Consider the following 288,358-nt stretch of genomic DNA (forward strand, 5'->3'; position numbering starts at 1 on the left):
GACCTCCGCTTTAAGTCTGACCACAGATTTTCTATTGGATTGAGGTCTGGGCTTTGACTAGTGTGTTCGGGGTCATTGTCCTGCTGGAAGGTGAACCTCCATCCTAACCTCAAATCACACACAGAGTGGTACAGGTTTTGCTCAAGACTATCCCTGTATTTAGCACCATTCATCTTTCCCTCAACTCTGACCAGTTTCCCAGTCCGGACTGCTGAAAAACATCCCCACAGCATGATGCTGCCACCACCATGTTTCACTGTAGGGATGGTGTTCTTTGCGTGATGAGATGTGCCAGACATAGCATTTTCTTTGATGGCCAAAAACTTCAATTATAGTCTCATCAGACCAGAGCACCTTCCTCCATATATTTTGGGAGTCTCCCGCATGCCTTTTCGCAAACTCAAAACGTGCCATTTTGTTTTTTGCTGAAAGTAATGCCTTTCTTCTGGCCACTCTGCCATAAAGCCCAACTCTATGGAGCGTCTGGCTTATTGTCGTCCTATGTACAGATACTCCAGTCTCCGCTGTGGAACTCTGCAGCTCCTCCAGAATTACCTTAGGTCTCTGTGTTGCCTCTCTGATTAATGCCCTCCTTGCTCGGTTCGTGAGTTTTGGTGGGCGGACGTCTCTTGGCAGGTTTGCTGTTGTGCCGTGTTCTTTCCATTTGGTTATGATAGATTTGATGGTGCTCCTAGGGATCATCAAAGATTTGGATATTTTTTTATAACCTAACCCTGACTTGTTCTTCTCAACAACATTGTTCCTTACTTGTTTAGAGAGTTCCTTGGTCTTCATGGCAGTGTTTGGTTAGTGGTGCCTCTTGCTTAGGTGTTGCAGCCTCTGGGGCCTTTCAGAAAGGTGTGTATATGTAATGACAGATCATGTGACACTTAGATTGCACACAGGTGGACATCATTTCACTAATTATGTGAATTCTGAAGGTAATTGGTTGCACCAGAGCATTTTATGGGCTTCATAACAAAGGGGGTAAATACATACGCACATGCCAATTATCAGTTTTTAATTTCTGAAAAATAGTTTTATGTATATATTTTTCTAATTTTACTTCACCAACTTAGACTATTGTGTTCTGATCCACCACATATAATTCAGATTAAAAAAATATTGAACTAAAGGATGTAATGTAGCAAAATAGGTAAAAGTCAAGGGGGTGAATACATTTGCAAAGCACTGTATGCTTTTTTATTTTTTATTTATTTTTTAAGCAGAAATATGTAGAACAATACATATCAGCCTAAACTGATGAAGACTTTTTTTTGGGATATTTATTATAGCAAAAAGTACTAAATATTGTTTTTTTTTTAAATTGTCGTGCTTTATTTGTTTATATAAAAAAATAAAAAATGCAGAGGTGATCCAATACTACCAAAAGAAAGCTCTATTTGTGGGGAAAAGGGGACATAAATTTTGTTTGGGTACAATGTTGCACAACTGTCCAATTGTCAGTTAAACAACGCTGTATCGCAAAAAATTGCTTGGTCAGGAAGGGGGTAAATTCTTCAGCGGCTGAAGTGGTTAATCAGCCAGCCAATCTCCTATAGATTTACGACAATGATGTAATATGAGGACCTGCCTAAACTATGCATTCCATTTGCATCCAAGCAGACAGATCCTTGCACTACATAATTGTTAGTAGATCTAACGGAGATTGTACTATTCAATGTTATGGTTCATGGTCAACTTAAAGGGGTAGTAAAACTTAGTTTTTTTAAATAAAAATAACAAACATGCCTATACGTCTCTACTCTGTAAGGGTCCTTTCACACGGGGCGGATCAGTGCTGATCCGCCCCGTGGATATCCGCTTGCTCAGGGGGGATCGCCTGAGTGATCTCCACTGAGCAGGAAGATGACAGGTCCATCTCTGCACACTTCGCAGGGACGGACCTGTCACAGCGCCGCTCTCCCCTATGGGACACTGCGGTCAGTCGTCACCCGATCCGATCCAATGACGGATGGAAAAATAGCTTTTTCCTCCGTCACACTTTTTACGGATCGGAGCAGGTCGGATGTCAGCGGACTTGTCACCGCTGACATCCGACGCTCCATAGACCTTTTCAGGTCCACCTGAAAAACTGACAGGCGGACCTGAATGGATCGTCCGTGTGAAAGGGGCCTAATAGTTTTGCACAGAGCAGCCCTGGTCCTGTTCTTCTGGGGTGCCCCCCCCCCCAGTGCTCCAGGCACCTCCTCTTTGTTGGGTGCCCCCAGGGAAAGCTGCTTTCCCTGGGGGCACCCATGCAGCCCCGCCCTCCGCTCCCATGTCACTTGATTTGATTGACAGCAGAGGGAGCCAATGGCTCCTGCTGTTATCAATCTGTCCAATGAGGAGACAGTGGCTGGAGCCACTGCGCTCATGCATGTTGCTGGATCGGGCTCAAGTAAGAAAAAAGGGAGGGCGGGTCTGGGGGGAGCTGCAGCACAGAAGGTTTTGAGGCTTTATAACCACTTTAAAGCTGAATTCCATTGATGTATTTTATAACATAAAGACAGTAGTCCATCTTGGGCCAACGTTAAGTATGCATGTGCCATACCTGTGGAATCAGGGGATTACTGTCATAGGCTACTCCAGTGATTGCCACTATCTTCTGGGTTCTGTGCCGAACGGCTGCCCTTCATGGGCCATCTGCTCAGCACCGGCACTGTTCACAGAATTCTGTGAATTTTTCTCAGTGAATGCAAGCTGTTTTGGGATTGAACGAGGTGGGGTGATGAGGTCACAATCTACACCTAGTCCAAACAGAGAATGCCAATCAACTGTGGTCAGTTTGGCAGTGCCACCTTTATTCTGACGGCTGGTGGTGCTAGCTTTCAGAATACAATAGCATGGATGGAAAAATCGTTTGATGAACAGAAAAAAATTATTATTGTATGACCAGCCTTACAGATCGATAGGAATCACTTCAGCCTATGGGAGGGGCTGAATTAGATGTCACAGCACTCACGCTTCAATGGAAACCCAACTGTTGTCGTGCCGCTCAGCATGCAACATCTTGTGTGATGGAGAAGTGCTCAAATAACCAAAACAGATTGGAGAAAGCCTGGAGGGAACATATTTTTTTTTTTATGTATAATCATTTTTATTTAATATAAGCATTCATATAGCTCTGACAACATATGCAGTGCTTTACATATTGTACATTTACATCAGCCGCTGCTCTCAAGGAGCTTACGATCTAAAGTCCCAGCCTGACATGGGCTTACATACTAGAGCCAATTCTTCTCCCAGCGTGTCCTTAGAGTGTAGGAGTAAACCAGAGTACACAGAGGAAAGCCACACAAACAGTGGGAGAACATGCAAACTCCATGCACATGTTGTCCTGGCTGGTATTATAACTGAGAACCCCAGTGCTGCAAGACAGAAGTGCTAATCACTAAGCACCCCTTTACATCAGGTGTGACTTGTCATGCATCCTATTTGCCACTATGGAACCATTCAAATCAGTGTGACATGAGTTGCAGAGACTTTGAAAAAGCTTCCTGCAATATTTTTGTGCGATTTCATGTTGCGACTTGCATTGACATCTGACATCATGTGCGACTTGCATTGGTCTCCACGAATAAGTCTTTTTACGACTAAACGTACGTCAGGTGGCAGACGTGCTGACGTCATTGCGTTACAGCGTAGGTTGGATGGGCGATTGCATGCCGGCCAGCATTTTTTATGGCCGTTTTTACTGCTTTCTATGTAAGTGTATTTCTTTACTTTCATTAAATTTGTTATACGGAATTATGCTATGATGAGTCTTCTTCCCATTTCCCTAGGATCCCGAGTACTGCCTTTCTGCTTCACGTGCTGCTGTTGACGATCCCGGCCTGTTTTATTCAGTAAGGGAGCCTACTGTGATCATGGTCTTAGGAGGTGCTGTGAAGATTGACTATGGGCATGAAACCGCTTGCCTTTTGGTAAGCGCATATTTTGTGTGGTGGTGGTCACGATCCTTGGTGTTTTTTGGTTGCACAGAAAATCGAATACTTTTTTTTTTTATTTATTATTTTTTTATTTTTACATTATTATTACACTCATTATTACCACTATTTTTTTTATTATTACCACTAATAGATATATATTTACATTTTATTTTTATTGCTACTATTAACTTAATATGTTCTATTTTTTCATGAATTCTTATGAATTTTTACTTTTTTATCAATTTAGGTATTTATTATGTTCTCACTGCACTATTTTCATGTATTGGACTTTTTTTTATCACTTCACTGGGATTTTGTTTATTTCATTATTACCACTTGTTATTTATAATTATTTTTATAAATTATGTTATGTTTGATTTATTAGAGGGGTAGATCAATTTTTCTCACTATTATTGCAATCAATTAATTAATCACTCATAGGTGTTTATATTTAATTTATTTACAGTATAGTATGTATGTGCGCGCCTTTTTCCTTTTGTTATCTGTGTTTAAAGTCGCACAAATGTCAGCAAGCCGCACATGAAGTTGCACTGATGGGGGGCTATAAAATTGTGCTGAAGTAGAGCGACTTCAAAGCCACACCTGATGTAAACTGGGGCTTATACCGCTTTCCAAAGATCGAATTGTCCGGCGGACTTGGTCCGGCAAACAATCTGCCGGACTTTGTAACGAACGGACTTGGCCACACACGGACACTCTGAAAGTCTGGCGATTGCTAACGCGGACTAGAAAAAGGAAGTTCAATAGCCAGTAGCCAATAGCTTCCTTCTCGTACTTGCTTCAGAACATGCGTCATTCTTAGTCCGCCGGACTAGCACACTGACGAACGGATTGTCCGCTGAAAGCCAAGTCTGGACATATTTTGAGTCAAAACTACTTTCTAAGTCTGCCGGACTTTTACGATGAAAAAGTCTGCTGAAGCCCACACACGATCGAGTGGTCCGGCGGACTTAATTCGATCGTGTGTACGCGGCATTGGGCTGCATTCACATCTGCACAGAATGCGTGAAAAAAAAACTTGCGTTACACTTGTGCTGACATTTGTTGTTAGAGGCATCGCCAAATGTGGCAAGCTGACTTTTCTTTTTTTTGCATGCGTCAAACAAAGTTTGTGGGACGCAAGGTGTGAGCGGAGCCTTAAGGCTCGTATACACTATAAGAAAATCAGGCGAACATTTTCATCCAAAGAATTTTCGTATAGTTTGTACACAACTTTCGACAGCCAATTCCGACTTCTTGGACAGAAATTCCCGAAGGGACAAACTCCAAAATGTTTCTCGTTTGGGAAAAGAACGAACGATTTTCATTTAATGTGTACCGAGAAAAATCATATAAGTAAGATTATGCATGATCAAAAACAATAAACAACAACAACAACAAAAAAAGAAAAACGAATTTTCGTTTCTTTCTGATTTGCTGTGGAAAAACTAGGAAAATCTGATGATTGGTTTTCTTTTATTACATTAAATTCTGGTATGAATGGAAGTTCCTGAAAGAAATACACACTTTCCTGTCATTGCGGCTGGAAATGAACGCAGTAACCATATGAAAAATGAATGTTCCAAAAAGAAAACATTTCAAAACAAAATCCTAGCAGTGCATGATGATCCACCGAAACCACTATCATGACCTTCTCCTTTATTGGGGGGTCCAGAGACCAGGTGACATCACAGGGAGCTCCTCTGACGTCAGCAGCCCCTACATGGCCCAGGTAATGTAGCTCACCTCCCCCTTGCAGCAAGAAGGGGGAATCAGAGGAGAAGGAGATGGAAAATAGAGAGCCAAGGCGCACATAGCATAGTAATTCCAATCCAAACAAACCATCCCTGTGTGCAGCGATGTGTGCCAGAGGAGAGGAGGAGGGAGGGGTGGGAGGGGCGCCGGCAGGAGGCGGGTGATGGGATTGGTGGAGGGGAGGAGTAGAAGGTCAGCTTTCAGGCACGGGGGGTGTGTCTTGGGGAGGAGGATAGGGCTGGCAGTGAGTGGGGGGGAGGAGGGAGAGAGAAGTTTCATCCACTTTCCATTGCTCCTTAAACACAGGACCTGCGCGGGTCACCCCTCTGCTCTCTGTACACGTTGGGAAGTCTCTATCCTCCTCCTCCTCCTCCTCCTGCTGTGGGCTATGTGGCCGCTGTGATCAGAGGGGTGCACGGCCGGCCGGAGATGCTACATCGCTCGCTGTGGATTGTAGATACTTGGATTGCAGCTCTGACACTCACCATGGATGGGGGGATCGGGATATTTCCCCGCTGCTGAAGCTGGGCCCCGCTGTGTGAGGATTACACCACTGGGCTGACATCGAGGGGACCCCCCCCCCCCAAATCTGACAAATCTACCCCATCGTCCGATCTCTGCACACTGACAGGTAATCCACATAGTGCTGCTTCCAGCGATCTCATCCGTGTGTGTGTGTGTGTGTGTGTGTGTGTGTGAGAGAGAGAGAGGGGGGGGGGGGGTCACTCTACCATGGATATTCCCTTCATACCTACCCCCCCCCCCCCCAAATATACTCTGTACAATCACATCGTCCCTAACCCTATACACTCTGATTGTACAATCACATCATCCTTGATACCCCCCATACAATCTGTACATTCTCACATCACCCCCCCATACATTCTGTGCAGGGGGGGTGGTAGGGATGAGATGATTGTATAAATCATCATCCCTGACCCCATACACTCTACCTCTGATCGTACATTCACATTGCATCATCACCCCATACATATATTATAATTGTACATTCCCATATTACGTATTCAGTTGTAGCTAATCGATTACCCAATAATCATCAGTTGAATTTATCTGATCACCCCATACACTTAACCTCATTGTACAATCTCATCATACTTATCAGTTGTACCCCCCCCCCCCCACGCTGTCTGATTGTACATTACCTTCATCTTTATCGCTTGTATTTCAGAGATTATCGAATGACCCCACACACTGTAATCTGTTTTTGAATATTGCTATAAGTTGTAGCAAACCAGTTTTAAGATTCGCCATTAGGCTCGGGGGTTTGTACCCCTTTTAAATGATATGGTTACCCCCATAAACTATTCAATCTCCTCCTTTTTTGGATCTACTGTCAACTGTGTAAGTACAAAGGTACTGCCTGATTTTCATAGCTTTGGTGAAGTTGAAGCAGATTGTACAATCAGATTGTATAGCGTTTGGTTAGAAATTTGTCTGATTGCACATTACTATCATACTTGTAAGTTGTATCTGAAAGATAAGATTAACCCCATACACGTTCTTAGCATGTATGTCACCGTCCTATATGTAGATCATAATCTGCTGTATCTGAGAGAATAGAATAAATGTGTAATGTGCTGTGCCAATTGTTGGCGCTATGTAAGTACCAGTAATAAATATTGCCCCATACACTCTGATTGTATGCTCCTATGTTACTCATCAGTGGTATCTGAGAGAATATCGAATTACCCCGTACACATTCCATCGTGGTTCATCATCGGTTTGTATGTGAGAGCTGACATCACTTGAGATCATACTCCGCTGTATGCCTTTTATACTTCACGTTTTCTCAATACGATTGCACATTCTGATCATACTCTCATTTTTATCTCAGAGATGATAAAGTTTCCCCATAAACACAATCTGATCATATGTACCCCTTATATCCTACATATTGTAAGATTCCCCCCCCCCCCCCCTTACACAATGTACACTATATCTGAATGGTAGGATTGTGCCATACACACAATCTGATTGTACAGGCTCACTAAGCCCCCAATACTATATCTACACATCACATTCCTAAAGCCTCCACTCCAGTGTTCTTATGCTGTGATGTATGATATATAATAGGTAATCTCTGCCACCTCATTAGCAGGTCCATAAATCATAATATGAATGTAAAGACATAGAGAACATTGTACAATTCTATCATTTCAATTATCTATAATAACATTGTCCTCTCCAATCATCATGCTTTCATACAAGCCTTATCAAACAGAAGACTGGATTGTGTCTTGTGTGCCCAATGATTTTTGTCTAAAGCTGGCCATACATTATACAATTTTTTTATTTTTTTTTCTTATTCAATTTTCTTTTAGATTTACCTTCAACTATGTAATGCAAGAGCCTGCCTGATTGCTTACAATTTAAAGTGTTTAGGTTTGCCCCAATATTATATAGCATTGGTAAATAAATCTAAAGGAAAATTGTATAATGTATGGGGAGCCTTCGGTTTTGTGAATTGTACAATCCAGTAATAACGTGTGTGTGTGGTCAGCATTCTGATGATCTCACCAGCCCATCAGACTGGCTCACTCCATAGGGACTTGTCCTTGTAGGTTGGAATCTGCCATTGGATTAGCATGCCTGGAACACACGTTATCACTTGGAACAAATATTTAACAGAAGAGAACATTAGACAAAGGGGGGGCGATGAGCTCCAGATCTTGCTGGCGATGTCGGGAATATCAGAATCCTTGTAGTTATGAAGGTTTTCTGGTCGTTGCTCCAACATTTCTCTGACCTCGGTGAAGGTTTGGCATGGCATTTGTATGTGGCGTAGCACAACTTGGGTTAACCTACCTGGGCAGGTGAACCTGACTGTTTTTTCACGTGGGCGATGGAAGACTTAATTGCTGAAAAATGGAACAATAGCGGAGGGAGGACCCATGTTGTCATTCTTTTAAAACTCTGCTTTAGATCTCCTGCTTCACTAGGTTTGCCTTTTGTGCATAAGCTTTATTTTATCCTATGGGACAGGCTGGAGAACAAGTTTTTGTTGCAAGTAAAAGGGAAAAAGTTCTAAGGAGAAGCAAATAAGTGAAAACGTTTAAACAGTTGTATCCCTTCTAGACTCAGCTGTCAGATAGAAGCCACTGCATTGTTTGTGTTTTGGCTTTAAAGTATCTAAACCTAAACATTTTTCTTTGTGTTTTGCATAGAGTAGATCAGGATTAGAACCTGGTCAGGTTTCACCCTCTCTGTCTGTCCCGGTGACCACTGTCAAGGGAAACATGATGGCAAATCCAGACCAAGGATAATATTCCAATGGTGACATTTTGTTCTGGTGACAACTTTTTGAAGATTTTACTCACTTTGGAGAGATTTATTTTTTATTTTTTGTTGTGTTTCTTGGATGTAAAAGAGTGGAATGTGGAATTTCCAACTCTTCTATCCTTTACTAAAATAGCTTGAGCTATAGATACTCTTTAAGACTGGATTCACACCTATGCAGTTTTAAAGCTTTTTGCAGATTTGCACTACAGAACGTGTTCCATAGGAAACCATGTAAAATGGACTGTAGTGCAAATCTGCAAAATGCAAACAGCACTGAGGCTGGATTCACACCTATGCACTAAAAATGCATAGATGCGAATCCAGCCTTAAACTGCATAGGTATGGATCCAGCCTTAAAGTGGTTGTAAACCCTTACAATCAACTTTGACCTACAGGTAAGCCTAGATTAAGGCTTACCTGTAGGTCCAAGAAATATCTCTTAAACCTATACGGTTTAGGAGATATTTACCCGAAGACAGCCACCGCTGCCTACGGCGCATGCGCTGTAGACAGCAGCGCGCAGGCGCACTGGGCAAGCACAGATCGCAGCTATATGCTGCGACTGTTGGCTCCCGTGTGCATGCACGGGAGTGACGTCATCGTGGCTCCAGCGAATCACAGCACCGGAGCTGCGAGACCCGGAAGTCTCTCCGGGATCCATGGCAGCGGCGAAGAGGAAGACGGAGGACCGCTTTGTTCTCAGGTAAGTTATTCATAATGAGCTAGAATGCTATGCATACTAGCTCATTATGCCTTTGCATTACAGGGTGTGCTTTAAAAAAAAAAAAAAAAAAAAAAAAAAATTTGCCTTTCGTAAATAACCCCCACGGTCTAAAATGAGACGTTTGTTAGTGGTCAGATCATCAGGTTAGGATAAAATAAAGAAATAAAAGTGTAAATAAAATGAATGCAGCCATCACATGTAAGAAATAGTAACCAGCAATATGTTACTTTTTTGTGTTTTAATACAACTTTAAAGTTTTGGATTTTAAGTGAATACAGACTTTAGAAACTATAACCCTTGTCAGATTTTGTATTGGAAATGTGACATTCCTAAAACTGCTTTTTTTTTCTTTCACAGTAGTTCCAACTTTCCCATCAACATGGTGCTTTTTTTTTTTTTTCTGCCTAAAGAATAAAAAGTGCCCTAGGGCAGCTGCATATATTTCATTCTTCAATTCAAAGTTAAATGAAAAGTCTTGGGCTGAATAGGTTAGACTGACTGGTTATAAAACTGTCGTAACCAGTGACAGATTTACACAGTCTGGGGGTGAGCTGGTGGAGGATGACTGTTTTACTCCAGCCTGGACCCTGCTAGGAATGTCACATCTCTGTGTAGTGTAAACCCATATTTCACCCTGAGAGGCCTTTTTTATGTTCATTATAACAAAGGAGCTCTCTCTGATACAGTGAAAGTCACCAATCACTCTTCTGTTAACTGTTTACAGTCAAAGGTAAACTTCAGCCTGAGACTCAGTCAATGGATGCATTGATACGGGATGAAAGCAAGGTCATAGAGACATCGGGGATCGTGACATATTATTGAACCGTTTTCTGTGTATAATCAAACACGGCTCCCGTCCTTGGCTGATTGTAGATGGCATGGTTGTTGTTGGTGGCATACACAGGCAAATTGTTCTTAGATAATGGCGAGTGATTGGCGGTGTGTGTCGAGTGGCTGAGATTGTTTGCTTGTTTCCTTTTTTATTTAGAAAATGTGTAGAGCAGCTTTTCTCGACCAGGGTTCATCTAGGGGTTGGTAGGGGTTCCTTGAGCAATGAGAGATTTCTGCCTTTTAGAGCAACCACTGAAACCATTTATCTCAGCTATCTGTAAAAGGGGCATTCTTCCCACTGACCATAACACTAATATACAGTGAGTTGTAGATTTAGTCATTATCAGTAGGGGGTTCCCTGGTACCAAAATGGTATCTCAATGATTCCTCCATGTTAAAAAGGGTTGATGCAGGTGTCTATCACGTGTTAAAAGATATCTGTTAAAGCTAAACCCCAGGGAACGGAAAAATACTCCCCTGCAGTCGGGCAGCCCTTGCACTGCAAGAGTTAAATACTTGTGTAGGTCTAAGAGGCACCAAAAGCAGCACTTTTTACTTCTACTTTTTACTTTTACGTAAGATCGGTCCCTACCACCTCTTCTACCCTAGGCTCCGGCGGTCACAGGTCCTCTGACGTCATTAAGTGCAATGTAGAGCCTATAGCTCAGTGATAGCGAACCTTGGAACTACACTTCCCATGATGCTCAACTACACTGCAGAGTGCAGGAGCATCATAAGAAATGTAGTTCCAAAACATCTGGGGTGCCAAGGTTTGCCATCACTGCTATGGCTCAACATTGGATGCAAGAATGCTGATGGTCTATCCCCAACCTGAGAGCAGGGGAATAGAGTAGAGCATGGGCAGATGGGGAAGCAGAGGATCATGCAAGTAAAATCTGCAGTTTCTGGTCCACTAGACCTAAAATGAGCCTAAAAAATGCAGCGTATTGACAACCCCACTGTAAAGGAGTATTTTTCCTTTCCCCAGAGATGGGATTTAAGTTGCATTGTTGATCACAATAGTTTTTTGGAATGGCGTACGTTTCCAGCAGGCTGAGAGATCTTGGCTGTGCTAACTATTTGTTTGCTAGCACTTTTTCATGTGCTAAGTTTTTTTTGACTTTGGATAGCTATAGGCATTACATGGCTAAAAGAAAACTATGGGGGAGATTTAATAAAACTGGAGAGTGGAAAATCTGGTGCAGCTCTGCATAGAAGCCAATCGGCTTCTAGGTTTTATTGTCAAAGCTTAAATGAACAAGCTGAAGTTAGAAGCTGATTGGCTACCATGTGCAGCTGCAGCAGATTGAGTGCTCCAGATTTAGTAAATCTCCCACATTGTTGATTATTTAAGCTTTCTGTGGTGGAGAATAATCAGGCTTATTTAGTATAACAGTGCAAAGAACGGGGAAAATATAAAAAGTGTAATGACCCCATAGAAATTGGGGTCCATTTACTGTAGTGTGCTTGGAGGTGATTTCTGCTGGCCCTAGGTTGCTGTACTTTGGACAACCTCGTTTCTCTTTGCCATGTGTTTCTGAATATGCTCATGTTTGTTGTGATTATTCAGCTCCATTACTCTCTCCAGGTACAGAAATGTTGTATCGGATAACTGTCATCTAATGCCTATAGGAACCTGTATGGTGACAAGAGCAAATGAGACCGGTTGATGGGCAACCTGTGGTTTTCTTTGCATGGCCAATCGGCAAACACTGGACTGGCTTCGTTATGATGCACCTCAGGAGTTGAGTAACATATGCCAACTGCTGCAAACCTTTAGCTTTTATAATATACTCAGTGTTCAGATTCCTACAGGGTTCTAAATGGTCCTTTCAAGCTCCAATCTGAAGTGTTTGGGGGGCAGAAAAGTGCTATCTAATTAAAGCAATTATCAGCGTGCTCGGTGAACAGAGTGTTTTGCTGTAAAACCAGAATGTCTTTGTATGAAGCGTGTATTGTGCAGTAGCTGCTTGAATGTACATTGTGTGTTGGCATCTGCAGAGTGCAGTTGTATGTTCGTGTGAAATTTTGCATTCTTAACCTACATGGTAAAGTGTATGTCATGTCTCTAGTACCATTCAGGTCTCATTGTAACTTTTAATGGGGGGATGCAAAAGCTCCTTGATTTGGAAGCAGTGAGTGACTAAGAAGGGGTTGCCCCCTCTTCTTGGAATGCCAATTAAAATGCAGATTAGGACGGTTTTGTGATCTCTCCAAAGCTTTAGAAATAAATCTATGGTGGGGTGTTGAGGGAGGAGGCCAGGTCCCCTTGGAGCTAAAATGGGAAATTCTATATGGGATTTGCAAGCACAATTAAAGATGATGAAGAAGCATAGCCTTCGAGGGATTTAGCGAAGGCAATGGAGCAGGGGGTTAAACCTTCTCCTTCTTCTTCTTTTTCTTTTTTTTTTTTATTTTTTATTTTTTATTTTTTTTCATGGAGGTTTGAAAGCTCATTGGGTATTACTGTGTTAAAAGGAGCACGTTGTTGGAAGAAGGTGCTGTTTTAATGAGAAGCAATGTGCTTATAATTGGGGTCCTTGCTGTAGAAAGTGACTGGCTCAAGTACTGGACTTTATTATAAAATAGTTGTATGGATGAGAGAACTTGTCCTGTCAATGTCAAAAAGAGAGGGGTGCCCAGTTAAAGGCGATGTGCCTATTACAGATTTTTCTTCTCTGTGTAACTGGAAAGAATTTTTTTGGTAAGAATAGGCACTTTCCTCAGGGTGTCTTTGTCTCTGTACAGCGAAGTTCTGACAAAATTTCTTTGCTGCAGGTTTTGTTAAATTAACATTTTATGGTTATTCCTGGGCTATTTAGGTCAAAGAGGGGTTTTGTCCATTGAGTCATGGCTAGTTTTGTCTTGGGATGATGGAGGAGGGGGGGGGGGGGGGTGGTGGCTGTTAGTCCAAGCGTAGCAGCACTTTTTAGACGTTTTATGCAAGACATAAATAATATTTATTGACCATCCTGTCATAGAATACCTGAATTATCAATTTTAGTGAGAAATCATACATCTTGCTAATTGTTTTGGTGCAATTTGCAGTCCCTTATTTCCATTTGTTTTACTGAATGTTGATATAGAATCCGCATTCCAGGAACCTATGATTCCCTCAGGGCAACAATGAAAGTTGAAACATTACCACTTTGGACGTAGTGGTTACTTCCAAAGCCTGTATGTACCTAAAGGAACACAATAGCTAATGTACAAATTCCAAGTTTGTGTAATGTTGCCGGTGTTTTATCAGATTAGGCAACCCGTCATGTTTTGTAACGAAAGTGGCGTTCCATCGCGGTTACCTTGCTACACCCCGCAGTCGTCCACAGTAAGGATACTGTGAGAAAGCGGCAAGCGGACATTTTGTTACACCCACCGGAGTCTTGCAATTCACACTTGTTGTTAACAGTAAACAAACCTTATATTAGTGAAATACAGTATCTTTATATCTGTCTGGATGTTGAATTTTCAAAGCAGCGGCGTTCTGTCAGATTAGCAAACTCTGAGATCAGCAGGCTTGCCGCTGTTTTTAAAATTCATCATCCAAACAGTCAGATGGATTTAAAAATACTGTATTTCACTATATAAGCTTCATTTACTGTTAAAAATAATAATGTCAAATGATTTTGGTTGGTGTAACAAGATGTCTGCTTGCCGCCTTCTCACTGTATCCTTACTGTGGACGAGCAAGCTGGCCGCGACAGAACGTCCCTTCCGTTACAAAATCTGACGGGTCACCCAATCTGATGAAACACCGGGAAGCCAACTATTGCCTGGCCATGTTTGATTCTTGTCAGCCCAAGAGATGTACTTTTGCTAAATATGTTAATATTGTGGTTTGAAGCTACTAACTGTATAAGCAGTGAAGTCAAACAAGTTGCTTAAATAACTTGCAGCCAATGCGGCGTTGGCTTGTCTTTAAATTTGATAATGGTATTCTTTAATTGTATCTGTTGTCTGCTGCAAATTTGTATTAAACGTTTTTAAGGAATTTCAAGAATTTTATTTTAGGTTTGGCTATCACAAGTACTGGGATGTAATACAACAGATCTGCAACCAAACCGAAAACCTGAAAGCTGATTAGTGTATTTTCACATCCTTTATTTAAAAAAAACCAAGTGCCACGCATGCTCAGATCAAATTCCTACATCAAATCTATTGGCTACTAGCCTGAATGTAGTCCCATCGTAACGAAATTACGTCATCACATTCTGAATGATCAGATTTTTCGACAACTTAGTCCGACCGTGTGTATGCAACAGTTTCGGACAAGATCCGAGGGATTTGGTTGTCGAAAACTCCGACCGTGTTTACAGGGGCTTAGAGGATGGAAGAAAATTACCTAGTACTTCTAAGTATAAGGATCTTGGTGATGGTTGGTAATTGGACATTCGGCACTATCATGAGGGGTGGGATGAGTTTTACTCTATATATTCACTCCTGGAAGCCAAACGCACAGAAGGAAAGGTGAGTATATGCAATTGGGGTGGTAAACATTTTAAAGAGGAATTCTACAAATGTCTGCTCCAGTGATGAGATGTCTATGAGCACCTTTGCCAATGCCCTTCCTCTTCTTACCAGCTTCTTCTGTGTTGAAGATCTTCAACCATCATGATTAGCCAGGCGGGGATTAAGTACGGTAACTCCAAGATATGTGCATAAAAATCACTTCATCCTACCACCTCGTCGGGTGGAATTATTATTTTTTTTTTTTTAAATCCCTGCTCACAAATGTTATATTTTTGGCCAAACTTCCACTTTAAGTAACCCCGTGTCATTACCCTGCATGAACAAAACAGTCTCCCTTTTAAATGTAAAATTAAGCTGCATGTATAGCCCAAACATTTTTGTAGAGAGGGGAAGGTTTTAAAAAAAAAAAAAAACCCTACCAGTTAATGGTTTTTGTTTCTGTCTCATTGGGGAAGCTTCCCTTCACTTCCTGCCCCAAAATTGCAGCAGGAAGTAAAAGGAAATGCCTACAACGTGAAGGGAGTTTCCTTTACAGGGGGTTGTCACTCAGACTTTTTTTTTTTTTTCTTGATTATATTCAGAACAAATTGAGATAGCTAATCTACCCAGTGGGGACATAGATGGCAATTTAACCTTGGATATAAAACCTTTCCTATCTCTACGTACCCTTTTTTTTTATTTTAACCACTCAATCCCTACACCAGACCAATTCTCTTGTGCTCAGTCCTGCACCCAAACTGTTAAGCTACAGATCCTGATCCCCTGTGGCTTTGTTTTTCCCATCTGAATGCAGACAGTTGCAGTAATGGTCAATACACAAAGGAGCTGTGAGACTTTTATTGTGCTAAGCTCATCAGTACCACAAAACAATACATAATGAGGGGTGGGGTGCTGGATTGTCCTCTGTTTTTTGTTTTGGCTTTTCTTTTTCTTTTTCTTTCTTGATGCTGTAATGAAACTGGTCTAATTTTATTAATGGTCCCCCTTTGTCTCTGATTTAAGTACATTTTCAGCATTATCCAATTAAAAAAGATGTGATTTGCAAGAAAGTTTTGTATGTGTTGGCATCTTTCTAGCATTTTTTTTCATGCATGTGTGCCCTTTCCATAGGTTTAATGGAGTGTTCGAGATATTTAAAAAAAAAAAAATTAGTTTATTTTGTTTTGTTAAAGTTGATGTAAAACCAAACCAAATGCCATTTTAGTTTGCTAAAGCACATATTGGCATTAACAAGTTTCTTTTTAACAAAATAGTTTTTTTTTTTTTGCAGTCCCTTCTACATACATACATACTTACATACTTACATACATACTTACATACATACATACTTACATACATGCACAACTACATCAACTCTTTTTCCAAGCTGCATGGAAGGGTGGGCTTTCTGATGGTCCATGCCTGTGTAATGTATGTTGAAATGAGAAGTACAGCCAAAGTGTGTTTGTTCTGCATGCTTGTAAACCGATTTTCAGCAGACAGCGGGCTGAAGCCTGCTGTCGGCTGATGTTACTGAGCCAGTCAAGACCCAGGAAGGATTGTGACCATATGGTCAGAATTCGCCCACATGCCTGGTCTGGTGCCTGGCTCAGCCTCTCACCGAGCTGCACAAGTAGTTCGCTGATGCCATGCAGTGTAAGCTGTCTGCTTGTACATCATACGGGCAAGCAGTTTTACACCGATGGGGGGAAAAATCGATGAACTACCAGAGCGCTTTGGTAGTTCATTGAGAACTACAAGCTGACAGCTGCAAAGGCTGTTGTGGTTGTAGTCTAGTGACAGAACACTGTGAATGAATGAATGATGAAGCCGAGTGTGTGGAGCCCTGCACTCCCGTGTTTTTCTTTTAGAGTGTGGTAATGAGCAGGGCTAGAAGATACCACAGCCCCCCCCCCCCCCCCCCCCGGCTGCCAAAACAAGGGATCTGGTTGGGGGCTGGTATGATTGTGAAATGTAACATGTTACAAAAGGTGAACTTTTAATTGGAAGTACATGTTAAACGGTGACCATGCAGGAGCACCACTAAGACTGGGCAGGGTGTTGTCGCCCTGTAACCACATGTGCCTTGATTGAGGACCTTCATGGTAGGCTTGCCAGGAAAAGGAGCTAGCCTATTAAAAACCCATATGTTGCTTTATTGAACTAACAGTTGGATTTATATTTAATTTTTATCCATTTAAGGCTTTGTTTACCCTTCTGGTTGGGGGAGGGGAGTTAGATGGTAAAAACATGAGGTTAAGCTGCATTTTTACTGCTCCTCAAGCTGCAAAGGCCCATGTAGATAAGCCCTAAGGGCAGATATACATGGATTGAAATTTGGCTGGTCCCTGCAGACTTTCGATCCATGTATGGGCGGGGAAGTTGTACAAAAGTGGATTTACTAATTGACTTCTGTACAACCAGCCTGTTTGGGTTTTCCCAAACGATTAGTGCTGCCGGCTATAGCCATCAGTACTGATCAGTCTATTCTGATGGCGGACAAGGCTGTGGAAGTGCTGCTATCCTCCTTTTTTTTTTTTTTCCTTTTCTACCTGTCAATCAGTCAGTCGGCCAACCGGGGGAGTAGGGTTGGGGCTGGCTTGGGTCGGAGCTCCGTGTCTGAATGGACACACAGAGCTGTGACTCGGCTCCAGTGCCCCCATAGGAAGCTGCTGACTGTGGGGGCACTCTATAGGAGAGAGTGGCCAGGAGCAGCACAGAGGGACCCGAGAAGAGGAGGATCTGGCTGCTCTGTGCAAACTGGAGGAGGCAATTTTTGTTCACTATGGTGGTTGGTTGCGTGAGGAATAAAATGATTAATGTATGGCCAGCCTTGGTGTGAAGTCTCTGTACTGGAGTTCCCAGCGTCACCTACTTGCTGAAAGCAGTTCAAGGGAACCTCAATCTTCCTATTTGATTCTTTAAGGTTCTGAAGAAAGCAATTAAAACGTATATGATCGCGATTGGGGAGGGGGCGACAGAGGTGTAGGAGGGAGATCTCAATTTCAGCTTCACAAAGCACAGATGAGATGCCATTTAATGTAGTCAATTATTGTTTTATAGCGTGAGATTAATTCAGATCTACAATACTTGTCTGGATGTTAAGCTTACCATACATTGTCTGACCTCCTGTTCAGCTCTTTGGGATGAGCAAGAAAAAAATGGTAGATTCCCCCATCCCTGCTAACAGTATGGATGGAGGAATCTTGCTGCCTATCTTATTGCACTGCACATGCAGTTCCCTGAATAAACTGCCAAACTGGTACGGTATATGATAGAATGGGATGCAGTGATTGTTCAGATACTTATTTCCTACCCAGCTTAGTCAAATGTTTTGTTTTTATTATATCAAGTTGGATGTGCTCGCAGGGTCACCCAATGTGCAAATCTTGGCAAATTTTCCAAGAATCAGCTGAAATTCAAGCCATCTACAGATCCCTTTAGGCACTGCGTTGCCAGCGATCTTTTGTTTCATCCCGAGGGAAGTAAATAACATTGTTACTCAACTGTGTTTAGTAAATTGAGCACCTCATTTAAGGACAATGCCAATTTTAATTACACTACACTTTTTTTTTTTAGAGAATCTGTCCTTAATGATAAACTCCAGGCAAACTGCAGAACATACAGTTGAAATTTGTATATCGGAACGGTTTTATCTGCCAAAAGATTTTAATCCATTTTTGTCCATTCAGTCTTGAAATTTACACTCCCTGTCAAACGGCACAGTCAGATTGGTGACCTGACTTTTCTGTTGAGATATGCAGCTAGATTACCTCGACTAGCAAGAAGATTGTTGTATGCAGATATCTACAAACGTGTTAGGAGTCATACTGTAAGTGAGAGGTGTTCCTTTCCAATTCTAGTTGCTCAGCAATAGCAGCATAAATGTCGACCGTCAAAACCATTTCTGCCGTGTCTGTCTGTTTCCCTGTTGCTTTCTGGCTGAACTGCTTTATGGGAAGAACCATTTGGCAACTGCTTGCAAGTCTCAAATCACTGCTTCATTCTCCTACATACATGGCATATATCGTCATCAAAGTATGTAACGTACTCTAAAGTGCATGAATAGTCGGGGACAGCCTTCAGGCCTCTAGTTAAAAGGCATGCTTTGACTTGTACTTCCTCAGGATATAGATTTGAGTATTGCATAGGTTTTAACAATAACATAACTATAGGGGCCTGTAATCTTAAAATTCCTGAAACGTAGAATAAAATCAGCATGGTTACCTCCTTCCTAACAGTCTGAGATCAAAAAGTGAGTTATAATTTATTATTATAATTACTAATTGACCCTGCTGGTCATAATACAATCACTTAAAGCGTAACTCAACCTTTGAGAAAACCATTCCCCTCTGGTTGATCTATGTACATTGCAAGGATTAGAACAACCTTTGTTGCAGATTCCTACACTTTTTTTTTTTTTTTTTCTCAGAAGAAATCCATGTGTTTTGTGCTGAGTATTTTTTGATTGTGTGTGTGTTGTTTTTTTTTTTTTTTTTTTATTAATATGTCTAGGTGTTTTAAAAAAAAACCTTGCTGGAGGTAAATGTCAGTATTGCATGTGTGCGCTGTAATATTTTTGTTTTGTGCTGAGTAGGTCTAATGGGAGTAGTTTCATAATTAACTATCAGGTGTGCAGCTGCAGGGCACTAATGAGGAAATCTGCTGGGTCTACATCCCTTTAGACGTGCTTCTATTGAAAGTATGTCTCCAAAAATTAAATTTTTGTTCCAGGGGATGCCTGAAATCTGACTTGTATCTTGGGCAGACTTCTGAGAAAATTGAGCCAATCATGCAAGCAGGAAATTGTTTCTGGGGAGTGGCCAGTACACACTCTGTGTACAGAACAACTCCAGGTAGTCATATTACAATACATTCTCAGAAAATTACAGTGGCTGCAGATTGGAAAGGTCATTTTTAATAACATTATATTACAATATGATTAGTGATGCAATTATATATGCTATAGTGTTTTTTTTTTTTGTTTTTGTTTGTTGCCAGTTCTCCTCCCCCCCCCCCCCCCCACAAAAGTGCAATTACCCTTTAAGATTGAAAAAAGTTGGAACAACTTGCGACTTCACAGCCAGGTACCCACTGTGCACAAGCGAGCCACGCTGCTCTCCTGTGAATGGTTCTGTAGTCTCATCTGGGACCCTGTAATGTGTCTCATAAAGATGCGTGAAGGGAGGGGAAGAGGAGAACTTCTGGTCTGATTGCCTTGGCCTGTCAAAACAAGGTGCCCACTGTCCGCCCCCCCACCCCAAAAAAGTGCCATTTGCTGTGGTTTTTCTGTGCTTTTATCTTGTACAAGAAAATTGGAGAACGTGTGGCCAGTCTAAGACCTTTGTGTGTCACAAAATTGGTGGTGGTGCCTCAAAACACTTCCAACCATTGCTTGAGCTGCAACCTGACCCTTGAATGTACTTTAGATTTAGATGAGAAGAAGGCGGTAGCTAGAAAAAGCAGAAGGAAAATGTCACCTTTTTTTGTTTTCTAGTACGTATTCCAGGTATTTATTACCAACATCGTAAAACTATCTATGTCAACTTGCTGATTGTCTAACTGTCTTGCAATTAGCTCTCAAATCTTTACCATTGCTTCAATGACCTAAATGGGGAAAATTGGATTCACAAATTTTTTTTTTTTAGCAGCTCAACCTAACCAGCTGGCCTTGGAATATTTAAGTTGTGTGTTGGCAACAAAAAAATGCTCATTGTATATTGAGATAATGTTTGATTTGGATTAACAATAATGGGTTTAGTTTGGACTTTGCCATGCAGGGCCATGAAAAGGTTAGATTTCTGTTATCTTGTCCCTTCAGGGTACTCCCACCAAATCTAACTGCCCCACTCTTGTTTCTGTTTAGACAGAGCTGTGCTAATAGATGACTAGTGACTGGCATGTGTTAATTGCTCTTGTCCCCTTTAAGAACTCTTCCGAAAGAGAAAAAAAACAAAACGGTGATTTTGCAATGTTTTAGGTGTTAAAACACACAGACAGAATATAAAGTAATTAATGAAACAATTGACACTCAGTTGCTCATTATCATTGTATAGGTTACCATCAATGTGTGAAACTGGACATTGCACAGAATGCCTAAGCAATCTATAGAATGCTTTTACATAAAGCATGATTTTTTTTTTTTTTTTATATACTATATTTTCCCTAAGCATTTTATATAATGTAGAACAAGTACTGTTTGGTCAAAATGCCTAGATAAATTTTTGTATCTGTAATGTATAAGCAATTGCTTTTCAGTTCCAGGCTAATATGTTTTGTAGGTACGTGTACGCGAGGAAAAGTCAACTGAAATTTGGAGCAATGCTCTCTAGATTCTAGTGTGGCTGGTATCTCCTTGTGAGATTTGGAATCCTCAGGCTTTTTTGGGTTCCCCTGATGAGATCCAGCCACTGCTGCCTACAAGAAGTGAATAGAAGCTGGGGTGTAAAGTAAACCTTTTCAAATTTTTTTTTTTTTTTTTTTTTTTTTTTTTTTTTTATATTATAGGGCACCCTTTCAATTTAACATAAAGCGTACTTTAAGCTTTACTGTTAGCAGAAGGTTAAAATGTATGTCCAGTCAAAAACATTTTATAATAAAGGATTAAAGTGGGAGTAGAGTTGACTAAAGAGAAAAAAATCTTCCCTGTGCAAGGTCAAGTCCTCCTGTGCATTATGAAAGACTTCCCTTGAAACAAAGCCCTCCACCTTCGCTGCTGCTTCCATCCTCACCCGGACTTCCTTCCGGGTTCATAGGCTCCGGTCCTTTGAATGGACGAGCCATAATTATGTCACTCCCGCTTATGTGCGTCAGTTTACAGCACAGTGCTTTGAAGGAACGGCATGGGCATGCTGCTATTCCTTCAGCGTGCATGGGCCGGTGATGTCAGACACTGAACATCTAAACAGTGCACGTTTTGGAGATACCCTTGTAACTAGAGGTAAGCTTTATTATAAGCTTACCTGTAGGTAGAAGTGTCCAGTAGGTCTTTACTACCACTTTAAACTCCTGTCTTTTTTTTTTTTTTTTTTTTTTTTACACTGCTATCTGAGGATCCATTCGAGATTTATTTTCACCTTCTTTCCTGCTTACAATGGTTTCACTAGGAAACGAGGAAAAATATGCTAAGGGGCCACAGACCGAAATAAAAATTTGACAAGAATTTATTGGGTTTACCCTGTTGTACTAAAGAAAATAATTTTTAAATTCTGTCTGTCTTACCGTTGGAGAGTTCCACTCACTCCCTGTCTGGTAAAATGCTGTAAACCGGATAGGAAGTGAAGATAAATCTCTGAAACCTAGCCCTGAATAGCGGTAAAAACTTTACATGGGTTACAATTCTTCCTTGCTTAATCCAAAACAAATTGCGTGAGGTTTGCAGCATCTGCTATGTTATAGGGAAAATTTACTTATGTTAATTGTGCGTAAAGAAGTAACCTGAAAAAAAATTCTTCTAGCAGTGCACTTCCTGGTATGTGAGTGTGCCTACAGCCTCGTAAATGTATAATTACTGTCAGATCTTGTGTACTGCTCTCTCTGACTGCTAGTCTCTGGAGATTTGGTGTAAGATTTGAGGGTGTCACTACTGAGTTGCTCACAGTTCTGCTCCTTGCTGGGGTCTTTTGACATGAGGAAGCAAGGCTCTGCAGAGCGCTGTCTTACACTTACAGACACGGTGGAGACTGGGGTATGGCAGTTCAGTAATGGGGAAAGATTTGGACAGCAAAACTGGTGATTATGCCCTCAGTTAAGTTCCTCTTTAAGATTTAGGTCTTAGGCAAATGGAAGCCATTTTTTAATCTTTCTGGTGACACAACCCTCGCACTAAGAAATGCTATACTGGCACTAGCAATCAACCAGAAAATTATGGACCATTGCTACCATGTGTTTCAGCAGACTAATTTTTTTTTTTTTTTTTTTTTTTTTGAGTAATCATATAATGTTCATGCCCTTTGCTTATGTGGGCATCCTTTTATCCAGAGCAACCAGTTAGCCACTCAAAAAGTCCTAAGCCTTCCGAAAAAGAAATTGCATACCTACACTAATTTTCCAAACGGTTATTATGCGTATAACCATACTTTTATAATGTTGTAATATACCACAGTGGAGGAAACGTGGGTTACGAAAAAACATTTTCAGAAACCATTGACCTAAAGCTTGCATCTAACAATGGCCCCAGTGTCTGTTCGTGCATTTTAAAGTGGGTGGTATTGTATGTGGGAATAGTTATCATGTTTTGCTAATAAAGTTTCTGTTGTTATAACTCAAATGTTAACATAGAAGTTGAGTAACAAGGGAATGTATTGAGTAACTGCATGACCAGCACAATACAAACGTATTGTTATCATCCAGACCACCGCACAGGGGCCATGATGTCACTCCTTTTTTTTTTTTTTTCTGTTGTGGATGTATTTGGCTCTTTTCCCTGCCAAATCTCCTTGGTCTAATTTTCCTGCTTGAGCCAAGTCCTTCTGGCATAGTCCAGTGTGTGTGCTGTGCACAGGCAGCGAGATGGAGAGAAAGCAGGGTTTATGATTGTGACTATAGGGCCCTGCTTGTATTGATGTAAGTTTAGCAGCCTGGGCTTGAATGTAATTAATCACTGGCAGGTTGACAGCTCAGGCCTGTGGTAGACGGGGAGCTGGCACTTGGGGGATGAAATAAAACAGACCCTTTTCTGAGAAGGGGAAAGGATTCTGCAATTAGGGCAGACAGGAGCCTGCAGCAGGTTTGAAGAGGTGGAAAACAGGCTAGCCCTAGAAAGTTAATAGAAAAAAAAATCTATCTTTTGGTTCATGGAACTTTGCTGTCTTTGAAAATTATGCCTTTTTGTATTTGGCTTATCATTTTGGACTGTTACTTTTAACTTGTCAAAAAGCATGTTTGTTCATTGTTTTATCCACACTAAACTGATGATGATAGGTGAAGTCTGGTTGCTATTATTATTATTATTATTATTATTATTATTATTATTAATTATTATTATTATTATTATTATCCTTATTCAGGATTTATATAGCACCAACAGTTTGTGCAGTGCTTACAATATAAAGAGACAATACAACAATATGATTCAATAAGAGGGATAGGAGGGCCCTGCTTCTGCAAGGGGCTGGTGAAACGATGTAACTGTGAGGGATGAACTGATGAGGGAAGTAGAAGATTCGGTTGTTAGCTGAAGGCCTCCATCAAGAGATGGGTTTTCAGGGATTGCCTAAAAGATGACAGAGTAAGAGAACTGGACAGATGGATGGGAGAGGCCCTGTAGAAGTATGGGGGGAGGAGATGAGGGAGCTAGAGAGCAGGAGGTCTTGAGAGAAGACGGTTTGGGTGATATTTGGAGATTGGTGATGTAGCTCGGGGCAGAGTTGTAAATGGCTTTGTATGTTATTGCTATGAATTTTATTGGGCAATGGGAAGGCAGTGGAGGGATTGGCAGAGAGGAGTGGTGGACACTGGACGGTTGGTAATTGGTAAGATGGATGATTTTGGCAGCGGTATTCATGATAGACTGAAGAAGGGATAGCTTGAGGGGAGGTAGGATAGTGAGGAGGGAATAACAATAATGAATAAATAATAATTACTTTTATAGCGCTACCTCGGGATGCTTTTTGCCGCCGGTGTCCATCTACGGTATAGCGCGGTCCTTTGCCCCATGGGGTCCCAATACGCTTACAAACACACATATTTTGGCAATTTTTAGACAGGATCTAATTAACCTACCAGCATGTCTTTGGAGTGTGGGAAGAAACCGGAGTACCCGGAGGAAACCCACGCAGGCACAGGCAGATGGTGCCATGGTTGAGATTTGAACCAGCAGGTGCTGCTAGGTGAAAGTGCTAACCACTATACCACTGTGCTGCCCTTAGTCAAGAGATAACAAGGGAGTGAATAAGTTGCTTAGTGGTTATAATGGTTAAGGGCGTATTTTTGGAGATGTTACAGGGGTGACGTCTGCAAGATTTGGATTTGGGGCTGAAAGGTCAGAGTCAGGATTACACCTCGCACCCTGGCATGAGGGGAGGCACTGGTGGTTGTATTGATCTTGATATAGAAGACAGGGTGAAGGGGCACAGGCTGGAGTTAAAAGTATGAGCTTAGTTTTAGTAAGATTGAGTTTGAGGAAGTGGTGTGACATCCAGACTGAGATCTCTGTTCGTTAGTTGGTAATGTGAGAGGAGACTGAAGGAGTTGGGTAAGGAATAGAGATATAGATTTGTGTGTCCTCAGTATAGAGCTGGTACTGGAAGCCATGGGAGTTTATTATTTGACCAAGAGAGTAGGTGTAAATGGAGAGGAGAAGGGGTCCAATGACAGAACATTGAGGTACACCCCTCAGAAAAGAAGTGGTGAGGAGGAAACCGTTATAGGTAAAACTGAAGCGCTGTGATGGGTAGCAGGAGAACCAGGTGAGAGAAGAGTCTTTAAGGCCAAGAGTGAAATTTTTTTTTGAGGAAGTCGGGATAGTCGACAGTATCTAAGGCTGTAGAGAAGTCTAGTAGTACGAGTATTGGCTGCCATGCACAGCTGCACTAGATTTTTGCACTTTCCAGTTTTAGTAAATCATCCCCATTGACAAATTAAAGGCCAACTTTGGCTTTCACTTTTAGGTTGTTACAGAAACGTGTTTTAACTAAATAACAGCTGAAAATTAAGGCACCCCTGTCAGTGTTGAATGGTTTGTCTCACCTAACTTAACTTGCTGGACAGCTTGGTCTGTTAAAAGAAGTGTAAATAACAGCAGGATTAACAGGTAATACACATAATTTACAGAAGAGGCTAAGTAATAGTGACAGACGACATCATTGTCTTTAGCACCACATTATTACGGAAGGATAAAAGTGAGGACCAACCAAAAGAGGTTCTTTTGGTGTGTCTGTGTTTTGAGCACCCGAGAAACACTCGAGCCATAGGTGCTCCTTCTCTCATGGTAAATTCCTGAATCAGAGCCCTGTTTTCTCTGTGCAATGTGCTAGACTTTCTGGCAAATAGGGCTAGGCTTGCAGGGAATAGGGCACTTCAGCCAGAGCTGATAACCCCTGGAATAGTATTTGTATGTCCAGCTCTGAGCCTCTTGGACTCTGTATACTAAAAAGAAAAGATAAAGTATGTGTATGTATATGTGTTTTTTATATATATATATATATATATATATAATATAGAGAGAGAGAGAGAGAGAGTGAGTCTCTCTCTATATCCGTGTGTTTTTTTTTTTTTTCTGTAAATCTTAAATCGCAAAAACTTAAAAACCTACATTTTGTGGGACTTTTTTTTTTTTTTATTCCTTCCAAAAGTAATGCAAAACTTGTTAAAAAAATAAATAAAAATACCATCACATTTTACTGATACAAGTGTTAAGACATGTGAATAGTATTTCAAACTATTGTTCTAGTCCTGAATTTTGTGAGGTCCTCAACAGCCACCAATACGATGGTGCTCAATGGTTGCTGTTTAATGTGGTCTACATGTTTCGCAGGGAATCTGCTTCATCGGGACCTCATCAATTTTCCAAAGTGGTTGATCAAATAGTCTTCCAAAAAACTTCTTACAGCCAAATAGAAAAAAAAGGGTGAGCATGCGGGGGTTCCCAGTCAATCTCTGGGAGATAGTTGGAGTAAAAAGTGAAAGGCAAGTATAATACCAACCGATATACAGGATCCCTACTTGCATATTAAAATTCAAAGTGAAAGGTTTCTCAAAGTTGAGCTGTTACAATCCCCTTAGTGTTACCTGAGGAAATCCTCAGGTACTAGATATGTGGCTCCTACATGGAATACTGTAAATGTTAAATGCCTTCCTAATTGTAATATTTCTTTTGTTTTGCAGGCTCAAGCCATGTAGGGCATAAAACAAAGTTATACAAATATAATATAAAAAGCCTCTTTTTATTTATTTATTTATTTATTTTTTTGATGAATTTTTTTCAATAATTGCTAGCTGCTGCTACTCTGAATCATGCAGTAGCTTTTTATATCTCTTAGGGATCCCAGTGGTGAAATCAGTACTCTGTACATTTCGCTACACACTGTCAAGTGGCTTTTCCCCCCTTACTTTCTAATAGGTAGACACAATCAAGGGAAGTTTCTTTGGCCAGTTTCATGCATAAACATGCATGATTGGGTCGCCTGAACTTTGCATGTTTATGTTATGAAGACCATGGTGGGGCAAGAAGAAAATCCTTCCAACACAAGCATATTTTGGAGAGAATGATAAAGGTTAGACCAGGTTGGCTATGTGCTATTTGTGACTGCTGTAGACATGTTAACCAGTACAGGGAATAAACACCCTTGCAACCTGGAATGAGGTTGCTGAGATTTCAGCAATGACAGTCCTAAAAGAAATGTTGACACCAGCTTCTTCTAGTCTCTAGCTAAGACAGAAATCAGTCTTGAGTGGCCTGATCTTGGTTGTATAACCTTATTTTACCTTTAGTACTGTGCTGACATTCAAAATGCCTTCAATTTTCCTGTTACCTGTTGATAAGTTATCATATCGAGAGTAAATGCTGCTTGCAAACTACTAATGTTGACCTTCGTATTGCAGCTGGCTCTGCATATATCTCTGCTTCTTCTGGAATGCATTAGGCCTTTCACAAGTCAGGCATTCCTGGAGCACAATTTATGTCCTCGGGAGGATGTAGTTGGTGAAGTTAATGAGCGCTAATAGGCCTGAACATAAGACGTCTGTGGTAGACACCAGCTCGACAGTCACTTCTCTGCATACTACGAGCCATGCTCTCTGTGCTGTAGCCACGCCAGCCCATTGATGTGGGTATGGCTCTACCATGTGTCGCAGAATGCCCCGGCAGATGTTGCATATGGAAGATAGAAATCTTACTTTTCTTCCGTTGGATCCGTTTAAGGATTTGGCCTGCTCAGCCTTGAAAGGTTTTGTAAAACATATTGGAATTATTTCCATGTGAGTTGAACAATAGTCAGAAAAACACAGCAGCTTATTTTCCTGTTATGGCTGTATGATTTCGTGTTAATTAGAAATTACGGTTGTATGAAAACGGCTGCCTTTTTTTTTTTTTTTTTTTTTATGATGTGGTAATTTGACTGGCTTTTTAATTGTGTAGTTGGCATGCATTTATACTTACCCTTTAATAATGCTGCAGTGACAAACCAGCTGATTTGCCAGGTCTTCTGGCTTTGCTTAATAAGTGGCTATATCTGCCCCAGGTAAGCTCAGTTTAGGGGTGCAGGGTGCCTGTTAATAATCGCTAATTTTTATTAATTTTTTTACCTCCACATTATCCTTTACTAATGAAAACGTTGTATCCAAGTATGACTGTGCAGTTCAATTGGCACCAGAATATGACAACACTTAACCATTCCCCCTGCGGCTCTAAACTTGAGTGATCACTTGACTGCTGATCAGTTAGTCCTCAGTCTTCACAGAGCAGAGAGCAATAATGGTCAGTCACAGGATCTCTACTCTGCCTCTCCAGCACTCACTGGAGTGCCTGGCAGAAAAGGGGTGGGAATGTCTGGCTTGGGCTCTCAGCAGTGCGCTGAGAGGCTGAGCCAGCTGCCTGTAAGGTATTTGGGTGAATCACGACATTGTCAGGATCCCTGTAGAGTTTTGATCGGGTCTGTTATGTCGGCTAAAGCCTGCTGTTGGCTGAATCTGGGTCACAGGAGTGCAGAACTAAGTGCACTCCTGTGACCTACATAGGAAGTTTGGCCAGACCTCTTTTACCACATATTTTTTAGATATTTGAATAAAATAGCAACTATCGATTTTAAAACCACTTTTTTTTTTTTTTATTACTTTAGAGGAAATGCAGTACTAAAACTAGCCCATATTAAAATATAATTTGAAAATACATTGATTTCAAGACTTTGCAGTCCTATTGGGTGTGAGGCAGTGATATGAGGTACAAATGTACATGAACATTTCAGAAGATTTACTAATCTAAAAGCCTAAAGATTTTCAACAAAGTGGTTACTGAGATTAGGATAACTTGTTCTAGATATAAATTATGAGCATGCTTTTAAAGGCCAATAAGGCCAATCACTCCCAAGCAGGATACACAGAGTGTGGTATTTTTTATTTATTTTTTTCCTCCTCCTCTTCATGCAGAAAATGCATATAGGTAAAAAAACATCAGCCTTTAGAACCACTTTCAATTGGCTTATGCGAACTCTCAGCATAAAGACAAATGCAACTGAGTTGACTTGAAAACAAGTTTCATGATTTCCAAAGAACATGCAAGTGATTCAGAGGAAGTTTTTAAGTATTGCCTGGAGATTTTACTCCTGTATCCTTCATCTAGTTGGGTAAAGAGCTATAAAAAGGGGTTATTATTTAGTGTAATACAGACCTCAATTATTAGAAAACACTTCACAATGAGCTAGTCGTAGGATTGTAGAAGAAATGGGTAATCCTTTAAGCCTATTAGAAATTAAGCTAAATTGCCTAGAATACCAATTACACATTATCGGATATATATATGTATAAATAAAATCCTTTCTATTCATTAGATGGCTATGGTTTGCTCTTCAGCTATAAGCCCATGGATAGAATTAAATCATTGAGTTTAGGTCCGCCGGAACAAGTCCATGTTCCTAGATATTATGGAAATATGAATCCCATCTAGACAAGCCAAGTACAAAACTACCCTTTCAACCTGAAAGACTTGGTGACTTGCAGTGATCTGTAGAGGCCAGGGCCTGTTACACATGCGCTCAGCAATTAAGTAATGCTTTACTATTCTTTGAAAGAATCCTATATACTTGTCAAGCTGATAGTGTGTTTTTTTTTTTTTGTGGGCATAGCCTTTGCTTTTATTGGATCATATAAACAGTTTCAACCGTGGATGTTGCAACACGCCATGTGGTCTGTACAGAGAGTTTACAGCTTTTTTGGCGTGGGATTGAAGTACCAGCATTGAAACAATTTAAAAGGCTGCAAATTAAACCAGTCAATTGAAAGTACTATTCAGCAAACATGACGACAAATCTTTTTGAGTAAACTTTTCCTTGTCTCGATAGAACTTGAAATGTTTGACTCTGAGTGTCTTTTAGTATGACGCATTAAATGGCCATTTAAAGGCAAAAGGATAACAATGGCCACCCTCAGTGCTTTGTAATGTAGATGCACCCACAAACACTAGGGGGTCATTTTCCTGATATGTTTCTTTCTGCCACATTGGGGAGATTATTCCTATGTCTTTGGATGGCTTCCGGTTCAGGCAGGCAACCGTGGCCAATTATGCTTGGCAGAGTGGGAATAGTCAAAGACCAGACCAAGTTTCTATTGCTCAGCCCTTTGCAACCGTTTTTCCAAGTTGAGACCTGTGCCATGAACTGAAGATGTCCACCTTGCATAAACCACTTTTTCCATGTTTTGTTAAAGTCCAGCCTGAGCTCGTTTTGGCTGGGCTTCTAAGGGTCACAGGATTGCAATTTTTTTTATTTTTTTTATTTTTTGCACTCCTGTCACCCGTTTTCAGCAGAGAGCGGTCTGAAGTCCCCTCTCTGCTGATGTCACAGGAATCAGTCCAAGCACTGTCATCCCGACTCTGGGAGTCTGGATTCCCCAGGTGCTTGGACTGATAGCTGTCTCAGCCTCTCAGCGGGGCCGCTGAGATGGCCGATCCCCACCCCTCCACAGCTCAGCTCTCCAGTGAGTGTGGAGGAGTGGGAGAGCTTCTGATTAACAGGCAAGTGCTCAGGGATCTGTGAAAACTGAGCCATCGGCGGTGTTCGATGGCTCGATTCTCAGTGCAGAGAGGGCGGGGGACCGATGCTGCATCCACCTAGGTAAGTGTGATTATGGGGGTAAAAAAAAATAAAAAAAAATAAATAAATAATCCCATACTTCTCTTCTCTATTTATTTATTCCCCCCCCCCCCCCCTGCATGAGCAAAGTGGGCCATGCTTTGCTGGGGTTTTCAGCCTTCCTCTGGATTGACTGTGTGTGTATGTATATGTGTATATATAATTATAAAAAAAATTTCTTCAACTAGACAATGTAACTTGGTATATTTTACTTTTCAGCTCTTTAAACTTTGTAGACCTGTAAATATAGGTAGGACTCTATTAACATAACGTGTATTTAAAGCCAATCAATAAAATCTCTCATATAAACTCTAACCTGTTAATCTTTTAAATATGCTGGTTTCATTAGAATAATGCTGGTAATCCAGTCATGACGGTTCAGACACTCCCTGTTATGGGGTGACAACTGTTTCCCAGTTGTGCTTCTACTTTGCCATATCATCAGATGCTTCCCTGGTGGAGACTAAAAAGCTATGCCAATACACATTGCGCAGGCACAATCAACCATTTTTACTTTTGGAAAGGCGGTCCGCAACTATCAAGTGCAACATGTAGCTAGGAAGTGGCAGAAAGGGATGGGAGGTGATCAGCAGCAGTGTGATACAAAAAAAAAAGTGAAAATTGCATTTTATGGAAATAGAAATCAGATTTTGACACGCAGGATGATTTACTAAACCCGGAGAGTGCAAAATCTGGTGCAACTCTGCATAGAAATCAATCAGCTTCCAGGCTTTTGTTTGTCAAAGCTTATTTGTAGAAGCTGATTGGTTACCATATACAGCTGCACAAGATCTTGCACTCTCCAGTTTTAGTAAATAAACCGCACAATGCTTTAACAAAACTGTCATTCTGTAGCTCTTAACTATAGCCTGTATTCAACAGAGAATTGCAAAGTACAGCTTTGCCATTGGAAAGAACATAACCAGTTTTGCTGCACTGACTTGTATCTTTTTTTTTTTTTTTTTTTTCCTCTTTGCTGCCTCAGGCACCCAAGTTAAATTTTGATAACCTTTACCCAGCAGGGGCATAGACAATGGCGTGTTTTCAGGACCTTTATAATTGTTTGTACTGCAGAAAAATACATTAGGCCAGTCAACGACCGCCAAGTCTGTCAAGAATTGTACTTAAGTACTGCAAGTTTTTTTTCCCCCTGACTTTGTTGGAAACTTTCCTTTCATGTGTACATGATCGGCCATCGGGATGTTTCATCATCCTAGAAAATCTCTGAAACAAGAGATTTGTGACAATGATATTTCATTCTTTACATGGTCAGAGTTGTGTAAGCAGTCACACTTGTTGCAAGCCGTATTTTTAGTGTTATATGTGTGTATAGGGAATCAAGACATCAATAAAATAGTTAACTGCTTATACTAAATAGTAATTGTGGCACTGTAAAAAAACAAAACAAAAAAAACTTAGACCTGTTCTTGTCCAGTGCCTGCATTTTTGCACTCTGTTCCTGGTGTGTGGCATGTGTTATGTCCATTCATTTTCTGCGTGCCCCCAATGTGCACCCGCTGGCCAAAAAGCATACCTTTCCTAGTTCTGTCCCAACGTTCTTCTGAGCAACACTTTATTTTTCATTGCTTGTATTGAAATATTGCATGTGCATTAGGCATTTAGTTTGTGTGTTGGGGTGCCATTAAAAATTAATGATTATTTGTTCTGCAATGTGTTCTTGTCAAAAAAAAAAAAAGTTAAATGCATGCAAGAAAATCACCCAGATGATCCAACAGTGAGCTCTCCCTTTCACATTTCCCAACTCTATTGATGGGTAGTTCTACTTGCGTTTGTGTTCCAGCTTCTGCTATTCCATAAAGAGGAGTGAGACCTTTAATAATGCAGCATCTACCTAAAGTCTTTTGGACAGAATTACAGCTTTTTTCACCATTCAACACTTATCTGTTCCATGAGGTCAACATTACTTCCTGAATTGGCCAGTCCACTTAAATTATATTTAGGTTACAGCAGGTCCAAACTTCTTTCTTTTTTTTTTTTTTTTTATCTTACAATTTTTTTTTTATTGAATTTTCAACATTACAACAAACATTACACAGCAAAGGTGTAATTAAGCATCCGAGCAGTCAACGAGAAATGCATTGGAACCAGTAAATGAGCACTTATTTTAAAGGAATCTTCTAGGTTGCATGTTAACTAACTTCCTAAACCATAATCTTTTCCTTGTTACTGGCATTGCCATAGCACTCCTGACACCCTTTAACGGGAGGGGTGTCCAAACTTTTGACCTTCCTGGACCACATTGGAAGAAGAGGAATTGTCTTGGGCCACACAAAAGACACTAACAAGGATAGTTGATGAGCAGAAAGTCATAAAAAGATATATTATTTTTATTTATTTTTTTTGTTTAATTTTTATCTATAAAATTAAGAGGGCAACATAAAACTAGTGCGATATTTGACACTGCTTTTTGAAAACCAAATGCATCAATATCTGGTTTGATGGATTTGGTAGCAATTCTCAAGGCACTCATTAGATATTTTGGTTCCAATTTTGTCCTTCATGTGCTCACAAATATAGATGCCACTGAAAACTGACGACGTGAATAAGGTGTGATTGTGAAGAGTGGGATGAAGCTTATAAAAGAGCAGTAAAGAGATGCTGTCAACATTTTTCTTCGGCTGCATGCATAAGTATAAACACATTTCTACAAAAAAAAGCATTGTTTTTAAGTAAACTTAACATTTTTGTGTTGGGCCACGTTTATAGCCATCGTGGGCCACATGGACACCCCTGGATTACAGCTAGATTTTAGTGGGCTCTGCCCCAACCGTGGGTTCAAGCTACGTTCTCAACTACCTCCTGTTGCAATATCTAGAACAGGGATATGCAACTTGCTGACCTCCCACCATGCCTATGCCTCTGCCTCTGGGTGTCATGCTTGTGGTTGTCAGTCTTGCTATGCCTCATGGGAGCTGTAGTTCTGCAACAGCTGGAGGTCCGCTAATTGCATATCCCTGATCTAGAATTGAAAATTTCAAAAACCCAGCAAGCAGTGCCCGACGTAAGGTTTGGGATTGATATACTGGACTGGGAAAGCAAATGCAGAGAGTTTACAGTTGGATGCAGGGAACAGTGGACTGGCTTTTTCCAATAAATCTACCTGACATTAAACTAACCAACTTGCTTAAGGGAGAATGCAGTCTTTAATGAATTATTTCTACATATATTATGTTCAGGATTTCGAAAGAAAGGAAAAAATGTTTAAGTTAACATATTATCCTGCAAACCCAGTAATTTAGCGTCAGTAACAAACCAATGAATGTCCTACACAAGAATAGGTACACAGGCATTGGTACAGCTAAATCCAATCAACATTGGCAATGTAGTGCTCTTCAAAAATAACCATAAAAATGCATACATTACAACAACTATCTATTGTTTCAAAGTATTACCAGTGTAATCCTAATAAAAATCAGGGCTCATGTCCACTAAAGTACTGATATCTACACAGGATCTTGCTGTAAAAAAAAAAAAAAAACACGTAAACATTCACAAAGTGCTTCTCTGTACTTGCATTTAGACATACCAAAAATATTAACATTTGTAAAATTCATCTCTTCCTTTAGCTTTTAGCTAAATTTTCAACCCCAGCATATATATATATATAAGCAGAATTTTCAACTTTTTTGTTTTATGCAACTGAAAGCAGCACAAGATTAATGAGCAAGAAACTGCTAGGTGCATGTGCAATACTGCTGCATTCAGATCCATAAAGTACTATAAGTTGTACGACTTTGAATTCAGCTTGCTTTTTAAACCCGTGTGCATGGGCCCTAAGGCTACAATCCAGCTGTTTAAATAGTGGCGGGTAGTAAAGTGCCGTTTTTATCAAGTGTATCCTAAAAGTGCCTATTGCGGTTAAAACTTGATTAGCTGTAGTGTGTGTTAAAAAATTTTTTATTTTAAAATACATTTTTGCTGAATAACATAAAATTGTTTGGGTATGCCTGTACTAGTGTATTTTTATAAAATAAAATTTTAGACAAGGTTTTTAAAACCGGAGAGCAAAATCTGGTGCAAGGCAGCCAGTCAGTTTCTAACTTCAGCATGTTCAATTAAGCTTTGACAAACAAAGAAAAAACTGGAGTTGTGCCAGATTTAGTACTCCAGTCTTTGTAAATCAACCTCCATGGTGTATATGTATTTACCATTAGAGCCGGCAGGTAGTGCTATAGGGGCAGAGCCCCTGAGTATGTTGATGCTCACAAAATGTATTGAGTGGAGCCCTATATGCTGACTTTGTGCCGCCAACTCCATGTCTGTGGAGCAGTGGCCTTTGGTGTAAGTGCTGGCGGAATTTGTTTGCATAGCAGTTTTATACTGTATCCATGTGTACATTTTATTTGATCTGAGCATTTAAATAAACACTACACTATATGCTGCAATTTTTGGATCTGGGTGGTGACCTTTTTCTCTATTAGGATGGATACCAGGCAGCCCTGTGTATTTAAGAGGACAGCGTTGATCTTCTGAAAGGGTAGATTACACATACAAGCTAATTACCATTAGCCCTCTGAGTGCATTGTGGTGGGGGATTCACACTATTTGATATGTGGCTGGATTTGCACTATTTTTTCTTCTTCGTTTCATTGCACTAAGCACTTTATTAAGAGTGTGAACATGTGCCGTATTTTTGGAAAGTGGACCATCTGTATGGACTCTCACTTTTGGATGATTTAACAGAACACCTTCATTTGAGCATTTTATTGGATTGATTTATTTGTGTTTTATTCTAAGTGATATTAAGTAGATGAAGGCTATGTACTTTTGCACTATTGGTTTATACACTGAAATATTTATCTGAGGCTCCACTGTTTGTATGTAATACAACGATTAGCCATAACAATGATTTCCATGAAGGGGATCCATTGTCCACGTAATTGTAATTAGAACTTCAGGTGCAAAATACTTTCTAGAATTAACACCTAACTCCAGCTACAAGTTGCACGTGGCCATCCCTGGAGTGCATGCATGTAGATGGGAAATGGCTTCATTTTTTTTTTTTGAGATAAACAATTATTGATAGTTTTGCAAACTAAGGCTGCCCATACATTGTATAATTTTCTTATTCCATTTCCCTAGGATGTACCTTCAACTATGTAGTACAAGGGCCTGCCTGAGTGAATACAAATTGAAAGTGTTTAGGTTTGACCTCCATATCATATGGTTTTGATAAATCTAAAGGAAAATTGTATAATGTATGGCCAGCCTAAATGATGATGGTGTTTACATCTCAAAGTGCTGTTTGAAAACGGGAAAAAATGGGCATCAAACCATAAGGTGAATGAGTCCTAGAATTTAATAAATTGACCATAGATGTTTTGGGGAACACTACTTTCCCTTCACCAAGGCTACAAAACAGATATAAAACATAATAATAAAAAAAGTACATGTATTCATATAGATTAGACAGGTTCAATTTCTATATTATTTTATAGTCTGTACAAAAATTGGTGAATTAGTACATAAAAATGAGAAGTATGCAAGACTGGATGAAGATGCATAGAATGGACCAAAAAAACTGTATAAAAAGACCTTAGCGTAAGATAATTGCCAGGTTGAAAATTAGAGGCGGTAGGCTTGATTGAGTTCAAATGTAAAATATATTGTACATATTTGGCTGGGGCATACCTTTTTTAGCGGGTACAAACTTACATCGGTGCCTGAAGATCCGGTGTACATATTCCCGTGTGTAGGAGGTCAGAGTCCCCCCTGCAGAGTAGAGGGAGAGGCCGCTGCCTTCAGGCTCAATCTTGGGTGCAATTACATGAAAGAATCTGGAACTTTCAGACAGTGTTGAAATGTGTTTATGATGAATGAGACGGGGACCATTACTTGACTCCTTACACTTGGTGTGTGGCTTCCTGAAAGTAGAACATGAGACTTTAATATTTAAATATGTGATCACAGTTCCATATACATCGAAATATAACACAATTTATCAGCTTATGTATTAGATCTCTGGAGTGTATCTATCTAAAGCCAACGTTTTTTTTTTTTTTTCTAGTTATGGCTGGCATGGGTATTGGCACATCCCCAGTGAGAAGGTCAACTCCCCCCCCCCCCCCCCCAGTTCCCGAGGCAGAAGCCAAAATGTTGTCACCAGAACAGGGGATGAGGGGAAATCTTCCAAAGGGGACCTATGGTCATATTGCTGTACAGTAGTCAGCTGTTAAAGATGAGCTTATGTACACTGCTGTTGGTAAATGGATGTTTAGGAGCAGTTGGGCATTTTTTTCAACTGCTCCTGAACTCCCCTCTCTTATCTTATAAGTACATGTACACAGGTTTGTTTATAGTCGTTCCTAGTCAGTTGTGTTTAGGGACCTTTTTGGAACCCAAAAAAATGTTTCGAGTCATTTCAAATGCTAAATGTGGTAACTCGCATTTAGCTGCGTTTCGTTTACAAGCGCTTTTAATTTTTGGCTATTTAAAAAAAAAAAAAAAAAAAATGTCTTCAAACGCGACTAAACGGCACAATTTTTAGACACCGGTTTCTAGCTGTCAAGTTAAATCGTTCAGGAGAGGTTGAACTTAGTCCCGTGTACATAAAGCGTTTCTGACTATTGAATGTTCTTTTAAAACATGAAGCTGCATGGAGACACAAGTACGCTGCAAACAGTTACTGAGCCAAAATTTTGTAGGGGTGCTAATATGTATCCAAAAACTAAAAACTTCCATTTTAGTTTTAGGTAGACTTGGAAGGATTAGAACATGTTGCAGGTTTTTTTTTTAGCTGTCTGTGTACCTAATGAGATTTTACCCTCTTGCCCCGGTTACTATTTTTCCAGTAGGTACACTTCTGCTGACAACTAAGAAATTCCCATAAGCTGGCCATATACAACTAAACAAATTTTCAGTAGCAACCAGCTGAAATTTCATCGTGTTTGGCCTTGTTGGCATCAATCTGTCTAACATCATTCAAGTCAAAGAAGCATCTTAGAAGATTGTAGGCTGAGCAGCACCTGCTGGGTGCAAGCCCGATCCAAATGCTGTAGTGGGAGATTTGGCCAGCTGCACTGTTTAGCATGGATGGAGGAATCCCCTTGTGTTTGTTTTTTATTTTTATTTTAAAAAATGTTTTCATTCAGCCTTGGGTGTATGGCCAGTGTTACTTTTGCAGTGAGTTCATCTTCCTTTCTGTTGGGTCTACAAAACAGGAAGTGAGGGTACATTTTTCAAATTTGGGGGGGGGGGGGGGGGGGCTTCAACAGGGACTAGTTCCCTTGATGGAATTTTTTTTTAGATGTTATGTATTTCTACATGTTTACTTTAAATGCATTCTGAGTTCTTTTGTGTATTCCATGTGTGTGGCATTAGATATATATATATTTTTTTTCCTTCTCAGGTTAGTTTTTATGCCATTTGCTTTTGTAAACAATCTATACAAAATAAATGTTGCCACAAAGCATCTCTCTCCCAAGCAAGGAGAAAGCACAGAGATAAAGTTCTATTTACATATATAGCTTACAAAAGCCATGTCTCCAGAGACGATGAACAAACACAACCACCTGGGCACTTACATTCCGTAGCGTTTCCCCCTTTCACCTTCTCACAAAAGAGGCTTTTGACTATTGTAACACACAGGCCTTTGTGCCTTTTGTGGTCGATTGCTGAAGCATGTTGTGTGTTTGTGGAGGTGTGTGTGTATGTGTGTGCTTAGCGGTTGGAATGTGGGTAGGTTCTTACAATGACAATAAATTGCCTCTATTCTCCATGCAGTTATGGCAGTTCATTATTACACATGCATTATATAAACTTGCTCTCAATCTATATCTAATTGACCTTTTCTAGACTGTCTTAATCGAGCACAAAGCCTGCTCTGTGGTTAACAAAGTCAAATATTTCACACAATTATGTAGTGATACATCTGCCAGGGATAGACAAACGAATCTAGTCTATCTGTTCTGGAAGCCAGCAGACAGTTTAGAGACCTGCAAATTGTTCTAGATGCTATGTTGTATGAATATCATGCATTTTACATGCATTACCGTTTAACTCTGTCATGCTTGTTTTCCCAAAATCCATATTAAAGTGTTACTAAACCCAGGACCCTGCATTCACACTATATCTGGTCTACACAGTACACAGACTATGGAAATGCAATTATTTTTAGTAAATATAAATTTGCTAAATATCTTAGAAGTCTTGTGACTGTCAGTGTCTGGTTAAAGCTTATAGGAGGAGTCGCTCCCCCCCCCCCCCCCCCCGATTGTCCTATGAGGCTGCAGGACCCCTGAACCTCTGTCTGGACAGTACTGATTGGCCCTATGCTGATCACATGCACCCTCCAAAGAAAAAAAAAGGAGGATAAGAGAAGACAAACAGTCTTTTTACACCATGCAGAGGATTAACCCCTTAGGCTCCACAGTGAGTATAACAAGCATGTTTTGCTACATTAACAGACTGACTGACTGATTTTTACTGTTTTCAGTTTAGTAACACTTAAAGGATGCAGCAAGCAGGAATTCTATTCTAATGCAACGTGGTAAAGCATGGAGATTTAAACAGGGCCTCACTTCACTGGTCGAAGTGCATTGTCCTACAGTGTTCTCTACCTTCATGTATCTAAACCGAAAAGCCAAAAACGTATTTAAAGTATATGTAAGCCCACACCTTGTAAAACAATCCATTCCATTTAAAATATAAATGGAAAAACATCTATGTATACATAAAAAAAAAAAAAATGCCCCCCCCCCTCCCCTTATAAGTGATCACTTTCCCTCTGTTCTCAGCTGCATAAGGAGCTCAGAGAGGGGAAACGGCATCACACTGGTCTTCCTAGTGAATGGCTGTACAAATGGGGCATGCCAGCGGAAGTCTAATCATTGGAGAAGAGCAGGCTGAGTTCCATCACAGCCAGATAACTGGCAATGCTGTGCTCTGACTGGCAGGAACACCGGATATTTCACATAAATGAAGCATTACAAAGCGAACAGGATGCATGGTACAGCAGGCACATATCAGGAGTATAAAAATGTTGGGTTTACACATTCTTTAAATTAATTTTCTAGCTAATAACATCCATGCTTCCTTTCTCAGCAGACAGTTTTTAGTTAAATTTAATATAAATTTATATTATATATATATATATATTTTTTTTTTTAAACCTGCAATGCAAGGTTATAATGTGCTAGTATGTCACCTCGGACAGGGCTTCCGTCTTCATCCGGTCTTCCTTCTGGGTTGGTGGGCTCTGGTCCTTTGATTGGACTAGCTGCGATGATGTCACTCCCGCGCATGCGGTTCCTTCAGAGACATCACCGGCAGCTTCACATGTAAATCTCTCCTAAATTGCATGTTTAGGGGATATTTTACTATACATTTTTAAGTAAAAATCATCCATTACTCCCACTTTAATGGTTTATGTTTAATGTTTAATGGTTTGTATGTGCTATCCCTTTTGGGAAGATTATTCTTCACTTCCTGTCCTGGTCATCAATCATCATGGGGATGTGTATTTTTTTTCCTGTCCCGGTCCAACTGAACACTGGGTCAAAAAAATTAGGGGAAGCCCCCCCACCCCCCCCCCCCCCCCCCCCCAGTGGAGACACAGCTAGCTCTTAGAGTATGTATCTGGGTTTCTAAGGACTACCTGTAGCGAAGAGCTGTATCTGTAAGAATAAATTAAGAAAAATAGTGGTGTGCAATGTTCAACGCAGAAATTCCTCTCTCCTTCGAACAGTCAGGATCTTTTTGAAAAATGGTTCCTATGAGTTATTGGCGCAAGCTGCAGATATGTTTTTATAGAGGCAGCAAGTTTCAGCAAGAGAATGTATAAAGGGAATGTTTGTGTAAGTGCTGTTTTATAGGGGAATGTTTATTTAAGGATTCCATAGTAAAGGCAGTGGAGTGGGCTTTGTGAGAGATGTGTATGCTGTTTTGTTCCTGGAATACCAGCCCTCACTCTGGACTTGGGGGTGCTGCACACAGGAGACTTTCTGAACCCTGATGTTGTAATTCAACTCAAATTCTGGTTGACCATGATAAATACAAAAAAGCACAGTGTGTAGATAATTTTTTTTTTTTTTTTTTTTTTTTTTTATACTATTATTAAGTGATAATGTTGTAAAGCTCTAATAGATAGCATTTTAGCTATTTTACATTGATAGATCTAAGCTGGCAACTCGTACCCCAACGTTGAAAATCTTTATTGGCTGCGCAAGAACATCCAGTAAAACGATGTTAACATGTTTCAGCCACTGTGACCTTACTCATAGCATTGTTCTTTAGGTAGTGATTGTCCATGATGGATACAAAAACCCCAAGTATGCCTAATTTTTCTTTTTCTATTTTTATTTTTTTTAAATACACTATTCCTAAGCAATTATGTTGGAAGATCTAGCGCAAGGGTTTTCAAGCTTTCAAAACAAGGGGCTGGTTTACTGCCCTTCAAAGTGTAAGGGGGCGTACCATAGGCAGTTGTAGTAAGAATTGCCCTGGCATCAGTGGGCATAAACTATGCATAGGGTTGGTGGGAGTAAAAAAAAAAAAGACATCATTTGGTGTCGGTGGGAGGGATAGTCCCCCATCATTTGGTGTCGGTGGGAGGGATAGTCCCCCATCATTTGGTGTCGGTGGGAGGGATAGTCCACCATCATTTGGTGTCGGTGGGAGGGATAGTCCCCCATCATTTGGTGTCGGTGGGAGGGATAGTCCCCCATCATTTGGTGTCGGTGGGAGGGATAGTCCACCATCATTTGGTGTCGGTGGGAGGGATAGTCCCCCATCATTTGGTGTCGGTGGGAGGGTTAGTCCCCCATCATTTGGTGTCGGTGGGAGGGATAGTCCCCCATCATTTGGTGTCGGTGGGAGGGATAGTCCCCCATCATTTGGTGTCGGTGGGAGGGATAGTCCCCCATCATTTGGTGTCGGTGGAAGGAATTGTGTCCCAAGGGCTTAATAAAGACAAGCATAGGGCTACATCTGACCCCCCTTAATCTAGCAGACAATTTTTTTATTTTATTTTTTTGTACAGCACATTTGATACATATTACATCTATTTGTTTAGTGTTTTGCCTTCTCTCAATCATGGAAAATATAACCTGGTTGCGGTGGGTTACTGCTTCTTGCTTAATTAATGAATTGGTTCCTGAAACCTCCTGTACAAATAGGTTATTCAGTTGAAACATAGTAAAACAAATATATCAACTTTTCTTCCATTGCCACATTTTATATAATTGGTCACTTCGTATAATCAAAGATGACATCATTACTCTACTGGTAGGACGTGTCGATTTAACATTGGTCACATTCTGTGGGTAATATGCATTTTCTGTAAATACTGCTTGCTTATCCTATCTTGGGGAAGAATGTGTCATCTGAAATGGTCCTATCACGATTGTTCCAACCTGAGAGTTGTAAAAAGTTGATCACCTAAAGATCCCGTTATGGGTTGCATGTCCTGCAGCATGCACTTCGGTGTTGGCGTTCTCTGACTTTATTGGATATGACTTATGACCTTGGCAAAAACCATGTGGAGCTACTCTGGGTTATGTGATCTAATGGCATTCCAGTTTCAGGTCATGTGATCCGTTACCAGCCAACCACGAACACCCAATTTTTACAACTCTAGGATGTTTGTGTTTTTTGGTGTTGTATTACTACCCTCAGCTCAGCCTGCCTTGCTAATGCCAATTTTAATAGTTATCTCTTAAATCAGACCTAATTGACTAACAGTTTTTAGGTCTGCTTTAAATAGCTGTAACATATTTTGAATGGTGTTTGAGTGCAGGTCACATTCCATATCCCTGTTTATTTATAACCAGATAAGGGTTGTCCATGTTACTACAAGTTCTAGCTGTCTAGAGTTGTAAAAAATAAAAAATGATGCAGTGAAAGTGTTAACATTCCATTAACACATGTGCGGGTCCAAAGTTAGTTTTATTTTTTTTTCCTTTCTTTCATGCCTGCACTTGCATTCAGACTTGCACAAAGGTAACTACACACCCGTCCACTCTGGAAAGTGACGTTGTGTATTCCTAGTGGGGGAAGTTCAGAAATGCAGCTGTAAAAACTTAGCAGTGTGAGTAAGGAATCTGCAAACAACCCTTCATACATAGTGATGGCCGAACGGTTCGCCCGGCGGTCGTTTCGCGGCGAATTTCCGACTTTCGCCGTCCGCGGGTTCGAACGCCTTTTTCCGTCGTTCGCCCCGGCGGACTTACGTGTTTAATGTATACAAGAACTTTAACCTTTCGTGACACGTTTATCATGTGTTACAGGACAACCAATTGAGACATGACAGCTCATGGACACTTGGACATTCCCCCTAACCTATAAATACACCCGATCCGGTGGCCATTTTACATTCTTTCTTCTGTCACTGTAGGGAAAGGATCCTGTGTGGAGTAGGGACAGAGAAAACGCTAGCTATTTGGTACACAAAAGTTCTTTTCAGGACTGGTATAGGTGTTAGGTCAGCAGCCTGAGTTTCTTTTGTCAGTTTAGATAAAGGGACAGAGCGCTGTATGCTGCTATTTTAGGGACAGCTCAGCCAGATTAGTCTTTCTTCATCATCATCATCATCATCATCATTAGCTGTTACTATCAGGTCCACAAAAGAGCTGTTCCAGCTAATCGTTCCAGCCTACTCTTTTTTGCCAATTTGTATAGGGACAGGCAGGAAGCAGTGTGTCAGGCAGTGAGGATAATTTTAAAGACTTGCTGTTACTATTAGTTCCACAAAGGTTCTTTTCAGGACTGGTATCAGTGGTACGGTAATAGGCTTGTACACGTATAATATTCTTTCTTCCAAATATAGAAAGAATATTATACTTGACTGCTGCCCTTCTGCTGCAGTCTGCTAATCATTCACAACTCACTTGTTCCACAAAAGTTCTTATAAGGACTGGTAACTTGGTCTGTCTAGGGTGCTACGGTACATAGGCTTGGGTGCGGTACAGTCTGCTGTTCTGTAAGGACCGCTATCGGTCCACAATAGATAGGGTTGCCGTGCACTACTGCTGACCGCTGCCCTATACTGCAGCAGTCCTTCAGCGGTATAGGGACTGACGCACAGTCTGCTAAACACTAATACACAACCTGCTTGGTCCACAAAAGTTCTTATAAGGACTGGTAACTTGGTATAGGGTGCTACGGTACATAGGCCTGAGTGCGTTACAGTCTGCTGTTCTGTAAGGACCGCTATCGGTCCACAATACATAGGGTTGCCGTGCACTACTGCTGACCGCTGCCCTATACTGCAGCAGTCCTTCAGCGGTATAGGGACTGACGCACAGTCTGCTAAACACTAACACACAACCTGCTTGGTCCACAAAAGTTCTTATAAGGACTGGTAACTTGGTATAGGGTGCTACGGTACATAGGCCTGAGTGCAGTACAGTCTGCTGTTCTGTAAGGACCGCTATCGGTCCACAATACATAGGGTTGACGTGCACTACTGCTGACCGCTGCCCTATACTGCAGCAGTCCTTCATTGGTATAGGGACTGACGTACAGTCTGCTAATCACTAACACACAACCTGCTTGGTCCACAAAAGTTCTTATAAGGACTGGTAACTTGGTATAGGGTGCTACGGTACATAGGCCTGAGTGCAGTACAGTCTGCTGTTCTGTAAGGACCGCTATCGGTCCACAATACATAGGGTTGACGTGCACTACTGCTGACCGCTGCCCTATACTGCAGCAGTCCTTCATTGGTATAGGGACTGACGTACAGTCTGCTAATCACTAACACACAACCTGCTTGGTCCACAAAAGTTCTTATAAGGACTGGTAACTTGGTATAGGGTGCTACGGTACATAGGCCTGAGTGCAGTACAGTCTGCTGTTCTGTAAGGACCGCTATCGGTCCACAATACATAGGGTTGCCGTGCACTACTGCTGACCGCTGCCCTATACTGCAGCAGTCCTTCATTGGTATAGGGACTGACGTACAGTCTGCTAATCACTAACACACAACCTGCTTGGTCCACAAAAGTTTTTATAAGGACTGGTAACTTGGTATAGGGTGCTACGGTACATAGGCCTGAGTGCAGTACAGTCTGCTGTTCTGTAAGGACCGCTATCGGTCCACAATACATAGGGTTGACGTGCACTACTGCTGACCGCTGCCCTATACTGCAGCAGTCCTTCAGCGGTATAGGGACTGACGCACAGTCTGCTAATCACTAACACACAACCTGCTTGGTCCACAAAAGTTCTTATAAGGACTGGTAACTTGGTATAGGGTGCTACGGTACATAGGCCTGAGTGCGTTACAGTCTGCTGTTCTGTAAGGACCGCTATCGGTCCACAATACATAGGGTTGCCGTGCACTACTGCTGACCGCTGCCCTATACTGCAGCAGTCCTTCAGCGGTATAGGGACTGACGCACAGTCTGCTAAACACTAACACACAACCTGCTTGGTCCACAAAAGTTTTTATAAGGACTGGTAACTTGGTATAGGGTGCTACGGTACATAGGCCTGAGTGCAGTACAGTCTGCTGTTCTGTAAGGACCGCTATCGGTCCACAATACATAGGGTTGCCGTGCACTACTGCTGACCGCTGCCCTATACTGCAGCAGTCCTTCATTGGTATAGGGACTGACGTACAGTCTGCTAATCACTAACACACAACCTGCTTGGTCCACAAAAGTTCTTATAAGGACTGGTAACTTGGTATAGGGTGCTACGGTACATAGGCCTGAGTGCGTTACAGTCTGCTGTTCTGTAAGGACCGCTATCGGTCCACAATACATAGGGTTGCCGTGCACTACTGCTGACCGCTGCCCTATACTGCAGCAGTCCTTCATTGGTATAGGGACTGACGTACAGTCTGCTAATCACTAACACACAACCTGCTTGTTCCACAAAAGTTCTTATAAGGACTGGTAACTTGGTATAGGGTGCTACGGTACATAGGCTTGAGTGCGGTACAGTCTGCTGTTCTGTAAGGACCGCTATCGGTCCACAATAGATAGGGTTGACGTGCACCACTGCTGACCGCTGCCCTATACTGCAGCAGTCCTTCAGCGGTATAGGGACTGACGTACAGTCTGCTAAACACTAATACACAACCTGCTTGGTCCACAAAAGTTCTTATAAGGACTGGTAACTTGGTATAGGGTGCTACGGTACATAGGCTTGAGTGCGGTACAGTCTGCTGTTCTGTAAGGACCGCTATAGGTCCACAATAGATAGGGTTGACGTGCACCACTGCTGACCGCTCACCTATACTGCAGCAGTCCTTCAGCGGTATAGGGACTAAGAGTTTTGTCACAGGGTCATTTAAAAAATGACATGCAGAGGAAGAGGCAGGCCCTTCCGCAGGGGTGGTAGGGGTAGGGCAGGAGCAACAGGCTTGAGCCAAAGTGGGAAGTTGCAGAAGGTGCGTTCAATTACTTTAAAGGATGCACCAGACTTGGTTGAGTGGCTCGCTCAGCCTTACTCTTCTGCACCCTCCTCATCCTCTCGATCTGCACCCTCTTCTTCACTCTCTGCTATGTGCACCCCCAAAGACACTACCACCAACAACACGACCACCACCACCACCACCACATACCTTCCGCTTGAGTCACTGGAATTATTTTCCGATCCATATCAAGAGGACATTTCTGATGCGCAGCCACTCTTGGTATTGGATCAGGAAGAGGAGGTAGCAACAAGCGCTACTCAGCAGTCTGACGCCAGTACCCAGATCAGCCCAAGGAGGAGGTTGGTCCCCGGTGTTGCTGCCTACTCCGAGATCTCTACTTATAGCGGTGGGGAAGGTGACGTTGATGATGACGTGTCTAGTGATGTCACGTGGGTGCCCACAAGAGAGGAAGAGGAGGGGAGTTCAGAGGGAGATATGGACCAGCAGATAGGGAGGAGAAGCAGCAATGACTTACATTGCACAGCAGGGACAAAGCAGACTGCAAATGTATCAGGAGCGAGTCATCGACCATGTACGGTCACATCTGGCGCTCCCAGGACACCGGCACATGGCTCCGCAGTGTGGGCTTTTTTTAACGTGTCCGCTGCTGACAATAGCGTTGCCATCTGCAATCTTTGCAGTCAACGCGTTAGTCGCGGTAAGCCCAATACTCACCTAGGGACGACCGCCTTAAGAAGGCACATGAGCAGCCATCACCGAGCCCAGTGGGAGCAACGGAACACACAAAGCCACACTGCAGGCTCTCACCGTCCAGCCTCGTCTTCTACTTCTCCTTCTCCTCTCTCCTCACAATTGTCCTCCACTCCACCTTCCATCACGCCAAGCTCACATTTTTCTGCAAAAAGGCAGGCTTCCGTGGGCCTAATGTTTGAGCGTAAAAAAATGATGACGCCGGATAACCCTCTTGCCCAACGGTTGGCGGCTGGCTTGTCAGAACTCATAGCCCGCCAACTACTGCCATATAAACTGGTGGACTCGGAGGCCTTTCGCAAATTTGTGGCCATTGGAACACCACAATGGAAGGTCCCAGGAAGGAAGTATTTCTCAGAGAAGGGCATCCCAGAGCTATATGGCCATGTTCAGCGGCAAGTGAATGTATCTCTGGCACACAGTGTCGGTGCCAAGATACATCTGACCACAGACACGTGGTCTAGCAAACACGGGCAGGGAAGGTATATCAGTTTTACTGCCCACTGGGTGAACCTTCTGACGGCCGTCAAGCATGTAACCCGTGGCACCCGTGTAGATTTGGTTTTACCGCCACGGATTGCATGCAGGCCTGACTCTTCTTCTCCTCCTCCTACTCCATCCTCCTCCCTCTCCTCCTCAGCTGCCTCCTCCTTTTCCGCTGCTAGCGTCTCTTCCACTGCACCGCCCAAGCTCCCCAGAACCTATTCCACATGCCAGGTGAGACGTTGCCATGCCGTGCTGCGTCTGTTGTGCCTGGAAGCAAAGAGCCACACTGGCCCGGCACTCCTTTCAGCTTTGCGTTCACAGGCAGATGAGTGGCTAACACCGCTCAATTTGACAGTTGGTAAAGTGGTGTGTGACAACGGTGCCAATCTGCTTAGCGCATTGAAACAGGGCAAAATCACGCACGTGCCGTGCATGGCACACGTCTTAAACTTGGTCGTGCAGCGATTCCTTGTCAAATACCCTGGGGTCCAGGACATCTTGCGGCAGGCAAGGAAAATCTCGGCCCATTTCAGAAGATCTTACACGGCCATGGCTCGCCTTGCTGACATTCAGCGGCGACACCATCTGCCGGTCAGACGTCTTATTTGCGATTGCCCGACGCGATGGAACTCAACCTTCTATATGCTTGATAGGCTGCTCCAGCAGAAACGTGCAGTTAACGTCTACCTGTATGAACTCTGCGAAAGAAACGGTTCTGGGGAGCTGGGTTTTTTTTCACCGCGCCAGTGGCTGCTCATGCGCGACACATGCAGACTTCTGCGGCCATTTGAGGAGATCACCAAACTGGTCAGTCGCAGCCATGGCGCCATCAGTGACATGGTACCTTATGCCTTCTTTCTGGAGCGTGCATTGCGTCGTGTCATTGATCAGGCTGTGGAGGAGCAGGAGCGGGAAGATGAGGAAGTCGCAATGCTGGATGAATTCCCAGGGGGGGCTACTCTATCTGAGACAAGTCAACAACAGGAGTCTGATGAGGAGTCAGAGGAGGATGGTGCCGGGGCGGATGAGCAGGAGCAAGAAGAGCATGCTTTAAACCTTTCTGGGATCCCTGTTGTGCGAGGATGGGGAGAGGAGAATGAAGAGGACGACATTATCCTGGATGATGAGCAGGAGCCAGGCCACCACACCGCTTCCACTTTAGTGCAAATGGGGGCCTTCATGCTCCAGTGTTTTAATAGGGACCCCCGTATAAAAAGCATGAGGGTCAAGGACCAGTACTGGGTGGCAACGTACTTAGACCCCCGGTACAAACACAAAATGGCGGAAATGTTACCGCCGTCGCAGAGGGCTGTCAGAATGCAGCACTTCCAGGCCTTGCTTCGAGAAATGCTGCATTCTGCTTTTGCGTGCGCTGGCAGAGGAGCAATTCCCACTCCCAGAGAAGGATTTGCGGGTACCAATCCAACAGCGCCTGCAAGAAGAGGCCGGTTTGAAGATGTGTTGGTGACTTCGGATATGAGGTCATTCTTTCAGCCGACCCATCGACAGGTGTCATCCGGATCCAGCATCAGGGAACGCCTAGACCGTCAGGTGTCCGACTACATTGGGTTAACGGCCGATGTGGACGCTCTGAGGAGTGATGAACCCCTAGACTACTGGGTGGGCAGGCTTGACCTCTGGCCAGAGCTTGCCCAATTTGCAATCGAACTGTTGGCTTGCCCCTCATCCAGTGTCCTGTCCGAAAGGACGTTCAGCGCAGCAGGGGGGATTGTGACCGATAAGCGTACTCGCCTAGCTCACCACAGTGTTAACTACCTCACATTTCTAAAAATGAATGAGGCATGGATCTCGGAGGAATTCAACACATGTGATCAGTAGACCATGTATATGTCTATAAACAATTTTTGGAATCAAGCACACAGACCTTCTTAATTCATTTGGCTCACTTCCCTGACCCAAAAAAGCACACCGTACTATATGCCCCTACCCTCCTCTTTGAAGAGGTTGAGCGGTGTCATATTTCTACTGGGGCTGCTTATTATGAGGGGTTCCCACCATCCCTGTGCTGTGCTGACTTCCTCCTGGGTGTTCTTATTATGAGGGGCTCCCACCATCCCTGTGCTGTGCTGACTTCCTCCTGGGGGTTCTTATTATGAGGGGATCACACCATCCCTGTGCTGTGCTGACTTCCTCCTGGGGCTGCTTACGGTGCTGCTGTCAGCGCTGTATGTCACGGAGCTGCTGTCAGCGCTGTATGTCACGGAGCTGCTGTCAGCGCTGTATGTCACGGAGCTGCTGTCAGCGCTGTATGTCACGGAGCTGCTGTCAGCGCTGTATGTCACGGAGCTGCTGTCAGCGCTGTATGTCACGGAGCTGCTGTCAGCGCTGTATGTCACGGAGCTGCTGTCAGCGCTGTATGTCACGGTGCTGCTGTCAGCGCTGTATGTCACGGAGCTGCTGTCAGCGCTGTATGTCACGGAGCTGCTGTCAGTGCTGTATGTCACGGAGCTGCTGTCAGCGCTGTATGTCACGGAGCTGCTGTCAGCGCTGTATGTCACGGAGCTGCTGTCAGCGCTGTATGTCACGGTGCTGCTGTCAGCGCTGTATGTCACGGAGCTGCTGTCAGCGCTGTATGTCACGGAGCTGCTGTCAGTGCTGTATGTCACGGAGCTGCTGTCAGCGCTGTATGTCACGGAGCTGCTGTCAGCGCTGTATGTCACGGAGCTGCTGTCAGCGCTGTATGTCACGGTGCTGCTGTCAGCGCTGTATGTCACGGAGCTGCTGTCAGCGCTGTATGTCACGGAGCTGCTGTCAGCGCTGTATGTCACGGAGCTGCTGTCAGCGCTGTATGTCACGGAGCTGCTGTCAGCGCTGTATGTCACGGAGCTGCTGTCAGCGCTGTATGTCACGGTGCTGATGTCAGTGCTCTGTATTACGGTGCTGCTGTCAGTGCTCTGTATCTCCTGCACCCTCTTGTTTGCCTACCCTGGTCCCTGACCTTCCCTCTCCTCCATTGCCTTCATTAGCTCCATAGTCCTGAATTGTCAGAACAATTTCCCAAATAAAAAAAAAATGCTTGTAGTTATCGATCCCAAATTCACCTCATACATGTATTATGCTATTGTCCAGGTGGTGGGACTACGTGCTACCCCCTAATAATTACCCCGTGGCCGCAAATTCGACCTAAAGGTTTGCGAAATTCGCCTCCCATTGAAGTCAATGGAGCCCGCGGCGAACGGTCGTTTTCGCGAACGTTTGTGCCCGTTCGCGTTTCGCGTTCGCGAAACGTCCCGTCGGAAGTTCGTCCATCACTATTCATACACCTCAGCAGACTCCGAAAAACCTCCTGGAGCTTTGCCTGGCCCAAGATTGCTCGATTTCAACTATAAGTTATAATAGTAGGGATTAAGATTCACGATTGCCATCTGTCTCTGATTTCCAGGGATGGTCCTAGGTATTGGAGATCAGTCTGGAAAATGTCTGTCTGATGTGAAAGCATGGAGCCGCTGCTCAATAAAATTCCTGCTCTTAGAAAGTTTATATTGAATTCTTGTGATCTCTCCATATTGTCTTGACTTTATAAACATACAATCTTTTCCCGTATTTAAATTTGTACATTTACGGGGGACCAAAGTCCACCTGCTGAGCGAGCCCAATTTAGCTCCTGTCATTCATCTTGTACAGCTGGTAGGCCCGCTTTCTAAATCTTTCTGGTTTGCCAGTGTCCTAACTGACCATGTGTTTCCAGTTCATAAGCATGGTCTTCTGTAATATGTGAAATGGCAATATAGCCCAATATCATGTATTGCACTTAAAGTGGAAGGCGAGTCAAAACCAAACTAATCTTAAATGTACTCCCACCCCCATTCTACATCCATTCTATCTACCCTGTAAAAGGAAAGATGCCTATGATGACTTATGTTACAATTTCTTTCTGTTTAGCATTAGCAGACCATGAATTGATTTCTGTTGTACTCTAACAAAACGCAGAGAGGGTCTCTTCTTAGAAAATGTGCTGTGTGAATGTCACAAACGATCCCTGTAATTTGGCTTGTACTTCCGTCGGCTCCATCTAGTGGCTACAATGTGGTATTTTCATGATTGAGGCATTTCCGGAAAATAATGCAAAATGCCCACTAGATGTAGCTGAGCATGTATCAAACGTATTAGTAACGTTAGGGGATTGTTGATGACGGCTATGTGAATTTATTATTTTTTTAACCTTAGTTTTCTCTCCCTGTACTATGGAGATTCTTTAGACTCTCTAAGAATCCTGTGGATATGGGGTACCCACTTGCAGCCGTTAAATGCCACAATTTAACTGTAGTGAGTACAGTAGGATGGGCCAGCACACTCTGCATTCATGTGGCTGCTTTTAGTTTAACTCAGAGTACAGGATAAGGTGACAACCACGCAGCTAAACTGCGTAAGTGTTGTCAAACTAGGAGAGGAAGTGTAGATACACCTTCCTGCTATGATTTATCTAAAAGAAGCAAAATAAAGAATGGAGTTTTATTTTTTTTTTCTTTCTTTAATTTTTTTACGTTTTTTTTTACATTTAGGTTTCATGTACACTGCTGCTAGTCAACTAATGTTTAAAAGCAGTTGGGTGTTGTGTTTTTATTTTTTATTTTTTTTTCAGCTGCCCCTGAACTCTTCTGTTATCGTATCAGCACATGTTTGGAAAGCAAAAAATGTGCTCAGGGCAGATGCTCAGAGGTATTTGAAACGCCAAATGCCTGTAACAGATTCTAAACTCAGTAACGCGCCTTTACAGGTTTTTTTTTTTTTTTTTTTTATGGAAATACATTTTTGACTATTTTTTGACTAAAAAAAGCTTGCAAACATCCCATGTACCTTAAGCCTTAGATGCCCTTTTACGCCCCTTATACATGGGGCAGACTCCGGAAGCAGATCTTCCCCGCTGAGCAGGAAGATGATCGTTTCCATCCAACAGACAGATGGGGGGACGGATCCCCATGCGCCTGTTTTTAGCGGACAGGATTAGATCGGATGTTAAGCGGACATGTGTCCACTGACATCTGCCATCCCATAGAGATCAATGGATGGTCCATCATTGTGATAGGAGCCTTAAGCACAGGTTACTGTTACTGTCAAAATAATCTGAAGATTAGGCAAGTGTGTATTAAATGTTTTTTTCAGTTGCTACAACCTTTAAAATTTTGCACAATCTTGAGCCAACCAATTAAAACAAATAAAAAAAAAAAAAAACTTGACTAATAGTTTTACGCATTGCAACATTATCCACACACAATGCTCAATATTAAAAGTGATCTACTCTTTTATAAAGCAAATGCACAGTTGCACACTGGTACTGACTAGCATTTCAGTATTTCTCTCTTTACCCCCAGTTTTTCTCCCTAGATCAACCAATGTGACGCCAGTGCTAATGGTGAGGGGCAGAGCAGGGGGCAAACAAGGGTTTTGTGCAGATGTCCTTCTTATCCACTGATGACATTGGTTGTTGGGATGCTGGCCCACACAGTGCCCAAGGTTGTAATGCCGCACAATAAAAACCTGTGGCCTTTTTGTAGCAAAATCTTTGCGGGCAGCTTTGGGCAATTTTTAGACATTTTACCAAGGCACCCTGGTTAAAGGGTAAATTAGGTGACATGCCAAATTGAGGTTATTTGCTATCAAGGGAAGTCAAACTTTGGAGGCTGAGGGGACGGGGAAAGTTAGTGCGAAGCTTACCCGTGTCATGGAAAGTTAAGATTTGCAGATATTTTAAGCCATGTGTATCTCTACATCTGCTGATAGTTTTGACATACAGTTTCACTGAAGGTAACCCTTGCGTTTTTTTTTTTTTTTTTAATTGCCCAGGTTTATGGTAGTTTAGTTCTTTCATATATGTGCCTTTTGAGCCTGCCAAAGAATTGACAGTTTTTAGTTAATGTTCCATGATGAGATTGTAATGAAGTATTGTGTTCTGAAAGTGTATAATGAACAGTTAGCTTAGTTCCTTTGCACACATGTAACTCCTACTCTTCCACAGGCTTGTACTAATCCAAATTTGCTGAGCAGCCAATGTGTTTAAACAAATCAAAGTTCAGCATTTGGAGCCTTGGGAGTCGTTGAATAGATGCATGTTTTCTTTGGCTTTTTAAAGAAGGAGCAGGACCACATTAATATTTATCAATGACTCTGTGTTTTTGAGTTGAGTGACATATGTGAAATATCTCCAGGGTGTATACTTAAAGTGAAATTTCACTTTTTATACGTTTACGGGATTTTTCCAACTTTACTACCAATTTAATATTATTCATCTTTTCTGTAACAGTTGAGACAGGGAATTTCAGTCTTCAATAGAAAGTTCTGTTTTTACTATAACCACACAATTGGGCCAAAAGTAAGGCTAAGAGGCCATGCACCGTGGCATCTCTTTAGGGGTTCAGCATTTAACAAAAAATGTAATTAAATTATCATTGCCGAGAACCAAGCTAAAATTTAACTTTCCAACCTGACCCCAAGCTCTGTGTATATTTGTGGGAAAGGCATTGAAACCATCACTGAAGCAGGTGGATGGAAAGTCCAAGACATCCAGGCTACAAACATACTATTTTGCTTGTATCTTAAGGAAGATGCATTGAAATTCTGGGGAATGTTTGAAAAATGACTGACTATAGGCTTAAAAGAAATGGAATTGCTTTTTCTACAGATATGGCCACTTTTTAACGGGAACTTGATTAATTGCTTGCGGTCACTGTCCTTTTGCATATTGCATGTATATGTACGCAAAAGGGTTGCAGTTTGACCTGGTGGATTGGATGGAGCTGGAGTTTGTTATCAGGATTATTTAGTCTGTTTGCATAGGTGCTCCATGCATCTCCAATATTGAGAGGTCTGCCATAAATCTTAATTGCAGAAACCTCTTAAACCTGGTACACCCACCGGTCTTAATGTAAAAAAAAAAAAAAATATTCAGGCGCTCGGGAGGAGCCCTCTGCACTAACCATCCAAAATCAGTACAGTGATCTCCCCACCGAGTTATTTTATTCTGACATGGATACTCTTGGATGAGGGCGCTGATCGGGTGCCGATCAGCAGACCCTTTTTTTCGGTCATGCCCCTTTAACAGAAGTTGGCCTGGCTTCCGTACACATGGGTTGAATGTCAGCTGGTTTCGATTGAACTGGCTGCTGGCTCCCGATATTTGGCCCGTATGTACAGCCCTTGTGACTATGTAGCCCCTCTCTAAATTTTTTTTACAGGTATTTAATATTAAAAAGTGTATTGCATCCAATCACCCCCATTTTTATTCCAATCGAATGATGGGGAAACATGTATTCACCCTTTAATTGGCCTTGGCATGTTGCAGCTGAACCCCTAGGTTTCCCTTCCTTTTATTTCGAGAACTTGGCAGACAAGGAAAAGTTTATTTTTAGTTTGTAATTAACGACGTTAAAGCTACTACCTACAGGATTATGAAAACTTCCTTTTTGTGTGTATGTATATCTCTCTCCGTTCTTTTTCTGTGCTGCTTCTTTACGAGTCCCCTGTGGACACTTACATTGTAACTGTCCTTGGTTATGGATGCTATACACCCATCCCTTTCCTGTATCAAACCATAAGGAAGACCTCTGCCTGGCAGTTTTAAAACTTTTTGCAAAAGATGGTTCATAGCGTTAAGAAATGATAAAGAAAGAAATTATATCAATCAGCGCAGCGGAATAAGTGTATATGCTATTGGTAATAATAGCTTGCTGTCCCGCCAACCACTGGAAAAGTGATTTCACAGCACTCCAAAAGAAATAATTTTTTATATATATATATATATATATATATATATATATATATATATATATATATATATATATATATATATATATATGTGTGTAATATAGAATTCATTCTATTCAGTGTAGCACAGCATAGAGCAACTTTATTTTTATTTTATTTTTATTTGTTACTAAATTATGCCTTTTCATCTTTAGCCTACTCTCTCAAGTGTTTTTTTTGGTTCTTCAACACATATATTTAGTGAAGCCAAGAACACTTATTTTTCTGATGAAACCTTCCCAACAAATCTCCATATTAAAGCGTAGGTCCATAGTTTTGGAGAGGAGGAATTTTTATCACTGAACTGTGGCAATAAGCTGTTCTTCGTGTGGTTACTATGTTTGCTTGCTGTGCAGATTTGCCTCCTGCCATCCTAATAAAACTAGATTAAATGGAATGAATAATTTCACATTTTATGGAAATCGAAAATAAGGGGGCTGAAATACAAGTTTTAATATGTTTTTTACCGTGAAAACTTGTATCACAGATGGACTTCAGTGTGATGACAAAAACGGACATGGCTGTAACGAAAATGGCTAATTTAAAAGCATAGTTGTTGATTTTATTGCATATTTATTTAATTTAAACTCTATAGTGCCAACACATTTCTCTGAACCTTGTAGAGTACATACAACCAGCCACATCAGTACCTGTCCTAGCAGAGTTTATAGCTTAATGTCCCTACCACAGCGCTACAGTTACACACAAACACACTAGGTCCATTTTTATATTTTGGCTTTTTTAACCCACCGGGCGTGTTTTTTGTACTGTGGGAGGTAATACAAGCAGATGGTGTTTCTGGTTGGCTTTTAATCTGTGATCCTGGGCTGCAAGCAAATGCACTGCCCAAAATGTGTTGTAAACCTATTGCCTATTTCAAAGGTAGTGGTCATCCACAAAGAGCCAATGGCAATCACTTTGTGAGTGGAAACCAGTCTATCATTTTGATGGGAACTATTGCCCCAGTGATGTCTGTAGTTCCATTATCCATATGTAAACTAGTGATAAATTGAGTTGGTGGGAAGGGGTTTAATCAAAATTATTTTATAAAGTCAATACATCCTTGACTCGATTGGCATACATACATTTTGCAGCATTTCACAATGTGATGTGTAGTATGTGAGCTATCTTTCCTTCAATAAGACAATTTAGAAGGCACAGCAACCTAAAACTGACTGAATGGGATGGAAGTTTTCCACTGATCTTCCCTCAATACTGGAGTTTATTACTGTAGGTTATTGCTTTTTGTATATTATCAGTGTTCTGGGTATTGGTTTACTGAATGACCCAAAAAATGTATAGATTGATATTTACCCTGGTATTTGATCTTTTGCAGGATCTCCCACACAGACTTGTGAACCACATAGTGGTACGTTCATCTCATGCTTGCTCACAGCCAGCTGGATGGGGTCGTTCATGGTGCGGCACTCACGAAAAGCATGGGGCGGGTTCATTGACAGCATGCTTCTTCTTTGCTTGTTCTCGGTCAGCTTGGCAATTGCCCGGCCATCTTACAGTCACGTAGAGGAAACCACTGTAGAACCAGAAGGTAATCGAAAAACTGTGTTCAAATAATATTTCCAGAATGTATTGTTGCAATTCTCAATCCTGTGATTTTGGCTACATATTGGTGGCTGTGTTTGATTGGTCTAGCAAAAAATAATTTTAATGTAATTATAACTCTTAAGCTAATGACCATGGATGTATACACACTAGCTAAATATTTGCAATCAAGCAAATGTTTTAGACATGCATGCTTGTATAATGAGTGTACATGCTTGGCCTATTCACCTGCAGCTATCTGACTATAAGTGGCAAAAAATGTTAAAATTTATTTGTCTTTTTCTTAAAACAAAATCGGTGGTCTTATTCTTGTTTAAAAAAAAAAAAAAAAAAAAAAAAAAATATATATATATATATATATATATATATATATATATATATATATATATATATATATATATACGGTATGTATATATATATATATATATATATATATAAATAAATAAATTCATCTAGCACTGGATTAGACTGACATTTTTGATTCCGACCCTCCTTTATTTTATTATTTTTTTTTTTTTCCCCCTCCATCATCTTTACCATTTTACGTTATTGTCATAGGTTTAAACTTCAGTTAATTTGTTTAGAGTCCCTAGATGGTATTCAATTGGGAACATCTAATGTCTCAGTCAAATATGTCTGTAATATTATATTACATTACATTCACATCCAAGGGTCTATAATTGAGCAAGAACTTGTACAAAAAAATCTTCATGATTACTGTAATAGGCTTGCATGCCAACTTATGTTTGTGTTCTGTTTAGCAGTGGAATTTGCCATTCTGTTTTTTCTTTTTTGTTTTTTTTCTTAAAGTAATTGTAAAGGTAATTTTTAGTTTTATTTAAATAATAAACATGTTCTACTTGCCTGCTTTGTGTTTTGAAATTTTTGCACAGAGCAGCCCCAATCCCCCTCTTCTAAGGTCCCCCGTTGGTACTCCTGGCTCCACCCCTCTTCTGATTTTAAATCTCTTATAAATTGGTGTCAGAAGCTTGTCAGGCTAAGATTGCATTGATTTAATATGGATTAGTACACACTGTAGGTTGGCTTTACTTTTAAGAAAACCGTGCCTCTAGTATCTAAACGCTGCTGTGGTTGGCTGTTCTTTGTGCAGGCCTACCTGTTTCAAAAGTATAAAGACTAGTGCAAGGACTAGAGGACTAACTTTGAGTAATCTGGTGCAATGCTAACTGACCATTAAAATACGTGAATGGAGAATCTCTTGGTTCTAGCCTTTCCCACCTAGAATCAAAAGTGAGCTTCAACAAGCAGGACTGTTTGGCACAATCTAGACTTTTACGGGTTAAAAGTCAAGATTTGCTAGAACTTCAATTGCCAATATCCATGGATCAACTGTTCTGACCCCTAGTTTCACTGAAGGTAACCTTCAAGTATATGCTCTGTTTGGATTTACTAGGTTTATCCTAAGTTGGCTGCTCCCTCTTCCCCTAACACCTGCAAATTCAGATACCAAACGATTGATACATGGGAATTCCCAGCCAGCACCAATGTACTTAAAATGATGTCCTAGTTGATTTAAAAAAAAATTGACTGTGTAGAGTCTGCATTTTATGCATATTTTCCATCACGCCGTTTATATAGAAAGGTATTGCTCTATGCGTAGCCAAACTACACCTTTCGCATTTCTGGTGAGAAAGGTTCATCACTCATCTTTTTGCCCTTTACGTTGGCCTCCTTTGAGAATTTCAGGTCCAGGTTCTTCCCTTGCCCAGGGGTAGCCTTTGTAAGGCCTTTGTGTTGAATGTCCTGCAGGGGACACTTAGACATAGGATACATCAGAGTGTATCTGTGCACTGTAGATTCCAGGCTGTCAGTCTGTCTGAGACGTGAAACTGAAAGGTATGGGAGCAATGCCGCTCAGCCTGTCTGTAATGTCTGTTGAGAAGAGCCCCACACCTGAAGCTGACAAATTCTCCCTCCAGCACTGCACAGATTGAGTAATCAAGTCCTCCCCCTGCAAATAAAGTAAAAGTAGCAGTGATAATAACAACCTAGGTTAGGTTAAATGGGGTTTCATTGTTATGTTTTTGACAAATCCATTATTTTCTGGATGTTTCAATGTAACATTGTATCGTAGTTATCTTTTTAAAATACATCAACACTTTTTTTCTAGATCTATAAAAGCAACTTTGCAAATATATAATATTTCTTTATGTGCTTGGAAAGTTGGGATCACAGGCCAAGACCAGTGTAAACATTGCATAGTTTATTCAGCCAATCTGCACTGTTGCTGTAGAGCAGGGGGTCTCTACACAGTTTACTGTCCTTCAGACTTTAGGGTGGTTTGGATTATGCCCAGTGGGAGTAAACCATGCCAGATATAGAGAAATAGTTGATGTCAGGAGTAATAGTGACCCATTTTTGTTGTCAGTAGAAGGATGCCCATGGAAGGAATGATGCCTCGTCATTGGTAGGAATGGTGACCCATTGTTGGTGTCAGTAGCAGGAGAAATTCCTCAGGGGTCAGATGAAGGCAATGCAAAGAGCCGCAGTTTGGTGACCACTGCTGTAAAGTGAGAACATGGAAGGCTTTGTATACCTGTTTGATTCAGTCTCTTAAACTAGAACTAAAGCAAAACATATTTTTTTTTTTTTTTTTTTTAGTTTTGGATAGAGGAGAGATGGAATAGAACACTTGTCAATTTGATTGCTATCTTTGCTCCCTGTTCAGGAGTTTTACCCTCTGTTTGTCCTGTTTACCATTATCTTTAAAGTGAAAGTAAAAGAAAATACTACATTTTTGGTTGTCCACAGAAAAGTAATGGGGGGGGGGGGGGGGGAATCTTCCAATGGGGACACTAGTTCTGCTGACCTTGGGGTCTCCAAAAGATTTCCCTTTGCAGGAATTTCCTCTCACATCTTGTTTAGCTATGAAGGGAAATCTCTACAATAAGACAAAGATATATCTTACAGGGGTTATAACCTGCCCTTACTCCATCCAAAACTAACAAAAATGTTTTGCCTAGTTCTACTTTAAGCACCTCTCAGTAGCCATAAAAAAAATATACCAAAAGTACAATAAACTCTTGCAATTATTGGCGAACGCAAACTGGCAGCCTGCAACGCCATAGCCATTGGAAACGTAGTATGTTGAAGTTGATTTGAAGGGTAAGGAAACCTAGACTGTAACTTAGTTGATACAAGAAGGCTTTGTGTTTTCTAATATTTACAACTTTCAGTGTAAGTAGTATGGTTGGATATATTTGCAGTGCAATGGTTTCTTCATTATTCATTTTTGAAAAATATTTATTTTGTTTTAAAAAAAAAAAAGTGTAGCTTGGTCTCTGCATAGTATAGTTTGCAGCAAAGTCTTCAGCGTTTACTTTTCTGGGAGTTTTAATTGACATTTCTTGCCATGTGCTGTGGTTCCTCCTGCCAGCCTTTGTTGCTACAGGCCTCAAAAGTTATGTTGTTTCCCAGTAATGCCTATTGCAGGAGCCAGCTACCACTAGGAAATTGTCACTTTAATTCACCCCATCTACCTCTGGTGCAATGTTATTGGATACTGAGGGCATCCATTACATTTACATGTAAACAGCAAGGCAGGGAGGGATTGGAAGGGATGGCTTAAAGCTTTTTCCTGATTTGTAGTTTCAGAACACCGTGGAAGAAAGCTGACTCTGCAGCTGAGCACTGGAAATCTAGATGCCAGTTTATAGAACTTGGAGCTAGTGCAGGTTTACTTTAAATTATTTTGTCTTGGGACAACAGCTAACTACAAATTCCAGAACCTTATCTTTAAACAGTCCAGTCTTTTTAGGTGTCAGGGGTCCAGCTCCTACATTATTTATTATAATATATAAGGTTAGGAAGTGATGTCCACTGTTAAAGGATTCAATAGTTGTAGCAGAAGTAGTCTGAGGACGTAATTGTTTTGGTCTTCTCACCTTCAGGCGTGTGTGGAGGACTTATGTTTTCCTATGAAACCTCTCAAGTAGAAATATGTTGGCCTGAAAGTTATTAGTGATGTATATAGAAGAGTATGGAATTCCTCAAGGAAATTAGAAAATAGAAGCCAGAAGCTCTAAGAGTCCTGGTGTTTTTCTTTGTATTTACCTTCCCTATGACTGAGTGGAGTCGCTGCTACCGGTCACACAGATTTTGTTCTCCTGTGTATACTGCACAGGACTGGCCATGCACAGCATATGTATTTTTTGAGGAGCCTGGTCTTTCTAGTTTGGTGCTCACTCTTACACGAGTTGAAGAAAAATGTGGCTTTGGATGCACTTAATGAAAGGCACATTGCAGTTCATCTTTTACATTCATGCAGGCAACATTTCCCAGCATGCTTTGTGAGCCAGATGAACAGTCTGTGCTGGGATTTGTGACTCCACAGTTGTCGGCCACAATGTGCATTGGCTTGCTCTTCATGAAATCCAAATGTTAAATAACCTGTTATTTAGAAGAGTGATATACCTTGTAATTGTCCCTTTTCCAAAGCTTATAAAATTGACTATTGTGTAAAGAATATAAATAGCAGGGAGGTGCTGGCAAACAGTGTTTCTGGTGCTGTCCTCCAAGAACAGCTGTCATGCAGACACCTTCGTTGTAAAATGACCTAGTGTTGAAATCATGAACACAAATAAAATAAAATAAAATAAATGAGTTATTGGATGTGGACTCAATTTGCTTATATACCAGAATGCCAAAACAAATGTGTTCTCTTCCCCAAGCTTCTCGTATCGGCCTTCTCTTTCCAAGTAATGCTTACTATCATAGTTAAATGTCCTGTCATTTAGCAATTGCTGCATTGGCCATGCTAGTGTAATACTAAAGTTTTAATTTGAATGGGCAATTTAAAACCTAAACAAGAACATATCAAACACAGTGGAAGCTATTTGGAATGTAATTTTATTTTGTATACTGCAATCCTTTATTTATTTTTATTTTTTTCTTATTCTACCCAGTCAAGCAGAATGGTTGCCCGTTGCTTTATCAGGTAAAAGTGTTTGTGCTGCCTCTATGAACCTAGGTGTCATCTCTTAGCTTGACCACATACAATACAAACTGATTGGACAATCTCCTTACCAATTTTGCTTAAAGGATAAGTTCACTTTTTAGAAAAAAAAGCATTTTTGCAGGTAAAAAAAGAGTACGGTACATTTCTTTTTATTTGGAGCCTGTAAAGCATCGCACCAGCAATCCGATCACTAGTGCCATGCAGGTCTCCTTCAGATCTGTGTGCCTGTACATCTCGTACGGGCACACAGATACAATCTGACATGAAGAATCAAAGATCTACCACAGCGCCATCTTAGTTCATTGAGAACCACAAGCCGACAGCCGTAAAGTATGTTGGGGCTTGTAGTTCCTTCACGCAGCGGTGTGAAGGAATCATGCGGCTGTGTGGGCGGAGCCTGTCATGGCCACGCTGATTTCAAAAAGTGAAAGCTAGTATGGGGAACTTCTCCTTGTACCGCTGTCACAGGGAGTGCAGGGATCGGGCAGCAGCTGCAGCATTGCAAACATGTTACATGTTCTACCCTAAAAACAGGTGGAACATGTAACATGTTCTCAAAGGTAAACGTATCCTTTTAAAGTGCAATTAAAGGCAACATCCTTTTTTTTTTTTTTTTTCCCATTATCAAAAGTAAAAAAAAATCCCACATTTTGGGTTGTCCCCAGAAAAGTAATAGAGGGGAAATCTTCCAAAAGTGTCAACAGTTCTGGTGTCCTGGGGATCCCCAAGGAATTCCCTTAATTTGCGGGGATTTCCTCTCACTTCCTGTTTTGTAAGTGGTGAAGGGAAATAAAGAAAAAGTGATTATAAAAGTGGTAAAGGGAAATCCCCCACAATGGGACCCAGATGTCAAAAAATAATCTTGGTAGTAATAACCCTCCCTTGTGTTATCCAAAATGGGGGAAACATTTTTTTTTGCCTATAGTTAGTTATAGTTCTACTTTTTAATTTTAACAATTACTATATTGTCCTAAGGCTCGCCCGACACGTAGGCCTTCAAACTGCATAGCTGGTAAATTAAAGCTGGCAATAATTTAAAAACCAGCTTTGCAATCTCCTTTTTATCTTTCAGTAGAGAGGGAAAAGGTATTTTGGAGGCTAGGACACTACTTTGACAGGCCAAGTGCAACCAAATGCTGCATTCGAAGGCTGATATATATATATATATATATATATATATATATATATATATATATATATATATATATATATATATATATATATATATATATATATATATATATATATATATATATATGTCACTCTTGTCTTCTTGCTGAAAGCGACCAGTTAGGATCTTTGATTTATTTTAAAACCTGCACTGCACAAATGACAGTTGGAAGGTGATTGTTGCTTTGGGAAACCATGAATATGGTCATTTTTTTCACGCATAAGCCCCAAAATGGCTACAAGTATCTGTATCTGTGGCTGCTAGATATAAAAGGTAATGTTGGTGAATTTGAAATACCGCTGGCCTGTAGAGGCTGTGTAGCATTTGTGCCTGAACTTGTAAGTGGGGGACGTGGTTAGACAGATACACAGCACCGAGCCCTGTGTAAACACCCTTATGTAAACATTGTCATATTGTATAGCTGGCTTCTCGCTGTGCATTCAGAGTAGGCCAACCGTGACCAAGTACAGCGTGTACAGGTATTTTCCTTGACTTGGGATGCTACCTTGATTCTTAATGAAGCTCCTAAAAGATAGTAGAGGTTGTGATGATCTTCTTAAAGGGAACCTGTGCTAAAAGAAAAAAGTGGGCTGCCATTCCTGGCTTCATTCTGGAAATACTTCCTGGCCCTTTTTGGCTTCCAAGTCACCGAGGAGGAACAAGGATGCAGATTAGAAATCAGAGTGTAACCTGAACTGACACTCCTATTCCTGACACTGCATTCTTATTCCACGTATATCGAGTAGAATGTTTTAAAGCCAAGGGGTCAACTTGACAGGTGAGGGTGCATTTTTTTTTTTCTGGAGCAAAGAAATACCTGCCTAGTGATCCATTTTCTTTTTAATAGAATTAGCAAAAAGTATAATTTTTACAGTCCAGGTTGTTAGCATTTCAGCCAGTTGGCAACCCCACAGCTAGACCACTACTCTTTTCAAAAGGGAGGTCAGTAATAAAACACAAATGGCCACTGCCTCCACCTGTAACTGGCCTTTGCAGCAAGGAGCACATGCAAGGGCGACACATGTCAAACAAAACAAATTAAAATTTGCAGCTTACTGACCAGCCTGCAACCAACCGAATTATCCTGTCTAACAGTATGCGTTAACCACTTCCCACCCAAGGACGTCATATGATGCCCTGGATTTTCAGTGGGAATATCTGAATGATGCTAGCAGCTACAGGCATCATTCAGATACCCTTGTTTTCAGCCAGCGATTCTGTGCACCATAAGCATGATCATGGCGGCAGTTCCGCCGCTTGATCGCCCCCCCCCCTTATCTTATTGTGGGGGGTCTTGTTGACCCCATAGCTCTCCATCTCTCCATAAAGAGGACCTGTCACAAATTATTCCTATTACAAGGGATGTTTACATTCCTTGAAATAGGAATAAAAGTGATAAAACCCCCCCCCCCCCAAAAAAAACGATCCTGTCCTCCGGTAGCTCGTGCTCAGAAGTGAACACACAATTTGGTCCCGTCCACATATGTGCAGTGTGTAGTTTGAACAATGTTTACATGTGAGGTATCGCCACGTGCGTTAGAGCACAAGCTACAATGCTAGCTCTAGACCTCCTCTAACTCTAAACATGTAACCTGTAAAAAAAAATTTCAAGCGTCGCCTATGGAGAGTTTAAGTACTGACATTTGCCGTCATTCCATGAGTGTGTGCAATTTTAATGCATGACATGTTCGGTATCTGACTACACAGCGTAACATCATCTTTGACATTATACAAAAAAATTGGGCTAACTTTACTGTTTTATTATTTAAATTGTGAAACCGTCCCCCCCCCCAAAAAAAAATTGTGCGAGATAGTTAGTTTGTTTTATTGCTATATGCGGCATGGAGTTTTTGAAGTGGCTGCATAAAAAAGACCATAATAGATCAGGCTTGTTTAGTTAAAGTGGGGCAAAGAGCTGTGATGCACTAACCAGGACTGTGCAGGGGTGGATGTAGCCATTTTTGGGCACTCTGACCTCGGTGCCGCCAACAACCATTAATGATGCTTGAGGCAGCCTCAAGTGGCTACATTGGTGGCATAGCTCAGGCACCAACTAAGCATATTCTAATAGACCTGTAAAAAACATACCTCATTGGTAATTAATTGGTTTATATGTGGGGTGTGTGTGTGTGGGTTTTTTTTTTGTCAGGTACTTGTATAGTGAGTCAGTTTATGCAGCAGTTTACATATATTTATACATTGACATCAGTCCCTGCCTGCAACAAGCTTACAATCTAAGATCCCTAAATGGCATTCATACATACACATACTAGGGACAATTTTAAATGGGCTAATTAACCTACCAGCATGTATTTGGAGTGTAGGAGGAAACCGGAGTACCCGATGGAAACCCACAGAGGCACAGGGAGAACATGCAAACTCCAGGCAGGTAGTGCCGTAGTTGGGATTTTAACCATCGACCCTAGTCCTGCTAGGCAGAAGTGCTAAACACTGAGCCACTGCGTGGTTGTCATACTTTGCACATTTTGCATTACTAAATAACCTTTATATACAATACAAACAGGGCAGTTCAGCAGGCCATTTTTAAACTTCTCTGGTGCCTGAAACCATAAAAATAATTCAGTGCTAGCTTCAGATTTTGATGTTAGGACAGTCACTTTTTTTTTACTGGAATAGCATTTTACAGGATCCCTTTAAAGGGAGGGCTTGGTTCCTTTGCACAGTACAAATTTAAAGTATGAGAAAATTGCACTTGTAAATGTCCCTTCATCCTGGAAAAAAAGTAAGCTCCAAGTTCTATACATACTTGCTTCTTATAGGATACCTTTTTTTTTTTTTTTTTTTTTTTTTTATTCCGTTGAGGGAAAAAAATGGTTGGTCTTGGATTATTTGTCACCCTATAAAACTGGATATTTTCTGTTTCTTGTGTGTTACAAGGTGCAAGCTTCACACTCATCTCTGTCTCCTTCTATGGGCATGCATGCAAATTGGGAACACAATTCTCTGCTATTCTCTTCAACAATATAGGGAGCGTCTCTTGTGTTGGCTGGAGATAATTAAAAAAAAAAAAATTGAAAGCCTTTATTTCATGGCTGCTAAGGGTTAATGTGAAAACGAGAGCTTTAAGAGAAAACAATTTCAGCTCACAAATATGCAGCATTGTATAGCTGTAGCAAAGGCAGACTCATGAAAGCTTGTCATTCCTGCAGTCAATTTAATTTGGAACCCAAAGATGATACATCCCAGGTTCTCATTACATTGCCCATATAACCAAGCCAGATGGTCCTTTTAACTAAGGTGCTTAGCAGGAGGCAGGAGCAGCAGAACTGATAACTGCAGTGATGTAATGCTGGTCTTTACATGTTCAGAGCATTTGTTGATAATGACAAAAGAGCTATTGGTTACCCACGCTACAAACAAGGGGGGTGTGTGTTTTTTTATTTTTTTAAGCATTGCATTAAATCAGACATGGAATTGACGACACTGTTTTTGCCAAAAAGTTTTTTACTTGAGTGGCAGAAGTTTTCCTAGAAAGCCAGACCCATCTGCAACAGTTAATGCAGGGAATAGAAAATGAATATGGTAACAAAACTGGAGGAGTTGCACATGGCAACCTTTAGTGGGCCCCACTTTTTATTCTGGGATAAAACTATGGGTATTGTCTTCTAATTTTGTTACTTTTTTTTTTTTTTTTTTTCACCTATTGTTACAACTTTTTTTTTTTTTTTTTTTTTTTTTTTTTTTTTTAATTTGCCTGCCCAAAAGGGTTGAATTGTGACATTTGGTTCCCATGGGTTACTACTCATTGCTGCTTTCAGCATCTTTTTTAGAACAGGTTAAAATGTTTTCCTGTGCCATAGTGGAATCATAGATGCAGTGCTTGTGCATAGTGATATAATGGTCACTATGCCACACACTGAGATCATTGTAGAGTTCCCTCTTGCAATAAGTGCTGTATACAACTCATATGCCGCGTACGCACGATCGGAATTCTCGTCGGGGGGGGGGGGTGGGGAAAGCTCTGATGATTTTCCCGACGGAATTCTGCTCAAGCTGTCTTGCCTACACACGGTCACACCAAATTTCGATCGTTTAGAATGTGGCGACGTACAACACGTATGGCGGGACTAGAAAAAGGAAGTTCAGTAGCCAATAGCTTCTGTCTCGTAGTTGAATCTGAGCATGCGTGATTTTTGGCATGTCAGAATTGCATACACATTTCCGATAGAAAGTTTTTCCATCTGGAAAATTGAGAACATGCTATCAATTTTTGGCTGGCAGAAATTCGGACAGCTAAATTCCGATGGAGCATACACACGGTTGCATTTTCCAATGAAAAGCTCTCATCGGTCTTTTTCTGTCCGGAATTCTGATCGTGTGTACCTGGTATTACCGCATTGCAGGCATATATGCAGGGCCACTGTTAGAAGTCACGGAGCCCTGTACAGCCTACCTGACAGCTTCCCCCCCCCCCCCCCCAACATGTGAATAGGCCCTTAAGTTTTCTTTTAATTATTTCTTAGATTTTTTTTTTCTTTTTATCCCTGCTGGGATGCTAGTCCTAAACAGAACCCTAATGTCTCGCTTTTGAGACAGAGGACATGAGGATATAAATGCCTTAATCCCTTTCTCTACAGCCTCAGCTGCACTGCATAGTGAATGAATATGGAAGTGCTTTGGGCTCAGCTGCTTCCTGTTCTTTCACAAACTGAAGCATAGTAAATGCATTTTACTATCCTTCAGTGATGAATGGACACAATAGCAATTGATACCGATCGCTCACTGTGTTCATTCAAGAAAAGGACCTATTTACCTGCCCCCGATCCTGAAACCGCTCCTCCTGTTTGCATGCAGCAGTTGCCGGCAGGAGAGGAGGGAAGCTGGCAGAGTTGCGGGGTAGGGGCACACAGAGGGGCCCTGACAGTAGGGGGGTTGGGGCACTGCAAGAGGAGCAGTAAGACAGTACAGCCATCCCTCCTGCTTGGCAGGGGTGTGGGGCCCCCCTTTTGAACTGATAGAGCCCGGTAAAGTAGGACTGGCTGTACTGCCTTATCAGCGGCTCTGTATATATGGCAATAAAATTGGCCAATTGATAGGTGCTGCAGAGGCCATCACTCAATGACTTACCCACAAAGTGCTATTGGCAGTGAACATTGGATAACTTTTTTTTAAATGACCAATCTGCCTGCACATAAACCTCTTTAGACCAAAGTCTGCAAGTGAAAGAAGGCAGGGAAGAGCAATGAAGAACATGTTGACTAGTAAAGATTGTATCCTAACCTAAGCTCTTGGTGTTGCTTCCACTGTAATGCATGATGTGTTTAACCTCACTAATATTTCTGCGTAGCTTGTATATCAGCAAGTCAGGTCTTTACTGCTTGCTGAGAGTGGATTTGCTATGGGTGCTTTACTGACATTTGGTGTCTTTCCTTTTTTGTCCTGCCGCTTCCCTTCTATCCTTCCACGCAGAACCTCCAACCAAATACCAAATCTCTCAGCCAGACGTTTTAACGATTACTCCCGGCAAGCCTCTTGATCTGCACTGTCCATTCAACGATGCTTTACTGGTGACTTGGACTAAGGATGGGGTGAAATTAGAATCCAGCAATAGGACGGTGATTGCCATGAACTACTTGCTGATAAACGAGACTCTCCTCAGGGATTCAGGGCTGTATGCCTGCTTAGCTCATAAAGGCGCCCAGAGCAATACTCATTTCTTCCTTGTGAATGTCACAGGTGAGTGACTGGAGAATGGAAGTGTAACCTATCAGACCATAATGCACTATGTGTCATCGTCATTGTGTTGCAAACAATGGGCTGTATCTAGCAATTTGTCTTTAGAGAGCTGCCAGGAGGCATAAAAAGGAGCCCTCTGGCTTCTGTTTATTCCAGGAGTTGAGTAAAGATTAATAAGCTATTAAGAATTTGTTCTGGCAAACGCCAATGCCTGGTAGGATATCCCAGAATTTTCTCTGGAAGCCCTAACGTTTTGCAAAGCGTATAAATGTTTTCACAGTATAAATGTTTTACTTCTTGACTGATCAGTTTTCTCTTTGGTTCTGCTTTTAGTTTATTTTTTTTTATTATTATTTTTCTTTATTCGGATAGTAGTTACCTCCCATTTAACCACCTAAGGACTGGAAGGATTTGCCCCCTTAATGACCAGGCCATTTTTTGCGATACGGCACTGTCGCTTTAACTGACAATTGCATGGTCGTGCGATGTTGTACTCGTACAACATGTATGTCCTATATTTATTTCCCCCCCCCCCACAAATAGAGCTTTCTTTTGGTGGTATTTTATCACCTCCTGTGTTTGTTTGTTTTTTTTTTTTTTGTTTTTTTGCACTATAAACAAAAAGTGACAATTTTTGTAAAAAACAAAAAACTTTTTGCTATAATATACAAAAAAAAAATTCTTCATCAGTTTAGGCCAATTTGTATTCTTCTGCATATTTTTGGTAAAAGAAATCGCAATAAATATTGATTTGAACAAAAGTTATAGGGGATAGATTTAGAGCATTTTTATTTTTTACTAGTAATGGCAGCGACCTGCAACTTTTAGTGGGTCTGCAACATTGCGGCAGACAGATCAGACACTTTTGACTTTTTTGGGACCAGTGACCTTTATAGTTATCAGAACTAAAAATAGCCACTGATTTACTGTATAAATGTTACTGGAAAGCAAAGGGTTAACTCTAGGGGGCGATCAAGGGGTTAAGTGTTCCCTAGGGAGGTGCTTCTAACTGGTGGGGGAGTGGACTGATTGTAGGAGGCGAGAGATCGCTGTTCCTGATCACTAGGAACAGCAGATCTCTCTCTACTCCCTTGTCAGAACGGAGATCTGTTTGTTTACCGTTCTTGCTCCCTGTAGAGCAATCGCGGGTGGCCAGCGGACATTGCGGCCGCCGGCCACGCGCTCCAGCGGTGCGGGTGCCCCCATCGCTCTTAAAGTGGCTGACGTACACCTACGGCGATTCGCACAGCAGTGCCAACCTGCCTCAGTATAATGTTTGCAGCTGATCGGTAAGCTGTTAAAGCGGGAGTCCAGCGGGACTCCGCGTTTTTTTTTTTTTTTTTTTTTTTAAAAGCCAGCAGCTACAAATACTGCAGCTGCTGACTTTTAAAATAGTGACACTTACCTGTCAAGCGCGCCCGCGATGTCGGCACCCGAAGCCGATCTCTAGATCGTCTGTCGGGTCCTGCCGCCGCCATCTTGGGTATGGGAATCAGGAAATGGAGCCTTTCGGCTTCATTTCCCGGTTCCCTACTGCGCATGCGCGAGCCGCGCGGCGCAATCAGGACGGTCCCCGCTGCCTCTGGGAACTGTGTGTTTCCCAGCAGGCAGCGGGGCACTTGCGCAAAGGGGCGGGCAGTTGCGTAAAGGGGCGTAATCTACGCCCCTTTCCGCAGACAGCTATCCCGGAAGTGGGTGCAGTTACCTGGATTATCCAGGTAACTGCACCCCCCTCCCCCCTGAAAGGTGCCAATTGTGGCGCCGGAGGGGGGGGGGGATTCCGATGAGCGGAGGTCCATTTTAGGGTGGACCTCCGCTTTAACCTACTATGGTTTCTGTGTTTATAGACATTTTATTGCCTTGTGTTTATTTGTTTCAGAGGCGAGTTCTTCTGGAGATGATGAAGATGACAGTGATAACGATGTCTCTGAGAACGTAATCGATGACAACAGTCTAAGTAAGTGGATAACCTGTGACTCTGGAGTGGAAATTCTAATTTTAATAATGGTAATAAAGTAGTCATGAACCTACTATGTTAAAGACCTTTTCTAATACAGTTTTATAACTATGCAAGCACCATGACTGCTTTTGCCTAGTTTCAGAAATGTGCTTGAGCAGGGGACGTGTTCAAGAAGCAGGCTGTGATTGGGAGGGGGTGTGTGCCGGAGGCAGGCTGTGATTGATCGGAGGATGTAGTGGCTGAATACATTACACAATACAGGCATGATGTGTGTCTGCACAGTGTCACGTACCTCTGAATGGCTAGCCAAAAATGCAAACTGACCACTCGAGTACAGATCAGCTTTTGTGCTTTGTGGGATCAGTTTAGAACATGTAAGAAAGGTGACTGGCAGGATCAATCTGGTAATTCAGATGGAAGAAGTACATGACTAAAACTATGATTTAAAATACACATATGTGAACACACGTCAACATACACTTTAATCTACAACTTCACATTTAAACAGGAATTCCAGTGTATGTAATATGATGACAGATTCCCGCAGTGTGTGTGTGTGCGTTTGTGTGTGTGTGTGTATAATTTAGCAGCAGATATCAAGGTGAAGTACACTCCAGGGACCTATTGGGTATATTGAAAGTCTGATCTGAATGAAATCTCAGAGGGCTCGTTAGTTTTATTAATAAAAACCTAAACATCAATAGATTTTAGGATATGAACACTGCATATATAAATATACACTTTACTTGTGCAGAGAGTGGTTACCTAGTTTTGACAGGTACCCAGCTCCCACTTCCGCTTGCCCCGCATAGGCGACTACTCCTCCTCCTCCTCCTCCCCCCCTCCCTGCAATCTTCTGGGACACGTCCCAGAAGATTGCTCGGCCATTCAGGACGCGCAGCGTGACTCGCGCATGCGCACCCAGCTGTGAAGCCGCAAGCTGTCAGGTGCCCACAATTTCAATGCCGGCGCCACTGAGAGGGAGAGAAGCAAGGCTTCAGGCTGCCGCATTGCTGGACCGTGGGACAGGTGAGTGTCTGTTTATTAAAAGTCAGCAGCTACACTTTTTGTAGCTGCTGACTTTTAATAAAAAGAAAAACATGTGGAACTCCGCTTTTTAAGAGGCCAACCAACAAGGTACAATACAATTTCTTATATTGGGCACCATAAAATATTGCTTAAAAGGGTTCGAATGCCTTAAGGGTTTTTTTTTTTTTTTACCTTAATGCTATCTATGCATTAAGGTAAAAAACCTTCTGCTCAAGAGGATCCCCCCAGCCCCCCTTTATACTTATTTGAGCCCGATCTCGATCAAGCAATGTGCACAAGAGCAGCGGCACTTTTGTCTCTCTCCCTCCTCACTGGGGAGATTGATAGCGGCAGCAGATATTGCTCCTTTGGATTCGGGAGCCAGGTGTCTCTTCCTGATCACTCACCCAACCCTCCTCTTAAAGCACTAATGCACATGCACACAATTGCCAACATTATAAGATTGTCTCTGAGCCTCCTGATATGTGTGACGTGCATCCCAACAAGCTGCAAGCTGGCTGAGGGTTATGTCACCCTCGCTTGGGCGAGGACAGAGACAGTGGCTTCCGACACCAAAAAAAACGTATTTGCCCCACCACACAACCCCTCCCTCCACCTTTCTAACAAAACAAAAAATAAACCTGCTGATGTGAGAGGTAAGGATTAGAAACATCATCTTTAAATAGAAATGTATAGTATGATTGATGTGACTTTAGCTTCCCATGCAAGCCATTGGTAATATCGTAATATGTACGTTCTCTCTACATTTCTACTGACCTGAATATACAAACCATTTAACAATGTATTGAGCGGCTTAAAAATTGTGGTCTCTTTACATCTGATAATATGAAGCCTGGCTAAGTCACCATTTCCGTTTTAAAACTCTTGTTTTTTAAGGAGGTCCTTATTGGACGAGCGCGGATAAGATGGAGAAGAGACTTCACGCTGTCCCAGCTGCTAACACAGTAAAGTTGCGTTGTCCAGCTGGTGGAAACCCCACCCCTACCATGAGGTGGTTGAAGAACAACAAGGAGTTCAAGCAAGAGCATCGGATTGGCGGGTATAAGGTAAGCAAAACACATGAACAGCTTCATCCTATGAATTTTATCACCGTAGTGCTCAAGTGTTAGCTTATCAATTTGAGTTCATTACAAAAAGAAAAAGCTGTGTTACCCAACATATCGGTTAGATTAGAGCACTGTCAGTATTCTTTTAGGTCAAAACACTAGATTGCTAATTCCCATTTCATCTAGAGAACTTTCTACAGCTCAGATTACCTTTTAAAGAAATGTTTTCTTTGGGCTGTGGAAAATGAAGATTAATGCCTCGATTTAATCAATTAATTTTTTTGATCGATCAAAATTCTTTTGATCGGTACTCACCTCTCCGCCGCCTTCCGGGTCTTCAGGGAGTTCAGTCGGAGATCCGGTGACATCACGGACATCAACGTCACTGGAACCCTCCCCCCTTTTCTAAATGCCTCCGTCTGCTAATGAAGGGAAGGCGGAGGAGTGCGGTGACGTTGAAGTTCTGATTAAACATAATGCGTACGGGGAAGGAGCTACGCATGACGTCACCCGCTGCTGCCCTACAGAACTAACATGATTGTCGGCTTTACATGCTGTGTTTTTATCATCTTTATGTGAGTAGTTTGTGTTTAAACACAAAAATGAAATCTTAAGCGGTGAGCACTTGGATCTTTTCTTTCTACCCATGACCTGGCGTCCTTGCTGAGATCTAAGGAGATGTGAGAAAAGTTTATGGTCCGTGTTAAACCCTTTGATACCCACTTGCATGACCACCTGTTTTCACAGGGGTCCATGCCATAATGCGAGAGTGATTAGTTAGACCGGAGGTGGAGGGATTGTCACGCTACTGTGGGAAAAAAAAGACTTGCGTCAGTGCTACAGTTTGAATTTAAAACGTATTTGTGTGAACTGTGAAGTCAAGTCATGGATTGTGGAAACTAACTAGTGATTTGTATATAGTGTATACCACATTTACCACTAATTAATGCAGAGTTGCCATGCAAGGAGATCAGCTAAAAGTAGTTGGATCTGTATGTGCGTTATAATTAATCGCAATTAGTCTATTAATCAATTTTTAAAAAATAAATTGATTAATCGAACACGGAAATTTTAATCAGTAACGGCCCTATTTTTGTTCATGTCCCCATCAGCACATAATAGCATTTCATGCTCTCCCCTACAGCTCTGGGGAGCTGCTGTAAATTAATAAATAAAAACAAAAAAAAAAACCTTATCTATCTGGTACTTCTGGAAATGGATGTACATGTGAATTGGCCCCCTTTCTCTCTTGTCCTTATCCTTGTGTAAGCTGCAATTTGTGACTTGTAACACAATGTTTTTTTCCCTTGCTGAGTGGAGCAGAGGGATAGGTAGGTAAATGGTGCTGGGAGGGGGCCAACTAAGTGAACTTGTTGCTTTCGCGCTACACACAGACCGTCTTTTAAAATGACTAGTTCCTCATTGATTAACTTACATCAGTACTTTCTAAATCACAGACCAATAACCAGTATAAAGATCAGGAGTTAAAACTTTCCTTATCTGTATGCGTATGATGGATCAGTCAATTAAAATATTCAGACCAGAGACAGCCAAAAAACTAGCGTTTTCAAAGAGCGGCAATGTTGTTGCCATTTCCCTATCTACACCAACATGCAGACCGTGCTTTGTACATACATAGATTAAGCCATTTTCAAGATGGGTTGGAAGTGCTTATGTGCAGCGCACAGCATTACATCATACCTGTACTACAAGCATTTCATTGGGAAGCTTGTTAGGCAAATGGGTCATAGCAGTTACTAGACCACTGACCTTTTACCCCAATTACTTTGTTTGAAGAGCAATTTACAGACATACCCTTAGATGCAGCTGCTAAGTTTCAGATATGCAGACGTAAGAGGTTTGTTTTTCAAATGCATATGCCCATGTAATAAAATTGTTAAACGTTGCTAATCTAACATGGTGTTGGGAAAATTAAAGGGCAATTTAGAGGTGAATGGCAATATATTTTCCATGGTATTGAGATACCTGAATAAAGCTTTGTTGTGTGGGGATAATAAAAGGCACCAGGTGCAGGCTTGTTATCAGACCAAAACAGTTATTAACATGTGCAATAACTCCTAATCGCTGTAGATATGATGTGTGTTTGGGTGTATTGCAACCTTGTCCTGCCGTAATATTACTACAGTGGAGTAGTTGGGAGTAAATATTTTGCGTGATCTTCTTTTTCTTTTTTTTTTTGTTAGTGTTTCATTCCATCACGCTAGAGGAAAACGTACAATCAATGCTGTAGTCACAATACCATGAGTGGCACTTCCTACTGACGCGTGTTTAAATGCCCAGGAAGCATTTAAAGTCTTGTTTTGGTAGTCAGGATGTTTCAATGGCTTAAAATAATCCCTAAAGTCACATAGATTCCTATGACTGGAGTTCCTAGTAATGATTAAAACCCCAGCTGATCAGGCCAGAATGAATAACATTGGGAGATGGCAATCAATCATTTTTGATCAGGCAAAGAGACATATATTTTTTTTTTGGCAGTGACCACATTTTATTTATTTTTATTTTTTACCCTGCAACACTCTCGCACAATTTATAATGGTCATTTCTTTTTCGTATTTGCTAAATTCCTTTGTAATGGAGGTAAAGGTGTGAGACAAAAGTACAAAGTATGTGAGGTGCCAAACATTGCGTCATTTTTGTCTTCTCTTTAAAAGATCCTATACGTGGAGAAATATGGTGGCTGCCATTACTCCTTATGGTGGCTGCATTTCTCCTAAAAATGCTGGTTTTCTGGCTGTCATCTGTTTCAGTTTAATAACTACTGGCTGAGAACAAATACGGAGACCAGATTTTATGAGTCGCCTCTGACTTTAATGGTATTCTTGTTCCCGGGTTAGTGGCTGAGGAGGTGTGAAAGCAACAGACGGCAATCGGTTACTCTGCATTTCTTTTTGTACAGGTGTCTCAGAGCCAGCCTCAGGTGATGAGGAATCTGCCCATGCTTGACTGAGAAGCTGTGTTTTTGTGATTAAAAATCATTTTCTATTGCTCCCAATAGCTACAGCTCAGTCTTCATCTGATAATTTCAAGTAATGCTGAAATTGGATTGATTGGTTCAGGGGCATTATCTGGAATCTGTGGGCCTGTGTGCGAGATCATAAATTGGGCCAGTTGGCCAAGATAATGTGGCACACACGGCATGCCTCTGAAAAGTGCCCATGTTTTAGAATATTGAGCGTGGCTTAAAGAGGTGTGGTTAAATAGTTTGAGTTGACTTGCATAGTAAAAAATGGAGACGTTATCGAATACAGAATGGTACAGCATAGTATCTATGGAGGTACATTGGAAGGGCCAGAGTCCAAGATGAGGTTGGGGCTTCTGTTCAGGGGTTAGTAGTAAGTGATTTGCTACTGACCCCTGAACTTGGTCACTTACTACTGACCCCCCATCCCTGCATCACTTACTACTGACTCTTGAATTATGAGTCAGTTACTACTGACCTTTGAACCCCTTGTTGCTTACTACTAACCTCTGCATCTCTTGCTACTGTACTGCCCTCTGTATTCTGTGTCACAACTGAGTTCAGGGGTAAGGGACCGTAGTGACAGAGTGTAGAGGTTAGTAGTAAGTGAACCTCTGTCTCGCAGTACAGTCAAACAGCCCTCCTCTGCACAGCTAACTGCTGTCTATCCTCAACTTGGACTCACCACAGTACTGCAGCTCTGGCTGGTCTCCTCCCCTCCTCTTCCCTGGTCCAATAGGTAGGGCTAAATCACAACCCTAGCTTTAACCCCCCCCCCCCTTCTTTCCCCATTTAGAACCCATCCCTAGCATAAACAAAACACTTGGACCTTTTAAAATTGTTACAGCAAAGACACAGAAGGGGGAACTAATGTGCCTGGTACACATTGTGCTCACTGAGAATGCACCACTGCATTGGCTTCACAAACTGGGCCACATAACTACCTATATGTAACCCATGGATGAGAGATGATTACTGCTGGATTCTATTGATTAGCGTAACTAGCCAAACATTTTTTTTTCTTGTAGTGTGGGTTAGGGTTGGAACCTTTGTCAAAGTAGCTAATACTCTTCTGGGCACCATCCATTTCTATCTATGTCCCTTTTGGAGATTTTCTCATACTTTTTATGTCTGGTGAATTCATTGGCACTGGGCTAGTTGGTGAAGGGAAGCCTTGCCAATGGAATTCAGGATAGTAGTAAAACCCAAATGGGTTCAAAGTTCTAATACTCTCTAGGCAAAAAACTGTTTCATGTAAATGTTTGCATGTGCAGTGTCTCCTGAGAACCCCTTTAGTAACCGATCTCAGGGTAAGTATTTATGGTCTGGTAATCAATACCGATGGCAATTGGTCGATTAGATTTTCCAGACAAATTGCAATCGATTCACCAGGGTAAGTCAGCACCAGGGGTGCTGCTACCAGTCCTGTTGCCACCATCATTCAGGAAAGCGATCCCTCAAAGGGGTAATCTTCTAACTGCTGTTACATGTCTTTGGGGTACCTTCAGTGTCTTTACTCTTCATTTAAGAATTTAAACTCCAGTACTACTTTCTTTGCTTGGCTCACCTCTCCAGCATACCTTTTTCTTGTGCTGCGAGTTGTGAACTGTACGTGGCTGTTTTCTCATGTTCCTTTTGTGTGTATCTCCTTATACGTGAGCTTTCTGTCTGCTGCATGTTGATACTTGTGATGGTGCCTATGTGTTTTCACTATGGATTTTTTATTTCAGTATGTAAGTGCCGATCCTCCCGCCCCTCCTTTTGGCTGGCTCCCTCCAGCTTGCGGTGTGTACGATAGCACTCCTGGGCGTGCGTTCAGCAGCTGTTGTGTGTGTTTTTCTCTTGTGTAAATTACTATGTTGGACATGTTGCTTTTCATTCCACTCTGTTTAATGTGCACACGTCTACCTTTTTATTGTATTCTATACATATACTGTACATGCATATGATTTAGAAAGCCTACCAAAAGAACAAGCAAGTTATTTTTAAGACTTGCTTTCTTTGTGTAAACGGAGGAATTCTACTGTGCCTGGGACATTTCAACTACACTGCAATTCTCCATACATGGGGAGATATAGAAGTGTTCTCTTCCCTAAGAGGCTGGTCATGGGTTTCTGAGAGGACTATTTACAGGGAATGTATAGGCTTTTCAATTTTTATTTATTTTTTGATTAAAACATGTTAAAAAAATAAATCAATGGGCTAGTAGGCATCAGAAACGGATCACAAGAGCAATGGAAAAAGGTGACCTGGTTTGAGGAACTCAGGAAAGGTCTGAGGAGCACAAGTTTGAGGTGGTGATTTGATCTCCATAGTCTCGATTTCAATCCAATCGAGCATCTGTGGGATGTTCTGGAAAAACGAATCTGAAACATTGAGGCCCCACCTTGCAACTTACAGGACTTAAAGGATCTGTTACTGATGGTTTGGTGCCAGATAGAACAGCATACCTTCAGAGGTCCTAGTGGTGTCCATGCCTTGAGGGTTATACTGGGTGCTCATAATGTAATGGCTGATCTGTGTGTGTGTGTGTGATCAACACAGTGTGACACTTAATTGTGAAGTGGTGGGAAAATGATAAATGGTTTTCCAAATTTTTTACAAATCTCTGAAAAGTGTGGTGTGCATTTGTATTTAGCCCCCTTTACTATGATAACCCTAACTAAAATCTAGTGGATCCAATTGCCTTCAGAAGTCACCTAACTAGTAAATAGAGTCCACCTGTGTGTAATTTAATCTCAGTATAAATACAGCTGTTCTGTAAAGCCCTCAGAGGTTGGTAAGAGAAACTTGGTGAACAAACGGCATCATAAAGGCACCAGACAGGTCATGGATAAAGTTGTGGAAAATCTTAAAGCAGGGTTAAGCGATAAAAAAAATCCCAAGCTTTGACCATCTCACGGAGCACTGTTCAATCCATCATCCGAAATTGACACAATTTACACAACTGCAAACCTACCAAAAAATGGCCATCTGCCTAAACTGACAGGCTTGGCAAGGAGAGCATTAATCAGAGAAGCAGCCAAGAGGCCCATGGTAACTCTGGAGGAGCTGCAGAGATCCACAGGACAACTATTAGTCATGCACGCCACAAATCTGGCCTTTTATGGGAGAGTGGCCATTTGCAGTTTGCGAGAAGCCATGTGGGGAACACAGCAAACATGTGCAAGAAGGTGATTATGTCAGATGAGACCAAAATTTTTAACTTTTTGGCCTAAAAGCAAAACCTCTGTGTGATGGAAAGCTAACACTGTACATCACCCTGAACACACCATGCCCACCGTGAAACATGGTGGAGGCAGCATCATGTTGTGGGGATGCTTGACTTCAGCAGGGACGGGGAAGCTGATCAGCGTTGATGGGAAGATGGATGGAGCCAAATACAGGGAAATCTTAGAAGAAAACCTGTTAGTCTGCAAAAGACTTGAGACTGGTGTTTACCTTCCAGCAGGATGACTCTAAACATATAGCCAGAGCTACAATGGAATGGTTTAGATCAAACATATACACGTGTTAGAATGGTCCAGTCAAATTCCAGACCCAAATCCAGTTGAGAATCTGTGGCAAGATTTGCAAAATTGTTGTTCACAGAAACTCTCTATCCAATCTGACAGAGCTTGAGCTATTTTGCAAAGAAGAATGTGCAAAAATGTCACTCTCTCTAGATGTTTAAAGCTGGTAGAGACATCCCCAAAAAGACTTGCAGCTGTAATTGCAGCAAAAGGAGGTTCTACAAAGTATTTTGACTCTGTAAAAAAAAATTTAAAACCATTTATCAGTTACCTTCCACGTCACAATTATGTGCCACTTAGTGTTGGAGGTGTGTGTGTGTGTGTGTGTGTGTGTGTGTATATGTATAATGTGGTCAAATCAAGAGTCTGTCTTGTAAAAAGCAACCAGGCCTATGCGTAATCCTGCATACACCTGTGAGGCTATAGACTCCAGTTGAGCATGTTTAGCATGCGCTGAAAGCCTTTACTAGGCCTGTGATCACAAGTCCAGCATTCATCTTGACCCTCCCAAAAAGCAAACTTGCTTCTTCTAATGAAAGCAGGTTTACCATTAACAGGATGCTGTTCCCACATCTGCTGGCCCCGATAAGTTGTTTTCGCCACAGCCCTATCTACACAGTCAGGTTGTTGAGAATAAATAGAGGACTGAGCAAACAGTTCAATCTCTGGGAATTGGCTGAGTACACAGCGCTGATTGTAGGTGAGATGACTGCTGTGGAATGAAGGGCAAGTGTCCTGGAATTTAGCTGTCCACAGCAGACCTGTCTTGATGTGGCCTTGAACCTACACCCTTGTCTGCTGTCCAGTACAGGCTGAAACCTGTACAGGTTTGTATTCATAGCTGCCCAATAGCAGAAAGAGGGGTAGAACCGGGCGATGTAACTAAACAGAAGCTATTTAGAGTAATGTTGACAAAGAAAATGGCACAGCAAAATACCAACTTGGTAGGTAAGATTAGTAAACATCTAGAAAGAATTTGCTAAAAATATAAACTTTTATATATTAAAATGTTTTTGCTTGTAGTGAGCACACCCAATTTAATATTCTACTATTTGTTGAGCTCAGTGGTGATAAGGCCACCTATGGCTTAAATTTCGGTCAACGTTTTGAGTCATGTATGGTTAGCACTAGCATAGGAAATTGGCAATAGACAACGTCCCAGTGCAATTGCATAAGTGGCCACATCCAGTGGCAATAAAGTCATCCAGTATAGTTTTCCTCCAATTTGTTTCCAAATGTGCTAATTTTCTGCTCCCTAAACTTTTTCCTCAAGTGCCACCTGCAGTTCACATTTTGTTAAAATCCACATAGGTAGCTAAAATTAATTTCTGAAGCTGTTTGAGCTTTCTATTCATTTGCTCCCTAAATATTATCAGTTTAGATGAGACTCGCTGAATATTTCGATTTTACAAATGCAAAATGAGCCTGACGGTTTATCCTGTCTAAGCCACAATTCCTTGGAACCCTCTCTCCAACCCATAAATGCTTTGAAAAGAATGACTTTCTAAAAGTCAACATTAGAAAGTCATCCTTCCTCCCACATGACAGTGTTGGAGTCTGGTGATTGGTCACGGAGTACTGTACTCTGAATATTTTCAGGCTTGGCCATACCCAAAGTTGGTAGCTTGGTGTATATCATCAACCAAAGGACAAGTTTATTTTAATGAAAAGAATGTCTTTTAATGTTAATCTTTTAAATACCTTGTGCTGATATACATATGTAGACACAGTTTATCGTATTTACTCAAAGCAGTGAAGCACAAGAGATGTTTCTGGCTAATTTTTAAGGAAAGTCAATGGATGGCACAGAGGATTAGACATGTGCAGAGTAAAATATTTCGTTTCGGAATTTCGTTTTCGTCTGAAAACTTAATTTATTTAGTTACTCCCGAAATTCGTTTTTATTTATTTCGTTTTTCGTTCAAAAATTGCATTCGTCCGAAAATCCACATGAATTACGGTCGAATCTGTCTTGGAAGGCTTATGGTGTCTGTCGAATGTATAAAGAAGATTCGACGGAGCTAACTATATAGCATACTTTAGAACCCTATTAAAGTCTATGGGACTCCAACGTTCAAAATCTAAAGTGCTAATTTTAAAGGCTAATTTGCAAGTTACTGTCCTAAAAAGTGTTTGGGGACCCGGGTCCTGCCCCAGGGGACATGTATCAATGCAAAAAAAAGTTTTAAAAACGGCCGTTTTTTCGGGAGCAGTGATTTTAATAATGATTAAAGTGAAACAATAAAAGTGTAATATTCCTTTAAATTTCGTAGGGGGGGGTTGTCTATAGTATGCCTGTGAAGGGGCGCATGTTTCCCGTGCTTAGAATTGTCCCTGCACAAAGTGTCATTTATGCAGGAAAAAAAGTCCTTTAAAATCACTCGCAGCTATAATGAATTGTCGGCTCCCGTAATACAGAGAACACTCATTGAAAGTCATTGATAAATAAATAAATAAATAAATAAATTAAAAAAAAAGCGTGGGGGTCCCCCAAATTCAATTACCAGGCCCTTCAGGTCTGGTATGGATATTAAGGAGAACCCTGCCTCAAATTTAAGAAAAAATTTGACGTGGGGTTCCCCCTAAATATCCATAACCAGACCCTTCAGGTCTGGTATGGATATTAAGGGGAACCCCGCGTCAAATTAAAAAAAAAATTGACGTGGGGTTCCCCCTAAAAATCCATACCAGACCCTTTATCCGAGCACGCAACCTGGCAGGCCGCAGGAAAAGAGGGGGGGACGAGAGAGCGGCCCCCCCTCCCTCCTGAACCGTACCAGGCCACATGCCCTCAACATTGGGAGGATGCTTTGGGGGTCCGGGACCCCTCAAAGCACCTTGTCCCCATGTTGATGAGGACAAGGGCCTCATCCCCACAACCCTGGCCGGTGGTTGTGGAGGTCTGCGGGCGGGGGGCTTATCAGAATCTGGAAGCCCCCTTTAACAAGGGGACCCCCAGATCCCGGCCCCCCCCCTGTTTGAAATGGTAAGGGGGTACAAAAGTACCCCTACCATTTCACAAAGAAAGTGTAAAAAATGTTTAAATAAAACAAACACACTTTTTAAAAATTCCTTTATTAAAAATAAAAAAAAGATTCCAGCGGCGGTAATCCACTCTTGCTATCCAGCGACGGACGGTCAGCTCTCCATCGATGTCTAATGTCATCCAGCGCAGCGCAGCATCCTTCTTCTGTCTCCTCCACGGAGACACTGGAGGCATTCCGGCGCTGACGTTTCTTATATACGGAGGGCGGGGCCACCCGTCACCTGACCCCGCCCCCCTCTGACGCAAGGGGAAACCCGGGGTTCCCCGTGACGTATGGGTGACCCCGCCCCCCTCTGATGTAACGGAAACCTGCCTGTGTTACATCAGAGGGGTGCGGGTCACCCCTACGTCACAGGGAACCCCGGGTTTCCCCTTGCGTCAGAGGGGGGCGGGGTCAGGTGACGGGTGGCCCCGCCCACCCTATATAAGAAACGTCAAGCCGCCGGAATGTCTGTAGTGTCTCCTCCACGGAGACAGAAGAAGGATGCTGCGCTGCGCTGGATGACATTAGACATCGATGGAGAGCTGACCGTCCGTCGCTGGATAGCAAGAGTGGATTACCGCCGCTGGAATCTTTTTTTTATTTTTAATAAAGGAATTTTTCAAAAGTGTGTTTGTTTTATTTAACCATTTTTTACACTTTCTTTGTGAAATGGTAGGGGTACTTTTGTACCCCCTTACCATTTCAAACAGGGGGGGGGCCGGGATCTGGGGGTCCCCTTGTTAAAGGGGGCTTCCAGATTCTGATAAGCCCCCCGCCCGCAGACCTCCACAACCACCGGCCAGGGTTGTGGGGATGAGGCCCTTGTCCTCATCAACATGGGGACAAGGTGCTTTGAGGGGTCACGGACCCCCAAAGCATCCTCCCAATGTTGAGGGCATGTGGCCTGGTACGGTTCAGGAGGGAGGGGGGGCCGCTCTCTCGTCCCCCCCTCTTTTCCTGCGGCCTGCCAGGTTGCGTGCTCGGATAAAGGGTCTGGTATGGATTTTTAGGGGGAACCCCATGTCAAATTTTTTTTAAATTTGATGCGGGGTTCCCCTTAATATCCATACCAGACCTGAAGGGTCTGGTTATGGATATTTAGGGGGAACCCCACGTCAAATTTTTTCTTAAATTTGAGGCAGGGTTCCCCTTAATATCCATACCAGACCTGAAGGGCCTGGAAATTGAATTTGGGGGACCCCCACGCTTTTTTTTTAATTTATTTATTTATTTTTTTATCAATGACTTTCAATGAGTGTTCTCTGTATTACGGGAGCCGACAATTCATAATAGCTGCGAGTGATTTTAAAGGACTTTTTTTCCTGCATAAATGACACTTTGTGCAGGGACAATTCTAAGCACGGGAAACATGCGCCCCTTCACAGGCATACTATAGACAACCCCCCCCTACGAAATTTAAAGGAATATTACACTTTTATTGTTTCACTTTAATCATTATTAAAATCACTGCTCCCGAAAAAACTGCCGTTTTTAAAACTTTTTTTTGCATTGATACATGTCCCCTGGGGCAGGACCCGGGTCCCCAAACACTTTTTAGGACAGTATCTTGCAGAATCTTTTCTCTCTGTCAAATCTTTTTTCTCTGTCGAATATTTTCTCTATATAATCTTGGACTAATAGAGGTAAGGTTAGGCACATTCGACCACAGGTTCTATAGACACAGATTGTTGTCAGAGTCATGTCGAATCTCCTATTCTATATCGAACTGTTGTAACAATGAAAACGAAAATAAAGCATTTATTTATGTCGGATCTTTCGTTTTTCGGATTTTGTGCTTTCGTTATCGTTTGTCAAAACGAAAACGAAAATAGCTGAAATTCGGACGAAAATGCATTCGGACGAAAACGAATGCACATGTCTACAGAGGATGGAGTTTCATTGAAAGATGCCAGAGTGTCATTCTGTATAAACCTTTCCAGCTTGGGTTATTCTTAGTATGGAATACAATGCCCCCTTCACGTGGCCTGTTCTCTAGCTAATCGTTTCACAGCAGCTGTTAACAAGGATGCCGATTGCGTTGTCTAAAGGAAGTAACTGAAAACAGAATGCTTACAAATCTGCATAAGAAAACCTGGCAGAACAGGCAAGTAATATGAGAAACTTGTCAAACATTTTAGGAACAAGCAGCATGTTTAGAAAAACATTTTCTAGTCAGGATTAAACAAAATTGCTGTTGATTGACAGCAAATGGCATTAATACATTTAATGGTAAAAGTAGCTGCTCTGGGAATTAGAACACTTGTCATTTGGACTGTCAGGGCATGCAGGGCTCCAGCCTACCAGGGCGATTTGGTTTCTTGATTTTTGCATGCCTGGGCGACACAGGTGGATTTATTTTGAGTGACCCTTTAGCTAGAGATTAGCAAAGAAGCTCTGGAATGCAATTTTACCATGGAATATTACTGACGCTCAGTTGAAGGTTTAATCTTCTAAGCACTTGTACCCTTGTGGTAATCTGTTTTATTACTCCCTACTGATGTCTGCAGTCTGCTCCAGAAATCTCTTAAAGGAACCTTATGTGGTTTTGTCACCAGTTCTGTTTACAGCTTTAGGAATGATGATTTAAATTCCTAGATACAATGTAACAGAGTTATAAGTTAGACTGGACAGTTTGCCTTCTGCTGTGGAAATACAAAGTGTGTTTAAAAGTAAAACCATCACCTAGAGAAGAACACTGGGACTTGCAGCTGGTCAATTGTTGGATAAAGTACCATGTTTTCTCTGAGTTTGTTAATGTCAGAATAAAGACTCATGTACATTACAGCTTCTAAACTTACGTTTAGGAGGAGCTTTTGGCATTTTTTTCTGCCAATGCTCCTAAACTCAACCCCATAAAAGCCTACGTGTCCATGTACACATAGGCTTTTACAAGAGTTTAGAAGATGCAGCAGTTAGGGGAGGTTCAAGCTCCCCCAGCCCGCCTCTCCTGAATCGCATTCAGGATAGGAATGTTTTGCACTTTCCTGCTGCCGGCGGTCAACCTAGTCTGTTTGTACATGAGTTCTTTAATGTTAATTCTAATTCACTCTAGATGCAGCCATTTTGAATGGTCATCTGCACTGGTCAGGCACAGAGCCATTGTCTAAACCCTGTGACTTTATGTAACTTTCAGCTCTAGATTACAAATTTTAAAGCCGAATTTGGAACTGGTGGCAAATATAAGTAATTAAAGCCCCTACCCTATATATATATATATATATATATATATATATATATATATATATATATATATATATATATATATATATATATATATATATATATATATATATATATATATATATACAATTATAGCTTATTTAGCCTACAAGGCTTTAAAATATAGTAGGAATGCTTACTTTACACCTCAGTGCCACTGCAGCTGGCGCTCTGGCCTTCTCTTGTCCTAGTTCTTGAACCATGATGATGTCATGATGGCCCAAAATTTAGAGCTGCATCGGGGAAGAATGCCGTTGAATATGGTAAGTAATGCACTCTGTGATAGAGCCCCCTAGACTAAACAAACATTATGTTTTGGAGGGAGGGGGGGGGGGTTACCAGTATTTATTTTTTCTTTGACATTAAATAGAATAAAAACCAATGCAGCATTTAAATGATCTCCTGGAATGGTATTTATCTACACTGTGCTCTTAACACTAAAAGTAAATGTTTGAGGGGGGGGGGGGGAAGAGACCCAACTCTGTATTGTTGCCCCCCCAGTCCTATGTGGGTCTGGTGAATTTATCATTATGGTAAGCAGAAGGCCATGGCTTGGTAAAGACATAGCCACTGATGTAAGCCTACATGAAGTTGGCTAATAAGTAGTATTTTAGTAGCTGAAATGCTTGTTTTTTTGTGTGTTTTTTTTTTGTTTGTTTTGTTTTTCTGGAAACCATTTTAAAAATAAATGTAATATTACATGAATTAAGTTGTAAGCTGCTTAAAGGCAGGGACAGATGTGACTGTATAATTTTTATGTGTAAAGCTCTGTATAATACAACAGCGCTATATAAGCTCCTGTAATAAATAAAAATGAATAAATAACATAAACCTTGGGTCTTTGTTAAGAAACATAAGTTTGAGTGCATTTAACATACAGATACTTAGAAAGCAGTGTTTGCAAATGCATTTAGATTTTTGTAATGTCAATAAGTGTAGAGCATTAACAGAGAAGAACATCTCACTTCAGTAAGAAAACCCAGCAGCGCGTTAGGACAGTTGTGAGATTCCATCGCAGAGAGAACGATGAGCCAATGCATAGTCTGGATTCCCCTGATCACAACAGTCCCTCATCACCCTAAAATGATTTCACAATATGAGCCGCTGACAGAGCAGAGGTCTCCACTGAATAGGACTTTGTGTGCTCTGAAAGGAGGCTCGTTATTCCATTAAAATAAAGCGATACCTGTTCTCCCCTCCCCCACTCCATGCCATCAGCCTCTTCGCTCCCCTCCTCTGCATTCCTCTGACTCCAGCCCTCTGCAATGCTTTCTTCATAGATAGAAGTTCCCCCAGCCTGTAATTATATTTGGGACCAGTAATGGGCAACACATTTTTTTTTCAAGTAGGGTCAAAACGTTCTTAGGAGATAGTGAAGGAAGGCTGCCTTAGAATCTCTTGAGATTGGAGAATTTTCAGTGTCCTGGTGTGGGCAATGTTTTTGGTAGATGATTAAAAACAGACAAGACACTGTAAATTTGCTTAAATTGTAAAAGAAAAAAAAAAAAAAAAATACGTAATATTTCTTTATAACCAAAAAACGCACCTGTGGTATGTTATAATATTTCTGCTGACAGTTGTCGTATAAGCCTCTGATATTTACTATACAGTTTGCTGGCCATGATTGAGGTTTAGACGGTGTTTATGATTACTGTATTTATCGGGGGAATAACACGCACCCCAATTTAAGAGGGAAGTTTCAGGAAAAACTTTTTTTCTTTACATAGAAAATGGGACATGTCATATTTGAACAAATGATAAAGTTTTTTTTAGAACTGGAACGTTAACTCCAGATGAGTTTCACATTATTTCTGTTGGCTGAATTTTATATATATTTTTTGTTTTGTTTTATGTCTTTTTACCTTTTTGTTTATTTCACATGTGTTTTTTTATTTTTTTTTCTAGGTCCGTAACCAACACTGGAGTCTGATCATGGAAAGCGTTGTCCCATCTGATAAAGGCATATATACTTGCATTGTGGAAAATGAACATGGGTCAATCAACCATACTTACAGCCTTGATGTCATAGGTAAGATGCACACCTCCATCTGGTACCCAGTGTTTTACAGAAGGACCTGCACATGTACAGTATATTATCTGATATAGAGGGAAAGCTTTCAATAGATGTGACATGACATCCAGGAAGAGCCTGTTTTTGAGGTTCACTGAGGCTTCGATTCCCCTCCCACCTCCTCCCCCCCCCCCCCCCCAACCAGTTTACCTTCCAAATATGACTTTTCTGAACCAATCGGCCATTACATTTTTAATCGTCTTGAAAAATTCCTGATCCTGATGCTAAGGTTATTTCAATTTCTTGTTTACTATCTGGTTATTTCAGAATGCTTAAAATGTGCAGATTAAAGGGAAATCTGTCCATAAAAGAAATTTGGAGGCCATCTTTGACTTGCTAGCTAGTTGCTTGGCTGTCATTGTAACCCCATTGCTTCAATACTTTGAAATGTCACTGACCTTGAAAACTTCAACCTCCATTAGAAGCAACAACCAAGCATTTTCAAAAGGAGCAGCTTTTAGTTTGAAAGGTTGGGAACATTGTATTTCATTAAAATTGATGAAAAAAATATGTAATTAGTTCCTATGGTCTACTCTAAATTCCCTTTTGCACTGGGAACAATCGCTGAAATCTCATATACGCTTTGCCATATTAATGTAATTTCAATAATAAAGTTTCAAGACAATGGAACAATGCGTATATCATTCGAGTGTAAACTCAAGTGGATACCCATGGCGCAGGCGGGAAGAACATTTAAGTAGCATTTGTAAGACATCGAGTGTTTGCATATAGAAGTAGATCAAAACATAGGTAAAAAAATACCAACAATGTAATTTAAGGAGTTTGGGGGTTGATTTAGGAAAGGCAAATAGACTGTGCATTTCATATGCAGTTCCACTCGCACTCTGCAAGTGCAGCTGCTCCAGAGATTAGTAAATGAGGTAAACCTTCACTTTGCAAAGAAAACCCAATCACGTGCATGGAAATGTTAAAACCACATTTTTGCGTGCACATGATTGGATGATGGAAGTCAGCAGAGCTTCTGCTTGTATACTACCTTCGCTCTAGAGCAACTACACTTGCAGAGTGCAACTGTACTTTGCAAAGTGCACATTCTTATTGCCTTTAGTAAATCCACCGCTATAAGAGTTGTGGACATTCTCTCCCATGAGGAAACAAACCCCATGGAGCAAAATTGGGGCACTTGCTATGTGCAAGACTAAAAACTGTATTAGGGATGGCCATCCTCATATTAGATGATCCACATCCAATGTTAAACAGTGAAGACAATTTATTTTTTTATCTTTTCATCTTTGATTGAATGGCCAACCCTATTAAAATATTGCTCTACAGTGATTTATTGGATGTTGGAGTGACTTTTCCTACCCAAAGATGAACAGTAGCTTCCACAAGAAACAGGACACAGGAGAGCCAGTTTGGGGAACCTCCATCCATCTGCTAGCAATTTTTGTGAAACCTAGCTTTCAATTAATTGTACAAGGGTGCTGTTTGCTTTCAGCCACTGACAGAGCAATACTAAAGACAAATGGCTTTTTGTCAAGCAGCTATAAAGCACAAAAAACAGGTATCCTAATTCAGGGTAGGAGGGCATTCACATGCCTCCAAACAGCTTCTTGATGCCATAAGCGGAAATGTGCTGAGGCCCCGACAAACTGGGCCAGTGTCCTGTAATCCTGAGCCAAATGCTTATGTCAGGATACTTCATTACCAGTTTCTTCTTTGACTTCCCAACCTTCAAACCTGACAAATTTTCACAGAGGGCGGCCAGGATCCGAGGAGGAAAATTCCAAACAAGTCTCCAGGAATAGGTTCTCCTTCCTGCCAAACTGGGCCCTGCCATGCCATATCTTATGCTGTAAATTGGTTAATTTCAGCGGCGCTCTCTTTTCCACAAAGGCTTGCTTTGTATAAAGTTAAATGGTCTTTTGGCAGACATTACACTTTAAGGTAAAGAAATGATCTGGCTTTCATAGAAGTTACATTTTGCATTCATCATTATGCAATCTTTGGATTCAGACTGCTTGTGTCCTTTTATATGCCTGTGTAGTAACTTTTTAACAGTGTGCACTTGCCTATGACCACTATTTGACTTTAAGTAGTTTAGTGTGCTAGAAGAATGAAATGTGTGAGATTGGTTAATCTTTGTTACTGCTTGATGCATAATAACTGCTGGAAATCGCCACCTTTTTGTTACAAGGCAAACATACTCACTACTGCGTGGGACTGTTGCCATTAGTGTCCGTGATAAACAAAAGGCAAAGGGGTGACTCAACCCTTTGACATTCATCGCTTGTGTAGTGCTGGCTCCTGAAGAGCATGCGCTATGTTTATTTAAATTTAACGTTACACCTGAACTGCAGTTTGGTTTGGGTATAATTTATTCTAAATTGTGACCTCGGCATCAGCCTGGCTGGACTATAGGGTCTTCGGCCTGGCCATAGGGGTGCTTTCTCTTCTGGCAGGCATGGAAACAGTCTGGTTGGGTGCTTTAAGGTTACTTTCTCTCCAGTGGGAGTGTCACTCCTGTTGTGCTTTCTGGGAGAGGGTACTTAAGACGCCGCTGTCATGTGGTTCGGGATTCCGGTCCAGAAGTATGTTCTGACTCTATGGTCCTTGTCCTCCTGACCAGTCCCCAGGGCGCCTATGGCCTGGGGTGCGGATCCACCCGACTTTGTCTCGGGGCTGGCTAGCCTGAGGCAAGTAAACTAAGGAAAGGATTCAGAGGTGGTCCGGTGCCATCTCAAGTTGTGGAGAGGCTCAGCAACTTCGTAGTTATCCAGGGGAGGACTCTTCAGAAGGCGGCCATGTAAGGGTTGGCTACTTGGCAGGAGCCTGGTAAAGCTGAAAGACCTATCTCATGCGGTATAGCCGGACAGGCTGCAAGATACTGGTACCACACGAGTGTTCTAGAAGTTCTAGTTTCCTTGTTCGTGTTCTACAACAAAGTCTATGGCAGAGACTTGTTCCTGATTAAAGCACCCTGTTGGCTGCTAGGCCTTGTGAGAGAGGGACTATCCAACTAGAGTGAACATCCAGCTGTGAATGGCTATTCTCTGGATTTAGTCAAAGTAAGATCTTTATTAATAACTTATTCCTGACTTTGACACTAAGAGTACCTGGACTTTTCCCCTAACCCTCTGATCCTATACTAGAGACTGTTGTTAACCATGTTTTAGCAAATAAAAATCCCTTTAAGCGGATCTACCGTCAGTCTCTAAAGTTTCTGGGCCATCTACCAAGGGAACCCCTAGACACGAGGAGCAAGCGAGAGACGGTAACTGTAAGCCCATTAAAACCAGCCGCTCCTTCGGGGGTAAGTGCTACACTAAAATGGCAATTTTGGATGGAGTTGGGCCCTTAGGAAATCCTCCATGCAAGTAAAAAGTAGGGATCTTTTGTTAAATGTCCAGAAGCTGTAAAAAATAGGTTAATATAGCCCATAAACACCCCTCCCTATTTTTAGCAGAATTTGTCAGTGCTATATGAATGAGTTAAATAAAAATGTGTTGCAAGAATCAGTTCACTTATGAGACAAAGTGGTATCAGAAACAAGGTTTAGTGTAGGAAACTGTACACTTCACCTTGAACATAAGTCTTGAGTGCCAGCATTGTGTGTCCTGGGTTGTTTTCAATAGACTCTGATAAGGGCTGTGTGTTTAATACAAGCAGGGCAGAAAAACAGGGGCAGAACCAGTCAGCATGATTTATTATGATCTTCCATGGAGTATGATAATGGATAAGCCAGGTGTACTGCTATGGTACTTTTGCCAACTTGAGAAGCTTATGTTAAACCTTTCCTGAGTTGAATGCAAACAATAAGGGACAGGATACACACTGAAGACCTGATATTGTACAAGAAAGCAGTATGCTGCTCACCTGCAATGCTCTGCAGATTTGAATTTTTAAGGAAGTAAACATCTGCAGGACAGGGGTTCCAGTAAAAAAAAATTAAGAATACTAGATCTAGAAATCTGTGTTTGCTCTCCTGCCCCAACTTGTCTGTCTGGCAGGCAGGGGAGAGGTTGTTGACATACATCAGGTTTTGTTAGATGGGTTGGAAGTTGAGACATGACTGTGCAGAGCCCCAGGAGCTGGCGGCATCCCTTACTCTGACTTCTGCTGCTCAAAAAAGAAAAAAAAAAGTTTTATCCTGTCGAAAGTGTCAGATACATGGGTAGTGTATACTTATTCTGGTCTGGTAAGTAGTAATTCCTAATTAGCAAAGATGATCTACAGCAACATAATGTTGTTGCTTTAAACTGAGATGCTGATAACATTTCTAATTTAACGTTTTTTTTGTTTGTTTTTTTTCCATCACTCTAATGGCATATCAGATAGTACAACCCCAATTCCAAAAATGTTGGGATGATGTAAAAACAGAATGCAATGATTTGCAGATTTAATAAACCCATATTTTACACGCAAAAGAAAATTGAAAACGTGTCAAATGTTTAAACTGAGAAAATTGATTATTTTAAGAAATAAAATTAGGTACTTTTGAAACTGATGGCAGCGACGTGTCTCGGGGTTTGGATAGGGCAACAAAAAGCTGGCGAAGTAAGTGGTGCTAGCAAGGAAGAGCTGGAAGAACATTTTGCAACTAATTTAGTTTAACTGGCAATAAGTCAGTAACAATGATTGAGTATAAAAAGAGCATCTTGGGGAGTCAGAGTGTCTCAGAATTAACAATGGGTAGTGGTTCACCAATCTGTGAAAAGCTGCATCTAAAATTTCAGATGGCACTGCATTAAAAACGAGCATGATTTTGTGATGGGCATCACTGCATGGGCGCAGGAGTACTTCCAAAAACTACTCTTTGAACACAGTTTGTGTGCCATCCAAAAATGCAAATTAAAGCTCTGTCATGCAAAGAAGAAGCCATAGCTGAACATGATCCAGAAACGCCACCTTCTCCAGGCCAAAGATCATTTAAAACAGTCTGTTATGAAGTGGAAAACTGTTCTGTGGTCAGATGAATCAATTTGACCACCTTATTTGCAACCATGGGTGCTGCATCCTCTGGACTGAAGAGGAGAGGGACCTGTTGGGTTGTTATCAGTGCTACGTTTTAAAGCCTGCATCCCTGATGGTATAGGGTGCATTTAGTGATTATGGAATGGGCAACTTGCACATCTAGAAAGGCACCATCAATGCTGAAAGATATATAGCCAGGTTTTAGAGTAGCATATGCTTTCATGTAGACTACCTCCTTTTTCAGGAAAGGCCTTGTATATTCCAGCAGGATGAAACTATCCAACATACTGCATCTATGACAACAGCATGGCTTTGTAGTAGGAGTCTGGGTGCTTAACTGGCTTGACTGCAGTCCAGACCTTTCACCAAATTAAAAATATTTGGCGCTTTGTGAAATGTATAACAAAAAGATCTAGAACTGTTGAGCAGGCAAGAATGTGGCAACGTTCTTCCCCCAAAACTCCAGCAACTGGTCTCCTCAGTTCTCAGATGTTTGCAGAGTGTTGAAAGAGGATGGTACACCATGATAAACAATGTCTTTGTGTTGCTGCCATCTACTTCAAAATCTTATTTAAGTGGTTGTAAAGGCTGAAGGTTTTGTTACCTTCATGCATTCTATGATGTAAAACTTTCAGTGTGCAGCAGCGCCCCCAGCCCCTCCAATACCTAATCCTTATCCAGCAATGGGCTCGAGGCTCTCCTGGGTCTCTCCATCCTGACTGCCTCTGAGATGCAGGAGTTATTGTCAGTCACAGCCAATGGGGAAGGGGGGGGGGTGGGGGAAGAGACTCTGAGCTGCACTCTGTGTCTTATGGGCATAGAGACCTGGCTCAGGAGAGGGCACACACCAATTCTTAATTCCCCCACAGCAAGTGGCTGAGCACCAGTGAGGGACCCGAAAAGAGGAGGATTGGGGCTGCTCTATGCAAAACCATTGCAGGTAAGTATGACGTGTGTTTTTACAAAAAAAAAAAAAAGTTTTCCTTTTTACAAGCTATTAAAAATTGTAAATGTTTGCTTTGTTCTATTGTAAATAAAACCATGGGTTTGGGAGATTTGTGAATCGTTGCATTCTGCTTTTTTTATGTAGCATCCTAACTTTTTCGAAATTGGGTTTGTATATAAGTTGGTACCTATCCAGTATTTAAAAGAGAAATAAGCAAGTGGCCGCCTACTCTATCATGCAAGGGGAATTTACAGCTCCTATTTGGCAATGAGGAAGAAAGCGCCTTATTGGATAACCGTAAAATTAATAAATTAATGGCAATTTCTCAGGTGTGAGCTCAGGTGTGTTCGCAAGTCCACTTGCCCGTGTCCTCCAGGTAGCTGATCCTCCAGTCCTAATCGCCGGTAGTGAGACATTTCCTGATCTGTGTGCCGTGGATCGGTAAATGTCTCACTGCGGAGTGTCGGCTTCCTGGCGGTCACGTGGACTTGTGAACGCGCCTGAGCTCATCCTTACTGGAGACATCATAAGGTTTCATAAGGGTTGTTTCCTTTCTAAAATGATTATGGTATGACATGTGACCATAGTAATAGTGTTTAGTGGAGTTGTTTGTTGTTTCTATTTAAACTATATCTGTGCATGTAATCTGTGTCATTAGCACTGTTATATTTACTTAAAAACTTTCCAAATGAAATGTATGTATTGTGATCCAATGGGATAATACTTTTGTACACATGGCTAACACTCTAGTAGTAATATTTTTACTACAGTTAGTCACCCTACAGCCCAATACCGCTGAACAATTGGGCACACACAGAGGTTCCAAATTAAAGGGGCTAAAGCTAAATTTGGTACAGGTTTAGGAACTATTTAATGTATATACTGTAGCTGAATATAATCAGTAGATCTTTCAGTTAGGTGATCGCATTTTATCACATTTGTAATTTTATTTTGTATGTCTTCCTCGCCATAATAACATTTACAGTTTACACTGTTCGACTTTGTATATAATCTCTTTGCTTTTACCTGGTATTAAGATTTGATGTAGGGAAAGTAACAGGATACTGATTTAGATAGAAGCACTGGATTCGGAGTAGTAAACAAGCTTAAAGTTCACTATGATCATCCTATTAATTGCATGAAGTACGACTTGCAGAATCACGGATCAGAGCTGTTAAGTGCTCCATGAAAGCGCACGAGGCTGCCCGGGTCAATGTGGCCGTTTTTGGTGCTGTCCCAGCCTGGCCTAGTATGATTTCCCTTGCTGGCCCCCTTGCCCGATGTGCTGCTAGGGCAAAGGAAATGAAATCCTGCTGCTGAGCTCTGAAACCCTAAGCTCGGCGAGCGAAGAAAAAGCAAGAAAATAAGACTTGTAATAACACCGTGGCTGCTCCCACAGGAGGCAGAGAGAGGCTTGTGGGGGAGCTGTAAGGTTCCAATTATGCAGGAATCATGTGCAGAAATCAGTCTTTTTTTTTTTTTTTTTTTTTTTTCGACAAAGTGAGCTTCCCTCAAAAAAAAGTTTGCCGAAGAAATGAAAAGGCGCATAGATTCCAAGCTAGGCAGCATTAGGCAGGACTTTCCAAGCACTTTCTGGCATGGATGAATTCAGGGGAGTGGGCACACATTAAGCCTGTTTGTTAAAAGGAATGGATGAAAAGCACACTTGGTTGACAGTGTGTCTTGATCAGTGCCAAAAGACAAGAAAAAAATGTTTCTAGAAAGGTTTTCCAGCAGTCAGCCTATTTCCTGCAACCAGAAAAGATGTATATCTTGTTTTGGTGGAGATTAAAAACTTGCAGACCTCAAAATGTATTCACATGTTGGGTCTAAACACTTTTTTTTTTTTTTTCCCCTTCTGTTTGCAAATTCTATGGCATTTTAAGAGTCAATTAAAACATGGAAAAATGAATGGCTAATGTTTGTTTCTACACAGACATATGAAAAGTTTAAAGCAGAATTTCAGTTAAAAAAATGATAAAAATGAATAGCCCCTAAAGATAAAATGGCAACATACACCATCAATACAGAGTTTTCCCCCATTACTTTTTCTGTCTCTAGATGCCCTCACTCTGATGGCCATCATAATTTAACCCGATTCCCCTGAGCCAAAATGGTCCTGGACCTGCCCTAGTCCATGGACCATTAAGGATAAGCAGTACAGTGATTAACTTAACTGTGATTCTACATATTTTTCCAATCCCGCCAGCGCGCGCACACAACTAATATTGGCACCTTTTTTGTTTCACTTCTTCCACTCGCCCCCTAGCCCTGCTGTGCAGGGACTGCAAGAGACTGCTACCTGGCCAACTTGCATTTATTAAACAATTAATAGCGTCTTGCGTACAACGCTGCAATAATTTGTGTCTAATAATATGTCTGCTTTAAATATCTGTGTAATGGCCCAAGCAATGATGGCCCTTGCATTATTGAATGAGGGCAATAAATGATTGGTTTACCCACTTTTCCTCTATAGAAAAAAGCAATACTAACCTTTAATGCTTATCGTAACGGATTTTGTTTGCTCTGCAACTGACCAAACATATGTCCTATTGCTAAGGGCTGTTTCAATAATACTATACTTTAAAATAACATATTGATAAAATAATAGGATGATCAATTTTGCTAGAATGATTGGAGCTATTGGCTATAAGCCACATGAAAACTTCATTTGTAAACTAAGTTTAAAGAAATTTAGGCTATAAGTCTAAGTGTTGCAAGTACTAGTTTCTGGACTAATCTAATGGTCTCCCCATACTCCTGGATTTTGTAATCAGTCTATTCAACTGTGCATTGTTGGCCAGGTTAGCATCTCTTCGTTGGTCAGTGCTGGTACCTAACCTTCAATAATCCTATTGGCAGAAGATATTGAACACATGCAGTCTTTCTTCCATACAAGGTCATGCTGGCTCCTGGATTTGACTGTCTTTTGAATTCTGGGTTATTTTGTCCAGCTCCTGTTTGAACCTCATTCGTTTAATGAAACAACTCCTATCCTGAATGCGCCTGCTTTCATGTTTGACAAAACAATGTCAGTATGCAGCAAAGAATGTCCAAGGAAGTAAAATCATTGTGTTGTCTGCCACTAATGACATGACCATAGTGAGACTTCACTTAGCAGAGGGTTAATGGAATAGTTTTACTGAGAGTTTGTGCAGGAAAGAACCCTGAAATAGTCTGGGCTGGGTTAATGGATGTAGCCTTGATAGTGTTGTAGGAGGTTGTGCAGCTGTCCATCTGCCACCATCCTCAAATTATATTGCTAGCCTTTCTGTAGACAGGGAAACGGTCCCAGTGGGATTGTTTAACTCACCCTTCACTCAACCCTTTTAGCCCCCTCTTTTTGTTAGAAATGTATTGTTTGTACTTTGCAGCTGGATGTCTACCTCTTCTTCTTCTTCTTCCTGGCAATTTTCTTTCTTAAAACTTCAGCCGTTTGAGGATTGGCTTGTGTAAATGTGTTGGTTCAGTTGAACCTATGTCTTAGCAGTGGCAAAAAATGGCGGAACAAATGAGCTTAAAATTTGCAATACATTTGACTTTCAGCAACATCGCTCCCTATCTTTTGTATTCTCGTACAAATGTTTTGCTCCTTGGATCCCAAAAATTATCTATTTTGAAAGAAAATCTAAGCAGCAAGGACTCATTTTAAATTTCAGATCTTCTCAGTGTGATTCTTCTGCATCAAATAATTTTGTAAGGCTCAGTAGCTACTTCTGTTGATTACTGTATATTCAGATGAAAGCTTTACCAAAAACAGGAGGCGGTCAGCATACTTTATAAGTGAACTCCTACGCACTTTTGGATTTGAGTAAAAGACTTCCTTTTCATCACTGTGAGACTAATATAGAAATATAGAATAGCCTTATGTTGCATAGCTCCCAGCCCTTGGTTTTTTGTAAGGCAGAAGAGATTCCTGAGCCCAATAAAACGGCAACCATTATTTACTGGCCTTACTAATAACTGTATACACTACTACAGAGTAAATGAAGAACATGTAACAGCTCAAATGGTCTTTGCTGTTTAAGTGAAGCCAGTTCCCAGAGGCTCATGCCGGCCCATATATAGTTTCTAGGATATCAGCACTTACAGCACATGCCAGAGACTCCAGACGAACAGTCTGGGACGCTGTGCATGTAAATATTTCATTACTGCAAATATGATGACATAATTTTAAGTTGGCTGCAGTTACATCATTACAGAGCCAGAAGCTACGTTAACTCAGGTACACTATTGGTAGTGCTAATTTCCGCACTTTTAAATAAACACACTTTCAGGTCTTCTTGCTGCTTACATTCATTAATTAATGCATCCTTTAGGGGTTCAAAAACTGACTAATGGTGGTGTAGTTAAAGTTGGTTGTAACACTCTGCTACTAGCATTACATTCAACATGCGTATATGGGTCTATTTAGTTTCTCACAACGTTAACCTTGGATTCGCACTGAATCCAATAAATTTGAAAATGTTGGATGACAGTTGTCAGAATTTTGGGTGAAAATATTTATAAATTGGCCCCATATAGCTGTATCTCAGCTCTGCATTACTGGGACATATAACAACATTGTTCAATAGTTAAATCTAGCTTTTCATAAGTCTATGTTGGAGAAACTCGGCTGTTTCATACTATGCACTATTTGTTCTCTGGCCTTAGTCACCAGTGCCAACATGATGGATTGGCTGTATATTGTAAGAGTGACTCTTTTTTTTTTCTTGTGACTTCAGATGAAAAAGAGGTTGATGAATGTATCTTTTTAAACACACAAATCAGCCTTGCACAGCAGTGAGAGTGCAGAGTGATCACTTCAAGTTTTTCTTTCTTTCTCCCCTCTGCCTGCTTTTTAATAACTTTACTGCAAGTAAAACAAGGTTGGTGCTTATGGAGTGGCTGCCAGCATTACGTCAGCGTACCAATTCCCCGCAGAGTGCCAGGGAGAGCAACCTGCATGAAAGCCGCCTTTGTTCCAGGGAGGTGTGCTAGCTTTACATGAGGCTGCTCTCTGGACGTCTGTTTGTGAAACAATTTATTGGAACATGGTATGTGTGTGTAAGACGCTCCCAGAGACTGAATGCATTCAGAACTTTTAACACCTTCCTCTCAGAAAAGGTTGGAAGGCCATTAGTGATCATACGCTTTGATATTAGGAATAGGAAAAACGAAAATTCGAATTTAAGGTAAAGAGAAAGTAAAAGGCAACATGGGTAAATAAAAAAAGGACAATGTTGTTTTTTTTATAACTACAGAAATATTTAGCTAATCAGGTGCTTGCTTTCTATTATCTGGACTGGAAAAAAATCAAACCTAATTGCCCTTTTTTTATTGTCAGCTGTGTGGTTAAAGAATTTTTTTTTTTTTTTTTTAATAACCTGTGATCAGTCTAGTTTCTGATTTGTTGAGACTAGTTACTGCTCATTTTTGTTCTTACTCCATTTAAATTGACTCCCAAAATATCTGTCAAGATATAGGTTATTAAAAACAAAAATAAGGGTCGTATGTTAGTGTTTTGACTGTGCAAAAAGAATTGAAAAAGGACAGATGAAGACGAAGTTACTCTTGAAAGACCACCATTGTAGTTGGGGGCAACCTGATTTAAACTCTGCCTGCTGGGTATGTTCTAAGAGTAATAGAATAGCTGACCGAAAAAATTAAGCAGTTTATAAGTTGTGCTACAATGTAATGGACAATGATATCAGTCCAGTAAAGGCTGGTTATCAGATGAATTTGGCAGGAGACTGTAGAAAACTTGGCAACGCTTGGCATCTTATCAACTTTGCACTTTCCTGTCCACAAGTTTTTATTTATTGGCCTGACTGCAAATGCACAGTAAGTTGACACTTTTATGTAGTTCCTTAGAAAATTTAGCAGACACTTCTATATGCATAGTATTTACCCATTCTGTTTTTATACTAGGGAAAACTAGGTTCTATAAGCACAGGGGTTAAAGGGAACATTCCCGCTTACAGGTGACCCACAAATGTTGGCATCCAGAAATAGCTAGAGATGACGACTGGAATCCATGCTCCCTTCATTTATTGTGTCCAGTATAAACTACCATGTCTTCTATTGTCCTCCTCCTGGCGGTATCTTTTGAAGCTTGAGCTTTTTCCCTCCTCCCTCCCCATTACTTACAAATACACATCTCCCTCCCTTCTAGCTTGGCACTGATTTTGCTGCAGGGACCAGTGCCAGGAGCTTAACGGGTTTACAGACTTGAGTTATTCCCCCCCACCCCCCTCTTGCTCCTTGGCGTCTCCTGCCTTATTTATTTTATAACATGTATAACTCAGAATATATACGATTGTAGAGCGAATGTGTGACCTTTACGAAACCTAAATGCAGTCCGTTGAAATCATTGCACTAAGGTGTTACAAAACTGGATATATGTATAGCGCTAAACAGAAAAGTTGTATTCTAATATTATTCCAATGGTTATGAAATTGGGGCACTAACCGTGACAAAGGTGGGCCTGCTGCTTTTAGCAATGGGTCTATATGGTGGGGTTTTTTAGTGGCTTCATCATAGAGGTGACTGCTGTTTTTGTAGACTCTGCCGTACCCATGAGAATTCCTCTTTTTGGGGATTTTAGTTTTGTGAAATTATCCCTTTTTTTTTTTTTTTTTTTGGTTTTTGGCCATTCTATAATATTTTCATAGTTACAGAATTAAGCCGATCGATAATACTTTTTGCCTTCTCTAATGTAAATGAGTATAAACGTTAATGCTTTCTTATAAAATTATACCAACATATTTTAAACCTGGATTCAATTCCTGTTATACCCACCAATAGGTTTGTTTGGCTGTCATTCTTTTCATTGTCCTGAGATTTACATTGCCCTACAGAATGTGAAGTTAGGTTTGTGACCTAATATTTTTTATTTTTTTTGCAGTTAAGCAATACAGCCAGGTCCCTCTTCTCCAGCCTGTGATTAGATAGTGAAAGAGCAGAAGCCCGCTGAAGAGCTCATCTGCCAGCTCACTCTACATTCTCTTCCTAATTGTCCCCTAGTGTTCTGTTCTTAGTCTGAGAATTGCTTTATGGGAGGCGGCTGTTATCAATTCAAAATTGGTTACCTACGCTGACTAGTTGCAGTTAAATATACATTTAAAGTGGTTATAAAGCCTTAACATTTTTTTACCTTAATGCCTTCTTTGCAGTAAGGTAAAAAATTGTTAGGCATCAGTATTGCCCCCTCCTTTTTACTTGAGCCCTTATTCAATCCAGCATTGTGCCCATCTGCAGCCCTTCTCTCCCATCACTTCCTGGTCTCACAGCTTTTGCTGAGGCAGCAGGAGCCATTGGCTCCTTTTGCTGCCAATCAAAGCTAGTGATGTTGGGGGGTAGGGCCAAGTCCCGCCTTCTGTGTCCAGACGCAGACAGTGAGGATCAGGAGTGAACCTGCACGCGTGCCCCTGTAGAAAGTGGCTTTCTATGTGGGCACTCACCAGAGCAAGAGCGCTGGCAGGGGACCCAAGAAGAGTAAGTTCACATAGGGAAGTATAAGCCTGTTATTTATTTAAATGCATTTTTTTCAAAGTAATTTTAAAAATGCAGCTTTAAAAGCTCTCTGCTATATCATGAAAATCAGTCTCCGCATGGCCACACAGCTGATGCCATGCACTCTTACCTGGCACATTGTTCGAAAAACAGTAGTCCCTATAGAGGTCTATAGGTTGGCTGGAAGCATGCCACAACACAGGTGTGTATCAGTGAGAGCCAAAGTGCTTCTGGACTTTTTTTTTTTTTATTGCAGTTCATGTGCAAAAGTTTTTAACATAATTACGCATTTCACGTTTTTTTTTTTTTTTTTCCCCCTTTGGAAAAACTGCAATACTACTTTTACATCCTAGATCACTATTATCTTAGAAATGATACTATTGGTCATTACAATATCTTGTGTACAGTGTCAACATGTTTGTTCCATCTTGGTATCTAGGTTACCTACATTATTTCAAACTGATTTATTAATGCAATTAGTTATTAAAGGTAATATAAAAACTATTTAATGTTTTTAGATAAACAAGCCATAAAGGAGATCAGTTTGATGTAAACAATTTTATCAATGTGTGCTAATACTTTAATAACTTTGTTTCTGTGTATAATTTATAGTGTATATACGGGCTCTGCTTCCTGGTTTGCTATGCAGTGACGGTGTATTACTGCTCCTCCACATAATTCAAATCTGTGTCTGTGGGTTCATTGGGGGGGAAAAAATGACCTTTCCGTGTAACTAATAATTTGTTGAGAGTTGTTAGAGATGAAGTAATAGCACTGAGCTGCTGAGTGCCCCTGGTGGTTAATGCACAGATTTCTTAAATGCGGTAACAAAATATGGATGAACAAGCTTTAAAAGTGTTAGTCATATAACCTTTTTAATTTTAAAGTATACAATGCACTAAAGTCAAAATATGTGCTCACAACTGTGTTCTATTCTGCCCCCAGAACGCTCCTCTCACAGACCCATACTGCAAGCTGGTCTCCCTGCAAATACCACCGCGTATGTTGGCGGGGATGCTGAATTTGTGTGCAAGGTGTATAGCGACGCACAGCCCCACATTCGCTGGGTGCGATATGTAGAGAAGAATGGGAGCCGGTTTGGGGTGGATGGGATCCCATACATGAAGGTTTTGAAGGTAAGAATTGCTGGAATAGCTAATGTCTATTGAGGCAGCAGTTTGTAAGACTCCAGTACAAACTGCCTGTGATGCCCCAAACCAACTAATCCAAAATTCATTTTTTTTTATTATGAACATCTGAAGCTGATTATTTACTCTGGGTAACATACACAACCCTATTTACAATCGCGTGTCGTAAGGTTTATAGGATTCTGTGTGATTATGACCAATGATGATATAACAAGAGATTACAGTTTAAAGTATATGTGAACCTCACCTTGTAAAACAACCCATCCAATTTAAAATACAAATGAAAGGCAACATTTGTGTATACATATAAAACAATATGAATATCTTCTTTTTTTTTTTTTTTTCTTGATTCTTTTATAAATGATCACATGCTCTGTTCTAAGCTGCATAAGGTGCTCAGAAAGCTAGGGGAGGAGAAAGAGCAGCACACTCGGTCTCCACAGTGAATAATGGCAATGCAGGGGAGGCACAAGTCTAATAATTGGCGGGGAGCAGGCCGAGTTCCTAGCACAGCCAGAAAACTGACCACGCTGTGCTCCCATGGCTTGTGTGGTCAGTTTTTAAATGGGGAAGCAGAGGGACTGGCGGGAACACCAAGCATTTCACACATAGGAAGCAACCCAAAAAGAATAGGATACTTTTTCATGCAAGTACATTTTACAGCAGGCACGTATCAGGAATATGAAATGTTGGGGTAAGGGTTTTACAAATGATGGTGCGTAAAGCTACAAAGCTGTGGCTCTGATGTTTCCTGTTTGTGTCGTCTGTTTTTTGTTTTGTTTTTCTCCCTGTTATCAAGGTGGCTCATAAAAGTTGTACCCTACATGCAGTATTCTTCCTATACTCAGCGATCTAGAAATGAAAGCATCAAGGGTCTTGTCTAGAACCCCCACCAATCTGAGGGTTTCTCATTGACACCTGAGAATTAAGGTTCTTTTTAATGGATGCTTCCATGATCACTGGCTTAGCCTCACTCTTTCTCAGCTCTTTGTGCCTCACTGTTGGTTTTAAGAAGCTAACCCCCATAGTGAATGACCAATAGTAAAGCTAAAGAAGTGGGAGTAGCCATTGCTAATCACAGAAGCTAGACTCTGCGTCTAGAGCGTGAACCAGGTCTGTGAAGTACTCAGGCACTCTGCGGGACTACAACGCTGTCTTCCACAAAACTGACTTTGGTGGTTATTTACTAAAGGCAAATCCACTTTGCACTGCAAGTGCACTTGGAAGTAAATTCGCTGTAGATCCAAGGGGGACATGCAAGTAAAATAAACAGCATTTTAGCTTGCACATGATTGTATGATAATTTTCCATTGATAGCTGAAAGAACAGAGCCAGAAGTTATCGGTACCGATACCCGTGCAAATGCCCAGTATTGGCACTGGTATCGGTGCAAGCCTAGTTTTCGTAAACCTAAAAGAAAATTGTATAAGAAAATTAATTTATGGCCAGCTTTCAGTTGTTTTAACAGCGGCTAGCTTCAGTTCAATTACTGCATGCCCAGAATAGCCCCTAGTTGATGATCACATCTAGTTGAGGTCAATCTTGGACCAGAAAATAGACACATGGCGTTGATTTACTAAAACTGGCGTGTGCAAAATCTGGTGCAGCTCTGTATAGAAACCAATCAGCTTCCAGGTTACATTGTGAAAGTTTAACTGAACAAGCTGAAGTTAGAAGTTGATTGGCTACCATACACAACTGCACCTGATTTTGCACTCTCGTTTTAGTAAATCAACCCCATATTACCAGACTCTCCTCCAATTTGACCAACTCTACACAATACAAAATATTCTTCTGATTGCATTATCTTTAGCATGGTAAAGTGTCAGGTCAAATGATGCTGGTCAAAAATGTTTCAGTAGCAGAGTGATTTGTACCTTTTTATGAAGGGGGTCATTTGGAGGGTCTGTAAAACTGACATACTGCAGTCATTGTTGACTGGCTAATAATTAAAACTGTGCAAGGAAAAATTATGTAAACCAGTTGTTTTTTTGTGGTTTTAATGTTATGTTTATCCAGTCTTGAAAAGGTATATTTTGATGGGTTGCTGAGCTTTCGACATTGCTCAGATTTGCTAAATAAGACTAAATGTAAGTTTTGTAGTATTAAACCATTTTTCCTAGATCACTGTTCTGTATGTTAATCCCATATGTTGCCTGCCTATTTTTAGCACTCGGGAATAAACAGTTCCAGTGCTGAGGTGCTGAATCTGTACAATGTGACAGAAGCAGATGCGGGGGAATATGTCTGTACCGCCTCCAATTACATTGGAGAGGCCAACAAGTCAGCCTGGCTCACGGTGGTGAAAAGAGAACCAGGTAACGTCTCCTCCTGCCGTGCACGGGAAGCAGATGGGCTTTTGGTGCTTCTGGCGAAGGTGGCGTTGGACAAACAATCTGGGTTTGGTGTTTTGCTGCACTTTGGTGCCGCCATGGAAAAATGCGCACAAAGCTTGAGGATTTCACCGATTTTTCTTTTCCCCTCTCTGTATTTCTTCCCATGTTTTAAATACTTCCAATGGTTCTAACCAACCTTTTTAACTCCCAACATTTATTACAGATGGCCATTGTGGAGGCTGCACAATGATTCTGGCTTCAGTAGGAAGTCGGAAATAGTTATTTTACCATATTGATTTAAAAATGTCTTTGTAAAATAATAGGCTGCAGGTATATAATGGCTTTCACCACTGCAGGAAAGGGATATGTGGTTATCGGCCCTCTGCTGGGGACTGCCTATGGGTAAAGCCACATACTAATGTAGCCTCCTTTATAATAGTATACCAGAAGGTGAAATCCTTTTTTTTTTGTGTGTCTTTGTTTTTCCATGTCATATGATTGCATGCATTCATGGTGATAAATCCTGGTGAAGGGTCATGTTCAATAATCTGCACCTTGCATTTCAAAATGTTTTTTCTGGTGAATCTTTGGTATGTTGGGTCTTTTGGAAAAGGGCAATGGAGATCCTCGGAGGTTTGTACGCCTCTCCAAGCATATGTCATCTCCTGAGCCTGCTCCACATGTGTCCTTTTCTCATTGGGTGTTGCTTTTTCTCTTTTCTTTTTTGCTTTCCCTCTCTTCCAGGCTGCCGGTGTTAACATTACAGATGAAGAGATAGAAGTCTTATATGTCAAAAATGTTTCTTTTGAGGATGCTGGGGAATATACTTGTATAGCTGGAAATTCCATTGGGATTTCTCAACATTCTGCCTGGTTGACGGTTCTGCCAGGTATTATGCTACTGCCTTGGGTTTCTGTCTCTGTCTGTGGTATTGCAAGGTCAACTGTAAACACTGTGCATCTATCTCATTGCCCCAAAGTCATTTGCAACCATCCTCTTCTGTGTATAGTTGTTATACCAATAAAAGCCAATATATGCACACAGTCCTCACATTTAATTTGAATATTCGCCATATCAAATGTTTAGATGTATCCACATCTATTTCTTTATACCACAACATTTATAGAAGTTATGTGGGTCTTTAAAAAATGTCTTAAATTAAACCATACATTAAAAAGATACTTTATAGAAGAATGCCACCAATTTGCCATCTTCCAGAATCCTTTGTGTGCCTAGAACAGCTATTCAACCAGGGTGCTTTCTAATTTCTTCAAGGTTGCCTTGGCAAAATGTATTATTATACAGGATTTATATAGCGCTAAAAGTTTTTGGAGTGCTTTACAACATTGAAGGCAGATGGTACAGTTACAATACAATTCAATACAGGAGGAATCAGAGGGCCCTGCTAGTTGGAGCTTACAATCTAGGAGGGAGGGTCAAATGATACAACGGGTAGTAACTATATGGGGGGGATGTGCTGATTGGGAAAAAAAGTACAGCTGTTGGGTGTGGGCAGGATACCTAAACATTTCCCCAAAATTTTCATCCTAACAACTAATGATGTCATTGGTTGATAAGGACATCGGGCACCTGCATAGCATCCCTGTTTGCCCCCTCCCCTGCTCCTCTCCGTCAGCACTGGGGTCACATTAGCTGTCACACAGGCTTTCCGATCAGGTCCACCTGTCAGCAAAGCGGAAACCATCGGGCAGATCACCCCTTTAAAAGGACCTTTAATACTAGTCGGTCCCAGTATGCAAAGCTGTATTTGATTGGAATAATAAATCTCCTCTAACGCTGGGTGTCCCAAGTGTGTGAATATTGCTGCATTTTGTGTAAAACTATTTAGTTTTTTTACATTTTTAGAATGGGATGCCTCCAAGATTTTTCAGAATTTTAAAGAGTGCCTTGACTAAAAGGTTGAGAAACCCTGTCCTAGAAATGATACATAACTGTTAGAAATCATAAAATCTTAAATCCCTAAATTTAAAGTACAATTTATTTATAAATAGATTAAAAAGTTATTCCATAGTAATACATTTAATAGGTTTTTTTAATTTGAGTTTTTATGATATCTAAAGTCCTGCATCTATTGTGTTTAAAGTCTTTTATTGTGGTATACATAACAAACACTGTAAGATGAGAAGTGATTGGTTGCTGAAGAATCACAACTAATTTTAACCTTTTGCTGCCCGATCACCTATCAAAATAAACAAAATAGCTACCTATACCATAATCCTAGTGTCAACAGTGTTGCATGTTTACAATTGCATTTACTTTCATGGTTCCCGAATTGCATAGCATGTTTTTTGTGCAATCTGGGCAAGATGTTTTACCTCCATTTTTGATTTAACCCCTGATGCTCCTGAAAAGAAAACATTGCGAAGGGTTTAAATCATAAAGGAAAAAACATTACTCTCTATATATAGAACTCTTCTGTTGTCTTTGTTCTGTCCTATCTCTTTTGACTTTTCAATCATTTTTTTCTTTCTTTCTTTTTGTGCTGCTATAATAATTTGAGGGACAGACAGCTACTTTCAGTAGAAAGGTAATACTGTCCCTCCTTTTTTGGGGGTAGTCAGTACACACTATTCAGCTTTATTAGAGCCATGTTTGTTGTATGCATATGGGAGAGATTTATGGCACGCTTGTGTATTGAGTGATATGTGTGTGTTCATGTTTTAAACTGTCCATCAAAAAATGTATTCTTCAGTGACAGATGAAGGGTGCCTGGTAACTTCTTTTATCTCTTGGGGATTTGGTCTTGATCTTGGATTTTTTTGGTGATTCTGTTCACCTTTGAATATTCCCAGTGTTACACTTTCCATAATAAAAAGTATGTTTAAAACCATTAGGGAAAGCAGTGGGGCCTGCTCATTAAGGCCTTGAGATGCTGTTCCCTCTGTGGTTAGAGATCAATTAGCATTCAGTAAGTGGCTCATCTCTCTAGCATCCACCAAAAACTAAAAGTAATTTTGAGTGGACTAGCCCTTTAATTGTGTGTTTTTTTTTGTTTTGTTTTTTTACTGATTTTAAACCTGAAATGGTTTTATACATTATCCTGTCAACATCAATATATATTATAATTTATATTTACAATATATATTAGATCTAGAGTAAACCTTACAACTATAGGCCAATCGCTTGTTTAATAAAAGTGAAACTTTTCAGTATAGTTGAAATTATCGTTTTTTGTTTTTTTTCTTTCTAACCATCACACCAGTTAAAGCGTCTTTCTTTAGCTAACCTATAGTCTAATGTCAAATCAGGTCAATGTGGCTGTGAGTCACTATGGTGTGCTGCCCACTGTTGGGTATCCTCATCACCTGCCAGTACTAGCAATGCATGATTGCACTGTGTTCACATACAGCCATCGCTCAATGTCTTGGTTCCAGGATGCAGAGGTCAGGTGTTCAAGCTGTGTGTGCGGAGCTATCGGTCCGCAAAGTCGTTAAGTGCAGGGAATATAATGTTGAAAAAGGCTGCTAAATATAAGTGCCTACAACAAGGTAAAATGTCAAGGCTGCTGTATTGTGGTTGGGCACGGTCCACATACTTGTCATGCATGCACTCCTTTGGGTGGGTTTCCAAGATGTAGCAAGCTGTTAATTTCATTTAAAAATGTTTTGTTTAATTTATTTGCAGAATGGTTGGTGTATAAAGAACCGATACAAATTTGCAGTCTCTCAATACCAACTGCAAACTATTTATTTTCTATTCGGGCTTGTGACAACTTGCTGTTTCATAGTAAAATTCTATTTTTTTTTTTTTTTTGTAACACAACATAATGTGTGTTTAAAACAATCTCAACCCTGTTATGGGTTTAAATTCAGAGATGAATGATTATTGAGCTTGCATATCATTTTTAATTTATAATTTTTTAATACCTTAATGCAGTATAGATCTTACCCTAGTTTGCTAATGAACTAGTATTAATCATGTATCCCTGCGTCCTTAAAGTGCATGTAGAGACAAAATGGTTCTTTAGTTTTGTTTAGAGAGCAGAAGGTTTAGAATTCCTGCCTTGTTTTTTATTGCTACTTGTGTCCCAGTTGGGAAGACTCTTCCTCCCTATGAGGATAGTAGAGAAGTATATTTTACTCCCTATAAAGTGATGAGAAATCCAACTTTTTGGAGTTGTCGCATTGGACAGAAGGTGAAGGGGAATCTTTAGTATTATTATTCAGGATTTATATAGCGCCAGCAATTTACACAGCGCTTTACAATATTTTAAATCTGTCACCACTGCTCTGATGGCAAATCTCTAAGCCCACACACGGTCGGAGAATCCGTCGGAATGTGTCCTATCAGACCGTGTTGTAGGATAATCCGACTGTGTGTGGTATGCATCGGACTGATTCCGTCGGAATATCCGTCGGACCCAATTTTCCAACTTGTTGGAAATATTTCCGGACCAACTGGGCCGATCGGACATACTCCAATCATGTGTAGAGAATTTTGATCGGACCAAGTGCCACGCATGCTCAGATCAAATTCCTACATCAAAGCTATTGGCTACTAGCCTGAATGTAGTCCCATTGTAACGAAATTACGTCATCACGTTCTGAAAGATCGGATTTTTCGACAACTTGGTCCGACCGTGTGTATGCAACAGTTTCGGACAAGATCAGACAGACAAGATCCAACGGACAAGATCTGACGGATTTGGTTGTCGAAATCTCCGACCGTGTGTACAGGGGCTAAGAAGGCCATTCTTGCCATATCTTGCTCTGGAGATACCTCTGCTTGCTGCTGTGTCTCTAGGACAGGAAGTGAAGGGAAGTTTCCCTGACTGTGACCTATTGATTAGGAAAAAAAACTGACCAGATTATTAACAATTTTCTACTCTAAAACCAAAAACACCTATGTCTATTCAGGACAGGTTTGAGGCAGCTCTTCTTCTTCTTTTTTTTTTTTTTTTTTTTTTTTTTTTTGTCCAACTGTTTTGAACATTGCAAGAGTTGCTTCCATTTCCTTTTTATGTATGAACATACAGATCCTTTTTAATGGGAATAATATAACTGTGCTACCCATTATGTTGGTGGAATGGGTAAAAATGGAAACTTTCTTTAAAATCCAGTGCCATAGTTGTAAAACATAATAAATCATGTAAGAATGTCAGGTTACATCATCTTGCAGGCACTAATGGAAATACCAGACTAATCATATAAAATTAACAGATTAAAAATTATTATAGGATATCAATTTTCAAGGTTCATTATTCAAGCAGTGTATGTGATGTGGGTTTTATGGTAGACTGAAATCATGCTGCGCCTTGCTTAGTGTGTGTGTGTGTGCGCATGTATGTATGTATGTATGTATGTATGTATATATGTGTATATGTATATAGATGTAGAATTTGTGTGCTGTGGTAAAGGATTTTGACTCATTCCTCTGACTCCTATACTTTCACCATTAGCCACAGCTCACGTTTTTTCCCCCCCACATCATTTTCAGGTATAGAACCCCCTATGGAGGATACCTCACTGCCTTACTACATGGAAATAGCTATATATGTTGGCGGAGGCTTCCTTATTTTCTGTTTTATTGGAATTTGCATCATATTCCAACTTCGTCAGGGAGCTAAAAAGAAGAAATCGTTAATCGGGCCACCTGTTGTCCACAAGCTCAGCAAACGAATACCACTACACCGCCAGGTAACAGAAAGTAGATAAAGAGTTCAAAAAACCTTTTTTCTTGTTGTCTGTCAGCTGCCATGTGCAGATAGATATTAGATGAGGGCGATAAAGTATAAAAGCATCCCATGCTATTGGATTAATGCTATGGACCAATGATATGTATGGTTATATACTGTAAAATTCAGTTTCCTCCTGGTTATAGATCTTGGGTTTATATCCGCATAAGGATTTTTTAGGAGGCTCCTCTCGAGTATGACGTTCCTATAAAAGACAATGGCCCAAGACAGTTCAGAGGTTTTTTAGCATGCATGTATGGTGCTCACCATACTGGGACAGGGTATCCCAGGGCAAGGATCCATAATTGCACCTCTTCCACTATTAATACATGCCATAGAATGGGTGGTTGTTTATTTTGTGCCCCTTTGCCTCACTGCACCCAGGGCAAATGCCCCTCCTGCCTAACCCTTGTCCCAGCACTGGGTGCTCATATCATGCAGTGTAGGTGTAGTATCTCTGTAGCGTTGGGATAGGTCTGTATGTATCTAGTGGTTAGGTGTTACATGTTTAAAGAAATAGAGATTTTTGCCATTGTGTCTGTTGATCAGTTGATGTAGGAGATGGCATCTTCGAAGTATGTAATTGCATAAACAGAATTTTTTGGTTTCTTTTTCAAAAGTGATCAGGGGAACATTTTGATTTGAGCAATCAGTCATGCTTCTTGGAAACCAATTCAGTTCTGAATATTGATGGTTGGAAGATGACATTTTTAATCTGCCAAAAAGTTACATGGACTGTCCCGAAATACATAAAGATCTATATAGTTTTATCAGTATTTAAGTCGCAGGTCTTAACTGTCTATACACGGCCAGATGTCTCTCCAATAACACGTAGCTGGGAGACATGAGGCCATCCTCTACACAGTTCTGGGACCTCCCACTACACTTTATAGTACATAGATTTAGCTCCTCTAGTAACTCTTCTGATTGAGACCAGGTAAACAGTTTGAAAAATCTTGGTGAGCGAAGTGTTTCCAGTAATCGGTCATAAGTGCTTACAATGGTGAAAACGCTCATTGTTGGGGTAGGCTTAAAAAGTTTGATCCTCACCCAGGTGTCAGATCTGTAGGTAAAGGGCTGTTAGCAGATACCTATAATCTACATTGACCAAAGCTCATACAATTTATTTACGTTTATTTGGCTAAACAGCAAAGTGCTTTTAGAATATTTATTAAGTGTTTTGGAAGATTAGATTTTAAGGTTTAGGAGTCCCCTTTCATAATTCATTGTCATTTATAATGTTAATATGAAACAATTTATCAAAGAATGTCTAATCTGTACCCTGGCATATTGGCATAAAGTTTCACTTCTTCTACAATGCTGTCTCGTCTGCAACCTAAGTCATGCTTCACGTGTGTATTTGCATGGTTCTGTTTTGGCCTCATGTATCAGATTTAACTTTTCATTGTAATGCTGTTTTTCTTTTTAAAGGGGAGCAGTAACAGGTAATATGATTCTGTCTTGAGATGCCTCATTACATTCACCTAGTTTATTCAGTGGGATAGCATATGCTGAATATTTTTTATTTTATTTTTTAATGTAATAATAAAAAAAGATACAAAATAATAACTAGCACACGGCAAATTTAAATGCCATATAACCGATGCATACAACCTTATTTAACAGAATATGACAATTAAAAATAAATGATCTTTTATGAATACAATCCAAAAATTGCATGTGGCATTTTACTGTAGTCATACTAATGAAAGCTGAGCTCTGATTGGCTGATATGGCTGTACCGTTAAAGGGAACCCATAGCCTGAATTGAGTGTTGCATGAGAGTCAGTCTAAAGTCTAAAAATCAATGGCAAAAATTAAGTTAATGCATTTTTTTTTTTTTAAATAGCCTTAGATTTTATATTTCCACATTCTTATTATGACTGATAAAAAAAAATAAAAAATAAAAAAACGGCTCTTTTTAACACTACTTTTCCAATGAGTGAACATCAGTCTAGTTTGCACATGGCCGAGCTGACTGTTGGGCTTTTCTTAATGCTTTTGCCATTGGGCATCTATCACATCACCTTTTTCCTCTTGCAGGTGTCAGCTGATTCCAGTTCCTCTATGAACTCCACAACACCTTTGGTGAGGATCACCACACGCCTTCTGTCCAGTGCTGATACAGTCCTGCTGCCCAATGTATCAGAGTATGAACTTCCTCATGACCCCAAGTGGGAATTCTCAAAAGACAAGTATGTAATCTTTCCACTCACTTCCTATGTGTGCCAAAGCTGGAGGAATCCAATGTATTTATTACTTCTATAATTGGGGCTTAACAGACCTGGATATCATGCCAGGTTTGCTCAGCCATTTGGGTTATAGGCTGTTTTTGTCTTTTTTTTTTATTTTAACTGCAGTGTAATCTTCAACTGAGCTACAGGCCATATATCAAAGTTCTGTGCCCTGTGAAGATCACACTGCAGGTATGATGAGAGCTAAATACAAACATTGGGGCTCAACAATTGGATATGTTCATTCTGATAGACAGAAAAATATGTTGGGGTTAATCATTTTTGGTGATGGTTAGCTAATTTTCAGTTTATGGGGCCAGTAACCAAACACAACAGTTAAACGTCTGCTACATTCAGCTGGCTACAGGGCTAATGTGTATTTCAGATATTATGAAGAATCGCATACTATACGGAAGCCCAAGTGGTCAGCCTTCATGTATATCAGTGTTTCTCAACTCGTGTCCTCAAGGCGCCCCAACAAGTCATGTTTTTAGGCTTTCCATTATTTTTCACAGGTGATTTGATCAGTGTCACTGCCTTAGTAATTACCACAGCCATTTCATCTGAGGGAAATCCTGAAAACATGACCTGTTGGGGCACCTTGAGGACTGGAGTTGAGAAACACTATATATACAAAGAAAAAGCATGCTATGCAGAGAATACTAAATGGCCTTCATGTATGTGAAAAAAGATGGCTTATTATGAAAAAAGTACTACATTTACTCTTAGTGTAGAAGTATCCTATATAAAATATAGGGCCAGCTATAAGTAAGCACTACGTTTAGTGTGAAACGCGTCAGTATTTTTGGTTCTGTATTACTTTGCAGTGACATGCACAGTGTGATCCTGATGTTCTAATAAAGGCATGAGAAATTTCATTTGGAGTGCAGCTGTCCAGAATTTTCTACTTTGATTTAAAATATAGAGGCTGCTATTACTGACATGCTTCTGAAAGTGGCAGTTGTGTAGCTGTTATGCTGACCCGCTTGTTTGAATTCCTTCTAAGTCACTAACCTAAAACAAGGATGCACAAAAAGAAAGTCAAAAGGAAACAAACCAATGTCTAGAAGATGCCATCAGCATCTGAAAAAATTAGTTTGGTGGCTGTGGGTGCACAAGACATTGGCTGTCCCTTGTGACCACGCTTGTTTATGTTATTGTACATATTTTCACATATCTGTATTTTAAGCATATTGAAGGCAGCTCCAGCCCCCTTTCCCATACAATTGCTGTTTATTGCATGTTAATAATCTGTTTACTTCCGCAGACTGACACTGGGAAAACCTTTGGGTGAAGGTTGCTTTGGGCAAGTGGTCATGGCCGAGGCTGTAGGGATTGATAAAGACCGGCCTAAAGAGTCAGTGACTGTTGCTGTAAAGATGCTGAAAGGTAAGCAAGGAGGGGTTGTGGGTGTTTTCTCCCTTCTCTGTGGGGGGGAGACACAGGGTCACATTCCTGACCTTGAAGTTAAATCAGAATCTCTGACAGTTTTGCTGCCCCTCTCTGTGATTTAAAGACTGCAGCTTTGGAAAGAAGTGTAATTTACTGATTTGTGTCCTTTGAATTATGCAATCCTTTCGCCACCATCCCTGTGTGTGATTGCTCTGTCTCCAGGGCTCTGACTGCCTTTTTCCATTAAATGCGGTCTGCTCTTACGTTCCTCTCCACTAAGCCTTAAAATATCTACTAATCAGCGACATGCATTCTTGTCCAGCAGGGTACAGCCACTATACTGTATATACAGTAAGTTGTATATACTGAAATCTGTGCTGTGCTTATATGCAATCATCAGGTCTAAAGCTATGCTGTTAGTGAAACCTTTCTAGACAAGTGTATAAAAACCTAATTTAGCTCACATAATGTTCTTTCAAAATTTATTTTATAGCATGATGAGGGTAATTACCCGAGGGTATATCTTTAATACGTTGCCACACACCAGAAGAAAGAAGTTACATTTTCAGTGGAAATTTTCTGTATGCTAGTGAGTTTACAGAAGGAAAGAGCTTAGATTGTGGTCACTAGTGTGATCATGTTCCTTAAAATCAAAAAGCACTGCATAGTAACCTGCAGGAGGTGGAGTAGTGGCAAAGTCTGTAGAACTGCAGGATCAAAAATTCCCCCCCCCCCCCCTTCTTGTGCCATGCAGACAAATGGTCAGACATGTGTAGATCACATAGATGTTGCAAACCTATTGACTGTACATTAGTGTAGCTCAATACCTATAGCCCTTGAACTGACCTTTCTTCTTTTTGGCAGTGCATTGTACTATAGTGATAGGACAAATCCACTTTTTTGTAAAATGCGCGCTAGTCCCTAGCCTCTAAACCTACTGTAATCTAGAAAGCCCCAACCCAGCTGATAACTTACCTCAGCTTGGCAGATGTTGGCCACGCCTGCACAATGAGGGTGCTAAAGCTGACTATACACTAATATATTACTTTCTTTCAGCCTGCTGGTTGAACTAAAAAAAGGAAAAATTCCTAACCGACTGACCTCTTCACAGTGATGAATGCTGAACACGGCAGATCGTTTCCTTTTCTTTTTTTTTCATAAACTTTACTTGGATGTCAAACAGACATTTCATAAAGTTCAATTTCCAGCCACGCAGTCCAAGGCAGTGGATTGCCTTGTACTACACTGTGCTAATAAAAAGCACTGCATGTAGAACTTTTCCTCCCTGCCTGATGCCCACACATCACCAAAGCACAGCGGTGTGAACTGGGCACATAGGAGACAAAGCATTTTGCCTTGTCCATGCAGTAGGACTGCGCTGGAATAGCTGTCCAACACAGTCCCACTGCAGCTAGTGTAAACCAGCCCTGATACCCGCTCACGCCAGCTGTCAGAGTACCTGATCAGTGCCTGCACCTGCTTAGAGTTGGTTTGCCGTGCTGTTCATCCAACAATTTTTGACCCGACTCCTTCCATAAAAGTTATCAACTTTTGTCAAGCCAGCATGGCCACCCACTGTTAGAAATTATTACAGTGCATGGCTGAGGTGATTATATCCGTATTAGTGCACTTGCAGCTAAAACAGTTGAGTACTGTCTAGTCTATACTCAATGCAAGGGTGCATAGCCAGCTTTAGACTTGAATGGGGTTGTAGACATGCAGTTAAAGTACGATCCCAGGCTATAGAGACTCAATGCACAGACATGGCCAGCACTGAAAATTTCCACCTGGGGGTGGGCGGGCTGTATACAGCAGAGGAGGCCGTGGCCGTTAAGTTATCGGCTGGTTAAGGGGGGGTTCTACGTTTTTAGGTTAGGAGTACTACAGAGGGGAACTAGTTTACTTTTTTTTTTTTAATGAAGGACCTGATAACACCACAAAACTGAGCTTATACTCTATGCTTGTCCTTAAAGCAGAGTTCCACCCAGAAATGGAACTTCTGCGGGTCAGATTTCCCCCCCCCCCTTTCTGATGCCTTTAGGATACCTGTCAAATCCAGGCATCTGCTCCCACTTCCGGGGAAAGATTGCTGCAAAATTGTGCAGCGAATGATGCAAGGTGTCGACATTGCGGGCTCACTTTTTTTTTTTTTTTTTTTACCCAAGCTGAACTCCGCTTTAAAACACAAATCATAATACTATGATATTCAAAGTGTCTCTATTCCCAAAACATTTTTTTTTTAATTCCCAGCTTCCTCCATGTGTTTAATTTTAAATATCTAAATCATAGTAATGAAACTGGCGTATTTGATGTCTGGGTGAGGGGAAAAAAATTCTGCTTTCTTTTTTAACTTGCTGATTGGACAGTTAGGGAGCAGCAGTATGTTGATGAAGTCATCCCTCTGCTCACTCTGCCATGTTTTCCTGGCAGCATGTGCATTTACAGTATATGTATACTACATCAGAGCCTGATTGTCTGTCCCTTCCCTCACCCACTCTGAGGCCTTTTCTGTTGGGGATTACAGGCGGCTCAAAACAGATTCAGGTACAAATGCTAGCTGTATAAATTAATATATTTTAAAGATTTTAAATGCTGCTTCTTAATCAATTTGTAGCTATTTTTAACACCATGGTGTAGGGTGCAGCCATATTAGTTTATTGGTATTCATACAGTGCCAACAATTTGCACAGAGCATTACATATATTGTATATTCACCTCAATCCCTGCCCTCGAAGCTTACAATCTAAGGTCCCTACCTCACATGCAAAAACATACTAGAACCAATTTAGACAGGGACCAATTAACTTACCAGCACCTCCTTGGCGTGTAGGAGGAAATTGGAGTACCCGGAGAAAACGCATGCAAACACAGGGAGGACATGCAAACGCCATGCAGGTGGTTTGGTTGGGAAATAATCCAGTGATCCTATTGCTGCAAGGTAGAAGCGCTAACTATCAAGCCACTGCGCCATTATGCCAGTGAAAGGGCAGTACTTGCTTTGTTTTAGTAAAATCTTAGGCTGTAGTTTTATATAGTTTAACATTTGGATTATTTCCACACAGATGATGCTACTGAGAAGGACCTAGCTGATCTAGTCTCAGAGATGGAGATGATGAAGATGATTGGAAAGCATAAGAATATTATCAATCTGTTGGGTGCATGCACACAAGGAGGTGAGTCCCACAGCAAGGTGCTACTCAGTAATTCTTGAATTATGTCTTCGGTAATGAAAGGACCAATACAGCTCGTTAGGAGGGAGAGTGTCAGGCAGCCCTGTAATGACCAACATTCCCACCCTGCAGCTGACACAAGAATACGCTTCTCCAATCTAACCTCTTAAGACTGACTTCTGTGACCTCTGGACTTTACCTCTGTCCTGTTATTAACATGCCAATTCAATTGGGGAGCGAACTGACCGTCTGTGTCTTTTTAATTAGTGAGTTTAGCGACTGTCTATGCCATGTTAATTATTGAGTGTAACCACTGTCTGTGGCTTAAACAATGTAATAAAGGCCTTTTAGTAACCTCCCTGGTCTTTTAGTAACTTGCGCTCAACCTAAATTACTGTTAAAGGTTCAGTAACCTTAGAAGTCTTTGCTTACGTTTTTTCAGTACAGGGAATATTCAGACTCAAGATCATTTTACAGATTTTCTTGACTTTCTCCCGTTACTCTGCCACTTTATTTTTATTTTTTTAAGTTTATTTAGAATACTTTGGCCACAGAATTATCACCTCTGTAGCAAAGCAAGATAAAAGTACATATGTACAATATATGGCTTTATGTATGTAAAAGTACGTTTACAAACTATAATAAAAAATAAAAATTTTAAAAATGGGTATAACGTTTACATTAAAGTGGAACCATGATAAATGGCTTAATACACAATTAAAGCAAATATCAGACATCCCAACCTGCAAAAACTCATTTTAGGGAGGTGGCATCACACAGAGTTTTGCGCAAACCTGCCTCTCCCCCCCCACCATCAGTATGAAAAGTTCCCCTTTACATCAGGGCAGCGGAAACAACAAATGGGCTCAGCCAACCTGCAAACAGACATTGGGAAGGGTCAATGAGCTCTGGATGCATACAGAGAAATGGGGAAATCGCCTGAAATGTAAACCCCCCCCCACCCCCCTTTTTTTGCCCAGTGTCCCCTGCCCCCAGACAAGGTTATCTGCGAGAATATTTGACCAGTCAGGATTTCTCACCAAATTATTTCACCTGCCTCCCAGGTACCAGCACTCCTCTATAGCTCCCACCACTCAGGGGAGTAATGAATGCCATCCTCACACTCCCCAGCTCTCACTCACTCCTCCCTCTATTGAATCTGACACAAGCTCCCCCAACACAGCTGCTGCTCACCTGCCATTGGCTGTCTCAGCTTCCAAACTCTGAGCTGGACTGGTGGAGGGTGAGGCACTCTGTGTTTGTGGGAGCTGGAGGGTTATGTGAGGATGGCGGAGTAACAGTCTGGGATACATAGGAAGTCCCGTGCTGCACCTACCTAGGTACAATCTCTCCTCATAGCGATGCCACTGCCTCCCCTGACTGGGAGAAGGGGGCGGCTTGGGCTACTGTGACTGACAGCCGGGAGATTGTGCCTCACTCATGGGTGTCCTTGACCCTGCCGTAATATGCAGGAGACTCCCACGAGTCTTTATAGTCTTTATATATATATATATATGTATGTATGTATGTATGTGTGTATATATGTGTGTGTATGTATGTATGTATGTATATATATATATATATATATATATATATATATATATATATATATATATATATATATATATATATATATATATATATATATATATATATATATATATATATATATATATATATATATATATATATATATATTATGTATGTGTATATGTTTAAGGAAAGAAAATTGCTTGATTCCCTTAACAGTCATCGTCCATGGGGGGAATCCCTCCCATAGTGTTCTGCTGGCAGGGTCCATGGAGAGCCTTCCCGACCAGCAGAATATGATCACTGCTGGCTGCTATAGTTTCTGGCAGTGATCAGACAAAGACAGGCTGGTTGTATTGCAGTTGATTGATGGATTGACTTGAGTACAATCAGCTTCCCCATAGACAGATTGAAATTCAGCCAGTTCCAGCTAAACCAGACAAATTTTAGATCTATCTATGCTTTTATGGTTGTGAGAGAGATCTCATGTCTAGATGTGTTTCTGCTCCCCATCTCACCACCCTGCCCATTAGACAGCAATGATGATGCTGATAAATTGTCCATTGGAGGCTATAAAGCAGTGTCAACCACCCAGCAACCATGTATGTAGCCCTTTGAAGTGCAAGTTCACCTTTACAAAAAATCTGGGCCCTGTCCCAATCGTATCCCGGTCCCGCTAACCTGGAGTCCAGCAGTCGTCCATGCTGACAGATCATATAGCCGCTTTACCAGTCAGGGGATTTTAAATCCCTACGGCTTTCTCTCCTTTTTGGCCGTGGTGAAAGAACAGGCTATGCAGGTTCTGATTGGTTGGCTCCGGCCATGTGACGGCACTGACCAATTAGAATGCTCCTAAACGCACTGCCTGACTAGGTATGTTTAGGAGATTAAGCCAAGGGAATTTCTAAGCCCCGGACCAGTGAGGCGGCTATACAATGTCTCCTAGCAGGAGATCACCACGCTCCAGGCACATGGGACCGGGGGTGATGAGAATTGCAGATTTTCCTGTAAAGGCGAACTTGCCTTTTAATTTCAACTTTAAGCCAATGCCATTTACATATAAATCTGAAAATGTCCAAGATGCAGTATGTGCGTGATTTTAACAGTTGTATTTTGTTTGTAGGTACCTTACTTGTAATTGTAGAGTATGCTGCTAAAGGGAACCTTCGTGAGTACCTGAGGGCCCGGCGACCTATTGAGATGGAGTACTCTTATGACATTAACAGGGTGCCTGGAGAACAAATGACTTTTAAAGACTTGGTATCGTGCACTTACCAGCTGGCCAGGGGCATGGAGTACTTAGCATCACAGAAGGTAAAATAAGAATGGTGAATTGTATTGGGCGTTCTTTGTTTCACGCCCCTTACCTCTGTAATAAAGGACTTTTAGTAGAGTATAGTTATTACTTAAATAATAAGCAATTGGAGCTATTCATTCAGTAAATTGTATACCTTTTGTAATATGCCTAAAGGATAATTCCATCATTCAGGAAATTTTTTAATATATGAAAGCAGGGCAACAAAATTTATCAAATTTCTAATTAGTATTTATTACCTGCTTTGCCCTCTAATATACTACAGGGTTTTAAATTATGCCTTACTGGTGGATATTGTTTTCGTTTTGCTTCCTCCTGTGAAGGATCTGTAGCGTTGCATAAAGGCCTTCTGTGTTCTGGGTTACTACCATCAGCTCTACCTGCAATACCTCATTGCAGCGTTTTCCTTAGTTAAATAGTGTACCCCTATAAAATAGAAAGTGTTTGCTGAGGGCCCCTAGGTATGTGTGTTATTTTTCAGCAGACCCGGCAAAGTGTGTACTTTTGGCTATTTCTCTGAAATGTGTGTAAACATTTAACGAGCAATCCCATATATTTTTAAAGCACACAAAGTACTGGTATTGTGCTAAATGTTTAAACCTTGGTTTTAACAAATGTTCCTCCAACTGCAATACACAACCAAAATCCACCACCCCTTGTTTCAATATTACACTGTTGAAGCTGGAGTTAGTGGTAGTCAAAGTGGTTGTAAACCCTTACACACTACTTTTACCTAAGGTAAACCTATAATGAGGCTTACCTGTAGGTACCATGGATATCTCCTAAACTTGCACCGTTTAGGAGATATTCACTGTATCAGCATGTGCCAACGTTATTGGCACATGCGCACTGAAGAAACGACTCGCTCGTGCTGTTTCTTCAGCTGCTGTGCCGTTAGTGGCGGCTCCCGCCCGCATGTGCAGGAATGATGTCATCGGCCAATCACCACGCCAGAGCCCACGATACCCGGAAAAAAGCAGAGAGACATGTCGCTGGACACATTGGTGTACTGAGCACGTTGTGGGGGCATCGATCTAAGGTAAGTATTTCATAATTGGCTAGTATGCCATGCGTACTAGCTCATTATGCCTTTGTTTTACAGGTTTTTTGTTTTTTTCCAGCGGGTTTACAACCACTTTAACGCTGTACAACCAATTGTACCCACAGGCAAGCCTATAATAAACCTTACTTGTAGTTATTGTGACTTTCTCCTAAACTTGCACAGTTTAAGAGATCTTCAGAGTGCATGCATCGTCGGCGCATACGCTCTGAAGGCCCAGTTTACCGTGCCGGAAATGGCTAATCCCACGTGCATGCACGGGATTGACGTCATCGCGCCCCCTGCCACTCATGTAGCCAGAGGCCGAGGACCCAGAATGAAGTTGGGGAAGATGTCAGCCATCTCAGCGGGCTTAGTTCTCGGGTAAGTCTATCATAATGTGCATACTAGCACATTATGAAATTGCTTTGTGGAATTTTTTTTTATTTTTATTTTTTTAATCTCTTGCAGTTTACAACCGCTTTAAAGTGGTTGTAAACACTTACAGACCACTTTGACCTACAGGTAATCCTAGATTAAGGCTTACCTGGAGGTCCATGGAATATCTCCTAAACCTACATGGTTTAGGAGATATTTGCAAAAAGACAGGCACCGCTGTCCACAGCCCATGCGCAATAGACAGCAGCGCGCAGGCGCACTGGGCATGCCGCTGCTAACGGTGATATGCCATTAGTGGCGGCTCCCGTGCGCATGCGTGGGAGTGGCCGGAGCAGCGATACCCAGAAGAAGATGGATGCTTCATGCTACAGGGGACAGCGGTGACATCACTGGCTCCTGTGTCAGGTAAGTAACACATAATGGGCTACTATGCGATGCATGGCAGTCCATTATGCTTTACCTTTGCAGGGAGACAAAGAGGAAGTAAACTCATCAGGGTTTACGTCCTCTTTAAAGTCCAGTTGATGTTACATAAAGCCGGCCATAGACTATGTGATTTTCTTTCCTACAACCACGGGTTGCAGGAAGGAAAATTTCTTGTTTTCCCCCATCAACAAAGTCAGTGTTGATGGGGGAATCCTTCCAGGATAGCTATTGTGTTCTCCTGGCAGGGGAGAGCCATCCCTGCCGGGAGAACACAGTGATTATTGCTAGAAGCTATAGCTGCAGGCAATAATTGCATGAAAAATCTGACAGGCTGATGGAACCCAAGTTGAGCAACTTGGTTGGGTACAGTCAGCCTGCCCATTCATGGTTCGAATCTCAGCCGGTCCCTGCTGAACTGGTCAAGGTTCGAAAGTTCTATGGCCGGCTTAAGTAGATATGCAGTCAGACATTTTAATAATGCCTATTTTCATATTTTTAGCTTTGCTATACGGTTATAGCAGTTGTGCAGGGTGTCTAAAAGTTAGACACAGTGCAACCTGCAATATAATAGACCTAATAAGATCTACATCCTCCCCCTTCTCTGCAGTACAATTCTATGTGGGGGACACTTGTGCTCTAGCTGCTACTACTCAGCACTGCCAATACAGTGCACTGCAAAGGCAGGAAGTGGCATTTTTGAGAGAAAAGGAAATTTTAGGGCACAAAACCATCAAAGAGCATAACCTGTAGGGATATAGGAATAAAAAGCTCTGAGATTTTAAGGATGCATTCACTGGGGTGTTTAACACACTCTGAAAATTGTAGAGGCAAGAATTTGCAAATTCCTGCTTTTGGAATCACAGGTGTGGTCGAAGAGCTGCAGCTGCTCAGCCCATATGAAACAATGACAGGCTCTTGGCTGCTGCAGCTATCCATCACAGTTTGCAGCTGTTCTTACAGCCAGTGTTCATCTGCAGCTATCAACAGATGATCCTGGCTGGATGCACACAGACTGCATCCAGCTGCAATCATCTTTTCCTAACTGTAGGTATTTCCTTGCCATCAGCCTGTCATTGTTTTGTATAGACTAAGCTCTTCACACATGTGATTCCAGATGCGGGAATTCGCAGATTCATGCCACTGAAATTCACATTGTGCTAAGCACCCATGTGAATGCACCCTAATTGGGAATTAAGTGTTATAATTTTTTTTGTTAGTAAGTTTTACATGGTTCACTAATGGTTCACCAATGCAGTTGTGGTTCTGTATTGTAGTGTATACATCGGGACCTTGCAGCCAGGAACGTGCTGGTCACAGAGAACAATGTTATGAAGATTGCAGACTTTGGTCTGGCACGGGACGTCAACAATATTGATTATTATAAGAAAACAACAAATGTGAGTATGGGGAAGAATTTGTAAATGGCTTTTCTGAATGTGGATGCACTTTGTGTAATCATTTTTTAGAACTCCTCTAAGCAGATTTTGCAGATACAAGTCATGAAATGTTACCTTGGTGGTATTTAAAACCAAGGGGGGGAAAAAAACTGTAGGCAATAAAAACACTTACTGCTTAAAGGGTCCCCATTACTTTAGCGGTGAGGTTTGTGGGGGTTTTTTTTTTTTGTTTTTTTAGAAACTGACCCCCCCTTCGTATGTCCTAGCTAAGTAGGTCTGAAGAAGATAGTTTCCATGATGCAGTAGGAGCTTCCTTTGTTTCAAAACTTCATCTCAATAAACTGCCCATGCTAAATGTATTTAGGCACACAAACTTACCAATTCAAACATGCGTCTTTCTTTGATTTCCCCATTCCTACCCATCCATCCCACCAGGGCTCCACATCCTGTACAGCCATTTTAAATTTACATTTTTTTTTAATTGTCAGTGGCCAGGTTCTTCCTCTTTATTCTGTGTTGGCCAACCGATAATAGCACAACAGATCTTGCACATATGCCTTACAAGATCTTGGCCAGGTTGTTGAAAGACAAGCCCCATGATCTGGGGCAGCTTGTTATTAACTAGATTTAGTGAGATTTCCCTGGAAGGCCTTAGTGGTATGGTCTTCTCAGGGTGTACCTGTGAGACCAAGGCTCAGAAAAAACAGTAAATAGGAAAGTATTTTACAACTAATTTTTATGGTGTTTTTAGATGCATACACCATAGCTTTTTGAGTTTGGGGCTTAAAGTCCGCTTTAATTTAAATGACACTAAAAGTCAGCATTATATAGTAAAAACAATGGCAAAGATGACACGTTTTTTAGTGTGTCTGGACCTGGACAGCCATTGCAAGGCATGGATGTGAATGTGTAGAGGCTTATTTTCCAGCTCAAACTTATTTTGTTTTGGCAGAGTAAAGCCAGCCATAGATGGATCAAATCCTGACCGGTTCAGTAGAGACCGGCTGAGATTAGATCCATCTATGGGCAGGCTGATTGTACCCAAGTTGACCAATTTATTTGGGTACAACCAGCATGTCAAATTTTTAGCGTGCAATTATTGCCAGCCACTAGCAATAATAATTGTGTTCTCCCGGTGTTCTGGCAGAATGAGCAACCAGCGTCACTTCAGTTTTCTTTAAACCATCATGAATTGCAGATTTTGAAGAATTGCTGTTTACTTTCACAAATTGGTGTTTGGACACCACACCGCCAATCGAATAGAGACCGGTGCATGATATTATGAGCGGAGATTGTTACTCCATACTGAAACTAACCAAGAAAATGACCACCTCCGAGGCGGCGACAACTTTGTCCTTGTTAGTCGCTGTGCTGTGAAAACAGAAAATTCTTCCTGTACCGGACTGTATTTGGTGTAGCCGGTGTTGTGTTCAAGCACCAATTAATCCGAATCGGCAATTACTGATGGCTTAAAGAAAGCGGAAGTAATGTGGTTGGATTTAACGTGGTTGGATGGGAGCCATGTCGCAGGACCACGCAATTGTCAGTTAAAGTTAAAGCGACACAGTGCCGAATCACAAAATGTGCTCTGGTCGGGAAGGGGGTAAATCCTTCTGGGGCTGAAGTGGTTAAAGAAACACACACTAAGACTTTAACCACCCTTTTTTTTTTTTTGTTTTGGTGCACCTGGAATGTGTTTAAAATGAACTTCAATTGGGCTTTAATTAAGCACATGTGCACTTGTATTTTAAGAACAAAACGTGCAAAGAACATCCTTGTAAAACTAATGGCTGTTGTCACTTCAATTAGAACTGGAGCCTTTTTTACTATCAAACTTTTTGTTTGCCTCTGACAGACACACCCCTTGTCTTTTAGTTAGATATGTGTTGATAGAAAGCAGATGACACCCAGTTAAAGAACTGCAGTAGTTCAGTAAGCTGTAGTAACACGTAATTTATATTGAGTATCTCAAAATAGTTCTCAGGCATGCAGCTTAACATTGGAAGCTGTGAGGATTCACTTGTCTTTTCACATTTTATTGGATAAATGGATGGATGGATAAATGGATGGCTCTTCTTTTAATTTATTTATATATATATATATATATATATATATATATATATATATATATATATATATATAATATATGTGTGTGTATATGTATTGTCCAACATTTTCCACTGATAGTCTGTATTAATTACGCATTGTTTAAGGTGTTGTGGTGGCAAATAGAAAAAAAATAGGTAAATAGCACATATCACAATGATTCTAACTAGCAAAGCTTAGCAGTCTCCTAAAGAAGAGTTCCTGGTTTTGAACCTGGGAAGCAGTCATTTGCTTTGTTGGCCAAGATGATCCACAGCAGAATACTTGCTAGCAGCCCCGGATTCCCAAGGACAGCTAGAGGGCAGGGTGTTTGAAGAATTCTCATTTGTATGTGTATCTAAGGGTTAGAATACTACTGGTATTTATATATCACTTTTCATGAACATACCATACATGGTGTTCTCTGGAGCTATTGGAAATCATGCACTTTGTTACACTGGCTAAGCCGAAACTTGTTTGGCATACTAGTTAAAGAAAACAGAAAAAGTGCAGTAGAAAATGTTTGCTTTTACTCCACTAAAATAAAATGGAGAAAAACTATACTTCTCAGTACTATTAGAAATGTTACAGAAATTTTCAGCTAACCTCCCATCTCTCCTGAGCCCCGAGCGCCCCATTCCAGCAGTTCTTTATAGGCTATAAGCCAGCTTCTCTCCCTAAGGTCGGCACTGAAACATTTCAGCTTAATTAACCGAATTAATGATTTCTACCTAACTTCAACAGCATGAGAGTTTTTTTTTTTTTTTTTTTACTTGTGTTACATATTGGCCTTGGGGCATAGCGTGGACATCTTCACTGTATATATTGGATAGTTGTTTTTCACTGCTTATGTATGATATGTAAAAGAGCATCATTTATGAAAATTTTAAGCAGAGTGCATTCTGAATATGAAATGATTTTGAAGTGTTGTGTGTTTGTTATTCACTACTGTTGCATCTAAATCTTTAATGATTTTGCTTGTTTTAGGGTCGGCTCCCTGTAAAGTGGATGGCTCCAGAAGCATTATTTGACCGGGTGTACACTCATCAGAGCGATGTGTAAGTCACATTTATCTTATTATTGTATAGTAGGCAGTACATCAAAGCATTGAGTAAATCTAAGCCTTCATTAAAGTCAATCGATTGCAATAATGTTCCAAAAAAACTATCAGCAGTAACCCTGAGCCTATTGTGGCCCACTTTTTCATGCATGCACAGTATTTTTTGGAGACCTATAACTGAGCAGACAAGGGGGACAAAGAGAAAACATGCTTTATAGAGCTAGCACAATAAAACAAAACTATAATGGTCTTGTGGTCAGGAATTGACTGTTTATCACTGGTTGACTGTAGTTTCAAAACCTAGTTCTTTACAATTGGGTCTCATACTGCTGAGTTGACTGCTACTTTAGCTCAATGACCAACCCAGTAAGTGTGCCTGTTTGTGTATGCAGGGACTTGGAGTCCATGCCCCGGTGACAGGCATTTGTATGCAATCTCACTCCTAGTAGGAGTCAGTAAATTATTCATTCGGAGAGGGGTTCCCTTTAGCCTACAGATTAGCTGACTTGTGAAAAGTACAAGCAGCCAATACGATTTTTACTTTTCCCAGTAAAGTTTAGACAATAGATAGCAGCTGCGTTTATAGTGGTCAACAGATCTACTTTTATTTTGGTCTAGTGTAGACTGTTGCTCCTCAAAGGCTGATATGTTGCCTACAGTAATCAGTTCATTTGTTTCAGCCTTCTGTTATTGGGAAAATAAAACAAAGAATCATATTGCTTGCGCCAAGGTTCATAAATCCTTTAGACTATTTTAATATCAGTTCTTTGTGGCTGCAGTTGCCCATATACAAGGGCCCAATCGGTGATTGATCATGTCCTCAGATGTAGTGCTTGGATAATCACAAACATATATGGATATTATTAGCCCCCGTACACACAGTCGGACATTCTGCCAACTAAATCCGTTGGATTTTGTCCGTCGGATTGTGTCCGAAACTGTTGCATACACACGGTCGGACAAAGTTGTCGAAAAATCCGATCTTTCAGAACGTGATGATGTAATTTCGTTACGATGGGACTACATTCAGGCTAGTAGCCAATAGCTTTGATGTAGGAATTTGATCTGAGCATGCGTGGCACTTTGTCCGATCGGAATTCTCTACACATGATCAGAGTATGTCCTATCGGACCAGTTTGTCGGGAAATATTTCCAACAAGTTGGAAAATTTGGTCCGATGGATATTCCGACGGAAACAGTCCGATGCAGACCACACACAGTCGGATTATCCGACAACACGGTCCGATAGGACACATTCCAACGGAATCTCCGACCGTGTGTACGGGGGCTTAGAGTCAGCATTGGAGTGGATCTGTGCAAAACACCACAAACAGTTAACATTTCCTATATAGGATTTCCTAAAGATCATATCTGGTTGTTTATGACTTTATTACTTAATAAGCCTCAAAGTATTCCTTTTTTTTTAAATTAGTTTTTTGGGTCTTGCCTTGGTTGTTCTATAAATGTAGCCAGGAGTTGTAGCCTATTAATCAAATTTTTGCACTTGCTTCCATTAGCTGGTCATTTGGCGTCTTAATGTGGGAGATTTTTACGCTGGGAGGCTCACCATACCCTGGAATTCCTGTTGAGGAACTTTTCAAGCTGCTGAAAGAGGGTCACCGGATGGATAAGCCAGCCAACTGCACCAATGAACTGTAAGATTTAGTGTGCTCTCGCTTCCAAGAGGCACAGCCTCTTTTCTCTTTTTTATTTTTTTTTAATTTTTTTACTTTTAGATTAGATTCATGGAAAAAAAATAACAGGTTCCTACTTCCTTCCATTAGTGCTTCAATTGTACTTGTCTGCTGATCTTTGGTGATTTGTAGTGTTTAATGTGAAACATGGAGCACCATCCATCACTGCTGAAGTCTGCTTCCCATGCAACTAATTTGCATATCCGTAACTTCCTCCCATTGAGCCATTTAAAATTAAGACCATGTAAACCATTAATAATTACCGATTAATGGTTGCCCTAGAAGCCGAGTGCTTGATTACCCATGTTTCATTGAATTTGCTTAATTGGTCATCATGGCTTTATTCTATTGAAAGTCTTTATGCTTTATTGGAATTGTTTCAGTTTTGCTCTATGGTAATAATTGTGTTCTTGCTTCTGCTAGTAGCAGGCTTATAAATGGGTTCATTAATCTTTTCACCATTTAAATAACTACATGATTTACTGGTTTGTCTTTTACTTCCTTATATATATATTTTTTCACCTTTTAGGAGATGTATAGAAAATAAAAAGCAGAAAGTTTATGTAATTGCTGATCTCCTCTAGAACATTTAGTAGTTAAATTGATTTGTTTGTACGTCTTTAATAAGAATAATTGTATTGTGCAGCATTAGCCAATCAGAAGTATTTTGTTCTTGAAAGGAAACCTAGACAAAATAATGTGTCATACCTTTCAAATGTCTAAAAATATATTTCTAAAACTCAAGCTTTAAGAACACTGTGGTTCCTTCTACTGGTTGACATCACGATGAGATGTAGCCTGAAGAAAGGACCAAGAAGGCCTAAGAGCTTGCTGATTTTATATTTTGTCTCTCCCCCCCCCCCCCCCCCCGAGATAATTTTCTCATTTTTCATATTTAAAGAGATGCACAACATCATACAATCATTACAATTCAGGGATAGACATATGAGCTGCCATTGTTAACTTGCTTTTGAAGGAACATGTTTAATGGAGAAGTCCACTTTTGTGGGGAAAAAAATATAGCGTATGCAATTGCGACAAAGTCATATTGTAATTGAATGTTATTAAAAATGACCTTTCCTTTTAAATCTGCATCTCTATAATTTTCTGAAAATGCAATATGGCTACCTGGAGGTTTATTATACACAGAATGTGTACAGAATTCCCCCCAGAAACATCCTTTCCTGCTTGTGCGATTGGCTTACTGATTTTCCCATAAGTCTGCACTAAGAGATACAAGTCAAATATCGGGCATCCCCTGCAACAAAAATTTTATTTTTGGTGTTGTACTCTCATAAGGAAATCATGTCTAAGGCCTGGTTTACACCTATGCAGGTTGCAGTCTGCATATTCCAGGTGCATTTTGCGTCTTTCAATACACCCTTTTGATCCATTTAAGTCTATGGAACCAAAAGCTAGAAAAAGTCCCTGGCCCTTTCCATAAAATGCACAGTAGTGTGTTTCTACAAAACTGAAGACATACTAAAAAAGTATAGATGTGAACCAGGCATAAAGGGATGCAGGCCCAGCAGATTTCCTCATTAGTGTCCTGCAGGTGCTGCAGCTGATTGATAATCATGAAACCACTCCCATTAGATTCACTTTCCCATATGGAAACTGACACAAACACGGATTTCTTGCAGATCCCAACCTTTTGTTATTCTGAACAAAGTTTGTTAAAAATCCCTGCAATGTACATAGTTCACCCAGAAGAGAATGTTTTTTTTTTTTTTTCAACAAAAGTGGCCTCTCTACATACCAATTAAAGTCAAGTTATATACACTTGGCGATTGTAAACGTTCTCTCTTTTTTTTTTTTTTCTCTAAAAATAGCAAACCTATCGTACCTCCCACTGGGCAGTTTGTTTTGCACATTGTTGCCCCAATCGGTCTTCTGGGGTCCCCAGGCGGCGCTCACGGCTCCTTCTCGCATTAGTAACCCCCTGGGAGAAGCTCTCACCTGGGAGGGGGTTTACCTTGCGGGCACGCTCCTGAGTCCAGCATTTGCGTGCTTAGACACAGAATGCCGGACTCGGGCCCCATCTCCTGTGTCATTGGATTTGATTGACAGCAGTGGGATCCAATGGCTGCGCTGCTATCAATCTGTCCAATCAAGATTCGAGAACCCTGGCAGAGAGGAAGAGCGCATCTCTGCCGAAGGAATGAACAGGTGCGGTCAGAAGTTTTTTCACCCTAATGCATAGGATGCGTTAAAGTGAAAAACACAAGGGTTTATAACCCCTTTAAACAGTGTGAGAACTGTGCTGTACATAGAACTTTTTTTGCAAACATCATTGCAAATTCTTGCTCGTTTCTGTTATTTAGAAAGCATGCCACTGCACTTCCTTAAATTGAATAATAAGTGGGATGGTCTACCTGCTAGAATTTTGGTAGTCCCAGAATTTTAATCCTAAAACATTGCACCTAAGGTATTCGTCTGGGTATATTGCCAGCATGTCTCTCGAGATGAAAACTTGCTGCAGAAAAGTTGAGTATGAAGGGAATCCCAGAAATTCCACCTCCAAACTCTGCAGATTTCTGGAAAAAGCAATGAGCCAATTCATGTAAAAGGGAATATGAACACACAAAATAAAGGCAAAAGTTGGATTTATTCTGTGCCTAAACTCTCAGGGATACAATTACAACCACAACTATTAAGAGCATAACATTTTACTGTATACAACACAAAATAAAATGGTGAGATATGTTTGCCATTCCCCTGTACCAGGCCTCAAAAATACCATATAGTAAACTCCTAAACAGACCAGACTTTATCCAAATAAATATGCATCCATATTGCATAACTAAAAAAACAAGATGAAGAATAAAATAAATATCTGCGCTAAATAAACCACAATGACATAGAGCAGCTATGCACTATAACCCAGATAGTAGGCACAAAAGCAGATATATAGCAAAAAAGTGCAGCGCTATAGATATGAGACAATATTAATTAAGGTAATATTAATTGATATAAGTGAATATTTAAGTGCAATGGTGCAAATGATGTCCATGATAGTAACTTGAGTTCATTAAATAAATTCCTGGTGCACTGTGAAGTGAATCATTCATGAATAGTGAAGTAAAACTTTGCCCAGCGACTGTGTGTATCATCTGGTGGTGAAGGCCCAGTACAGATCCAACAAGCCTTGCATGACCCCCCTGAATAAGGGTGATCACTGGCATTTTGGTAAGCCTCATGTCTATCTGTGGTGGTGGTCTCACATGGTCAAGTTTTTTTTTTACTTCACTATTCATGAATGATTCACTTCACAGTGCACCAGGAATTTATTTCATGAACTTAAGTTATTCACGAATTATAATCATAATATGGACATTTTTGTGTATTATTGATATACTGGACATTTTTTCTCAAATATCGGTGTGCATTGTATTGATTCACATGGTTCACTATCATGGATATCATTTGCACCATTGCACTTTAATATTCACTTATATCAATTAATATTACCTTAATATTATCTCATATCTATAGCGCTGCACTTTTTTTTTGCAACACATCATATAACTAACGTATAGCAAAAATAGAATACAGTAATTCTCAAAACTTTGAGGTTGTGTCTGTAGGAGGTAAAATAAATCCCTCTGGTCACAATGTTTCACCATATGTCTCTTCTTTAGGAGACTTTAAAGACCTAGGGAATACATACATTTATTAATAATTAGAAAAGTTACAGCTTCCGTTTAGTCATTCATATCATGACATGGATTGTATACTCTCATACTGAAAAACAAGAACTGTCTATAAATGATACTGCATGTTAGTCATGGCCAGGGACAGACACCCCAAAGACCACAGACCAAAAGTCAAGAAAATAGAGTGGGTAGCTTCAACTCTTCTGGGAAGGCTGTACACAAGGTTTAGGATTGTCTATGGGAGTGTTTTGACCATTCTTCCAGAAGGCCATCTGTTAGAGCAGAGAATGCGAGCCAGGCCTTCTCGTTCACATCATTCAATTCATCCCAAAGTTTCTCCACCCCAAACTCACTCATCCATGTTATTATGGACCTTGTTTTGTACACTGGGCCCAAGCATTTGGTGGGGGATTATGGTGTGAGGTTGTTTTTCAGGGGTTTGGTCTTGGTCCCTTAGTTCCAATGAAAGGCACTCAAGCATACCGAGACATTTTGGACAATTTCATGCTCCCAACTTGGGAACAGTTTGGGGATGGCCCCTTCCTGTTCTAACATGGCAATGCACAAAGCAAGATCCATAAAGACCCGTATTGGCAAGTTTTAGGTGGAGGAACTTGACTGGCCTCTGCAGAGTCCTGACCTCAACCTGATATCTTTTGGGATAAATTTTAAAGCTGAGACTAGGAGCCACATCAGTGCCTGACCTCGCAATTGCACTTCTAGAAGAATGGTCAAACATTCCCATAGACACAATCTTAAACCTTACAGCCTTACTAGAAAAGTTGAAGCTGCTATAGTTGCAAAGGGTGGGCCAACTGGATATTGAACCCTACAGACTCAGTCTAGGATGCCATTAAAGTTTAAGTGCGTGTAAAGGCAGGTGTCCCAATACTTTTGATAATAGTTTGTATAACTGATTTTTTTTTTTTTTTCTTTTGGATGTGTTTTGGATGTGTGCAGCCCTTCATACAGTTATGTGCAGAGAATAAAGGCATAACCTCCCCAAATATATGAGAGGTGTTAATGATAAATTGCCAAGAATAAAGTAGTTCAGGGTGTCTTGAATAGATGCTGAATATGGAGACAGCGTTCCAATAATTATAATTGGTGGCGCTGACATAAGGGAACCAGTGTGTGTGTGTGTGTGTGTGTGTGTGTGTGTGTGTGTACACACACATATATACACACGCTTAATGCATATCCCCTATTTTTTATTGGCATTCTCTCATCCCAATCAGGATCTTATCCAATTTGGTGCATCTCCTATCAAATTGCATCTTTGAGATTGTATGTAAAAGGGAACATACTGCACATATAGTTTTGCTATAAGGCAGGAAGAGCAGGTTTGTGAGCCAGTCAGGTCTCCTGTATGAAAATATGATGATGGAAAGAACAGAGGAATAATGTCACCAATCTGCTCCTGCTATTTCAGTGTCCAGCGCTCAGACTGGTGGGGACAAAAATGACACCACTGTATTTCATAATTGTAAGTGGTGTTATTTCCCTAGCTGTGCTATGTGGCAGAGTTGTGTATATCTCGGAACTGGGTAGATATATAAGCTAAACCAAATTTCCTTGTTTTGTATTTAATTTGTGTATTTGACGGGTTTTCCCTGGAGTCCAGTTTTAAGAAATCTTCTTCAGTTGTAAGCAGCCCGGCACTGGTGATGGTTTCTGCTTTCCACATTGTAAACATACCTTTGCATTAGCTATCGGTGATATAATAATTCTGTTTTTTTTTATATAATCACCTACCGTATTTGCCGGCGTATAAGACGACCCGGCATATAAGACGACCCCCTAACTGTGCAGGTTTTTAAAATGTTTTGCCCGTACTCACCGTTTAAGAAGACCCCCCATTCCGAGGCTTCCGACGCTTCATATCCCTCTTCTTCGTTCTTGCTGGAGCCATTTCCTTCTTCCTTCTTGCTGGTGCTGGAGCCAATCACGGCGAGCAATGTATTCTATTAATGAATACAAAGCCTGCTGGGATTGGCGGAGGCTGTTACATCATCAGCCCGCGCCTCACTCTCAAAGCCAATCGGAGCAAGCTACTGTGTGTAGCCTGCTCGGATTGGCAGAGATTGCTACTCCAATCCGAGCAGGCTCTGTATTCATTTGAATACATCGCTCACTGGGATTGGTTCAGTGGTATATACTGTATGTAGCCGAAGCTACATACAGTATTACCGGACATCCAGAAGGCATCCCAGCAGCTGACCCGGCGTATAAGACGACCCCTCCTTTTTGCTCAGTTTTTTTAAGTGTAAAAGGTCGTCTTATATGCCGGAAAATACGGTACTCATTCTGCGTGTAATTTTTTTCTTGTCATTACAATATGCACACACTGTTTATAAAGATGTATTTGATTCATATTTCCAAGACATAGCATGCAAGGAGTAATTTAAACTTTTTCCAATGTGGGCTGACTAGATTAGAAATCACAAATTGTTCTCATGTTTTGTGTTAGCCGCCTGTCTGATATCAAGTCATTCTGATTAATAACACTTGGAATCAAAGCTGGGAGCGGCAGATAAATCTGTTATCTCTCTTTCCTCTATATATAATTTTAGTGAGTATTTCTGGGCTCATTGATTAGTGTCTCTTAATACATTACCCAGCTTGGCACATGCCGATGATTTACTGGTCTTGTGTTGTACTTTATGTCCTTATGGAGTGCTTGCTGTCGGACTGCCAGACCTCACAATGGTGCATCTTCTTTTCTCCAGATACATGATGATGAGAGACTGTTGGCATGCCGCTTCCACACAAAGGCCTACCTTCAAACAGCTGGTGGAGGACCTGGACCGCATCCTCACACTAAGCACCAACGAGGTTAGCAAAGAAGTCAAAGTTTGCTAATGCATGTCAAAGACTAGCTAAAGAGTCTGTTACAATAATCCTGTAAATCTTTTATGTCTAAATCACTCAGTATAAAATGTTAAATGGTTTCTGAGAAAAAAAAGAACTTTAAGGGATAAGTTCACCTTTTGGAACATGTTACATGTTCCACCCGTTTTTGGTTGTTCTAATGGGTGCCTTCCTCTGTTTCTTCCACAGGAATACCTTGAGCTCAGCGCCCCTCTGGAGCAGTATTCTCCAAGCTTCCCAGACTCTTCCTGCTCTGCTTCATCATCTGGGGATGATTCTGTGTTCTCCCCTGACCCCATGCCACATGAACCCTGCCTCCCCAAATTCAAGCATGTAAATGGGGTAAAAACATGAGGCATCTTGCGTTCTGCAGGCCACTTTAACAGACTGCTGATAATGCTGACAGATTCTGCAGAACGCCGAGGAACAAGGACCTCTCTATAGAGGAGAAAGGTATTAGGCAGGAGAGGTTCCAGGGCAGACTCCACAGTATATTCTCCTACCACTCCAATGATGGGAACATAGCATTACAGGAGAACCACATGGATCACCACCCCCTGGACCAAACACTTGCAAAGAGACAGCAGGAAGATTCTGCCTGGTCAGCGATAGGGGGAAAAAAAAGTCCGTCACTTCGGCTGTGGCAAAGCCAGATACACCGCCATTGCCTCACCAAGACTGCTTTCAGTGGACTCAAGGCTAAAACACTTTTTATTTTTTGCCTTTCTTGTTAATTTTGTAATATTTTGAGAAAATATATTCCAGCACTCAAATCCCTTCCATTCTTCACCAGAGCACATATACAGCATTATCGCTGTTGGATATAAATGTAAATATATTCAGAAAATGTATAAATATATATTATATATTTACAATGAATTATTTTTTGTATTGATTAAATAACTAATAAATAAATAAAAAAAAGAACAAACACGCTCTTCTATGCTAGATAGGAGGACCTTTATGTTACTCTCCATGCTCTCCTATCCAGCAGAGAACAGGTCTATATGCTTGATCTTTGGGATTAAAAAATCCTTTTTTTTTTTTTTTTTTATCACTGAAACAAAGTTTCAGATTTTGGGGCCACCCAAATAACCAATTATGAGAACATCCTTACTAAGAATTTGTAAACATTCCAAAATGAGTTTATTAACCCTTTAAATACAGAAAAATCCATAGAACATTCCAGAGGTCTCTGGATTCAAAAGGTGTCATTTTTGTACCAGTGGTTTATATGACATTTAAAAAAAAAAAATAATTGTGTAGAATGAGACCTATAGAGTAAAGCTTATGACGATTGTATTGTAAAAAGATTTATATGATATTTATGCTGTAAACAGAAAGGAAAGATTCTTTCTTTAAAAAAGTCTATTGGTTATTTTTCACTTCCGATAAAATGTAAGATTGTGAATGGGGGAGGGGGGGGGAGAGAGAGAAAAAATGAGGATATCGTGAATATGTAAATAAAATGGCTAACCTAATGCTCTAGTCTCTTCCAGGGATTTTACCGCCGGTTGTATCTGGCGATGGCACGCAAAGGGGCCAGAACACTGTGATTGTTAATGCAATAACGAGATATTCTGAATCATTACAAATCTTGTTAGACTGAAATGGCTGCAACCCTCTGTAACTTACCAGTTTGGTATATTGTAGCAGGATTTAAAGCTGAACTCCAGGCAAAGGGCTTAAATCAAGATAAAATGCATATACAAGAGCTGTTTTACCCATGATAGGATTTATAATTCTGTCCAACCAGTACTGAAATTTACACAGCTCTGCGACACAACACGTCCTCATCCTGCAGGGCAGGAGACCTGTTTTTTTTTTGTTTTGTTTTTTTTCTGCTACAGCTAATTAACATTCATGGGTCTTGCCCTTCTCCATCCTGTAATTGAACAGTGAAAGGTGAAGAAACAGATTTATGGCTCATTTCTCTGTCACTCTGCTCTCTCCTCCTATCAGTACGTATCTTGTTAGCATATGATCACCACAGCACACCTGTTTGGTTGCTTGTGCTTTCCCTCCCTCTCCCAGTCTGTGCCCTGCTGTATAGTGAACTGTAAGAGGCTGATGTCCGCTACTTGCACTGCTTGCATTTAAAAAATACATTTAAGGACACATTAAGAAAGAGCTGCATTAATTTATGACTTAAATCTGCCTGAAGTTCATCTTTAAACAAAGAGCATAAACTTTCACCCCTTAATTTACCTCTGATACATTCTTATTGCACAACAAAAAGGTGCACAAATAGGTGTTTAAAAATGATCAAATTGCCGTAAAACTTTTTTTTTTACAGGAGTTCTTAAGGAAGAATTTTATTCTAATAAAAAGTCATCCTTACAAAAATGATTCTTTTTATTTCACTTTTTTATGCTGGGGGGGGGGGGGGATAATATAAAAATTAGGTGCTTTCTTGGGGCCCTATGCACATGGACATTGTTTAAATATTTGCTGAATGCTAATCTAAAAAGGATCAGATTTAGCATGCATTTGCCCTTAAAGCACCTTCAGGGTGTATTAAATACAGATCTCAGTGAGTGGCGGCTGTAACTTTGACAAGCTTTTGGCAAGCTCTAGAATGGGACCGAGAATGCAGTAGTTACAACCCAACCTACAATGCATACATTTTTATATTGTTGTCAGACTTAGACGGATTGACAGCAGCAAACGAGACAACTTTAGGCCAAAAACTACACAGACAGTCTCTCGTGTGAGCCATGTGACTAAAAATTGGCAGCTATTGATCGTGGCTTGCCATGACTAATCAAGTTCAGAGCCAGATTTGTAATTGCTGCCCACTTGGGCCAAACCTACATTCCCTGGTCCACTGGTTGGCCTTCATATCATATACAAAAAAAAAGTTAGTTATACTTAGACCTGATTACTTAAACAGCAGAGCAAACAGTTACGTTACTGTTTGCAGTTCATATCTAGAGTGGATGGACTGTTTGCAAGTGCAAGCTAAGGGAACAGAATTTAGGCTAGGTTCACACCTATGCAGGTTGCGTTTGATACATTTTGTGTTTTTTTTTTTTCTTTAAAGTCCTTTTTACATTTTTCGAATGTATCTGTTGAAAAGGCAAAAGAAAAAAGAAAAATCTTTGCTGGTTCAAATTCCAACCATGACACCATCTGCCTGGAGTTTGCATGGTCTCCCTGTGCCTGCGTGGGTTTCCTCCCACACTCCAAAGACATCGTTCCCCCTTCCTCCCTTTCGCCCTTCCTCCCTTTCGCCCTTCCTCCCTTTCGCCCTTCCTCCCTTTCGCCCTTCCTCCCTTTCGCCCTTCCTCCCTTTCGCCCTTCCTCCCTTTCGCCCTTCCTCCCTTTCGCCCTTCCTCCCTTTCGCCCTTCCTCCCTTTCGCCCTTCCTCCCTTTCGCCCTTCCTCCCTTTCGCCCTTCCTCCCTTTCGCCCTTCCTCCCTTTTGCCCTTCCTCCCTTTTGCCCTTCCTCCCTTTCGCCCTTTCGCCCTTCCTCCCTTCCGCCCTTTCGCCCTTCCTCCCTTTCGCCCTTTCGCCCTTCCGCCCTTCCTCCCTTCCGCCCTTCCGCCCTTCCGCCCTTTCCCCCGTTCCCCCACCACCACCCAAAAGTGCATTAGAAAAAAATAAATAAATCTGTGTTTCCATTGAAGTCTACAGAACCAAAAACGCAACCTGCTGCAGGCAAAAAAGTCCCTGACCCTTCCCAAAAACGGCACTGGTTGAAAATACAGATGTGAATATGACCCATAGGAAATCATGTTAAAAAAGTCTGTAGTGAGGTCCTAAAACTGAAAATGCATAGGTGTGTACTTGTCCTTAAAGCCTTATTCACACCTATGCAGGTTGCAGTGTGCATATTGCAGGTGCATTTTGCATTTTTCAATGCATGTTTTGATCCATTGAAGTCTATGGAACCAAAAACCAGAAAAGTCCTTGGCCTTTTCCATAAAATGCACAGATGTGAACTACATCCATAGGAAACCACGTTAAATAGACAGTAGTGTGTGTCTGCAAAACTGAAAATGCACTAAAAAATGCATAGATGTGAACCTGGCCGTAGGCTGGATTCACACCTATGCAGTTTTAGTGCTTTTTGCAGATCTGAACTACAGTCTATTGAACATAGTGCTTTTTTCATTTTGCACCACAGAACAACACTGCATAGGTGTGAATCCAGCCTTAGACCCTCGTACAAACAGCGACATGTTGGTGCCGTGTACTGCCCCTCATAGCCACACAGGTAGTGATTACTAGTTGTTTTGTTTACAACCGTCTGTGATCAGTGAAGCAGAGTTGTGGCCAATTAGCTATTGATTATTATTATACAGGATTTATCTACAGTAAAACCTTGGATTGCGAGCATTATTTGTTCCAGAAACATGCTTGTAATCCAATCAAAGCGAATTTCCCCATAAGAAATAATGGAAATGCAAATGATTCATTCCACAACCATTTATTCATAAGTCCTTCAGTTTATAGTCCATATACAAAGATTATAGCAATGTGATTGCGCAACCATAAAATGTCCATCCACAAGGGGATTAGAAGCAAAATCCAGCAGGAGCTACAAAGTATAAAAGAGAAGAGAGGCGCCTCTAAGTATTAGCAATATGGTTATATTTAATGAAGGTACAACATTTAGAAACTCGCAAGGTTGATGATTAAAACAGGCACATCTAAGTATGCAGGCATCCGGGGTAAAGCTGTCCATGAAGACCATCCTCTACACCACCTACTCTCACCGCTTTCAGTCTGCAATCATGACTGGGAAGACTACCCTGCAGTAGAGCAATTGGTAAGGGAGGCTTGAAGCAGTTGCAACTGTTCTATCGTCAGGCCCAGTTGCTTTTTAGTTTCCCACCAAACGCATCTGAAAATGTAGTTTAGTCCACAAACCTGCACCGTCAGCTGATATCTCTAAGGAATTAATAAAGTACCCAATTTCTGCCATTTTTTTGTTACCTTCAGTAAGGGCAAAGCCTTACTGCCTCAGTTTTCCCCGCAACACTTGCATAAACAAAAATGTTAGAATGCACAAAGATAAAATTTGACATCAAAGCAAAGTTCCACCCATATAAAAGTCAGCAGCTACAAAAAGTGTAGCTGCTGACTTTTAATAATCTGACACTCGCCTGTCCCAGGGTCCAGCGATGGGGGCAAACAAAGCCCCGCTCCTCTCCCTCTCCTCTCTTTGACGCTGACATTGTGCATGCCTGGATTTACAGCCTGTGCACTGTGATTGGCTGGGCAATCTTTTGAGACCTGTGACATACCCCGGAAGATTGCGGAGGGGGGGAGGTGAAAACCCTTCCGACTCCGCTGAGCCCAGTGAGGAAGTGGGAGCTGGATGACCCTAAAACAGAGTGTATCCACCCCCACGCTCAAGAAAAATGACATGCCAAATGTGGCATGTAAGGGGACCTTCACTTAAAGCGGAAGTTCCATTTTTGGGTGTGCGCTAGATAAATGAAGCCATTCTGAAATCTATTGCTTCCGTGTGTTCTGTACAATATAATGGCCCTTATACGCAATGTAGCTTGATCCAACACCAACATTTAACATCTTATCCTCTTTTCTCTGTAAATACCAATTATTACAGATACTGCTGCAACTCACACTTAGATTAAAAATGGCAATGGACTTTTAAAGTGGAACTTTAGTCAGAAAAGTAAGTCCTTCTAGATTACTTCAGGTATAGCTATGTAAAACATTAAAAAAAAGTTCCTTTAGAGCCGTATCACACAGGGGCGACTCAGATCCGACTTCAAGTCGCCCCAAGTCACCTCAGGTCGCACAACATGTAGAAATCAATGTAAGTGAATGAGAGCTGTCTTAATGCACACTACTGAAGTCGATCCGACTTCAGAAAAGGTTCCTGTACTACTTCAATCCGACTTGTAGGCGATTGGTACCCAATGATTTCAATGGAGGTCGCCTCCAAGTCGGATCTCCGTCTATACGGAGGCGACTCTCGGAGAATTATCAGCTCTCAAAAGGAGTCCCCCCCCCCCCCCCCCGAGAGCTCATTCTCTGATTGGCCACGGCAAGTCGCCTAGCCTGGGGCGACTTAACCACTTCAGCTCCGGACCAATAAATACCTTAAGGACCAGAGGTCTTTTTGCAATTTCGCACTGCGCTGCTTTAACTGGTAATTGCGCGGTCATGCAATATTGCACCCAAACGAAATTTGCGTCCTTTTCTTCCCACAAATAGAGCTTTCTTTTGATGGTATTTGATTGCCTCTGCGATTTTTTTTTTTTTGCGATATAAATGGAAAAAGAGCGAAAATTTTGAAAAAAAAAGATATTTTCTTCTTTTTGTTATAAGAAAAATCGAATAAACTAAATTTTAGTCATACATTGAGGGCAAAATTTATTCAGCCACATGTCTTTAGTAAAAAAAATGTCAATAAGCGTATATTTTTTGGTTTGCGCAAAAGTTATAGCGTCTACAAACTAGAGTACATTTTCTGGAATTTACACCGCTTTTAATTTATGACTGCCGATCTCATTTCTTGAGGTGCTAAAATGGCAGGGCAGTACAAATCCCCCCCAAATGACCCCATTTTGGAAAGTAGACACCCCAAGGAAATTGCTGATGGGTATGTTGAGCCCATTGAATATTTATTTTTTTTGTCCTAAGGGATTGAATAATGACAAAAAAAAAAAAAAAACATTTTTTTTTACAAAAAGTTGTCACTAAATGATATATTGCTCACACATGCCATGGTTATATGTGGAATTGCACCCCAAAATATATTCCGCTACTTCTCCCGAGTATGGGGATACCACATGTGTGGGACTTTTTGGGAGTCTAGTCGCGCACGGCACCCCGAAAACCAATCACCACCTTCAGGATTTCTAAGGGTGCAAATTTTTGATTTAACTCCTCACTACCTATCACAGTTTCGAAGTCCATAAAATGCCAAAATAGCACAAAACCCCCCCAAATGACCCCATTTTGGAAAGTAGACACCCCAAGCTATTTACTGAGAGGCATGTTGAGTCCACGGAATATTTTATATTTTGCCAAAAGTTGCGGGAATATTACAAACTTTTTTTTTTTTGCACAAAGTTGTCACTAAATGATATATTGCTCACACATGCTATGGGCAGAAGTCAAATTACACCCCAAAATAAATTCTGCTGCTTCTCCCGAGTACGGGGATACCACATGTGGGGGACTTTTTGGGAGCCTAGCCACGTACGGGACCCCGAAAACCAAGCACTGCCTTCCGGATTTGAATATAAAATGCTACCAAAAAACCTGTTAGCGATGGCAGGGATCAGGCCTGACTCTGCGATCGCTGCAGTTATGTGTTTAGTGTTTTGTAAGTGACAGTGATCGATCGATACTGCACTTGGGTGGGCTGGGCAGAGGGGCAAAACGCAGGTGCCAGCAGGTATTTGGGCTGATCCCGCTAACAATGCGTTTTTTTGGAACCCTAAACTACTGGGGACGCTAGTATAGATCTGATCAGATCAGATATTGATCTGTTCAGATTCTATACCACTACGGGAGGTGTATGCTTTGTGTGTGGGTGTTAGCGGTACTGGCACTAACCTAGCGCTGCCTGGGGCGACGCAGACCCTGACCCTAAAACCTAATTGATATCACCCGCCGGGTGATCAGGGGGTTAAACCTTTATTGGGTAATAAATGGTGGGTGCCCTGATGCTATAAAAAACAAACTAACCAGAGTCACCCGTAACACTTATACGGTGATCAGTGGTGAAAGGGTTAACTAGGAGCAATCAGGGGGTTCAAATTTTTATTAGGTAGTATATGGGGGTCCCTGGCGCTATATAAAAACCTGACGGGGAACCTAAATAACTAACTGGCTAACCAGCGTCACCAGTGACACTTATACTGTGATCGCTGGTGAAAGGGGGTGAAAGGGTTAACTAGCAGCAATCAGGGGGTTAAAACCATTATTGGGTAGTATATCGGGGTACCTAGCGCTATAAAAACCTGGCGGTGAACCTAAAAAAATAACTAGCTACCTAGCGACACTGATGCAGCGTTCAGAAAAATTATCGCTTAGTGACACTGGCAAAAGGGGTGAAAGGGTTAACTAGCAGAAATCAGGGGGTTAAAACCATTATTGGGTAGTATATCGGGGTACCTAGCGCTATAAAAACCTGGCGGTGAACCTAAAAAAATAACTAGCTACCTAGCGACTGTAGCGACACTAATGCAGCGATCAGAAAAACGATCGCTTAGTGACACTGGCAAAAGGGGGTGAAAGGGTTAACTAGCGGCAATCAGGGGGTTAAAAACATTATTGGGTAGTATATCGGGGTACCTAGCGATATAAAAACCTGGCGGTGAACCTAAAAAAATAACTAGCTACCTAGCGACACATGCAGCGATCAGAAAAATGATCGCTTAGTGACACTGGCAAAAGGGGGTGAAAGGGTTAACTCTAGGGGCAATCAGGGGGTTAAATCTTTATTGGGGGGTGATAGGGGGCTACCCTGGACCTAACACTAACTGTCCTGACAGTTTTTACTGTCACAACTGACACTGAATGCATTGATCAGTAAAGAAATGATCAATGCAATCAGTGACACTGTGACTGGGGGGGCGGGGGGGGGGATCGGGGGGGGGTTTGTGTGCCTGTGTGTACCTACATGTCAGTGTAGTGTTGGTGCACACTTACTTTCTGTCTTCTCCTCGTAGTCCGGTCAAAAAGACCACCCCGAGGAGAATGACATCACTTCCTCCTTCCTGTGTAAACAATACACAGGGGAGGAAGCTTCTCATTGGCCAGGAGTGATCCAGAGGGGGTGGCCGAAAACCAACGGCCATCCCCTCATCACGGAGCGCTCCTGGACCGAATCGGACCGCCGTAACCAGCGGGAGGGGGTCCGATCGGACCCCCCACCCGCTGGAAGGCAATCACGTAGATGTACGTGATTGTGCCTGCCTGTGCCATTGTGCTGACGTACATTGGCAATACGGCGGTCCTCAAGTGGTTAAAGTAGTGTTGTAAGTCGCGTCCAAGTCACGTCCAAGTCGCCTCCGAAAGTCGTGTTGCCCCTGTGTGAACCGAGCCTTACTGTTTAAAAAAAAACGAATCTACCTCACCCTGCTCTGCACATGCTCAGTTGCTCTCTGTTTTGGAAGTGTATCGAAATTGTAGAGACCGATCTGCTGACAGCCTAAAGATTTACTGCTGTTTAGGGGCTCTGGGTTTTTGTAAAATGGCAGCCATCAGCAATCAGAAAAATAGGAAAAATGCTGGAGGCACATGGTCATTTTTATAGCATAATTTTTAAAGTGGAATGGTATGTTTCTTACTATAGAACATTTTGTTTTTATCTAGTTATGGGTAAAGTTCAGCTTTAAAAGAGAAGTATGTTTTTGTTTTTTCTTATATTCATACTTACCCAGGTGGATGCAGCATCAGACTGATGCTGCAGCTGTTCCCCGGTGTCTCTTCACTAAAACCGAGCCACGAAACACCGCCAATGGCTCGGTTCTCTCCCAGAGCGGAGAGATGCTGCCTATCAGTTAGCATCTCTCCTGCTCTGATCCTCCATGCTCATTGGAGCGCTGAGCTGTGGAGGGGCGGGGAGCAGCCATCTCAGCAGCTCACTGAGACTGCCATCAGTCAAGGCAGCTGGCGGATCCAGACTGCGGAAGTCGGGTTGACATGCTGCTTTGACTGATTCCTGTGACGTCAGCAGAGAGTGGACTTCAGACCACTCTCTGCTGAAAACAGGTAACAGGAATGCAAAACTAACTGAACTCTTGTGACCCATAGGAGAAGCCCAGCCTAAAAAGCTTAAGGATGTTAACCACTTCCCACCCGGCCAATGCATATATACGGCCGGGTGGGAGCCGTCTATTCCTGACAGGCCGTTCAGGAACGTCCTCCAGGAGTAGCGGGATCGCGCGCGCGCAGCGGCGCGATCCCGATGTGCTCGTGTCACCCGGACACGGCACATCTCAGATCGGCAGGAGGGCTCTGTGATTGGCCCTCCTGATCACATGACGGCCGTGTCCAATCACGGCCGTCATGTGATGTAAACAAACAGCCGGTTGCTAGGCAATCGGCTCTCCTCTCCTCACACGGAAGTCACCGCTGAGGAGAGGAGAGCAGAACGCTGCAGCCGGCTGATGATCAGTGAGTATGGGCTGCTTTTTACAGCTTTTTACTCACTGATCATCAGTGTAGTGTCAACACACAACACACCACACAGTAAAAACACAGTCCCCACATATGTCCCCATAACACACATGTCCCCAAAACATACATGTCCCCAAATAATAAAAACACATGTCCCTAATAATAAAAACATGTCCCCCACATATGTCCCACTAAAATCACATGTCCCAATGATTATCTGCACACATATGTACGTGATCACCTGCACACATATGTACATGATCATTTGCGTACATATGTCCGTGATCACACAAACCAATTATTATACACTTAACGGAATTTTTTTTACCAAAAACATGTAGCAGAATACATTTTGGCTTAAATTTATGACAAAATTTGATTTTATTGGATTTCTTTTCAAATAGAAAAAAGAAAATATTGTTTTTTTTCCAAATTTCCGCTATTTTTGCGCTTATATCGCAAAAAAAAAAAAACGGAGTCGTGAATAAATAACACCAAAATAAAGCTCTATTTGTGCGAACAAAATGATAACAATTTCATTTGGGTACAGTGTAGCATGACCGCGCAATTGTCACTGAAATCGCTAGAGCGCTGAAAGCTGAAAATTGGGCTGGGAAGGAAGGGGGTGAAAGTGCCCTGTATTGTAGTGGTTAAAAAGGTACCCCAACGCACCGTCAATTCATTATGTTCCTGATGTAAACACGATGTGGAAGCTTATTGTTTCTATTTGCTCTTATGGAGTGATCTATAATAGCATTTGAAGCCCAAGAACTGATCATTAGCACTCAATGAAGTCTATCGGTCTTTCAGACTTAACCCCCACAGGAGCAGCCAATTCCTGGCACCAGTAAAACAGCGCTGAAAAAAATAGCTGTTCTCCCAGTACCATTTTAAAATGGCTCTAGAGCAGTGGTTCTCAACTCCTGTCCTCAGGACTAACTAACAGGCCAGATTTTATGTATTACCTTGAAGAGATGCAGACTAGAATACTGCAATCACTGAGCAGCAAATGATCTCAGATGTGATGCATTTCACTTCTCTTGCGAACCTGGCCCGTTATTGGGTCCTGAGGACAGGAGTTGAGGACCACTGCTGTAGGAACTCGTTAGTGGTTACGCTATCAATACATCTTACAATCTGATTGTACAATCTCCTTATACCAAAGACTGTAATACAGGGCCCTTATTTGATTCCGATTGAGGCTCGGTTCACACTTGTGCAATGCCTGAACCCTGCAAATCCACTGCAGATTCCCGTGTGGCACCCGATTTGCATGGCAGTTTACACTGCCATATGCAAACTGCCAGGAGTGTCAATACATTAATGATGCCCCCTTTTGGCTTGCATATAACACTGCGAACTGTCAGTTCGGACATGAATCTGATCACATGGGTGTTCACACCCATGTGATTTGATTATGGTGCAAACCATAAAAATGGTCCTGTGCGATTTTGGTCCGAATGCGATATCAGCCATACTATCTGTATGGGTGAAATTGCATCGCATGGACATCACACAGGCCTGTACTGGCCATCGGGACTACCGGGAGATTCCCGGTGGGCCGATTGGCTCAGTGGGCCGCTGGGCCGGTTGTCAGTTTGAGTTATATTGTGTTTTTTACATTTAACGCTGGCGGCCGCCGCGGCTGCTGCTCCGCTACAGTAACTGGGCCGGTACACAAGTACCACCCCCTGGTGAGGCTGCCACTCACTCCCCTAACCTTACTGGCAGCCTCCTTGTCCCAGCGCCGTGACGTCACACACGGCCGGAGGATGGAGGCGGCACGGGGATATGGGAGGAGCCCGAGCTTAGCTGCCTGGCCTGGGAGTGAAGAGAAAGCACCGCCGAGGAGGAACGAGGAAAGTGAACATTGCTCCACAGCTCCAGGACTCCACTCCAGATAGCAGCACAGACAGGGTCAGGGTCCAGGGACAAAGAAATCCCATCACCTCACCAGTGTCATCAAGTAAGCACTAAATAATATAATCAACTGCAGGCTGCATGGCATGTCTGTGATATCTGTAATATGCAGCATGGTGGGGGGAGGTTGTAGGGGTAAATGTACTGCCACTGTCCATGGTAATTGATTAATAATTTAATATCACTGTCCACGGTAATTAATTAATAATTTATTGTCACTGGTCACGGTAATTGATTAATAATTTATTGTCACTGTCCACGGTAATTGATTAATAATTTATTGTCACTGTCCACGGTAATTGATTAATAGTTTATTGTTACTGGTCACGATAACTGATTAATAATTTATTGTCACTGGTCACGGTAATTGATAAATAATTTAATGTCACTGGTACGATAACTGATTAATAATTTATTGTCACTGTCCATGGTAATTGATCATTTATTGTCACTGTCCACGGTAATTGATTAATAATTTATTTTTTGCGCAATTGCGTATAGTTTAGATACTGTTTTTGTGTGTGTTTGCAAAATTAAAGTGGGCCGGTCTGGATGAAGTCCAGGGCCAAATTTTTGTCCCAGTCCAGCCCTGACATCACATGTGATTTGCGGTGTGAATCACATGCCATCTCGCAGAGCGCAGTATTATGAACCGGCACTGAATGGGTGCTTGGGTAGGCCCATATTACATGGTTTTAATAAATCTAAAAACAAATTGTACAGCTATTGCATTCTGATTGTAATGTGTGGCTACCAGAGAGATAAAAAGGTGATGGTTAGGGCACCAGGAACATAAAACAAACTTGTGGTGGACTAAGATTTTAATTGATGTACGGTAACTGCTTTGGATGGCTTAAATCTGTATATTTTGTGTCCCACTGCATTCAAGTAAAATGACTCTTGTTCCTGGCAGTAAACCTAATATTCTATTGTTGAGTATTCGTATTGGTGCCAATTCTTTGTAGTTTATACGTTGCTATTAATGCAAGTCCAAAGCTTATTTGTACAAAGTTTATCTCCATTGTTCTGCTATGAGCCTCTCCCTGCCTGCAGATCCAGCTAGTCATCTCCAGGCACTAGAACAGGAGGGAGGAGATGTGGATTTATGGAATGGCTTCTAGGTTTTTGCAAGGCGGGAGAGCTTGTCTAGACACGCTTACCTGGCAGGCTGGGCACTCTATTCTGAAACTGTTTGTGAAATCAACATGTTCTTTGAGGAGAGGCAACCCTTGTTATAAATATTAAAGTGTATATTAAAAAAAAAAAACATACTTGTAGTACATTTGAGCAACACATGCATGTTCCCCAGTATTTTATTTCTTTAAAAACCTGCATCTACAGAAAAAAAAACAGCTGACCTGCCAGAAATGCATGCAGATCCTATTTTTTTCATTGTGGGCTAAAAATACACAATTTTTTTTTTTGGGACTAAAGCCCCATACGCACTATCCAATTTTTTGCTGATTTTTGTTTTCCTTCAGATTTACCAAAACCATATAATATGAGGTCAAACCCTAGGAATTTCAATTTGTATGCAATCAGGCAGGCCCTTGCACTAGATGGTTTTGGTAAATCTGAAGGAAAAAAAATCAGCAGAAAATCTGATGTGTGTATGGGGCTTTAGTGGTGTCAGCCCTACCAAATTTTCTTTTGCTAAACTTCAAACCCATTGTCTTCATCTCAATGGCTGTCTATACCTTTTTTGGCATCAGGACTCTGATACCCTGTGCTCATTTTTTCTTTTACCAACAAAAGTAGAAATCTGGCCTGCTGCTACACAATTTCTGATTATTTAACCACTTGCCGACCAGCGCACGCCGATGTACGTCGGCAGAATGGCACGGGCAGGCGAATGGGCGTACCTGTACGTCCCTTTAAATTTGCTGCCCTGCCATCGGGAGCGCACTCTCGCGCTGGTCGGGAACCCCGTGAGTCCAGTCGCGGGACCCGCGGACTCGATCGCCGCGGGCATACCCGCGATCGTCTCACGGAGCAGCCGAATGAAGAAATGCCGTTGTAAACAGCATTTCTCCATTCTGCCTAGCAACTAGTGACGCTGATCTCTGCTCCATGTGATTGGAGCAGAGATCAGTGTTCACTAAATGAAAGCCCAACCCCCTCACAGTTAGTAACACACCCCTAGGAACACTTAACCCCTACACTGCCACCCACTGGTTAACCCTTTCACTGCCAGTGTCATTTACACAGGAATCACTGCATTTATATAGCAGTGATTACTGTATAAATGACAATGGTCCCAAAAATGTGTCAAAAATGTCCGATGTGTCCGCCACAATGTCGCAGTCACAATAAAAATCGCTGATCGCCGCCATTACTAGTAAAAAAAATAAAATAATAAAAAATTAATAATAAAAATGCCATAAAACTATCCCTATTTTTTAAACGCTATAACTTTTGCGCATAGCAATCAATAATCGCTTATTGCGATTTTTTTTACCAAAAATATGTAGAAGAATACGTATCAGCCTAAACTGAGGGAAAAAAAAAATTTTTATATATATTTTTGGGGGATATTTATTATAAGAAAAAGTAAAAAATAATGTGTTTTTTTCAAAATTGTCGCTCTATTTTTGTTTATAGCGCAAAAAATAAAAACCGCAGAGGTGATCAAATACCACCAAAAGAAAGCTCTATTTGTGGGAAAAAAAGGACGTCAATTTTGTTTGGGAGCCACGTCGCACGACCGCGCAATTGTCAGTTAAAGCGACGCAGTGCCGAATCGCAAAAAGTGGTCTGTTCTTTGACCAGCAAAATGGTCCAGTCTGTAAGTGGTTAAAATGATAGGCAGACTTCAAGAGCAACCGAACTCTGACAGGTGAGCCCAAAACAAGCAGGCAAGGTCAAACGACTAGTCACCAGTATTGCCTATAGTCTCTCTGCGGCAGATCTTTCCCCTGTTGCTGAAAAACCATGGCATGTTCTGCTCAGTGTGGAGGCGGCTGTATTGTTAGAAGCAGGGCTTTGCTTCCTCATGTCAGAGGATCCACCAGGGAGAACAGTGGGAAGCACAGCAGTGACTCCACCAAATCGAATGAGATCAGCAGTTAGAGGCAGCAGTGACTTAGATATTATCCTGCAAATAAACAGCTATGATGCTGTAGGCCAGGGGACACCAAACTATGGCCCTCTAGTTGTTCAAGAACTACACTTCCTATCATGCCTATCCATGTCTGTGAATGTCAGAGTTTTACAATGCCTCATGGGACGCGTAGTTCCGCAACAGCTGGAGGGCCGTAGTTTGAAGATCCCTGCTGTAGGCACATTCACATATCAGGAAGCTATTCTTCAAGAGGAATTCAAGGCAGAAGGTACATTTTCAACGTACAGCTTAAGCACAACTAAAAATTTTAAAATAACATAGCAAATATTCACTTTCTGTATTCGGGTCCAATTAAGAAAAAAGTGGGATGACAATCTAGCTCTTGACTTTCTCAAAAAAAGTTGAGCGTTGCATATTAGATCACCTGGTGCCTGTATTGCATTCAGACTACCACTTCAGATATATTATAGCGTGGAAAGAGTTATTTTTAAAAAGACTACATTTAAAAGGTAAAAAGCTTTTTATAAAAATAAAAAAAATCCCTTCTTTTGTTATTGTCCTACACTGGATTCTAAGTGCTGGATTCAGAGCCAAATGGCAGCCCTACAAAGCCCACTAGGCAAAGAAGAGTTCCCACATCCCAGTATTAACAATTCCTTCACACTTTGAATGCTTCGAGGTCTCTTCCTGTTGTATCTCCCAGACTTGACTTGATACTGCTGCCAAGCAAAGGAAGCGGATGGAGCGTTGTTCTGGAACAAGTTGCTATTTGGTTTTGGGGCTTTGTATTGTGATGCACTCGGTTGTGTGAATAACAAACAGGGAGCCACCATTGGTCATTTGTTGAATATATGCTTATATTTACCAGGTGTGTAGGGAATAGAGAAGTAATTAGTAAGAGAGAGAGAGACTGTCCTTCCTAAGAATGCTGGGTATGCGTTTTTATTTTCTTATATTACATTACAAGTACAGATCATCCTTGGGAAAATATTACTTCTGGCATACTGCCTAGTCACTACCTGCATGTGCTTGTCCTACCAAACTGATGAGGGCCAGACAAGGAGGGAAGAACCTGGTCTAACCCCGTTCAGAAATGAATAGATGAATAGTGTTGGAACATGGAATTCTAGCAAATGTTTTGTATCCCACCAGGAAGGTATAAGTGATATGGATTTTAGATCTTCTGAGCTTACTATGTTATTTCAGGTGTGTATCAATCCCAAAAATGAGAGACATTTTCTGTATGGAATGCTAATGGCAAATATAACCATTAGGTCATATACATGTTGGAATTTGTAGTTCTTTTGTAGTTAAAGACAGGTGAGCTATGTTTTGTTTTAGGTGCGGTTTTGAGTAAGGTGACCTGATTTTTAAAATGAAATCTGAGGACATCCTACTGGGACAGGGATGGGTGGGGGATGTGGCTAATGGTTGGTTTGGCTAAATTGAGCTAACAGTATGAGGGGCTTAAAGGGATATGGCTAAAACAAAACAACAACAAAAAAACCCTTGGCGGCCATAGATGGAGCTATTTTCTTTCTTGCAACCACCTGCAAACACAGTGCTGATGAGGGAATTCCTCCCAAACAGTCATTGTTCTCCCGATGGGAACACTGTGATTACTACTGGCTGCTTCAATAGCTGCTAGGAATAATTGCATGTAAAATTAGGCTGGTTTTAACCAAATTGAACTGGAGTGCATTCAGCCTGTCCATACATGGTTTCGAACCTTGGCTGGTTCCTGCTGAACCAGTGAAGATTTGAACCGTCTATGGCCAGCTTAAGCCTACTTTGCTCTGGGTCAAGGGTGTATAATGCACAGAATGCAGAAGTCAGAGGAAAGTAATACACAAAGTGCAGGGGTAAGGCACGTGTACACACAATGGGGGTTATTTACTAAAGGCAAATCCACTTTGCACTACAAGTGCACTGAAAATGCCCTTGGAAGTGCAGTCGCTGTAGATCCGAGGGGGACATGCAAGGAAAATAAAAAAACAACATTTTAGCTTGCATGTAATTGGATGATAAAATAAGCAGAGCTTCCCCTCATTTCAGATCTACCCCTTAGATTTAGAACGACTGCACTTCCAAGTGCACTTGTAGTGCAAAAGTGGATTTGCCTTTCGTAAATGACCAACAATGTGTGTTATGCCTCACATTTTTCTTACATCTATCATGGTTTCAAATTTAAAGCTCAGTGTTGAGATCCGTCGCCCTGCTAAAGAATTTATCCGGAAGACCTGTAATCTACTCAGTAAGGCTGCTTTCACACTGTGGAGTTTTTGAAACACTTTTGCGTTAAGAAAAGCTCAAGAAAATGAGCTTAAATTCTATATATGCGTTCACACTGGAGCGTTGCAATTCTGTTGCAGTGTAAAAAAATCCTGCTTGCCGCATTTGTGGACCTCCCCAGTGAAAGCAATGCAAAATGTCTCAAAACCGCATCCGCTATGTGTTTTTCAGTCACATGTCCTTTAAAGAAACGCACCCCAAATGTGCGATCAGTGTGAAAGTAGCCTAAACTATATTTCTTATACTTCTGTGATTTTGGTATTGTGGGGTGTGTTAATGGGAGTAGTTACAAATGACGTGGACACCGCTTATGTCAATCAATTTAAGCGGATCAAAGCTGAGTTTAAATGGTGTGCCCCAGTGATGTCACTTTATCGCCCTGTAGATCTTTCCAGAGAAGCAGACACAAATGTTGACAATGGAGTACTGTTTAAGGGTGCAGAAGCATCATAATTTGGCTAAAAAGTAATTAAAGATTAGGATAATGGGATTAAAGGTATATTTTTAAATTTAACTGAGATATTAATAAAACAGCTTAATGAAGGCATACCCCACTTTTAAGTACACAATGGAGTTTATTTACTAAAGCTGGAAAGTGCAAAATCAGGCTCACTTCTGCATAGAAACCAAAGAGCTTCTAACCCCAGATTGTTCAATTAAGCTTTGGTAATAAAACCTGGTAGCTCATTGGATTCTATGGAGACGTGAGCCTGATTTTGAACTTTCCAGCTTTAATAAATAAACCTTATTGTGTACTTAAAAGTGGGGTATGCCTGTAGTGTTGCTGAGTTAAATTTTTTCATCCCTTAGTTCTGCGTTAAAGCCCTAAATATGACTGTGCAGTTTAATGGAGAACAGAGTTAGGCTCAGTTCAGACCTATGCATTTTTTTAATGCTTTTTGCAGAAACGCACTACAGTCCATTTAACAAGGTTTCCTATGGGACACATTCACATCTATGCTTTGTTCAGCCACTGCATTTTTGAAAGGGTCAGGGTTTTTTTTTATTTTTTTAAAGCAAAATGGTGCACTTTTGGTTTAATAGAGAGGCTACAGAAAAGCGATTAGTGTGTTTTTTGCTGCAATTTTACAGCGATTTGGATCTTTTTTTTTTAATCCACCCAACAACAAATTGGCAAAAAAAATCTTAAAAGATGCAAAATCCTTTAAAAACATGCGTGCACTGCAGAAACGGATCAAAAGTAAACTGCATAGGTGTGAACCAAGCAGACCAAGTGCAAATCAGTAGTGTAATGCCTTGTACACACGGTCCGACATTCCGACAACAAAATCCGTTGGATTCCAACGGATTTTGTCCTAAACTGGTGTTGCCTACACATGGTCGGCCAAAGTTGTCGGAAATCCGATCGTTCAGAACGTGGTGATGTTCCTTTGTTACGATGGGACTACGTTGAGGCTAGTAGCCAATAGCTTTGGTCTCGTAATTTGATCTGAGCATGCGTGGCACTTGGAATTCTCTACAAACAATCAGAAAAAGTCAGATCGGATTGTTTTGTCTGAAAATTTGAGATCCTGCTCTCAAATTTTTTCCGTCTGAATTTCCGACGGACAAAGTCTGATAGAGCCCACACACCATCGGATTTTCCAACAATATAATCCGATCGGACCTTTTCCGTCGGAATTTACAACCGTGTGTACAAGGCATAACAGACCTGGTCAGACACACTTCCTCTCCTTCTCTGCAATATATGCAAGTCTGTATGAAGACACGTGTACTCAGCAATGTGCCTGTTAATACAGACCACTGCAGTGTGAGGGCTGGAACAACATTTTCATTGGAAGAAAAGGATAATTTGAGGCAGAAGATTAGCGAAAAATGTATAAATTCTACAGGATTTTAAAAAGAATTGTTAGTCTTTAGATCAGGGTTTCTCAACCAGGGTTCCTTCAGAGGTCACTAATGCCGCGTACACACGAGCGGACTTTTCAACATCCAAAGTCCGACGGAATGATTCCGTCAGACTATTCGATCGTGTGTGGGCTGCAACGGACTTTTGATTCGCAAAAGTCTGACGGACTTTAGAAAATGGAACATGCTTCAAATTTTTCCGACGGAACTCCGCCGGACCCGGTCCCTTCGAAAAATTTGCTTGTGTGTATGCTATTCCGACGGACTAAAACCGACGCTAGGGCAGCTATTGGCTACTGGCTATGAACTTCCTTATTCGAGTCCAGTCGTACGTCATCACGTTCGAATCCGTCGGAGTTTGGTGTGATTGTGTGTGGCCAAGTCCGCTCAGTCGAAAAGTCCATCAGAACTCTGTCGGAACTCCTGCAGAACTCCGGCAGGACTCCTTCGGAAGTCTGTCGGACATAAGTCCTCTCGTGTGTATGGGGCTTAAGGGTTCCTTGCGCTAAGAGCAATTTATACATCTCAGATAAGTTCCCACTGTCACTATTGATCTTTTTGACTATCTGTAATAGGGATATTCTTCCCAAAAGCCATAAGTCTAAGAAGCATTCTTTGCAGTGAGCATTGCACTAATGTTTCATGAGTTGTAGCTATAGTGATTTTTTTGCAGGGGTTCCATGGGACCAGCATGTTTTTTCTAGGGTTCCTCTGTGTTGAGAATGGCTGGTTTCGATGGTTTTTAAATATCTATTTCATGTGAAAAAAAAAATACCAGTCCACCATAATGTGATAGTAAAGTCTGTTCATTAAAATCTGACGAAATCCTGTTGGATGAAACATGCCAGGCGGGCTGACACTAGCACGCTGAGAACCGCGGCCATTTGAACACCATGATGTACTTGTTCCTGTACTAAACTGTAAGTTACTACGAACAATTTTTATACTACTTTACAGGCTTCACTATTGGCTGCATTATCTTTTCATTGGGTATCGCTGACCACCTGGGTGAATGTTATTACAACCCATATGAGAGCTCAAAGAAGTTTGTGCTGTATGAAAATGTCTGACGTTTAGCCGCAATCCTGGTTTGGATACCACTTAAAGCTGAAGAACGGAGCTGTGGTCTTGGTCTGTCTATTACATGCCTGCTTTTTTTCAGCTGTCTGATAAGCAGATTGGATTTCCACATGGTGTGGTGTGCTTTCTTATACACATTGAAGCTGGTGACTGGTTTATCAACTCTCCCTTCTTGGATTTACTTCTCATTTAGTGCAGCATGTGGACTTTTTATAAGATAATGAATACCAATAAAGAAAAATATATATCCAAGGGAATTAAACCTGAGCATTACTTAACCCTGATCAGATCAAATTGTGTATCTTTACAAACATTATCTCGATTAGATTAGATATATTTCACTGGAAGATACACAAATGTCAAACTTCTTTAAAAGGCCCACGTACAGTACATTTATATGATAACAGTGGAATAGCCTAATATCCACCAAGTTCCCTAGCTGAAAAATTGCTAATCCAGAAGAATTTTCCCAGCACGGCTTTCTTCTCACTTTCACAGACAGGAGAATCCCAGACACTCGCTCTCCTCACTGTGCTGATGGGCCAAACCTTATTGTTTATTGTCTCAGAACTCTATGTTCTCTCTCCAAACTGTACATGTGGCCAATGGAGAAGTTTCCCTTCAGTACCAGACAGGCTTTTTTTTGTGTTTATCTGGAAAAGAAAACAATCATCAACAGGGATCTACCCAGGCAAACTGGCATCACAGTTTAGCTGGGCATATAGTATCTGATTTTTGCTAATAAGTTGATTATAATATTGGCAAAGGGGTAACTACCCAGTCCAGCAGGTCTACTGGAAGACTGGAGCCTGCGCCCTGAGCCAGTGAAGATAGTTTGTGTAGCCGGGAGTAGGCTACAATTATCTGACACAGCAGACTTGCGCTCTATTTTCCTAGACTGTCTCTGTATTGCCCTAGTGCTGGGTTCAGATTACATGCATCATACTCCTGAGCAAAGAAGAGAGCATTGTGGGAACTGTAGTCTTCTAAATAGACATCCCTGAACTGCACCTCCTGGCAAGCCATCTGCTACAGAAGGAGAATTAGGTGAGAGGCTATAAAGCAGGGATATGCAATTAGCGGACCTCCAGCTGTTGCAGAACTACAAGTCCCATGAGGCATAGCAAGACTGACAGCCACAAGCATGACACCTAGAGGCAGAGGCATGATGGGACTTGTAGTTTTGCAACAGCTGGAGGTCCGCTAATTGCATATCCCTGCTATAAAGGGATCTGTAGACCAGGCCCAAGGTCTCTTGCTTCGCAGGTCCTATTAAGTATGCACCCGTTCGCCATTGTGTGAGAGGATTGCAGCCTACTACACAGTATACAGCTCTTGTAGCTCCATCCCAAGTGGATCAGACGCAGCAACCAATAGCCTTCTTAGAAATCTATTCACTTTCTGTCTATTACTCTGTGCATTGATTTTATGTATCTGTCATTTAATTGCTTTTGGGGACTATTTCAACTGGCTGTTTATCCAGGACTTGGCTGAATAATACCCTGTTTAAGACACTTCTCTTGATTAACTACTTCCCGACCAGCGCACGACGATGTACGTCGACAGCATGGCACGGGCAGGCATATTGGCGTACATGTACGTCCAATATTCGTTGCCGCCGTGCCATCGGGAGCGCGCCGGCGGCGGCGCGCTCCCGCGCTGGTCGGGACCCCCGTGAGTCCGGTCGCGGGACCCGCGGACTCGATCGCCGCGGGCATCCCCGCGATCGTCTCACGGAGCGGCTGAATGGAGGAAATGCTGTATAAACAACATTTTTCCATTCTGCCTAGCAACTAGTGACGCTGATCTCTGCTCCATGTGATTGGAACAGAGATCAGTGTACACTAAATGAAAGCCCAACCCCCCCACAGTTAGTAACACACCCCTAGGAACACTTAACCCCTACACTGCCACCCACTGGTTAACCCTTTCACTGCCAGTGTCATTTACACAGGAATCACTGCATTTATATAGCAGTGATTACTGTATAAATGACAATGGTCCCAAAAATGTGTCAAAAATGTCCGATGGGTCCCCGACAATGTCGCAGTCACAATAAAAATCGCAGATCGCCGCCATTACTAGTAAAAAAAAAATAATAAAAAATTATTAATAAAAATGCTATAAAACTATCCCTATTTTGTAAACGCTATAACTTTTGCGCAAACCAATCAATAATCGCTTATTGCGATTTTTTTTTACCAAAAATATGTAGAAGAATACGTATCGGCCTAAATTGAGGGAAAAAAATGTTTTTTTAATATATTTTTGGGGGATATTTATTATAACAAAAAGTAAAAAATAATGCGTTTTTTTCAAAATTGTCGCTCTATTTTTGTTTATAGCGCAAAAAATAAAAACCGCAGGGGTGATCAAATACCACCAAAAGAAAGCTCTATTTGTGGGAAAAAAAGGACGTCAATTTTGTTTGGGAGCCACGTCGCACGACCGCACAATTGTCAGTTAAAGCGACGCAGTGCCGAATCGCAAAAAGTGGTCTGGTCTTTGACCAGCAAATTGGTCCGGTCTGAAAGTGGTTAAATAAATCCGAGAGCTCTAAAACGATCTGCATTGTGTCAGTGTGTTATTTAAAGGTATACACATGTCTGAATCTAGAGTGTCAGGAGGGCTGAAAAGTTCACAGGGTCAAGGCTGCGCAGAAGAACATGCAATTCTAAGCAACCCATCAACAGGACCACAGACTGCAGTGAAAAATGTACCAGATCTAAAAAAAAGTTTGGTTAGGGTTCATCCTGATGTCCAATAAGGTAACAGTGCCAAAAATGTCCAGCACATTTAAACCAGCTACTTACTGCAGCATTTAGCAAGGCTTATTGCTAGCTCCATTCGCTTTTGAAAACCCATCAAAAGCATGCCCCGTTTCTGGTTCTGGTTCCCTGTGTGTGAGCTGTACTGCATGCAGCAACAGAAATACTTTTGATTTATTAGATTGTAAGCTCCTATGAGTAGAGACCTCTTGTAATTTATTGTAACTGTACTGTCTCCCTTTATACTGTAAAGCACAGTGCAAACTGTTGGCGCTATGTAAGTCCTGTATAATAATAATAATTTGACTCCTATGCAAAGCCAAAACCTGCTGAGCCTCCCTCCGGTTTTGGTTTACCTTTGTTACTGGGTCTTTATTGACCTGTTGTCCAGGGCCGTCTTTAATATTGATTGGACCTTGGGTATAGAAATTTTTTGGCCCTCCCACCATGCAGTTTAGCTCTCCACCTGCTTTGAGACATACAATAAAAAGCAGCTAGACTCAAAATGAATCAGATTAGACAGCTATTGCGATTGGTTGCCAGAGATTACAGTGTATCATTACCATTCACCGACTGGTTTCTAGAGGTTACAGAAAATAATTTCTGCTTGTTGATTGGTTGCTAGAGATTACTATACATCAATACTGCTCACTGATTGGTTGCTATAGGTTACTGCACATCATTGCTGCTTACTGATTGGTTGATAGGTTACATCACATCATTTTATCACTGCTTGCACACCATGGACTGGGGAGGTGAGGGGCCCATTAATAGACAGAAATCTCCTAGGGAAGGGTATGATCAATGGCAATGCTGATTTTTTTTTATACTGACTACCAATATAAAGAGGAGTTTCATCACTGGCCACCAATGTAATAGGGGTTTACACTGACCACTAATGTAATAAAAACATCCACAGTAACCACCAATGTAAGGAGGGATTTACACTGACCACCAATGTAGGAGGGACATTCACACTGGCCACTAGTGTGAATGAAAGTATTCTACACAAGCCACAATGTAAAGAGAATATTTACACTGACCACCAATGTAACTGAGACATTTAGCCTGTGTTCACATTTGTGTGTGTTGGGAAAGCATGCAAAATCACTTTCCTCACACCACAGAAACGTGCTGCCCTTTAGCAGATACACAGCAGTGACATCAATTTGTTGCATGACAATCAAGGCAGAATTGCACCGCGATTTTAGGTGCCATTGAAATGAATGGTATCTGAACACCCTGATGTGTGGTTTGTTTCAAAATGCCTGTGTGTGAACGGAGCATTAGAAATTAAATAAGGAAAAAAAAATCCTTCATATTAGGTGCCCATAGCACATTTATTATTAGGGAAGTTACACTGACCACCATGTAACTGGGATTTTACATCAACCACCAATATAAGGAGGGATTTTTACACTGGCAACTAATGTAAGGGGGATTTATACTGACCAAAAATGCAATAGAGAATTTAAACTGACCACCAATGTAAGCGGGGGATTTACACCGACCACCAATGTAATAGAAGCATTTACACTGACCACAAATATAATAGGAAATTTACACTGACCACCAATGTAAGGGAGGGGAATTTTACACTGACCACCAGTCTAAAGGGGAGACTTCTACATGGACCTCTAAGGTAAGGGAAGATTTCACACTGAAGTGGGGATTTTATACCGACTACCAATACAAAAGGGGATTTCTACTCTGTCCACCATTATAAGGGGGGATTTACACTGACCACTAATATATAACAAGAATAAATTTTCCCCCTAAGCATACTTTTTAGGCAACATATAGCAGAAAAATATAAAAGTAAAAAAGTGTTTATTCAAATTTAACATAATAAAAATTGAACATGAAACAATGATTAGCTAAGCACAATCAAATAATATCACCATGTAGATCACATATGATAGAACCTCCTAACATCCAACACGTTTTGGGATTCCTTCTTCAAGGTTGTAGAAAAAAGGAGGAATTCATCTAAGATAAAAAAAATATATAATCAATAGGCTTTCCATGGAACATTTATCCACATATATATTTTTTGATGAGTCTTAATTTACTTACAAAAATGGTAAAAGGTGAAGCAATTTTCAAAGTTTCATTCATCAACATTAAAACTTGTAGACAAAAATGCATGTGACAGGTATGCCAGTGGGACCTCTAACTCAGGGTAGGTGAGGCAGCAAAATAGAAAATATGTGGTAAAGAAGAGACTGTAGGTTGGTATCTTCAAATGAGGGATAAACCCATTTATCTCTCAAGCCCTGAGCACCAGGCCAGACCCGTGAGCATACTGGAGCCTAGCGAGGAAACCCCTATAGAAAATGTAATATTAGAGTATTACAAATTATAAAGGCGAAGCCTTCATTAAAAAACTGAATTTTACTGTAGTCCACTGTACTCTAGGATCCTTAAAGTGGTTGTAAACCCTTACAACCAACTTTGACCTACAGGTAAGCCTAGATTAAGGCTTACCTGTAGGTCAAAGAAATATCTCCTAAACCTACACGGTATAGGAGATATTTGCCAAAAGACAGGCACCGCTGTCTACGGCGCAAAGAGGAAGTAAACTCATCAGGGTTTACTTCCTCTTTAAGGCAAAAGTATTCACTGTGCCCTGGGTATAAGTGCCTCTGGTATTACCAGCCAGTCTTTGTATTTGGTGTCCGCGGCCCGGATCCCTTATAGAGCTTTCTGCTCTGCCTCAGGAAGATCTGAATGGAGCTGGGACCCCATGTTTATAGACTCCAGAGAATTTGTATAATTCAGAGCAAACTGACTTTTCAAACCCTTGCAAAACCCAGTTTGGGATCTGGAGCCTGGAGATTTCTCAGAGATCCGGGTGGGATGAAATCTCCAATCCTGGGTCCAGGTTTTCAGAAACCCCAGCATCCTATTTGGTCTGTGCTGGGTTTATAGTAGTGACCTGACCATGGTTCTGGGCTCCACCCCAGCAGACAGGAAGGCTTCACCTAGCAGAGAAGTGGGAGCAAGAGCTCCCAGCCAAGCATGTCACACAGCTATGCATATCTTGTGAAATCTTTTTATTGTATGGGGAATTATTTAGTGTATTTTTTGTTGGAAAGTGTTACATTCAAGGTCGAATTTGCCTGTCTGACTGTTTTAAGCTCAACCATTGGTTTGACAAGGCTCCCATGTGTGAAACTGCTGTAAGTAAAATAAGCATTTTAGGTTATTCTTCAGATGCAGATGAATATACAGGAAAAATGGCAAGAGACGGCTACCATGGATTTACTGCAATTGGCAGACAATAATCTGATCAAAAGTATCCATTATGGAATCAATAAAACAGGGGAAGGGCCCATCTGGGCTACTAGTTAGCCTACATGACCATGGGACCAGGACAAGGGTTTTCCAAGTAAACCAATTCACCATACAAAACATATATATTTTTATTTTTGTTTAGTTTTGGATAAAGTGAAGTAAAGTTAGCAGTTCTAATACCTGTTTCGACATTAACAAGATTTTTCCACACTACCTGTTCTGTCTCTCCTGGGTAATAAGTAAAGTGAAATCTCCCAAGTGAGGGCAGAAACAAAAATCTGAGAGAGTTTCTAACCTTTACCCATTATTCAGACTGTGGTGATACCTTATGATGCATGTAAGTCAAAGTGTAATAGTTTGTGCATTAACATACATTGCAGTAAGGCAGCTCATTAAAGTGATTCTGAAAGCATAAGGTTTTTTATGCATTAAATCGGAGTTCCACTCAAAAGTGGAACTTTCGCTTATCCGTCTCCTCCCCCCCTCCGGTGCCACTTTTGCCACCTTTCGGGGGGGGGGGCGGGGGGACGGACGGACCTGTTTTTGCCCCAGAGCCGCATCACTGCTCTCCCCCAGGCACAGAGGCAGCAGCAGGAAAATTGGCTCCTGCTGCTGTCAATCATATCATATGAGAAAGTGGGAGGCGGGGCTGAGTCACACTGTGATTGTTCAATGACACATACAGCCAGGAGGGCGCCCGCATGTCTGTTCGTTGTACGTTTTCAGAAATAGGACAGGCAGTATTTTTGTGCATTTATGCATGTTGCATCTCCATTTACCCTTATGTCTTTGTTGTACTGCAGATTTTTGCATGTGTTACCGGCCTCAAAATGTGAATTAAGAGAGCCGATGGTTGTAGACGCGATGAGATAAGGTGATCAGCTTGGCGTGGACTGCAAAGAATCACACAAACAGCATGAGATATGACCACTGACTTTATGGCTGGAAGTAGTTTAATTTTTACATAACAATACATCTTTTACATTTTTATAGTCACATGTTTATAAACATTAACAATATATATAATACCGATTTTAACTAAAGTATTTTAAAACGTAGTTATAACAATGAACATTACTATATTTTAATAACATATATATCCCTGTTATTCAGTGTTATAGATAATTATCTTTATCTCTCTGGTACACTTTAAGTGTGCAATAATCATACTAGCAATGCATTGCTTTAATACAAATATTTTCATGGTAGTACTCTTTTTTAACCACTAGATGGTGCACATTGCATGTCTGTATGATGCAATACATAAGCTTTACATACAATAGTTTTTTTTCTATATTAAATAACAGAAAACATGTGCTTCTATAAATCTATGCCATTTCCAATAAATCAGGTTTAAATATACCTATTTAGAACGGTTTAGTGTTTATCATAGACATTTGTTCTGACTAATGCAGTATTTTCATGTTCTTATGCACTTTTCACTTATTTCTGACACATGCTGTTCTAAACTTCTAATTACAGCAAAACTATAGCATAAAATCTGCTGAGACTTTTTCTGCATCTGCTCAAGATGTTTAGGAATCTTTATATCACAGGTTAATACAGATTAGGAACGATTTAGAGTACATACCTGCAAAGAATCACACAAACAGCATGAGATATGACCACTGACTTTATGGCTGGAAGTAGTTTAATTTCCAGTCACATGGTGTGTGGCCTTATATAGACTCTGTTTGTGTACCTTCTCTGCCATCTACTGGTTATTAATAGAATAGAAGGGAGATGTTTAGAAATATAAAAAAAAAATGAATATGTACTTTGCTTTGGGGTGTCTGTTTTGTGACCATATAAACCCCAGTCCGTCACACATGCGCATGCTTACTTACGCTTGTTTGTTCATTCATGTGTACCAATTTCCATGGTACACATGTGCAAAAGATAAATCATTGGCATGCATGGTACATGTGTTTTTGTTCTTTTTCCTTTCATTTCAATGAGTCTGCAGTTTGTCTATTTAAAGCGGTATTTAACCCAAAAGCAAACATTTATTATAGTGCAGCTTACCAATTCGTAGATTATCCTTTTTTTTCATCTGGTGGTCTGGTCAGTTTGATTTTTCAAAAGAACAAAGTTCTCATGCAGATGTAGCAGTTAGAGGGATAAGACAAACCATTTACCACTGACAGGGGTGCTTACAAAAATCAGCTTTTATTTATGTAAAACCTTTATTCCAAAAGGAAAGAAAAACTGTTTGCTGTAACTGCTTATAAAGTGTTAGCTGGTGTTCAGCTTCAATTTGTTAGTGTTTGTAATTTGTTAATCTAAATCTTCTAGTACATCTAATATTCCCCTCCCTCCAGACTGACAATGCTACTGTCCAGAGATACCCCTGTGCAATTCCATCCAGAGTAGGGGTACTATAATACAGGATTTGTGTTACTGGCCAGATCACCAGGTGAAAACAGAGGGGAAAAAAAAGCTTAAAAAAAGAAAACTGAATCATATCTAAGGCCTAGTTCACACCTGAGCAGTCTGCGTATTCCAGGTGCATTTAGTTTTTTTCAATACATGCTTTTGATCCATTGAAGTTTATGGAACCAAAAACCAGAAAAAAGTCCCTGGCCAGTGGAGTAACTAGAACCCTCAGGGCCCCCGATGCAAGAAACCATGGAGGGCCCCCCTGACCTCCAGACAGGGCTCTTTTCTCCGAGTCCAGTTGTAGAACACCAGGGCCTGATCACAAGTGGGTGGCTGCATATAAAGGAACCGAGTTCTCCATTTCCCCCCTGCTTCTCCTCCTCTCCTTCCCACAGGCATTCAGCGGCTGCAGGCGGAAAATGGAGAGATCGCTTCCTCTATGACGGTGGTTCTCAATCTTTTTCCAGTCAGGCACCCTTGAGGTACACCCCTAGGTGAATGGGGCTGCACTGCAACCACCCTGCAACTGTGTGCATTGCATGCAGTTGCAGCATAGTGATGATGCATTTAAGGGGTTAAAACAGGTGGTCAGTAGGCAACATATTGCCTCTCTACCGTCTGTCAAATGCCTCTGAAAAGCGATCTGAGCATGGGTCGCTTTTCGGAGGAACAGCATTTTATATATAAAAAATCTGTTCCGATTGTACACATGGGGTCAGTATTAAAAGTGCATACATAAAATGTGCATACATACATGTAAACACACACATATATAAACACACACATAATATGCATATATATATATATATATATATATATATATATATATATATATATATATATATATATATAAACCAGTGGCGGCTGGTGAGGTGAGGAGCAAGCAAACTGAAAAATTCAGAAAAAAAAACATCAATTGCAGCCACTGTGCCCATTAAATGCTGCCGTTGTGAATCCCCCCCGCCCACTCACCATCTGCCCGGCGCTTACCCGGTCTCGGTGGGGCAGGCCACGAGCGGGGTGCTCCATGTGTCTCCTGCCATCCTCATCTCCCGTCCTCTCCTCCTGATAGGCGTCCAATAGTTGCACCTATCGTTTCAGTCAGTCAGGTGACGGGTAACAGACCCACACACCTGATTAGTAGAGAGGCAGTTCAGTGTAAAGGCCCATACACACGATCAGACTTTTTGACAACAAACATGCAAATTAGCTGTTTTGGAGCAACATCCGACCGTGTGTACGCTCCATCGGACAAACTTTTTTGGTTTTCATCTGACTTTTGTTGGCTGTGCGAACGGACAAACTTACTGGCAACAAAAGTCCGATGGAGCAAAGTCTGATCGTGTGTACAGAAAACCATAGGACTTTTGTACAAACTACAAACAGGCATGCTCAGAACCAATGCAAAAGATCAGACAACAATACAGAAGTTGACCAAAGGTGGCGGTAAAGAGCAGAAAAACCACATGATTTGGTGAAAGTTGGCTGAAAAAGTCCTGCTGTGTGTATGCGATACAAGTTCAGGGCCGACGCCCTTTGTACAAAAATCCAAGGGAAAGTTTGTTCAAAGTCCTATCGTGTGTATGAGGCTTTAGGAAAGTGAATATTAATTCACTTTTCTAACACACCTGGTTGGACTGTGTGTGTTTGCAGTTCACCTATTTTAAATAGCCTGTGGCTCTAATCAGATGCTTCAAAAACACCCCGTCACTGTAATTCAAGCGCCCAGCACACCTAAATATGGGGGGTGGCAGCGGTGTCCATAGATAGATTAATGCGTAGTGTATTGATCATAGAGGGGGTGGCTGGAGAGAGGGGGCGGTGCCTGTGTGCCTTTTTGGGACGCACTGCCACTGATAATTTTTTTTTAAAAAGCCAGCAGCTACAAATACTGCAGCTGCTGACTTTTAAAATAATGACACTTACTCGCCCAGCGCGCCCGCGATGTCGGCACCCGAAGCCGATCTCTCGATCGTCTCTCGGGTGCTGCCGCCGCCATCTTGGGTATGGGAATCAGGAAGTGGAGCCTTTCGGCTTCATTTCCCGGTTCCCTACTGCGCATGCACGAGTCGCGCTGCGCAATAAGAATGGTCCCCGCTGTCGCTGGGATCCGTGTGTTTCCCAGCAGGCAGCCGGGGGAAACTTCTGCAGAATTTACGCCGGAAGTGGGTGCAGATACCTGTACTGTACAGGTACCCGCACCCCCCCTCCCCCCTGAAAGGTGCCAATTGTGGCGCTGGAGGGGGGGAGGGTTCCAATGAGCGGAAGGTCCACTTTAGGGTGGACCTCCGCTTTAATGTGAGGAGCTCCCTGCACAGTGCCGATTACAGTTCGGAATCGGCTGACGATCGGGGAGCTCCTCTCAGCCTCTCCTGCCATTCCTCCTATTGGAAAGTACAGGGGCCCGGTTGCCATGGCGATCTCAGCAACCCCTATAATTCCGACACTGTCCCTGGCCCTTTCCATAAAATGCACAGATGTGAACTACATCTATAGGAAACCATGTTAAATGGACTGTAGTGTGTTTCTGCAAAACTGAAAACGCACTAAACAAATGCAAAGATGTGAACCAGGCCTAATGATTGGTAAGTTGCAATATATTAAACTTTTAGGTTTAATAACACATTTATAAAAACACACTAAGCTACACAAGAACTAGGCATATAGGAAGAATTTATATTTAAAAGTGTGGCTTCACACTGACCTGCTGCACTTTTGCAGACATCATAGAAATCTATGGGAAACCACTGCATTACAGCCAGGCAACTAGCATTTTCAGAAGGTTAGCAAAGACAGCCATCACATTCTCTTAGAACAGGTATTCTTTAGGCTACTTTCACACTGAGGCAGTTTTCAGGAGTTTTAGCGCTAAAAATAGAACTTCTAAAGCGCTTGAAAATTGCCTCTCATGACTCCCCAGTGTGAAAGGCCAAGTGCTTTCACACTGGGGCGGTGCATTTGTGGCAATGTCAGGCTGCGCCGACTTCCTGGCAGGCTCTGCATGTGGAGTATGCGAACACGCCGGAGCTCATCCTTACATGCCCGCCCACCACGTTGCTCGGTTTAGTCAGGGGGCAAGTATGAAGGGCCTGGACTGGCTGGACAGAAATACAGATTCTGTGCAGCCGAATGGATTGGCCTTACCACAAGGACTGCCCTGGCGTAAACAGGTCCTTTGATCCCAAATATGAAACCAACAATTTTGTAGCAAAACATAAAAGATATACTCTTTGCAATAGGTAGTAGAGATAACCGCCTGGGACAGAATTGTCACATCACTGTCTCTCGTGATTTTCTGATGGAGTAGATTACACAGGTGCAGGCGATGTTTCTGCTGATTGCAGCTCTTCCATTGTCAGACTTGCACCATGTGAATGGGATGTATGAGCCCGGCACTCTGCATCTGGTAAGATGGAATGAACTGTGAAAAATGCATTGCTGTAAATATTTGACTAGAACCTCTCAGCTTGTGTATAAGTGTTGTTGTTATATTGCATATTCTGTTTAAACAATGTTCATGTTTTGATGGTTTTATAAGCTACTTATTCTGAAGTTGATTAGTATGACTAGTGTGTTGCTGCATATGCCATTATTGGCCAGTCTATGCTATACAAACCATTCAGGCCCTAAAGTATGACCGAACCTCTGTCTCTAACATCGCACTGGGGGGAGTGGTGGGTATACGGTACGTAGCGGCTGTTCACAATATATTGATTATTCATTAACATTACTACTTATATTTCATTTGAAGACCCTAATATATTACAATATCAAAATATACATATACACACTCTGAGGAAGATGAGCTTGTGATTTTTTTTAAATAAACCTGATCACTTGATTGTTCACCTTTCATGCCCTATGGGTGCCACCTTATCTTTAGAATTCTATGTATGTTATGCTTTGCTGAGTAGGGAGGCGTGTTCGCACGGTGCATGTGCAGAGCCTGCCAGGAAGTCAGTGCTGCGCTAATCACAGGCAGTGAGACATTGCCAGATCTCTGCAGCCGCGCATCGGGGCAATGTCTCACTGCCTGTGATTAGCGCAGTGCTGCGTGACTTCCTGGCGGGCTCTGCACGTGCTCCATGCGAACACGCCGGAGATCATCCTTATTGCTGCGCATTTGGGCCCATTTCCTCTCAGATATCAGTGCAGTGGCAGCCACTGGATTATAAATACCTCATACACACAGCTTTACCTTCTCATATACGTATTTCAAAATTTTAAAAACTCATCTACTGAGTTTATTATTATTATTTTTTTTTTTTTAATATGGGGTTTTGATATTTTGAGGTAAAAGTAAAGTATTCTCAGTATGATATTGCCTTTTACTATTGTTGTGAACACAGAGGGCCTTGTGGCTGATTGTCAATGACAATAGAAACGTGTTGCTCATAGCAACTCTGCTTAAATCATCCCTGTTGTTTCAGATGAACTGTAGGCAAAATGGCAGCTATAATCTGTCTTTTTTTTTTTTTTTTTTTTTTAAACAACAATTCTCAGTGGCTGGTTTCTCATCAAGGTTCTGCATGCATGTCACAGATCAAAGGCAGGGCTGACCTAATTATTCAGTTAAAACTAATGAGGAGTCCTGTCCATATGGCTGTTATACACAATCTGCGTAGCAAAAATACCATTACCAAGCAATGAAATATGACCCACTTGATAAAAGAACAAAATACTCCTGACCTTCTCTCAGTGAAAGGGTCTGTCGGGTGATTTGAATTTAGAAAGGTACAGGGAATACCAGGAGCAGAGTGCATAATTTTATTTATTTCAGGTACTTATATAGCACCGTCAATTTACACAGCGCTTTACATGAGAATTCACATGAGGCAGCAGCCAAAGGTGTAAACAGCAGGGATTAAACCCCTTTTGCTTTTGGTGTGTGCTAACGCATGCCAAATGCAACTTATTCAAGTAAACGGGGCCACTTTGCAAGCGCCCTGAAAACTGCATACTTCTGCGGGGTCCAAGGGGTTAATGCAGGTGGTAAGAAAGCAACACCACACTGCCTGCTTTAACCCCTTGTTTGCTGTACTGCACAAGGTTGCATTGCATTTTGCAGATTTGCCTCGTTCACTTGCATGGGTCATGTACTACACCCACCAACCATTACAGGGCGTATAACTCTTGCTGTAGCTGCAACATGTATATGCCCCTGGCCACTGTAGCTAAAGGGGGTGCAGTTGGGGGGTGATAAAAACACATCTTAATTTTGGGGTTTTACCACCTCCCAAACCACAACTGTAAATTAACCTTTCTGTTCTGAGCTCGTCCCCCTGCAAATGTCCCGGGTAAGGATGAGCTCAGGCGTGTTCGCATACGCCACGTGCTGAGCCTGCCAGGAAGTTGGCACAGCACTGCGCTAATCCCAAGCAGTGAGACATTGCCCCGATGCACGGCTGCAATGATCAGGCAATGTTTCACTGCCTGGGATTAGTGCAGCGCTGCACCGACTTCCTGGCGGGCTCAGCACGGGTCGTATGCGAACACGCCTGAGCTCATCCTTAGTCCTGGGTTAGCTGCACTTTGCCATAGACTTATATCCTGCAGGTGTGCTGCACTTTCTGAAAGCTCACCAAACCCACAGGGTATAATAGAAATCCATGAAATTCCAAGTGCTGGAAAGCTGCAGGTACACTGCACTGCATCTGCAGTGTGGGCAAACCGCAGCACATCAGTGTGAAAGCAACCTTCTACTATTATGCTAAGTGTATTGCTTCACATTGACTTGACGATCTCTTCTTTCCTGCAGCTGGCACCACTCTGGAGATCGCTAGCTGGGATAAGAGGTGGAGTGCAGTTGGTATCACTCCGCATGGGACAGGAGCCAGCCCTGGTGTACACCAGTTTTATTAAATCTTACCCCAAAGTATACTTATTCTGACATCAGACAGGAAATTTGTTAGCATTGCTATTGGACTGAGGTTTTTTTGTATTTTTCACACTGCAAAGACAGGCAAGTGACACGTATAGTTGTTCATTAACCACTTAAGGAACGAGCCTGTTTTTCAGACTCTATGTTTACAAGTTAAAAACAAGTTTTTTTTTGCTAGAAAATTACTTGGAACCCCCAAACATTATAAGTTTTTTTTTTTCTAACGCTCTAGTCTAGAGAATAAAATGGCAGTCATTGCAATACTTTGTGTCACACTGTATTTGCGTAGTGGTCTTACAAGCGCACTTTTTTTTTTTTAATTCACTTTTTTGCATTAAAAAATAAGACAGCAGTAAAGTTAGCCCAATTCTTTTTTATATTGTGAAAGATAATGTTACGCCGAGTCAATTGATATCCAACATGTCATGATTTAAAATTGTGCCCCTTGTGGAATGGCATCAAACTTTAACCCTTAAAAATCTCCATAGGCGACGTTTAACCACTTGCTTACAGGGCACTTAAACACCTTCCTGCCCAGACCAATTTTCAGCTTTCGGTGCTCTCACAATTTGAATGACAATTACTCAGTCATGCAACACTGTACCCAAATGAATTTTTTGTCCTTTTTTTCCCACAAATAGAGCTTTCTTTTGGTGGTATTTGATCACCTCTGGGGTTTTTATTTTTTGCGCTATAAATGAAAAAAGACCGAAAATTTTGAAAAAAAACGCATATTTCTTTGTTTCTGTGACAGAATTATGCAAATTATTAATTTTTCTTCATAAATTTTGGTCACAATTTATACTGCTACATGTCTTTGGTAAAAATAACCCAAATTAGTGGATATTATTTGGTCTTTGTGAAAGTTAGAGAGTCTACAATCTGTGGTGCGAATCGCACAAAATTGATCACATCTGATGTACTGGTGGCCTATCTCGCTTCTTGTGACCCGAACAAGCCAGGAAAGTACAAATACCCCCCAAATGACCCCTTTTTGGGTATTTAGTAAGAGGTATAGTGAGCTTTTTGATGTTGTCATTTTTTTCCCACAATTCTTTGCAAAATTAAGATTTTTCATTTTTTTTTTTTTCTCCACAAAATTGTCATTGTAATAGGTTATTTCTCTCACGTGGCATGTGTATACCACAAATGACACCCCCCAAAAAATTCTGCTACTCCTCCTGAGTATTACAATACCACATGTGTGGGACTTTTTCACAGCCTGGCCACATAGAGAGGCCCAACATGCAGGTAGCGCCATCATGTGTTCTAGGAACATAAGTTACACATCTAACTTGTTGACTATTTATTACACTTTTGAAGCACCAGGACAATGACACGTGACACTGATGACAGATGGCACTGATACGTGGCAATGATGACAGGTGGCACTGATGACAGATGGCACTAATATGTGGCACTGATGACAGATGGCACTAATATGTGGCACTGATGACGCGTGGCACTTATACGTGGCACTGATGACACGTGGCACTAATACGTGGCACTGATGACACGTGGCACTGAAACGTGGCACCGATGACAGATGGCACTAATACGTGGCACTAATATGTGCCACCGATGACAGATGGCACTAATACATGGCACCGATGACGCGTGACACTGATGACAGATGGCACTGATAAGTGGCATTGATGACACGTGACACTGACAACAGATGGCACGTGACACTGACAGGTGGCACTGATGACAAATGGCACTGATACATGGCACTGATGACAGATGGCACTATGTGGCACTGACGGCAGGTGGCACTGACGGCAGGTGGCACTGACGGCAGGTGGCACTGACGGCAGGTGGCACTGACGGCAGGTGGCACTGGGGGCAGGTGGCACTGACGGCAGGTAGCACTGGGGTGGATGGCACTGGGGGCAGGTAGCACTGGGGTGGATGGCACTGGGGGCAGGTAGCACTGGGGTGGATGGCACTAGGGGCAGGTAGCACTGGGGTGGATGGCACTAGGGGCAGGTAGCACTGGGGTGGATGGCACTGGGGGCAGGTAGCACTGGGGTGGATGGCACTGGGGGCAGGTAGCACTGGGGTGGATGGCACTGGGGCAGATGGCACTGCTGGGGGCGGATGGCACTGCTGGGGGCGGATGGCACTGCTGGGGGCGGATGGCACTTTTTATTTCATTTTTTTAATTTATTTTTTTCCCACAATCAGAACGGCTGCCGCTGCAGCCGTTCATCTCTCCCCTCTCGCACTGTCTGTGCGAGGAAGGAGAGCGGCGCTGCGAGATGATCTCATATGTTTACATATGAGATCATCTCCCATTGGACACGCCGATCACGCTGTAAACGGCCGCTGTGATTGGCCGTTTACAGCGATCTGTGTTTGCCTGTCCCCGGGGGACACGGCGAACACAGAACTTCCGCGATGCGCGCCCGCGGCGGCGCGCATTGCGGAAGTAAACATCAGGCCGTCCAGGGACGACCGCCCGAACGAACGCGCCTGCTCTACGGCCGTCATTCGGCTATAGGGCGGGCGCGAGGAGGTTAAAAAAATTCTACAGGCTGCATGTTTTGCGTTACAGAGGAGGTCTAGGGCTAGAATTATTGCTCTCACTCTAACGATCACGGCAATACCTCCCGTGTGGTTTGAACATCGCTTTCATATGCGGGCGCTGCTCATGTATGCGTTTGCTTTTGCAAGTGAGCTCGTTGGAGTGGGGCACTTTAAGAATTTTGTTTTTTTATTATTATTTATTTTACTTTAATTTATTGATTTGAAAACTGTTTTTTTTTTTTTATATTCCTATTTTTTGTATTCCTATTACAAGGAATGTAAACATCCCTTGTAATAGAAAAAAGCATGACAGGTCCTCTTGAATATGAGATCTGGGGTCAAAAAGTCCTCAGCTCTCATATTTGGACTTAAATGCAATAAAAAAAAATAAAAAAATGTTGTCATTTGAAAAAAATGACAGAAAAAAAATGTCCCTTTAAGAGGTATGGGCGGAAATGACGTTTTGATATTGCTTCCGCCCTGCTATGGTATGGAGATGGGTGGGGGGGGGGCATCTTGCTTTCACTCATATCCATATCAAGGAGAAGGACCGATCGCCTCCGCCGTGACCGACGGCTCCAGTAAGTGGCTCAGGGTGCAGGAGGGGGGCCCCCACTCCCGCCGCCGATAACGGTGATCTTGCGGTGAATCTGCTGCAGAGACCACCATTATCGTAAACAGAACCGCCCATTGAAAAGATGGATACCTTGGTTGTGGCAGCAGCTGCTGCCATTACGGAGATATCCATCTTTAAAATGCCAACGTATATATGCAGTGGGTGGTCGTTAACTCCTTTCATGGGAAAAAAATTGCAAAAGACAAATACCCCAAACAAACAAAATATACAAGTAATATTTCATATACAATTGCTATACTTGCCATAATGTAACTTATTGTTACTCAGCATGACTTCTCCTTTTCAATCTGTAGCCGCTGTCATTTTTTGTACAGCTCAATGACGTAGCAACCTGGAGGTGTTCTGTACACACTTTGTATATAGAACACTTCAAAAAATGTCATTCCCTATTTTGTATGATTGGCTCACTGATTTTTCGACAAGTCTGCACTTAGATGCAAGTCAAATTTTAGTCACCCCCTGTAATTGAAATGTAAGTTTTTTTTTTGATGAGATACTCCCCAAGGGTTAATCACTTTGAAAGGGATGCAGACCCCGCAGCTTACCTGTGCACCAGCTGATTCTAATGAACCAGTCACTCTCATTCAGAATTAGTATATGATCAGTCTGGTGAAGCAAAGAGCTATTTCTTTGCATCAACAAAGAAGGAATCGGCTTCAAAGTTTGTTAAAATCCTTGCAATGAACATTGATCACTAAGAGGGGATTGCTTTTTTCTTAAGCAAAATGGAGTTGCACTTTAAGCAATTCATGTTCCTGGTTTGGCAATTCAGAGACTGTTACCTCCATCTTCATAAGCAGTCCGTGAATCAGCATCACTGCCTCTGTTCAGTGAGCAAAAGCTGACCTAGGAAGCAGTACTGCCATCTTACTGTCCAATGGTCGCAGTGACGGCCCGTCCATAGATGGCGCGCAGGTGGTGCACCTCCCCTATCCACGTGTCCGGCCCCCTGATCTACGTATGAGTGGCGCCGGACCATGGATTCCAATACGGGTGGGTGTTTTTTTGAAGCACCTAATTAGAGCCAGCTGCCTAGCACTTTGGCAGAAGAGGAGACACACAGTGGAGGAAGCTGGAGGAGCGGACACCGGAGCAATGGCCTCACTCCAGAAGAGGAGGAGAGGACACCACAGCCCCACCACACGAGCGGGTAAGTTCTGGACCGCCCACAGGGTGCTTTTTCAGTGCAGTGCCACGCTGCCGGGAGGGGGTTTGTTTGCTGCGCCCCCCCCCCCCCAAAAAAAACCCACCAACCGCCATTGGTGGCCTGTAAAGACACTACCACTGGACAGGAGGATGGCAGATGATGGAGCTTGGTCACCAATTAAAGATGGCCTGGCTCCATTGAAAAAAAAGTAAAATTAGATCAGGAAGGCTTGCTAAGGTTCACTATAAGGTCCTCCCATGTTCTTTGGTATACAACTTTATGCATCTTTAAGCTGATTGGTCTCTAGAAATGTGGTAGCGGAATGTCAGATATTTTAATTCTCAGTGATGCTTTTTATATATTATATTATAATTGAATCATATGCTCTACTCTGGTTGTCATTTTTCTTTATTTTGATATACAGTATGTAGGCGCAAACAATGGAACTAAATATACAGTATTTTCCATAAATGATTTTATATTATGTGGTTTAGCCTTCACAGCATGTGTCCAAGAAAATGTCTTGCATGCCAGTAACTGTATATTGTACAGAAACAAAGATTTCTGTGACGCTTGCCAGTGAGAACCTTGCTATGTTTCCCCAAACACCCTCTCACTGTATAGCTGTAGCATTGTGATACAATGTTTCTGTATTATTATGTACATGTGTGCTTGTTGCCCATTCTGGTGGTTAGCCATAGCGGAAGAAAATACAGCTAAAAAGCCGAGATCGAGTTACCCACAGGCAGGGTTGTGGCATGGTAGAAAATGTGGTACAAGGTTTGTGATAGAACAATGAGAGCCTTGAAAACCACCACATCCTCATTTTAGATTAAAATGTATAGTATGATTGAAACCCAGTATTTGTTTGTTACCACCTTCTATTGTCCCTGATAAACCCCTGTAATGGATAGAATGAATAATTGTAACAGATTAGAATTTACACATTCCCTCTTAGTTTTGGATGGTTGTTGCATGCTTTATAAATTACTTTAACCGCTTGCTGACCAGTCCATGACGTTATACGTCGGCACAATGGCACGGCTGCGCAAATGGGTATACAGGTATGTCCCCTTTGAGATGTGGCATCGTGGGCACACAGCGCGTACTCCATGACCGTGCCCGCGGAACCAGTGCACTCTATGTCCGCCGGTGTCCCGCGATCATGTCACAGAGGGAGAACGGGGTGATGCCTATGTAAACAAGGCATTTCCCCATTCTGCCTATTGACATGACAGAGATCTACTGCTCCCTGTCATCGGGAGCAGTGATCGATGTCATGTCAGTGGTAGCCCACCCCCCCCCCACAGTTAGAATCACTCCCTAGGACACACTTAACCCCTTTATCGCCCCTAGTGTTTAACCCCTTCCCTGCCAGTGTCAGTTATACAGTAGGGGCATTTTTATAGCACTGATCGCTATATTATTATTATTATACACGATATAGCACCAACAGTTTACGCAGCACTTTACATGTATAGGTGGGGACAACACACAACAATACAAAAGGTACAGGAAGGCCCTATATAAATGACAATGGTCCCAAAATAGTGTCAAGTGTCCGCCACAATGTTGCAGTAATGATAAACATTGCAGATCAATGCCCATTACTAATATATATATATATATAAAAAAAAAATGAATAATAAAGATGCCATAAATCTAGCCTCTATTTTGTAGATGCTATAACTTTTGCGCAAACCAATCAATATACACTTCTAGTCAGAGTCTTCACTTGGAAATGCAATAATCCTAACTACCAAGACCTGAGGGGTGCCTTGGCCTAGCTGCTCAGTATGCCTAAAAGAGGGCATACCCTGAGGGAATATGTATGAAATGTAAATGAAGTGCTAAAAGTATGGGGGGGGTGGGTGGGTGTTAACCCGGAAATGAGCCGATGAGGAAGGACATATAGCTCTCAGACTCCTCCTACAAATTCAGGCTGCTTCCCCTTTTTTTTTTTTTTTCTTTTCCATTATAAAAAATAAATAAATGCATATGTGATCAAATACCACCAAAAGAAAGCTCTATTTGTGGGAAGAAAAAGGACGTCAATTTTGTTTGGGTGCAACGTTGCATGACCGCGCAATTGTCAGTTAAAGAGACGCAGTGCTCTGGTCAGGAAGGGGGTAAATTCTTCTGGGGCTGAAGTGATTAATAAAGTAAAGAAAACACTTTGCAGCTTGCAATATGGCTCCGAATTCTCAATCATCGGCAGGGTACCTGAGAGGTGGAGGATTGAGGCTGCTCTGTACAAAGCCATTGCATAGAACAGGTAAGTATAACATATTTGTTATTTTAAAAAAATTAAATGCCAAGCTTTACAATCACTTTAAGTAACTGCGAGAAGTTAGTGGGTGATCCAACCTTTCGGCATCCATTTAATACTTTTGTAAAGTAAAGACTTTGCCTTTTGCTGTTTTTTGTTGTATTGATGTCTTGTTAAACTAGACATCTGGCTCGATTACCTAAAATGCAGACCTTGCAACAGTTTATTCTTGTGAAGGGGTGAATAAGGTTCAGGAGGGTAACCTTTTCAATATGAAGCCAAGATCAAGAACACGGGGAAATTGCTTCAAACTAGCAGGATGAAAGTTCAAAACTATTCTTAGAGCCACTTCACACCATATGCAATCCAGCATAATTTTTTTCTGCATCATAAATGCATAGAAAGTAGATTAAATGGGTTTTAATGGCATAGTTCACACCAGTGCTTGTAGTTCCAGAAAAAAAACAGTAGAACATGCTGCATTTTTCCTACGCTGCTCTTCCTTCTGGGGCCGCGAATTCCGGCTTTGTGACTGGCCAGAGTCGCGTGACATCACGCTTGCGCATGAGCCACCAGTCACGGCATGACCCCTAGTAGAAACTGCACAATCTGCCCTTCCTAACGTGCCATAGACATCGGGACATGCACTTTAGTCATTGTAGAGCGGCTTTTTTGTACCGTGGAGGTTTAGGAGATATTTCAAGCACCTACAGGTAAGCCTTACCTGTAGGTAAAAGTGGGTGCACAACCACTTTAAAGGGAATCGATAATATAATGATTTTGTATACATTTATTTTTAAGTTTGTTTTTAAACCAATGTTATGTAGTTTACTGTTCTAAATACAAATAAACATTTAATACAGGGTGCACCCATTGCACAGTATTCCCACTCCATTATGGGTTTTTTAGAGCAAGAACACAGCCAAAATTGTTTAATTTCAAACTATTGTTCTCTGATTTAAATTACATTTGTCTGAACAGGGCAGGCAGAAGGGCATGAGTTGCTCCCTGACTCATTCAACTGTATAATTAATTTTTTTTTTTTTTTAGCAAAGCAATTAAAATTTCCCTAATAAACACTGGAAAATAAGCCTATAGTTACAGCCTTTGCTTGGAGATTCTAAATATGAAATATTAATATGCAATATTCTTTTTACCAGAATAAGAATGATCATAAAAATTGAATTTAAAACCATATATCATTGCTGGGAATAAATAAAAAAAAGTGTGTGTATATTTGTAATAAATACAGTGGGGAAAATAATTATTTGATCCCCTGCAGATTTTGTAAATTTTCCCACTTACAAAGAAATATTGGGTTTATAATTGTTATCATAGGTGTATTTTAGAGACAGAATATCAACCAAAAATCCAGAAAAAATACGATGCAAATGTTATAAATTGATTTACAGTTCAGTTAGTCAAATTAAGTATTTGATCCTGAGCAAAATATGACTTGGTAACCCTTGTTGGCAAGCACAAGGGGTAAGACATTTCTTATAGTTGGTTAGCAGGTTAGCACACATCTTAGGAGGGATTTCGGTCCACTCTTCTTTACAGATCTTTTCTAAATACTTAAAGTGACCTCCTGGGTGCGGCCAGGGTGTATATCCCCAGCAAATGGAAACAACAGTCTCCACCTGGGGTTTCCCAATGGTTTGCGAGAGTATGTGATATCCAACAGATGGAACAGCTCACAGCTGCCTTGAGGGGAAAAGAGGAGGAACACAATGCCCGGTGGATGCGGTGGAGCCTCCTCTGTGCAGTTGGATTCGCACAGAGCAGCCCAGATCCTCCTCTTCTCGGGTCCCTCTGTGCTGCTCCTGGCCCCTGCCTCGGTTGAGTGCCCCCTCAGCCAGCAGCTTGCTACAGGGTGCCACCAAGCTGGGTTATGAGCTCTGTGTATCCATTCAGACACAGAGCCCCGACCCTCTCTCCCCTGATTGGCTGACTGATTTTGATTGACAGCCACGTGAGCCAATGGCGCCACTGCTTTCTCTCAGCCAATCAGGAGGAGTGTCTGGGATAGCTAAGACACTCGTCGACATCACTGCAGAGAGGAGGAGCACAGCTAAGTAATGCGGGGATGCTGGGGAGGCTGCTACACAAAGGTTTTTTTTATCTTCTACTGTGTAAATGTCACTGGTAAGGAAGGGGTTAACACTAGGGAGCGATGAAGGGGTTAAATGTGTGTTCCCTAGATGTGTTCTAACTGTATTGGGATAGGACTGATTGGGGGAGGAGACATATCCCTGTGCTGGCTCTCGTGCACGTGATCGTGCTTGCCGGCCAAATGCATTGGGTGCTCCGCCGTGAAGCCGGCACGCGCATCCGGCAGCTCTTAAAGAGGAAGACGCACCCATATGGGGTTTCACCCAGCGGAACCGGTTAAGGGCATGGAGTGGCTTAGTCAGTCAGACCTTAATCCTATAGAAAATGTATGGAGGGAACTGAAACTTCAAGCTGCAAAGAGACAGCTAAGAAACCTTAAGGATGTAGAGCAGATATGTAAAGAAAAGTGAACTGATATCCCTCCTGAGATGTGTGAAAACCTGGTCACTAACTGCAAGAAACGTCTTGCCTCTGTGCTTGCCAGCAAGGGTTTCTCCACCATGTACTAAGTCATGTTTTGCCTGGTGATCAAATACTTACTTTACTAGCTGACCTACAACTTAATCTTACATGTTTTATGTGGGTTTTTTTTTCTGCATTTCTGGTTGATATGCTGTCTCTATCATTTAAAAAACACCTATGATAAAAATTATAGACCCAACATTTCTTTGTAAGTGGGCAAACTTAGAAAATCTGCTGCTGATAAAATCATTATTTTCCTTACTGTATGTATGTATGTGTATAATATATATAATATTTCTACATTCCTTTGTGTGAATACATTCACATATGTTCTGGCTAAGCCCAACTTTAATGTTTCATTTGGTGTAAAATGGCACCTCCTCGATATACCGTATGTAACTGGCAATTGTAAGAACTGTAATGCCTATGCAGCCAGTTAGAATGTGCCCCTTAGTTGCTAACACAGGAATCCTAGATACTCCTGTCCACCAGCATGTGGCAAGCGCAGACTAGACTGTAGCTCGACTCCCTCTAAGTCCATAGTAATGTGTCAAATATTGTATGTATATAAAAGCGCCTCTCAGCTTGAGATGTCGAAACCACGTTTCAGCATAAATCATTTCAATATGCTGAGGGTCTGAAAATGTATGGAATCTGCAGGCTTCTGAATTATGTGGCTGAAGCTCAAGAAAAGCAACTTCTCTAAGCTCAGTAATAGTTCCCACCATGGGAGATATTACAAGGCCAGGTGAAAATCTGATGTGGCCTCTGCAGATCCTTATAAAGCACCAGTCAATCAAAGGCAACTGGTAGATACTGATCCCAAGAAAGCGACCGAATGTCTGCTTTACACTCAGTGTGCTTTCACACAGGCTGTAGTCAGGAGGTGCCGTTCTACATCTGTAGTTAATTGTGATTGTTGAAATTTAGTGTAACTCCACCTTTTTGAAAAGTTTAGTAGAATGTCACAAAGCCATTCTGACACTAGCAACACTATCACCAAATATTTTATCACTGGTGGAAGTAGCTACAATACTAGTAAAACAAAATTACTAGTGAGGGGTCAGCTGCAGAGCAACATATTACTGGTTCAGTCAGTGACGGAGCAACTCCAGAGGATGATAAAATATTACGTCCTTTTGTTGGTGGGCTGTTGCTAGAGGCAGAGTCACCAGCGGGACAGATAGATTCAATTTCCTATTGTAGTGCCCTGCTCCTGATGGGCAGACGCTATTGTTCTTTTTTTCAAATTTAATTGTCTGAAGCTGTAGTTTGGCTCAGACTGATTTCTCTAAAAGTTCTGGTTTCTGTACCAGTCCAGCTGGGTCACACTGATTCCCACCTGACCGTAGGTGTCGCTGTCACTGTCGGTGGGTGTGGAACAGCAGCGGGCTGGATGCATTGAATGCCACCTCCTTGCTTGGAAATAGTTCAGTGGGTGTGGTTTGCCTGCTGTGCATTCTGGGAGAGGGTATTTAACCACTTGCTTACTGGGCACTTAAACCCCCCTCCTGCCCAGACCAATTTTCAGCTTTCATCGCTGATGCACTTTGAATGACAATTGCGCGGTCATACAACACTGTACCCAAATGAAATTTTTTATCATTTTTTTCCCCCACAAATAGAGCTTTCTTTTGGTGGTGTTTAATTCCAGCTGGGCGTTTTTATTTTTTGCTAAACAAACAAAAAAAAATGCAAAAAAAAAATCATGTTTAATAGTTTGTTATAAAATTTTGCAAACAAGTCATTTTTCTCCTTCATTGAAATGCGCTGATGAGGCGGCGCTGGTGGGCACTGATAGGCTGCACTGATAGGCACAGTTAAGGTGGCACTAATAGTCACAGTTAAGGTGGCACTAATAGTCACAGTTAAGGTGGCACTAATAGGCACAGATAAGGTGGCACCGATGGGCACAGATAAGGCAGTACTGATGGGCACAGATAAGGCGGCACTGATGGGCAAAGATGGGCACAGATAAGATGGCACAGATGGGTGGCATGGATGAATGGCACGGATGGGTGGCATGGATGGGCACTGATGGGTACCACTGATAGATGGGACTGATGGGCACTGATGGGCACTGGTAGATGACACTGATGGGCACGGATATGTGGCACTGAGGAGCAGCACTGTTTTTGCGGCAGATTGTGGGCACTGATAGGTGGCACTGTGGGCACTGATGGGTGGCACTGTGGGCACTAATGGGTGGCACTGATGTTTCACTTTTTCCCCTACTTAGGTGGCACTGGCAGGGGGCAGGTGGGCACTGATGATCTGGCCGTGATCGGGACTAATGGCCCGATCACGGCCGCCGGTGATCGGCTTTTTTTTTTCTCCTCGTGCTGTCAGCGCTCACGTGGTAAGGGGTCGGGATTGACCCCTTGCTCCGATCCGTGATCAGGCAAGTCTCATAGACTTGCCGATCACAGAGGGCGCCCCTCAGGGGGAGCGCAGGCCGCTCGTGCACGGGACGACGTCAATAGCTACAAGTGTCAGATACTAAAAATGAGAGCCCAAGTCAGACTGGCAGAGACCGAAATGAACGTCATTCCTTTTTTTTTTTTCTTGGGAGAGTGCTTGTGATCAGCACAGGGCCAATCGGCACTGTCCAGACAGAGGGTCAGGAATTCTGCATTCTCATTGGACAATCATGGGACAATGAAAACTTCTCCTACAAGCTTTAACCAGACACTGATAGAAGTCACAAGACTGCTATATAATGCTGGTGGAAAAAGTTATTTAGCAGTTTATGTTTCCTAAAATAATTGTGTTTCCATGTTCTGTGTACTGTGGGAGACCAGATATAGTGAATGCAGGCTTCTGGGTTTAGTAACACTTTAATGGAGAACTTTGTCAGGGGAGACTTCAGTTCTATCTGGGGAGACTTCAGTTCTATCTGGGGAAAGGGACTTTGAAACCTAGATGGACCAGGCTTCACAAGCACTAGAAGAGCATGACATCCCTGAGGCTTTAAAGTACCCCAGTGAATTTGTCAGTGTCTTGGGGGTCCTGCTGTTCAAGTGAACTGTAAATAAAAGTTGGGAAAGAAGGACTGTGTAGCCTCAGATTATATTGAGGCATTGTATGCTGTGTTTGGATGAGTAAAGCCTTGTACACACGATCAGATTTTCCGACGGAAATTGTGTGATGACAGGCTGCTGGGGAAAAAATCCTACTGTTTTGGACGCTCCCTCGGATAATTTTTGTCGGATTTTCCGCAGACAGATGTTGGATCTCAAAATGCTGTGCACATTCTCTTCTTCTTTAATGGGATAATAATGAAGCTGCTTTGCTGTTGATACTGATGGAGTTATGGCAAACGAATTTTCAAAGGCTTTTTTTTTTTTCTAGTGATATTAAGAAATAATATTATGATTGTGTGTGGGTTTTTTTATTTATTTTTATTTTTTTTGTGAAAATTACCCCAACACCATTATCTCGTAGCTTTTATGATCAAAGATACAACTATGTTGGTGTCCCTTGTAAATTTTACATGGTATTTTTTAAAATGTAACTGCCTACTGCCTATTCTCCACAATTTTTTTGTTGTGCATTAAAAAAGAAAACAAATAAAATTAGACATGCTATCTGCCAATAAAACTTAACCAAAAAGTGCATTTTATGCATCCAAAAATCTAGAAAGTATATGAAATCATTATTCAACCAAAAAATAAAATAAAAGCCTCATGCATGTGTCCTGCTTCTTAATATAGGGGGTCAACAATGACAAGAGTTGGTGAAAGCAGGGGTCCATCATCCAGAGATAATTCACCATGGGTGCTTAATATTTGAGTCATTTAACTCTACTCTGGTTTTATTTATTTACATGTTGGGTGTAGTGTTGATGTTATTATCATTGATCAGGTGCTACATTGTCTACTATGTTACTATTTATTAATAATGTGATTTAATAATACTATGTTTTATTGTGTATCATATGTATGGATTACAATGTTTGTATCCTCAAATGCACTATGCTCCCATGGGGTATTAATAAATAACCACCTTTTTACTTTAATTACTCATTATGCCCTAGTGTTGTGTTTCATGTAAAGTCCCAATTGCCCCTCTTGTCCCCATTTCCTGCTCTGTTTTTTCATACTATCGGGGATGGAGACCAATGTACTATTGTTGTGGTCTCATATAAAGTCCCAACCCATTCTTTTTTTATTCAAAATTCCGAAAATCATCCGGATTATTCTCCTGGAGCTCCCGCATCAAAGGCATACACCATAAATGGTCACGATTAATAGAGCAACCAATTTTTGGTCCAAGAAATCCTCCTTCTCCTCCTCCTCCTGTTCCTGGACTGGACTTGGGTCAAAACAATAACTCCCAGGCCAATAATAAATAACATGTTATCCTCTCAGATTCTGCAACATGGCCGGTTGATGAACAGCCATTCTGAATCTAACTGAAAAGTGCGAAATGAAAAGTGTGAATCAACACTACATTCAGGTTTGTCTGACAATTCTTTGCCGTTTGTATGCAAGACAAGTTCCTGGCCAATGCCCTTCGGACAAAAGTCTGAGGCTTTGTCTGCAGAAAATCCAAGCGTGTGTACAAGGCTTAATTCTCAGATTTATTATACAAGTTCGTGCACACTCACCAGTGAAGGTGGGAGAAGCTTTCTGACTGAACTTGAGTGGACAAGACCTATATCAGAAATCCTTCAAAAATGTAAAAAGGTTTCTATCCACAAGAGGCTGACAAGGGATGACTACATGAAGTCTTACAAGGAGCTCACCCAAATCACCCTTCTTCTCAAAGAACCCCGATCTGCTCCTAGCTATCCAGAACTAGTGAAGGATATTAGAGAGGAAGATGCTCTATTAGGAGTATATATAAGGAGTCTTTTTTTTTTAATGAATTCATTTATTTTTTTCATCCTTTTATAGGTTTTCTGTCTCAGATGTCTATGGGCTTGCTTGGCTTTAGCTCTCCCCCTGCTGGCCAGGAGAATGGTGCAGCATAACAACAGTATCTCAGTAGATGGAGAGAAGAATAAAAAGGCAAAGGGGTGTGGGGGTAGATTTACTAAAACTGGAGTACACATAATTGGTGCAGCTGTGCACAGTAACCAATTTGCTTCCAGGTTTTATTGTCAAAGCTAAACTGAACAAGCTGAAGTTAAGAGGATTGGTTATTATGCACAGCTGCATCAGATTCTGTGTGCTCCAGTTTTAGTAAATCTCCCCCATGGATGTAAATAGTTCTCATTGACACCTGAGATCAACAAGGGAACCTCCCACAAATTGTTGAGGGGACAGTTGCCCATTTTGGTTCAATGACCATCTAGGAATGGCCCATTTGAATGTGTCAGGAGGGTGAGTACAGGTCACCTGTGGTAATGAGGGTTGGCTTATCATTAGCCATTACATCAAGTAAGTTAAATTCTTCTGAGCTTTCTCCCAAGGTGTAATATGTCAGTCACTTTGGGGGCTGAATGGTTCGCTTGGCTTGTGGTTCCTTTAATACAGTAGGTTTAGCATCATATATTTCTCCCGTTACTTCTTTGTGGTCTAGATCAGTTTCCACATCTTCTGCTATTGGCGACATTATGAGGTCCCCTGGGGCCTCTGATGGCGGACTTCAAGGCGTGATTTCCGACATATCAATTTTGGGGACCATCAAGTCTGTGTCTTTGGCTAGAGCAGACATAGTGACTTCAAGTGGAGAGGGCCACAGCCAGTCTATGCCCATCTCTTCTTCCTCACTGCCCTCTCCATCTGTGTTTTAGAACAATTTCTGGAAGCTGAGTTAGTGGGCAAGGTCTGAAAGAAACTGAGTGGGCTAGCCTCAGTTTGTGAAGACGTTCAAACTGCTTTCAATAAGGGCAAGCGATGATTCCAGTGCCAGATCTTAATGGGGCCCATCTTCCTTTTTTGTAAGGATCTGATAGGTCGGCAGCCGGGGTAGCTGTTTGGAGACTATAAAAAGTTGAGGCTTCCAGCTCGTTTGTGTTTCCCTGAACACCCAGATTTCTCAGCAATATTCTGCCCCCAGGCTGCAAATCTTGTATTCTTAATTTAAGGTCAAAGTTCTTTTTGTTCTATTAACCTCGGGCATTAGGGGCCCACATAGAATTTTTAAAGTATGAAAAAGCTTTCTTAAGCATATATCTACATATCTTCGGTGAGATGTCATTGATCTCTGATCTAAGGAAGGCCAGATTGACAGGTAGTTGAGCTTCTCTCCCAAATATCAGCAGGTACGGTGAATAATCCTTAGCGCTAGTTTCAGTGCTATTAAAAGCATGTACTACAGCTGCAATGTGTCTACTCCAATGCTATTTGGTGCAGTTGAATCGTTCCAGCTGGGGGTCCCACTTAAGGATGATAGGGGGTTCTCCTGGATTTTTGAATACCCAGTAGATATAACAGTCTTTTGATGAGCTTACGCGCTATGTCTCTTCCCTAATCACAATGGCTTTGCTGAGGCAGGCCCTAATAAAACAAAGACATTTTCTACAAGTACTTTGGTTACAGTTGAGGCTTGTTGGTCTTTGGTTGAGAATGCCTAGGTGTACCGGGTAAAGCGGTCAGCTACAACGAGGACATTTACTTGCCCACTTGAGGCAGGGTCCAGTCAATATCAATACACACCAGTTCCATTGGTCCTTGACTTTGGACATGGCTCATGAGTGTGGCTTTGGTTGATAAATGTTTTACAGAATACACTTTAGAAAAGACTGACAATAGCCCTTGACTTTAGCTTGCATAGAGGGCCAATAGAAGCAGTCTCTGACTAGACAAAGTCCTCTCTTGGGCCTAGGTTGCCATACTTATCATGTAAAGCTGTTTAATACAGTCTCTCTGTTTTCTGATAGGAACTGCTGCCATCTGTTATCAAGAGTTGTCTGAGGGGCCTCTTCAGTAGACCAACCCATGTCTCAACTGCAATGGATTCCATTCTCTCTGTGGATTGATCATGCTTTGTTTAGCGCAGGGGTGGCCAACCAGTGGCCTGTGGAGCCATTTGATGTGGCCCGTGACCTCCTGCTCTGGAATGGCAGCTTAGTAAGCCCAGATCGTCATACCACATTATCGGTGTTGTGAATGAAGCTGGTGGTAGAGGAAGAAAACTGCTGCAGAGCAGAGCCCATAAGCCGATGCTTCCTATACAGCGCCGGCTTTTGCCACAGGCAGAGTCTATGGCAAAGTTCAGTTAACCCACAGGATAGACACAGGTGCACTACGCTGCACCCGCGGTGTGGGTAATCATCAGTGTGAAAGCAGTTTAGGCCCTTTTCACTCGATCGGCCCTATCCAATCGGACCCTCAATTCACCTCTACAGAGCGGCAAATGTAAACAGACTTTTGTCCGTTTTACTCCCGCCTGCCTCCAATCTGGTCCTAAAAATCCAATAAAAAAAATAGAAGGGAGTTCGCCCTCTTCCATCTAGGTGGATCGGATTGGAGAGCCTATAGAGTAGCCGTGACCTGTCATCCACCCATTGTGGCCCATGACTGGTTACCAAGTTGCTTAAGTGGCCCTCGCTCTTAAAAAGGTTGGGCACATTGGTTTAGAGTATGAGTTAACAGCAAGTCTGGAGTTTTGACTCTAGAGCTATCATCTTTAGATTACAGAAGGGATCTTCTTTTTTTTTATTATTAATCACGATTTATATAGCACCAACAGTTTACACAGCGCTTTACAATGTATAGGGGGACAACACAATTACAGTACAATACAAAAGGTAGAGGAGGGCCCTGGTCGTAGAGCTTGCATTCTAAAGGGAGGGGGTGATGGTACAAAAGGTAATAGCTGCAGAGAATGCAGAGAATCTTCTTGCTGGTCTTTATATTTTTTGACAATTTGGGCAAGCCTTCACCTCTTTTGTGGGAAAGGTCACAGTAATAGTCTCCCCCTAATATACGCCTGCCAGCGGGAGACCTACCACCGGAGACCCGAGTCTGAGACTGGAAGTGAGGACACCCGGGGGCAGCACAACAATGCCCACATAATAGCACCTGCACTGGTGTTTTGAGACGGGAGCATCCACCCTTCCTCTGCTTCCCACTGCTGATCACTGAAGGCTTTTGGGGAGAGGTTGAGGGGGGGGGGGCTGCCATTTCTACAGTGAGTGGTCACTGCATCATCCTGGGGGCTGGTGAGAGGGCTATTCGTCTATTGCTGACACTGCTAGCAGGGACTGAGCCTCTGAGAGCAGGATCCTAACTGTACCCAATCCATACTGCACTCTATACCACACTTTTCCAAACTGAGACTGCACCTATACCAACCCTATACCACATTATACCAAACCTTTACCACATCTGAACACTATCTATCCTGCATCTTTCCGAAGACTATACCAGCCTTTACTGTGCCTAGACTGCATGCAAGTAAACTGGGACTATTGTTATGTGCAAAAGAATTCTTAAAGGGCTAGTAGAAGAACATCTTAAAGGACTGTCCCTCCTGTAATAATTATTCTGCAAGTCCCCTTTGTTTCCCTGTTCCCTCCACCATCCTCCTTTTTTTTTCTTCTTTTGAACAGTGTATACCCAGTTGATCTAGGACTAGCATCGCCATCATAAATGCTCCCTGGCAGTATAGTCCCAACATTTGGTCTATTATGCAGTACATAGAACCATTCACATCATACTTGTCCCCTCATATGAGCTTATATTGTAATTTTCATAACATGTGTACTCATACAAACAGTGTGGTAATTAGCCAATTAACCTACCAGCAGATTTTTGCGTTGTGGGAGGAAATCAAAGCAATTTAGGGAAACTGGGGAAGTACAAATACAGATAGTGTTCCTGGTAGAATTTCAACCGAAGTGCTAAATATTGTTGTCCTAATAGTTATATTTTGAAAGGTGCCATAAAAAAATCCATAATGTTTAATGTAAACATAGTACGGTGGTCACTTTAGCACATTTCTATGTCCATATTAATAAAATACTGATGCAGTATTTTTAATTTTTTTGTGTCCTTATATTACTTTTAGGTTTTCATGACAACTGCCAAATGGAATTTCCAATTCATCCTGTGTATTTGGGTATAACGGATTCAGGGTTTTGTTTAATAATAGTCTTATTTCAATAAAGAGGAACCACTAGCTCTACAGATGTCAGTGGGCTAGCGCCCCTAATTATTATCATAAGGGTACGCCTATGTATTTCTTCACATAGTATATATTTACCAAGCTATTTTCATGGCAGCTGAAATAATTGGAAATGATAGGGCTGATGAAAATTATAAAAGTATTTTATTGCAAAAGTTCATTTTAAGTAAAAGGCAAGTAGATGTTGATGCTTTCGGTCTGTGGTTTCCAGGCTTTCAAGAGCCGCAGACTCCAGCTAAATATTGTCTGACTCAGCGGAGTCAAAGGCTGCCTTTCCTTTGAAGTGAAAGTATTATCGCTGCAGTAGATCCTGCGTGCATGTGATTTTATATTTTATAATAATATCGTCACAGGGTTTATGTAACATAAGGGGCAGTGGAATTTGATTAACATTTCTTTTCCTGTAGAGCAGATGCATTGATAAACATTAATAAATGCTATGAGTACAGATGGGGTAGTTTAATCTTATGTAGGACTTTTAACTTTTTTTTTTTTCAATTATATCTACCTAAAATGTATCTAAAGTCATTTTTTTTAAAGTTTTGGATAGGATTATAGATGTCAAAACCTCTGCCAGGATTTTATTACTCTACATCCCCTTTTGATATTCACCCTCTGTCACCAGGACAGAGATTAATGGCAAACTCAACATTTTATAATTGTCACCAATAACAGGAGGGACAGTGTGTTTCACAGGGGCTTCAGCTTGTATAAAAGCAGTGTGAACAGCAAGCTATGACAAAGCATTTGCAGAGATTTTGCTGAATCTTTTAGTACCATTCAACTCCAGTTTGTAAACTTGAACACAGATCCTAATGGTAACATTGATTGCCACTTTAAGAAAGCCACTAGCAGGCTTCAACAGGCTTTCAACAAGCTTCAAGAAGAAGCTGCTAGAAGCTTGTTTTAAGTGGCAGCCAGCACTCCCATTACAATTAAAATAAAACACAAGGGTTAAAAGGTCCCTGCTCATAAGAGCTTACACTCTAATAGGGTGGAGCAAGTGGTACAAAAGGTAAAACCAGGTGGAGATGTGCTAATGGAAGAGTTAAAAGTTTTAGTGTTATTTGGAGGCATACAAATTGAAGCCCATGTGAAACAGGCTTAAGAGCCCTTTCACACTGGCGAGTGTTAGTGGTAAAGTGCTGCTCATTTTAATGGTGATTTACCAGCGCTGTGCAGGCTGGAGCGAGCGCTTTTAGCCCCAAAGAAGGGGTTAACACAGGGTTAAAAGCGCCACTGTCAAAGTGCTTTGGTAGCGCTGCCAATTGATTTTAATGGCAGGGGCGGTTTATAAACGGTGTATACACTGCTCCCACACCGCCCCAAAGACACTGCTTGCAGGACTATTTTTTTTTCTGTCCTGCAAGCGCACTGCCCCAGTGTGAAAGCCAGAGTGCTTTCACACTGGGGTGGTGCGCTTGCAGGGGACAGGGGAGGCAGTTTACAGGTGCTTTACAGGTGTTTTAGCGCTAAAAATAGCACCTGTAAAGTGCCTTCAGTGTGAAAGGGGTCTAAGGGAAATTTGTTCTGGGAACTACTGTCTGAGAAGAACTTTTTCTTCCTTTTGCCTCTCCAAGAACAGAAGTGAAAGAAGATCTTTCTAACAGGACAACAAAACAGAAACTGAGAAAACATTGTAACCATACACTATTAAATCCAAAGCGAAGAAAGTATATGACCCGGAGCAGAAGTGAAAGTGGGAGGAGGGACAGCATGACGGGGGTGGGCAGTGAGGCGGAGTGAATAAGGGGGTATTCACTACTTGATTGGATCATGAAGTGATGGGGAGGGGTGTCCAGCGGGGTGTGGCAGGAAGAGGTGGTCAGTCGGAGCTTCTCACAGGGTAAGGAAGGTGTTTCTTCCCCTGCTGTGAAAGAAAAAAGAATCAGGATGAGTGATCTGGACGTCCTTTTGTTCCAGCTCCGAGCTGAAGCAGTGGCCAGAGGCTCTGGGTGGCTCCAGGCTACCATTGCTGATTTACTTCAGGAGCCTAGCCAGGCATCAATTGATTAATCTCCTGGCCCTTCTCATGGTCGCCCACGTGCTAGGAGGTCCAGGCTTCCTGACTGCTTTAGCCCAGTGGTGATGTCTAGGGTCCGAAGCCTTTCAGGGAGCCCTTCCAAGGCCCCTCTGACTCCACCGGCCAAGCATAAGCCTGCTTCACACAGTGTGGGAGGTGGGAGGACTCCTCATCCATGCCAGGCCCAGGGGAATCTACATCTGCAGCCTTATCCTCCTCCCCCCTCTACTTGCCAGCGAGACCATGTGGCCGGCTTGAGCGTGGTTCTGTGCGGGAGAGTTCATTTGAAGGCTGCTGGCCGCCTGGTTCCTGGAGCGGCTGTGTTGGAGGAAGTGGGTGGCAGAGATCCCCGGTGGTGGTCCAACATCATGTGGTGGTCGGCGTGGACAAAGGATCTGGTGATGAGGCTTGTGGGGCTGGGAGGACACCAGTTAAGGTAAGAAGGATGGCTCCTTTCCTAAGGCGTTATCCTAATTGGGAGGCAGCTCTTTTATTGGAACTCTGTTTATTGGAGGGTTTTAGGATCCACAGTCATTTGCGGGTCACTTCTCCAATAGCCAACAACTTGCGGTCATCTAGTTTGCATCTGGAGATTGTTACGGAAAAATTATTTAAGGAAGTTTCATTTGGTCGCATGGCTGGCCCCTTTGGTTCGCCGCCATTGCCAATTTTGATTTTTCTCTGTTGGCGTGGTGCCCAAAAAGGAGCCGAATAAGTTCCCGCCTCATTCATCACCACTCCTCCTATCCAATATGGTACAGGTTTTCCCCATAGGGGTGGGACTTTAAAGGCATAGATTGTCAGACACGTAGTAAAAATATATAAAATTACTTTATTAGAACAATGTAACAAAATAACGTAATATTCATACATACATATCTAGAAAAAACAATAAATCTGTGCAAGATAGCTTTCAAGTGTATAGTATCTCCGATATCTCACAGAGAACAAATGCACTCAAAATATGAACATGTAACAAATGATCATATATATTCGATGAATCCTACGCATTGCGGAGTGTACCCCACTTTCTAGATTTACATTTAGAATAACTTGTATATTTGCTCATCAATGAAAGAGGAGTGGGGTACACTCCGCAACGCGTAGGATTCATCGAATATATATGATCGTTTGTTACATGTCCATATTTTGAGTATATTTGCTCTCTATGAGATATTGGATATACTATACACACGAAAGCTATCTTTCACAAATATATTTGTTTTTTTTCTAGAGATGTATGTATGAATATTAAGCTATTTTGTTACATTGTTCTAATAAAGTCATTTTATATATTATGTGTCTGACAATCTATGGGGAAAACCTTACCATATTTAAAATTGGGATGTTGGCTAGTAAATGTCAGAATAGTTTTTTCAAACCTCCATTCTTTATTTTTTTTTATACTCATCCTATCCAAGGAGTGGGTCAGTCAACGACTCCATTGACCCGGATCTTTGTATGGTGTCCTATACTTTCAATACGGCTGTATCGTGGATGTGCCGGTTTGGTCACGGTTCCTTGTTGGCAAAGACTGATATTGAGGTGGCCTTTCGTTTGTTGCCTGTGCATCCTGGTTGTTGCCACTTGCTAGGGTTGTCATGGGTTGTACTATTTCGTGTTCAGAGTTTGAAAAGTTCAGTTCCTTTTGTGGAATGGGTGGTTCGGGATGTTTTGGGCTTAGCTTCAGTCATCCATTATTTAAATGATTTATTGTGTATAGGTCCTGCGGACAGTACTATGTTGGCTATAGTCCATCATGTTTTTGGATTTTTTAGGGTACCTTTGGCCGTGCACAAGACTGAGGGCCTGGTCACGGAATTGTGTTTTTTGGGTATTGTTATCGATACCATGGCAATGGAATGCCGTTTACCTTTGGATAAGCTTGTTGATCTGAAGGGGACAGTTTCGGCAGTCATGCAGAGCAAAAAAATTCAGCTTAAGGAGTTACAATTTCTTTTGGGCAAATTGAATTTTCCTTGCCACATTATGCCAATGGGACGTGTTTTTTGTAGCCGACTGGCCTCAGGGTCATTATATCTGTTTGGTGCAGGAGCATCAGGAAGACTTGCAGGTTTGGGATTACTTTTAGCCATTCTACAACGGTTGTTCTCTTTGGTTAGAGCACACCCTTTTTTGATTTTTTTACAGAGTTGTTTACTGATTCAACAGGATTGGCAGGTTATGGGGCCTAATTCCAGGGTCAGTGGGGTGCTGGATTTTGGCCATTGGAATGGAAAGAGGTTGGTCTGGTTCATAATTTGGCGGTTCTTGAATTGGGGGACAGATTCTATCGTCTGGCACCGGAAGTGGAGCAACGAAGGATTCCATGCCCCCCGACGGACTGTGGAGCATTGCATTGCCAATTCCCAGTTCTTAATTCGTGAGTCAGTATCTGCAGCTACTTGGTCTACTTGGTGTTCATACAGCAGGGTATGGTGGGGCCTGGTAGGTGAAGTTGGGGGGTGCTATCGGAATGAGGATGGGTTGACCATTTTACTTATTGGTAGGAATTTTGAACGTGGTGTTTGTCTCTTCTATGCCTCAGAAGCTGTCTGTGCTGGCTTTCATTTTTAAGTTTGCTGGTCAATGGGATGTGACAAAAGTCTTTATGGTTAAGCGGGCTATGCTGGGTTAGCGTAAGGGTTACTCTGTAGCTGACTCTAAATGCCCGGTTTCCTTTTCAGTCCTCAGTGCGGTGGTGGGCCAATTGGCTCAGGTTTGTGCGTGAGTATGAGGTGGCTTTATTCTGGGCGATCTTTGTGCTGGCCTTTTTGAGGCATTGGGGGAACTTGTCAGTCAGAATAAACGGGATGCAGGGGTACAGGATGTGTGATTAAGGGAAAATACCATAGGTGTTTTTCTTAGGAAATCTAAAATGGATCAGTTGGGGAGGGGCTTGAGAATTGAGTTATGTGCAGTTCCCTCTTCCCCAGTGTGCCCAGTTCAGGCAGTGGGGGCTTTTTCTGGCCTTTGACCCGATCTTCCGGTTGTTTTCTTTGCGGATGGGACAGCTCTCTCGATTCCAGTTTAAGGCTGTGTTCAAAAAATGTTTGTCTTCCGACAGATTGAGTGGGGGCAACTATTCTTCTCATTCTTTCCGGATTGGGGCGACTATGGAAGTGGTCAGATGGTGCCATGATAACCAGGTGGTTCAGCGTATTGGGAGATAGGAATCGGTTCAATTCAGGTCCTATATGCACCCCCATTTATTGTAAGGTGGTTAAGTACGGGTGTTGGGGGGGGGGGGGGGTTATTTTTCCTTTCCGTGGGTTTCCCACTGTTCTTCCTCCATGTATGATTGGTTTCTACTATGCTTGTTGTTTGTGGGGTTTTGGGTCTTTTGGGATGCCATGTTTCCCCTTCCCTTGTTCTTTTTCTTTTCAGATGCAGAGGCATGCCTGGTGTGGATCCTGGGTCACTCCTATGCTTGTTGGGGGGCCAGGAGGGCTGAGGTTTGGCCAGAGGGTAAGCAGATGCTTTGGGCTAGGGGAGAAGTTAGTGTTAGGTGGCTTGGTGTACCCGGCATTAAATGGATAGGCCCCCTGGCGTGGTGATGTTGTGTGTCAGGGGTAATGACCTCGGCTTGTGATGCTCGCGCTAACTAGCCAGGGACATTAAATTCGATTTTTTGAGACTTTAGTCCTATTTCCTGGATACCATCTTTGTGTGGTCCAAAATTGTGGCTCGGTCCGCTTGGCGTTTAGCTTGTTCTGTTGAAAAGATCAACAGAGCTAGAATAAAGGTCAACAGGGAGGTGGCAAAAATTTTTGTGCGCAATGGGGGCCATGGCGATTCGTCATCAGGATTTTGAGGAGGAGACCTGGTGTTTCCTAAGGAGGGATGGTGTTTATTTGAATGCCGTGGGCATTGACTTGTGGCAGCTGGGTTTGCAGGCTGGGATCCAGCAGGCCTTTTCGGGTTTGGAGGGCTACACAACCGTAAGGTGTCACGTTCGTATGCTGTGGCGGGTGGTCTATTGGGTCTTTGAAAGCGGTGATGGAAAAAATACTGGAGAATTAGGGTGTTGCGCCCATCTGGAGGTATGGTTATCCCTTCCTTCATAATACAATAATATCAGGGGGGTTTTAAGTTGGTTTTATCTGGTAGTAAGTGGTACTTGTCCCTGAGTTGGTCTAAGTTGTGGCTGGGGGCCTTTCTTGGGTGATAGATACAACGAGTTGGTAATAAGAAAATAGGCATTCGAAGATCTTTCTTTAGACCGGGTAGGATTAGGCTGAGGTTTTTTGTTTAATGGGTTATGTTTTGTATGTAGTTATGCATTCCCTGTTTATGGAATTTTTGTATTTCAATTGTTTGAAAGAATAAAACAAAGGCTGCTCTGGCCAGTCGACTCCAAAAATTACTGTCGTCTGGTCAATTTGGGAGGGGAAGGAAGAAGTTAATGTTATAGGTAGCCGGAGCCATAGCAATCTGCACATCCATTTGTCAAGAAAATATTTTTGGCTGCAGACACACTTTAATACAGTGAAACCAGTATTGCTGCTACAGTGATGGCTAGACAGCATCAGGACTTTAATGATACAAAACCATTACATTAAACCAAAAAAAAAACTAAAACCATCTTGGGTGTCACATCCCTAAAGTAGTATAAATATGGGAATCTGTTATAAAGCTGGCACTTTTGAGGCACAATATTTTATATAAAAATGCAAATTTTTATTACAAATGCAGCATATATATAAAAAAATTACACTTTCTTATCATACATCACAGCACACAGAGCCATAGTAATTACTATGTGGGTTATAGGCCACCTTCAGGTGATGGACACGCCCTAAGACAAAAAGTCCACTCCCTATATAACCCCTCCCACTACTGGGAGTACCTCAGTTTTTTTGCCAGTGTCTAAGGTGTTAGTCATAAGTGAAGATGTGCTGTGCTGAGCTCCACTGGAGCAATTCTTGCTGAGGCTAGCCATGCAGCAGGATCCATTAAAATTGTCTTTTAGGCCAAATTGAATGGTACCCGGGCCTCCTGTCCAAAGAAACAAGGTTTTGCCTGTAAACGCTTCTCTTTTTAGAGAGCTGGACCCAGGGGTCCAGTACATTTTTGGTATTAAGGCTATAAAGATGTATTGGTGGTGCTATTACAGGTCCAAAATTGTGGGTCCCCCAAGGGTCCTCCGCTCCAGAAGGTTTGTTAACGGAACCCACCTTGAAGGATGAAGTTTGGGTCTGTTGGTTTTACCACAGAAAACCCTGTGGTGGGAGAGGTAAGTGGAGTTTTCTTATGAATGTCTCCTTTAAATTAGTACATGTTGTCATGCCTACGTGTCACCACTGGGGGCTGTATGGAGCACATACCTTCTCATGCTTCCTCAAAATATCATGATGTGTCTGGAACAGCAGCTTCCTTTCTGTGCAGCCAGCAGCAGACATCCGGTACGTCTGGGGGGGGGTTTCTCCTCACCAGGCAACCCCCCTGCACTGTTTTCTCCCCCTCTTCATGAGGAAGAGCATCAGGAGAAAAAAAAATCAGCACGCCGACCTACTCGGCGGCTTCCAGACTCTCTCCTCACCATTTTTCCCCCTCGCAGAATGATCCCATAGGTTCAGAGGCCCGCACCCGCGCTGGAAATCATTTTTTTTTAAAAGAGAGGAGGCGACAGAGCTTGGCGTGGCGTTGGCGGCCGCCAATGTCCAGCGCGGTAATGTGTGTTTTTAAAATCGCCATTTTTACTGTTGCAAGCTAACGGAGGGACACAAGAGCAAAGAGGGGCATGAAAGATGTTTGGTGTCCAAAGCATTACTTTTGGCACATTTACTACTGCATCAGGCTGAGCATTAATAGCAGCGGCAGGGCTGGACTATTGCTCAAGCAGCCAATGCGTTCCTTCTGGTCGTGCATCTGCTTTGGGCATTGGGCAGAAGGGGGGTAAAAGCACCTAAAAAAAAAAAAAAAGGGCTCTAAAATAACTTCTACAGCCACTAGGAAGCCTAAAACTATCTAAAAAAATTGCATCCTCCCCTGAGAGTGTTACGGCTGGTCAGAGTGAGCAATCAGGAACATTGGGGGTTGCAGCTGCTTTTAGCACTGCAGCCCCTGTATATATTACTGATGAGGTTTTTTTCCTCAACCATTTATGTCTTGGAACAAAAAACTGATGCCTTAATCGCATCCCAGAGTGGGACGAAGCGTAATAGGTCCCCATCCATTACCCAGGACCCACAACCTGAGGAGCAGGTGCGAGAGATGACGCTTTTCTCTCAGGCGACCAGGAAGAGGCTGATGACACCTCTTCTGAAGAGTCTAATACGGATGGATCGGGTTCACAAGAAAGGTTGTTGGTACAATATCTCACTGAATTTTTCCGCTCCACATTTTTGCTGCCAGTAGCAGAGTTTGTCGATGAGCTCACTTCTTGTTTGAGTTCGCTAAAGCCTTCCCAATCTATTCATGCTTTTCCTGTCCATTACTGAAAAAGCTTATGTATTCTGGGTGGGGGCACCCAGATAAACAGTTTTTTCCTCCAAAAAGTTTTCAACATTTTATCCTATGGAAGAAGAGTTTAAAAAGAATTGGGGGATTCCAGCAATTGACACTGCTATATACCCTGTGAACAAGAATTTGACTTGTCCTGTAGACAATGCTCAAATGCTGAAGGACCCAACAGATAAGAAGTTGGAATTCTTATTTAAAACAATATTTCTCTGGCAGGTTCAGTGGTTCAGCCTGCGCTGGCAGCGATCGGGGGTATGTCAGTCCTTAAAAGACTAGTTTAAAGAGGTGCTCAAGATTATTCCTGATCAGCAGTCCCAAGATTTGGCCGGGATATTAGAGGCGTTATGTTTTACAGTAGACGTTATGAAAGACTCTATTCTCCAAGGCTCACAGCTTCTGCTCAGGCTGGTATACAGTGGTGTGAAAAAGTGTTTGCCCCCTTCCTCATTTCCTGTTCCTTTGCATGTTTGTCACACTTAAGTGTTTCGGAACATCAAACCAATTTAAACAATAGTCAAGGACAACACAAGTAAACACAAAATGCAATTTGTAAATGAAGGTGTTTATTATTAAAGGTGAAAAAAAATCCAAACCATCATGGCCCTGTGTGAAAAAGTGATTGCCCCCCTTGTTAAAACATACTATAACTGTGGTTGTCCACACCTGAGTTCAATTTCTCTAGCCACACCCAGGCCTGATTATTGCCACACCTGTTCACAATCAAGGCATCACTTAAATAGGAGCTGCTTGACACAGTAAGGTCCACCAGAAGATCCTTAAAAGCTACACATCATGCCGAGACCCAAAGAAATTCAGGAACAATTGAGAAAGAAAGTAATTGAGATCTATCAGTCTGGAAAGGGTTATAAAGCCATTTCCAAAGCTTTGGGAATCCAGCGAACCACAGTGAGAGCCATTATCCACAAATGGCGAAGACATGGAACAGTGGTGAACCTTCCCAGGAGTGGCCGGCCGCCCAAAATTACCCCAAGAGCGCAGCGACGACTCATCCAAGAGGTCACAAAAGACCCCACAACAACGTCCAAGGAACTGCAGGCCTCACTTGCCTCAGTTAAGGTCAGCGTTCATGCCTCCACCATCAGGAAAAGACTGGGCAAAAATGGCCTGCATGGCAGAGTTCCAAGGAGAAAACCACTGCTGAGCAAAAAGAACATCAAAGCTCGTCTCAATTTCTCCACAACACATCTTGATGATCCCCAAGACTTTTGGGACAACATTCTGTGGACCGATGAGACAAAAGTGGAACTCTTTGGAAGGTGTGTGTCCAAGTATATCTGGCGTAGAAGGAACACTGCATTTCATAAAAAGAACATTATACCAACAGTAAAATATGGTGGTGGTAGTGTGATGGTCTGGGGCTGTTTTGCTGCTTCAGGACCTGGAAGACTTGCCGTGATAAAAGGAACTATGAATTCTGCTGTCTACCAAGAGATCCTGAAGGAGAATGTCCGACCATCTGTTCGTGTACTCAAGCTGAAACGAACTTGGGTTCTGCAGCAGGACAATGATCCTAAACACACCAGCAAGTCCACCACCGAATGGCTGAAGAAAAACAAAATGAAGACTTTGGAGTGGCCTAGCCAAAGTCCTGACCTGAATCCTATTAGGATGTTGTGGTATGACCTTAAAAAGGCCGTTCATGATCGAAAACCCTCTAATGTAACTGAATTAGGACAATTCTGCAAAGATGAGTGGGCCAAAATTCCTCCAGGACGCTGTAAAAGCCTCATTGCACGTTATCGCAAACGCTTGGTTGCAGTTATTGCTGCTAAGGGTGGCCCAACCAGTTATTAGGTTTAGGGGGCAATCACTTTTTCACACAGGGCCATGATGGTTTGGATTTTTTTTCACCTTTAATAATAAACACCTTCATTTACAAATTGCATTTTGTGTTTACTTGTGTTGTCCTTGACTATTGTTTAAATTGGTTTGATGTTCCGAAACACTTAAGTGTGACAAACATGCAAAGGAACAGGAAATTAGGAAGGGGGCAAACACTTTTTCACACCACTGTATGTGCATAGAGCTCTATGGTTGAAAAATTGGTCAGCCGAAGCACCATGCAAAAAGCTCTTGGCTAGTTTTCCATTTCATGGTGAATGGTTGTTTGGAGACAATCTGGATAAATATATCCAAAGAAAGACGTTTAAGCGTTTTTCCTTTTCCAGTGCTAGGAGCATCTGCCTCCAGGCAGCCACGATGGCCTCCACCGTCAAATTCAAGAGGTAAACCTCAGGGTCAAAAGAGGCCCTGGAGGAGGAAACCCACTAAATAAAATACTAAAATCTCCTTTTATGAAGGGTTGTCCCTGCTCGCTCGAGTGGGGGGAAGACTTCTGCAGTTCCCAAGGGTCTGACAGGAACAGTGTTGAGACAAATGGGTGGCTTCCTCAATATCTCTAGGTTACAGACTAGAGTTCTGAGGCCGCGTACACACGCGGGGACTGTTCGCTCAACTTTGTCCGCTGAACAGTGTTTCGGCGGACAGTCCGCTCGTGTGTGGGCTTCAGCGGACAGTTTCAGCGAACAGTCTGCTGAACAAAGTTTTTCGGAATTTCCGAAAAACTGTCCGCTGAAACTTTGTTTCAGCGGACAGTCCCCTCGTGTGTAGGCTTGTTCGTCAAACTAAGTTCCGCACATGCTCAGAAAGGATTTACACGCCGAAGGTTGCATTGCAGTGTATAGGACGTCGTTTTCTAGTCCCGTCGTACGTGCCGTTCACGTCATCGCGCACGGTTTCAGCGGACTGTTCGTTCGTCGTGTGTGGGCAAGTCCGTCCATGCTAATTTTGAGCGGACTGTCCGCTGAAACTGTTTGACGAACAAAGTTGAGCGAACAGTCCCCGCGTGTGTACGCGGCCTGAGAGTTCCTGTCTCCTCGTTTTCTCAGATCAAACTTTCCCAGAGACCCAGGAAAAAATAAGTCTCTCTTTCTGGCTTTGGATCATCTCTTGTCTCAAAAAGTGATATCGGTGGTCCTCCTGCAAGAGCGAGGGTTAAGGTTTTATTCAAAACTTTTTATGGTACCAAAACCAAGCATGGATGTCCCATTAGATCTCAAAGACCATTTTTTGAATATCCGCTCTTTTCGCATGGAGTCAATCCGATCAGTGGTCTCCATTCTACAAGGTGGAGAACTGCTAGCGTCAATCGACATCAAGGATGCTTATCTACATGTACCTATTTACTCCGCTCACCAGAAATATCTATGCTTTGAGATAGAAAATCTTAATTTTCAGTTTGTAGCTCTGCCTTTTTGGTCTAGCTACTGCACCTTGAGTGTTTACAAAGGTTCTGGCTCCCGTTTAGTCAGATTAAGGGCTCGGGGTAGAATGATTCTGGCTTATTTAGACAAACTACTCTTGATGGATCAGTCGGTAGCCTGCTTAAACCAGAGTTTTTTTCACCACAGTCAGCTACCTGGAATACCTAGGTTGGATTCTCAACCTAGAGAAATCCTCCTTAAAACCATCAAGGAGATTGCAGTACTTGGGCCTGATCATAGATACAGCTCAGAAGAGTGTGTTCTTGCCCCAGGCAAAGATCAGCTCCATAAAGGAACTGATTCAGGTAGTCAAAGCAAAGCTGAATCCTTCTATTTGACTTTGCATGAGATTGTTGGGAAAGATGGTAGCTTCATTCGAGGCTGTTCCTTATGTGCAGTTTCATTCAAGACTGCTGCAAAACAGTATCCTGTCAACTTGGAACAAAAGGGTCCAAGCTCTAGACTTCTCAATGCGTTTAACCCCCACAGTGCGTCAAAGCCTCAGTTGGTGGTTGATATCCAAGAATCTTCAGAAAGGAAAGTCCTTCCTACCCGTTACCTGTAAGCTGGTGACGACAGATGCCAGCCTTCTGGGCTGAGGAGCAGTCCTGGAAGAAGCATCTGTCCAAGGAAAATGGTTCAAAACAGAAATGACCTTGCCCATCAATATTCTAGAGATTCGAGCAGCACGCCTGGCCCTGGAGGCTTGGACGCTCAGATTACAGAATTGTCCTGTTAGGATCCAATCCGACAATGCCACAACAGTGGCCTATATCAATCACCAAGGGGGCGCTAGAAGTCATGTGACTCAGAGTGAGGTGAATCATATCCTATCCTGGGCAGAAGACAACATTCCTTGCCTATCAGCAGTCTTCATTCCGGGAATAAATTTGCAGGCGGATTACTTGAGTCGCCAACGTTTTTTCCCGGGAGAATAGTCTCTTCACCCCGACATCTTTTTGCCAATATGTCAAAGATTGGGAATTCCGGACATGGATCTGTTTGCATCCAGGTTCAACAGAACGATCGACAACTTTGTGTCAAGGTCAAAGGATCCGTTGGCATACGGTACAGATGCCTTGGTTTTTCCGTGGGATCAGTTTTCACTGATCTATGCATTCCCTCCTGTTCTGCTGCTTCTGCGTCTTCTTCGCAGGATTAAGCAGGAAGGGAAGGAGGTGATTCTTGTGGCCCAGGAGATCTTGGTAAGCTGAGTTTGTTAAGATGGCGATAGGGGACCCATGGATCCTACCACCTCGGCCAGACCCTCTCTTGCAAAGTCTGTTATTCTATCCTACATTACCTATGGTAAATGGAATGGTTTGACTATTGAGACACACATTCTGAAAGACCGTGTGGGCTGTCAGGTTCAGTAGTTTCTACTTTTGGTTAATGCTAGGAAGCCAGTCTCCAGAGTCCTATATTATAGAGTCTGGAAGGCATATGTCTCCTGGTGTGAATCCTGGGGTTGGCACCCCAGGAAATATGTCATAGGTAGGATCCTTGAATTTCTACAGATGGGATTAGAAATGAAGCTGACCGTGAGTACTATCAAAGGTCAGGTGTCGGCATTATCGGTGTTTTATTCAACAACTACTTGCTTCACACTCTCTCTGGTTCGTAGCTTTATTCAGGGGGTAACGCGGATTAATCCTCCCGGTTAGATCACCCCTCAACCCTTGGGGCTGTGGGCATTACAGAAACAGCCTTTTGAGCCGATACCAGATATTCCCTTGATCCTTTAGACAAGGACGTTTGTTTTTTTGGTTGCCATATCTTCTGCAAGAAGAGTATCAGAGTTGCCTTCTTTTTCTTGTAAAGTTGGCTGCTCTTTCTTGTAAAGAGCCATATTTGATTATTCATAAGAACAAGGTTGTATTGTGTCCTCGTCGTAATTTCCTACCAAAGGCAGTGTCAGGTTTTCATTTAAACCAGGATATTGTTCTGCCTTCATTTTTTCCAGAACCTCGTTCTGTGAAAGAAAGGTCACCACATTCTCTTGATGGTGTGAGAGCAGTTGAGGTCCATTTGAAGGTGACCACTCAGATTTGTAAAACAGATGTTTTGTTTGTGTTGCTAGAATGTCCTAAGAGAGGACAGGCAGCTTTGAAACCTACTTTTTCTAAATTTGTCAAGTGATTGTTCAAGCTTATGGTGTAAAGAGGAAAATTCCACCTTTTCATATTAAAACCCCACCAGGGCTGTTAGTGCTTCCTGGGCAGTGCATCACCAAGCCTCCATGGCTCAAATCTGCAAGACCGCAACTTGGTCTTCAGTTCATACATTTACCAGGTTCTATCAAATACCGTATTTATCGGCGTATAACACGCACCCCAAGTTTAGGAAGTAATTTTAAGTAAAAAAACTTTTAGGAGGGAAGTTTAAGGAAAAAAAACCTTACATTTAAATGCCCATGATTTGCAGCCTGGTCCATCATTTGCAACCTTGTCATGCAGCCTTGTCATGCAGCCCTGTTCATCATTTGCCGGCTTGTCAGTGTCATTTGCAGCCTTGTCCATCATTGCAGCCTTGTCAGTGTCATATGCAGCTTTGTCCATTATTTGCAGACTTTTCAGTTTAATTCTCAGCTTTGCCTTTTAAAAATGGCTCCGCCGAGATACAGAGCTGGATGTCCTGTGTATCTAGGCGGCTGTTGGGTACTTGGGTGGTGAGCCTGACTTGACGGAAGAAGACCTCTCATAGGGCTCTGGTTCAAGTCCCACTGGAGTGAGAACAGTGGTATGTGAGTGCAGCAGGGTAGGAGCGTCTGGCTGGATGCAGCAGCTGATGCAGGCGGAGTAGATGAACCTCCAGATGCTGGAACCACAGGAGCTGGTGGAAGCAGGAGACGGCTGGCAGAGCTGGCAGCAGAGGTAGGGCAGGCAGACCGGTGGCGATCAGAGTAAGAGAAGGCCCTGGATGGCAGCAGCGGATCCTGGAAGGACTCAGAACGTAGGTACAGACAAGGTAGGTCAGGCAGGCTGGGACAAGCAGACGGGTGGTAGGCAATGCACAGTCAGAAACAGGCAGAGGTTCAGCAGCAGTAAACAGTCCGCAGCAAAGTCAGGCAAGCCGGTGTCTGGGCAGGAGAAATCAGCAGAGTCGAACAGAAGCCGGGTCGATAACAGGAATCAGCAGACAGGTAACAGGGTTTTTCAGGTACTAGCTGCAGACAAACAGCACAGCACATCTGCAGCTGTACCTTTTTAAATAGGGCCACTGGCGCGCGCCTGGGCTGCACAGCGGCTCGGACACGCACCGATGCCCAGGCTGCCTAACGGCGCACGCGTGCGAGCAGAGCCCTGACAGCGGCTCTCGGCCCTTTTTAAGCGGCTTTCAGCCACCCTCGAAAGCCGCCGAGAACAGCCGAAGGCAGCTGAAAACCACCGAGAAGCCTCACAATCAGCGGGGAATCAGCGTATAACGCGCACCCATGATTTTCCCCTGATTTTAAGGGGAAAAAAGTGCGTGTTATACGCCGATAAATACGGTAGATGTAAAAGTCATGAGGGTATCACCTTTTGGCGCAGTGTACTGCAGGCTGCAGTATAAGTGCTCTAGTCTCTTTTGTTGTGTCTCCCTCCCTTCAGTTGGCATTACTATGGGACATCCCACATAGTAACTACTATGGCGCTGTGTCCAGTGATGTACAATAAGAAAATAGGATTTTTAAAACCACTTACCTGTAAAATCCTTTTCTTTGAAGTACATCACAGGACACAGAGGTCCCTCCCTTCCTTCTTTTTGATATACACATGTATTGCTTTGCTATAAAACTGAGGTACTCCCTGTAGGGGGAGGGGTTATATAGGGAGTGGACTTTGTCTTAGGGCGTGCTAGTGTCCATCACCTTAAGGTGGCCTATAACCTACATAGTAACTACTATGGCTCTGTGCCCTGTGATGTACCTCAAAGAAAAGGATTTTACAGGTAAGCTGTTTTAAAAATCCTATTTTTGTACAAAATACCATAAAAGTACACATTAAAAAAAAAAACTAACAAAAAAAAAACATTGCCATCAGGTTTCCTTTGCAGTTGCTATAAACGCATCTCAAAGTTGCACAACCTGGCTGCTCATTCACCTCCTAATGGCATATAAAGAAGCCACTCACCGTTGTCCATCTCTCATTTCTCCTGTAGGTCAGTTGAGTACATGTAGTTCCATCCTGTACCAGGTTGAACGTTCTTCCCCCAGGTTCCAGTCTACTGAGCTTTCGACCTCAAAAACCAGGACTTTGCAACTAGGGCACAAGTCTGCCAGAGCCATGTCACAGGCCGGCTGGGAAAACCTCACATTTGCCCCTCACCCTCTCCGGTTTCAGAGGTCGGCTGCGTGCAGTCTTTCAGGGGATGGCCCATCCCCAAGTTACAGCGGAACTAAAGCCCAGGGGCGTGCTCTTCCCCGCTACAGCCAGGAAAGCCAAACTCTTCAGCCTCCTCTTCCCACCACCAGCGACACAGAGGCACAACACCCAGCAGGCATCTCTTCAGTCCGTGTCCTCGGCCATTTCTCAGCTTCACAAAAGATTTTTTGGAGTATGACCTTTCTGCACCTCATTCTTCCCTCATCCCGAGTTTGAATTCCTTAATTCCGTCAGAGGAATTCTCCCTGAAATATGCCTGTCAACATGGCGATCCAGACCATTATCAAAAATAGGCACAAATGCCTTGCTCTCTAAAGCCGACGTATCAGACGCATTTAAGCTTCTACACATCCAACCGTCCCTCTGGTGCTGGCACGGCATTAAATGGAAAGAGTGATATTACTTCACCACTAAACTGACCTGTGGCTCTTTGACACCTTTGCACAGTCCCTCACTTGGATCCTGTCACACCAAGCCCAGTGCCAGATGGTCATTTATTATCTGGACGACTTCCTGCTAATCGAACAGCCTGGCATGCCCTCGGTAGACCTAGATAGGTTAAGAGTGGTGTTTTGGTATTCCAATGTGCCCATAGCAGAACACAAAGTGGAAGGCCCAGCACACTCTATCCCCTTCCTCGGGGTCAACTTTGACACTCGCTGCCAGCCTGCCCCCTGACAAACCGCCCCGAATCGGGTCGGTTCTTCATGAATTTACCCCTGCACAGGGGTGTACTAAGAAATTGCTTCAATCCCTCTTAGGTATGCTCAACTTCGCAATGAGAATTATTCCCCAGGACGATCTTTTATTTTGCGCATCTTGGTCTTCCTCTCTGACACAGGACCCCGATCAAATCCTTAGACTAAACACAGCAGCAGTAGTGGGTCTATCTATGTAGGATGAGTTCCTTACTAGTTGGAATGGCATATCCATGTTCACACCATCAGTATCACTCTTATCACCGCAGGTAGTAACGAATGCCGCAGCCTCCACAGGCTTCGCTGCAATTTTTGGCCATCTTTTGATTTGCAGGACTGTGGCCTCCAGAGATGCTCCTAATTCCCGGGTTCATCCAGTCTTCCTCATTTCACGCTATACCCGATTGTGTCAGCCGCTCAGGTCTGGGGCCATACCTGGACCGGACAAATGGTGGCCTTCGCCACCAACAACCAGGCCACGGCTGATATCGTTAACAAGGGCAGTTCCAAGTCACTCCCTGTTATGTCCTTCTTATGCAGGGTGGTACAATTATCACTGCAGCATCAGTTTAATGTGCACTGCACATACATTCCGGGCAAGGGCAATGTCGCAACAGACGCACTGTCCCATTTTAACTTAATTTCATCTTTCAGCAGAAACCTGGAGCCAACCCAACGCCATCTCTTATCCCACCTTGGGCTCAGCTGACATTGGATTAAAGCATTACCTTCACAGCGTGACCCAGCTCATCAATCAATCCTTATCCCACAACACACTCAAGGCCTACCACACAGCTTGGAACACCTTCTGCAAGTTTCTGGCATCCTGACCCGCTGCAACATTAACAGACACTAAGCACATACTAGCTTTCATTTCATATTACAACAATCAATTGACTCTATCGCACAACGCCATCAGACTATACTTAGCCGGCATCCAACACGTCCTGGCCTTACAGGATCTTGCAAAGCCATCCTCCTTCAACCCCTGCGATCCGAACCATTTCCGCATGGCATTCAGAAGCAGCAGCCCATAGCCAACTCCAAATGCTTGCCCATCACAAGTACCATCTTCAGAGACATGTCGTCCTTCCTCTCTCATTCCCCATTTGGCTTTCTTCCCAGCTTGGTCATACGGGTTCTGCGGCCTAAGCGAGTTTACCAGTAATAGCCCTACTGGCCAGGTACTGTGTAGACGTCGCCAGGCTCGCTTCCAAGATCATTTCATTCTCCACCTCACAGTATCCAAAACCCAGCAATCTGGGCCCAGGGTCGACATCCATCTTTTCAAGACAAACCGTAAATGACACTAAACCAATAAAGAGATTTCAACCCTACCTGAATGTTTTTGCCCCCTTTTTTGGTATAACGACCAGCAGACCAGGGCAAATTTCAGGTCCATTTAATGATGTAGGTCTTGTGGCACGTTTTATATGGTTCACATTCATCCCGGTTGAAGGGCTCTGACCATAAATAAGAAGGCCAGTATGGTGGCCTGAATTTACGGGAGGAGTCTGGGGGGTATTTAAGAAGCCCACTCATCTGTGGTATTTGTTGGTTCCGGTGAGTGATACCCTCCCTCCCATTCCCCTTTTCATGGCATTTATCAAATTAATTTCTCTCCACAAACCTCTATTGCTTATCTTGGGTATGCCTCCTTTTTTGGTATACTGACCAGCAGACCAGGGCACACTTCAGGTCCATTTTATGCTGCAAGTCTTGTGGCACGTTTTATATAGTTCACATCCTTCCCGATTGAAGGACTTCAACTATAATCTCAAAATTTTAAGTCCTAAGCCCCAGACCTTAAGAGTAACTCGCCAGCAGTTGCCCCACCGAACCCCAACCCTGCCCCTCCCCAAAGTCCACCTCTAAAAACATGCTCGTAAATTAACTCATGAATTACACTATTTAATGTTTTAATGCAGAATTAGGCTCCACAAATAAATATTAACAACACCTTTAACAATATTAACATAAAGTGCAGTGCAGTCCATCAGTGCAGCATACCAGTGCCCATTAGTGCAGCCTATCAGTGCCCACCAGTGCAGCGTATCATGCAGCCTCATCATAGCCCATATGTGCAGCCTACCATTGGCCAAAAGTGCAACCTCATCAGCCTCGGGCGGCTGGATGACAGAAAGTGGAATCTCCCCCTGAAAGGCAACTTGTATATGAATAGCCACGCTGTCAAAGTTCACCTTCTGGAATCTAATAGACAGCATAATGCCAGTCCGGAGATGGGACTGTGTTTGATATCGGTCGGCTGTTCATATACAAGCCGCGTCTCAGTGGGAGATCCTCGCTCGGTGTCCTCCGGATGCACAGTCCTTCTGACCATTTCCTGGCTGATCGCTTTTGCCAGAAGTGGTGCAGGATTTTTTTACAGGACATCAGAGCAACCCCGGGGCAGAGAATCCACCCTCCAGGCTGCCCTGATGGCTGTACTGCTTCTGCCAGGAGACGGTCAGCCTGGTCTGCTCCTGCTCCTCACTCACGCTCCGCTAAATTCCACTCGCAAAGTGGAATATATATTATATATATATTTGGACACAGGCGCAGTTTCCACGGACACGTACACCAAATCGGAGGAAGGGTTTAGGAATTACATCTATTAAGAATAGCCATACCCCTTTTTCAAGGGTTTTTATCATAAATAAAATCTTCATTTTTAATAATTTGCAAGAATCCTTTACTGGCAATGACTGCCTGAAGTCTTGAACCCGTGGACATTATCAAAGACTGGGGTTCCTCCCTTCTGATGCTTTGCCAGGCTCTAACTGCAGCTATCTTCAGTTGTTCTTTGTTTCTGGGTCTTTCTGCTTTTAGTTTTGCCTTCAGCAAGTGAAATGTATGCTCAATTGGGTTGAGATCAGGTGATTGACTTGGCCATTGCAGAATATTCCACTTATTTTCCTTCAAAGGCTCCTGAGTTGCTTTTGCAGTGTGTTTTGGATCATTGTCCATCTGTGCTGTGAAGAGCTGTCCATTCAAGTTTGCTGCATGCGGCTGAATCTGGGCTGACAGTATATCTCTAAGCACTGCAGAATTCATCCGGCTGCTTCTGTCTTCTGTCACATCCTCATTAACCACTTTCAGACCGGACCAATTTGCTGGTCAAAGACCAGACCACTTTTTGCGATTCGGCACTGCGTCGCTTTAACTGACAATTGCGCAGTCGTGCGACGTGGCTCCCAAACAAAATTTACGTCCTTTTTTTCCCACAAATAGAGCTTTCTTTTGGTGGTATTTGATCACCCCTGCGGTTTTTATTTTTTGCGCTATAAACAAAAATAGAGCGACAATTTTGAAAAAAACACATTTTTTTACTTTTTGTTATAATAAATATCCCCCAAAAATATATAAAAAAACATTTTTTTCCCTCAGTTTAGGCCGATACGTATTCTTCTACATATTTTTGGTAAAAAAAAATCGCAATAAGCGATTATTGATTGGTTTGCTCAAAAGTTATAGCGTTTACAAAATAGGGATAGTTTTATAGCATTTTTATTAATAATTTTTTATTATTTTTTTTTTACTAGTTATGTCGGCGATCAGCGATTTTTATTGTGGGGGACCCATCGGACATTTTTGACACATTTTTGGGACTATTGTCATTTATACAGTAATCACTGCTATATAAATGCAGTGATTCCTGTGTAAATGACACTGGCAGTGAAGGGGTTAACCAGTGGGTGGCAGTGTAGGGGTTAAGTGTTCCTAGGGATGTGTTACTAACTGTGGGGGGGGTTGGGCTTTCATTTAGTGAACACTGATCTCTGCTCCAATCACATGGAGCAGAGATCAGCGTCACTAGTTGCTAGGCAGAATGGAGAAATGTTGTTTACAACGGCACTTCTCCATTCGGCCGCTCCGTGAGACGATTGCGGGGATGCCCGCGGCGATCGAGTCCGCGGGTCCCGCAACCGGACTCACGGGGGTCCCGACCAGCGCGGGAGCGCGCCGCCGGCGGCGCGCTCCCGATGGCAGGGCGGCAAATTTAAAGAGACGTACATGTACGCCCATTTGCCTGCCCGTGCCATTCTGTCGACGTACATCGTCGTGCGCTGGTCGGCAAGTGGTTAACCACTTCAATACAGGGCACTTAAACACCTTCCTGCCCAGACCAATTTTGAGCTTTCAGCGCTGTCGCACTTTGAATGACAATTGCGCGGTCATGCTACACTGTACCCAAATGAAATTTTTATCATTTTTTTCCCACAAATAGAGCTTTCTTTTGGTGGTATTTGATCACCTCTGCGGTTTTTATTTTTTGTGCAACAAATAAAAAAATACCGAAAATTTTGAAAAAAAAATGTTTTTTTTTTGTTTCAGTTTCAAAACTTTGTAAATAAGTACGTTTTCTTCTTCACGGATGGGCACTGATGGGGCTACACTGATGGGCACTGATAAGGCGGCACTGATGGGCACCAATGAAGTGGCACTGATGAGGTGGCATTGATGGACACTGATAGGCGGCACTGATAGGCGGCACTGATAGGCGACACTGATAGGCGACACGGATGGGAGACACGAATAGGTGGCACAAATTGGCACTGATAGCTGGCACATATTGGCATGGATGGGCGGCACAGATGGGCATGGGTAGGCGGCACAGATGGGCATGGGTAGGCGGGACAGATGAGCATTGGTAGGCGGCACAGATGGGCATGGGTGGGCACTGATAGGCGGCACAGGTGGGCACTGATAGGCGGCACAGGTGGGCACTCATTAGCGGCACAGGTGGGCACTCATTAGCGGCACAGGTGGGCACTCATTAGCAACACAGGTGTTATACTGTACTAATGGATGCCAATCAGTGCCAAACAATAATGCATGCCAATCAGTGATGCCCATTGTGGGCACTGATTGCCATCCATTATGGGCACTGATTGGCATCCATTGTGCCTGACTGGCATCCCTGGTGGTCTAGGGAGGATTACCTCTGCTTGGCATCCCTGGTGGTCTGGTGGCGTCCCTGGTGGTCCAGTGTGGGCATCCTCGGGGGGGCTGTGCTGATAATCGATCAGCACAGACCCCCCCTGTCAGAGGAGCAGCCGATCGGCTCTCCTCTACTCGCGTCTGACAGACGCGAGTGAGGAAAAGCCGATCACCGGCTCTTCCCATTTACACTGTGATCAGCCGTGATTGGACACGGCTGATCACGTGGTAAAGAGTCTCCGTCGGAGACTCTTTACCGAGATCGTAGTTGCCGGGTGTCAGACTGACACCCCGCAACAACGATCGCCGCGATGCGCGCCCCCGGGGGCGCGCAGCGGCTCATAATCATGATCACGTCATATGACGTCCGGTTAGGATTATGAAACCACTTTGCCGCCGTCTATTTGTAATAGGGCGGGCGGCAAGTGGTTAAACACCAATGACCCAGTGCCACTGGAAGCCATTCATGCCCATGTCATCACACTGCCCTCACCATGTTTTACAGATGATGTGTGCTTTAAATCATGAGCCGTTCCAAGCCCTCTCCACACTTTTTCTTCCTGTCGTTCTGGCACAGATTAATCTCAGTTTCTTCTGTCCAAATAATTATTTTCCAGAACTGATTTGGCTTTTTTATATATATATATATATATATTTTTTTTTGTCAAAGATTTTAATCTGGCTTTTCTATTTTTCAGGCTTATGAATGGTTTGCTCCTTATGGTGAACCCTCTGTATTTGCTCTTGTAAAGTCTTCTCTTGATTGTAGACTTTTACAATAATACGCCTACATCCTGGAGAGTGTCCTTCACTTGTTTGGCTGTTGTGAATGGGGTCTTCTTTACTATAGAGAGGACCCTGCGATCATCCACCACTGTTGTCTTCCATGGACGTCCAGACCTTTTTTATGTTGCTGAGCTCTCCATTGCGTTCTTCTTTCCTCAGAATGTGCCAAACTGTTGATATGGCCACTCCTAATGTTGCTGCTATCTCTGATGGATTTATTTCATTTTTGAAGCCTTACAATGGCCTGTTTCACTTGCATGGACAGCTCCTTTGAGCGCATGATGAAGGTTCACAGCAATAGATTCCAAATGCAAATGCCACACTTAGAATTAACTCCAGACCTTTTACCTGCTTAATTGATGAAGACATAATGCAGTAACCCACACCTGGCCATGAAACAGCTTTTAATTCAATTGTCCAATTACTTTTGGTCCCTTGAAAAAGGGGATGGCTATTCTTAAGTCCCGGTTCACACAGGGGCGACTTGTCAGGCGAGTTAGCCGCCTGACAAGTCGCGCTCAGTTCTGTACTATGGAACCATTCTAATAGGAGCGACCCAAGTCGCTCTGACTTACAAAAAGGTTCCTGTACTATTTTTCGGGCGACTTCAGGTGACTTATATTGACTTCTATACAGAAGTCATTTTGCAAGTCGCCGCTGAAGTCGTGTGCAGATCGCCTCTGTGAGTCACGCTGCAAGTCGTGTCGCCCCTGTGTGAACCGGCACTAAAAGCTGCAATTCCTAAATCCTTCCACCGATTTGGATGTACATAACCTTAAATTAAACCTGAGAGTGTGCACTTTCAGCCCATATCCATTATTTAACTATAGCTTGAATATGTTTATGTAAATACATGACACAACTAAAATTGCCTGTCCAAATGTATATGGACCTAACTGTATATGTCTCTCTCTCTCTCTCTCTCTCTATCTATATATAATATAGCAGATTCCTAGATTTTTAACCATTACATTAAATGTGCAAGTTTTGGGTGGACAGAGAAACCAGATCTAAAACCTAGGAGATGAGTCAATTTAAAAAAAAGAAAAAAAAAATTATAACATAGGTGTGGATTAAACTGATAGGTAGGGGTCTAAAATCAAAGATGATGCTTTCTTAATTTCTTTAGTGCTAATATTAAAGTGATCACTTCCTGTGTTTAGCATTAATCAATCCCTAGCACTTTGAGATTTTAGTGAGCAGTTGAATGCCGCTGAAAGCTGAGATAGGGAAGAATGGTCTTACTATTAAAGTGGTTGTAAACCCTTACTTATACCCAGTGAAGTGACTGGCCTCAGGTGATACACAGAGATTAAACAAATCCTCCTACATAAGCTGTACATGTTTTATCTGCAGTCTTCTCTCCTCTACTTCTATTCAAAGTCCAGAAGTGAGTGAGAAGAGCTTTGAGAGCTGATTGCAGGGAAGGGACACACCTCATTCACACAGCACACAGGAACAGAGCTGAGGCTGTCAATCAGCTAGAACTCCCTCCCCTGTCACCATTTTTCGCTTGGTTTCAGGAAAACTTATCAGAAGTGATTCAAGCTGATAGCAGAGGAAAAAAGCAGCAGACAGAAATTACACTCGGTGCTTTTAATTGAGACAAGTACACATTATAGAGGGATATGCTTTGTTCATCTGAAGATTTTTGCATCTTACCCCCCACCTGATGCTGCTGTCCTCTTCACCCTCCACCTAAAGCTGCTATATCCTGCTCCCCTCCCTCTATCTGCTGAAGCTAGTTCCCCCCCTGTCTGTTGCTGTCCACTTCTCATCTACCATCTTATACTGCTGTCTTTTGTTCCTTACCCCAACTGATGCTGCACTACTCTTCACCTCCCACATGAAACTGCTGTTTCCCAGCCATCAACCCTCATTCAACATTGTTATCAACTGCTCCTCACTCCCACCTATCCCACTATGCACCTCACTCCCACATTTGATGCTGCTGTCCCCTAATTCTTACTCCCATTCCTCCCTGACAGCTCTTCTCTACCATCTGTTTAACCCTTAGTCACAGCACTTTTCTGAAAACCCCTACACCCGTTCCCTAGGTACAGCACTTCTCTGCCTTCCTATCATCCACCTCACTCCTAAGGTATAGTACTTCACCACCTGGTCACAATGCCTTCTTTTTAAAATAATCCTTAATCTTTATTGAAGATATTTCATTAGGGCTGATTGTAACTGAAACCCATGCTGTTTTGCCTGCTGAACAATAATGGAAGATTTTCGATAGATCAATCTGGTGGATGCTTGTTGGCAGGTGTACATGGCCTCTATTTGTTGCCCCTCCTTGTGGTGATGTAGTGGGTGGATATTGTGCCCCTTTATATGCCAGCTGTGGGTGCGGACCAATGGAGTTGGGTTTTTGGAGCAGGACACCCTTGAATAGCAGGATTTAGAACTGTGCTGGATTGGAGAGCATGAGCCCTTGGCAGGGCTGATATGCCAGGGTGGTGAGTGAGGAAACATTGAGGACAGAAAGAGAAATCTTGCTATCCATGATTGTCTAGCAGGTCCTGTGGCTTGGTTTAGAATGGCCATGGGGCTTCTCATACAGGGTGTAACCAGAACTTACACACTGTATGAGGAACATCTGAGATAAGAGACATAACATCTGGGAAGGATGGCTGCAATATTTATATGAATTATTTAAGTTTTTATACCCTTGAGAAAGACCACTGAATGGGAAGTCATGAGGTGGAGAGAAAGTGTTCTGCACTGTAGACTTCTGTTCAGTGAGCTTGTTACCTGCGATGTAAACTGACTATGAGTTGTGCTGGAGTAAAGATGTCCAGTAAACCATTTAAATGCAACTGCAATGGACAATCAATTATTCTGGGTATTAGACCTTAGGCCAGGAAAGTGGAGGAGGTGGGCCTCAGGCCAAGAAAAGTGTGACACAATATGATGGAGAATCTCCACACAGGTAGGCGACTATCTCATCCAAGAAGAAGCAGAGTAGGTCCAGAGTCAGCATACCTCAAACTGCCACCCAATCGGGGACCTTTACATGCTGAAGTTTTTTCATGTTATTGGAAAAAAACGCCAAGGTTTAGCCCTCGCTTTACTGACTGAACATTCGTTAAACTTACATACTTAATTTTTTTGCCCCATTTTATTTAGTTTATTTTAAACTAAATATGTAATAGCTATATAGGCTTCTCAGCTGCCTATGGTTTGAAATTGTGTACAAAATATAGATAGAAAATCCCTGTACTCTTCAAGAAAGAGCTCAGTCCTATGGAACATGCTGTATTAATCTCCAGTGCAACTTCAATTTTCTTTGTCTCCTTCTGGCCTTTGGATTTCTTTATTTGGAGATGTTATGTTCATAAGACGTCTTCATCATCCTTTGAAATTTGCCACGGGTCTACTTCTCTGTTCTACCTGTTATAGCTGTCTTTGTGTATTTGTCAGTTGTGCAATTTAAATGTAAGAGTTGTTTTCAGCTCTAGCACATATGTGCGCACTACTTTTCATATTTTTCTGTTCTAAAAAACATTGTGGGATTTACCATAGAACTAAAGCCACAGACTTTCTACAGAACAAATCTGCTCTTACCTTGGTGCCCAGATAAAGGTTATAGGGATTCTGGTTACATGTTTGCTTTGACTTTTAGCAGGAAGAACATGTCCATCTGCTGTATTATTAACCTGCTTTGTAAATGGAAGCTACAGTAGATGGACTTCCAGATCAGGATCCTGTTCTCTGCACTTTGCTGAAGGACCCTATATAGCAGTGCCAGTGAAAGAAGTCCATAATTACAAACACATTGCCCTTGTTTAAGTTTCCAGGAATTTTCATCGACTCTGTGGTTAGAGAAAGACAAATACAGGGCGACATCTCCAACTGTGGTTTGCAGGAGAGATGGAGGCCTCAAATGGAACCTGAGATGTGACTATTAACAATGTGGTGGAATACTCTGGCACTGTATCCTGTTTATTAACCCTCAGTTTTCTGTACTATCATTCTATTCCTGTGCTTTTCTTATGGGTTTTTGTATTATCTAAACTGATGTGATATTGTAGTGTTTAGAAACATAATTGCTAAAAGAGTATGTGATGTAGCTATGCCTTCAACAAACTGCATTAGTTGAGCAGCTTGCTTGCAGAAGGTAACCATAAAAATTGAATGCGATTTATCTAACATCTCTTTGCTGTTATTCAGTAAAGCGTTAAAAATTGTATTGTAATCAATGAAACATTTGATATAGTTTCACTCATAATTGAGTTTTTCCTATTTCCCAGCCAAGTTGTAAAATATCTCCAGGAATCTAGCTGGAACTTCTACTATGGCTATGATAGACCTAGATCATTATCAGTGATAGTAAAAGTCAAAGAATATTTGGGTTGACATCACAATAGTAAAAGAAGGGAAATCTAATTGGGGCACTAGTTCTGCTGACTCTCGTAACAACCTGGAATTCTCTCACTTCCCGTATTTGGGACAGGAAGTGAAGGAAGATCTCCCCAATGGGACACAGAGGGCAAAAAATGACCAGGGTCATAACCATCCCTTACTCTATCCAAAAATAAAAAAAAATTGCTTTAGCAACACTTTTAATGATTCGTTAAAAGCAGTATAAAGCCAACATGTTTTGGGGGACAAACACAATCACCCTTCATTAGAACAGGATAGGAATAGAAATTTGACTGTGCTTAAATGTACACCGGATGGTGATTTACTGTTTGGAACATTTACAGGAGAGCAAGTTACACCAGGGCTAGTGAATGCAGCAAACCAACACTGGTGTAACCTGCCCTTGTGAAACTGTTCCAAGTGGTAAATCACAGTGCACATTTCTTTGGTATCTGCTCAGCCAAGTCTGTTTAAGCACAGTAAAAATGGACGGAGGTGTGCTTGGTCCCTGAAAAGCATTGGCTTTATACTATTGTTAATCAATTTTTATCATGAAATTACCATGGACTCTTGGAAATTTTTTGGTGCTCTCATGGATTGCATATATGTGGGTTATCTACTCTGGGTCCTTTCCCTTTCCTGAGGGTAGTCCTCATTTTGTGGAATGCTGTCGAACCAGAGCCAGTGGAAAATCTTAATCCATTTGTTCTTGTGTTTTGGATGATTTTAAGTTAGATGCTGTTAAGAAGCACAGACCGCTATTGTAACATCTACCCGTACAATACATAATCTAATTTAAATTGGTAGTAAACTCAACTTTTATTTTGTACCTACAGGCAGGGCTCAAAATTTAAATTCCTGAGCCACTAGCCAGGCCTTAAGAGTTACTCGCAACCAGTTGCTCCACCCAACCCCTACCCTGCCCCTAAATCTGCCCCTAAACACCCCCTCATAAAATAACTAATGAAATTACACTGTTAAATGTTTTATGCGGAATTAAGTTCCACAAATAAATAACAACCACTTTAACAATATTAACATAAAGCATATCAGTGCAGCCCCATCATCGCAGTCCATCAGTGTAGCATATCGGTACCCATCAGTACAGTCCATCAGTGCAGCCCCATTAGTGCTGCCTATCAGTGTCTACCAGTGCAGCATACCATTGCCCACCAGTGCAGCTTATCATACAGCATATCATTGCCCATAAGTGCAGCCTCATCATTGCCCATATGTGCAGCCTCATCATTCATCCATGCCCAGCAATGCACCAGGGAGGAATCATGAGGATAGGGCAGCCAGATGACAGAGCGGGATCTCCCGCTGAGACGCAGCTTGTATATGAATAGCCACCCTGTCAAACAAAGTCCCGCCTCCTGGAATCTAATAGCATACTGGTCCACTGCCAGTCTGGAGGCAGGACTTTGACATTGGCTGGCTACTCGTATACAAGCCGTGTGTCAGTGGGAGATCCGCTCTGTGTCCTCCAGATGCACAATCCTTCTGACCATTTCCTGGCTGATCGCTTCTGCCAGAAATGGTGTGGTCTTTTGAAATCAGACCGAGACAAAAGTACAGTTAAATCACACTTGTTTAATAATAAAAGTAAAAAGAACAAATGTAGTCAAAACATAGCCAAAGTTCAGTAACCGGAAAGGATCGTCAGCCAAGCCAGGAGTCAGGGATCAAAGTAGTGGAACAGCAAGCAGGATCTGTAGCCTGAAGGGATGTCGGCAAACCAGTCTTTAAACAGGAACACAGGAGATAGTTTCTTGATGATGTGACCAAGGCGAAGGCAGAGTTCCTCTGGACTGGACAGCCTAAGTAGGCAGGACTGATGAGCAGGATCAACAACAGCTGGGTAACTATGGAGAGAGATGGAGGCTGGCAATTCGTTGACAGCTGAGCAGCCAGCTCAGAGAAGGAAGGGCTGAACCCAGCCCTGACACCCCCCCCCCCCGGCTCTGATGGCCGCAGAGCTTCTGCCAGAAGCGATCAGCCAGAAAATGGTCAGCCTGCTCCTCACTCACCCTCCGCTAAATTCCACTCGCAAAATGGGAGCAGGCAAGTGGAATTTTTGAGGGCTGCCTACAGGTAAACCTATAATAAGGCTTATCTACAGTTACAGTGAATATCTCCTAAACGTGCACCCTTTAGGAGATATTCCAAATGTGTAGCAAGCTGGTGATTGGATTGGCATCCTTACCTTGGGTGCCAGAGAACCTTGGCCCAGCATTGTCTTTTGCTTAAGGATCTCTGAGTTCCTGGGTCTATCTCTACTATGAAGTCAAAGCCCATCTGCTAGTGACTCCATAATGATAAATTCAAAGAAAAAAAGGAGGGACAAGACGACCTCATAATAGTTGGAAGAGGCAGACAGAGATGAAAGTGTAAAAAAAAGCAAAAAAAAACAACCTCTCCATCAGCTTTTCTCAAGTAACAGATGGCCCAATCCACTGGCACCAGGGCTCAAGTCCTACGGGAACGTATGGGAACGGAGTTCCTGTACTTTTTCCACAACAGGAACTCAGTTTCCGTTAGCAGCCGTGTCCTGCAAGACTTTGAAGTATGCGAGCTGTGTGGCAGGTGTTATACCAGCAGCCGCCGACACAGCTCGCAATAGTAAGTGCCGCACACCAGGGGAGGACTGACCACTCAGGCATTGCCAGTAGGGGGCCCCATGACAGCTTCCTCTTCGATCTACCGGCCAATCACAACTAGACGGCGGGTAGATCAGGTCCCTGCTGCTAAGAGATTGTATTTAGTCAGACCTCTCGTGATGCGCTCCTCCCCGCCAGCCCCTCCTGATTTTCTGTCTCCTCATCCCCCCCCCCCCCCCCCCAGTCTCCTGCATACTTGCTCTGTGTGTCCCGCTGAATCCCCCCCTCCTCTATCTTCAGTGCCATATGATGAGAGAACTCAGAGGGGGAGCACAGCTATTCTGCTCACAGGACATGCAGGGAGAGAGGTGAGCTGAGGGAGGAACATCAGTTTGGGTTGGAATAGCAGCGAGTGTGTGTGTTGGAGCCCTGCAGAATTTGTAGCCCCCCAAGCTAACATACATCTCCCTAAGCATTCTGTCCAGATAATGTGCAGTTAATTTATGACCTTTCCGTTTAACCCTGTGTTATCCAAACTCTGTTCAATGAAAAGTGTAAACTCGCCACATAACCACTCTATATACAAAATAAAATTCCCCAATAAAGACCAGAACATGATGTTCACATTTGCATGGAAGCACAATTGAATGAATGCTGATTATTCAGAGAATTACCGTATTTATGTTTATTGAGGATTGTTTTTTTTTATTTTTTTATTTACTAACAGTTAAGCTTCATACACACAATATGAAAATTGGATGAAAAATACCACCTTTGAAGTGTTCGTGCATATGAGCGTATAATTTTTTTTTTTTTTGGTGGGGGAGTGGATCTTGGGTAGGAGTTCCCACGCTTTTTTTGGGACTTGACCCCTGACTGGCACCCAATACAAACTGGAACATCAGTTTTGAGTGGCCTGGCTTTTTATAACTAAAGGCAAAACCTTCTTTTTTTTTTGTTTTGGATGGAGTGGAAAGAGATTAGAATGCTAGTCAATTTTTTATTGCTGTATGTGCCCTCGTTAAGGAGATTCACCCTCTCTAGTTCTCCTGTTTACCATTATTAGTGAAAGTAAAGGAAAATCCCCAAATGTGGCTTGTCCCTAGAAAAGTAGTAAAGGGGAAATCATCCAATGGTGACACTACTTCTGGTGACCTGGGAGTCCCCAAGGAATTCCCTTATTTTGCAGGTATTTCCTCTTACTTCCCGTTTGGTTATGGGATAGGAAATGAAGGGAAATCTCAGTAATGGGACACATGGTTTAAAAAAATAAAAATAAAAATATCTGACGGGTTATAACCCTTCCTTACTCTATCCAAATTGAAGATAAAAAGATTTAATTTGGTTTCCATATTACAATTTTAAAGCATGGGTTTATGAAACAATCTGATCACATGATGCCTGTGTCACAATATCATAAATATTCTGGAATTGTTAAGATACAGTAACTGCCTTCTAGCAGTTGTTCATATTAGTATTACTTATGATTATAATGATTCAACATAACTTTTATGTTAGTGGTTCCTGTGGTTTAAAAGTTACATATTATGCCTCTGCAGCATTTATAAATATGTTATTATAAATTAGAAACGTGTTATTTGCTGATATAATAAGCTTTCCTTTTTTTTCTGAAACATTAGAATAAGCCTGCTTAGAATTGAAAGTCCAGCAAGGGGCTCGTGTTAGTGAAAAAACAAATGTATTATTATATACGATCTTTCGTTTTTGGAACAAACAAACTGGCACAGGGTTTACGAATTCTCTAATTTCTCTAATGACCGCTTCAACCCCTCGTCATGTAGTGGCTGGAAAGCTTTCTTCAACAGGGCCTCATGCTCTTCAATGTTCGACCAAACACGATGATGTAATTTACAGTGCCTTGCAAAAGTATTCACCCCCCTTGGAATGTTTCGTGTTTTGTTGCCTCACAACCTGGAATTAACATGGCTTGTTGGAGGATTTGCATTATTTAATTTATAGAACATGCCCACTTTGCATATTTTTTTTTATTGTGAAGCAAACAACAAATAGGACAAAATAACAGAAAAAAGTCCATGTGCATAACTATTCACCCCCCTAAAATCAATACTTTGTAGAGCCTCCTTTTGCGGCTATCACAGCTCCAAGTTGCTGCGGACAAGTGTCTATGAGCTTGCCACATCTTACCACTGGGATTTTCGCCCATTCCTCCTTGCAAAACTGCTCCAGCTCCTTCCAGTTGGATCGTTTGTGCTTGTGAACCGCAATCTTTGTCTGACCACAGATTTTCTATTGGATTGAGGTCACGTACCTTAAGGCAGAGCCTGGAGTGCAGGGAGCGGCCTCTCGTAAACCTCTGACTCAGGAGGCCCTGATAGAGATGACAGGGGTCGGGAGCACAAAGGAGCACAAGCGCCTGACTGGATGGCCGGTGTAGAAGGCAGGAGATCGTTGGTAGTGGGGAGGTGTCCTGTAGTCCAGCCGCAGGATGCAGATGATAGCAGGACACAGCAGGCGGTTCCAGCCGGAAGCAATGGACAGCAGGGATGTGCCTTGTAGCCCAGTGGCGGGAAGCAGACCGTGGGCAGGATGTGGCTGACAACAGGGAGGAGTCCTGTAGTCCAGCAGCAGGATGCAGGTGACAGCAGGATACAGCGGACAACGGGAGGAGACCTGTAGTCCAGCAGCAGGATGTAGGAGGTAACAGAACACAGCGGAAGGCACCAGCTGGGTACGATGGAGAACCGGGAGGTGTTCTGTAGTCCAGAAACAGTAGACAGGTGACTGGCAGGTAGCAGAGTAGTTAGACAGTCCGGGTCAAGCACAGACGAGCAGATCAGGTACCAAAACGAAGTCCAGGAGAATAGTCGGGTTCGGAAGCCAAGGTCGGGGGCAGGCTGCAAGCAGAGAAGTCAGAAACAGGCCAAGTTCAATACGGATCAGGTAAGTTCAGATGCAGGGTAGCAGAGCACACAGGAACGCTGTTGATCGGGCAGCAAGGCAGCAAGGCAAAGATCCCCTTTAAATAGCGGCATTGGCGCCAATTGCCGTCAAAACGCCGATCGCATTATCGCTCTTCTTGCGCACAGGTATTCTTCTGAGCCTTACACCACTCGGATGTCTGTGGGAAGGGTTTTCCTGACAGGTCTGGGCTTTGACTAGACCGGCCGTCATCAAATGGCGGCCCGCGGTCCGAGTCCGGACCGAGCAGGGCTTCCGCCCGGACCGCTATGCCGCCAGCATAGTAAATGACAGCAATCACTGGTTTGCTGGGACCGCGGGTTTCCCTAGCAACCAGTGACGCTGTGCGCATGCGCCCGCCCCCTGCTCCTGCCCGCGTCTCGGAGCTGAAGACACGCACGCTCACAGGCAGTAGGGGGTGTGACGTCAGGTGCGCGCTCCGCCCCCCATGCTGCCCGCGGTTCCGAATTCCCGGGTCCTGGCTCTCCGACTCCTTGAGGCAGCTTCTGTTGTGCCCTCCTGCAGTTGAGGTATGTGGGCTCATGACTGTATTTGTATATTGGTAATTTGCAAAATTCTGGGCTTTTTTGTAAGGGGCATGGTGATGGATATATTTGTAATTTGCACAATGCTGGGCTTTTTTTGTAAGGGGCATGCTGATGGGTATATTTGTAATTTGCACAATGCTGGGCTTTTTTTGTAAGGGGCATGCTGATGGGTATATTTTTTATGTGCACACTGATTTGCATGTTTTGTTAAGGTGCGCCTTAACAGAATATGCCCATCAGTGTGCACTTAAAAATATACCCATCAGCATGCCCCTTACAAAAAAAGCCCAGCATTGTGCAAATTACAAATATACCCATCAGCATGCCCCTTAAAATAAAATGTGTTCATCAGAGTGCCCTTTAGCATAAAATAAGGGTCACGCTGATGGGCACCTTTTATGTTAAGGGGTACTCTGATGGACAAATTTAATTTTACGGGGCACGCTGATGGGTATATTTTTAATGTGCACATCGATGGGCATATTTTGTTAAGGGGCACAACAAAATGTGCCTTACAAAATATGCCCATCGATGTGCACATTAAAAATATACCCACCAGCATGCCCCTTAAAATAAAATTTGTCCATCAGAGTGCCTCCTAACATAATAGGCGCCCATCAATGTGACCCTTATTTCATGTTAAGGGGCATGCTGATGGGCATATTTTATTTTAAGAGCAACACTGATGGGTACATTTTATATTAAAAGGGGCACTTTGATGGGCACACACATCAGAGTGCCCCTTAATATAAAATGTGCCCATCAGCATGACCCTTATTTTATGTTAAGGGACACCCTGATGTGCACATTTTGTTAAGGGGCACTGTGATGGGGACACCCGATGTAAAGGGGCACTGTGATGGGGACATCCAATGTAAAGGGGCACTGTGATGAGGACACTTGATTTAAAGAAGCACTGTGATGGGGCACCCGATGTAAAGGGGCACTGTGATTGGGACACCCGATGTAAAGGGGCACTGTGATGAGGACACCTGATTTAAAGAAGCACTGTGATGGGGACATCTGATGTAAAGGGGCACTGTGATGGGGGCACCTGATGTAAAGGGGCACTGTGATGGGGGCACCCGATGTAAAGGGGCACTGTGATGGGGGCACCCGATGTAAAGGGGCACTGTGATGGGGACACCTGATGTAAAGGGGCACTGTGGTTGGGACACCCGATGTAAAGGGGCACTGTGATGGGGACACCTGATTTAAAGGGGCACTATGGTGGGGACGACTGATGTAAAGGGGCACTGTGATGGGGGCACCCGATGTAAAGGGGCACTGTAATGGGGGCACCCGATGTAAAGGGGCACTGTGATGGGGGCACCCGATGTAAAGGGGCACTGTGATGGGGACACCCGATGTAAAGGGGCACTGTGATGGGGACACCCGATGTAAAGGGGCGACACCCGATGTAAAGGGACACTGTGATGGGGACTCCTGATTTAAAGAAGCACTGTGATGGGGACATCTGATGTAAAGGGGCACTGTGATGGGGACATCTGATGTAAAGGGGCACTGTGATGGGGCACCTGATGTAAGAGCACGGTGATGGGGACAATTGATGTAAAGGGGCACTGTGAAGAACACACCTAATTTAAAGTGCAATCAGATGGGCACATCTGATCTGGTGGGGACACCTGATGTAAGGAGGCACACTTATGGTGACATCTAATGTAAGGGAGCACGCTGATGTGGACACCCTATGCAAGAGGGCACCTTTATATAATGGGGCACTCTGATGGTGACAAATTGTATAAGGGGGCACACTGATGGGAGACACCAGCTGTAAGGGGGCTTTCCATTGCAGAAACCTGATGTAAGTGGGCACTCTGACAAGAATGCCTGATGTAAGAGAGTAGTCTGCCTTTGGCAACTTATTTTTGGGGGTAGTCTGATGGGGCAATGAATTAATGAATTACTCTAATAGGGGCAACTGATGTAAGGGGGAAAACTAATGGGGACATTTACATTTACAGATTACCAAAGTGTGTGGAGGAAACCGTAGCAATAATATTGTTGAAATGCTAAGGAAATTGTACATTTCTCATGTTTTTGATAGATATACAGTGACTACAATCTTTCTGAGTCATAGCGCAGACTTCAGATTCGGACCTCGGCCCAAAGAAAATTTTGGCGACCGGACCTCCTTGAATTTTAATTCATTACCCCTGGACTAGACCATTCCAATGCATTTATATGTTTCCCCTTAAACCACTCAAGTGTTGCTTTATCAGTGTTTTCTCTATTCGTCTTTCCAGGACAGCACTAGAGAGATGAGCTCCACCTCCAGAGGTGGGAAACACAATCCAGATCTTTAAAGGGCAGTCTCCGTCCCTTCCCCTTCAGTCTTTGTGTTTCCTCCACCGGAGGAGGAGGAGGCTGGATCAGGAGCTCTCCTTCCCCTGATGGTGGGAGAGCCCATAAGAGACGGGGAAGGAGCTCTGTGTACCTGTTTAGGTGGCAGACATCTGAGGTCCTCCGGTCGGGTTGAAAGCAGCTGCGAACCGGCGTTCTCCTTCTGGAAGCCCCGGGAGGGCTGGCGTTCGCGCCCAAATCCGAACCTATCATCAGGCGAGGGAAGTGGGGGCGGGCACAGGCATCAAGTGGCCTGTGGAATGCAGGAGGAGGACAGAGGACTTCTGGCAATCCACTTCTGGTTCCGGGTCGCGTGGCGAGCATGGACGATCGGAACCTTGGCAGCTATTTTAAAAAATCCCCGGCCACATAATGAACGTGCTGCATCACAAACGAAGGGAAAAGCCTCCAGGTGGTCAGGCAAGATTCTGATCTGATATGGATGCAGTAGAGAGTGGCAGTGGATCTGAAACAGCTCAGGTAGGCAAACACAGAGGTGTCTTGTACCTACAGGGCTGGGAGAGAGGGGGGAATGATGGACTAATCAATGCAAAGGCATTATGAAATGGTCCAGGTGTGTTTCTCCTCCCTTCCTCTCTCAAACAGGATCTGGACTAAAGTGTCTTGTGAATCCTGTTAGCGGTTGGTGGAGTTCACATAGGTGTTTGGTGAAGGCATCCTATTTTTGCTAAGGTTTCACTGATGTTAGCTTGTCTGTTTTCCCTTCCTTTCTTCTCATCTTCTCTTATCTTACACTCTGCCCAAAGAACCGGAGAGGTCAGGGGGGAAAAAGAGATGACTTTCATGTATGAATAAAATAAAAGGATGGGGTAAACCCCTTTGTAAACCCTGCATAGACAAATTAGTCTATAAGGAAGCTACAGGGGCTTGAAAGGATTTGATTTCTGTTGTACAGAAAAATGCAATCCATCAAGACAATGCTAGCGAACCTTGAGACCACAAAACCAGCCACAGTCCCCTCTACTTCCACCCCAGAGGAAGGTGACGAATCGGGGGAAGAGGAATTCGATTCACTGGATGGCCTAAGTGAGACGGCATCATCCGATATTCCTACTCAAGGGACAAGCTCTCCCAGATACAGGCTCTCATTCGAGGAGGTTGATGCCTTACTGGGGGTGATTTACGAGATGCTTGAAATTAAAGAAGAGCCAGTCTCCCTGTCCTTACATGACCGGATGTATCAAACCCTAAAATAGGATTCAGCCAGGGTTTTTCTGGTTCATAGCACACTGGTAGATTCAATCAAGAAAGAGTGGAGGAGCCAGAGAAAAAGCTATTTTTTCCTAAGAGTATGAAGCGGAGATTCCCCTTCAGTGAGGACCCCACTTGCGTCTGGAACAAAGTACCTAAGGTAGACGCAGCTTTTTCCCAGTGTGCAAAATCAACAGACCTCGCCTTTTGAGGATATGGGTGTCCTTAACCTCTAGAGATCCGCGCTATAGCCGAATGACGGCTACAGCGCGGACCTGCTTTGCGGACGGCTACAGCGCACTCTGTGATCAGCAAGTCTATGAGACTCACCTGATTGCAGATCAGAGCAAGGGGTCGAACCTGACCCCTTACCACATGATCAGCTGTCAGCCAATGACAGCTGATCATGTGATCACAATAAAGCCGGTAATCGGCTATTTTTCCTCCTCGCACTGACAGCATGAGGAGAAAAAAAAAAAGCTGATCACCGGCGGCCGTGAGAGGGACTTCAGTCCCGATCACAGCCAGCTCATCAGTGCCCACCTGCCCCCTGCCAGTGCCACCTAAATATGGAAAAAAATGCCACCCATTAGTGCCACCCATTAGTGCCCATAGTGCCACCCATCAGTGCCCACAGTGCCACCTATCAATGCCCACAATCTGCCTCAATAACAGTGCTGCACCTCAGTGCCACATATCCGTGCCCATCAGTGTCACCCAGCAGTGCCACCTATCAGTGCCACCTATTGGTGCCCATCAGTCCCATCTATCAGTGGTACCCATCAGTGCCCATCCATGCCATCTTATCTGTGCCCATTTTTGCCCATCAGTGCCGCCTTATCTGTGCCCATCAGTACTGCCTTATCTGTGCCTATCAGTGCCCACCAGTGCCGCCTCATCAGCGCATTTCAATGAAGGAGAAAAATGACCTGTTTGCAAAATTTTATAACAAACTATTTAACATGATTTTTTTTTTTTGCATCTTTTTTTGTTTGTTTAGCAAAAAATAAAACTCCCAGCTGTAATTAAATACCACCAAAAGAAAGCTCTATTTGTGGGAAAAAAATGATAAAAATTTCATTTGGGTACAGTGTTGTATGGCTGCACAATTGTCATTCAAAGTGCATCAGCGCTGAAAGCTGAAAATTGGTCTGGGCAGGAGGGGGGTTTAAGTGCCCAGTAAGCAAGTGGTTAAGGAACCCATGGATAAGAGGATGGAGGTACTGCTGAAGAGGTCATGGGATGTAACCATGACTAATTTAAAACCTGCAATGGCCACAACAATAGTGGCTCACAATTTGGAGGTATGGCTGAAACAATTGCAAGGCCATTTGGAAGGAGGAACCTCCAGAAAGGAAATCCTGGATTCCCTTTCTATGCTACATAAAGTGGCAGGTTACATGGCAGACGCCTCTGCGGAGTTGGTCAAATTGTCAGCTAGGACCGCTGCCCTCGTAAACGCATCTCGCAGGGCACTTTGGTTGAAGTCTTGGTCAGGAGACTCAGCCTCAAAAGTGAGGTTATGTGGCATCCCCTTTGAAGGAGACCTCTTGTTGGGGCAGGAACAGGACCTTCTTGAGAAGGTCCTGGACCGTACTGCGGGCAAGAAGAGGGCTTTCCTGTTAAGACCAAAAAGACTACAGGCAAACACTTTTTTCGTTCCCATAGGCAGGGACAGTCACAAGGACAGACCTCTAAGGAGTCAACCCCTAAATACAGTGGATGGGAGGAAAACGGAAAAGCAATCTTTTTTCCTCTTCTAAAAAAAACACTAAATCCCAGTGACTTGGTTCCTGTGGGGGGAAGACTGGGGCAGTTCCTCCCACAGTGGGAAAAAACTACCCCAAATACTTTTATTCTTAAGATTATCAGGAAGGGTTACAAAATACAGTTCAAACACACCCCACCTACAAGGATGTGTCTGACCAAGCCTCCCAAGAATCCTCAGAAAGCGACGGCTTTGCTGTCGCAAATTGGCGATTAATAGACCAGAGGGTTCTAGTGCCCGTTCCAAAGCAGGAAATAAACCACGGTTTCTACTCACATGTGTTTGTAGTGAAGAAGCAGTCAGGTAAATTCTGGTTAATTTTGAATCTAAAGTTACTAAACAAGTGGGTAACTTACAAAAAATTCTGGATGGAAATGATTTTTACAGTGAGGTCAATACTCCCTCCAAATTGTTTCATGGCCTCCCTCGATCTGAGAGACGCTTACCTACACACCCCCATTCACAAGAACTCTCAAAAGTATTTGAGGATAGCGATTCAATGGGAAGGCAGACCCGATACTTCCAATTCAGGGCTCTGCCATTCGGGCTATCTTCCTCCCCCAGGATATTCACCAAGGTCCTGGCGGAAGCATTGGCTCCCCTGAGACTGAAAGGAGTCGCGGTCATACCATACTTGGACGACCTTTTATTCTTCGCCCCCTCAAGACTCCGACTGCAGGGAGACCTGAGGGTAGCCATCTCTTGTCTAAAAAGACTGGGGTGGTTAATAAACAAGGAAAAGTCAAACTTGCCCCCGACACAGGCCATACAGTATCTAGGTTTCCTGGTAGACTCTGTGTCACAGAGAGTCTTCCTCACAGAGGTAAAAGTAGAAAAGGTGAAAGCGACGGTAACCTTTTTGCAGAGCAATCGGGCAATTTCCCTCCGCTCAGCTATGGCAGGATTGGGCCTATTAGTGGCAACAATCCCTGCGGTCCCTTGGGCAAGGGCTCATTTCAGGTGCCTTCAGGCCAATATTCTGAGCAGCTGGGGCAGAGCACAAGAATCCCTGGGTGAGATTATCCATCTATCCTCAAAGACCAGAAAGTCTCTATGGTGGTGAAGGAGAGAGGAGAACCTAGTACGGGGTCTATGGGGGTCTCCTCTAATGTCTGTCTGCATCACTACGGATGTCAGTGCTTGGGGCTGGGAGGCCCATTTGGGGTCGAAAGCAGCTCAAGGGTGCTGGAGGAAGGCACAGTCCCAGAGGTCGGCCAATTGGAGAGAGTTTCAGGCAATCTGGGAAGCCTTAAGGGCGTTTGCCAGGGATCTGAGGGGCCACCATGTACAGGTCCTCTCGGACAGCGTGGTGGCGGTTTCCTACCTAAACAAACAGGGAGGAACGAGATGCCCATCCTTGATCAGACTAAGTATGATCCTGCACTGAGTCGAGGAAAACCTAGAGTCGGTTTCGGCAGTCCATCTAAAGGGGCTGGACAACCACCGGGCGGATTTTCTGAGTCGACATCGGGTGTACGAATCGGAATGGTCCCTGAATAGGGAAAGTTTCCAGCTGATGCAGAAATGGGGTCTCCCGGAGGTAGACATGTGCAAAAGGAAAACATTTGTTTGGTTTGGTTTCGTTTTAATTAGTTAATGAATTTCGCTTAGTTATATTCGTTAAATTTGTTTTCGTATTTCGTTTAGTTTTCTACCGAATTCGAAAAATCGGTCGCATTCGAAAATATTTCTACCAAATTTGAAATTATTTCAACCGCATTCAAAACAATTTCAACCGGATTCGAAAATATCTTGCGACCCGACTTTAGGACCATGTATTTTGGGGTCACTTGGTGCTAGTTCTATTATGTATTGGATATGTTGTAGTGCTAGTTCTATTGTGTTTGCATACCAAATTTGGTTTTTCTAGCTATAAGTGACCCCGAGATATGTGGCCCCAAATTCGGGCTGCACAATGTCATTCTCTGCTGCATAAAAGTACTTTCATATTGCCCATATTTGGGGTCGCTTGGTGGCAGGTGACGTGGCAAGTGGACAAGCCACAACTTGGTCACATGGCACTCGTGGCCGGTCGCGCGGCACTCGTGTCGGGTCGCATGGCACTCGTGTCAGGCCGGTGTCGTGGCAAGTGACGTGGCAAGTGGACAATACACAACTTGTGGCAGGTGGCGTGGCAAGTGGACAAATACAATACACAACTTTTGGCAAGTGGACAATGACATACAGCATATGCACTTGCCTTGCGATTGACATCTGTGACTTCTTCAATCAGGCATGTTGACAACTTAACCACTTTCAGACCGGACCATTTTGCTGGTAAATGACCAGAGGTCTTTTTACAATTTGGCACTGCTCTGCTTTAACTGGTAATTGCGCGGTCATGCAATGTTGTACCCAAACAAAATTTGCGTCCTTTTCTTCCCACAAATAGAGCTTTCTTTTGATGGTATTTGATTGCCTCTGCGATTTTTATTTTTTGCGATATAAATGGAAAAAGACCGCAAATTTTGAAAAAAAATGATATTTTCTACTTTTTGTTATTAGAAAAATCCAATAAATTCAATTTTAGTCATACATTTAGGCCAAAATGTATTCAGCCACATGTCTTTGGTAAAAAAAAGTCAATAATTGTATATTTATTGGTTTGCGCAAAAGTTGTCACATCTACAAACTAAGGTACGTTTTCTGGAATTTACGCAGCTTTTAGTTTACGACTGCCTATCTCATTTCTTGAGGTGCTAAAATGGCAGGGCAGTACAAAACCCCCCCAAATGACCCCATTTTGGAAAGTAGACCCCCTAAGGAAATTGATAAGTGGCATGTTGAGCCCATCGAATATTTTATTTTTTTGCCTCAAGCGATTTGAATAATGACAAAAAAATATATATTTTTTTTTTTTTACACAAAGTTGTCACTAAATGATATATTGCTCACACATGCTATGGGCATATGTGAAATGACACCCCAAAATAAATTCTGCTGCTTCTCCTGAGTACGAGGATACCACACGTGTGGGATTTTTTGGGAGCCTAGCCGCGTACGGGGCCCCGAAAGCCAAGAACCGCCTTCAGGTTTTCTAAGGGCGTAAATATTTGACTTCACTCCTCACTACCTATTACAGTTTTGAAGGCCATAAAATGCCAAGATGGCACAAAACCCCCACAAATGACCCCATTTTAGAAAGTAGACACCCCAAGCTATTTGCTGAAAGACATGTTGAGTCCATGGAATATTTTATATTTTGCCACAAGTTGCGGGAAAATTACAAACTTTAATTTATTTTATTTTTTTTTCACAAAGTTGTCACTAAATGATATATTGCTCACACATGCCATGGGCATATGTGAAATGACACCCCAAAATAAATTCTGCTGCTTCTCCTGAGTACGGAGATACCACATGTGTGGGATTTTTTGGGAGCCTAGCCACGTACGGGGCCCCGAAAGCCAAGAACCGCCTTCAGGTTTTCTAAGGGCGTAAATATTTGACTTCACTCCTCACTACCTATTACAGTTTTGAAGGCCATAAAATGCCAAGATGGCACAAAACCCCCACAAATGACCCCATTTTAAAAAGTAGACACCCCAAGCTATTTGCTGAGAGGCATGTTGAGTCCATGGAATATTTTATATTTTGCCACAAGTTGCGGGAAAATTACAAACTTTTTATTTTATTTATTTTTTTCACAAAGTTGTCACTAAATGATATATTGCTCACGCATGCCATGGGCATATGTGAAATGACACCCCAAACTAAATTCTGCTGCTTCTCCTGAGTACGGGGATACCACATATGTGGGACTTTTTGGGAGCCTAGCCGCGTACGGGGCCCCGAAAACCAAGCACCGCCTTCAGGCTTTCTAAGGGCGTTACAGTTTTTAAGGCCATAAAATGCCAAGATGGCACAAACCCCCCCCCAAATGACCCCATTTTGGAAAGTAGACACCCCTAAATTAGGGGTACACTAGTGAGACTAGGTAATAAATGGCGGGTGCCCTGAAACTATAAAAAAATAACTAACCAACCAGCGTCACCTGTAACCGTTATATGGTGATCACTGGTGAAAGGGTTAACTAGGGGGCAATCAGGGGGCTTTATGCGGTAGTATATGGGGGTCCCTGGCGCTATAAAAAGCTGCGGCGAACCTAAATACCTACCTGCCTAACTAGCGTCACCTGTGACACTAATACAGCGATCAGAAAAATGATCGCTTATTAGGCTGGGTTCACACTGGAGCGATGCAGGAACGCCACGAATCCGCGGCGGGTTCCCGCATCGCATGCCTCCCGGCGGCAGTTCACACTGCCCTATGCGAACTGCTGGGAGTGTCAGTGAAATGTTAATGACACCCCCAGATCAGATCGCATATCGCAGTGCGATCTGCAAACTCGGATCGCATGGTGTGAACACCCATGCAATCCGATTCTGCTGCGGACCAAAAAAAGGGTCCCGTGCGAGTTTGCGGCGGGTGCGGCGGGTGCGACGCGAATTCAGCCATACTATCTGTATGGCTGAACTCGAATCGCACAGAGATCGGATGTGATTTGCACTGCAGTGCGGTGCGAATCACATCCGTTCTCAAACCGCTGCAATGTGAACCCAGCCTTAGTGACACTGGCGACGGGGGGTGATCACGGGGTTAAACCTTTATTGGGGGGGTTAGGGGGGTACCTTAGAACTAAAGGGGGCTAACCCTAACTGCCCTAACAGTTATTACAGTCACAAATGACACCCGCCGGGTGATCAGGGGGTTAAACCTTTATTAGGTAATAAATGGTGGGTGCCCTGAAACTATAAAAAAAAACTAACCAACCAGCGTCACCTGCAACAGTTATATGGTGATCACTGGTGAAAGGGTTAACTAGGGGGCAATCAGGGGGCTTTATGCGGTAGTATATGGGGGTCCCTGGCGCTATAAAAAGTTGCGGCGAACCTAAATACCTACCTGCCTAACTAGCGTCACCTGTGACACTAATACAGCGATCAGAAAAATGATCGCTTATTAGGCTGGGTTCACACTGGAGCGATGCGGGAACGCCACGAATCCGCGGCGGGTTCCCGCATCGCATGCCTCCCGGCGGCAGTTCACACTGCCCTATGCGAACTGCTGGGAGTGTCAGTGAAATGTTAATGACACCCCCAGATCAGTTTGCATATCGCAGTGCGATCTGCAAACTCGGATCGCATGGTGTGAACACCCATGCGATCCGATTCTGCTGCGAACCAAAAAAAGGGTCCCGTGCGAGTTTGCGGCGGGTGCGGCGGGAATTCAGCCATACTATCTGTATGGCTGAACTCGAATCGCACAAAGATCGGATGTGATTTGCACTGCAGTGCGGTGCGAATCACATCCGTTCTCATAAACCGCTGCAATGTGAACCCAGCCTTAGTGACACTGGCGACGGGGGGTGATCACGGGGTTAAACCTTTATTGGGGGGGTTAGGGGGGCACATTAGAACTAAAGGGGGCTAACCCTAACTGCCCTAACAGTTATTACAGTCACAAATGACACCAATGCAAAAAAAAAAAAAAAGCAATTGGTGTCACTGTGACTGGGGGGGCAGGGGTAATTGGGGGGGTGATCGGGGGGTAAAGGGGGGGTGTGAGTGTGCCTGGCATGTTCTACTGTATGTGTGGTGTGTTGGTGCAACTCACCGAACCTCTCTCCTCGGTGCCGGAACGAAAAATACCGACACGGAGGAGAGAATACATCACTTCCTCTCCTGTGTTTACATTACAGGAGAGGAAGTGATGTCACGAAGGATTTCCATTCGTCGAGAGCGATCGCGAGGGGGTGGCCATGAATGGCAGGCAGGGACTTATATATACGCCCATATGCCTGCCCGTGCCATTCTGCCGACGTATATCGTCGTGCGGCGGTCGCCAAGTGGTTAATTGATACCATAAATATAAATTAAATAAGATGTGTGTGTTTTTTTTTTTTTTTTGCACTGGTACACAAGTAAGAAAAGTATGCAAGTATGAAAAGTTGATGTGACAGATAGATATAAGTAAGTATAAGTAACTAACCATCTTCCAAAATTTCTAATTGAAATAGAAAAGATTAGAACAGAATAGAAAAAAATTTTTTTTATAGACTAAAACAGGAAGAATATACAACCATCTTCTGAAATTCAAGTTTGAATAGAATACATTTGAATTTCGAATAGTATGAATTCAAATTTTTAAATGAATTAATTTTAAATTTGGATAGAAAAGATTATAATAAAATAGAAAATAGACTAGAAAAACAATAGAATAGAATAGAATATACTATATTTTATTCTGTTCTGTTCTATTGTTTTTCTAGTCTATTCTTTTATATTCTATTAAAATCTTTTCTATTAAAATCGAAATCATTATATACTAAATTCGAATTTTGGAAGATGGGGATATATATATATATATATATATATAATATATATAATTTCCGACATTTGAATTTCTTATAGAATGAATTAGAATTTGAATAGAAATAGAGAATAGACTAGAACAGAATAGAATATAGATACTATCTATTTCATTTTTATTTTTTTGCAGATTACCATATGTTTTAATAAGATCTCCTGCAGACTATTAGCATCTATTTCATTTTTTGCAGATCTCCTGCAGACTATTAGTATCTATTTTGTTTTTTCACCAGATCTCCTGCAGACTATTAGCATCTATTTCTTTTTTAGCAGATCTCATGTAGACTATTAACAGCCATTTCACATCTTTTTTTGCAGATCTCCTGCAGACTGTTAGAATCAATTTCATTTTTCTTTTTTTTGCAGATTACTATTTATTTCCATCAGATCTCCTGTAGTATTTTAACATCCATTTCATTTTTTTGCAGATCTCCTGCAGACTATTAGCATCTATTTCATTTTTATTTTTATTTGTTTGCATTAGAACAGCCATTTCCTTTAGATATAGATGCTAATAGTCTGCAGGAGATCTGCAAACAATTAAATATATGTTATACTGCAGGAAGTCTGATGGAAATAAATAGTAATCTCCCAAAAAAATGAAATTGATTCTAACAGTCTGCAGATGATCTGCAAAAATAAAAGAAGTGAAATGGCTGTTAATAGTCTACAGGAGATCTGCTAAAAAATAGATGCTAATAGTCTGCAGGAGATCTGGTTAGAAAACAAAATAGATACTAATAGTCTGCAGGAGATCTGGTTAGAAAACAAAATAGATACTAATAGTCTGCAGGAGATCTGCAAAACATTTAAATAGATGCTAATAGTCTGCAGGAGATCTTATGGAAACAAATAGTAATCTGCAAAAGAAATGAAAAATGAAATAGATAGTATCTATATTCTATTCTATTGTTTTTTTAGTCTATTCTCTATTTCCATTCTAATCTTTTCTATTAAAATTCGAATTAATTCTATACGAAAATTCGAATTTCGGAAAGAAATATATATATATTATAAAACCACCATCTTCCGAAATTCGAATTTAGTATATAATGATTTTGATTTTAATAGAATATAAAAGAATAGACTAGAAAAACAATAGAACAGAATAAAATATAATATATAATATATTCTATTCTGTTCTATCATTAGAAATTTTGGAATATGGTTAGTTACTTACAGTGGTGTGAAAAAGTGTTTGCCCCCTTCCTCATTTCCTGTTCCTTTGCATGTTTGTCACACTTAAGTGTTTCGGAACATCAAACCAATTTAAACAATAGTCAAGGACAACACAAGTAAACACAAAATGCAATTTGTAAATGAAGGTGTTTATTATTAAAGGTGAAAAAAAATCCAAACCATCATGGCCCTGTGTGAAAAAGTGATTGCCCCCCTTGTTAAAACATACTATAACTGTGGTTGTCCACACCTGAGTTCAATTTCTCTAGCCACACCCAGGCCTGATTATTGCCACACCTGTTCACAATCAAGGCATCACTTAAATAGGAGCTGCTTGACACAGTAAGGTCCACCAGAAGATCCTTAAAAGCTACACATCATGCCGAGACCCAAAGAAATTCAGGAACAATTGAGAAAGAAAGTAATTGAGATCTATCAGTCTGGAAAGGGTTATAAAGCCATTTCCAAAGCTTTGGGAATCCAGCGAACCACAGTGAGAGCCATTATCCACAAATGGCAAAGACATGGAACAGTGGTGAACCTTCCCAGGAGTGGCCGGCCGCCCAAAATTACCCCAAGAGCGCAGCGACGACTCATCCAAGAGGTCACAAAAGACCCCACAACAACGTTCAAGGAACTGCAGGCCTCACTTGCCTCAGTTAAGGTCAGCGTTCATGCCTCCACCATCAGGAAAAGACTGGGCAAAAATGGCCTGCATGGCAGAGTTCCAAGGAGAAAACCACTGCTGAGCAAAAAGAACATCAAAGCTCGTCTCAATTTCTCCACAACACATCTTGATGATCCCCAAGACTTTTGGGACAACATTCTGTGGACCGATGAGACAAAAGTGGAACTCTTTGGAAGGTGTGTGTCCAAGTATATCTGGCGTAGAAGGAACACTGCATTTCATAAAAAGAACATTATACCAACCGTAAAATATGGTGGTGGTAGTGTGATGGTCTGGGGCTGTTTTGCTGCTTCAGGACCTGGAAGACTTGCCGTGATAAAAGGAACTATGAATTCTGCTGTCTACCAAGAGATCCTGAAGGAGAATGTCCGACCATCTGTTCGTGTACTCAAGCTGAAACGAACTTGGGTTCTGCAGCAGGACAATGATCCTAAACACACCAGCAAGTCCACCACCGAATGGCTGAAGAAAAACAAAATGAAGACTTTGGAGTGGCCTAGCCAAAGTCCTGACCTGAATCCTATTGAGATGTTGTGGTATGACCTTAAAAAGGCCGTTCATGCTCGAAAACCCTCTAATGTAACTGAATTAGGACAATTCTGCAAAGATGAGTGGGCCAAAATTCCTCCAGGACGCTGTAAAAGCCTCATTGCACGTTATCGCAAACGCTTGGTTGCAGTTGTTGCTGCTAAGGGTGGCCCAACCAGTTATTAGGTTTAGGGGGCAATCACTTTTTCACACAGGGCCATGATGGTTTGGATTTTTTTTCACCTTTAATAATAAACACCTTCATTTACAAATTGCATTTTGTGTTTACTTGTGTTGTCCTTGACTATTGTTTAAATTGGTTTGATGTTCCGAAACACTTAAGTGTGACAAACATGCAAAGGAACAGGAAATGAGGAAGGGGGCAAACACTTTTTCACACCACTGTATATACATCTGTCACATCAACTTCTCATACTTGCAGCGTACCGGTGCAAAAAAAAACACACACATCTTATTTCAAGAGATGAAGAAAATGACATTTGCGGCCCGAATTTGGGGCCACATATCTCGGGGCCACTTATAGCTAGGAACCCCAAATTTGGTATGCAAACACAGTAGAACTAGCACTACAACATATCCAACGTTTCTAGCTCCAAGTGACTCCGAGTTACGGGGCCCCAAAGTCGGGTCGCAAAATATCAAGCACTTTTCTGCAGCAGAGAATGACATTTTGCGACACTAGTTCTACTGTGTTTGCATACCAAATTTCCTAGCTATAAGTGGCCCCGAGATACGTGGCCCCAAAGTCGGGTCGCAAAATGTCATTTTTTCGAATTTGATTTGAATTTCGTTTGAATTCGTTAGCATTGTAATTCGGTAATTTGGATGCATCCGAATGTCCAAATAATGAAAATTCGTCCGAATTTCGATTCAAGCTAATTCCTCTAGTCCTGAGGAAATTTCTGCAGGAATGGACCACATTAATATTGGTTTTTCTGTATTGGCCAAAGAGACCTTGGTTCTCAATGCTGCTAGGCCTGACAGACGAGCCTCCCCTCGTGCTGCCTGAGAGGGAAGATCTGTTGTCCAAGGGCCCAGTTCTGTTGCCAGAGATGCAGACCCTGAAGTTATTGGCCTGGCGTCTGAAGAGAGCCTCTTGAAGTCTTAGAACACTCCTTTCTAGTAGAAAGAAGGTAACCCAAGCAATTTATGCTAAGTTTTGGAAGGTTTTTTGTTCATGGTTAGACACTAAAAAGTCTTGGAGTTTTTACAAGACGGTGCGGATAAGGGACTGGCCATTGGTACCTTTTTAAAAGTACAAGTTGCGGCCCTGTCTGTTTTTTTTGGAGCAACCTCTGGCGGCAGACCCACTAGTTAGCAGGTTCTTTAAGTGGTTGACCAGGATTAAACCTGTTCCTTTCAAAATTTTACCCAAATGAGACCTGTCAATTGTTTTACAGGGATGGGTAAAAAGGTCACAGGAAGAAGAGCTCTCCTTGAAACGAATCACACTCAAAACCGTATTCCTGGCGGCTATTTCCACAGCTAGACGCATTAGCGAGCTTCAGGCACTTTCGGTGAAAGAGACGTTTTTGCAAATTTTTGAAGACAGGCTGGTATTGCGCACGGACCCTGAGTTTTTACCCAAAGTAGTGACAAAGTTCCACAGAACACAGGAAATTGTTTTACCTTTGTTCTGTGGGCCCCCCACTAATCCTAAGAAGGTAGAGTTTCACCAACTTGATTTGAGAGCCTGTGTCTTACAGTATCTGGAGATGTCAAAAAGCATTAGAAAATCAAATGCATTATTTGTTATACAAGTGGGTAAAAAATTGGGGTCACAAGATTCAAAGAATACAATTGTAAGGTGGATCAAGCAAGCTATTGTAGAAGCTTACAAAGTGATGAAAGTGGAATGTCCTTTTTTTTCCCCCCCATGGCTCAATCTACACGGGCACTATTGACCTCTTGGGCAGAGCAAGCAAATTTGTCGAGCAGCAACTTGGTCAAACTACTCGACATTTATGAAGCATTACAGATTGGACCTTATCTCAGCACAAGACCAGGCATTTGGGAGAAAGGTCCTTCAAGCAGTAGTCCCCCCCCCCCTAATCTGGTAAATTCTCGTTGATCCTCTCTAGTTCTGTCCTGGACAGACAACTAGAGAAAACTAGAGTTAGACTTACCGGTAACTCTGTTTCTAGGAGTCGTCCAGGACAGCAGGGATTCCCTCCCTATATGCTGTTATAATGCTGGACAAGTGTTTTTGTTACAGAATGTATATATTTTTCTAATTTTACTTCTCCAACTTTTGTGTTCTGGTCCATCACATATAATTCAGATAAAAAAAAAACATTTGAACTAAAGGCTGTAATGTAACAAAATGGGTAAAAAGCCAAGGGGGATGAATACTTTTGCAAGGCACTGTAGGCAATCTAATGCTTCTACCAAGTTCATATCACCCACAGTGTTCTCCGTCAGCTGCTGGAAAGTGGCAGGGGCCCCAGTTAATCCCTGTGGGATTCGGGCAAACTCAAAAAACCCCAGCGGGCTAATAAAAGCCGCCTTCTCTTGATCTTCTGGGTGCATGGGAATCCGGTAGTGCCCGCTCTTTGGATCCAACACACTAAACCATTTGGACTCCTTATATGCGAGGTGTGGTCTGGAATGGTCCTTCGGATCAAGGTCCGGTAATCGATGCACATCTGAAGGGACCCATTCTTCTTACAACAACAATTGGAGAAGCATAAGGACTCCTGGACTCTTTAATGACCCCTGACTTCTTTAGCTCGGTCAGTTGCTCTCTAAGGCCCTCCAGATCACACTAAGGGACTTGCCTCGCTCTCGTTTAGGAAAGGCTTATCTTCAGTCAGTCAAATCTGATGTTGAGCACTCTTGGCAGAACCCAGATTGAAGACCTTCTTGGAAACCATCTTCTCCCATTGAGCTATCTGAGCTTTAATCCTCTCTTCCCAGGAAGGGGTAAGATGTGGGCAGTGGGCAGTGGTTCTTCCTAAATTCCCCTTCCCTAGCAGTGTCACTTAGGCTCCAGTATCCAACAATACTTATGAATATATACACTCTACTTGTGTCAAAGCTATGGGGGAGGGCCCCACTAAATTCTTGGGTAGGTTTCTTAGCGGAGACTATGGTTTGTGTCCTAGCTATCCCTTTTGAGGACGGTGGAGTTGGTTTACCTACTGACTTAGCAAGGTGTGCATTGATTTCCTGTCCCCATCTTTCAGGACTGGAGATTAGCGTCCCCCTTTCTCTTTGTCTCTTTTCTTGTCTCTCTTGTTATCTTTGGAGAGCAGTTTTCCTTTGGTACTCCCAACTAGCTCCCTCACTGAGGTCCCTCGAAGTTTCCTGCTGGCTTTGTGAAAAGCAATTTCTGTAAGGATCTTAGGACTTCGGTGAGAAGTTGAGGACTAATGCCAGACTTGGAACATTTAGCTCGGAAATGTCCAGCCTTTCCGCATCCATAACAACTCTTTTCTCCGGTCTGGGTACAGTTTTTGTTCACATGACTGAGTTCCTTGCTCCTGAACTTTTGTTTTAGTCTTCATCGCCCTCATCAGAGCATGATGATACATTTGAGCCTGAGCCATCAGTTTGGTTGGCCCGAGTTCTGCTACTGGCTTATTGACTTCAGGGAGGGCTGATCCCTTCGGTTCAGACCCAGTTCCACTATCCTCATCTGAGAATTCTATCTCGGCATGGACGGCTCGGGCCACTGCTTTTTTTGTTCCCAGCAGTGGAGTTCAATTCTCTTGCTCTTTCGACTTTTGTCTTCCAACAGACCCTCTTCCTCTCGTACCTCCCTTATCAGTTCATTGTAGGTGGGTACCACCTGAGTTCTTTTAAGCAATAACTTTAGCACGATGGGATGATTGGGCCGGGATCTGTGCAGAACCCGATCCAGATGGGCCTGGTTAACATTTTTAGGATCAATGCCCGTCTTGAGGATGATTTGATGCAGCATCCTGTCCACTCGGGAGATGTGAAAAATAATTGATTAAAACCGCGCTCCTCTATAAAGTGCAAGTGCAAAAAAATTAATCTTTTACCACCAGAATGATATTAATAAGTGCAAACAATATTGAAATACAATCATATATGAACTCTCAACACAAAAGTCCAGATGGAAAAACACCTAACATAGTATGTATAACCATATATTCAAAAATCAAAATGTTGTGATAAAACTGAATCAAAATCCAAAGTTAAAAAATATTCAAATTTGGATGACTTCTGGATAAAATCTTCCTAATATTCAACAATATTTAAAGAGGTTTATCCTCCACCACCATCACCGGTCACACAATCTACTCACCAGAATGTAATGACCCCCATCACAGGAATCAAAAACGCTTCAATGGAATGATGCCAGATGGACTCTCATGGCCGCAGCTTAATCCAAATGCTGTATGGTCAGGAATGTTGTGACCTAGATGGACGCCAGGTGGACTTGTTTGTAAAAACCTCCTCTGCTGCCGAGTGAAGGAATATATCCCTCTACTTCCTGCAAACGTTGCTCTCTCTAGGAATTTCCTTTCTGTAGATAGGTCACAACATTCCTGACCATAAAGCATTTGGATTAAACCGCGGCCGTGAGAGTCCATCTGGCATCATTCCATTGAAGCACTTTTTACTCCTGTAATGGGGGTCATTACATTATGGTGAGTAGATTGTGTGGCCGGTGAGGGTGATGAAAGATAAACCTCTTTAAATATTGCTGAATATTAGGAAGATTTTAATTAACTACTAAGTTCTCCATCTGCCCGGGTTGGTGGTATTTTCCATTTCTTATACACTCGGGAGATGTATTTGGATAGACTCTCTCTCCTCTGTTGGTGAGTGTGGTTGAATTTATACAGCAAGTCAGCAGTAGTTTAAACTCCTCTGAAGACAGCATACAAGGCATCTATGTAGTCCATAGCAATACAAGCCTTCTTGCCCATTCTCAGATTACAGATCACTAAGCCGCTGTCATTTTACAGTCTCTGGAACACTCCACTCTTTCTTGGCCTGTAAAGCCTGGTTCATCCATGTTTCAAACTCGTTTTGTCCCACAGGGTTTGGCAATTGCCCTGAGACAAATCTAAGTCTTCCTTAACTCTGATTAGTATTACCAGATCCATTCTTTACCAGGCTATGGACTAATCGACTCATATTCCTGTAGAATGAGAGAAGAGGAGCACTGGCCCCTTGCGAGTCGGTTCCCATAGGCACAGGACTCTTCTTGTGAGTTTTTGTTGAGGGCGACTTCTCGATCTGGTCTCTATCCATTTTTTGTGAGAACACCCTTGCTGTCACCTCTTCCTCCTGAAAGCACACTGGCACCTCTTCCTGCCATTCTATCAGTGCTCTGACTTGATCCAACTCCTCTGAGGCTTCAGTTTCCACCAGGTAGGCCCAGTGTCCTGGTGCCAGAGTTCTCGGCCACCTTCTGATCTCTCTGTATGCTCATTTCCTGAGATCTCCAGAGCGGTGCTTTTGTCAGTTGTGGCCCCATGACTACCCCAATCAACTGCAACCATGGAGGCGGCCTTCCATGCAAATTGTGGCTCCGGTCTAGGTCAGCTAGGGCTCGATGCAGATGGCATCCCAGAGGAACCCCCAAATGTAGCACGGCCACCTAGAAGACTGCTTAGAATTACCTGCTCATCTGCACGGCCATGACGTGGGGAACATTACAACCCACCTGACACTCTGGGTTCAGACATCCTTGTTTCACGGTGGGGCAATAATCGGACAATTCAGCGTATTTAGGTTCTATGAATATTTTACTTGAACCATAACTGGGAAACGTTGCTACATAGAGGAGTAGTAGATCTGTTGAGTTTTAAGCAACAAAACCAACTCAGCAGAAGAACCCCTCTAAAAGACAAGACAAATAATAACAATGACAATGATATATGTATACACTTTCCTAAATGATAAGGCTAAAGATGTCAAAGCACAATGCTCAATTAAATGCAGTAAAGTATTTCTGGGATAAAGATGTCTGTGCAAAGTGCCTAAAAGTAACAGTGACAAGAATAGATAAAGGGCAAGCGATTTGCCCTCTCACCAACAACCAGATCGTTCCAATATCTTCTGGGTAGGAACTCGTGTAGTGAGTGTGACACCTGTGCAGTGGATCCACTGTCTTGTTTTCCCGATGTGAAGCTCAACACCCACCAATAGACAGGTGACCGGAGTGATGTTGGAGAGATGTCCGGCAACAGACAGCAGAGTTAGGCCTCTCAGGTTACAGGTTGGAAGGTGGTATTCCACATGGTAGGCCACGACCTCTTTCTCCCTGTTGCACATAGAGGGCCGTCTTGCATCAGGCCCAGGAGGAAGAGAGTTCCGCATGGGCTTTTGCTTCTGGGAAAGTGTATATGTGGGGAATTTATGCATAGAGGGGAGCTGGGAAAGTGGGGGGCATTTGTGCAGAGAGGAGAACTGGGAAAGTGAGGGGGGGGGGGTTTAGCAGAGAGGGCAGCAGGGAGGTGGAAATTTGTCCAGAGAGAACAAGGAAGGCAGAGCTTTGTACAGAGGTAAGAGCTGCAGAGGGCAGAAGGCAGGTTGTGCAAAGTGAGAGATGTGGAGGGGGGATGGGAGAGCAGGTTGTGCAACATGAGAGCTGTGGAGGGTGATGCAGAGGTGAAACATGGGGGGTGGTAAAAGTGAGAGCCGTAGATTGGGTTGAACTTTAGATGGTGGGTGCAGAAGGGAAGCAGAGATAATACTGATGGGTGCTGAGGTTAGTTGTGGACTGGGGGGTGTATGCTGTAGTTAGAGGGGTGCAGAGGTGAGAGGTTGATGGGGGGGGGGGGGCAAAAGTGAGTTGTGTATAGGGGTGCAGAGTGGAGCTGTGGATAGGGAAAAGAGGTGAGCTGTGGATGAGAGTTGTAGAGGTTATACATGTAGCATTAACCCCCGAATGAGCTGCTGGTTTGATTTGGGCTTACCGTTACCTCACCTGCTTGCTTCTTCGTCTTGGGGGTCCCCCAAACTTCGTTGTGGTAAATGGCCCAAAGAATGTTGAAACTGACACTGAATCCTCTTTTGTGTTATTTATTTAGAAAAAACAAAGTCTCTTAATGGAGGGTAGAGGGTTAGGGGTGAGTTCAGGCACTTAAATTGCAAGGTGGAAATATTAAGAGTATCCAGAGAATAAAACTGTTCCACAACTGGATTGAACAACCCCGGATAGACGTCTCTCCCTAGGCCTAGCAGCCGCTGGGATGCTCGGTAAAGTCTCTCCCACAGACTTGTGAGATACACTTGAGCGTTACTGAGGGATGTGGATAAATTTAAAGAACTGACATGGAGATCAAGCGCAGCTCACGTTGGAGGAGGGACTTGTTAACCTCCTAGAGCTGGGGTAGACTCAATCCAAAGCAAGAAAAGAAACTCGGGTGAATCTGTCTGCCTGCACCGATGCAACATGTCTTCTGAGCAGTAGCTCAGGATCCTTCTGTCTCATACTACATGGTGGTAGATGCGTTGCCATAATTTTTGTATGGTCTTTCTCACTTAGAAGCCCCTGCATTCACATTGCAACAGATACACCACCCCTATGGTTTGACAGTTGGTGAAGTGTTTTGGAATGAACACATGGCCATTTGGCAGTAGTGTGTGCCTTCTAGTGTCCATATATTGACAGTATGTGCATGAACCGCATCAAAAGATCCCCGCGCTTTGCATGGGTCACTTCTTGAATGTCCCCGATACTTGCTATGTACTAGTTGATCACCCACAGACGATAGTCGTCTGTAGGTAATCAACAGAGCTGTGGGGACATGTGTCGAAATTTTTTGCACATACAGTGCCTTGCAAAAGCACCCCTTGGCTTTTTACCACTTTTGTTACATTTTAGCCTTTAGTTCAATGCTTTTTTAATCTGAATTATATGTGATGGATGAGAACACAATAGTCTAAGTTGGTGAAGTAAAAGTTAGAAAAATATATACATAAAACTATGTTTCAGAAATAAAAAACTAATAATTGGCACGTGTGTATGTATTCACCCCCTTTGTTCTGAAGCCCATAAAAAGCTCTGGTGCAACCAATTACCCTCAGAAGTCGCATAATTAGTGAAATGATGCCCACCTGTGTGAAATCTAAGCATCACATGATCTGTCATTACATATACACACCTTTTTGAAAGGCCCCAGAGGCTGCAACACCTACGCAAGAGGCACCACTAACCAAACACTGCTATAAAGACCAAGGAACTCTCCAAACAAATAAGGGACCATGTTGTTGAGAAGTACAAGTCAAGGTTAAGTTATAAAAAAAAAATATCCAAATGTAGCGGATGACATTTTGGACAAAGTGTCATTCATGTCTAAATTTAGTTTTTGCCTCAGAACGGTAATGGGGTTCTGAGGGTTAATTATATAGGTTAACTTTGACATCAGTTTGGCTGGGCTGTGCTAGAGTTCTGCCTGGTCATGTGCACAGTGAGGTGCACATGACAGGCCAGAACCAGGCCTGGTTGGACGTTTTGGGTATCCGCTTCCTCTGAGCCAATCAGTGGGTGTGCCATGCCCCGCTGAGGAGTCTGGGGAGGGGTACTTAAGATGTTGAGGTCATGTATTACTGGTGGTTCGTTTGTGAGGCCCTAGTGGTCTGTTCCTGTTTCTGGACCAGGTAGCCCCGCTAGGGGTCCCGTTCACGGGAGCGTTTGTCGCTCTGCAACATGCTTCGGGTGACTAATCCCAATAGACCTGCCTGGTATGGGGTAAGGATCCGTCTGTTCCTGAGTCTTGGAACCGGCTGGTCCGAGGCGCAGTAACTGAGGGAGGATTCAAGGCGTGCGGGTGTGTTCGGCTTGGAGGGGCACCACAGCTCATGTAAGTGACCGGGGGGAGGACTCTTTGGAGGAGGGCCAACAAGCTGTCATCCTGAGAAGTGCCTGGCTGCTGAGTTGTGAAGGACACTGACTAATTCACGCTTTTTCCAGTACTACCAAGGAGACAGAGAACGTTCCAGGTACTGAGGAAAAAGGTTCCTGTTCACTTTCAGTTACAACTTGTTCAAAGTCAGAGATTTCACAAGTTCTGAGTCAAAGCGCTGATTGCCATGATCTCTGGCTAGAGATTTGTTCAGCCTTGAAGTGCCCAGCTGCGAGTGGCTGCTCTCTGGGTGGTACTAGAGACTTTGTTATATCTGCAGTTCAAGGTGCCTGAGTTTCTTCACCCTTGCCCTCTGTTCCCATACGAGACTATGTTGTTGGATGTTACCCCTGCAAATAAAACCTTTCAAAATGACTTTATTGGTGTCAGCGTCCAAAGTTGTTGGGTATCAACCCTGGGAACCCTTAGACGTGAAAGAACAAGCCAAGCGGAGGTAACCGGTAAGCCTAAAAAGTTATGACCGCTACACAAATCTTTGATCCCTAGGAGCACCATCAAATCTATCATCATAACCAAATGGAAAGAACATGGCACAACAGCAAACAGGCCAAGAGATGACCTCACACCAAAATTCATGGACCAGGTAAAGAGGGCATTATTCAGAGAGGCAGCACAGGGACCTAAGGTAACCCTGGAGGAGCTGCAGAATGCCACAGCAGAGACTAGAGATCTGTACACAGGACAACAATAAGCCGTACGCTCCATAGAGTTGGGCTATATGGCAGAGTGGCCAGAAGAAAGCCATTACCTTCAGCAAAAAACAAAATGTCACATTTTGAGTTTGCGAAAAGGCATGTGGGAGACTCCCAAAATGTATGGAGTAAAGTGCTCTGGTCTGATGAGGCTAAAATTAAACTTTTTGGCCATCAAAGAAAACGCTATGTCTGGCACAAACCCAACACATCACATCAACGAAAGAACACCATCCCCACAGTGAAACATTGTGGTGGCAGCATCATGCTGCTGAGATTATTTTTCAGCAGTCGGAACTGGGAAACTGGTCAGATTTGAGGGAAAGATGGATGGTGCTAAATACAGGGATATTCTTGAGCACAACCTGTACCACTCTGTGTGTGATTTGAGGCTAGGATGGACAGCAGGACATTGAGCCCAAACACACTGCTAAAGCAGCAACACTTGAGTGGTTTTGGGGAAACATGTAAATGTTGGAATGGCCTAGTCAAAGCCCAAACCTCAATCCAATAGAAAATCTGTGATCAGACTTAAAGATTGCTGTTCACAAGGGCAAACCATCCAACTTGAAGGAGCTAGAGCAGTTTTGCAAGGAGGAATCGGCAAAAATCACAGTGGTAAGATGTGGCAAGCTCATAGAGACTTGTCTAAAGCGAGTTGGAGCTGTGATAGCCGCAAAAGGCGGTAGTATTGATTTTAGGGGGGTGAATAGTTATGCACATGGACTTTTTTGTTATTTTTGTCCTATTTGTTGTTTTTCTTAACAATAAAAAAAAAAAAACGTCAAACTTGTGGGCATGTTCTGTAAATAAAATGATGCAAATCCTCAAACAATCCATGTTAATTCCAGGTTGTGAGGCAACAAAAGACGAAAAATGCCAAGGGCGGTGAATACTTTTGCAAGACAATGTAATGCCTCTGACTTTATTGTGTTCAATAGAATATTTTGTGATAATTCTAGTAATTTTCAGCCCTTGATGCTTTCTTTTTTTTGAAAAAGGAGGTCTTGGGATAGAGGATGCTCGTTTGAAAGCCTTTTTGAAGCATTTATGGCTCTATCCTCTCTCCAATAAATAGGTTCTAAGTAAGTTAGCCTCCTTAAGAAACTTATTCTCATTAGAGCAATTATGCCTGGCACATACAAATTGACTATAGGGCAGGAGTAGAGAACCTTGGGACTTGTAGTTTCAAAACAGCTGGAGAGCCGTCGTTCCCTACCCCTGCTATAGGGAATAGACATTATTATTATTATTATTATTATTATTATAATACAGGAGTTATATAGCGCTGACAGTTTACACAACACTTTACGTTAGAGCAGACAGTACAATTACAATAGTCATTATTAATGGACGAGGATGGAAACTGGTGGCATGTAGGATATTGTTGCCTGCAGTAGATTTACGATACAGGTCACAAGACAGATTGTTCTCCTTGTCTATGGACACCGTTGCATCCAAAAAGGTGACACTAGTGGCACCATGTGACATTGTAAAGCCCAAAAGAAAGCTATTGCAGTTAAGAGTACTGAGAATAGGTACTAGTAATGCCTCAGGCCCTCCCATAGGACGAAAATGTAATCTATGTATGTGGTCTGCATACATAGAGAAACCCTCATCCATGAACAACTGATGCTCCCACTCCCCCAGGTACAGGTTGGCATAAGCTGGGGCACAACAGGTCCCCATAGCCAATGCAAATGAGCCCACCACCTACACTTTATGTTAACTTAATGTTTCGCTCACCTTCAATATATTGACCTCTGTAGCCACAGATAGGTCAAAAAGAGCAATTTTCCCACTCACAGGGGGAGAGATCTTGTGACAGGGTATCATCCCCTGTGAGTGGGAAAACTGCTCTCTTTGACCTATCTGTGGTTACAGAGGTCAATATAGTGAAGGTGAGCAAAACTCTATTGCACGAGTAATCCGGTGTATCCGGTCTGTCTTGGGATTTTAGCCACTCCCAGGTGCAGGGAGTGGCTATGGGGACCTGTTGTGCCCCAGCTTATGCCAAATTGTACCTGGGGGAGTGGGAGCTGCATCAGTTGTTAATGGATGAGGGTTTCTCTAGGTGTATCCTGTCTGTCTTGGGAGTTTAAGCACAGGGGAGTCTTCATATTCATTCCTTCACATTTGTTACTTTCATCTGAACGTGGACATTCTCTCATTTTTTTATGCACTGCACCATTTATTAATAAATTGTCATTTAGGCCTCAGAATTCAGCTTGCATAATTTTAATTCATTTTTATTTATTTGTTTTATGTAATTCAGTAAGGTTGCACTGATTGTACATTTATAGATTTCCGACTGTAGTCAGGTGCTGCACTACAGAAACATGGAGAAAGAGAGAAATGTCCATCTTTACAATCAGTTTACTTTCACTTTCTGCTGGTATGCTGAGTGTTGTGTTGCATTATCCCCTCCAGTCAGCAGATGGAGATCTATAGCCAGGAAAACCTATAGACTTCTATGCAGAATGCTGAGGATCATGGAAATGGTAGTCTGAAACCTCAGTTCCAGAATGGGACTTGCAGACCTTCACAATGCAGTTCCCATAGTACATTGAAGAGGAAGGGGAGTGGTAGAACAACGTTTAACAGACTGCACTGAAACCTCTCCCTCTTTGCGGTACAGGAGCTTAGGTGTGCACATCGGGCCTGGGGTACACAGATCATCCATGGGGTGAGTGATCAGAGCCACAGACTGAGACCTGGGGGTGGAGACACCCAGGGCAGTGCAGCACAGACTGTAGCGACCCCTTCTACACTGTTTCTGCAGGGAGACCAGAGCATCCTCTCACCCTCCCCAACTACTGAATTTACGGAGGCATTCCGTGGAGGGCCTGAGGGTGCCCCCCCTTTTCTACAGCGAGAGGTCACCGCAGTACCCTGGGACTGGTGAGAGGGTTATTTGCCCATTGCTGATACTGCTAGCAAAGACTGCGTCACTGACAGCAGAACACCTAGTATACCCAATCCATACCACACCCAAACTGCACTCTATATTGCACTCGATCCAAACCTAAACTGCACCTATACCAACTCTATACTGCATTTTACTAAACCTTTATCGCATCTGAACCACATCTACCTTGCACTTGTGCCGAGACTACACCAAACCTATACTGCATGCAGGTTAACTGGGAGTCTTGCATGCACCAACGCTCTTAAAGGTCCATAATGTTAGCCAGCAGAAGAACATCTCAAAGGACTGCCTCTCTCATAATAGTTATTCTGCAAGTCCCCTTTGTTCCCCTGACCCCCCCATTCTGCCGTCTTTTCTTTTGGACAGTGTATATCCAGTCGGACTAGGACTAGCATTGCCACCATAAATAGTATAGTATATTTACAGTACCTGTGGGAAAATCTTAAAGATCTATAGTTTGGAAGGTATAATTATTGAAAAGAAGCCCTTGCCTGTGATTTGTATTAGTTTGTTGGATAGCTCACTTTATCATACAGCAATGGTTGGGGGGTCTTCTGTGGTTACTTTCTGAGATCTGATCAGCATATAATTTTTTTTAAATTTGTTTGTCTTTCACTTGTATGAATATCACCTCAAATGTTTACCTAGGATGTATAAAGAATGTTGGTCAAAGTTCTCTTTTAGAGATAACACAGCTCCAGTATGCTTACTTTCCTATGCAAATGCGAACAAACCATGAGTGTTGAAAAGTTTCATGTCTCACAAATAATTGAGCTGGAAAGGAAGTAAAAAAGGAAAACTTTTAGAACGCACATTGTAGGCAAAGTGCACACCCCCATCATGTCCCAAATTATGTAGACCACAAATCACTCCTAATTTTCACAGGATCAGGTAAACAAATAGGGTTCATTTAGTGAAGGCAAATAGACTGTGCACATTAGATTGTCCATCTTGTTCTCTGTCAGACAACTGCTCCAAAACAGGCAACACAAGGGAGCAATATAGGTGGGGTGCAGCGGCAATAATACAAGTAGGCCGGAATGTGTCTTGGCTGTCTTGTGCTAGTTCTGTCCCTACCAGACGGGGTACCTGTACCTACTTTACCCACTTGCAAAATGTGCACCAAACGTGGGAGCCAGGGCCTTAAATAGGCTCAGCCTGACCCAAGATGGCTGCTAGCCACATTGGGCAGCAGCATTCAATGGGCTAGCTTCCTCAGTAACCCAGGAAACCATAGAGGAACTATTACGCATATAAAAGGGGAAGTTTGGGACTTTAAATGAAGCACTTGGATAGTAAACGACAAATTTATTTCATTGGACCATATTAATTTATTTAATTGAATGTTCAAAGGAACTACTCATTATAAATAAGTCCAATTGAAGATATATATAAATAATGATACAGAAGAAACATAGTATATGACATAATGTATAGTATCCACAAGTAATCATACATAACAGTAATAGATAGGTTGGTTAGGTAATATGGCAAAAATGATGCCCATGACAGCATATCCGACATCAACACATGTATGCACATGATAGAAAAGCATCCCATAATTGTAAACAAAATTTGTAATAAATGGTCAAGGACTTCTAAATAAGTAATTCGAAACTTATAAATGTGGTTTCGTATACAGGTATAACCCGAGCATCAAAATACAAAGCTCGACGCGTTTCGTGGGTATCTCCCCACTCATCAGGAGCAGATGCTACCACAGAGTTTCTATAAAAAAATAAAATAGAATAAAAATTATACAAATAATATACTGACCATAAATTAAGATAGTAAGTACATAAAACTATGTTATGGATAGATATTTTGGTTAGGGCAGACTCACCAGTCCAGGCGTCAAATGCAACGCACAGCGATGGGCGCCAGGCGGGCCAGGGACAAAACCCACTATGCGGGCACTGAGGCGGCAAATAAATGGATACGATATCTGGCACAGAAAAAGTGTATCAAGATGAGAGAGTGTGCTGAAATGGTGTTAATACTAAGAAAAGTAAGAGTGAAAAATAAATAAATCAGTCCACAGCAAGCTTCGCAAGATGATGCACACAAAACAGAGTGAAGATGAGTAGGGGTTATACAAAAAATAGCTGACATATTGGAAACAGAAAAAGTGTGGAAGGGTTGAAAAGAATGAGTGTGTAGGAGTGTGTGGGAGTGTGAGTGCAGGGGATATGATAAATGTAATAGTGAAGAGTAAGGTAAGTGTAGGTAATAATAACCAAAGAGGGATAATTAATAAACGATAAACACAGGATGTGTCAGTAAGGATAAAAAGAAAGAAAGAAAAACAAATGAAAAGAGTGGACAAGTATGTACCATGATAACGATCCTGGAACAACAGCCGGCTGACCAGCCAACTGGTGTGTTCGAGCCCCATACAGAGAATGGCCAGACAAGCAGCCATCCCCGAGGGGGTTTTTTATTATGCCGCCAACGCCATGTGCGTGAGACCGGGTGGGAGGGGCCGCGCCCAGCCCCGGTCATCAACCAGCGACAGGCACGTTAACCCCCTCCCTTCCCGGAAACACGGAGAATGGAAAGACCGAAAACGCCGTGCGTGATGTCGTTTAAACGAACGTTACACGCACGGCGTAGGTAACATGGCGTTGATGCGCAGAGTGGAGTCCGCCCGAACCTCCCAATCAAAACGAAAGGGGAGGAGGGGAGGACCCGCTGGCGCATCACAGTGCCCACAAGAAAGAGAAGACCAAGTACCGCCCAACCTCCCAATCGCCTCATACGGAGCACAATAGGCCGGCCAGTGGGTATACGTCAAACCTTAATAACTGAATATCCATCTACGGCATATTAAATGGTGTCGGTGAATGCTGTCATTATACAGTATGTGCATGAATAAAAGAATATAATAAATATATGTAGATACAAACAATTCAGTATTAAGAAAAACACTATATTGACAGTTTTGACACAGGGAAGGTAGGGGAACACTACCAAACCCTTTTATCCAAGTGCTTCCATCCCGGTATATATGAAATATAGACAACGAAGGGGGAAATTTGGGACTTTAAATGAAGTACAGTTAAGTACCTCCATCCCGGTAATTAATACGCATATAAAAGGGGAAGTTTGGGACTTTAAATGAAGCACTTGGATAGTAAACGACAAATTTATTTCATTGGACCATATTAATTTATTTAATTGAATGTTCAAAGGAACTACTCATTATAAATAAGTCCAATTGAAGATATATATAAATAATGATACAGAAGAAACCTAGTATATGACATAATGTACAGTATCCACAAGTAATCATACATAACAGTAATAGATAGGTTGGTTAGGTAATATGGCAAAATGATGCCCATGACAGCATATCCGACATCAACACATGTATGCACATGATAGAAAAGTAGAGGAACTATGTTTCTGCTCTAACTGCAGTGCCCCTGTGGTAGAGCACCACCTGCAGAAAGTAGACTACACCCGCTTACAGCCCCCCACAGTTGCTGTCCTCGGCATCACAACAACATGGAAACAACAATAACCCAGGTGATAAAAGCACAATCAGAGTATAGTTGAGGCAGAACAATGCACAATTTCAAACAACCTAGTTAGAGTATTTTTATCGCATGGTTAGGCTGCAAAGGCTGATGACGCTCTTGATTTTTGTAGTCACTTTGTGAAAGTTCAGCTGCAGACAGTGACTTGGATGTCTCGGGTGGCAAGGTTCAGACATGTTTCCCATTTTCTCTTCACCTGAGCAGAAGGTTGATTCCTCAGAATGAATTTGTACAGTCTGTTGTACTGGATGGGGTGGATGAGCCTCTTGGGCTCCCAACTGCAAGACCAGCATGCTCGGGACTGAGATAGGCTGGAGATTCAAGCATGAGGGGGTAGCAGGAACCAGTCAGTTGGAGCTTCATGCATTGGGGAAAATTTGTGGCATCAAATGCCTCCCAGCCATTGGCAGGTTTCCTGGAGCAGTCTCCACCTAGCACACAAGGTCTCAGAATATTTGGATGTAGTTGCTTCTTTACTTGGTCAGGCACCTGAGACCAGATCATTGGTGGGGTAGGCGAGAATGACTGCTCCCCCACATAGTACAGGGTGCGCTCCCACTTGGGCTCCAGCTTGCTTCCTTGGGTGTGCTTGGCTTTTTTTTTTTTACCAACATCTAGCCCAGATGTTTAACATGTTCCTCAAATGTCTTGGAAAAGATCATTTCATAAAGGGAAACTAACAAAGCCTCAAAATTGAAGTCTCCAAGACCTGCGATTAATGTGCCTGAGCATGTGATTACGTTTGCGTAGTCCCAAGGGTGTGATGAAGGCGGTCTTCTGGCCATCTTGTTCCCAAGCAGGAATATGTCCAGAGAAGTTGCGAGCCCTATGCTTTTCCTTCTCATCAGGAACCTTTCCCTGCTGCTAGTTCTGTCCCTTCCAGGTGGGGAACCTGTCCCTACTCTACCCACTCGCAAAATGTGTGCACCAAACCTGGGAGCCATGGCCTTAAATAGGCTCGGCCTGACCCAAAATTACTGCTAGTCACATGGCGCTGCAGAATTCAATTGGATAGCTTCCCCAGTGAATTAGGAAACTATAGAGAAACTTTGTTCCCCTTGACTTCCTCTCCAACTGCAGAAGAGCACCACCTGCAGTGGTGCCTAACAAGCAGCTACACTATATAATCTCACACAGAGTTATGAATTAAAAGCAAAACTATAGGCACGGATGGTGATGCAATACAATCGCACACACACTCTTCAGATAACTGCATTCTTCACTCACCACCTCAAACTCAAAGCCAGTAAGTATATCCATAGTAATCGGGTCAGAAAAACTAATTACTGTGCATTTACTAAATTCAGCATTGTAACATCCATAACCACAGCTGCTTGGAACCAAGAGGAGATAAAAATAGGAAGCCATCATAGACCCAAAACCCATCAAAGCTGGCTGCCTTGTATTTTGATATGTCACCAAGTTTAATGATCGTTTAAGGGAAGACCAAGTTGCTGACTTTATTTTTATTAAGTGCCTTCAAGTGTGATGGTCAGACTCTGAGTCTTTCTCTGTGGATTATAGTAGCCTTAAAGGCATAATAATCCCTGTTAAAAATAAAAGCAGACATTTGTTTTATAAAACAGATGGTACTAGCACCATTGCCATAAAATGACATTCCCTGACAAAAAAAATAAAAATTATGAGGCCTATAAATAAGTACTGCCACTGCTGCAATTCAAAGTATAGCAAACCGAAAGGCCCAGCCACCCCTCAAGGATAATTCATTCTTTGTTTGACACCACATTTCATAATTCTACCGCCAAAGACCTCAGGGCACACTGTCCGCTTTGCCACTTCTCCTACATTAGTCATGACTCGTTCTATGGAGTTGGAGGGAGAGGAGAACTGCCTTTGCCAATTCTCTTCATAAGTTGTTGAGTGTCCTTTTATTCAATATGTCCAGCTTCAATAAAAACCAGAGGGGTTGTCGTCTTGAACAATCTTCCTCTCCCTTCCTATGTGCTGCTGTTTACATTTCTGGGCTTTTTGTTCTGTTCCCATCTTTGCAGACATCACCAGATCCCATGGATTAAGGAGAAGCTGTCCATATGGGGAGAATTTAGCAGGGAATTAAAAGCCTGGCACTGATAGGAAACAGTTTCATGGCGTTAAAGTTCGTGAGGGAGAGATCTGCCTTTCATTTGAGAACTGTCTGTGGGAGTAAGAAATTCAATGGGATGAAACAGTGTGTTTAAATTAGGAGAGACATGGAGCAAGTGGGGGTCGGGTGGAAGATTGGAGCTCACAGAGAGAGAAAAGGGGATGGAGACCTCAAAGGCAAAAAATATTATGCAGGTTTAACAAAGTCTGATAACCATCTGCGTATTAAATTGTTCTCGAGATTCAGATTGGCTATACTCAATGGTTTCTAGTCACTTCATGGTACAATAAGATTCTCAATAACGGTTTGCTTTTCCACCCAACACTGAATTAACTGTCCACAGAGCAAGGCAACCAGTGCTTAGTTTATCTACATAATCGGTACAGATCCAAGGAATCTGTTTACTGCTTGTTATGGTTAGCACTCAGTTGATGTGGTTTTGATGTGCATTTCTGTGCGTTCATGGTACGTTTCTCACAATTCAGCTCTTCTATGGGTACTTTAAGGACAAGTCTATGTGTATGTATAGATATGTGTGTATTTTTTTTGCTGGACACATGGCTTTCTTAAAATACAAAGGTTTATCACTGAAGTTAATGTTAGGGATTGCTTTATTGAATATGAAAGAAATTGATTGCCATATCTGGTCTGATTTTGTAAATTGCAATCCCCTTAACTAGTATTGTAGGGAGATGGAGGAGATCTGGTATATTTTTGTATCTGATTTGGGTGAAGTTTTGTAATACACTGTGTATATAGTTCACAACAGACAGCTCTTTGGTGTACAGGAGCGTAAAATAGGTTCTTGTAAAAAGGGAGCAACAAGGCAGTGAGCACCAATTTAATTACTGTATATATTCAAATTAAAAATCAAAACCAGTGAATATGAAATGTATATACCAAAGTACATATATAGCAACATTCACAGTAGTGCAACAATAACACCTAATTAATTCAGTGTTCAATGCAAAAATGTAACGCTCAAATATATATAATATTCAATGTGCAAAAAAATAAATAAAAGATAATCAAATTAAAATGTCATCAAAAGAAAAGTCCAATAGCAGTCCTCTTTAAACAACGAATAAAATGTGTTGATATTCCCAGCATGTCCTAATTAATGTGGTTGTTAACCCACTTATATAAAATCATCCCATCCTTGCTGTAATATACCAATAAGAGTCCCTGTGCCTGTGTTATGTAAAAAATATGCTTATCTGTATCAGCTCAGACTCCCAGCGCTCAGCTGACTCTTCGGCTCTCTTCACTTTCCGGCTCACAATTCCAGTGGGCCGGGCCAACCACTCCCGCTGATATCAGCCAAAGAGGAGAGAGACGCGCGTCAACTGATCGCTGGGAGCCACGCTGATATAGATGCAGATAAGCATATTTTTTACATAACACAGGCACAAGGACAAGGTATATTAGAACGTGGATGGGAGGATTTTTTATCAAATATGAGGGGAGGGGGGAGGAAGACAGAGAAGACGCAAGAGAGCAGGGCTGTAGATAACAAAATCATGTAAACGGACCACGGTGTCAGGGCTCAGCATTCCTGATATATTGTGGTCAGTTTACAGGGGGTGGGGGGCATAGCCAGGCAGGATCAGCCAGGTATTTCAGGTGATAAAGGGGGCCAAATTATACAGCACAAGCATTGTGCCCTATAACATGCTTTAAATGAGCAAAATCCGTTTTTTGGGTTAATAAACGCTTTAAGAAAAAAACACCGTAAAGTATGTACCACCATATGTGTCGCATCAGACCGGCTCCCATCAGCTGGATATTTATTTGCCTACCACTGTCACGGTTAGGCTAGTAAGCCATAAGAATAAGTTGAAAGAGTCCTTAATAAGCCAATCCACTTCTACACTGTTCCTTGTAGAAAAGGTGCATATCTATGGGCACATGAAAAAAAATGGCTTTACTAGTGTAATATTGTAAAGCTCAACCTTTAATCTAAAAACAATACCCAGTTCACTCACATTTAAAACATATTGTATCAAACATTGTATAGCTCATGATATAACTGTCTCATCCCTTCAGTCTCACCACTGCCACACTGGCTGACAACTATCCAGGGAAATGCCATTTGCTCTCACAATGTTAATGCGATTATTCCGGTTGCCGTCCAGTCACATCCTGACGTACGTTTCGTTCCTTTCCAACTTTATCACTGGATTGTTTTTAACCTTTATAATGTTTGTAATCAAACTTTTTGTTTTTAATTACACCTAATTTTTTAATGTCGTTTGATGGTACCATGAAAATCCCACTGCCTCATTTCAATCAAATTTGTGTCTTATGTTTTTGGATGAGGATACCCTTATACTAATTCCATTCTTCATCCACTAAGCAGTCTATATACTCGGGTATATGTGCAAAATTCCAGAAGACAGCTTTATTATCAAACCCACTCTTCCACTTAGGGAAGGCTCTGCTTCTCTTATTTACCTCCATGTTTAGTGCAATATCATGTTTGGGGAGGGCCATTTCTTATACTCACCCAACCCCGCAAAAGAAGGATACACAAGCCTACAACAAGCTTGACTATCAAAGAGAAAGTCAAGGAAAAGTCAGAATCTATATACTTATTGTCAATGACTATAACAACTAGATGGTTGGCATAACAGCCAAACTACTAGAATCTGCAGAATGAGAAGTAAGCATAGGCAGTCTTCGTTATTGTGTCTGGAAAGGATTTCTCTCTTTTTTTTTTTTTTTTTTAAGCTGGCAGATAGTGTACCATTTTCAACAGCCTGGCCTATATGGGTTCATTGAAAACTGGAGCTGTGCATGTGTAAAAACAGACAAACAGCCTTAGCTGTGTAGCACCACCTCGTAGACTCCGCTCATTAGTATGGGTCCTCTGTTCTTTGTCGCAATCTTTCCAAGAACCTGAGCCCCTCTAACAGACCAGGTTGAGTGTACAAACATACAATATCACAGAAAATCATTGAAAGTAACACTTAATACCCAATAGTAGTTGTATATCAAAGAAAACGGGCACAAAACCAGATAGTAGCGGCAACCCTAATATATTGCCACCCAATATGGTTGGTAACTAGCCAAACATAAAATGGATTAACAATTGTAATAACACAATTTAGCACACAAAGTGATTAACAGGACTAGGCATAAGATGATATTTGGTATCCAGATCAGTATAAACAGTAGCAAAGCCACCTCACGTGCAGTAGTGAGCAGTACTAAATGTAAACTACCGAGTGCTGGGACTATACTGCCAGAGCGCATTTATGGTGACAATGCTAGTCATAGACTGACTGGATATGGAATGGTAGAGAAGGGGCAGAGGGCAAAGGAGAATAACTATTATAGGAGGGGTAGTCCTTGAAGATGTTCTGCTGCTGACTAACGTTCGGGACCTTTAGGCTGCTTTCACACTGGGGCGGTATTCAGGTGTTACAGCGCTAAAAATAGCGCCTGTGTAGCGCCTGAAAAAAACCGGCCCCTTTCCCTCCAGTATGAAAGCCGGAGGGCTTTCACACTGGAGCGATGCGCTGGCAGGACGGTGAAAAAAGTCCTGCTAGCCGCATCTTTGGAGCGGTGAAGGAGCGGTGTATTCACCGCTCCTACAGTGGTGTGAAAAAGTGTTTGCCCCCTTCCTCATTTCCTGTTCCTTTGCATGTTTGTCACACTTAAGTGTTTCGGAACATCAAACCAATTTAAACAATAGTCAAGGACAACACAAGTAAACACAAAATGCAATTTGTAAATGAAGGTGTTTATTATTAAAGGTGAAAAAAAATCCAAACCATCATGGCCCTGTGTGAAAAAGTGATTGCCCCCTAAACCTAATAACTGGTTGGGCCACCCTTAGCAGCAACAACTGCAACCAAGCGTTTGCGATAACGTGCAATGAGGCTTTTACAGCGTCCTGGAGGAATTTTGGCCCACTCATCTTTGCAGAATTGTCCTAATTCAGTTACATTAGAGGGTTTTCGAGCATGAACGGCCTTTTTAAGGTCATACCACAACATCCTAATAGGATTCAGGTCAGGACTTTGGCTAGGCAACTCCAAAGTCTTCATTTTGTTTTTCTTCAGCCATTCGGTGGTGGACTTGCTGGTGTGTTTAGGATCATTGTCCTGCTGCAGAACCCAAGTTCGTTTCAGCTTGAGTACACGAACAGATGGTCGGACATTCTCCTTCAGGATCTCTTGGTAGACAGCAGAATTCATAGTTCCTTTTATCACGGCAAGTCTTCCAGGTCCTGAAGCAGCAAAACAGCCCCAGACCATCACACTACCACCACCATATTTTACTGTTGGTATAATGTTCTTTTTATGAAATGCAGTGTTCCTTCTACGCCAGATATACTTGGACACACACCTTCCAAAGAGTTCCACTTTTGTCTCATCGGTCCACAGAATGTTGTCCCAAAAGTCTTGGGGATCATCAAGATGTGTTGTGGAGAAATTGAGACGAGCTTTGATGTTCTTTTTGCTCAGCAGTGGTTTTCTCCTTGGAACTCTGCCATGCAGGCCATTTTCCCAAGTGTTCTTCCAGGACAGCCCTTGAGAGATGGAGCTCCTCCCATCGACACAGGAAACACATTGCCACAGTTCAAAAGGCGGTCCCTCAGGTCCCTGGTCAGTCATTTGTGTTTCCTCCGTCGGAGGAACATGTTGCCAGGAACCTGGAGGCCCCTCTCAGGGGCTGCCTGAGAACCTGCAAGCCTAAGGGACCGGGTCCTGGTTTATGGCTGCAGTTTGGGTCCATACCTTTTTTCTTTGGCTCGGGTACCGTCCAGCTGAACCGGAGCAGACCCGTTACCCTCCTCCTTCCAGTGCCGAGGTGGCCAGGGGCAGAATGACGCCGGTTTCCCCCAGGAGTGGTGAGTGGAACCTTCCATCTTCCCTCCTCGTTGCAGGGGGTCGGAGACGCCGAGCGTTCACTTCCGGCGGAACCGCGTCATCACTGCGTGCCGAGACTTCCGGTTCCGGGTCTCTAAGGGTACAAGGAGGAGAGGGAGAGCCAGCGCTGTGCCTGTGAAGCCCGACCAGCGTCCAGCTATACCGGATTAGCGGCGGGATTCGGAGCGTCAGAGGGGGACCATGGAGGCTATTCCCCAGGATACTCCGGCGGAGACAGGCACCAGCCAAACCCAGGTAGGCTGCTGGGCATGCTATTACTCTGGTGGAGTGGTGGTGTTGGTAGGCTGGGCCCTGTAGTACCCCACGGTGGCGGTTTACTCACAGTGAGGTTGTTTGTTAGTGGTGATTCTAAGAGGGACATGGTGCTGACGCTAAGAAATCCTTTGTCTTCTTATTTTCAGGCTAAAGAGATGCCAAGGGAAGACAAGACAGGCCGCAAAAAGTGCCCTAATTGTGGGAATAGGTTGTCCTCTGGCTCTAACAAAGCCCTATGCAAGCAATGCATTGCAAGCTTGCTTAAATCTGAGGCAGATTCCCCTTTAGCAAAGTTTTTGGGCTCCTTTAAAGAGGAAATGGCGTCGACCTTTAAGTCCCTCCGGGAGTTAATCACTGACGTGGGATCAGCTGCAGCTGCCTCCACGAGTAAAACAACTATAATCTCATCCTCACCATGCCTTACAACACCCAGCTCAGGGGAGCCCCGTATGGTCAGGGAGCCTAGCCCCACGTTGATTAGCCCCGAATCCTCTGACACTGACTCGGGTCAGGAAGAGGATCAAGCAGCATCTAAAGCCTCAAAATATAGATTATCTCTCGAGGAAGTAGATGAGCTAATGGGGGCTATCTATGATACGCTGGAAATTGAGGAGGAAGAAACTCAGTTATCCAGACATGATCAAATGTATGAGGCTCTGGGGAAAAGGAAAGCAAGGGTTTTTCCTATACATAAGGTGCTTTCTGACCTTGTCCTTAAGGAGTGGTCTGAACCAGACAAGAAGGTTTTCTTTCCTAAATCCCTTAAGAGAAGGTTCCCTTTTGATGAGAGCCCAGAGGCGGTCTGGAATAAAAATCCAAAACTAGACGCCCCTCTGTCCAAAATCTCAAAGCAGGTTGATCTGGCCTTTGAGGATATGGGCCACCTGAAAAATACCATGGACAGGAGAACAGACATTGTCTTAAAGAGGGCCTGGGATGCCTCTATGGCAGGCTTAAAACCAGCTCTAGCCACTTCCTGTGTAGCTAGAAACCTGGAGTTCTGGTTATCACAACTACAAGAACACTTAAAGGCAGGCACTCCTAGGGGGGAGCTTTTGAAATCCTTCCCTATGCTTTTTAAGGCCACCAGTTTCATCTCTGACGCCTCCACGGACTCCGTTAAATTTACGGCTAAATCTGCAGCACTTTCAGTGGCAGCAAGGAGGTCAGTATGGATGAAAACCTGGGGGGGAGACACGGCGTATAAAACCCGCCTGTGCAGCGTCCCTTTTACAGGAGACTTAGTCTTCGGGCCTGAATTAGACTCCGCCTTAGAAAGGACGGCGGACAAAAAGAAAACCTTTCCCGCAAAAAAGAAAAATTTTCAAAGAAAAATTTTTCGTCCCTTTAAGGAACCCTCTAAATCAGAGAAGAGTTCAACCCCCAAAAAACATTGGTCGGGACATAAAGGGAAAGGAAAAGGGGGCATACTGTTTAGCCGCCCCAATCAGGATCCCAAACCCCAGTGACGTCAGGGTTCCTGTGGGAGGAAGATTAAGCAAATTTCTTCCTCAATGGGAAGAGACAACCTCGAACGAGTTTGTCTTAAATATAATAAAAAGGGGTCATGCGCTGGAATTTCACAGCAACCCTCCTTCCAAGTTTCTGGTGACAAAGCTTCCAAGTCACTCAGAAAAGGCCAGGGCCTTACCTTTACTAATAGGGGAAATGGTAGATCAAGAAGTATTGACACCAGTCCCTATTCAGGAACAAGGGGACGGTTTTTACTCGCACATCTTTGTGGTAAGAAAACCGTCAGGGAGATTCAGACTAATTATGAACCTCCGTCCACTGAATCGCTCCATCCGTTACAAGAGATTTCGGATGGAGTCCATTTATTCCATAAAGAATCTCCTGCAGAAAGAGACATTTATGGCAACCCTGGACCTAAGGGATGCTTATCTGCACATTCCAATAAGGGAGGAATGCCAGAAATTCCTTCGGATGGCAGTGCAGATAGACACAAAGGTTTACCACTTTCAGTGCAGAGCACTTCCCTTCGGTCTATCATCCTCTCCGAGAATCTTTACCAAGGTTCTCGGAGAGGCTTTAGTTCCTCTGAGGCTTCAATCCGTCTCAATTATCCCCTACCTAGACGATCTGCTCCTAACAGCCCACTCAGAGAGCCGTCTTTCTCAGGACCTAGAATTGACTCAACTCAGTCTGAGTCGATTAGGGTGGATTGTCAGTCAGGAGAAATCCAAGACAACCCCAACACAGGAGATCCTGTATCTGGGGTACTGGATCAAGTCTGTAGATCAGAAAATTATACTGCCGGAAGAAAAGATTTTGAATCTGTGGCAGAGAATATCTTTTCTTCAATGCAGCCCCAAGTGTACGGTGAGGGAAGTAATGTCGGTCTTAGGTCTTATGACGGCAGCCATTCCAGCCGTACAATGGGCCAGGTTCCATCAAAGAGAACTTCAGGGTTTTCTGTTAGAACAATTAAAAGGCAGAGATCTGGAGGAGGAGGTATCGATCCCCTCAAGGGTAAAACGCTTCCTCTGGTGGTGGAAGGACAGGGAGAACCTAAACAAAGGGGTTCATTGGGTCCTTCCTATCACTTCAACACTAACAACGGATGCGAGCAGTTGGGGCTGGGGAGCCCACCTAGGCTCAAGCTGGGTCCAGGACAAGTGGACCCCGGAGGAGAAATGTTTCTCTTCCAATTGGAAAGAACTAACAGCAATCCTGAGAGCTGTTCTAGCTTTCCACCCCACAATACAGGGTCACCATCTACAAGTCCGTTCAGACAATACGACGGCTGTAGCATACATAAACAAACAAGGAGGAACCAGAAGTCCTCGTTTGATGTTGGTAGCCAGACGCATTCTCCAGTGGGCAGAAGCCAATCTGGAATCCATTTCTGCAGTTCACCTGAAAGGGGAGCTGAACAACAAGGCGGACTTCTTGAGTCGACAGAGGATTTAGAACCAAGAATGGTCCTTACACCCAGAGGCATTCAATCTCATAACAGCTCACTGGGGAGAACCAGAGGTAGACCTTTTTGCGAGCAAGAAAAATGCAAAGGTTCCCAATTTTTTCTCGCTAAACCCAGGAGATCAACCCCTGGCGGTAGATGCCTTGCAAACTCCATGGACTTTCAGTCTGGCGTATGCATTTCCCCCTCTTCATCTCATTCCGAGGGTCCTAGCAAGATTCCTCAAGGAGAAAACCCGTTTGATTCTAGTAGCACCTTTTTGGCCCAGGAGACCGTGGTTCACAACGTTGCTACAATTGACAGACTGTCCGCCTCTAAGACTTCCCTACAGACAGGACCTCCTGTCGCAGGGACCTCTTTACCATCCGCAGGTCGCCACACTGAAGCTGTCAGCGTGGTTACTGAGGAGGAAATCTTAAGGAGTAAGGGCCTGTCAGACGAGGTAATTGCGACCTTACTACAGAGTCGCAAACCAGTCACGAGAGCTATTTACAAAAAAGTCTGGAAAAAATTCAATAGCTGGCTGAATGGCCGGGACATAAATACGGCTAATATTCTACAGTTTTTACAGGAAGGTGTAAACAAGGGTTTAACCCTAAGTACTATTAAAGTACAGATAGCTGCCTTAAGTGTATACCTAGATGAACGCTTACAGGAAAATCCTTTTGTCGCTAGATTCTGTAAGGCAGTCGCTAGACGCAAGCCAGTCAGAATCACAAAAGTCCCATCCTGGGATTTAGCAGTTGTGCTAAAAGCTTTCTTGGGGTCACCCTTTGAGCCTATCTCAGAGGCCTCCCTAAGGCTTATTACCTTTAAGACAGTTCTCCTGGTGGCAATCACTTCAGCCCGTAGGGTCAGTGAAATCCAAGCACTTTCCATCAGGGAACCATTCCTACAGATCCTAGAAGACAGAGTCATTCTAAAGACAGACCCTGGGTTCTTACCAAAGGTAGCATCTAGCTTCCATAGGTCCCAAGATATTGTCCTCCCTTCATTTTGTCAAAATGCAGCAAATGAGAAAGAGGAACGTTTTCATTTATTGGATGTGAGGAGGTGTATTCTAGAATATCTTAAAATAACAAATCCATTCAGAATCTCAGACTCCCTTTTTGTCCTTTTTTCCGGACAGCGTAGGGGACAGAAAGCTTCAAAAGTAACCATAGCTAGATGGATTAGGCTAGCTATAGCAGAGGGGTATAAGGCCTTGAATAGAGATCCTCCTGAGGGTGTTAAAGCTCACTCCACAAGAGCGTTGTCTGCATCCTGGGCAGAAAGAGCTGGTGCCACCCCGGAGCAGGTATGTAAAGCAGCCACATGGTCAAGCTTTTCCACCTTTACAAGGCATTACCGACTGGACTTAATGTCTAGTCAGGATCAGGCCTTTGGGAGGAAAGTCCTCCAGGCCGTGGTCCCCCCCTAATCTGGTAAGTACTTGGGGATCCTCTCAAGGGCTGTCCTGGAAGAACACTTGGGAAAACTGGAGTTAGTACTTACCGGTAACTCCTTTTCCGGTGGTCTTCCAGGACAGCACGATCCCACCCTTTATTTGATTGTAGTGATGTACTAATGTTATTACCTGTTATGGTTTATATGTTTTTCAGTTCCATCCTTCGGTTCTTGGTGAATGACTGACCAGGGACCTGAGGGACCGCCTTTTGAACTGTGGCAATGTGTTTCCTGTGTCGATGGGAGGAGCTCCATCTCTCAAGGGCTGTCCTGGAAGACCACCGGAAAAGGAGTTACCGGTAAGTACTAACTCCAGTTTTTGCCCAGTCTTTTCCTGATGGTGGAGGCATGAACGCTGACCTTAACTGAGGCAAGTGAGGCCTGCAGTTCCTTGGACGTTGTTGTGGGGTCTTTTGTGACCTCTTGGATGAGTCGTCGCTGCGCTCTTGGGGTAATTTTGGGCGGCTGGCCACTCCTGGGAAGGTTCACCACTGTTCCATGTCTTCGCCATTTGTGGATAATGGCTCTCACTGTGGTTCGCTGGATTCCCAAAGCTTTGGAAATGGCTTTATAACCCTTTCCAGACTGATAGATCTCAATTACTTTCTTTCTCAATTGTTCCTGAATTTCTTTGGGTCTCGGCATGTGTAGCTTTTAAGGATCTTCTGGTGGACCTTACTGTGTCAAGCAGCTCCTATTTAAGTGATGCCTTGATTGTGAACAGGTGTGGCAATAATCAGGCCTGGGTGTGGCTAGAGAAATTGAACTCAGGTTTGGACAACCACAGTTATAGTATGTTTTAACAAGGGGGGCAATCACTTTTTCACACAGGGCCATGATGGTTTGGATTTTTTTTCACCTTTAATAATAAACACCTTCATTTACAAATTGCATTTTGTGTTTACTTGTGTTGTCCTTGACTATTGTTTAAATTGGTTTGATGTTCCGAAACACTTAAGTGTGACAAACATGCAAAGGAACAGCAAATGAGGAAGGGGGCAAACACTTTTTCACACCACTGTATACCGCTCCTACCCATTGAAATCAATGGGACACCGCGGCAATACCGCTGCAGCGGCGCTTTGCGGGCGGGTTTAAGCCTTTTTCGGCCGCTAGCGGGGGTTAAAACCACCCCGCTAGCGCCCGCAGACCGCCGCTAAAACGACGGTAAAGCGCCGCTAAAAATAGCGGCACTTTACCGCCGACGCCGCTCCTGCCCCAGTGTGAAAGCAGCCTTAAAAGCATTGGGGTATTTAATTACAGTCCCAGTTAACCTGCATGGAGTATCGGTACAGTATCAGTATGTATGGTCTTGGTACAAGGTAGATGTGGTTTCAGATGCAGTAATGGTTTGGTATAATGCAGAATAGGGTTAGTAGAGGTGAAGTCTAGCTTTAGAATAAGTGTGGTTTAGAGTACGGTATGCAGGGCTCAAGTCCTGCGGGAACGCATGGGAACGGAGTTCCTGTACTTTTTCCACAACAGGAACTCCGTTACCATTAGCAGCCGTGTCCTGCAAGACTTTGAAGTATGCGAGCTGTGTGGCAGGTGCTACACCAGCAGCTGCCGATGCAGCTCGCAATAGTAAGTGCCACACACCTGACCATTCGGGCATTGCCAGTAGGGGGCCCCATGACAGCTTCCGCTTTGATCTACCTGTCAATCACAGCTAGCTGAAGGGTAGATCAGGTCCTTGCTGCTAAGAGATTGTATTTAGTTAGACCTCTCGTGATGCGCTCCTTCCCGCCGGCCCCTCCTGATCTTCTGTCTCCACATCCCCCCCCCCCCAGTCTACTGCATACTTGCTCTGTGTGACCCACTAAATCCCCCCTCCTCTATCTTCAGTGCCATGAGAGAGAACCCAGAGAAGGGGCACAGCTATTCTTCTCCCAGGACATGCAGGGAGAGAGATGAGCTGAGGGAGGAACATCAATTTGGGGTGGTAAGCTGAGCACAATACCTGGCAAAGTTTAATGCCAGGAGGGAAGTTTATGTGGAAATATGTGAAGGGTTGGAATAGCAGCGAGTGTGTGTTGGAGCCCTGCAGAGTTTGCAGCCCCCCAAGCTACCATACATCTCTTAAGCAGGAACACATAACCATCTCCCTAAGCATTCTGTCCAGATAATGTGCAGACTTTTCCGTTTAACCCTGTGTTATCCAAACTCTGTTCAATGAAAAGTGTAAACTTACCACATAGACACTCTATATACAATATAAAAATCCCCAATAAAGATCAGAACATGATGTTCACATTTGCATGGAAGCACAATTGAATGAATGCTGATTATTCAGAGAATTACAGTTTTTGTTAATAGAGGATTGTTTTTTTTATGTACTAACAGTTAAGCTTCATACACACAATATTCGAAAATTGGATGAAAAATACCACTTTTGAAGCATTCGTGCATATGAGCGTATCTTTTATTTTTATTTTTATTTTGGTGGGGGAGTTCCCACACTTTTTTCCTCAGGACTTGACCCCTGACGGTATGGATTGAGTATACTCGGTGTCCTGCTTTCAGTGGCTCAGTCCCTGCTAGCAGTATCAGAAATGGACGAATAGCCATCTCACTTTCTGTAAACATAGGGCCCCCCCTCAATCTCTTCACCGAATGCCTCTGGTGATCGGTGGAGCGAAGTAAGAGGGTGAGGGGATGCTCCATTCTCCTTGTGGCAACGATGCAGATGTGGTCCCAGGGTTTCCCTCTGGTCACTCACCCTTCCACAGCTCCCCTTCCTTTTAAATGTCCTATGTGAACTTTATTGTATTGGTCCATAAGTCCCATTCTGTGATCAATGATTCAGACTACCATTCCCATGATCCTCGGCTTTCTGCAAAAAAGTCCATAGGCTTTCCTGGCTATAGTTCTCACTCTGCTGACTGCAGGGGATAGTGCAACACTGCACGTGTTTTCACAGCAAGTGAAAGTAAACTTATTGTAAAGATGGAAATTTCTCCTCCTCCACGTTTCTGTAGTCCATCATCTTGCTACAGTTGCTTTGTCATAAGCTTTGGATTCTCAATTGGTCAATGACTGCTAATAAATATTCCAACTGCCAAATGTCTTCTGCACAAAACAAGCCCGTAATTGCGCATGCATAGCTGTTGTGCGACCTGCAAATATCCCCATCTGTGTCACCACTATCTTTAAGGAAGTTATGTCATTTACTGATAAATTCCAGCCTAGCCCATGCAAATTTCTGCCCAATAATGCTTCACTAAAGGTCTCAGGAACTGTTTGTTGACATGCTGTGGAAGGGTTTTGATGTCATAAGCTACTCAAAGCACATGCATGTTCACATATATGTGAACAGTCTGTGCAAAGATATTTGAAATGAACATACTGTACTGCTATCACTATGCTAAACATATTTTTACCAAGCCAGTGCAGTTCAAAGGATTTCTTACAGTAAGGCTACGAATTAAAGTGGAGATTTTAGGCTTCTCACATAATCTTTCTCCCCCATCTCCATGTCTTATATTAAATCTCTGTAGTTGATCCTGTTAAAAATAACATTTATTTGAATGTTTGCCAAGGTTTGCAGTTCTAGCTCTGCAAATTCTAAAAGGCCTTGTTGTGGTGTGTGCACATGTGGTGTGCAGTGCCACCTAACAAGAAACTGGACAAGCTGTTTGAGTTCAGTTTGTTGTATAAGCCACATTACCCTCAAATGGATGAATATATAGTTGCCTATACACATTAGATGGCATCTGCTTCGCATGCATGATCCAGCCATTAGGTAAACTTCCACATTTGTGCTTCTAGAGGAGGGAGCGCTTTTGGTTCTGGTTGTCTTGGGGGAGAATCAATAGTCAGGAAAATCCAGCCTGGCTAATCAACTTTCCCCAAGCAGGCTAGGCCTGGGAGTGACAGCAAGGGTCATGAAGGTCACAACAAAGGTGACTGTTCCCTCATATGGATTTTGCAGGCAGCATATATTATCATATTGTCTAGCTCTCATGCGTGTATGTATAGATGTGAGCCCTTGCATGTGTGTATCCAGTGGCGTAACTAGAACCTTCAGGGCCCCGATGCAAGAAACCATGAAGGGCCCCCCTGAACCCCAGCCAGGGCCCTTCCCTCCGAGTCCGGCGGTGGAACTCCAGGGCGTGGTCACAGGTATGACCTTTGTGAGCCCTGTAGTTCCACCACTGGTATCAGTAGTTTTTATTTTTTTTTATTTTTAGGTGCCCCATCGGGGGACTGTCCCTAGGCAGGATGGGGTCCCCGTCCCCATAAGAGATGAGGTCCTTTTCTCCAGGGCAGAAGAAGTTACCGCCCCCAGGTGAGAAGGGGTCCCTGTCCCCAGGGGCAGATGGAGGGGGTATGTAATGGTGTGTGGGGGATGGGGTCCTCTCACTCACCATGACCAAGCTGCAGGCTGCGCACTCATCTATGTTGGCCTGCGCTCCATCCAGTGTGCTGGACGGGAGATCAGCATATCTCCCAGAAAGACCTTTCATCATCTGTGTATGACGGGGGAGGAGGGGGGCTGGCAGACAAGCCTGTAGTGCATGGAGCAGGAGAGGGGTACTCTGAGGAGTCGGCCGAGGACACAGGTCATGCGGGGAATGCACAACTAAAGAGCAGCCAGTGCGATAGTCGAGCATGGAGCTCTGCTAGTCACCCTCCACCTCCAGCCACCCGTGTGCATGTTGCACTGGTACCCCTAGCGGCCTAAGCTGCTGCCAGCCATATGTAGAGGGGGCTGCATGGGCCCCCTGCATCACAGGGCCCAGTTGCGGTCGCCACTGCTGCACCCCCTATAGTTACGCCCCTGTGTGTATCTTTGTATGTATGTGTTTTGTATTTCAATGTAGAATATCTCACAAAAGTGAGTACACCCCTCACGTTTTTGAAAATATTTTATTATCTTTTCATTTGACAACAGAAGAAGAAATGACACTTTGCTAGAATGTAAAGTAGTGAGGGTACAGCTTATATAACAGTTTACATTTACTGTCCCCTCAGAATAACTCAACACACAGCCAGGGGCGGACTGACAACTCATGGGGCCCCCAGGCAATCAGAGATTATGGGGCCACACAGTATACACACGCACAGTCTACAATCACACAGTATACACATACATGTACACACAGTATACACAGACATGTTTCTATTGGCTGAGAAGGTACTGGAGAGGTGGGGCAGCTATAATCTCAGGATTTTTAGATCAAAAGGATGTCGGTAAGGGACATTTCAGAGACAGATGTAAAAAAAAAAACATTTTTATATACTGTCCCTGGTCTTACTGAGGCTGGCAACCCTGATGGGGCCCCCTAGTGGCCTGGGACCCTCGGGCAGTGCCCGAGTGGCCAAACGGTCAGTCTGCCCCTGCACACAGCCATTTAATGTCTAAATTACTGGCAACAAAAGTGAGTACATCCCTAAGTGAAAATGCCCAAATTGGGCCTAATTAGCGATTTTCCCTCCCCGTTGTCATGTGACTCGTTAGTGTTACAAGGTGTGAATGGGGAGCAGATGTGTTAACTTTCTCACTCTCTTTTACTGGTCACTGGAAGTTCAACATGGCACCTCATGGCCTTGTTCTGTGGTATGATAAGACTAAGATAAACTTATTTGGTTCAGATGGTGTCAAGTGTGTATGGCGACAACCAGGTGAGGAGTACAAAGACAAGTGTGTCTTGTCTACAGTCAAGCCTGGTGGTGGGAGTGCATGAGTGCTACCGGCACTGCGGAGCTACAGTTCAGTGATGGAACCATGAATGGCAACATGTATTGTGACATACTGAAGCAGAGCATGATCCCCTCCCTTCGAAGACTGGGCTGCAGGGCAGTATTCCAACATAACGACCCCAAACGCACCTCAAAGACGACCACTGCCTTGCTAAAGAATTTGAGGGTAAAGGTGATGAACTGGCCAAACATGTCTCCAGACCTAAAGCCTATTGAGCATCTGTAAGGTATCCTCAAACAGAAGGTGAAGGAGCGCAAGGTCTCTACCATCCACCAGCTCTGTGATGTCTTCATGGACGAGTGGAAGACGACTCCAGTGGCAACCTGTGAAGCTCTGGTGAACTCCATGCCCAAGAGGGTAAAGGCAGAGCTGGAAATAATTGCAGCCACACAAAATATTGACACTTTGGGCCCAATTTGGACATTTTCACTTAGGGATGTACTCACTTTTGTTGCCAGCTGTTTAGACATTAATGGCTGTGTGTTCAGTTATTTTGAGAGGACAGCAAATTTACACTGTTATATAAGCTGTACTACTTTACAGTGCAGCAAAGTATAATTTCTTCAGTGTTGTCACATGAAAAGATATAATAAAATATTTACAAAAATGTCAGGGGTGTACTCACTTTTGTGAAATACTGTATGTGTGTGCGTGGTGTGTCTATCTATACATGCATATATTATATGACACAAAGATGGTGGTGGCTGAATCAAACTTATGGCATAATATTTTTAAGTGAGGTAGAACGACACCCTGAATCATGCCAAGATTCAGACCTGGGACTATGATGTCACTGCTTGAAGCAGGTGCCTAAGCTCTATGAGCCATCACTCTGGCATTCTACCATGTGCTAAGGAAAGTATGAATTATTTTCCTGAGTAACCATCCTTCAATCTCATCCCAAAAAAATACATCATTTCATGTTGCCAACATTTACCCTTTCTTGGCATGACTTAAACAGACATTGACTTTCTATTTTTTGTACTGCTAGTGTAAAATACATAAAGTATATGTACAAAGGTTTAAAAGCTGTTCCACAAATCTTATACACAGACAAGTCATCTGCTATTTTTAGTTCTATAAAGTAGATTAAACACAATCACTGATCTTAAATGTATAAACTTCAGAAGATTACTGTATTTCACATAAAGTTATCCATAAAATGTGCCTGTCCATCCTAAGTCTGCCAATTACCAGTGCACGATCCACAGAAAATTTTGATGTGGGGCCACTGGGGACCAGCAGGGCTATTTATGCACAGTAGATTGCCAATTCATTCTTTTGGGAAGGCTATTGATTGTTGGCCTTAACGGGCGAGTGACCACAGTGAATCAATGTTTACAAAGTGTACACATGGCACAAGGGTGACCAGAAGCCTTAGATCCCCCTTTTTTTCCCATAATTTACACTTTTAGTAGGATTGGGGCACCAGACACTGCTGTTAGCAGTTCTGTGCTAAAAAAATGTTAATAACCAGGCTACAAAAATATATATTTATTTGCTGATTTATACTCTTCTCTGTAGGATGATGATAAAATGGTTTTAGGCCTGGTTCACACTGGGGTAGCGGCAGATTGGACGGTCGCCTGAGGCCTCAGGGGTCTTGTGGCCTCCTAATCTGCCTAACATGTGTAGGACTGGCAGGGAATCTCCCCTGGTTGGTGTTCCGGGGGCCGTTCTTAACACGAGCACTGTGGTGCCTGTGCATATTTTTCCCCGGCCAAGGGCGGACTGACCACCTGAGCACTGCCTTAGGTCCCAGTGTCAGTGGGTGGCTATAGGTACTCTCCTCCTTCGACTTCTCCTCTTCTGCCACTCTCTGTGGATTTCTGCCATGTGGAGAGCACGGATAATGCCCGCAGCTGTAGTGGCCGAGCAGCTCCCTGATCTCCTCCTCAGGATGGACCTGCCAGAGCTGGCCCGCTGCCTGGCAATCATCGAGGAGCCAGTTGGCCAGAGTCTCAAGGTATTGCATGACAGTCCTGCTGCCCGTGCCAGACACTGACAGTGATAGCAAGCAAGGGCATCCCAAGAACCGCCGCTGTCAGCTGCCTGTGACCTTTTATTGTCCTTCTCATCACCCCCCTGTGCCTGGCATCCCACCACCCCACCCCCTGTCACCATCCTCCCTGTCCTCATCATAAGCCCCCTGTACCTGGCATCCCACCACCCCACCCCGTCATCTTCCTTCCCCCTGCACCCCTCTGCCAGCTTCCTACCCCCCACCCCGTCATCCTTATTCCCCCTTTACCCTACATCCAGCTTCCTACCGCCCCTCCCCCATCATCATCATCCCACCTGTATCTCATTGCCAGCTTCCTACCACTCCACCCACAATCATCATCATCCCATACCCCACCTCTGACATCCTACCGGCCTGCCCCCTGTCGTCAACATTCCCATCATCCCCCTGCACCCCACCTCTAGCATCCAACCACCTTACCCCATCATCATCTTTATCCCCTCTGTACACCACTGCCAGCTTCCTACAACCCCACTCCCTGTCATCATCATCCCCCTCTGCTCACATCCTACCACCCCACTGATTGTCATCAACATCCCCATCATCCCTCTCTACCCCACCTTTGACGTCCTACCACCCTGCTTCCCGTCATTATCATCCTCACCCCTTCTATACCTCACCTCTGGCATCCTATCAGCCTACCCCCAATTATTATAGAGGAGATATGATCTCCGCCTTTGCCAATGCTGCCACCATCACCTCAAACTGCATCTTGTCATCCAACTAACGGTACCCTAACAGTCGCATCACACACCACAATACTACCCTGCCACCCAGTGAGAGGTAATGCTGTGCTGTAACCTCTAGCAAACAGTGAGCAGTAATAATGTGAGGTAACCTCTAGCAGCTAATCAGTGAGTGATAAGCAGTAACCTATAGCAACCAATCATTGAGTAGTAATAATGTGCTGTAACCTCTAGCAAGCAATCAGTGAGCGGTAATAATGTGCAGTAACCTCTAGCAACCAGTGAGCTTGGAGCAGTCAGTGAGTGTGAACCATATCTTTGTTTACATTAATAAATATTTTTTTTAGATAAGTCTAAGTGCGTGTTTTATCTATATTTGTGTATTTGATTGAAGAGTAATTGGTTAGAGAAAATTCGAGAAACTGTGAATTCATAGTTCATAGGATTTAAGACTCTTAATATATGCAATTTATACAGTTAATTTCCAGCGCTTTAATTATTTTTCCCATTTTGGGTGTGAGTGGGGTCTCATGTCTAAGATTTGCCTAAGGCCCCACAAAGCCTAGAGCCACCTCTGCACTGGGGTCTGGGTATATCACAGAAACGTGCTGCATGTTCCTGTGCAATTCACATAGGGTGTAGTGTGCAATTTCAGCTCTTTCATTTTAGGTAGGCTGGAATCACACTGCACTGCACAAAAAGTAGTGCATGCACGAATTTTGGAAAGGCAATGCAACCGCATCGCATGGTACTTTGGACACCTGCTACAGATTGCATCTGATTGCTACTGCGTGTACAATACCGTTCTGCAAATGCTCGCAGAATGTGGGTTTTTGCTTTTATGTGATTGGATGATGGATATCATCAGAGGGTCACCACATTCATTAAGCTCTGGGGAAAATGAGTGCACCTGCAAAACATTTTGTAAATTAACCGCAATACATCACAAGCATTTACAAGCTAAATTATTATATGCTGAAGTCCTTGTCTCTCTGAAAGATGAGTTTGTGACTGGTAAATATTCTTCACAGCAGCCCTATTTATAAAGTAGTCCTAAGAACTTTAATATCCGTACCTTCTCACAGTACTGCTAGAAAATTAGATGGGAAGAGGAGGATCTCTTGAATAGGGTATTTCCACTGTGCAAGCACCCATACATCTCTGCTGAGGCTACTTTCTCTAATAAGCCTTCAAGATTCACCCCTGCTGACCGGCTAGGTCCATAGCTCGGCACACAAGGCTGCTCTGCAAGCATCACCTCCACTGGTTGGGTCCCTGACTCGATCACCGCCTGAAGTTTCCCATTTCTCCACCGTGCCCATTCGGTGAGAATACTGCTCCGGTACTTGCTCCAGTTACTCACTGTAGTCCCTGGTAAAGGCGATTGGATCCGTAGTGGCGACAGCTGCCCTTCTACCTCTGACCATGACAGGTTCTCTGGCCAGCAGCACTGTCACTTTTGGTTGGACTGCAAGCCGCAGTCCCAAACCTGAGCTGTCCTCTTACTTCTGGATAGGCCCTCACACAGCCTGGCAGCCTGATGTCCCTGGGATAGGCCCAATCACCGGCCTAGCAGCCCAGGGCAGATGACAACCGTCCGCCCAGGTGGCGGTCTGGGTGGCACACAAGAACCTGGATCACCTGACCTCACCCGAATATTATAGGCTCTCTCAGCAGGCCAAGGGGTTCAACAAAATCCCTGCCCATTGGCTAAGATACCCCATATACCCATAACCTGACCTTGAGTTGTCCTTCTTAATCTAATACCTCCAAGTGCCCGGGACACCTGGTGGTAGAAGAGGAAAGTGCAACCAGGCCAAACTTAGGTAGCAGTCAATGGATCTCTAATAATTAGCTACTCCTGACAAGGAATTTGGCGAGGAGCTTTCCTGTGTGCAGCACCATTGGAAACCCCAGGGTTCTACACAGGTGCAAGCTGAAATGCTATTTTTTATTTTCCTTGCATGTCCCCCTCAGATCTACAGTGACTGCACTTCCAAGTGCCACTTGTAGTGCAAAGTGGATTTGCCTTTAGTAAATAACCCCCTCTGTAGGATTAGCAAATTGTCAACATGACAAGTTTATATGAATTAAGATGTCATTTGAGTTATTTTTGTCACCTTTCATTTTTATGGTGGACAGTTCTACATACTTGGCTTAAGAGGTGCTGAATAGTCTTTTAGTGAAACCTTGCATTGTAGCATATTTGGAAGAGTTTGCTATCCATATGTGATGGAAGCTTTAGGAGTGCAATTTGTAAAATGAAAAGTTGCGTGTTTAACTCTAGTTCATATGTAAGTGATTCTAGTTTGATGGGGTAAATGTGCTGGCCCTTTGCATAGAGATGATTGCGTTTAATGTAAGCCTACTGATGGAAGACATCACCACAGAGGGGACCAATCTAAAGAAGAGGATTCTAAGTAGTCTTGGGCCTCTATGTCAAAGGAATTCGGGTATCTTTGAAATGAATCTCTTTGTGTGTGGAGAATGTTGTGTATTTGGGCCAGATGTAAGCTGCCATTCTTTTCTGTACAGTGGGTGGTTTGAGTTAGTCTTTCTAGCTCATCATAACCTTATCATAAGTCTGGTTTGAATTTTACTCCAACTGTATCTATCTGTCCTTCCTCTTTAAACCTCTCTGCAGTTTTGCCGGTACTCTGGCATTTTGCACAAAGACAACATCTTTTTGAAGTGGAATTTTTAAAGCCCCAGACCCTCTTAAATAAGCTTAGTATATTCCTTTCATCCTGATCACATCTTGTATCATGACCTCTCAAGTAACTTTGAATAGCTTCTGTATCTCTTCAAGAAGTTCTCAGTTTGTAGCAGTGGAGGCGTACTTGTGCAATATGTCTTAGCTCTTGTCTTTAAATAAATATTTAAGCGATGTGAGAAGTATTTGAATTTTAGCTTCATGGGAACTTGTAAACGTCTTTTCTGTTTCTTTTAGATATCAATTCACTGTGTGCTGGGAAATACATTTCTCCATGTGCACGTCTTACTTTTATGATTTTGTATTTATTTTTTTAATCACTTAAAAAAAAAAAAAAAAGACTTGAATATAATTGCCATTTTCTTGCAAAGAGGTTACAGTATATATTTTATAAATTACTGGACCTTGTATAAAGACCGGATGCAAGGAAATGTGGAAGCTTGGATTCTATTAACCAATCTGATTTCGATCTTTATTTTACAGTCTGCACTAGATAAATTACCTTTCAATCAGATTGGTTGCATGTCCATTTTGTTTACATGAGGCTCTTGGGTAGAAAAAATCACTCATTTACAAATGTAAAAAGAATTTACCAGCTAATACTGTGATGGCTAATGATTTGTTAGAGGCCTCTCAAAATATTAGCAGTGTTTCTCAATTCCATTCCTCAAGGCGCACCAACAGGTCATGTTTTCAGGTTTCCTGTTATTTTTCACAGGTAGTTTGATAATTTTTACTGCCTTGGTAATTACCATGACATTTTATCTGAGGGAAATCCTGAAAACATGACCTGTTGGTGCGCCTTGAGGACTTTGGACTAAGTTTAATGACTTGTGTGTATTACTGTGCTGCATTGTTAAGTGGTTACTCTAGGCAAATGGCTAAAAAAAATTGGATGAAATACTGTACATGTAAGGTGGTTTCATTACCTACCAACAGATTTGTTAATCTCTCCACCCAGTCATGAGATATACACAGCGCTGTCACAAAGCAAAGCAACATTAGTTGAGCAGGTTACCCTATACCAGTGATGGCAAACCTTGGCACCCCAGATGTTTTGGAACTACATTTCCCATGATGCTCCACTACACTACAGAGTGCCAGGGCTTCATGGGAAATGTAGTTTCAAAACATCTGGGGTGTCAAGGTTCGCCATCACTGCCCTATACTCACACAGTAGCCACCCACCACCACATGTTTTAAAGGAGACATGCAATTCTGACTTTTAGGAAATGTCTAACACTTGCTGCCACATCTTTTTACAGAATTGGGAGAGTCTTTCATTTATAGTTAGAGCACTCAGAGATTTAGCTTAACAATAATTATTGGATTAAAAGATAGAATTAAGTATAGTACGCCTGGTCTTCCATATGACAAGGTTTCACAATCCAACAACCAAAATAATATTGCCCATAATTAGGTTATGGAGTCAGATTGGCACTTGCCATAAATTGGTGTAACCACTTTTCTTGAAGATAACTTTATTACATCCAGAGTTATGGAATATGAACCGAATTTGAACATTTTAGATGTATGAGTTCTGTTTTAGTTCAAAAACCAGACTCACAGTTGTGTATTGCTTCACTAAACTATTTACAACAGGTCTCATTAGAAGTCTCTTGCAGACCGTAGCTATTCAAATTTTGTGATAACTCTGTGTTTTAAATCTGACTATGTTACCAGCCTGTGATTTTTGGAAAAACTGAGGGTGGCACTGTGTTCATTGCCCTATATGTTTCACACACACCTCTTTATTATCACACCCTGCTCAAAACTCTCTGCAAATATCACGTTGTCAGTAGACAAACCCTGGAATTCATAAAGCACCACGCAGACAGATTTTATGGAAGTGTCTTCTATGCATTCTAAAAGTGGTGCGGAGTGCACCAGTCATGGCTAACTTATTCATGACTAAGCTCTGAGGGGCGGAGAGCAACACATTGATGGCGTGGCCTGGCTGGAGTTCAAGCTGTGGTTGCCACTTACACCTTTCTCGGAGATGATATGGATGTGCGGTCATAGGGAGATCTTTCTCCACTTCGAGCCATTGCAGGAGCCCGGACGAGCTCCTTCCCAAGCCAGCACTGCCAGCGGTGGATGTTTAGGACTTGCACCCCTTCTAGAGAGCCTGGGCAGCACACAATGCATTTTGGCTCAAAAGAGAGTTGGTCTTATTTAGCTCCACTTTTGTAAGATACAGACTGCCAGTATTTTTTTTATTTATTTGGCACATGCATTACACCTGTCGCTGTCAGAAACCAAAAGTGTTGCATATGTTTAATAAGTCTGGCACAACACAACAAAGTGATTAGAGCCAGAAAAGTGGTACAATAGCTTTTTTGAATTACCCCCAAAGTAGGGGGACCTTTTAGCACACATTTTAGCTTGTTGACAAAGACAAAAACCCTACTAAGCCACCAGTTACAGTTACAGGATTATGAATACAAATGATTTGTTAAGCACACAGGTTCATATTTCAGCATTACCTTTTATTTATATCAGGGGTCTCCAAATGTTTCATTATGAGGGCTACATTGTATATTTTATGAATATTCATGGCCTGAATAAAACACTTTTTTTTTACCTTGTGGTGTGCCCTCTTACATTCATGTGTGCCCAGCACAATTCCCCTTTATATCGATGTATGCCCAGCAGTGCCCCCCCCCCCTCACATCCATGGGTGCAAGCAGTGCCCCTCCTTACATCCATGGGTGCCAGCAGAGCCCCTCCATACATCCATGAGTGCCAGCAGAGCCCCCTACATTCATGGGTGCCCAGAAAAGTCCCCCCTTACATCCATGGATGCCAGTGGAGTCTTTCCTTACCTTTCAGGTGGCAGAGTAGAACCAAGGAGGTGGAGCAAGTCTGGATGGAGGCAGTCCAGTCCTCTTGTGAATGCTGGCTGGGGCAGTCTAGCAACCAACCACAGTGAAGGAAAGGGGGAGGGTACGCCGGGGACTATGGGAGGGATATGGCTGGCAGTGGATACACCAATCTCTGTATTGCCATATCACCATACACAGACTGGCACATTCACTGACAGTCGGCTTGGGTATTTTTTTTAGACAGTTGCTGCAGAAACAATATTGTAGAAGGTTGGATGTGGCCTAGGGACCGTCGTTTGAAGACCTTGATTTATTTTGATTTTTAGATTAACAGGCGCACTAATTTAGAGGTTGGATGGCAGGTTTGCAGTTCTATACATCAAGCCAAAAAAGAAAACTAAGGTGGATTGAGGGACAGAAGGGTTAGGTTCCAAAAGAAGGCCAGTCCCTCCAGTAGTTCTCACTAATGTAAATCCCACCTTCTCATAAAGTCAGGATCTGCCAAACTAAATTTTCACAGGGGGAGCCACAACATTTGAAATCTTGATTCTCCATTCAGAGAATGGAGAAATCCTACCCATTTACTAAAGAAGTGCAAAATTATATATATAAAAAAAAAAATTATATATTTTTTGGCACAGATATACTTTACTGATTTGATAAGGAAAAGGGTAATGATGAAATGTGGTCATAAAGCAACTCAAACTTATTTTACTCAAGTCAAATCTGGAGGGTGATTCTCTTTGGCTGTTACGAGTTAAATCACTTTACTTCAAAGCATTATTGCTCTTTGTTCTGTCTTTCTGGATAAAGCAGCTTGAGTGGCACGGTTTCACTATGTACTGACTTTATGATGGAACAAGCTTTTGCTGTTCAGAATGGGAATAAAGAAGGGGGGACCTCTTTGTATTGCTCTGAACACAGAGGCCCAAATAATCTCAAAATCAATTTTATAGATATTTGCTTTTGGATACATCTACAGCATAACAGAGGTCATTCAGTTTTGCAAAGAGGAATTGATGTGGGGTTATTCATACACTGTGATTTTGCTTCTAAAATTAGTCACTGATGCTCTTTACCCTAAAGAGCTGACAGTCAAAGATAATGCACTGATTCACCATAGATTCACAAAGAAGAGATGTAGGGAATTGTGGTTAATTAGCTTTGCAGCACTAAGCTAGCAGAAAAGACATGAAGACAGTTGGTAACTGAGTCATTTTAGTTTATCACACCTCCATATAATATTGTACAAGTAGGACTGAGGTTTGGCAGCAGAACTGGAAGGTGAATGGGACATTTGAAGGCAAGTTTCCAGGTGACCCGCAGCCAGTACAATGTTCTTTTTATTCCCCTAAAGCAGTTATCAGCAGTAGCAGCCTGTAATCTGTGCAGGAGAACCTGAGATAAGGCTGCTCCTTCCCTGTCATTAACCCCATGGCTGCACAGAGCGCACACACGCCTCATTCATGGGCCTGCAGCCTTATCCAGCGATACAGTACCAACCCCTGGTGGATTGACTAACCACCATGTGCCAGAACACAAGGAAGGCTGGTTTTCACAGTTGGTCACAGTGCATACAAGATCTTTTTACTTTTTGTTTATTTCTACCTAGCAGATACCAATCGTCAGCATTAACCATTTGCTAAAAATTAGGTTATGACTTAGATTTGCATGTGTAAAGATGCTTATAAGCTTTAATGTGTTAATGTAATTGCAAAAGTAATTTTCAATATTTTTAAATGTGCAACTTTAAACAACATCCGGTGATCCTGCCATAAAGGTCCTTTTACAAGATGGAGTAGAGAAGGATTAAACCCCCAACAGTTTGGTTTGTTGTCTGTGTTCTGTTAGGGGAATTTTGCATTGATTTCTTAGCCTGATCATGAAACTGGAAATGAGAAGAATTTCCCCTGTAAAACAAAAAAGGAATTTCCCCTGTAAGACAGTCATCAGAACAGTTGTGCCTAATGGAGATTTCCCTCTACCTCCAGTGGCATCTCTAAAATTTGGCATTTTCCATCACTTTGTGTCTCAGTGACAATCATTACTAAGACAAATAGAGGGGGGCACGTCCATCTAGTAGGGACACAGCAATAAAAACCTTAGTGCCTGCATGTCCAAAGTCCGGCCCGCGGGCCAATCGCGGCCCGCAGTCCGGTTTTGAACGGCCCGCCTGGTGTGCTGCGGGATCAGGGCTGTCAGATGAGCCGATCCCCGGCACTGTGTGAAGCTCCGTCGGCTTCAAAAGTGAAAGTAAAGTGCAGAGGAGTGTGCTGTGCTCTCTGCTTCCCCCTACAGTGCAGTACCCGGCTGAATAAGGAAATGGAATGGAAAGGTACTGTACTACAAGCTAGATTCGTTTTAAAAAGGCTTCATTTATGTGTGTGTGTGTGTGCATGTGTGTCTGTATGTATGTATGTGTGTGCATGTGTGTCTGTATGTGTGCATGTGTGTCTGTATGTATATGTGTGCATGTCTGTCTGTATGTATGTGCATGTGTGTCTGTATGTATGTGCATGTGTGTCTGTATGTATGTGCATGTGTGTCTGTATGTATGTGCATGTGTGTCTGTATGTGTGCATGTGTGTCTGTATGTGTGCATGTGTGTCTGTATGTATGTATGTGTGTGCATGTGTGTCTGTATGTGTGCATGTGTGTCTGTATGTATGTATGTGTGTGCATGTGTGTCTGTATGTGTGCATGTGTGTCTGTATGTATGTATGTGTGTGCATGTGTGTCTGTATGTATGTATGTATGTATGTGCATGTGTGTCTGTATGTGTGCATGTGTGTCTGTATGTGTGCATGTGTGTCTGTATGTATGTATGTGTGTGCATGTGTGTCTGTATGTGTGCATGTGTGTCTGTATGTATGTATGTGTGTGCATGTGTGTCTGTATGTGTGCATGTGTGTCTGTATGTATATTTGTGCATGTCTGTCTGTATGTATGTGCATGTGTGTCTGTATGTATGTGCATGTGTGTCTGTATGTATGTGCATGTGTGTCTGTATGTATGTGCATGTGTGTCTGTATGTATGTGCATGTGTGTCTGTATGTATGTATGTGTGTGCATGTGTGTCTGTATGTGTGCATGTGTGTCTGTATGTATGTATGTGTGTGCATGTGTGTCTGTATGTGTGCATGTGTGTCTGTATGTATGTATGTGTGTGCATGTGTGTCTGTATGTGTGCATGTGTGTCTGTATGTATGTATGTGTGTGCATGTGTGTCTGTATGTATGTATGTATGTATGTGCATGTGTGTCTGTATGTGTGCATGTGTGTCTGTATGTGTGCATGTGTGTCTGTATGTATGTATGTGTGTGCATGTGTGTCTGTATGTGTGCATGTGTGTCTGTATGTATATTTGTGCATGTCTGTCTGTATGTATGTGCATGTGTGTCTGTATGTATGTGCATGTGTGTCTGTATGTATGTGCATGTGTGTCTGTATGTGTGCATGTGTGTCTGTATGTGTGTCTGTATGTATGTATGTGTGTGCATGTGTGTCTGTATGTGTGCATGTGTGTCTGTATGTATGTATGTGTGTGCATGTGTGTCTGTATGTGTGCATGTGTGTCTGTATGTATGTATGTATGTGTGTGCATGTGTGTCTGTATGTATGTATGTATGTGCATGTGTGTCTGTATGTGTGCATGTGTGTCTGTATGTGTGCATGTGTGTCTGTATGTATGTATGTGTGTGCATGTGTGTCTGTATGTGTGCATGTGTGTCTGTATGTGTGTCTGTATGTGTGCATGTGTGTCTGTATGTATATGTGTGCATGTCTGTCTGTATGTATGTGCATGTGTGTCTGTATGTATGTGCATGTGTGTCTGTATGTATGTGCATGTGTGTCTGTATGTGTGCATGTGTGTCTGTATGTGTGTGTGCATGTCTGTCTGTATGTGTGTGTGTGCATGTCTGTCTGTATGTATGTGCATGTGTGTCTGTATGTATGTGCATGTGTGTCTGTATGTATGTGCATGTGTGTCTGTATGTGTGCATGTGTGTCTGTATGTGTGTGTGCATGTCTGTCTGTATGTGTGTGTGTGCATGTCTGTCTGTATGTGTGTGTGTGCATGTCTGTATGTATGTATGTATGTGTGTGCATGTTTGTATGCATGTGTGTGCATGTGTGTCTGTATGTATGTATGTATGTGTGTGTGTGCATGTGTATCTGTATGTATGTGTGTCTGTATGTATGTGTGTCTGTGCATGTGTGTGCATGTCTGTATGTATGTGTGTGCATGTGTGTCTATATGTGTGTGTGTGTGCATGTCTGTCTGTGTGTATGTGTGTCTGTATGTGCATGTGTGTCTGTGTGTGTGTCTGTGTGTGTGTGTGTGCATGTGTGTGTGTGTCTGTGCATGTATGATTGCATGTGTGTGTGTGTCCATGTATGTCTGTATGTATGCGTATGTGCATGTGTGTCTGTATGTATGTGCGTGTATGTCTGTCTGTATGTGTGTGCATGTATGTGTGTCTGTATGTGTGTCTGTATGTATCTGTGTGCATGTATGTGTGTGTGTGTGTGTGTGTGTGTGTATGTATGTCTGTATGTATGTGCGTGTATGTCTGTATGTATGTATGTGCCTGTATGTATGTATGTATGTATGTACGTGTGTGCATGTGTCTGTATGTATGTAAGTATATGCATGTGTCTGTATGTGTGTATGTCTGTGTGTATGTGTATGCATGTGTGTTACTTTTAATCCAGACCCCCCCCCCATTCTTGTACCATCAGAACTGCTTTTGTGGTGCTTGTGTGTGTGATAGCAGCCAGGATTGCTGCTCCTCTGAAAAGCAATCCATATACAGATCGCTTTTCAGAGGCATTTGAAAGGTGGTAAAGAGGCATTATGTTGCCTCCTCACCACCTGTTTTAAGCCCGTAAATGTAGCATCACTATACCGCAACTGTGCAGTCCACACATTTGCGGGGTAGTTGCAGTGCAGGCCCATTCACCCTGAGCATACCTCCAGCTGCAGCCACAGCATGTGTACACCCCCAGCTGCTCCCTCTGCAGCTAAAGGGGGAGAAGTTGGGGGTGGTAAAAACAGCTCAACCATGTAGTTTTACTGCCCCTCCAATAAGCCCTTGGCTCACATCTGCATGGCTGCATGCTGTGTGTAGGGCAGCCCATGCATTTCAATGGGCTTCCATACCCACAAAAATGCAGGGAAAGAAGTCCCAGAGCTTTTTTTTTTAATTGCGCTGCACCAAAAGCAGCCCATGTTTCCAATGTGTGGGGTACCATTAAGACTTAACGGTACCCCTAAAGAACAGAGCATGCGTCTGTGTGTCGGGCAAACGAGCGCGACAAAGGCACAAGAATTTTTGTTGGGCCAGGTATGAGTGCTCGAATGACCGAATTTTAATGGTTCAAAGAATGTCAGGCAAAATGGTCGGCCCTCACACATGTTCACTTCATTGAATCTGGCCCTCTTTGAAAAAAGTTTGGACACCCCTGCCTTAGTGATTCTAACAACTCCATCCAAGTTGTGGCTTAACATACACTAAAACTGTACTTAGATAAAATGGGGATATTAATGCATGGCAAGCATACAGTATGCATTCAGTTTTCTTACTTGGGAATTGTTTAAAAACCACCTTACTGATTACCCCACAATCTGGTCCATGGTGTAAATACTGTATACTCTGTGCCCCTTTTAGGTGTCGAGTTAGTGTTTTTTTTTCCACTGGCAAAAGCATGAAAAAGGTTCACTGTTCAATTCCCGCACACAACACCCCTTGACCTGAACATACATCTAGAAAGGTGTTTTGATTAAAAGAAATTAGAGGATATAATATGTTTTGTCAGAACTCTTTTTAGCTATACAGTTTAAAGTGTCACTAAACCCACATCATAATAAACTATCATTACATTCTCTATTACATGCTGTTCATACTAACACAGTCACTATGAGATTCATTTTCTGTATTCTGCAACAAAAAAAAAGGTAGATCTTGCTGTTCTCTTTCTACCCCTTCTGTCCATGTCCTCAATGCAGCTAGGGATTTTGCAGAGCAGTGTTGGCACTGTACTGGGAAACTCTCTTGTAATCGGAAGGATGCAGGACAGGGCTCATTGCTGCAGCTTGTTGTGCACCCACGTCTCCATACAGCTGGTGATAATGCAAGATCTGTCAGCTCTATCCCCTCCTCCTTCATGCTCTCCTCTGCTGAATTGTCCTATGAATCTCAAGTACCCCATAAGCATTCAAAGGGCTATTCAATGAGTCAGGTTAAAAGGTGCCATGCAGTGCTTCAGCTGGTGTGTGCAGGGGACAGGAACTACACCAGAGCAGAGATTCTTGTAGCTCTGCAGGGACAGGCCCAGAGGTAGTTCATGCCATGCCAACTGGAGCCAGGAATGGTGGTGTGTGATAATGGCACAAACCTGTCTGCGCTTATACAGGGAAAGTTGACACGTGCCATGCCTGGCACATGTCCTCATTTTGGTGTTGTAGCTTTTCCTAAATAGGTAACCAGGGTTATTAGATCTACTAAAGCAGGCCAAAAGAGGCTGTAGCAATTTTAGGCAATCATATACCGCCAGTGTTCAGTTGGCTGAAATTCAGCGGAAATTCCAGCTGCCCGTAAACTGCCTGATTTGTGACATGCCCACCAAGTGGAACTCGACTCTGGCAATGCTGCAGAAGCTGCACATGCAGCAGAGGGCCGTCGATGAGTGCTTCTATGAGTATGGCACAACGACAGGCTCAGGCCGACTCTGCATTTTTCCCCCATGCCAATGGCTGATCACTAAGGATGCATGCACTGTACTGTCACCATTTGAGGAGACCACAAGGATGGTGAGCTGTGACAATGCATGTGTCAGTGACATAATCCCTGTTCATTAGGTTGATAAAGGAACCAATCAGAAGTTCCGAAACGCGCCCCTTTTTTATGACCACATCTGGCTTGTGGTCCACGCTGGTTGATCTCCGTCCAACGCTGACTTGGACAGTATGATCGTTCACTGGCTCATTGGTACTTCCAGGGCTTAGAACCTCTTTCTGCTGGCAATCTTGGGATCCTCTGCTGCAGCACATGAACAGCCTTGAGAATTTGTACACGCTGGTGACCTTCCTACTGCCGGACCACCTGCACTAATGATGACATGCTTTTTATCTCTTTATATCCTGTAAGTGTTTTTAATCCTTTTAGGGATATTAAATGGTCCTTAATTCTGCAATTAGAGGCGCCTTTCTTTTTGTTTTATGTTCCTGCTGGAGCAGACTCTGTGTGGCATTATGGATAAAGGCACTCGAGGTAGAGCAGCGGGATGAAGAGGAGGATTTCCTTTCCTCTCAAGACCCACTTTATGCAAACACCATTGTTCCTATGTTACAGAACACACAAGGAGAGCGAGGAAGAGGAGGTTTCTGGCAGTTTCGGAGGCATTGAAGCAGAGGAAGATATACGTCAAACAGTAAGAGATGGTTTTCCATCCCCAGAACCCTTGGGAGTAGTATATGGCTGGGAGGAGGCAGTTCCAGATACTGTAATCCTCAGTGACCCTAAGGAGCCTGCTTCTCATGCCTCCACAAATTTATGGTGCATGGGCTCCCTCATGTTTCACAGCCTGCAAAAGGACCCAAGAATAGGTGGCGTAAAGGGAAAAGATCACTATTGGTTGGCAACCCTCCTTGACCACCATTATAAGGGGAAAGTCTCAGAACTCATCCTGTCCCCTCAGAGAGTGCAGAAGATGAAATCTCTTGCGGACACCTTAAATAAAAGTTTATAAATGCTCTTCCAGACTCTGATAGGTTACAGTGTCCTGGAAAATTTAATTTTGAGGCTTCTCTTGGTCAAGAGAGGAGCTGGGGAGAAGGCAGCCGCCTAAGAGAGGCATTTCCGAATTTATTTATTCCTCGCTGCCTAGGGCTGTCAGCTTCAACATCCCATCGGCAGCATCTGCATTACATTCTGAACGATTATCTAGGGGAGGAAACTGAGATGGAGAATTTTCCAGCTGACAATCTACTGGCTTACTGGTGAGAATAGACCACTGGCCAGAACTTGCCCAGCATGCTATTGAGCTGCTGGGTGCCCTGCATCCAGTGTGCTTTCTGAAGGGTATTGAGTGCTGCAGGAGGTTTCGTTACTGATCATAGAATGCGTCTGTCTACAGACTCCCTGGACCATCTGACTTTTTTCAAAATTAATCAGTCTTGGATTACCAGCAGCAATGAAGCTCCTGATATCGATGTCACTTATTAAGTGTTGTTGGGATGTGATATCTTTGCAGGACTTCTGGCTGCCTAGGGTTGTGGGTGCTGATTTCATCCAGAAGAATGTTTTTGGTGTAGATTTCGTGGGTACAATTAACACCCAGAGAACATTTTTTTCCACACCTGTTTGAGAGGGACTGTATTTTTTTTTCCGCTGCAACAGATGGGGCAGAGACATTTGGTGGCCATAGTCTGCAGCTGGTGGTGTTCTGCTGGCAGATGTGCTGCAAGGACCTGGGACACCAGGTCTTGCCTTCCTCAGACTCAGAACCAAGATCTGCATCGAGTATTGGCTGTGCATTGTCAAGAAGCAAGTGGCTGTGCTGTGTTCAAATAACTCCGCTGACTCCTCCATGCCTGATGCTGGGGCTATGGCAGGAATAGCTGTGGACAAGGAGGCAGGTTTTGCCACTCAGGCAGCTGCAGGGGACTGCACACTAGTCTCTGCTTAGGTGACGGAGGATGAGGACGGTTTAGTAAGCCAGTCCACCACCTCCTCTGCATGCTGTGGCTGGATAGCATGGGAAACATCACTAAAAGGAGGAAATAATGCCCTGCCCGAGGACTGACCACATCCACCTTTGCCTGTGGACACATATATGCTGCTGGCCCTCTTACAGTGCCATGTGCAGTAACGCAATAAAATATACTGAGTTAAACTGTCACTACACTCACACTGACTGAACTATCCCTACATTCACACTAATGTAAAGGTTGTGCGCATGTCCGGTGCGGGCGAGCGGACCCTCTGTGATGTCAGACGCCGCCGTTTAGTGCCGTGCGCTGACGCCGAAGGGTTGGGGAGCTCAAATGGCGGTCTGTTTCAGACCGCTTTTGAGCAGTTTCCAGGACTCCACATACTGGGCTGTGCTGTTGGACACCTTGATACAGGTTAGTGTATGGCTATCTTAGTACTCTGGGACTAGGACTTCCAGTACCGTAGGTCCCTTAGTCTGGATTTACTATCCCCCTTTTTTTCTATGCACTGATGTTGATTACTTTATATGTATCCCCACAGATGGTGCTAAGCATCCAGGTTCATCTTTATATCCTGGCTAATGAACTACTACATTATTTATCAGGACTGCCTTGTTTGCTAATTTGCAACACATCTGTAGTGTCCACCTGCAATATCAGCCCTTGCATATATGCCTACCAGTTTCTCTATTTGGTGAGTGTATTATATGTAGACTAGGCTACACTCGCTTTGCACACTGCTACATTTGTTCATGTACACTCTGGTGACTATGGAGCTGCCTTGTTTGATCTCCTTATCCATTAGCATGTTTTGTGTGCACTGGATATTGTAAACCAATGGTATGCTTGGTCTTCAGTTTCACCCTTCACTTCATTCACATCCCTTATTCTGTCTTCCGTGGTGGCTCTACCGTTTTCACGTTTTCTCTTGTTTCTTGCCCTCTTACACCCCTTTTCTGCTAGGCTTTATTTCCTATTTCTTCCTTTTTTTGGGGGACACTAGGCATTCCCAATTTAGGACTTTTTTCTTTTGAGCTGCTTTTCCAGCCTCATGCACTCAGCTTATTTTTGATCTCCTTTCATTATTATGTCACTCTTTAGGTGTCTATTGAGACTACTCACTTACCTGAATTATCACTCTCATATCATAATTTTTTTAAATTTGAAGAGTCCTTTACAATCCCCCACATCTGCCGTGGGGGGAAACCGATGGGTCCTGTGATCTACTGCTTCCTCCTTTTGTGGGTGAGCTGATCCCCTCACTGTTTGATTCATTGTAAATGTTCTGTTATATCACTGTATTAGTTTGCTGTTATTTGATCATATGCAAAAATGTATTCATTCTATAGACTGTCCTCCTGAAGAGGCGGTTCGCCTCGAAACCGGTAGAGGAAATCTCCCTACACCCCTCTTCAACAAAGACCTCACAGAGCAAGCGTCGGTAGTTTGTTAAACTGTGGTGTATATGATTTTAGTATTGTGAATGTTTTGCTGTACAATTATGTGTCTTTATTAAATCCTTTATAATTTTTTTTTATAATTTTTTTCTGTGTATTTCTATCAAGTACCGAGATAGTCCATATAACCAAACGTTTTTGGGTGTGGATACAAGGGGAGCAGCTTCAGCAACTGCCCGGGTATTCCTAGAACCCCTATTCCTTGACACACTAATGTAAAGATGAATGGTCATATTACACTCACAATGACTGAACTATCCCTACCTTGGCACTAATGTACTGTAAAGATGAATGGTCGCACTACACTCGCACTGAACTATCCCTAGATGCACACTAAACTGATATTCTAGACTGACAATAGAATCAGAATAGAACACTATAGCACTGAACAGAGCCCTGTTCTATCTCTCTCCACACCACTATCACACTACAAATGCCTGCAATGGAAAGTATACTTTTATAGTGTGGTGCGGGATTAAGAGCATTGAGCCATGAATTGGATACAGTCATCATGACAGCATCCAATCATGGCTCTGACAGTGCTCTGTGACCTGATTGGGCGAAGCTTTCATTGTTTCAGCCAATAGGGGCTTTCAATGCACTGTACGGCTGGGCAGTGCATTGTGGTCGTTCGGCGGGCCAATGTTTGGCCCGTACTCATGCTCAAGTCATCATTAAATATCACTTTAAGCTGGCCGTACACAAAGAATTTCTGCCAGTTCCCAACTAACTGGCTAAGATTTTACCAGTGGATGGAACAACTCTGACCAACATCCTTTTAACTGAAAAATTGGAAAAGCCGAGCGAAAAATTGTCTGCACCTGTACCCAATCAGATTCAGGCACTGTTCAGGTATTCTGACAGCTAGCTACACTGACTGTCGGAATGCCAATGCTGTAGTAAGATATTTGTCCACCTTCACTGTTTAGTGTGCATGGAGAAGTCTATAGGTGTATGGTCAGCTTTAGGCCTCAAGCACATTGGACGTTATAAAAACACCAGTAGTGTTCACTGTAGAAAACTGTAGCTGTTGAACGAGTTTTTCAGCATTTTTCAGCGTTTTTTTTTAGAAAACCTATACTCCCACAGAAGCTTATGGCTCAAAAACACTCATAAACACCGAATAGATGGGTTATTGGGAGCTAAAACATTTTTACAGCTTTACTAGTTTTGTTTTTTCCAGCCAGAAAACGCCCCTGCCAAAAAATGCTGATAACAGCCTATGTGTGCATGGACATATAGAATACCATTCTGGGGAGTTTACTGGCTGCAGAAAAAAAAACGCCTGCAGCCAAAAACAGCAGCTGTAAAAATGTACAGCGTGCATGAGGCAAGCTAACACGTGAGTGCCTGGATATCAACCTAGACCAATGTAGACCACTGGTTTAGTTTACACTCCTAGCAATCCAGGGATTACCGTAATAGCTAATACTTCTGGGTTTAGGTATGCTTTGACTATATTTTTCCATATGCTGTTTTGGGCTTTGGTTCTTGATATCAGTGCCATACTACAGTTGACTGGACAAAGTGATAAAACAGGAGCACAAATGGGCAATGTTGTTGTCACCTAATACCAGAAAGTGTCTGAACAAGCACCTTCATGGCAAACTCATGTGATAAAGGTATGCTTCTAAAGAAAGCCACATATTTTGTAAAGATTCAAAACAAATCTTGAAATTAGATTAGGATTTTAATGTATATATGAGATTTGAGCAGTTGGGTTTATATCTGCTTTAATATAACTAATAAACTGCCAACACTGTAAACATGGAGTTTCTGAGAACCATTTTCCATTCCTGAAGTAAAGTCAAATATATTGTTATCTCTGTCTAGCATTATGTACTATACTTTCATGCTACTTCTACTGTTCTGCAAGTCTGAGTGATAGACAAAATAAAAGTCATAAACAAATGCTTAGCAGTGACCACACAGGAGGCCTTGAATGGCCACATACAATTGCGGGCCTTGAAGTATAACTAATAGCAAAACTTTTTTATTTTAGTATTGAATATCGTAAAGGGGGATTAGAACGCCTGTCAGAATTTAATTGCTGTCTGTGTCCCCATTAGGGAGATTTACCTTTACTTATTTGTCCTGCTTACTGTTAGTGCCAAGAGTGAAAGTGAAAGAAAATCTCAAATTCTTGGTTCTTGGATGGGAAATCTTCCAATGGGGACACTAGTTCTGGAGACCTTGATGACAACCGAGGATTCCCTCACTTTGAAGGGATTTCTTCTCACTTCCCGTTTTGGTTATGGGAGAGGCAGTGAAAGAAAATCTCCCCAATGGGACACACATGGCTAGAAAAAAAAAACATGAT

At 42.5% G+C, this 288,358-nt stretch overlaps 1 protein-coding gene across 5 annotated transcripts; it reads left to right on the forward strand.

Annotated features, from left to right (window-relative positions):
- Positions 1 to 5,964: 5,964 nt before the first annotated feature.
- FGFR2 (fibroblast growth factor receptor 2) lies at positions 5,965 to 136,563 on the forward strand. Of its 5 annotated transcripts, none has more exons than XM_077455379.1 (18): positions 5,965 to 6,318; positions 56,453 to 56,665; positions 68,259 to 68,525; positions 70,405 to 70,482; positions 72,412 to 72,581; positions 87,230 to 87,353; positions 101,716 to 101,906; positions 104,089 to 104,236; positions 109,712 to 109,917; positions 111,993 to 112,144; positions 113,451 to 113,572; positions 116,638 to 116,748; positions 119,399 to 119,589; positions 122,729 to 122,851; positions 125,924 to 125,994; positions 127,514 to 127,651; positions 134,076 to 134,181; positions 134,407 to 136,563. In XM_077455379.1, exons 2-18 carry the CDS (start codon positions 56,521 to 56,523, stop codon positions 134,569 to 134,571), a joined length of 2,508 nt encoding a protein of 835 aa, XP_077311505.1. In that variant the 5' UTR covers positions 5,965 to 6,318; positions 56,453 to 56,520; the 3' UTR covers positions 134,572 to 136,563. The 5 variants fall into 5 exon arrangements, with proteins under 5 accessions (XP_077311505.1, XP_077311510.1, XP_077311508.1 ...); XM_077455382.1 differs by having other exon boundaries at positions 5,966 to 6,318; positions 109,712 to 109,911; XM_077455381.1 differs by lacking the exon at positions 104,089 to 104,236 and adding an exon at positions 104,999 to 105,143 and having other exon boundaries at positions 5,966 to 6,318.
- Positions 136,564 to 288,358: the final 151,795 nt, after the last annotated feature.

This window comes from Lithobates pipiens, unplaced genomic scaffold (assembly GCF_037356315.1).
Source record: "Lithobates pipiens isolate NorthernLeopardFrog02 unplaced genomic scaffold, aLitPip1_a1.2 Scaffold_25, whole genome shotgun sequence".
NCBI classification, from domain to species: Eukaryota; Metazoa; Chordata; class Amphibia; order Anura; family Ranidae; genus Lithobates; species Lithobates pipiens.

What these genes read in the sequence shown, in the direction of transcription:
- FGFR2 (XM_077455379.1), top strand. Translation starts at nt 56,521, where the DNA reads ATGGGGTCGTTCATGGTGCGGCACTCACGAAAAGCATGGGGCGGGTTC. An exon ending in AACCACTGTAGAACCAGAAG is followed by an intron (nt 56,666 to 68,258) that starts GTAATCGAAAAA and finishes CCTTCCACGCAG; the next exon opens with AACCTCCAACCAAATACCAA. An exon ending in TGGGAATTCTCAAAAGACAA is followed by an intron (nt 112,145 to 113,450) that starts GTATGTAATCTT and finishes TTACTTCCGCAG; the next exon opens with ACTGACACTGGGAAAACCTT.